Source organism: Nelumbo lutea, chromosome 2 (genome assembly GCF_056320005.1).
Source record: "Nelumbo lutea isolate HS-2025 chromosome 2, American lotus-T2T, whole genome shotgun sequence".
Taxonomy (NCBI): Eukaryota; Viridiplantae; Streptophyta; class Magnoliopsida; order Proteales; family Nelumbonaceae; genus Nelumbo; species Nelumbo lutea.
The window spans coordinates 38,708,442-38,980,000 of NC_142685.1; the positions used below are offsets into that span (position 1 = coordinate 38,708,442).

Sequence of the window (271,559 nt, forward strand, 5' to 3'; positions counted from 1 at the left end):
TTAGAGGCTTCTCCACTTCAACTACAAATGGTTTTTGAAGCTAGTCCTTGTCTAGATCTAGCAATTACTCAAATTCTACACCCTCTAGATAGGGTTGTTCACGGGTCGGGTCAATTCGGTTTTACTTATTTACACCAACCAAATTGATACCGAATAAAAGGAAAGGAAAACTGACATAAAAAAAATCATTTCCCTTTCGGTTAGTTTAATCGGTTAATTGAAGATAGGAATGGCAATGGGGTGGGTTTGGGGCAGGGCACCCCCTCCCTGTCCCCGCCTCGAAGTCACGATACCTTACCCCGTCCCTAGTGGCGGGGCAGGGCATCCATTTCCCATCGGGGATGGGGAATCCCCGAATTTTTCCCGCTCTAAGGCAATTACTTAAAAATTATCTATTTTGTGGACAATTTATACATAAGATATAGGAATTTGGGGGTATTTTGGAATTGAATTATAATACTTTAAGGGTAATTCAAAAATAAAATTATGGGATCCTAGGATTTTAAAAATTTAGAGAAAACTTAGAGATATTTTAAATATCAATATTAAACCTAGAGATATTTTACTAATTTACCTTCGGGTTCGGGGCGGGTTCGGGGAATTATATACAAAACCCGTCCCCGCCCTGTACCCGGTTCAGAGAAAAATTATTTTCCCCATCCCCACCCCTCTTTATTTAGGGTCGAGGAAAATCCACCCCATTTCGGATAGGGCGAGGCGGGGCCCCGATTTTACAGGAGAAATTGCCATCCCTAATCGTAGAAACTGCATTTAGTTCTACAACTTTTTAAACATTAACCTGGTTTACTTTTATACGTAAGTGGTTTACTTTTAAACACTAAACTTAAGGCTACTTTTTTGAGAGAGAGACTTGAGGCTATTTTTAAACGTTAAAAAAAATTGTTTAAACAAGTTAGTTTCCCATCAACTTTTGTCTTTTGTGAACAACTCTACTTTTATAGATGATCTATACACCTCCGGATCGTTAAATATTTTATTATAATAATCTACCATGCCTTTTCACCAAGGCCTCCCCCTCCACCACACATAACCCTTCTGAAGACAAGCTCGAGATTATGTTACATCTTCTTCGGACATTAGCTACCTAATGAAAGAATCTAGAATTCTTATCTCCATCATTGAGCCAAAGGATATAGGATTGTAGTCTCCAATAAGTTTTTTCCATATGAGATAATCTCGCATAGTCATTCTTTGCCACTATTCTTCTTCTAGTCTCCTCTTTTGATAGCCTGGAATGCTTTTTTTTTGTCTAATTCACTAATCGTAACATCATCTCCTTTCGAGCAAAGATGCTACCCACTTCCTATTGGCTCCAAACCTTAATCTTTTGTTTAAAAAAACCAACTTTACCTCCAAAGAATTTGCATGGGGAATCATTACTTGGCCCTTCAGCCCACCAAGATTTCCATTTGTCTAAGAATCAAGGCTCCTTAAACAACATCATTTCTAAATGAAATGGGCTTGGACCCTTGGACAATCCCCCTACCTATAGTAGTATAGGCATGTGATTTGAGGTTGGTCACAACAAAACTTGTTGCACTAAATCTAGGAAAGTTGCCTCTCATTCACCATTAATAATAAAAAAAAAATCTATCTAACTTTGATAGTGAGGGTTAAGTTCTAGTGTTGCTCCAAGTGAATTGGGAAGGCAAGTCAATTAACTGCATTTTGTTCATAAATCCACCATATTGTGTGACAATCAAGACTCCCGCTCCTTCCATAAGTGAACCTTACTACATTAAAATCCCTAGTGTTGAGTTGGGCCGGTTTTAAGTTATTGGGCCTAGTCATTTATTTTTTATTTTTAAGTTGTTAAGTTAGGAAGTTATTGGGCTTTAGGCCCATTAGTTTATGTTTTAAGTTGTGATTATTCAACTACTTAAAGTAGCCGCCCTACTAAGGGCATTCTTGTAATCTTTCATTATTTTATTTTAAGTATATAATTCAAAGAGGGGTTGGCGGACAGATCTATTCAATTCTAGTGACACCCCACTCTCTTTTCTTCTCCTCTCTTCTTCTCTATTGCTGAAACCTTTCAACTTCTTATATTTTCTTCACAAGGCATTCATCTAAAACTGTAATCAGCAACTTCTATTTCGTACCAAAGTAGAAAGAGATGGAAGCCTTAATTAAGAATTAGACATGGAAAATTGTGGATCTACCAGAGGGCAAGGAGACTGTTGGACGCATATGGGTTTATACAGTTAAATACAAGGCAGGTGGAAGCATAGAAAGGTATAAGGCCAGTCTGGTTACCAAAGGGTACACCCAAACCTATGGCATTAATTACTTAGAGTCATTTGCACCAGTTGCAAGTATGACTTCTATTTGGATCCTTCTCTCTCTTGTTGCCACATACTCTCAATCCCTATTTCAACTTGATGTAAAAAATGCTTTTCTGAATAGAGATTTGCAAGAAGAAGTATATATGTATCTTCTTGCTAGTTTCTATAGTGATGCTGAAAAGGGGAAGATATGCAGACTAAAGAAGTCACTTTATGGTTAAAAATAGTCTCTCAGAGCATGGTTTGATGGGTTCAGGAAGGCCTTGATTGCTTTTGGCTACACTCAGACTTAATCAGACCATACTTTGTTTGTGAAGTGGAGGGGGTCCTTGGTGTCAGTCCTGATTGCTTATGTGGATGATATTGTTGTCACAGGAAATGACCCAAGTGAGATTGGCAGTTTGAAGAAGAATCTACACAGAGAATTTGAAATTAAGGATCTTAGGGAGCTGAGGTACTTCTTGGGCATTGAGGTTGCAAGATCAAAACATGGAATTTTTATTTCTCAGAGGAAGTATGTTCTAGACCTTTTACAAGAAACATGGAAGCTTGGAACAAAGGTTGCCAGTACTCCTATTGGTGTTAAAGCAGAAGAACCTATGATGTTGTACTGAGATAATCAGGTAGCAATTAACATTGCCCACAACCCAGTTCAGCATGACAGGACAAAGAACATTGAAGTTGATAGACATTTCACAAAAGGTGTTGCAAGAACAAGCTGGAGCATGATCTACACAAGTTGGGAATGTGTAACATTTAGTCCCAACTTGAGGGGGGATATTGAGTGGGGCCAATTTCAAGTTATTGGGCCCAATCATTTATTTTTTATTTTTAAGTTGTTAAGTTAGGAAGTTATTGGGCTTTAGGCCCATTAGTTTATGTTTTAAGTTGTGAATGTTCAACTACTTAAAGTAGCCGCTCTACTAAGGGCATTCTTGTAATCTTTCTTTATTTTATTTTAAGTATATAATTCAAAGAGGGGTTGGCGGCCAGATCTATTCAATTTTGGCAATATCCCACTCTCTTTTCTTCTCCTCTCTTCTTCTCTACTACTGAAACCTTTCAACTTCTTCTCATTTCTTCACAAGGCATTCATCTAAAACTATAATCAACAACTTGTACTCCTAGCTAACACCGATGATAGTCTCCATAGACCACATATAATTCAAACAAAAAATCTCCCTTGTTGTTGTTTTCCACCAGGCCATATACCCCTGTTAGCATCCAATTGAAGTCATTAGACAAACATTTACATTTTACTCTAATAGAGTATGCTTCCACCTTGCTACCCACCATCTCCAAAGAGTTTAATCTTCATAAGATCACTATACCTCCATATGCCCAACAAATGGTCTCTCCATCCATTGTAGCCATTTGACTCCCTAAACCTCTCTTAATAAGGATTTAGATCATTTTTTCCTTATTAGCCTCTTGTAAGATTACTATGTTGGGATTTATTCTCAATGTCATTGATTTTACTTGCTCTGCTTTTCTAAGACCCCCAAACCCTTTACATTCCACAATAAAATTTTCATCATCTAGCTCGTGAAGGCAATCCTCCTTTAGGCCCATCTAGTCCCTCTACCTCCTCTAAAAGCCTAATTTGGTCTACGCCCCTACCTTCAGGGGGTTCCTCTACTCCCTTTGTTTAGAGTCCATTCCATTTGATGCTATTATTTGGACAACTTTGGGTTATTTCTAAGTAGAGCATTGAACTCTCTTCTCCACCTCCCAGGCTTCTGCATTCCTTTTATTAATGACCATAAAGTGTGTCATTACTTCTTTCTTCCTCCCTTGGAAAGACACCCAAAGGAAACAACTAATATCCATGATGATGTTTCGAGCCTACACTGAGATGCTCACCTGGCCTCTAATGTCACCTTCTTGCATTTGTTTGACTTCTTTCACCCAAGAGAGGTGAGATCATAAGCCTTCAATCTCTACATCATCTTCATCACCCGTTATATTGGAACGTTTTCCCCATCTTTTAGTTCCACAATTTCCATGATTCAATATTTTCAGGAGTGAAACAAGATCCCATTCATATCTCTTGACCGCTCATTGTCCCCTTCCTGGATCGAAACTAGGACTAAAACTTGAACCCTTTCTATTGTAGGTTGAAGTCTCTCAGTGCCTATACTTCAAACCAACTTTTTGTTGCCCCTGGAAGTTTGAAACCTTTGACATCTTATGCCCCCTTCCCCCTCCTTTCACTACTTCTCCAATTACCTTTCCCAGCCCCTCATCCTCCACCATGTTTGTACCCCTCGCCTTTCCTCTAGTTTTGCTCATAAACCAATGCCTACATTAAAAAAAGTTATGCAACCTATTTCATCTTGTTGGCCCGGGTCAAACAAGGGGCCCACCCCTTGTGTTCAATGGGTCGGGCCTTTGGGTGGGTTACTAGCTACTGCAAACTTTGGTGAACTCGCCACCATTACGTCCTTCCCTGGCCGCCTCATAAAAACAACACCTCCATCTTGTTCCACCACCTTTTCTAGCAATCCTCCTAGGTCTAACGCCTTGGAAGGACTGAGCTCTCCCTCCGCCTTTGTGTTCAATCTATAACTGATTTCTTGGCTCCACCCCCCCCCCCCCCCCAACTCTCTGCTTATCTCTCCTTTTTGGAACCTAATGCTTCTCATTTGGACCATCACCCCAACTAGTCTCGGTAGCTAGGGGAACCCGAGGGAGGGGGGCCTTGGCCTCCCTATGGTTTGACAAAAGCTCTAGTGTATGCTATGGTGATTAAGGAGAAAAGGGGGCCAATTGGGCTTTGGTCCCCCCATGGTTTGACCAAATATACGATTAACAATGGACCCACCTTTAACTTGCATTACTATTACTTATTATTTGCAAAACAAAAGAAAAATGGAAAGAAAAAAACATAATTAAACCAAGATTCAATCAAAGAACCCAGTACTTGGTGCCTAGAACCACTTGGAATTAGTTTGAACATTGCTTAGAAGAAAAACCTAGAGCTGTAGAACCAGGGACTTGCACAAGTGACAAGTTTGAAGAACCAAAATTTTTCTTTGTTCTTGTTCACTGTTCAAATTTTTTCTTGGAAGACTGAACACTGCCCAACAACCAACAATGTATAGAAGAACCAGATTCCAAAAGGTTTAGAATTGACAAATTGTTTAATACTTTAAATTGAATGAATTTGATTATTCTTTTATTTGAACTAGCAAATTGTTTAATATTTTTTATTTTTTTAAGGGGTTCAACTATAATGCCGGAAAGACATGATACCAAAAAGTGGTAACCAATCAGGTGGATTTTCATCTCATGGGGCTTTGATTGGTTTTTGGCATCATAGACTTTCCCTTTTTAAAGTATTGAATTGAATACAAAGATTGGTAGACTACACAAGTGCACAGTAAGTAAATTGTAAAAGATTTTGTTTTTGAATCTCTTCCATTTTTTAAATTATTTTTATCATGTAACTAATTTATTAGATGGGTCTAAGATTGATTTTGTTTTTTTTTCCTAAATTTTTTTGTTAGTTTGTAGACAAACTAGAATTCTTTCATTCAATACGTTGCAAGTTTGAATACCAAAAAGAAAAGATTTTACATTATAGATTTGATATACAACTTATAAACTCTTTGGATTTTTTTTTTTATGTTTTCTCTTTTTGTTTTATTTATTGGTGTATTTTTATTTTTATTATTTTCCTCTATAAATAATCTAAAAATCAATAATGATAATGAGGGATCAATTTTGAAATAGACAAGCATTAGCAATGAACGGGACCTGTGCATAGGTGCATGCCACGATTGTGCTTGCACCCCTTGCCCATACCAAGCTCACCTACTTGGACTTGTCTACTGCCCAATCCACCCACCTTGGCCTAGCTACCCCCTTGTAATTTACAAGGCAAAAAACAAGGAGGTCCAATTTAAATATATACACATATACACACAAACACACACCAAACATTAAATAACAATTGAAAAACAATAGAAAAGCACTCAGTAACCATCTTTTCTTAATCAAGTAGTCAATACCAATAGAAAACACTAGATCAAAACTATAAGATCACTTATTACTTAAATTTTGGTGAGTGAAACAATTTTATTATTTTCAAAAGATCATCTAAAATCAATAGAACAAAAAATATCTAAAGAAAATAAATGAATAAACATAAGAAAAAATTAGAATTAGTTATAAGATTCAAATAGAACTATTGATCTAATCCAATAAGCAACAAAATTATAGAAATTTGATTTAAGAGCTAATGTGTTAACTTGAAAGTACAAAAATATATGTATATATTTATATATAATATATAGATAATATGTGAGATACTATATATATATATATATATATTAGTCAGTTCAGTTAACTGTTGGTTTTTTCTAGGTTAACCAAAAATCAAATCAGTCCTTCGATTTTTCAGAAATATCGAACCGAACAGTTTGATTTGGTTTTCGATTTTTTGATTTTTATGAGCACCCCTACCCCAAAGAAAAAATCTTGCCTCCGCCCCTATTGGTAGCACTACCACTCCTTCCTTACCATCTTACTTATTTCCACATTTAGAATAAGAGAAAGTTCCCTCAAGTTCTTGGTAACAATTTCCACATATGGAAAATATTCTGGCTAAAAGGTCACCATGTAGAGAGTATCTTGTTAGACCATGTTTACTGATGTAGGAATATAACCTCCCCACTCCACTTCCATTCTTACCCACTCGCACCTCTCCTTATAGAACCTCCGCAAAAATCCCCAATCGTTTGAATTACTACTAACCTCTAGGGTTGCAATGGAAGTCTAAACACTCTCACCTAGTAGGTCTTTGTATTCTATTTTCCCTCCATTATACAGTTCATGCCCTAGTACCAACTCCCTATTCACAGCTTAAAACTTTCCACCATAACACCCTAGTACCACTCCCTCAACATCTTCCATTCTTCCTAGTCAAAAGGGAAGCAAAAGAGGATTGCTCTCATAGATTGCCTCCTGACTGTCAAAGGAGCTCCTATCTTCCATATTCTTTGTAGCTTCACTTGAACCTCTCTAGTAGAGAATGGTCTATTTCAAACTTTCCTACCAGGCATCTGCACAAATACAATTTTCTCCCTTCGCCTTCGTTAGATATAGCTTCCCAATTTACCTTCCACCACTTGGCATTCACCCTTCGAAAACCATTCATGTATCTCTATAACCTTATCAAATGATCTACCTTCTTTTACAAATAACGATGGCATTCTCTAAGTTGGTTGGTTCCTAGCTCTAAAACTCCTATGTGGTTTTAACTATGAAGCCTCCCAGCCTTTCACTATATTATCTCTTTCTTAGAAGGTTTTTAGTGATCGCCTATCAATTTACCATTGTTTCGTACCTATTGCCATTGTTTAAACTTGAGAGATGTCCCTAATTCTTAGCATTTAACAATTAACACATCGATCAGTTCAAAACCAATATGTATTCTACAATAGGATACACATTGCAATAATTTAAACCATGCACCCTCAGCCCATTTGCACTCCCATGCATTTATGCTAATGCAAATGGAATTGCACTACAACCAATTTGTGCCCAAGGAATTGAGGATAAGACACTTGAACTCTTTCACATCCAGCCTCTTTGAATTTGTTCGACTAGGATTTTAATCGATATACATGAAAATTGGTGTATAGTATGACATGATATAAAATATAATTTTCATGCTCTTTATACAATATAATTGCATTATGCTTGTATTTTGTCATCATAAAGAATATTGTAACCGAATAACATGACAATGAGTAACATAGCACCTACAATGAAATGCAAATATGAGAAAACCCCAATAACATAACATATTCAGCTCAGACCATGGTTAAAACTGTTGTTAACCTAGTAATTGGTCAATTGTTTGGTTTCATTTTGTGCTTGGCCCAAAAAATCACTGACTCAAATAGTTAAACCACTAAACCGGTCAACCCAATAGATGATTTTCTAGTCACTTTTTATTTTAATTTTTTAATTTTTATTTTTTAAAATGTCACAAGTTGATATGTTTGGACTGGATGGTTGAACAGTAAGCTTGGAAATTGGTGGCCAAAATGGTTCCATTTCTAGGTTGATTTTTGTAGTGAGAATGGGCCTTACTATTCTTTATTTCTTTTAACTAGTGTTTAAAAGTTATGTTTGTTAGTTATGGGCCTTAGATATGAGCCTTCTTTTGTTTTCTTTAATTATTTCTTTAGTGTTGGCGCCCCATTAAGGGCATCCAAGCAATGTACTTAGTCTTAGAATTAAGTTAATAAAAGTGATGAAAGGGGGCTAGAGGGATGTTCAAATTCTTCTTTTCTCTCTTCCCTTCTTTTCTTCTTCCACAACCTATTGTTGAAACTTCTTCCTTCTTCATCTCTTCCTTCTTTTCTTGCATTATTTGAATTACTGCATGTGTAATTTTCAACTTGGTATTAGAGCGGGTTCTCATTTTTGGCTTTTTTTCTCCTTTCTTTGCCCATACATAGTGTGTATACAGAACTGATTGGTTGATCAATCAACTACTTATGCAGTCCAATTAGAAATGTTTTTGGAGAGTTTTGTGGAGGTTTTTTGTCCTTAGTTGATGCCTAAGGTAGGTTCTTAGAGATTTTCCCGAAAACCCTAAATAATTGGAAAAATCTTGTTATAAGTTGTAGAGATGTTTTAAACCAGGTGCTTGGGGATCATAGGTAAGCTTTTTGATTTCTATTAGGGGTGGTTTTGGTTGGATTAAGTTCTGGAACCTTTGGAAGGGATGATTGAAGTTTCTTTCTTTCTCTTCATCCCGTCAGGTCTTGTGAAACCCTAATTTTAGGGGGTTGAAAGGTTGTTCTTTGCTTTGAGCAGTAAATCTAGCCTAGTAAAGCCCTAATTTGATTTTCGTTTGCATTTATTTACTCAATGGAACAAACTAGAGGAGAGACCAAATATTCCACATATTCTGGGTTTGGCCATGGGGGGTCAGGAGAAACTTTTTGGGGTTGTAACTATTGTGAAGTTAGATGTGACCAATTATTTAGCATAGTCTCATTCTATTAAGATACATGTGTGTAGTAGAGGAAAATTGGGTTACATTATCGGGAGCAAGAAGAAACTAGGGGAGGATGATCCTGTCTATGAAAGGTGGGTGTAGGAAAACAACACAATAGTGGGTTGGTTAGTGAATTCTATGCAACCATACATTAGTCAACATTACCTATGGATGGAAACTACAAATAAAAGTGTGGGATAGTGTCCTGGAGACCTATTCTCAAAAGCTTAATGTTGCTTAGGCCTGGAAATTGAAGCATGATGTGAATAATCTTAGACAGGGGGAGAAGCCCTTAGTAGTCTACTTCTTTATGATGACATCTCCTTGGCAAGAGATTGATTTGATGGAGACTATTGTTTGGGGTTGCACAAAGGATGTAGAAATATATAGGAGGTTGGGGAAAGAAATCGGGTCTTTGAGTTCCTCATTGGACTCAACTCGGAGTATGATATTGTTAGGTAGAATGTTTTAGCAAAGGATGAAATGACTTTGTCTCAGGCCTATGCTATGGTGAGTAGTGAGGAGAGCAGAAGACAGGTTTTGTTTGTTGAGCCGCAGGTTGATCACTATGCTAATGCTGGAATGAAGCTGAAGGTTAACATTAGGAAGAAAGATGCATTTATGAATACTATAAGAAGCCTAAGCACACTAAAGACACATGTTGGAAGCTGCATCCAAAGCTAATTCCTGAATAAAGAAAATGGTGGAAAAAAGATTAAAACTGGAAAATGTGAAAATGCAAATGTAGCCACCTCTTCACAAGGTGAACAAGGACAAGGTGGAGAGAAGTCAACAGTTTGCATCCGCCAAGGCTGAATATGAGAAGTATGGCCGAATCATCAGTCACTTGGAGTCCACTACTATAGTTCCTTTAGAGACTATTCCTTCCTTTGCATATGCTCACTTAGGTATTCATGCCACTACACATCATGCTTTTAGCTTAGGTACTCATAAAACCACTTAGATAATTGATTTTGGTGCTTCTTACCATATAACTAGTGTTTCACAGTTATTCACCTCTTACCAACTTCTTTCTAGCCGGGATAAGATATCCCTTACTGACGACACTCTTGCCCCTATCACGGGAAAGGGAGACATCAAGACCTCTAATGTACCTAAACTTAATATCAATTTGCTTTCAATTAGTAATTTGACTAAATCTTTGATTTGTAGTGTGACTTTTTTTCCTTCATATTATGTTTTTTAGGACATAGAATCTTAAAAGGTGATTAGGAGTGGCCATGAGGCTAATGGGATCTATCTGTTAGACATGCCTGAGCAAACCCAAGTACAACCTAAGAGAACTGCATTTGTTTTAGAGTCCACTAGTCATATTATGTTGTGTCATAATCTTTTGGGTCATTTGTCTTTTTCTTCATTGAGTCGATTGTTTCCAGAGTTATTTAAAGGAATTAAGCTATCGAGTCTTCATTATGAGTCTTGTGAATTCTCAAAGCATTGTAAGAACAATTATCTTTCAAGATAAAAGATAGTAGTGGCATCCATTGTAGGGTTAGAAGTTTTAGTGGGTCATAAAACAATTGTCGAGACTTTATAGTTTTATATATACTAGATTTGCTATAAGCGTTTCTTTTTCCATACACGCTTATGCATGAAACAATCTTCTTCACCGTCACACTATTGGTTAGAGGTTGTAATGGCAACCATTGTAGGCAAGGTTTTCGAATTGCCGTTGACCCAGATGGTCAGACCATTTGGCCCGGGAACTGTCTAGGCAATTGATTCCGTTTTACTTAAAACTCGATTTTGGTAAAAAATCATTGAAAAGTCAACAAACCGTTGATCCAGGCGGTCAAACCATCAACCCGTTCAACGGTTTTTGACCTTTTTATTTTTTAATTTGTTTGTCAGAACATCCATCCATTCGAACCGGATGGTCGGATCGTCGACCTAAAAACCGGTGGCTAGAACGATTCCATTTCTAAGTCGTTTTTTAAAACGTTGATTGTAGGTAATGGAGTTTCTCCTTTCCTTTTGAAATAGGATTTGATGGATGGGTAAAATTGACATTTCGTTATTTTTATCAGCCTTAATGATAATGATAATTGTCAAAAAATTTGGGGGTACTTTAAGGGTAGATTTAGTTAATTTACTAAACCTTAGGAGTAATTTAAAAAATTTGCCCAAAAATAAATTAACACCACTAACAATTAGTTGACCCGGACGGTCAAACCGTCCAAACCATCACCTGGTCACCTTTCTGGGTCCGGTTTCATCAAAACCCCGTTGTTTTGCAAAAAAACCATTGATTGAGTCAACAAACCGTCGACCCAGATGGTTGAACCGTCGAACCGGACGACCTGGTTAGCGGGTGACGGTTTTTTTACATTACAAATGTTTAATAATTCGAAAATGACCATCGTGTCCAAACTCCCTGCTTAAGCCCGATCCCTCTTTCTTTTTTACGTTTTGTTTCGCTTAGGGTTTCGAGTTTTCAAACTTTCAGAGAAACAACGAAAGAGAAACAGGGTTCAATGCTTCTTGCGCTTGAGATTTGAGAAGAAGAATTCAAGTTTAAAACAGAGATTTAATGCCGGTGACTCCAGTCCAGTGATTAACGCTGGCGACTGTATTCCCTTTCTGAGTTTTTCACATTAACGTCGGCGGCTGTAAGCAACTAAGCATTGGGTGATTCAAACAGTCCGTAAGTTTCTCATTTAGTTTTGAGTTTTCCTTTTAATTTCTCACTTTCTGGAAATCAAAATATCAAACGATTCATACATCTGAAACTCTGTAAATAGAAAACTTTAATTTCCGTTTTGGATTTTTGGGTAGACTTTTCTAGAACGATATTCTGGCATTCATTCTAAATTTCTAATATATTTTCTTTTCATTCATTTTAATATATTTTCTAATTTTTTAAATGGCTACAACTTGTCAACCCTTTTGAAGAGGTAATATTTTATTTTTATTTTCATGTAATTTTCTTATTTCTGAAATTCGATTATGAATCTTAATATATATTTTTTTCTTTTCCACCAATTGACAAATGACAATTGCTTTCATATTTCTGTTATGAATTTTATGATTATTGATATTTTTTATTTTTATAATGACATTTTTTATTTCCATTAAATCTGAATCTCTTAAATGTTAAGGTATGAAAATATATTTATGTTTTGATTAGTGAATGTTAGATGCTTTGCAATTTTATGATTTTTTTTTGCATTTTTATGTATTTTTTGGCTACATATATTGTAAATTTCAGACATTTTTGGCTAATTATACAAGTATTATATATTACATTTTATTTTTAATTATTTTAATTATGATGTCATGGGTTGTCCCGTTTAACCCGGATGATAAACCATTCACCTGTGATCCAGAGGCAAAAACGGTTCAGCCTCCGGGTCGGTTTTTAAAACATTGGCAGTGACTATTTGGTTATTAAAAGAGTAAGGTTTGGGAGACTGACCAAATGATGCCCTAGTCATATGATTTGAGACACCTGAATCAATAATCCACATATGGCTAGTTGCTTGCTGAGAAACAGATGTGAGGAGACTAACTAGATAGGTTTATAGCAGAAAAAGTAGAAGAAAAGGCTGATGACATAAGCTGCCGGCCTGCCATATATTATCCTCAGTTATAGTGCTAGAAGATTCCTCTTTTGAAGCTGAAGTTAAGGATGAAGTACTATCCGATGATTCTGCAACAGTCTAGAAAGCCTTATGCTGATCTTTGTTGGAGGACAGGTAGGGCATTTTGTAATGATATGCCCTTCCTGTTGACAATATGTGCAAAAGTTTTTCTTTTTGGGGTGAGAGGCAACATGTCTAAGTTCTTTGCATTCATAACACTGAATATTTGAAAAGCCTTCATCCCCTTTGATTTGTTAGCAAGTAACACAAGGCAATAACACAAGCCTTCATCCCCTTCTCTCCCTTCTAAATACTATGTTTTTGGATCATTCCTGTTCAGATAACAGAATATGGTCGCCATTCCCTTCTAGGTTCTTTGTGTGTTCCTCCTTTTTCACTGTTCTCCTTCAATCTTTTATAAAATCATTATTTTTTTTATGTGAGAAATAAGAATTTCAGACCCTAACATAGACTTGTTCGGGCTTGCCTTGAGGGGTGTGGCACAAAGGCGACTCATAGAATCAAGAATGCAATATGTTTTACATCACATTAGCTACTTGAAGCAATGCAATTAAGGAGAAAAAGAGATTGTGGGTTTTTCATTTGAATACGCTTTACATGTTATGTTTATGTATTTTAATTTTAGATAATAGGTTTTTTAAAACATTTATTTTAAAATTTAAGTTTATATTTTTTATTAACATTATGTTTAGTATTTTTTGAACTTTTGGCATTTTTTTTGAATTTTCTGACTTTTTTTTTTGCTTTTTTTTTTAAATTTTGCACCTTTCTTAAAAGGCGCACGCCTCGCCTTGCGCCTCAGGCGCAAATTGGCCCTTGCGCTTTTAAAACACTGGCCTGGAATTGCTATGGGGATGGCTGACCCATGTTGGTAGTTAATAGTATTATTTTGTTTATTTATAAAAAAACAGGAGAAGAAGATTTTATCTCCCCTGTTGTTGCAGGTAGAGCACATCTTATCTGCAAAACAAAAGTAATAATAGCGAAAAGGAGAAGAAAATGGCATTCAGATCAAAGGAGATGTTCAAGAAGATAATTAGGAAGGTTGGGGAAGAGAACCTGGTCTCAGGTGTGAAGGAATCACTGAAGAAATGTCTCCCAGACAGTAAGGTGGTGATGAGTAGAGCGAAGAGAGGAATCTATGCTGGTCGTCACATCCAATTTGGTAACCAGGTCAGCGAAGATGGTGGCAACAAGTCAGTTATTCTTCTGATACACATTATTTTCATTTTTTTGCCTTGTCAATTGATTTAACAATTTTGGGGATTTGAGCTGGTTTTGGAGCTTTAATCGTTGAAAGTTTCAGTTTTGTTTATTTTTCTCTTTTTTCATGATATAATCTAAAAATAGTTTGACAGTGGTTTATTTCTGAGTTATATGGTGGGAATCCATGCCTCACTTTTAGGTGTTACTGTAGAATGCATTGCATACCTTCTTGGAATAGCATGTACCTTTTAGGTGCCTTAAATAATGAGATGGTGGCCTAGAGGATTACATAAGCAACTTGTCAGAGCTTTAGCTCAAATAGTTGCTCCTTATAACACATTAACATGTTGCTAGTTCTAAGTTGCTCCTCATAACATTTTTTTAGGAACCTATGAACCTTTTTTTTTTTGTTTTCATGGGAAAAATCCTTCGTCCTTATAAATGAGAAAACAAAGATAATATAAAAAGTAAGGGAGTTTACATGTGTAGCTCGGGGTTTAAGTAGAAGCCATTTCTTTGTGCAATGTGTCTTTGGCTGATGACATGAGAAGATGGGTTTGAGTTTGAGAACCATCACTTTTGTAAATCTTCCCAGGTTAGGTACAGATCCAACCCACCCCCTTCCAGACATTGAATGGTTGGGATCAACATTGGCCCTTAATTTGGGCTTGAAGTATTCTTGTTAATTAATTATATTATGTTATTAAAAACTTATGATGGTTTGGCATGCCAAATGTGTCATCATCATCATCATCCAAGCCTTATCCCAACTATATGGGGTTGGCAACATGGATCCTCTTTTGCCATTCCATTCTATTTAATGCCATATCCATTATTAAATTATGGGCACCTAAATTATTTTAGCTACTTTGGCTCATGTCCTTTTTGGTCTATCCCTAGCCCTTCTGCACCTTCACGCCAACAATCCATCTTAGTCTACTTTCTTTCATTTTATTACCTATTGGAGCTACTCCTAGGTCCTTTCTAGTTTTTTTCCACTCATCCATCTTGGCATATGCATTTCTACAGCATTCATTTTTTGGACATGTTTCTTGACTGCCCAACATTCTGCTCCATACAACATATATGGCCTTACAACTGTTTTATAAACTTTCCTTTCTATCTAAGTGGTGTTTGTTTATCATATAAGACTTTGGATGCACCTCTCCATTTTGCCCATCCTGCTCTAATTCTATGGGCAACATCCTCTTCAATCTCTCCCTTGTTATGAATTATCTAATCAAGGTATCAAGAAAGGTCATATTGCATTATCTCTTGATCTCCAGTCCTAAGTGTATCCTCATTCGCACTCCTATTAGCATTATTAAATTATAGATCTTATATTCTATTTTGGTCCTATTTATTTTCAAACCGTTTGTTTCTAGGGTAATTGTTCATACACTTTATTTTAATGTTAATCCTTCATTAGTTTCATCAATTAAAACAATACGCTTAGCAAACAACATGCACCATGGGAACTCTTGAATATATTTAGTCAATTCATCTATGATTAATGCAAATAAATAAGAGCTTTGGTAAAGACTCATTGTAACTGCAAAATCTAATGTTTCTCCCAAAGGTGTTCTAGTATTGGTTATTGCATCCTCATACATATCCTTAATTAGATCTATATACTTATTGGGGACTCCTTTCTTTTCTAAACCTGCCATATTACCTCTTTGGGGACTCTATCATGTGCTTTCTCTAGATCAATGAACACCATATGGAGCTCTCTCTTCTTCTCTCTAAACTTTTCTACCAATTGTCTCAAAAGAATGATAACTTCCATAGTTGATCTTCCTGCCATAAATCCAAATTCGTTCTCTGATATACTTATTTCATGTCATAACCTTTGCTCAATTATTCTCTCTCAAAGTTTCATAGTGTGGCTCATGTGTTTAATCCCCCATAGTTATTACAACCATGCATATGACTTCTCTCAAAGTTTCATATTGCTCTTTCTCCATTCATCAAGCATCTTCTTTTCTTTCATTATTTTATAAATAGCTTAGCTAGTCGTAATAAGCCTACCTCTCCCATACCTTTCCACACCTCTATTGGAATACCATTTGTTCGTAACACCTTTCCCATCTTCATCTTATTTTATATGTCAAATGTGTAAAACAAAATTTTCATTTGCATTTAATGGATAAATGAGCTTGTGAATTATTGTTATCTATATGTCAGATGGAACAACAATGACATCTATCTTTGTATATTGTTGAAATAATATGGGTAATGTCATTAGTGTCAGGGCTATTTAGTTATTCTAATATAAATTCTGTCGAGGTAATGAGATCAACACAATTCTTTGCCTTCTCTACATGGTGTCTATATGGCTACACCTTTTTTTTTTCACTGTCTATATGGCTACACCTTACATAATGAAGTATTAGAGAATACAATGGTTGTATTCATAGACATTATAAGCAAAGAAGGATTTACCTAGTTGATAGAGGGATTGATGGATGGGAAGTTGGAGACGTAAGAAAAGTGGAGGATTGGGTAGGAAGTGTGGGGTTGGCGGGGGGGGGGGGTGTGATTGGAGAGAAGTGAAGTCAAGGGAGAACTGGGAAGATGATTTGGTTCCCAGATGAGAATGCTCTTGTGGGATTGTCATGAGCTTTAGGATCACTTCAGAAGGGGGGAAATCATTAGTTGAAACTGAAAACTGGGAAGGGAAACAAAATTGATAGTTTATTAGTTTTGGAATCTAAGTTTAAAGAATGAATATGGTTGTCGGGGCTGAGATTCTGAATATTGGAAATGAAAGAATTTTTAGCTCTTGGAGTGTCCAGATAATCATGGGACATGGGTGGTCGTAAATATGAATCTTCTAAAGGAAAAAGAAGGAAGTAGAAAGATTGTGTATTGATCATAACTTTATGCCTTGATTAATCTTGGTTTGGTGACATGATTGGGGGAATAGAAGTTTTGTAAAACCATTTTCTTTTCAATAAATTGTCTTTTAGCTCTCATAAAAGGATTTACATGGTCGAACACAAAATGTAGACATATGGCTTGCACTTAGTGTGGCTCTACTGATGTTAATGTTTGTTTTCGTTTCTCACTCTCTGTGTTATATAGGATGGCTTTCATAAGGGCCTATTGCACAAGGGGTTCACATGTGAAAATTCTCATTAAAGTGGCATTCGGTAAATTTGAACTTTGAAGTCTGAAAAGCAAAAAAACCTCTGAAAGTATTCAGTGGAAAATTTGCTTTTATACTTTTGTAGACATTTGAATATAGTGGAGTTGTTCGGTAATTTGAATGTTTCGATGTCTAAAAAGTTTGCATTTTACAAATCCACTCCCCAAGTTTTAAATAAAAGTAAATGAAAATGCTAGGTGCCAACCAATTGGTTGGTAAGTTTTTTTGTTGGTCGTAGCGGAGACTTGGGATTGAATCTGCTTGCACTTGGGTTGGGGGATGGGCTTATCCCCCGTTGTGTTACCCTTAAGAAGATATAAAAAAAGGTAAATGAAAATGATTAAAATAATATGATATTATAAAAATATTACAAAAATAATAAAAATATAAAATATGATAAAAATCAATAAATAATACAAATAAAAATTATAAAAAAATACAAATAAAAATTATAAAAAAATACAAATAAAAATTAAAATATAATGTTAAAAATGATAAAATAGTAAAAAATTGTAAACATAATAATAAAAGTTGTCATAAATATAATAAATAGTAAAAATAATACAAAATAATTAATATAAAAAATACAAATTAGTAAAAAATTGTTGTAAATATAATAAAAATATTAAAAAGAAAAAAGTTATGGTAATAAAAAATTTAAAAATATAAAACAAATCATATAATATTATTAAAAATAATATAAAGTGAATACAAAGTGTAATAAATAGATTTATAAAATAATAGTAATAAAATTTTAAAAATATAGAAAATACCATATAATATTATTAAAAAATCATAAAATATGAATATAAATATAAATGATAATAATAATAAGGAAAATTATAGATATTTAAATTATTTTTAGTAATATGATTAGAATTTTAAATACTTGTATAAAATGAGAGCGTTGAGGATTTCAAGAGATCAAAGAAAAAGGGGCAGGTTGCAAATTGTATTTAGAAAAGGCCTATGATTTAGTAGGTTGGTCCGTCCTACTGGAGGTGATGATCAACTTTGGAATTGGAGACAAATGGTGCAGGTGGGTGATGGGATGCATTAGGACTTGTCGCTATTCTGTTTTGGTGAATGGGACAGTGGTGGATTTCTTTCCGACATTGAGAGGAATCAGTCAAGGATACCCCCTTTCTCCTTTTCTGTTTACCTTGGTTGTAAAACTGTTGGGGAGACTAATCTCTAGAGCAGACTCTAGGAACTAATCAGGGGGTGGAGAGTTGGGAGGGAGAACATACCACTTACTCACTTGTAGTTTGCAGATGATACAATATTTTTCTGTGAAGGAGGGGATCTCAATTGGATTAGGAACTTGAAACTCACTATACAACTTTTTGAGCAAATGTCAAATCTTAGAATAAATTTTGAGAAAAGTTGTGTAGGAGTAAATCTAGGGGAAGGGGAGTTAATGGAGTGTGCAGTGTCTATTAGGCCACTAAATTACCTTGGTTTGCCTTTGGGAGATAATACACAAAGAAGGGGGTTTTGGACTCTAGTTGTGGAGAGGATTGAGAAGAGACTTGCGTCATGGAAGAAAAATTATCTCTCTCGGAGGGAGAATCACCCTAATTAGGTCTGCCTTAGCTAACTTGCCTGTTTACTTTTTGTCGGTGTTTAAAATCCTGGATGGGGTGACTAGTAAGCTGGAAAAATTAATGAGAGATTTCCTTTGTGAACCAAGGGAGGAGAAAATGACCATAGGGTTGTGTGGGAGGTGGTGTATAGGAGTAAGAAGGATGGAGGCCTTTGCATTGGGAACATAAAGTAGAGAAATTTAACATTGCTAGGAAAATGGTTGTGGAGATTTTCACTAGAAAAAGAAAAGTTGTGGGCTAAGATAGTGGGTAGTATTCATGGGCTTGCAAAGAATGGATGGGACTCTGGCATTTTGTCAAGGACTACAAGAGCATCTCCGTGGAAAGCAATCCAAGCTATTTTTCCACTGTTATCTCCCTAGATCAGGTATGATTTGCACTCAGGCCATATTAAAGTTTGGGAACAAGTTTGGGTTGGGGATTACCCTTTAAATGACCAATTTCCGGCTCTATTTTCTATCTCTACCTTTAAGAATAAACTAGTTTCTTCTTTCCTTGTACCATCTAACTCGTCCTCTAGGTTTGGATGAAACTTGGGTTTGAGAAGAGACATCAGAGACACATAATTGGACAGTACCGTAGCCTTATTATCCATCCTTGATGGGGTTTTCCTGGAACCAACAAAGGTAGATAGTAGGATTTGGACCCTCTCTCCCTCAAGTTCCTTTACTTGTGCTTCTTTCTTTAAAGCCCTAACCAATTTCTGGCTCTATTTTCTATCTCTACCTTTAAGAATAAACTAGTTTCTTGTTTCCTTGTACCATCTAACTCATCCTCTGGGTTTGGATGGAATTTGGGTTTGAGAAGAGACATCAGGGAAACATAATTGGACAGTACCGTAGCCTTATTATCCATCCTTGATGGGGTTTTCTTGGAGCCAACAAAGGTAGATAGTAGAATTTGGACCCTCTCTCCCTCATGTTCCTTTACTTGTGCTTCTTTCTTCAAAGCCCTAATACAACCGACTATTCTTGTTGGAATGTCTTTCCCTGATAAAGAGGTGTGGTGTCAATCTAACCTATTCCTCTGAAGGTGGGAAGCCTTTCTAGAAAGAGTTAACACAGGAGATTTGCTTCAAAGAAAAAGACCCAATAGATGTTTGTCTCCTCAATGGTGTGCCCTTTGCAAGGATTGGTGAGTCTGGGAATCGTTTACTAATTTCCTATCAATTTGCAAAATTTATTTGGGAATGGTTTACTTCTTTGTTTGGGTGCAGGTGGAAATCCCTAGTGCAAAGCTTGTTTACCTTTTCTCCTTCCAATTGTCCATCAAAAAGAGCAAAGATTATGTGGAGATGTGTTAGGGCAGCAGTGTGTTGAATTATTTGGGAAGAAAGAAATTCAGGGTCCGTTTGGTTCGCAGTTGTAATCGGAACTGGAATGGTTCATTCCCATAGTCTGTTTGGTTCAGACAGGAATGGGAATGGGAATGGGAATTGGAATCAATGGGAATGGGATTTCATTCCCAAGGAAGGGGCAGGGAATTCCCGTTTCCTCAAACGGATTTCATTCCCAAGGGAGGGGCAGGGAATTCCCGTTTCCTCAAACGGGGGAATGCCATTCCAGCAGGAATGGGAATAGGATTCCGATTCCGCCAACCATACAGTTGAAATCGGAATAGCCCATTCCGATTCCGATTCCGATTCCGATTCCGATTCCGATTCCATACTCCTATTCCTGTGAACCAAACAGGGCCTCAAGGATTTTCTCAGAAAATGAGAGGCGTGGAAGCAATGGTAGAAGTGACTCATATAAGGGTAATTCATTGGCTGGAAACCTTGGATCTATTTGCAGAATTCTCATAAGATGATCTGATTAGAAATTGAAGGAAATTACAAATTCAGCTTCAGCCAGGAAGGTCTCAAGCTCCTACTGGAACCCCCCACCTCTTGGTTTTACCAAACTGAAATTTGATGGCAGCAGCATGGGTAATCCAGGGTCTTCTGGAATAGGGGGAGTTATAAGGGATGAAAAAAGGGAATGTGATAGCCTCATAGCCATGTCCTATAGTCCATTTGGAGTGGGAGACTCACTGAGAGCAGAAATATTAGTTGCTCTGGAAGGGGTTCAAAGGGCCACAGACTTGCATATAAACAAGCTGATCATGGAAATTAGAAGGTGACTTTGAGACTATAGTGAGCTGGCTAACCGAAGACAACACTTGGCTTTGGAACTACAGCAATGAAAAGAGGAAATTTAAATGGCTGACCAAAGACATTGAAGTTCGGTGCACATGGGAAAAGAAAGCGCAAATTCATTTGTAGATGGCTTAGCTAGGCAAGGAGTGAATAGGGGTTCTGTTTTTTTGGGCTCAGTTGTAACTTGTAACTAATTGCTTTTGTATTTTGGGTATGTGGGGAGTTAGGATATTTTCTTTTATTGATAAAAAATATTATTAAAATATTATTAAAGCCGACAGGTTTTAGGTTTGGGGTTGGGATGATTTAAGATGTGGGGGTAGTTTTGGGTTTTTCGATTTCTCAAAGGAGCACTGCTGGAATGAGTATTTTATGTGCTACCTCCGAGCACACTTGGAGGTAGCTCAAAGTCGTAAAAATTTGGAGGAACTTAAGTGTTTGGCGGCTCCATTCAGAGGTGCAGCCGAACAACCACCGAGCGCTGAAAAAGCAGCGCTTGGTGGTCGATTCAGCGCTACAGAATGCCACCTAAGTTTCCCATCTGACAATAGTGATAAACCTTACCTTAACATGATATAGCAAATTTAGCATTGATATTTTCTCTAACTCCTTGCTATCTTTCATATAAATAGGGGTTCTAGGCACATATTGTACATATCTCATTCTTTCATTAATTGAATTATATACTCATCAGTTACTCATAAAAAAATCAATTTTAAGTGGCAATATTAAGTCTTTGAATGAAAATTTTGGTTTATAATAGTTTTCTTACTGGGATGATCGGATAGGTTAAAGATTTAGATTTTGGAAGCATAGCTAACAGAGCCTACTGGCCAAGGCTCTGTTAACTACACCCGAGCCAACCAACTGAATGGACATGAAGGCTGTATGTGCTAACTATAAACCAGGAATTCGGGTTGGAGTCTGAGAATGGCCACTTTGTGCAAAAATGCCAAAAGGTTAGGTCCATAACCAGTCCACCCATCCCAAGACACCCCAGATAGCTAGGACCAATTTATGGCCATTTTAGAAGAAGGATGTAAGTTTATAGTTAGCACATACAGCCTTCATGTCCATTCGGTTGGTTGGCTCGGGTGTAGATCAGAATTACAGATGGTGCTGGTGTAGCTGTGAAATTTGGTTCCTGTCAAGCTTTGTCAGCTCAACAAGCTAAAGCCTTGGCAATTCTTGAAGAATTTTGATTGGCCTGCAAAGTGCAAATTGAGAGTAGTATGGATCCCCCCTTAGAGAGCGACTGTCTGCCCCTAATTTATTGTCTATCAAGGTTTCTGCTGGAGATATTGACTCTTTTTTCATTCTAAAAGATATTTTGCATCTCTGTTTTTTTTAAACATCCATTTTTGCCATATTATTAGGCTAGTTAATGCACTGGCTCATGCATCTTTTAAACTCCTTGCGTTGTTAAAGCTGGTTTTCATTGGATTTTTTTAAAGTAGCATTGGGTGGCATCTTCACTTGGATGTTGTTATCCTGATTTATTTAATGATATTATCTCCCTTTTCTACCAAAAAACAGGCCTCGGATTTTACCATCACACCAAGAATGGTCTTTTAGCCATTTCTCTCTCTCTCTCTCTCTCTCTCTTGTGTTTTGAATGTGGTTTGTATTGGGTTCCCTTGGATTATTACAAGTGAAATCATTCTTTGCTTATTTTCTTTTCGAGGTTATGCATGTTTACTGATTAGAAAAAGGAGCTTAAGGTTTTGCTTGCCCTATTGATGACAGGACAAGGCGCACTTGGAAGCCCAATGTACAGGAGAAACGGCTTTTCAGCTACATCCTTGATCGACATATTCGCGTTAAGGTTACAACTCATGCTCTTAGGTGCATAGACAAGGCAGGTGGAATTGACGAGTACCTGCTTAAGACCCCCTACCATAAGATGGACACAGAAATGGGTTTGTTCTGGAAAGCGAAGATTGAGAAGATGTATGAAGAGCTTGGAGAGATGGATGTAGTTTTCTTCTCACCAGAAGATGAGGCCAAGTTTGAGCAGGGTTTCAAGGACTTAAAATTGGCTGAGAGGGCAGCACGAAGGGAAGCTAGAAGAAAGAATTACACAACTTCTGGAAAACAGAAGCAGATAGAGTTAAGAGAAGCAGATGCCAAAGTGGCTGAGAAAGAGTCTGCAAAGATTCAGGAAGGAAACAAAGATGTTAGACTGCCTGAGCTAGAGGCTTCCGGGATTAATGGAAGTCGAGATGCCAATACGCCTGAGCCAATGGTTGCGGATGCCTAAATCACCGCTTTAGGCATTGTATCTATGCTCTCACCTAGTTTTCCATTTCTAGTGTTTGAGTTTTTGAGCGAACATGGGGGCCTTTACGGTCAGCTGCTAGATTGTGCATGGCTATGGAATTTTGTTTCTCTATATGTTTATTCATAGGAGGTAATTGAAGCTTTGTATTGTGCATGGCTATCATGCTATGGAATTTTGTTTTTGAGGAGATAGGATGGCGGTTCAACTGTCCGTTAAAAATTCATGGCAACACAAGTTAAATTAAAATTATAAAAATTTAAGAAAAATGGAACATTGTTAATGTGGACTTTAAGGATGAGGTAGACCAGAATCATGTGTTTTAGCACCTGGGAGGCCACTTTTTTTTCGGGAAAATTCTTCATCAGTCCCGAACTTAGGCATAGATTTTTGTAATTGGGTTTGGGACAATCCAGGTGGTCGAACTGTCATTTTTTATTTTAATTACTTTTTGGTCATTTTTTATTTTAGTTATTTTTTAAATCAGAATGGACCATTCTCGTGAACTGGATGGTTGAATCACTGACCAAGAAACCAGTGGCCAAAGAGGTTTTGGCTCCGGGTCAGTTTTTTAAAACATTGGAATTCATCAAAGCCTTTGCCAAAAAACCAGCACACTGGTTGCATTATTTAATTATGAGAAAAACTTACAATGACGGGGAGCCATACCTTACGATATATTAATTAGAACCTCATTATTACTTTCCACCTCAATAATATATATGCCATGCCATTGTTAAAACAAATTTGAATTCCATTGAGGGCCAAGAATTCTCCTTCCATGGAAGTAGCTACACGCCTACACCACAGGGATTTGGTAGAAGGCCAAGAGGGGGAGATAATTTGCATATCTAACAATTCCACCACCACCACTAGCACTCGGGTTTCTTCTACTTGCACCATCTACCTTCAATCTAAACTGATGATTAGAAGGAAAATTCCAAGCTACCCATCTTACTCTTATCCTTTTAATGGCCTTAATTGGAATGTAAAGATCTTGAAGAACGTAATGATTACGATCTATAAACTTAAGGCCTCCCATAGTGGAGCTAATTTCCCCCAGCCATCTCCTTACTTCAGATATTAGAACTTGTGAAGAGGAGTCTGAACTCTCAAAAAACTCTTTTACATCTCTTCTTCCATAAAAACCGTAGTACTTGGGAGTCCTTTTTATTAAAACTCCAACTGCTGCCTTTAACACCCTCAATCACATGTTGAGATGAAATAAGAGAAATGTTAAAAAGGTTTGAAAAGTACCTCCAAAATTTGCATGCCATAACCCCAGGTGCTAGTGGTGGTGGTGAAACACCCTTATGCAAAACAAGATCATCAGTTAGGAGTGCTCCGTGCATGAACCTCCACATAAACATAGAGATCTTTTTAGGAAGCCCTTTTTTCCACATAAATTTAGTCCAATCTTCAATAGGATCCCTATTTACCAAATCCCAAACAGACCAGAATCTAATATGGAGTTTCATTATACATGTTTGGAGCAATTTCTGATGTGATGGGTGAACAAAGAAAGATCTATATGGGGTTTCGTTGGAGAAGAAGATTAAGATTTTTTTTTTCTTTTTTGTTTTTTTGCACACAAAAAAACTTCACTAGCAAGTCAAGCTTTGAAAACAGTACAAATTTGCTCGGACTGGGTGAGTGCACAAAAGATCTCTCAACCAGCTTGATGCCATCAATATCCTGGAATTCTATATGTCCCTTTGTCATCCTAGCTTTAATTGCTATATCATGTACAACTGCATATATTGTCTAGGTATATGTACAAACCGATAGTAATAAAAAAAATTGTAAAAGATACAAGGCCTTTTTATAGAAAGTGTGATCTTCGTCTTCCCATCTTGGTTGCTTAGTAAACACGTGGGGAGGAGGAGAGAAACATGAGAACGAGGAGATCTAGTAGAAACTTGTTCAAAGACAGGAGGGAGTACTTGTTTTGCTTTTGCATTTTTTTTCCTACATTCTATTCTTGAAATTCATATTCATACCCATCACAATAAAAATTATCAATGCAAGAATGAAACGCGTTTGAAGTTTGCATTCGTACTTAACTACTTTTTGACCAAATTTACATTTACATCTATGCATATATTTTGAGAGAATAGGTAATTTATATTCATAATATGAAAAATAGGAAAAGATGTATGAGAAATGGTCCATGAGCCCAAACATAGAGGATAAATCATGGATTTCAAGTAGATGGATGGGAGAGCTTTAAAGGACCAGTTTCCTGATCTTTGATTCAATTTTGGAGTCTCATATTATTAAAAATTTAGGCCTAGTTTGGTATGTCTTTTCGTCTGGGCTATTGGTTTTTTAGAAGCTAGGCAGCCCACATTTTGGTATTTTCTTGTTTGGTTGGGAAAATATCTAATTGTTCAAATCCACAGTCCCGAAAAGACGTGGAAAGCCCATTTTGGGCTATTTTTGGAAAGCTCAAAATGGAATTTTTCACTTTTTTTTTTCAACTCATTGACATGTCTTAACCAAACAGTCTTTAAGCTATTAAGATCTTGATGCAAAAACTCACATCATCTTTTGACTGTCAAAACTTCTAAAAGACCTTTCAAAAAGGACTTGCCAAATTACCCCCTAATCTACTGATGCTTAGCTATCCAAAGACCCACTAAGAGAGCTTGGGTTTCAAGTTTCAACACAAGCTGCATCGGTAACAGTAGTAGGACCACTATAGACCTAAACTAGGTCCTCAATGGATTAATAGATACCCCAATCTCAACTATAGTGAGGTCTCTTCGGTCTCTTTTGAAACTTCTATCAAAATAGAGAATGGAATCTATTTTTGGCTTGGGTAGAGGGGCTGGGGCAGGTCAGAGGAATTGCTGGAGAAATATACATAACTTCCAACCAGCTTCCTTGTAGGTCTCCCAAGCTTATTCCGGCAAAGGTCTTGGTGGTTAACATCCAAGAGTTGATCAAATTGAATACTTTGTTTTAGAGGCTTTCTATCGATGAACTTCTTTCCTCTTGTGTTCATCCCAAATCCCCACATCATGCATAATACATGTTACAGCTTTCTAATAATACTTCCCCTACTCCCCAACTTATTATTCTACCAATGGCCAATGAAATCGCCAACAATGTCCAGAGGAGTCTAGTTGTATTTGCTTCTAATGGTCAAATAATATACTTAATATTGAACTTGAAACGTTTAACTTGATTATAAGATAATCGGGTGGGACAAGTTGGGACAGGTTTAACAGGTTTGCGACAAGACTGGTTTGAGAAACTGAGAAGAAAAATTAGACGAATTTGGGATCAAGGGTACATAGGTGGGTTTGGGAATGGGTAGGACAATTTTCACAAGTACCCTACCCATTGCCATTCTTAACTATAACCCAAGCTACCAATCCATGCCTCTTGCAACCACAATGGCCAGGTACCCTATTCTGCCCTTTGTTTCTTTTCTCTGCTTCTCTCCTTTCAAATCCTCTTTACGTCCCCCCTTTTGTTATAGGTATAAGTGATGTCCACTACTACCCACTTTAAATGAAAATCAAAGGGAATTTGGATTAGCTGAATGCTTTATCTATGTAGCAGGCTGTGGAACCAATGAAAACGTTCCACACCAATGATAAGGCCATGGGCCTACACTGAGAGGTTGAATGGTTGTGGCACCATGTATTTTATTACTGGTCTGGAGTGTTATTATTGTTTTCATGGCCTACTGAACAGTTAAAGTATTCAACTAATCCTATTTCTGAAGCTCAGTATTTTAGCAGTGGATAATAAAGAAAAAAATGGAAAAAGGTGGAATTCTTATCGAAAGTAGTTTGCTCCCTCCATCAAAGGAAAACAAATGGTGCCTAAAGAATATCCTCACGTGGGATGCTAGAGCGTTGTGGGTGAACAAAAATAGAATCTGGGGTGAAAGACCCTAAAGAGAAAAAACCCAAATTTCATTGTTCTTCAAGAAACCAAAAAGGAGGTTATTAATAGAAAGCTAATAAGGGCTATATAAGAGTTCGGGAACAAAAAAATATGGCATGGACAGATTGAATGGGGCATCCGATGGCCCTATCATAATATAGCATGAGAGTTTTGTTTTAGGGATGGAAGTGGATAGAGGTGAGTTCTCCAATTTAGGATGAGAATTTTGTTTTAGGGATGGAAGTGGATAGAGGTGAATTCTCCAATCTAGGATTAGAGTTTTGTTGTAGGGATTCCTTATTTCCTATGATAGGGAGGAACACTTTCCAAGGTCCTTTAAAGAAACAAGCTCTCAAAGCATCTAAGATCATTGGCATCCTAAATGGGAGAATTAAGAAGTTTAAGCCACCTTTCAGATTTGAAAGTTTTGGATCCTTCATCATAACTTCAAATTAGAAGTAAGATGGTGGGAAGATTATGAACTTGAGGGTGGGATGGCTTTGAATTAAAATAATAATGAAAAAAGAGATAAAGATGGAGTAGGGAAATCTTTAATTCATTTTCAACTGACAATAAGAAAAAATTAGAAGGAGAAACGGTCAACTTGATAATGTTAAGCTTAGAAAGAAGAAATAGAGTGTAACTTGATTGGTAGAATGTGATTCATATATAATTGTATTGGAAATAGAAATTCATAATGCAATTAATTAAAAAGGGGAATAGAAATACCTACTTCTTCCAAAAGTATGCAAATGGAAGGAATAGGAAAAATTTTATTCCAAAGATTCAAGTGAGGGGTTAAGAAATCATAGACCTTGTTCAAATCAAGAATGAGAAGTAAACTTCTTCAAAGACTTGTATACCTCGTATAGAGTGCTAAGGCCTAAAATGATTAATTAGGATGGCACATTTTTTTCTCAAGATGGTAAATGTTGGATGGAGAGAGAGAGAGAGAGAGAGTTCAATGAATAAATTAAAGACGTAGTTTTCTCAATTGATGAAGATAAAACTCTTGGTTTTGATGACTTTTCCTCGACATTTTATCATGAATATTGTAAAATAATTAAGAATACCACCTTGAAGTGTTTAAGGACTTTACATGCCATCTAAGATTAATAATGACACTAGTTCTATCTTTGTTACACCCATCCCCCCAAAAAACAGGCCTCTAAGGTCAAAGACTTTCGCCCAATATGCCTCCTTAATAACTTCTATAAGATAACTACAAAAAGTTTTTTAGGAATAGGCTTAAAAAGAGTTTTGAGTGAAGTAGTAAGCTCAACTCAAAATGCATTCATCCATGGGAGGGAGATGGTGGTGTTAGACAATGTAGCCCTTAGCTCTAATCACATTGATGTATACAAACATTTATAAGTAATATAAGTACATCTTTTTGTTTCATAATCACATTTGATATGTTTTTGTGAATTACTTCTTAAACTAGACATTAATGAGACTTGTGTTAGTTTAATATGTTCTTAGCCATTGGATAGACTTGAGGAATTTATCCTGACAAGGCTGACACTGGTGTGAAGCTAAATTAGTGGAGCAACTTGTCTCAACAACTAGGTTTGGACCCTAAGCACTAGTGGGTGTTTGGAAGAAGCACTTGATCCGGACCAATTTCTAGTTGTGCCTTGAACCTTGGCGATAGATGAACAAAAATGTAAAGTTGTATTTAACCACAAACTTAATTATGATACTACACTAGGTTTTGGATTAAACTGTTTTTTTATGTGCCAACTAATGAGATCCATTAAGAGTCAAATATCTGGGCATGTTAGGGCAACTTAGGAAATTACCTAAGTAGGTGATCATAATGATAGGATCAACCCTTTTGTCAGATAAAGTGAATATAAGGTTTTACACTCTCTTTGGTGGAAACCTAAAACTATTGGTAGTAGATTTCAATTATACTTAAAATCTGATTTGCAAAATGTTTTGATGATTATGGGCCGAGAGATTAGGTGTAAGAGACCATTATAAGACTGATTACCTAATGGGGTTCATCTTACATAACCATTTTCCTTCGGTCTTCATAGGATGATTAAATCCAATGATCATTTATATTAATATTATGATCAATTGAGCCCAAACTGATTGGGTCAAGGGTGGTTCATTGCCCTTAGGCAATGAATTCGGCATAACCTCTTCCAAAGGTGGGGCAAAACCTTTATGAACTTGTGTAAAACTATTGTGGGTCCCTTGCTATATAATCTTCAAGCCTACATGGCTTTATAATACATAAGAAAGTGAGCCATTAAAGAAAATGGACCTTAGCCCATTACTAATATGATTAGTTAAGTAGGCATACAACAATTTGACATGAGGCTAATATGGGCTATGGATATGGGCATGGAATTCCCATTTTTCTAATAAGATAGCGCTTATCCATAAAGATAAATCCTTATCCAAATCTGATTTAAATCCAACTCCTAGTAGGACTAAGAGAGTGCTCTATATAAGGGAAGAGAGGGATGGGCAAACCATTCAATCCTAAGCTCTCTCTCTCTCTCTCTCACCTCCCTTGCTCCAATGAAACCTTAGTTCATTCCAGACCTAGTAAGGATTATTTTCTTTCAAATCCTAATTGTGTTTTTGGAGAAAAACGTCAGTCCCAAGAAGGCTCACATTGCTGCATCAATCCTAAGAAAATTGGAGGTCTAAAGTGCAAAAACTGTGTTATTGAATTGGCTTCACTTCATTGTTGTGCCATCTTCAATAAGAGGCCATTTCGGGTCTGACATTGGGCGCGAATTACCACTTTGAGAATTGTATTTGTGAACTCCGTATCAGGTATAATCAGAAATTAATGAGTTTTAAATTTGGTTTGATTCAATACAAGATCGACCCCAAAATTTCAGATTTCAAAGTCCCCAGGAAATTGGTTCTTGATTTGGGTTAGAAAAAAATTTTAGATTTGCCCAACCACTAGATCTATTTCAACATTGTCTAATCTGATTTCTAACCCATCCAACAAGTGGATAGTATCTTGATTGTAAATGATGTGGTATAAGATCGAAGGAGGAGAGGTCTTGGTAATGTTTTTTTTTTTCTTTTCTGTAAAATTGATTTGAAAAATACTTATGATAGAGTTGATTAGAATTTCGAGTCGAAGATATTGGGAAAAGGAGGATAGAGTAAAACTCTCTTTAGTCCTCTTTATGGAAGCAACAAATTGAGAAGGGGTAGCAACCGACCTTTACCTAACTTCTCATATGCGAATCCCCTTAAAGGAATTCTCCAAACTCTTGACTCTTTGTCTTCCCTATTTGTCAATCCTTATGAAACAGGGCTTATGCTCATGACTCCTGTCTCTATTCCATCAAAAAATTGGTACGATGCTTAATTTCTTCACTATAGTATATCTTATTAAGAGGCTTTTATCAACTGTATTTAACAATTGCTCACCATTTTAACAAGTCTATGGGAGACCACCAAACTACACTTCTCTTAAAGCATTCAGTTGTGAATGCTTTCCTCATCTATGATTCTATAATATTAACAAGATACAACCATGATCTCTCAATTATGTACTCTTGTTCTATATGAATTGTCATAAGGTCTATGCTCGTCTTCACCATGATTTTAGAAGGATCTTCATTTCAAGGAATGTTTTTTTTCCAGTGAGCACTATTTTCCTTTTGCTCATGACAAACGAGTTAATCCTATTTTGTGCCCCATGCACTTATCTCACTTGTTCCATCATGCATGTATCACACTAACAGTGGCACAAGACTCCCCCTCATTGCCTATTCATTCACCTGTTGGGTCCTTCACCTTTGGACTAAAAAAGACTCTATCTCACCACTAGTTCACTCCCTGTTGCTAGTGCACTATTAGCTTCATTACTTTTAAGCTTATGTGCCCTCTACAACCCAAAACATACTCCCCAATCAAACTCTCTCTCGGAGATTGAACCTAGTTGCTACACTCAATTATAGAAGAATCCTCGGTGGGTCTTGCAATGGCTGAGTACTAGGCCTTGTTGCAAAATGATACATGGACCTTAGTTCCACCTCTTTCTAGTAAAAATATCATTGTTTTTCTTAGGTTTTCAAGATTAAGAGAGAACCAGATGGCCTAATTGAGAAGCTCATTTAGTGTCCAAAAGTAAAATACAAGAAACTAGGCTAGATTATGATGAGACCTTCAGCCCAATTGTGAAACCCACCACCATGCATATAATCTTGTCTCCTGTGGTTTCTAAAAATTGGGAGATACATCAATTGGACGTCAATAATGCGTTCTTACATGACTTACTTTAGGAGGTATATATGCACTAATTTGTAGGATCCATTAGCCCACATTTTTTTTCATCATGTTTGTTGCCTAAATCGCTCCCTCTATGCCCTCAAACAAGCTCCTCAAGCTTGGTTTGATGGGCTATGTGATCCTTTCTTAATATTGGAGTTTCATGAATCTTGTGTTGATGCATCTCTTTTTATTTCTTGCTATGGAGGTGAGATCCTTCTAGTATATTTGGAGCTACCATCTCTCATCTTCTACAACAGCTTGCATCGCAATTTTCTTTAAGAGGTTTGTGCCTAGTCCATTATTTCCTTGGAATAGAGATGAAACAGATTGCCATGGTATACATCTCTTTCAACACAAATATATACATGACATATTTCATTAGCTCATGCATGAGGCCAAGCCCATTTCCACACCTAAGGCATCGTCTTCTCGACTGACTCTTCTAGGGTGAGGTACTAGTTGATCCTACCTTCTATCATAGTATTGTGGGGGGATTATAGCATATCACTTTAACAAAACTAGAGATCTCTTTCTCTGTGAATAAGATCTATCCATTTCTCAAGGCCCCCACAATAGTTCATTAGACTGCAACTAGAAGAGTGTTGAGGTATCCTAAAGATACTAATGATTTTGGACTTCTCCTTGAGCCCTCTCGTGATTTCACTGTTTTTTCATACTCAAATTCTAAGCTAGTTGTCCTGTCAACCGCTACTCTCAAAGTGGTTATTTTTAGGCTCTAACTTAATTTCTTGGAGTTCACAGTCTATAATTTCTCAATCGAGCACCGAATTTGAATATCGCATCTTAGCTTTTAGGCTTTATGGCTGAAAATTCTGCTTGGAGAGCTTGGTGTTTCAACCAGTTCTACTCAAATGCTATTTAGGCTCGCTGTCCTGTCGACCGCTACTCTCAAAGTGGCTATTGTTATTGTTAGGCTCTAACTTAATTTTTTGGAGTTCTCATAAACAATATATAATTTCTCAATAGAGCACCGAATTTGAATGTAGCAGCTTAGCTTTTAGGTTTTATGGCTGGCAATGTGCTTGGAGAGCTTGGTGTTTCAACCAGTTCTACTCCAGTCATTTGATGTGACAACGTAGGGCCTTAATTTCTATCAATTAATCCAACTATTCACTCTTGTATCAATGTAGATATTCATTTTGTAAGAGAGAAGATTTCTTCTAAAGCCTTTGACGTGCAATACATCTTTTCTGATGCTTAGCTTGTAGACATCTAATACTAAATCTTTCTCCTATCCTTAATTCAAACTTCTCCAATCCAAGCTCACTGTACTCCCCCGTTAAGCTTGAGGGACAGAGGGTGTAAACCATAAGAACCATTGAGAAACTTGCATGGTTAATGCACCAAGTTTCAAAATATCAATATGCTTGATACGCCGGTAGGGGCACATTGGGCGAATCAATACTGCATTTTGTGCCTTTTTTTTTTTTTTTCTGCAACTGGTTCAAGGGGGCCAGTTTAGGGATCCTTCACCCCCTGAACTGGTCAGACCCCTGATACACCCACTGTAGGGGCATATCGGAGGGGTCCCGGAACAATACGTATTGGTCGATAGGGGCCAATACATGTCAATACTTTGAACCTTGTAATGCATTCCCATGAAATTGTTATTCAATACTGTTAAAATTGTTGTAAAAGATGAATGCTCATCTAGATCCTATTATTCAACATTTTGTGAATCTTTTACCTTGTTTAGATTAGTCTGTGCAAATTGAAAGCCCATGTTTATTCTTCATTCCTTTTGGGAAAACCATACTAATTCCTATGACTTGATTATAAACTACCGTTATATTTTAACTAAATGACTTAACCAAATTAAAACTGAACCAAACCGATTTAAATTCGGTTCGGTTCATTAAAATGACCTAACTGAAATGACGGTTAACTTCTATTTCCAAACCAAACAAAACCGGACCAACCCAACCGAAGTATATTCTTATTAGAAATTTCCGTTGCATCCACCATCAATTTGACATTTACTAAGAGGTCAACCCTGTATTTATACAATACTAAAAAAATAAAACAAAAGAATCTTGTATTTGTATAATTTGATTAACTTCTTCAGTATGAATTAATTGTGGATTATTAACACTTTCGAAGACAACCCAATCGTAAAGAAATATTAAGGAATAATTTACCTCTTAACGGTTTATAAACTTTTTTGACAGCTTGTACCATAGATTCGATTAACTTGTCATTATACAATTTCATTAAAAGTCAAGCAAAATTGATCCAGATAGGGACAATTGATGGCTACCAAAAGTAATTAAAGTCGAAAGACCATTTGAACAAACGAGATAAATAGTCCTTAATTGTAGACCCCTCTCTAAGCTACATACTAACGAACTCTGCATCCGCTTTGGACGAACAAGAATACTTCTAGGATCAAGGGATGTCAGTAGCACATTTTTCTTAGATAAAACGAATATCACATCCTGAAGTCTTGTTTGGCCATAAACATACTTCCCAATCAAATCAAACCAAAGAACTTAAAACGACTTTATGATTACTTCCTCTAAGAAAATTACAGTCAGCCCACCTAATTTCAATGTTGACGACTTTTCTTCAATGTCCATAGTAATAATCTAAGAAAGGAATAAAGGTCTAGGAGGATCTCTAGGAGATCTAGATGAGCATTCATCTTTTACAACAATTTTAACAGTATTGAATAATAGGATATTAAATTGTTATTCCTTAAGAATATATGGAAATGGAATCCCCACTCTACCACACACTAAGAATATGTACAAACTAGACTGGAATCGGTTTCAAGGTATAATTCTTGCACATGAAACAGTGTCATTGCAGGAATGTTACAAAATTTACCAGGTGCCTACAATATTTGGTGTCATTCCACATCTGAAACTTCATCTTCATTTTCTTCAAGAATATAGACAAGGGCACGCTTCCTTGCAGCAAAAACACAAGCAACTCCTCGAGAAGCTGTAAAAATATATACTCCAAATTATAAAAGGAGAAAGAAAAATTAAAGTGCATTTAAACAAAACAATGTTATCAAAGTGTCAACCAGTCAAATCGACTAGTTAATTAGGGTCATACTGACTGCTTCACCATCGAGTTAGTCGAGACTCATGATGCAGTCACTCGACAATAATGCATTCACAAGGTTGACTAGTTAACTAGTGAGCAATCAATGGTGTCAAGCATATAGTTATTTTAAAATTTCATGTTTTCAAGTTTATATGTAATTATTTAAAACAGTACCATATATGCTTTATTTTGTACATTTATTCAATTATTATAGTTGCTTTAAGCATTTGTTATTAGATATGATTGGTTGTATGCTATATAAATAGAAGTAAAACGTATGAAAAAAAGAAAATGATAGAGGAATTATTTCTTCTTCCAATCAGTGTACACTTGTATGGAGTTATCATAGATAAAGGGGGAACCAAATGTTCTCATATCATTCTTTATTTCTAAGCAAAGATTATAAACTAAAATGTTCTAATATCATTCTTTTATTGCATATTTGTAGCATATATTAAGTTGTATATGACCTTGAATCAATGTCTTGCATTTATGATGTCTTTTTTTTGTTATTTCATTGCATCATGTAGAAAGACCAATGATTAGTCATTGCGTGACCACATTAAAACTTGTTTTCTAGAAAACCAAAAAATTAATAAAGGAATGATAATCTGAAGTAAGAATGGTAGAAAATTAGAAACATGAAGAAAGGAAGAAGACAAATTGGAGTGGGTGACTCCCTTAGAGCTGAGATCTTTGCAGTTATGGAAGGAGTACAGAAAGCTAAGGAGTTGAACATCAAGAAACTCTTAATTGAAGGGGATTCAGAGGTGGTGATAGGGTGGCTGATTAAAGATCACAATGGCTTATGGAAGTACAATAATGAGAGGAGGAAATTCAAGTGGCTGGTGCAGGAGATGGAAGTTAAGATAATTTGGGTTAAAAGATTGGCTAATTCCCTAGCAGACAGTTTAGCTAAACAAGGGGCAGAAAGGGATTCACTTTTTTGGACTAAGCTGTAACTATAGTGTATTTTCTTTACTTTTTTCTTTTCTTGAGGTTCTTTGTTGCTCTTGGAAGATAAGCGTGTCTGTCTTCCTATTGTAAATCTTCTTTTGATGAGTTAATGAAAGTGTTACTGATCAGAAAAAAAAAAGAATAGAAGAAAAAAAAAGTCTAGTTGCCACCCCTATTAACAAATAAACAGGTACAATGACTCAAATGTAAAAGGTTGACTACAACAGCCCCCTTCCCAACCTCAAATCAAAATCATCACCCAATGTAAAAGGAAAAATAATGATACTCATGAAAAAAAAGTTTAGAAACTTACCACTAACAGCTAATGGAACAGTTACAAGGTGAGGGATATATCGGATTTTTCCATTCTCCATAAGCAAGTTCACAACATAATCCTAGAAGTAACAAAATCGTATTAGCAATGATCTGTGCGCATATATAAATGGTTTGAAATCTATGATGAAAACTGAATAGCAAAAGGTTAGTACATTTATAAATGGTTTGAGGTTGCCGATATAAGATCAAATCAGCCTACATTGCTCGTATAAGGTAAAGAATGCATATTAGTTATAGCTTTGAAGGTTGAAGCTCAAGTGAGTCAGAGCCCAGGGCCGAAACTAAGTTCTATCCAGGGTACATCTTCATTGATAGGTTGAAGTGTTGGGGCCAGTAAGCGCTGTGTAATTAACCAAACAAAGAGCAACCAAGGACAGCCTAATATTAGATGTTTGTGGTATTGAGTTGGGACATCGTTCCAGTGAATGTCCTAAGTGAATGACTGAAAGGCTAACACAGTTGGTTGACGAAGTTATTGATGAGCAGCAAGATGACATTGGCCATGTTGAGAAGGACAACCAACTGAAACCATTGAAGCTAATGCCTTAGAGGAAGAAAACATGGAAGGAGAAAGTACGTAGAAACAAGAGAGCATAGAGAACAGTTAGAGAAAGAGAGAAAGAAATCTGAAAGAAGAAAGGATAATGAGGTCTGCAGCTTGTTTCTGTTATTTAATTATTCCAAACTTTCGAGGAAAAGGACATAATATCCCTTACACCTCAATATATACATATATTTATCAACACTCCTCAAGATGAGCATAGTTATTTAACATAACCAACTTGCTTAATTTACAATCCAGAATAAACTTTGGAACACCATTGGTCAAATCAGGTCAAATGGCAGGAAAACTTTCCCAAACTGTTTAGACCAAGTGAGATCAGTTATCTATCTTATATCTTAGTCTTCATCTCTCCCCTATTTTCTCCTCGGTTCTTCTCTTTCTCTTTGTCATAACCCTGACTGTTTAGATATCTTAAGTGCTGTTTGGCAAGTCTTTTTAGAAAGATCTTCTAGCAACCCAGATGGCCAAAATACATCTTGAGCTTTTGGGGTCTTGTCTTTAAAGACAAAGACAGTTTGGTAAGCAGTTCGGTCTACCAGGCTTTTAAAAATGCATTTAGAGGCTATATATCACAAGAAAGCTTCATTTGAAGCTTCCCACAATTCGGCAATTTTGGTCTTTTTGGGTCTTTCCACGCACAGATCTTCTCATCTTTCCAGCTTTTGGTTACCAATTTTTAGTCTTTCGAGCTTGCCAAAGCCCAGAAGACCACATAGAAAGATTTGCCAAACATAGGGGTGGATTCGAGCTGAGCCAAGCCGAATAGTGCCAGGCTCGAGCTTGAGCTCGAGCTCGGCTCCGCTCCGCTCGTTTTATATTTTATAAAAATAAAAATCATATATAATTTTTTATTTTATATTTAAAATATTAAGAATTATAATAATTAATAATTATAATATTTTTATTATATATATATATATATATATATATATATATATATATATATATATATATATATATATATATTCGAGTCGGCTCACGAGCCTCACGAGTCGAGCTCTAATAGGCTCGAGCTCGGCTCGTTTAATAATCGAGCCACTGTATTGGGCTCGAGCTCGAGCTCGATTCTCGACTCCTTGCCACCCCTAGCCAAACGCCACCTTAATGAATAAGTGAAAATCCTAAGAATAGTTGTAGGTGGCAATTTTTTGTTTTCTGTTCATTCTTCCCTCCTGTTATCTCATATGTTTATTTAGGCAAGTTCAGACAAGGCAAAGGGCTGGTCATATCTTAGATTTTAAACAGTACAGAACTACAATAGCAGTTTATGAACATCTTATCTATAAAAACATATGAGGAATTAGAAGTACAAAAAGCCTAACAAAAGTATTGTTCAAAGTAAAAATAATTCAAAAAACCTAATGCACTGAAGGAGAACAAAACAGTGGAGGAAGTACCTTCAATTCGTGCAGTGCCCACTTGTGTGAATTACTTGGTCTTGAAACAGACAGAAATGGAAGGTCACATGCTTGTACAATCATCATTCGAGCATTTTCAGGGCTATCAGATGTGCTTATTCTTTCATTTAATAACAGAACAATTTGACTTTCCTGTTCCAATGCATAGAAACTATAAGGGTTGACATATAGAGAAAGTATACAAAACATATATGAGGTATGGAGATCATTACTTTATAAAGCGATAGATCAACACATTCATATTCATCAGGAACACATAACAGTACTGCCTCCAAAGAAGTACAACTCTTCCCAGAATCAGTTGAGCCATGCATAAAACCCCTTGCTATGCCTATACAATTATGCATGTTTGAGAAAGATTCATCAGGTATTCTAAAACAAATATAGTCCATCAATCTTTGTTGCAATGTCTGACAAGATGAACCAGCAGTGCAGATGTCCTGGCAAAAAAACAAAACTATCAGAATTTGTAGTCCACAACAATGGCTCAGTCATAATCTAGAATGACAGAATAAATTAAAGCTAAAAAACAAGTTTATGAGTAGCGAGTGCAATTGTAAACGCTGTGTTATGATTACAAGTGAACCCGGCTTGCAATTTCAAGATTGATGGATATTGCTATGCAGAGTTGGGGGAAGTTCAGGGATATTTTGCTAATTTCACTAAGATATTTGAGAAATCTGAAGAAATCAGGGAAATTTACAAAAGAAATACAAAAATTTCTCATAAAACTTCATAAATTGTTAAAAAAAGTATAATTTTACATTTAAGACTTCAAAAACCATAGCAAATAACTGTGTATATCGAATAAGACAAGCTTAAGAGACCTAAATGAGTATCTCACCACCTTTAGTTTCACTTCTATATGTATGTCATTCAATTATCATTTGGCTTGCCTTTTTTGTTGCTATATGTTTCAATCATATTGAGAACTTTCTCTTTTGTAGTTTTTTATTATTTTGTCGAACTATGGTGAGTTAGTATCTGAATCATATTCAAAACAGTAAGCTGATCGTCCAACCATAAAATCCCTATAGAATTGAGTCAGGACATCTCTAGGAGGGGAATTAACCTCTAAAACTGGCCAGATGCCCTGATTGCCTGTATTTACTGTATGGGGGACCAAAAGATACGATACAACCGATAAGGGATGTATCATATCAATAGTTCAATACTTTGATCTATGTTTTAGAGAAAGCTATTGATGATTTAACAAAATATCAGAAAGTTTTGATGATATTCTAAAACTTTAAATCTAAGATGTGTAATTTATTTGTGAAATTCAAAATTTAACTAATATATTGGAGAAATGAGGGAAAAGAAAGATTCTTGGAATATTTTTATCACCCTTTGGTAAAATGGGGAGATTTCACCAAATCTTACCAATATAGCAAGTTGTGATTGTAAAACAAGGACTTATCAAAGTGAAACAAGGAAGAAGTTTGAGTTGTATGAGACTACTTCCAAGTAGACTGACTATTTGATTTAGAGTCCATGAAGCTGCCCAATGAGCAGCAGGCAAGAGCACTTCCAAGAACAATCTAATGGAGGATAGGAGGTTTTAGTATTTAGGGAAGACGAAAGAGACCTTTCATCATGTCTTATCTGTTTAGGAAGGTGATTCTGGTCAAAACGTGATGAGTCTCTTTAACCCAAATTTCCTAAGTGGTAAGTCTCTTTAGCCCTTAGGGTGCTTGCCAGGTGGCTTTTTTGGATTGTCACTATTTTCTCTATGTTCTGGTTATTCCTTAAGGTCATTATAATCCATGTTCCACTTATCTTTAATAAACTGTTTTCCCATAGGCTATCAAAAGGGAACAAAAAGAGTTATGAATCATCTACAGAAGAAATGCCACTCATGAACCAACAATTCAAAACCTGTTGGATGTAGGAAAGGCAGCAACTTCATATTTCATTCTACCCTGCCCAACAAGGGGCCATGATACAAGATATACACACAACAGGTTAATGCTACACGGTACCCAAATTGCAAAGGTAAATATTTTGAACCACTTGTAGGGAAAATTTAATGTGAGTTCAGGAGTATAGGGAGGGAGGCGTGTTCATTGGGTCCAATCAAATTTATAGGTATCTAAGACTATAATGCATAAAAGAAAATGTATTTCAGAAAAAGGAAAATTAAAGTAATCTGTGTTGTAAGACTCAAATCTGAAAAGACAGTTGGCTTGCAACCCAGTCCATAAAAGCAGCATTTTACATAACTAGTTTCCCAAGCTGTTGACTTGGTAGTCTTCATTAATAACCTCCTCCTTGCTAGCATTATCTCTCTTCTACATGTGTCTTCTGAACTCCAACTTGCCAACTTTTTGATGAAGGCTATGACTCGAGCCTGACACATTTCTTATGGACAACTTGATGCCAATTCCCAGGCTTTAGTTTGAGGGGAAGTGTAGAGATGAAGAGAGATAGAGGGTTATTTTTTGTCTTTTTATACTTTGTACATTAGATTCTTTCTTATTCTTTTGCACACTATTTGTATATTGAGGACAGGATGATCCTTTCACTATTATAATATAAATTCTATTTCCTGGGTGTCAACTGTCACTTTAGACACACCTCAACATTTGCTGTCTTCTTTTCTTAGTCTCACGATCTGACTGTGACAGAAACGTAACATTTTATAAACATCACACCTAGAGAGAAGATGGCATCACACCTAGGGAGAAATATAACATTACTCCATGGGTGGCAATCCAACTTTACAGAAACATTATGAACCCTCTATAGACACTCAAACTCATGCACAACACAAAAATTAATTTTTCACAGAAGACAAATGATAAGAATGTTCAAAGAAGACTAAAACTAGAAATCAAATCTTCACACAGAAAGCACAAGTTAAGAATTAAGAAATGCATGTAAAATAACAATACCTTATAATATGATATTGATGTAGGCATCTGTAACAAAGAAGACGCTGCTGAAGATGAAACTGGAAACAGGGGCAGGATGTTTTTGCAATGTATTTTTTTAGAAATTGTAGTAAAAGGCATAAGGAAAGCCTCCTTGAAGCTGAAGTTGAAAAGTAAAGAAATGACAGTCAGAACACCTCCAAGGATATATAATACAAGGAAATGTTTCTCTAGTAGAAGGTTATTTATCATAACAATTTCCACTAGGGAAACAGGATAACAGGAATTTATTATATAAGGTTTAGTGGCAGTTCAAAATTTACAACATGTGCTTTATTGGTAGCTGAAATGATATATTTATTGACATATTTCCTGGCTGAAGATAACCATGTGGACAGAAGTGTGGCCTCTCTCATCTTTTTACATAGATTACGGATGCTACACATGATCCTTTGGTCAGGATTGCATTGCTGATTTGGTTTTTTAGATTAAAGGATATTATAAATTATACTTTCTTTTATAGAACGAAAGTAATACAAACTTCTTTCATTGGACTAAATAAAATAAGATGGTATTCTATAAAAGCTTTTGAACCAAGTTTTCGATCTCCTTAAGATCTAGTACATGCACTCAAAAATCAATATCCTTCATATGACATTGAAACTATCCCGGGGAAGTGTTTAAGAAGATCTACATCTTTTATTTCAAATTCATTACTAGAAATTGGTCTTCCTTTCTAATAATGCTATAAAGTATTTGAAGAGTAGTCTCTCTCTTCTTTTAGAGAGGAAAAGGACAATCTATTAGAGCGCATACCCCTCAATCAAATGGGGGTACTTAAGAGGAATAATTGCAATGTAATAGAAGTTATAAGGGCATTAATCTTCAGAGATCTAATCTGCCTCTTAGATTTTAGTGTGATGCGATGAAGAAAACAGCCTCCATCATCTCTTGCTTCCTGATCCATCTCCGCTTTTTTCTTCCATTGTGAATGTTTGGTTGTGTATGTTTTATGCATGATCAAAGACTTGATTGGTTTAAATCGAATACCAATGTTGTAAAAGGGATTATCTAAGATCTTCCTCCATCCAAAAGGGTGACAATTGTTCTGATCATGTTAAAAAACATTTGATTACTAAAATGTCATTTTCTTTGAGTCCACCCCATTTATTCTCATTTGCCTACTTTTAGGAGTAGTTATGGAGTCTACTTTGTCTCCTCCAATCATTGTTATTCTCGTATATGTTACTGCTACCACTAGAGTGCCAAATAAGAAGTTATAGGTATACTCGTAAACATCAAGGGTTGACACATTTGACCTGAAAGGTTGAATTGTTGACCTGCCACCAGACAAGAAAACAATTCCATTTTCATCATCAATAAAAATAATACTTCCCTAACAGACTTATTTTTCTTTCATATAATTAATATAAAATATTAGACATTTGACAATGTTTTTTATAAAATTTATGTATTCTTTGTCATTCTTTTGTAAAATATTAGATATTTGACAAAAACCAAAAATCAATATTTCTAAAATCATAAAACCGAACTGAACTGAAAACCAAAATAACCAAACCAAATTGGCTTATTCGGTTTGGTTTGTTCGGTTTTTGGTTTGATAACTGAATTTGAAGGCCCTACTCAAAGGATCAAATAGTTGACCTGCTGCCAAATAAGAAAATAATTTCATTTTTGGATAAGCATAAAATTTTATATTTCATTTCCAACATAAAAAAAACAATTATTATTTATGACACTTATTTTTCCTTAATATGATTAATATAAAAATGTTAGATATGTGCCCAATTTCTTCTTCATTTTTTTGTAATTTTTGTATTTATTTCTATTTTAAAAGTTTTATTGTTTAAAACCATGACATCATGGGTTGACCATTTTGACCCAGATGGTTGAATTGCTTATTTGTCATTAGGATGGAAGAAATGCTCCCTTTTTAGGTCAGTTTTTGAAAAGCATGGGTTAAATATAGGATTCAATGAGAGAGAATGGAAGTTTTTTATTTCCGATAATTGAAGAGGAATTTTATTAAGAAAATATGAGAACTGTTACAAGTGTCCCAATGAGAGAGAATGGAAGTTAGTACCTTTAATATAAAACTTAATGGAGGAATTGAATGAGGTGAATAAATTTTTCCATCACAATTAAAGAGTGACCAAATTCAAAAAATAAGGGGTAATTTAGTCAAGAATAGTGTTCAATAAAAAATAATTCAAATTAATACCTTAAATATAAGGTTTAATGAGAGGAAATCAAATCAGGTGAAAAGTAGTGTTGTAAATTACATTTTCTGCCCTCACAATTAGAGAGGGACCAAATTTCAAAATAAGGATATCCCAATCAAACAAAAGTTTCACACTGTCATTAGTACATCTAATGGTAGTATGGATATAGATTTGAAGTGTATAGCTCATGCATCTAAAGCGCATGCCTCAAAGTCTTCCGTGCCTCCAGCTTACACCTTAGGGCATTTTGAGTGTGCCTCTAGATGTACACCTCAAATGCCATTTAAATTATTGCCACTAAATACCCCCCTACCCCACCTAGGAACAACAAAAGAAAATGAACTTATTCAAGAATACTTGTTAAATCACATGACATTATTGTCAATTATCAAAAAAAAAAAATACTGTCATAATACATAAGAGAAGGATCCAAAGAAAAGAGTTACCTTTGCTCCATCTGCTCAAATTCCTTAGCTAAAGTTCTCTGCAAGTATCTAGTATCTGAAAACCCACCAAACTTGACTAACTCATTGACTCTTTGCATTGTTTCCCTGTAACATAGCATAAGTATCGTTTCAATTAACAGGAGTAGATATACTCATACAAAGCACATCCACAACCAGAAAGATGATAATAAAGGACAATTCAAGAGAGTAGCATATATTAATACGATTATTACCTATTAATTATGAATGGAAAAAAGCAAAACGAAATTAAACAAAAAATGAAATAAAGAAGAGACATGAAAATATGGAGATTCAAAGAATCGCAATCTTTGCAGTATATTTAGTCAGAGAAGCTACTCTACACAGTTCATATTGAATTCATTATTGATATGCCCTTTGCTGGCTTGCATCCTCAGACTGCAAACAAGAATTACAGTGGACCTATGCATAACCTTTCCCAGAATTGGAAGGTGAAGGAAAGGATAACTTTATCTCCTCCTATATTGCTTCTCACCAAAAAGTCAAAATATTAGACCTCCATTTCAAGAAGTTGAGTATCTATGTCTAATTATAGATCCAAACATTTTTTCTAGTTGAATGGAACTACCACATACATCCCTGACAGCAGTGGAGCATGCACCTTCCAGGATTATAATATCATAATTCTTTCAAAAACCAAACGAGCCCTAGGTAAAACCTATAAAGGGCCCCTGTAAGGTAGTTGTTGGCAAATTAAGAAAGATAGGATTTGCGGCAAATTAAGAAATATATGATTTGATTGATTAAGAGATTTGAATAAATTTAGGAAAGATTAGATTTGAATAAATTTAGGAAAGTCATATCCTAGGATTAAGGGAAAGATTTAGTCAATCCCTGACTGAGAGAGATTCAAGGGGTTTGTCTTTCCTATCTTTTTTTATTTAAGTTGTATGCTCAATATGTTTTATGATCAACAAAGAAAATTTTCCTCTTCTCTCCCTCTATATTTCGCAACATGGTATCAGAGCTCTAGGGTTCGATCATGAATTTTAAGGCCGCCATGGTTGGCTCTGATTCAACATCTTCGGATGCTACCAATGGTGTGACGTCTTCGGAGGGAGGTATTCAGTCAGCGGCTATTTCTCTTTCTAAGAATTCTCTTCAAATTACCATGCACAAATTGAATGGAAAAAATTATTTTGAGTGGTCTCAGTCCGTGCGGTTGGTGATCGACGACAAAGGGAAACTCGGCTATTTGAATGGCGAAGCGAAACCGCCAGCCACCAATGATCCAAAGTACAAGCAATGGCGTTTTGAAAATTCGATGGTTATCGTCTGGTTGATAAACTCTATGGATCCGGTGGTTGGAAAACCATTCATGTTCTTGCCGATGGCTCGCGATGTGTGGGAAGCTGTTAGGGAAACCTATTCAAATTTGGACAATCATTCACAACTGTTCGAACTGAATAACCAAACGTGGAAGATGCAGCAAGGTGAACGTGAAGTAACAACTTATTATAATGAGATGATGGCTGTTTGGCAGGAGTTGGATTTATTTGAAGAAGAAGAATGGGAAAGTCCGAATGACAGTGCTCGGTATAAAAAGAAGATAGAAAGAGGCCGGGTTTTTTTCTTCTTGGATGGTTTGAACAAAGAACTCGATGAGGCTCGGGGACATATCTTAGGGCGAAAGCCCTTGCCTACTATAAGAGGTTTTTTCAAAAGTGCGTAGAGAAGAAGCACAACAACAAGTGATGTTGAAGAGTGTTAGTGAAACAAAAATAGAGAATTAAGGGTCTGCTCTTGTGGCACGAGGTGCAGACTTAGACGGAGATAAACGAGGAGGAAAGCAGAGGCCTTGGTTTGATCATTGTAGAAAGTCATGGCATACTAGGGAAACCTGCTGGAAGCTGCACGGGAAACTGGCGGGTTGGAAGAAAAAATCAGGCAGTGACAACAAGTCAGGGGGAGATGTCCGCGCACTTCAAGTAAGCAACTCGGATTCCGGGGCAGCAATCATCCTCAGAGTCTCTTCCTTTCACAAAGGAACAAATAGAGCACTTATATAAAATGTTTCAATCTCAATCGTTAAGAAATTCTAACCCATCCTGTTTTCTAGCTCAGTCAGGTAATTTTTTCATTGCGCATTGCTTGTACCAAATCTAATGGCTCATGGGTATTAGATTCAAGTGCCACCGATCATATGACCAGCACTTCGCAATTCTTTTCTTCATACCTATGCAGGGAATCAAAAGGTTAAGATTGCAGATGGTTCCTTTGCTACTATTGTTGGGAAAGGAACTATATCTATTTCTCCTTCTCTAAACCTCAAAGATGTTCTGCATGTTCCTAACCTATCATACAATCTCTTATCTGTCAGCAAACTAACCCTTGATCATAATTGTCGAGCTAATTTTTGGTCTTCTGGTTGTGAATTTCAGGATTTAACCTTGGGGAAAATGATTGGGGGTGCTAAACAGGATGGTGGTCTCTACCTCTTTAATAAAGGATTGACCTTTGGAAGGCAAGACCGACAGACTTGTTTCATTTCTATCTCTGTTTCTAGTGACAATGAAGTTTTGTTATGGCATTATCGATTAGGACATCCTAGCTTTCAATATTTAAAGCATATATTTCCCAAGTTATTCATGAATAAAATCATTCAGTTTTCAAGTGTGAATCTTGTGAATTAGCAAAACATCATCGTGTTGTTTTTCAGTCTCAACCATTTAAAAAATCAAAACCATTTACCATGATTCACAGTGATGTTTGGGGTCCTTCTAGAGTAACAACTCTTTCTGGAAAACGTTGGTTCATTACTTTTATTGATGATTATACTATGGTCACTTGGGTTTTCCTTTTGAAAGAGAAATTTGAATGTTGAAACTGTGTTAAAAAATTTTTATAACATGGTTCAAACACAATTTCAGACTCAGATTAAAATTTTTCGAAGTGATGGAAAGGAATTTTTTAACAATGTGTTAGGGAATTTTTTTGCTAAGAAAGGAATTGTACACCAAAGTTTGTGTAATAATACACTTCAACAAAATGGGGTGGCTGAAAGAAAAACAAACATCTCCTTGAAGTTGCTAGAGCTCTAAGTTTTAAAACTAAGGTTCCTAAGTATCTTTGGGGAGATGCTGTTTTAACAGCCACTTATTTGATTAACAAACTGCCTACACGAATTTTGGATTTTAAAACACCCATACAAGTTTTCATTGATTGTTTTCCAAACTCTCAGCTAGTGACAAACATTCCCTTAAAAATTTTTGGAAGTGTGGCCTTTGTTCATAACCATGATCCTAAACATTCAAAACTTGATCCAAAAGCAAATAAATGTATTTTTGTAGGCTATCCCACTAATCAGAGAGGTTACAAGTGCTTTGATCCAGTTTTGAAAATGATGTTTGTGACTATGGATGTCACATTCTTTGAAGGAACCTCATACTACAGCAACTCCCATCTTCAGGGGGAGAGCAACACTAGTGAAGATGGTTTTTTAGATGGTTCTGATTTAATGATTGAATTTGTCCATAATGATGTTCCTCACAACTAGTCACCGAAAGAAAGTGAGGCAAAAAATATAAAATTAGTGGAAACAAATGAATTAAATATTGAAAATGAACAACCTTTGGTGTTGCCATCCCAAAATGAAAAAGCTGAAACAACAGAGATGCGTACAAAACATATTAAGGCCTAGTATATTCAAGGGAATATCTAGCACAAAAAAGGAGAGGCACTATTCCGCAACATCAACAAGAATCTGATCTGAGATTGGATCATGAAATATTCATGATAATTCTCCAAAAATTCCTGAAAATATTCCTCAAGGTAATTCTAATTCTTCTAGTCAGCTTGATCTTCCCATTGCTCTTAGGAAAGGTGTTAGGTCTTGTACAAAACATCCTCAGTCAAATTTTGTATCTTACAAAAATATTTCACCTTCATATTGTGCCTTTATTTCACAAGTGTCTAGTGTATCCATACCTAACAGTATCCAGGAGGCTCTAAATGTTCCTGAGTGGAAAGAAGCTGTTTTTGAGGAGATGAGAGCTTTAGAAAAGAATGCTACTTGGGAGAAAGTGGATCTGCCAGATGGAAAGACAATTGTTGGTTGTAAATGGGTGTTCACTCTGAAGTACAATTCAGATGGATCCTTGGAGAGATACAAGGTTCGCCTAGTAGCTAAAGGCTTTACTCAGACATATGGAGTGGACTACTCTGAGACCTTTTCTCCAGTGGCGAAACTAAACACAGTTCGAATACTCTTATCTGTTGCAGCTAATCTTGATTGGCCACTGAACCAACTGGATGTGAAGAATGCTTTCTTGAATGGAGACTTGAAAGAATAAGTATATATGGAGCCTCCACCTAGTTTCACTGAGAAGTTTGGAACTAAGGTATGCAAGCTAAAAAAGTCTCTATATGAAGTTAAACAGTCTCCCGGAGCCTGGTTTGAAAGATGTAGAGAACACTGATGTGGGCCCCACGGCTGTGGTCCCCACTGTGTTCGTATGACAGCACATGTAATCTTTGATTAGTTTGTCAGTGTTAGTTGGTAGTTATCTTAGACAGCTTGTTATCTCAATTATTTATTTGTTTTATTTGCCATGTAGCATTAAGGGAAATTTTGTCCTTTCCTACATTTAGTGAACATAAACTATAAATATTGAGAGAGTGGCGGCGGCAGATTCATTCGATCTGTCCCTCCTTTCAAAACCCTTGTGTACTTCTACTTCTTCTCCCTCTTCTACTTTCCTCTACTTCTCTCAATCTGAAATCTGTTGGAATTCAAGACTGACTGTAGTCTTGATCGAATACTTGGTATCAGAGCCTATCTAGGGTTTCTCATTTGAGTCTAGTCCAACCGACCACATGAGAACTGTCTAGGGCTGGAAGCCTACAAAGGACTGTTCGTCGGCTGGTTCTTGGAGGTTACCAGAAAAGTTTAGCAGCTGTTCAAAGACCTTTTGAGACTTGCGGAGTGTTTTGGTAATCAGGAAGAATCAGAGAAGGTTAGGGTTCAAGCCACGATTGAAGGTAGCGATCAGAGCTCTCTGAGTAAGTCTTTATTTTTCCCTTGAGATTACTGTCAATCAAGATAGGTTGGACCTATCTAGGAGGAGCAGCCAAACTCTCCTATTTTCTCTCAGAGGTGATCAATTTTCTTTTAGGGTTTGTTATTAACCCTACGATTAGACTTGACTGTGAATTCTTTTGGAAAGTGCAGCTGAGCACTGTTTATGTTCTCACAAAGGTCTTCCTAACCCTACGATTAAAACCCTAATTCTGCTTCAGCATTACAGATTGCTTTCTAAGAGGGTTTCAGACCTGTTTTTGGCTTCCAAGCCTGTTTTGGGGGTGAGAACTGTTATCGGACTGCATATATTCTCATTGCCGATTGGTTTCATATCAGATCTGAACTGATTTCATACAGATTTCTGATTGTGATTGATTGTTTAAGTGTTGTTTTCTATTGTAGTAACCCTGATAGCTCTTAACTACTAATTCTTGACCAAGAATGGAATTCAAAAATCAGGGAGAAGGTGTTTTTGGGAACAACAGTTCTAGTAGTATGTCTGAGATTGCGTTTCAGATTACAACTGTGAGATTTGACGGATCCAATTACTTGGAATGGGCCCAATCAGCTATGATGGCTATTGGGGGAAGGGGAAAACTTAGCTACCTATTGGGAGACAGCCAAGGAGATATGGCCCAACCAAGAGAACTACTTGGTTATGACATGGCTGTGCAACTCTATGCAGCCACATATCAGCCAAAACTACTTGTGGGCAAAAACAGCCAAGGAGATATGGGATGTCATGAAAGAGACCTACTCCCAACCCCTTAATGTTGCTAGAGCCTATGAACTGAAGTGTGAGGTGAATAATCTTAAACAAGGAGAGAAACCATTCTCTGTTTATTTCTCTACCTTGAAATCCCTGTGGCATGAAATTGACCATCTAGAGACTCTTGTGTGGGAAAGTCCAAAAGATGCATAGACCCATAGAAAGCAAGTCGAGACCAATAGGGTGTTTGAATTTCTGGCCGGCCTGAATTCAAATTATGACATTGTGAGACAGCAAATACTGACAAGAGACAGTGTGACCCTCTCTCAAGCATACTCCCTGGTGCATAGTGAAGAGACTGGGAGGATGGTTATAATGCAACATCAACCCTTTCCCCCAGCCCTGGCAGTAGTTAAACCTAAGTCTGAGGGTGATACAAAAAGGGACATGAAGAAGGAAGATAAATGGGATCTGGTATGTGAACATTGCAAGAAACCCAAGCATACGAAAGATACATGTTGGAAGCTCCACCCTCATTTAGTCCCAGCAAAACTAAGGAATAAAAGGGGTAATGCTCATATGGCTGTGAATACTGATTTTGCATCCTCGTCAGGCACAAAAGGCATGCCTCTAGATACCTTAGCTGCTGTTCAGGCTGCCATACAGTTGGAAAAGGAGGTTGGGAATTCAGCTCAATCATCTCAATCACCATCAACCCCTGCCACATCTGCATTTGCTCATTCAGGTACTCGGGCCTCAGCCTACCATGCTTCAGCTCCAGGTAACACTGAACACTATTGGGTAATAGACTCAGGTGCATCCGACCATATGACTAGCTTGCCATCATTGTTCACTACTTATCACTTATCTTCTGGTAGAGATAAAGTATCCACTGCTGATGGCTCTCTTGTTCCCATTTCTGGCAAGGGTGACATCAAGTTATTTGATACTATCTCTTTATCCTCAGTCTTGCATGTTCCTAAACTTGATACTAATTTTCTTTCAGTCAGTAGTATTACCAAACATCAGAACTGTTCAGTAAACTTTTTCCTTGACCGATGTGTTTTTCAGGACTTGGAGACGAGGAAAGTGATTGGGACTGGCCGTGAGACGAATGGGATCTATCTGCTAGGAGAGAGTTCTCATTTGAAAGAGCCAGTGGATAAGAAGTCTTTTGTTTATCAGTTTGTGAGTCTGATTATGCTTTGGCATAATCGATTAGGTCATTTATCTTTTCGGTCTTTGAAGAGTTTGTTTCCTACTTTATTTGAGTCTGTTGAGATGTCAAATTTGAGATGTGAGAATTGTGAGCTTGCCAAACATTGTAGAAGATCTTATTCCTTGAGTAATAAAAGAAGTAATAATTCTTTTGATATTATGCATACCAATGTTTGGGAGCCATATCACATCCCTTCTATGGGTGGGTACAGATATTTTTTGTTGTTTGTTGATGACCATACCCATTTTTCTTGGGTCTAACTTATGCGTTCTCAAGATGAGGTTCCCACTCTGACCCAAAACTTTCATCAGATGATTTTAACCCAGTTTGGGGTCAAAATCAAAGTCCTCAGATCTGATAATGCAAAAGAATACTTTGCTAAGCCACTGACCTCTTATCTACTTGATCATGGGGTTATTCACCAAAGCACTTGTCCTCATACCTCACAGCAGAATGGGGTTGTTGAGAGGAAGAATAGGCACATTTTGGAGGTAGCTAGAAGCATCATGTTTACCTCCAATGTGCCTATCCGTTTCTGGGGTGATGTTATCCTCACGACAGTGTATCTCATTAATCGGGTTCCTTGCCGGGTCCTTGATATGAAGCCTCCATTTACCCTTCTATACCCAGACGAGGAGTTATTTACTGTTCCTCTTGAAACCTTTGGTTGTACCTGTTTTGTTCAGCTTCTTGGACCTCATCATTCCAAATTTGACCCTAAGGCCTCCAAATGCATTTTTCTCGGTTATGCTCAAACTCAAAAGGGTTATTGCTGCTATGATCCTGTTTCAGGGAGGAGATTTGTCTCGACGGATGTCACCTTCTTTGAGGAGGCACCCTATTATCCTAGGGTTTCTCCTCAAGGGGAGAGTAGTGAGAATTTGGGTCTTTTTTCTCAGGGGGAGCGCAGTGAGAGTGGGGTTAACTCACCTGAGATTGTTCCTTTACCCATTCCATTAAGTGATGAGGATTGTAATGGTGAGGGTTGTCAGAGGGATCAGGAGTTGAAGGTCTATCACAAGTGATGCAGGCAAGTTGATCTCAGTCATCAACAGTCTACGCCAGCTCCAGTTCCTTCTTCGGATCCAGATCCAAGTACTACAGTCCCAGGGCCCACTAAGATACCTTCCATTGTTGCTACTTCCCCCCCTTCTTCAGATGACCTTGACCTCCCTATTACGGTCCGTAAAGAGAAACGGCGTTGCACCACATCCACAACTCACTGCATTTCCCAGTTTCTATCCTATGATCGCCTATCTCCCTCTTACAGGTCCTATCTCACTTCCATTGCCGATATCCCTATCCCCAAAATAGTGCAAGAAGCCTTATCAGTTCCAAAGTGGAAAGATGCAATGAAAGTTGAGATGGATGCCCTTTTGAAAAATAATACTTGGGAGCTAGTTGACCTACCCAGAAGAAAGAAACCGGTTGGATGTAGATGGGTATTTACTGTGAAACATAATGCTGATGGCTCCATTGAAAGGTACAAGCCCAGTTGGTTGCAAAAGGGTTTACTCAGACTTATGGTATAGACTACTTGGAGACTTTTGCTCCAGTAGCAAAGATGACCACTATTCGAGTTCTATTAGCCCTTGCAGCAAGTTACTCGTGGCCCTTGTTCCAGATGGACGTTAAAAACACCTTTCTGAATGGAGACTTACAGGAAGAGGTCTACATGCAGTTGCCCCTTGGATTCTATGATACAGAGACATGTAAGAAGGTTTGCCGACTGAATAAAGCATTGCATGGATTAAAACAATCCCCTAGAGCTTGGTTTGATAGATTCAAACTAGTCCTTGGAAAATTCAGCTATGTACAGGCCCAGTCAGATCATACATTGTTTGTTAAAAGAGTGAACTCTTCTTTGACCTTGCTTGCTATATATGTGAATGATATTGTAGTGACAAGGAATAATAACAGTGAGATTGAGTCCCTCAAACAACTCCTTCATCAAGAGTTTGAGGTGAAAAATCTTGGTGCACTGCGATATTTTTTGGGTATTGAGGTTGCTAGATCTAAACAGGGGACCTTTATTTCTCAAAGTATGTTCTAGATCTGTTGGAGGAAACTGGAAAGTTAGGTGTCAAGCCTGCCGATACACCCATTGAACAAAATCACAAGATTAGTGTAGAAGGTGGAGAGCCTCTCGAAGACAAAGTTATGTTCCACGGTTGGTTGGAAAGCTCCTATATATCTGCCTCACACAGCCAGACATCAGTTATGCAGTCAGTGTTGTTAGCCAGTACATGCATTCTCCTAGAACTACACATCTTCTTGCAGCTAAGAGAATATTAGCATACTTGAAGAGATGCCCAGGTAGAGGAATACTATTCAAGAACAATAATCACATGAAGGTGGAGGTCTATACAGATGTTGATTGGGCTGGGAGTGTTGATGGCAGGAGGTCTACCTCTGAATATTATGCCCTTGTAGGAGGTAACCTTGTCTCTTGGAGGAGTAAGAAACAAAGTGTTGTTTCCCGCTCTAGTGCCGAAGCTGAATACAGGTCAATGGCTAACAGAGGGGCTGAAATCCTATGGTTGAAGTCACTACTTGAAGAGTTGGGTATTGATTATGAGAAGCCCTTGATGTTGTATTGTGTTAATCAGGCGACTATTAATATAGCTCACAATCCGGTGCAGCATGACAGAACTAAACATATCGAAGTTGATCGACACTTTGTTAGAGAAAGGGTTTCATCACAAGAAGTGTGTCTCCTGTATATTACCTCCAACATGCAACTCGCAGATCTTCTCACCAAGGCCATTCCAAGGAAGAAGTTAGAGGCAAACCTATTCAAGTTGGGAATGACAAATATCTATTCCCAACTTGAGGGGGAGTGTAGAGAACACTAATGTGGGCCCCACGGCTGTGGGCCCCACTGTGTTTGTATGACATCACATGTAATCCTTGATTAGTTTGTCAGTGTTAGTTGGTAGTTATCTTAGACAGCTTGTTATCTCAATTATTTATTTGTTTTATTTGCCATGTAAGCATTAAGGGCAATTCTGTCCTTTCTTACATTTAGTGAACATGAACTATAAATATTGAGAGAGTGGCGGCGGCAGATTCATTCGATCTGTCCCTCCTTTCAAAACCCTTGTGTACTTCTACTTCTCCTTTCTTCTCCCTCTTTCTTTTACTTTTCTCTACTTTTCTCAATTCGAAATCTATTGGAATTCAAGACTGACTATAGTCTTGATCGACTAGTAAAGATTCACAAGGTTCGTCAAAAGTCAAGGATATAGTCAAGGACAATCTGATCATTACTCTTTTCACAAAAAGATCCACCAAAGACAAGGTTTCAGTTTTGATTGTCTATGTTGAGGACATAATCTTGATTGGAGATGATATTGAAGAGATCAGCAGACTAAAGTAGAGCTTAGCCAAGGAATTCGAGATTAAAGACTTAGGCCAGCTAAGGTACTTTCTTGGAATGGAAGTGGCAAGCTCAAAGAAGGGCATTGTGGTTTCGCAACAAAAATATATTCTAGATCTCTTGAAAGAAACTGGAATGAGTGGATGCAAACCTTCAGACACTCTGATAGAAGTTAATGCTAAACTTGGAGAAGTTAAAGATGGGGTTCCAGTAGATACAGGTAGATACCAAAGGCTGGTAGGAAGATTGATTTATTATCACATACACGTCCTGATATTGCCTTCGCTATGAGCATGGTGAGTCAATTTATGCACTCCCCGTACGAAGAACATCTTGAAGTTGTGTATCGAATTCTTAAGTATCTAAAAGGCACACCAGGAAAAGGACTCTTCTTCAAGAAAAATGAGAAGAGAGGGGTTGAGGTGTATACAGATGTGGACTGGGTAGGCTCGACCACTGATAGAAGGTCAACTTCAGGGTACTGCACATTTCTTTGGGGCAATTTATTTACTTGGAGAAGCAAGAAGCAAAGTGTAGTTGCTAGAAGTAGTGTTGAGGCTGAACTCAGATCAATGGATCAAGGAGTGTGTGAGGTTCTTTGGCTAAAGAGGGTGCTAGCAGATCTTAAGAGACCAGTGAGTTTTCCTATGAAACTGTATTGTGATAACAAGGCAACTATCAACATTGCTCATAATCCGGTTCTACATGACAGGACTAAACATGTTGAGATTGACAGACACTTTATAAAGGAGAAGCTTGAAGAAGGAATAATCTGCACTCCGTTTGTACTAACCACACAACAAGTTGCAGATATTTTGACTAAGGGCTTGTTGAGACAGCCATTTGAACTTCAAGTTAGCAAGTTGGGCATGATAGATATCTTTGCACCAATTTGAGGGGGAGTGTCGACAAATTAAGAAAGATATGATTTGATTGATTAAGAAATTTGAATAAATTTAGGAAAGATTAGATTTGAATAAATTTAGGAAAGTCATATCCTAGGATTAAGGGAAAGATTTAGTCAATCCCTGAGTGAGAGAGATTCTAGGGGTTTGTCTTTCCTATCTTTTCTTATTTAAGTTGTATGCTCAATATGTTTTATGATCAACAAAGAAAATTTTCCTCCTCTCCCTCTATATTTCGCAACAGTAGTTTCCATGAGCTCCTTGTTACATACATCTTGCCATCATTCACTGAATTATTTGCTACCCATAGGGTACCATGTTGTTCTCTCCCCCCTTGCATCTTCAGCTTAAAGCCAATTGACACCACATTTGGTGGACCAAGAGGAGGCAAGGTCCAGCACCCAAGCCCATACACAGCCTACATAAAAGGCAATTATCCACCAGGCCCACCCTAGTTGACACATCAGCCAAAGCCAGACTTTACACCCTCATAGATACACATTTTGAATTCTCTTTGAGAAAGCAAGTTCCCATTGATTCACCAACTCATCTAAGGACCACTACTGCAGCACCAACAGATGGACCATCAACAGTGGATACTTGTGCACCATTGATGGTTGCCACTACGTGAGCCACCGCCTTAGCACCTTGAGACAAACTTGATCTCTCTTTCACCTTCTCAAGGGCCCCTTCCCTCCTCCACAGATTGACAATCCATCTATTGCGTTCACCTATTGTAAACTCTCAAAAGGTCCACAACATTCCTTCCACAAATCAACCATACCAAGGAGTGATTAAAAGCCTTCAGCCACAGGATCTTCCCTTCTCTACCCCACCCAGTCAGTTGTACAACCCCTTCCCAGACTAGGATTCAATACTAACCTAAACGTCCGTGTACTCCTTCCACCACCACTTGTAGCACTATAGCAAAACCATTTATCACTAAATCCAACAACTTAGGAATTCCAGATAAAGATCTCCCCCACATTAGAAGACAGAGAAAAACTAATACCCCCCACTCTATGTTATCTTTTTTGACATCAATGTAACCTCTTAGTGCATTACCAATTTTTTTGAATGTTCCCTTAGATTGGACATGTAAAAGAAGCCCACCCTTAACACCATTAACCATTGCCTCTAGCAGGTAGAATCGACTGACCCATGGGATCACACCTTTCATGATGAGGCAGCTAGAGATAAATAACTTTCAGCCATGTTAGGAACATCCAATGCCTTTACCTCTAATGAGAGAATGAACAGAAGAACGACTCTGCAAAGTCTTCTAACACTGAGCTTGCTTTTGGTTTCTAACAATTCTTATTGCCAAAATCCCTCTTCATAAATGCAATCATATAGTACAGCTAGCTGTATTTCACTTTTTACTTTAATTTATCTCAAATTTCTTTCTATTTATTGTTACGTCCTCAAAATCTGCTGCATATAAGCTAGCCCACAATCAATAATGATTGAATGTATCTTGGCACGGTATTATGAAAAATCTCGGAACAGGTATCTATGATTAAAACATCTGCTACAGAAGTTTGGTTATGCACATATTAAAAGGGATACTCACTCAATTGATGTGAAAGTCAAATCAGATAGCACCTATGTGATAGAAAGGTTCATTTTTAGTAGTGCTTCCTAGTGATTTAAAAGGTGCACCTAGGCACATTGACGATGCACATTTTAAGGCTTGTGCTTGTCCCAGGCACAACACTTAAGTAGTGCACCTGGTGTGCTTTGCGCTTCAGCACAGTTGTGTACCTTAGTTAAAATTTGTACATTTTTGTTCTTTTTAAGGATGGAAGCTGGGTCGGAAGCTCTAACCCCACACCCCTGACCAAGCCCCTTGAGGCAAGCTGAAAGAAGTCTATGTTAGAGTCTTAAATTCTTATTTTCTACATAAAAGATTAGTTTTGTAATTCTAATTATAGTTCTTTATTTTAGACCCTAACATGGACTTTTTTGGGCTTGCCTCAAGTGGTTCAGTACAAAGGCAACTTGTAGAAATGACAGATGTGAGGATTTACCTATTGAAAACTTGCTACAACCTCCCTGGGCATTTAATGATGATGATGACAACAACAATGGCAATGAGAAAATAATAATAATAATAATAATAATAATAATAGTAACAATTATGATGATGAAAGTAATAACAATAATAATAAAGGTAATGGGTTTACCAATCAACTTCGATACTCTGATCTACTTCAGAGACTTCCAGCAGTTGCTTGACAGGATCTTGATCATAAAGAAACTTCAAGAATATAACTACAAGTTCGCTGGTAGCCAAAATTAAAAATATAATTAATGTGTATCATAATAAAGGCACAAGCAAAATAAGCTTACAAGTATATGGAGTATAAAAGGAACATCTCACATCTAACCTATTAAATGGTGGAAGCTGATCACTCGGTTCAGACATTAGCAGCTTTATACACTTTGAGAGCCAGGTAAAAAAATTTTGAAACTGAAAGAACAAATAACCTTCGTTTTAAAAGAAAAAGAATGATCTCACACTAATTATAATAGAAACAGCACTTATGACAAAATAACAATCATAATTGCACAAAGTCCCTTTGAAGAAAAGATTAAACCCATAAGAGAATATGGAAAAATAACAAGCACCACCCTTAAATAACATTCAAATAGTTAATCTTCCATAAAGTCAGCCTTTCCCAAAGCTACTCTCAACGACTGACAAATTATCTGAAGAGGTGAAGTGGGTAGTTGGTACTAGATGGGTTAAGAAGTCCAAGATGTCAATGAAACATTATATAAATACATGAGTAATATTCAACCCCTTATCTGCATAGAACTCATCGATTTACTGATATAAAACCATGTTGTTTAAGCTTATCCACCATGAAGATCTTCCTAATGCCTGCCAACCATGCAAAGGCTTCCACTTTGTGTAATATATATACATCACAAATTACAAAAATTTTGTAGATATTAGAAGTATAATCAAATCTTAAGAGATAATTACTGTATCCGTATGTATCCAAGATTTCAAGAAAAAGATGGTTGTATCCATATGTTTAGCACGTCCATGCCCATATCCTCATTTGCATAAGCCAACCAAAACTCCACCACAGCCAAGAATCAAGTCAAAATAATAAACATTAACGTATTACTTGCCCAGCTCAAGCGCCTTATTCCATACATCAGAAGTCACCTCCCTCTTTCACTACATATCATCTCCCCAACAGGGGTAGGACTACTACTGAAATAGCCATAGCTTGAGAGGTAAATCACATATCCAACAGAAGAGCCATTTCCCTAACAATAACATACTTGGAAACCTCCATACAGAATATAAATCCAGGATCCTTCACATGGGAATATTACAAGAATTATACCTTTAACACAACAGCATCCTAAATAAGCTTGTCAACACACTTCAACTCTCAAGTTACTTGTACCTAAACGGAAAATAAAAAGTAGACAAGAACACCACAGAGCATCCATCTGGTTCCCTTTCTATGTTTGGTTTGAAGGAAAAGGTAGTTAAAGGAGGGGAAAATTAGGAGAACCTATACAAGTTTTGTAAAGGTTTCACTACCTTTCCCAACTTTTTCCTTCAAACCAAACAGTCTTAAGGGATCCTTGATTATAGAGAACCTAGGGGTCCTTAATCAGGTTAGACTCCCTACATGGATGGCAGATTCCACAATGCAAACATAACCTAGGTATCAATCCCTATCTTGTTCCAAAAACAATTGTTTTTGTCAGAAAGACCCCCCTTTGGTGTTTATCCCAACCTGAGTGAGCCAATTCTCACACTGGACAGATGCCACAACTTGACTGCATCAATAAGCCAGCAAAGAATAAAAAAAATAGACATTACAAAAAAAAGAGAAAAAAAATACATCAATTTTTGCCTAACATTAGCACAAACTATCACAAAGTCTGCATAGTACAATGTAAGTTCCTCCAAGTCCTGCATACAAACAAGTTAAAAGCATGAATGGATAAACCTTACCATAATAATCTCAAGCAAAATATGTAACTATATCTTATGCTAAGTTGCAATCTTTATTGGTACAAGTAATAAGAAATGAAAATTTTCATTAAACAAAGGCTAAACTACTGCTTTCTAGTTTTTATATTTAATTCCTATTTAAAGCAGACAGAATCTAAAAGATACCTGGTAAATCACAGTAGTCAATACCCTCATAAATCGTTCAACATGTACAAGAAAAATACCAGCTTTTTCAGTAGCAACATCTATAAGCATTTCATCTAACCCAATACCCTGGTATCGTGTGCGCCATCTTGAAAGGCCTCTCAATTCTCCAATTCTAAATGCAATAATTTCTGCAGCGGGCTAGAAAATGAATAATTGAAATATCAATTTTCACACACACCCTTGTTGCAAGGATCTAAACAAGACAATATCAATAAACTTTAACATATATAAAGTTAAACGATTCTAGAAGAAGAATAGATTACTGCAAATAGAATGCTCCAAAAGAGAAAGGAAGATAAAAGAAAATTTGGGCCAAGTACTTAAAGACAGAAATGTGCTAAATGGAACTTAAACGATTACATAATTTCTACATGAATAACTCTGAGTTCAGATGCATATGAGTGCATGGTTCAAAGTACCGATACACCTCTGTGTATTGGCACTTTGAATGATAGTCCCCCCCACCCTTTTTTTAGTTTTCTTTAAATTTTAGTTTTAAACAGGTGTATCGAAAACCAAAAGATACGATAAGATACGCCCAATACGGGGCATATCATATCGAAATTTTGGTCCTTGTATGTGTGCTAAGAGAAAATATTCTAACATTTGTGTATACATATTTATATTGTTATGGTTATTATCCAATAGTTGCAAATCACACCAGCAATAAATCTGAAATTAAGCCAAAAGAAAAGAAAAAAGAGGAAAAAGAGATTCAAAAGGAGGAAGAAGAGAATGGAAAAAAAGGGAAGAGAAAGAGAGCTAATCGTGTCTCTCTTTGTCACTCAATTGAATTATATATGCTGAATATCGAAAAGATATAAATTAAATCAGTGCCCCTAACAAGACAGCTGACCAAAAAACAAAAGAAATAACAAGTATTAAGGCCCACAAAGAAGGCCCACTACAGCTGAAATAAAACTGATGAATAAAGAAAGAAAACTAAAGCCCACTTGACCCAATCTCTCCACACTTCCCCTCATGCTGAGTTTAGATGTCAATCATGCCCATCTTGTTTACGTAGTGTTGTAACTTCACCTTAGGAACTCCCTTGGTCAAAATATCCGCTAGCTGCTCTTCTAAACAAATGAAAAGAAGATACACTTCCCCTAAAGTTACTCTCTCGTATGAAGTGTTTGTCTACCTCAATGTGCTTAGCTTTGTCATGCTGAACCAAATTATAAGCAATATTAATAGCAATCTATTATCACAATACGACATCAAGGGCCTATCAAAAGTAATACCCATCTCCTCTAGGAGAGATCTAAGCCATAACAACTATGAAACCCCATGGGCAATAACCCTATACACTGCATCAGTTGAAGATTGAGCTACCACAAACTACTTCTTACTCCTCTAGGAAACAATATTTCCAGCTACCATAGCACAACAATCTGATGTGGATCAACTGTCATCTATACTATCTGAACAATCAATATCTGTATAGGTGCCACGAAGTCAAATAGGCCTCTAACTTTATATGTCCATGCTTGGCAAAGAATATACCCTTTCCAAGAGTTCCCTTAAGATAATATAGCACCCTTTAAGCAGCAGCCATATGTGTCTCTAGGGGCATGCATAAATTGGCTAATCACAATCACAACATATGAAATGTCTAGTCATGTCATACAAAGGTATAGGAGATTCCCCAATAATCTCTGAAATGCTCCCCTATCAGTTAAGAGCTCACCAACATTAGTTGAGAGCTTATGATTCAAATCAATAGGAGTAGAAGCAAGTTTTTTTACCAAGCTTCCTAGCCTTAGTGGGATGATCCAACACATACTTCCACTAGGAGATGAAGATGCCTTCTTTGGATCTAGCAACTATAATTCCCAAGAAATATTGCAACTCCCCCAAGTCTTTGATCTCAAAATCAAAATTAAGGAACCTCTTGAGATCATCAACTTCCTTTGGATCACACTGCCAGTAACAACAATATCATCAACATAAACAATGAGGAAGGTGACCCAAGTATCTCTCCTCTTAACAAAAAGGGCAAGATTTGATTGAGTCTAAGTGTAACTAAACTAAACAAGGGCAGCATTGAACCTATCAAACCAACCACGTGGAGATTGTTTCAATCCATAAATTGACTTCTTTAGCTTGCATACCTTACCTTGCATCTCCTTACCATACATACCAAGGGGAAGGGACATAGACACTTCTTCAATTAGATCATTATTCAAGAACGCATTCTTCATGTCAAACTGATAAAGGGGTCAATCACAACTCACTGCCAAAAACAATAGAACCCTCACAAAAGTCATTCATCCACTAAAGAGAAGGTCTCCGTATAATCTATTACATACACCAAAGTTTAACTCTTGGCAACAAGTCATGCCCTACACCTCTCAATCTCATCAGCATGGTACTTGATGGTGTCAACCCACTTATAACCAATAGGCTCCTCCCAGTAGGCAAGTTGACAATGTCCTATGTATTGTTCTTATGAATGCTTATATTTGAATTCTCATAGCATCTTTCCACTCTGGTTTGGCCAAGGTTTGAGTTACAAACTTGGGAATGGGTTGAGAGAAAATAGAGGCTAGGAAAGAATAGTAGGAAAGGGACAACAATATGTACGAAAAGTGTTAAATGCAATGAGCTATACATTTCCTCTTACCTAACCTCACAAAAATGGGTAGGTCAAGGTCTGGGAGGAAAGTAGTAGAAATGGTGGTGTTGGAAATGTCCTCTCTTCAGTGACTGGAAGCACCTGGGGCTCAACTAGAGGTGAAGGAACAACCTGTGCATGCCTTTGTCTTTGCCATTGGCACCATCTCTGAACAATAGGATGAATGATAAACAAAAGTGCTAGTAGGAGGAGGAATAGAAATGAGAGAGTTGGGAGGAGAATAAGACTCCATCACAAGAATAGAAAGAATTGTAGAGGGCTCAACAAAAGGTTCAACAGGTGCTAGCAAGCAAAGGGGTGAAGTAAACATCTCAAGAAAGCACTCCCCCTCAGAAGAATGACTATAAAAAACAATGGACTCCACAAAGGTGACATCCATAGAAACAAACCTAGTGCAACTAATGAATCAAAACAACACAAACCTTCTATGTGGATGAATAACCAAGGAAGATACACTTTTGGGCCTTGGGTTCAAACTTGTGTATCTAGGAACTAGGAATATGTACATAACAGCTCAAACCAAAGAAACATAGAGGAATAGAGAAGATATCAACATTTGGAAAGAGGACACTAAAAGGAGACTTAAACCGCAAGGCCCGAGAAGGCATATGGTTAATATAATAGGTGGTTGTTATGATGGCATCACCCCATAAGATTATAGGGATATGGGTAGCAAAACCTATAAATATTAATTAAAGTGGTGGCGGCAGGTCATCAAGCTTCTGCTCCTCCTTTTCAACTCTTGTGTCTACTGCTTCTCCTCCCTCTTCCTCCTCTTTTCTCTTACCTTTCTTCTTACTGTCGAACCTGAAATCCCATAGTAATCAAGAATGATAACAGTCCTGAACTTCTACTTGGTATCAAAGCTAGAGTTTCTCATGTGAGTCTAGTCCACCTGACCACATGAGAACCATCTAAGGCTAGAAGCTGAGAAAGAGAGTTCGTTGACTGGTTCTTGGAGATCTCCAGAGGATTAGCAGTTGTTTGAAGAATTGCCACAGTTGTAGCGAGTTGGTGATCAGGAAGAATCAGAGAATGCTAGGGTTCGGGTAACCTTGGAAGGCAGCAAACAACATCCTATTGTAAGTTTTTTATTTTCTGAGAGAAGTACTAGCAGAGAAGATAGGTTGGTCCTATCTAGCAAGGGCGGCCGAACCACTCTAGGGTTTTATCTTTCTATTCTCTAGGGTTTTCTCTTAATCCTGCGACAAACCCTAGTACTGGACTGAACCTTGTGGTCTAATACTGCGGCAAACCCTAACAAATCTCTCCTCAACACTTATCAGTTTTAAGGTTTCATATTAACCCTACTATAAGCCTTATCCGTATGGTACTATCTGGGGTGTACGGCTGAGAATCTGCTTTTAGGACTGATTAAGACCCCCAATTCGGCTTCAGCATATCAGATTGCTCTTCAAACTGTTTTTTCAGTTTTCTTTTGGGGTTTCGTACTCCTCTAAGGGGGTGAAAACAGTTCGGACTGTTGCTGTTGTGTGTGCTTATTCATTTCAGATCAGTTCTATACATGTTTCATGTACATCTACTGTGAGTATAGCTTGGTTCTATACTGATTTCGTGATTGTGGTTGATAGTCCAAGTGCTGTTTGTGATTGTAGTAACCCTAATTTTGAGACTTCTGGTTCTTGACCGAAATGGAGTTTAAGAATCAGGCAGAAGGCAGTTTTGGGAACAGAAATTATGGTGGTGGTTCTGAGACAGGTTTTCAGATTACAACCATAAGGTTTGATGGATCAAACTATTTGGAATGGGCCCAATCAGCCATGATGGCTATTGCGGGAAGGGGCAAAGTAGGGTATCTCTTGGGAGATGTGGCAGAACCTTCCGAGGGAAACCCTATGTATACCAAGTGGGTCCAAAAAAACTACTTGGTTATGACATGGCTCTGTAATTCTATGCAGCCTCATATCAGTAGAAATTACTTATGGACAAAGACAACCAAGGAAATATGGGATGTGATGAAAGAAACTTACTCCCAACCCCTTAATGTTGCCAGAGCATAAGAATTGAAATGTGAGGTGAATACCCTTAAACAAGGAGAGAAACTGGTGTCCGTCTACTTCTCTACCTTGAAGTCCTTGTGGCATGAAATTGATCATTTAGAAATTCTTGAGTGGGAGAGTCCCAAAGATGCTCAGACTCATAGAAAACACATCGAGACAAACAGAGTGTTTGAGTTTCTAGCAGGACTGAATTCAAAATATGATATTGTGAGGCGGCAGATTTTGACCAGAGATAGTGTGACCCTCTCTCAGGCATACTCCTTAGTGCATAGTGAAGAGACCAGGAGGAAAGTCATGATGCAACCTCAGCCACTTACACCGGCCTTGGTAGCTGTCAAACACAAAACAGGGGGTGAGTCAGAGAGAGACAAAAAGAAGGAAGATAAAAGGGATGTGGTGTGTGAGCATTGCAAGAAACCTAAACACACAAAAGAAACATGTTGGAAGTTGCATCCACATTTGGTCCCGGCAAAGTTGACAAATAAAAAGGGTAATGCTCATGTGGCTATGACTACGGATTCGGCATCCTCATCTGGCACAAGAGGCACACCATTAGAGACCTTAGCTGCAGTTCGGGCTGCTCTAATACAGTTGGAAAAGGAAGTTGGCAGTTCGGCTCAGTCACTTCAATCATCATCAGCCCCTGCCACATCGGCCTTTGCACACTCAGGTACTCGAGCCTCAACCTACCATGCCTCCGCTCCAGGTACTACTGAACCCTATTGGGTAATAGATTCAGGTGCATCCGACCATATGACTAGTTTGCCCTCTTTGTTTACTACTTATCACTTATCTTTTGGTAGGGATAAAGTATCTATAGCTGATGGCTCTCTTGTCCCTATTTCTAGCAAGGGTGACATCAAACTATCGGATACTATCTCCTTGTCTTTTGTCTTGCATGTTCCTAAACTTGATACTAACCTCCTTTCTGTTAGTAGTATTACTAAACATATGAACTGCTCAGTAACTTTCTTCCCGAACCGATGTGTTTTTCAGGACCTGGAACGAAAAAGGTGATTGGGACTGGCCGTAAGACGAATGGGATCTATCTGCTCGGGGTGAGTTCTCGTCGGGAGAGTCAGGGGATAAGAAGTTACTTGTTTCTCAAGTTGTGAGTCCGGTTATGCTTTGGCATAACCGATTGGGTCATTTGTCTTTTCGGTCCTTAAAGAGTCAGTTTCCTACTTTGTTTGAGTATGTTGAGTCATCTCAGTTGAAATGTGAAAATTGTGAGTTTGCTAAACATTGTAGAAACTCTTATTCATTGAGTGAAGTAATAGTTCTTTTGATATTGTGCATACTGATGTTTGGGGGCCATATCACATTCCTTCTATGGGTGGGTACAGATATTTTTTGTTATTTGTTGATGACCACACCTAGTTTTCTTGGGTTAATCTTATGCGTTCACGAGATGAGGTGCCTACCCTGACCCAAAACTTCCACCAAATGATCCTAACCCAATTTGATGCCAGGATCAAAGTTCTTAGATCTAATAATGCAAAGGAATACTTTGCTAAGCCATTGGCATTGTACCTCCTTAATCATGGGGTTATCCACCAGAGCACTTGCCCTCATACACCTCGGCAGAATGGGGTTGCAGAAAGGAAGAATAGGCACATCTTGGAGGTGGTTAGAAGTATTATATTTACCTCCAATGTCCATATTCGCTTCTGGGGTGATGCTATACTTACGGCAGTATATCTTATTAATCGGGTTCCTTCCCGAGTTCTTGATATGAAACCTTCTTTTTCCCTTCTATACCCCAATGAGGAGTTGTTTACTATTCCCCTCAAAACATTTGATTGTACCTGTTTTGTTCAACTTCTCAGTCCCCATCACTCCAAGTTTGAACCCAAGGCTTCCAAATGCATCTTTCTTGGCTATGCACAAACTCAAAAGGGTTATTGCTGCTATGATCCTGTTTCAGGGAAGAAGTTTGTATCAACGGATGTCACTTTCTTTGAGGAGACACCCTACTATTCTAGGGTCTCTCCTTAGGGGGAGAGTAGTGAGCGTGGAGATTTGGGTCCTTTTCTTCAGAGGGAGTGCAGTGAGGGCAGGGTTAATACTCTTGGGGTTGTTCCCATACCTATTCTAGTGGATGATGAGGGCTGCAGTAGCGAGGGTGGTCAGGGGGATCGGGAGTTGAGAGTCTATCACAGGCGATGCAGGCAGGTTGATCCCAGTCATCAGCAGTCTCGACCAACTCCAACCTCTTCTGCGGCTCCAAGTCCAGATATTACAGTCCAGGGCCCAAAAAGACTCCTTCCATTGTTGCTACCTCACCCCCTGCAGACGACCTTGACCTTCCCATTGCCATCCGTAAAGGAAAACGGCATTGTACCACATCTACAACCCACTGCATCTCCCAGTTCTTGTCCTATGATCACCTATCTCCCTCCTACAGGTCCTATCTCACTTCCGTTGCCAATGTCCCTATTCCAAGAACAGTGCAAGAAGCTCTATTAGCCCCGGAGTGGAGAGGTGCAATGCAAGTTGAAATGGATGCCCTGTTGAAAAATAATACCTGGGAGCTAGTTGACTTGCCCAAAGGAAAGAAACCAGTTGGATGCAGATGGATATTTACTGTGAAGCAAAATGCGGATGGTTCCATTGAGAGGTACAGAGCTCGGCTAGTTGCAAAAGGGTTCACTCAGACTTATGGTATAGATTACTTGGAGACATTTGCCCCGGTAGCCAAGATGAGCACCATTCGGGTTCTATTATCTCTTGCAGCAAGCTACACTTGGCCTTTGTACCAAATGGATGTTAAAAATGCCTTCCTAAATGGGGACTTGCAGGAAGAGGTTTAGATGTAGTTGCATCCTGGATTCTATGATACAGAGGCAGGTAAGAAGGTCTGCCGGCTCAATAAGGCATTGTATGGTTTGAAGCAGTCACCTAGAGCTTGGTTCGACAGATTCAGACTAGCCCTTGGGAAGTTCGGTTATGTACAGGTCCAGTCAGTTCATACACTGTTCATCAAGAGGGTGGAGTCCTCACTAACACTACTTGCAATGTATGTTGATGATATTGTGGTGACGGGAAATGACAACCATGAGATTGAGTCCCTCAAACTGCTCCTTCATCAAGAGTTTGAGGTGAAAGATCTGGGTACACTACGGTATTTTTTGGGTATTGAGGTTTCTAGATCTAAATTGGGGATCTTTGTCTCTCAGAGGAAATATGTTCTAGATCTGTTGGTTGAAACTGGAAAGTTAGGTGTCAAACCTGCAGATACACCCATTGAACAGAACCACAGGATTAGTGCAGAGAGTGGGGAGCTGCTTGAAGACAAAGTTATGTTTCAGCGGTTAGTGGGAAAGCTCCTATATCTATGCCTCGCTCGGCCAGATACCAGTTATGCAATTAGTGTTGTCAGTCAGTACATGCATTCTCCTAGAACCACGCACCTTCTAGCAACAGAAAGAATACTAGCATACTTGAAGAGATGCTTGGGTAGAGGTATATTGGTCAAGAACAATGACCACATGAAGGTGGAAGTCTATACGGATGTCGATTGGGATGGGAGTGTTGATGACAGAAAGTCTACCTCTGGATATTGTGCTCTTGTGGGAGGTAACCTGGTCTCTTGGAGAAGTAAGAAACAAAGTGTTGTCTCCCGATCTAGTGCTAAAGCTGAGTACAGGTCAATGGCTAACGGAGTGGCTGAAATTCTTTGGCTGAGATCACTACTTGAGGAGTTGGGTATTGAGTATGAGAAGCCCCTGATGTCGTATTGTGATAATCAAGCGGCTATTTATATAGCACACAACCGGGTGCAGCATGACAGAATTAAACATATTGAAGATGATCGACACTTTGTACGAGAGAAAGTCTCATTACAACAAGTGTGTCTCCCATACATCACTTCCAACATGCAGCTAGCAGATATCCTCACCAAAGTTGTACCACGGAAGAAGCTAGAGGCGGACCTATCCAAGTTGGGAATGATAAACATTTATTCCCAACTTGAGGGGGAGTGTAGAGAACACTGATTGGGCCCCACAGCTACAGTCCCACTGTGTTTGTAGGGTAGAAGGTGTTCTAGTCTTCCTAGGGTTAGCTATTGGTCATTTAGTTGTTTCAGTTGTTATTTATTTCAGTCTTATTTTTGCTCTGTTTGTTATGTAAAGACTAAGGGCAGATCTGTCCTTTCCATGTAATGAGCATAACCTATAAATATTAATTAAAGTGGCGGCGGCAGATCATCAAGCTTCTGCTCCTCCTTTTCAACTATTGTGTCTACTACTTCTCCTTTTCTTCTTACTGTCGAACCCGAAATCCCTTAGGGTTCAAGACTGATAACAGTCCTGAACTTCTACTTAACATAATACGACTAACTGACATTGTTAGTTAGGCATATCTAATGGACTCTATTCTCTTAAATCTTGACTCTATGTGACTGATATTCGGCCATACTTTTCATATTGATACCTAGCAGCTACAATCTGTTCCCCCACAAATTTCTCATCACTCGGTTCCTTTTCACTCTTTGAGGAGGTGGCTACAATTGCATAGCCACCTTTCCCACTCCCATTCTTTTTGTCATTATTCCCATTCTTGAACCTAGCAAGCATGAACTCTAGAAGTAGCTTCCAATAGGTATCCTTGGTGTGTTTGGGCTTCTTACAATATTGACACACAACATACACCAATTAATATGGTAATAGAGCATTCCTTTTAATGTTGTTGGAGGACAAAGAAAGGGTTCGTGGAGATGGATCCAACTAGAAAAGCACTTTCAGAACATACGGTAGTCAATCTTATATCAACATAAAGGAGAGAAGGGCATTAGAATTGAAGTAGAAAATAGGCTAGAGCTTCAGAAACTTAAGATGATACCAACTAGAAAGATGTTGAAACATGGTAAGGGAAGAAAAAACACTGGTTGTAGGCAATTTATATTGGCCTTTCTTCTGCTCCTCATTTTTTCCGTAGTTAAAAATTCGACAATGATTAGTTTAGAACAACTTAACTCTGTTTATTTTGTCCCAATAGAAATGCTGGATTTATCATCTATCATCACTTTGGATGCCATCTGTTAGAGGACAGGTTGAGTGTTACATAGACTCTTGAATTCTTCCATCATGGACATATTGTACACCTATAAAGTGATAATTGGTAAACTAAAATCTTGATACATCGTGAAGACATTCGGACCAGAAGAGTTCTGAAGATGGAGCTCAGACCAACAAGGAGATGGAGAAGAGTTCTAAAAATTGAGTCAAAAACGTTTGTCTTAGAAGAAGCTTGGACAAGAAGGGGAACTGCCCTAAAGATAGTGGAATTGTGAAAAGCCTCGTAGGTTCTCATTGGGAGAGGAATTTCCTGGTTTCAGAGATTCCTAGAGGGAGCTAAGAGAACAATACAAACAAGAGAATGGACATGAAATCTTGTGGAAGAGGGAAGAAGACACTCTGCTGAAAGAAAAGAAAATAGGAAAGGAAGATTCGTTGGTGTCTATGTATTATGGAGAGGGTCTAAAGCAGTTCACTTGTTTCCCTGAAGGAAGAGAAGGTTCGGGTTGGGATAAAATAACACAAGCAATGTAGGAGTTCCTGGTGTTAGTGAATGAAAGAGAGAGAGTTCTTTAATCAAAAAGGAGGAGAGTCAAAAAGAGTCTGAAGAGGAGGAAGAAACTAAGGAAACGAATACTAGTACAGGTAAAGAGATTCATATTGGTGCACAGTTAGGGTCAATGAGGCTGTGGATCAATAGAACCAAGAAAGGTTGGGAGAACAAATTAGTGATTTTGAGGAATAAGTTGCAGATAGGAAAATCTGGGAGAAGAAATTCAACAAGCTTTAAAGCTCTCAGAACTGATGTAGATCATCCCTATTGATGAACAGAAGGCTATGGTATCTCTTCGAAACCCCTGGCTCGATTTTGAAGCTGTGTTGGCAATAAAAAAATGTCTGGTGGTGGCAGGAAGATGGTCCCCAAGTTGCAATTAGGAAGTTGTAGAATCAACGAGTTGTGTTGAGATGAGGATTCAAGGGTTGCCTTTTCATCTATGGTCGGGTGAGACTTTCAACAGAGTAGCAAAGTTGTGTGGAAGGGAACTTTTGACAGTGGATGCTTCAGACCTTCGAACAACACCTATCAAGGTGAATAGAGCAAAGCCAGAACTAATCCCAAGATCTATAGAAGTGTTCTTATGGTCTGATGTTCAAAACTTAGATTGCAACCTCTGTGGAAGCATGGTGGTGGAAGGAAGGGCTGAGGAAGATGAAGCTGACATGACCAAGAGCTGGTATCGAGGCAACCTTAAAGAAAGAAGAGAACAGAGGAAGTTGGAAATTTTAACAAATAAGGAAATTGAAAAGGCTGAGAATTGGAAAGGAAGTCCAAGTTACTTTTGAGTTTGGCAAGTTGGAGCAACAAGGAAAAGGATCAACGGCTATCTTTAAGACTTTTGCAAGGCAGTAAAGTGTTCAAAAGAGAAAGGTGTGACAAATTCAAAATTGAACAAAAGGCTTGGGGTGGGGACAAATGTGAGGAAAGGAGAGGAAAAACTTGGTGGGCCTTCAAATGGCTTGGCCTACTCACTAAGCGCTTTAAGTGAACACAAGACTCAGGAAATTGTCGGGGTATTATTGGACCCGAAAGGCTTGGCCCATTAGCTTCACACCCGAAGACAAACAAATTAAAGGTGAAGCCAAAGTGATCGCATGACTAGTGAAAGAAGAGGACCTTAGGGAACCATTGTACAGGTGTATCATTGTCCCAATACAAGGGTACAGTGGCAAACTTGAAGACGGATTCTCAGTTGAGGCTTGCTTGGATGTTGAGACTGGTTTTCTACTCTACTAGTCCAGAGAAGCCCAATCCAGTGTACAATCGAGAGAAAGATAGGGACGACATGTTGGATTCAGGTTGGGTAAGTTTGGAGGAGAATACAGGAGAGGAGAGCACTGAAGTTTCTAGTTACGACAGTATTCAAAGAAAGTGTCAATCATGACTTGGAGAAGTAGAAGAGCAATTGAGAGCTGTTCAATGAAGAACTCTCTACCACACAACCAAGGCTATCAGTCCAGTCTAAGAAAGATGAAGGAAGATCAGGATCCACTTTGAAGGAAGTGATATCCAAAACAGAGAACAGAGGGGAACTGTGTTCAAAGCAAGTCCAAGTACAAGGTGCTACAAGGGATTGTGAAGTCAACCCAGAACGATCTGGTAGAACAACAAACTGCCCTTTTCCCAAGCGTAATCTTTCATGGAGAGTGGGAGACAAGAGAGAGAGAGAGGAAGAGAAGAAGAGGGAGATACGATTGAGAAGGAAGGAAGATACTACTGGCTGCCGCCAGTTCTCTATTTATATTAACTTAATAGAAAGAATAGAAATTACAAGTATGCCCCTGGCAGCACACCCTAGAACGAAACTAATAAAAAGAAGACAAGTACCTAACTGACAGTATCTTAAGAAGTCAGCCTACTAACAACAACTATACAGTAACAATTAAATAAGCCTTACAACACTCCCCTTCAAGTTGGGCTGAATATGTCTATCATGCCCAGCTTGTCACATAACTCATTGTGCCGCGAGTATAGAAGCCCCTTTGTGAGGACATCAGCAAGTTGTTCCTTGGAATTGACCTAAGGGATGCAAATTTCCCTTTTTCCCAATTTTTCCCTTATGAAGTGTTTGTCCACCTCGTGCTTGGTCCTCTCATGTAGGACAGGGTTGCTGGCGATGCTTATTGCAGCCTTGTTGTCACAGTAAAGGGACATAGGAGATTCTTTAGCCAAAGGACTTCAGCCACCCCATGTGCCATAGCTCTATATTCAACTTCAGCGCTTGACCTCGCTACCACACTTTGTTTCTTGCTCTTCCAGGTCACTAGATTTCCCCAAACAAATGTGCAGTACCCACTTGTGGACTTTCTGTCATCCACAGCTCCTGCCCAATCAGCATCTATAAAGACTTCCACCTTTAGGCGATTGTGTTTACTGAATAGTAGACCTGTTCCAGGATATTTCTTCAAATATCTAAGAACTCTCTCCGCTGCCTCCATGTGTGGTTTCTTAGGAGAGTGCATGAACTGGCTTAGGACCCCAACGGAATAGGAAATGTCTGGACGGGTCATGGACAAATAAATCAGCTTTAACACTAACATTTGGAACTGTTTCACATCTTTTAGAGGTTCACCAACACAGTCACCTAACTTGTGGTCAACATCCATGGGAGTATCTGCCAGCCTTGCACCTAATTTGCCTGTATCCTGTAATAGATCAAGGGTGTATTTCCTTTGAGAGATAAAGATACCCTTTTCTGAGTGGGCAACTTCGATCCCAAGGAAATACTTCTGGGGACCTAGATCTTTCACTTCAAATTTAGATGCAAGGAATTGTTTCAATTTTTGTATCTCTGAGCTCCAACTTCCTGTAATGATGATATCATCCACATACACTATCAATACAACAACTTGTTCCTGACATCTCTTCACAAAAAGTGTATGATCAGACTGACACTGTTTGAAGCCCATCTGTTGAACAGCCATGTGAAACTTACTGAACCTGGCTCTGGGAGACTGTTTTAAGCCATAAAGAGACTTTCGCAGCTTGCACACCTTATTTTCACTTCCCTTGGCACAGAATCTCGGGGGTTGAACCATGTATACTTCCTCCTCTAAGTCACCATTCAGAAAAGCATTCTTTATGTCCAGTTGATGCAATTCCCAGTTAAAATTAGTAGCTAAGGACAGGATAACCCTAATTGAGTTCATCTTAGCTACTAGAGCAAAAGTCTCATCATAGTCAACCACGTATACTTGTGTGTACCCTTTAGCTACTAATCTTGCTTTGTACCTTTCAACTGTTATGCTTGCCTTGTGCTTAACCGTGAACACCCATTTACACCCCACGGGGTCTTTCCCCTTTGAAAGATCCACTAATTCCCAAGTTTGATTTTTGTGAAGAGCATTAATCTCCTCCTTCATGGCATCTGTCCATTCAGGGTATTTTAAGGCTTCTGCAACATTTCTGGGAACAGGGATGCAATCAACTGCAGATAGGAAGGCTCGTTATGAGGGGGAAATGTGATCATAGGAGACAAAATGGGTAATGGGGTGTTTGGTAGTGCATGACCTGACTCCCTTTCGTTGAGCAATAGGAATGTCAAGGTCATCCACAGTAGAAGTAGGGTTAGGGAGTGGACTTACCTCCTGGGAGTCTAACGGTGTCGGTTGCTCAGTGTTTGGCTGCTCCACATCTCTATCACATCGCTGATCTCTACGGCGTGTACATTGGAAGACACGAAAGGGAGCAAGGTCCGGAATAGAAGGAAGAGATACTTGAACCTGCTTCTCATCTTCCGAAAGCAAATTTATAGGAAGTTGAGGGACATGCAATACACAATTCCGGAGGAAAAAGAACCATCTGCAAGTCTCACTCTATCCCTTCCTGACAAAAGGCTATAAGTCTGAAACAAGTTCGGCTTACCGGTCATGTGGTTGGAGGACCCTGAGTCAATGATCCAAGGGGAATCCGTGGGAGTGACATGGAATGCAGAAGCCATATTACCTGAAGTAGATGCAAATGAAGTAGAGGGAGTACCAGTGACTAAGCTGTCCATTTGTTGCAAAGCCCTACCATAAGATTCCAGGTGCTCTCTGAAGGAATTCGTTATCTCTTCCTTGGGGTTAGACTTATTAGGGTCCCGGGTACTACCGGCAACCTGAGTTTCTTGGGTTGCCACATGTGTTGCATTCTGTGATGTGTTCACCTTCTTCTGGCCTTGACTTTTACCCTGTTCTTTATTATCAGTCTTCTTAGTGTCACTTTTTTTCCCTGTGGAGTTATTATTCATTGCAGCCAAAAAAACTTGTTGCTCCCCCTCAGTTGTAACCATCACACTTCGCCTGCTTTCTTCCGATTGAACAAGGGAGTATACCTCGTGAACCGTAGGCAACTCTTTGCTTCCTAGGATCTAAACCTTCAACGGTTCATATGCAGGGTTCAGTTCCAACAAGAAGGCAAACACATGTTACTGAGAGACCAGCTTCTTGTAGGCCTTAGCATCATCATCATGTTTCCACTCTATGGCCTGATAATGATCCAATTCTTTCCATATGGAGGTAAGGGCTGGATAATATGAAGACAAACTATGGTTTCCCTGTTTACAGGTTGAAGATTCAGCTTGTAACTGGTAAACCTTGGCATAGTGCCTTTGCTCAGAATAGGTAGCTTTGGCCTGTTCCCAGATCTCACTAGCAGTGTCTGCCCACATAAAGTTCTTAACATCAGGTTCCACGGCTGCGAGGAGCCAAGACATCACCATACTGTTTTCTTGGTCCCACCTATCATGTTCAGCTATCTCACCCTTGGGTTCTTTCACCCTTCCATTATTGCAACCAGCTTTACCCCTTGTCGTTACATAGAGTTTTACGCTTTTAGCCCACTCCAGGTAGTTCAGACCATTTAAAGGGGTAATTAGCATGGGAAAAATCATGTTTTCACCTCCCATACCAGCTGTGTTGTAGGTTGATGTAACCCCCGATGAGGTTGTTTCATAACTCGCCATAGGATACTGCTGAAAACCAGTCCAAACACCACACAACTACACAACAGCCACAAACAAAAAACCAACCCTCAAGGAATTTACTTCTAGGATGTGAGTAAGAGAACAAGACACCGCTGAAATCAACTCTGAGATGGTTCAGTCATTAAACCAGCCCGGTAATCAGTTCAACAAAACCAAGGCAGACATTGCTATAAATCCGACTGCAGTTCATACAGTCTAACAATCCAACATCCAAACAAGTATATATATAACCAAGGAATAAGCCCTTCATACCATTGGCCAAAGAAGACACAAACAAGAATACACCTGTCCAGCACCTGTACGAAGGTGCCAACCTAAAATCAACTTCACAGCATCGAACAGAGAAGGAAGAGAGTCTCTATCAGCATCGCCCTTCTCCAACTAGGGTTTCCTTGGTATTGTGACCAAGGAAAAAAAAAACACAGGAAGTGCCACCAGAAATCTGCTAGAGCTTCCGCCTATTAGCGTAAGGGGTATTTCTGTCTTTATACTTATATTAAGATTGTTGATCTGTAATATTATGTTAGAATCAGTGCTCCTTACTTAAATAAGGGCACACATGTCTTTTCCATTTATTTTAATAATAAAAGCACATGTCTGGCCAAATGGGAGTAAGGTTTTTGACTTCCAGTTCGAACCAGACTTTCTCCTTCTCTCTCTCTCTCTCTCTCTCTCTCTCTCTCTCTCTCTCTCTCTCTCTCTCTCTCTCTCTCTTCCACCTTTCTACCTCTCTCTACGTGACTGATCTCAGACAAATAGAACTCCAAGGCAGGCCGAATCATAACACCGCCCAAAAACCTACTAGGGTTTCTCTGTCTTCCACATCCAAGAATTTAAAGAAGGAAACGTTGCTCAAAACAGGAGGGATCGTAGGTCTTTTACAAGCCAGAAAATCTGCTCTGATACCATGTAATCTTTCATGGAGAGTGGGAGACAAGAGAGAGAGAGAGAGGAAGAAAAGAAGAGGGAGATACGATTAAGAAGGAAGGAAGATACTGCTGGTTGCCGCCAGTTCTCTATTTATATTAACTTAATAGAAAGAATAGAAATTACAAGTATGCCCCTAGCGGCACACCCTAGAACCAAACTAATAAAAAAAAAGACAAGTACCTAATTGACAGTATCTTAAGAAGTCAGCCTACTAACAGCAACTATACAGTAACAATTAAATAAGCCTTACAACACCAAGGATAACTGTCTAGAGGTTGGTTGTAAAGGTAACACTTCCGATTTAAACTCAACGGTTGGAGTTCAAGCTTTGTCAAATCCTCTGGTAGACCCTTCTTGTTTCAACTTTCTTCCTTGTCCCCAACGTTTGTTACCCTCCATCTAGTCTTGTGAATTGTGCCCATAGGGGAGACTAATCCATCCTTGATGTCTGCCAATCAGGGTGATCAGGTGCAAGAAAAAGAGGTGATTGATGATCTACTACTGGATAATAAAGACAGGGAGATAGGAGATACAATATGGGAGCTTATTATGGAACCATTCAGAATTTGGGTAGAGGAAGAGATGAGGAGCAGAAAAAAGGGATGAGGAGGGTGACACTCCAAGTCCTAGGTTGGATTGTGAAGTCAAAGGTGACGAGGGGACAGGAGCTGGGTCAAAAACAAGAAAGGGGAAAAAAGGAAAAAAAAAAGTTCAAATAAGAAGAAAAAGGGGAAGGAGAAATTAGAGAAGCCTAGGAAGAGGGGAGATGGTGTGTTAGAGAAGAGAAAGAAAAAGTTAAGTGAGGTGGATTATGATAAAGGAAGTGTTGCAAGGAAGGATAGGAAGAAATGGTGAGTGGCATTCTATCAAGTATTGGGAGATAATTGAGGATGATCTGATGGAGGTTTTTGATGAATTCTTTCATTGCTTTGATACTAAAGAAAGTGGATACAATTCAACCAAAGGATTTTAGGCCAATAAAGCAGGTATAAAATCTTATCTAAGGTGTTGGCCCTAAGAATAATGAATGTCCTCCCTTGGTAGCTGATGTCCTAAGTGAAATGATTGTAAGGGTAGATGCTAATAACATGATTAAAGGCTGGAGAGTTGGAAGGGAGGAAATCCAAAAATAGAGAGCTTCTAGTATCCAATGATTGAGTGGTTTACAAAGTAACTTGTGAATAGGAAGAGGAACTACATTTCCTTGGGAGGTAGGGTAACTCTAATTAAATCAACATTGGCTAACTTGTGTATTTCCTATCTACCTTTAGGATACCGATGAAAGTGGCAAAGCAATTAAGAGAAGATCATGAGGGACTTCCTTTGGGAACTAGGAGACTCTATGAAGGATCACCTAGTGAAGTGGGAGGTAGTTTCTAGAAGTAGAGATGGAGGCCTAGGGATAGGAAATGTTTTTTTTATCAGTAAAAATCTTTCATTAATAACAGAGAAATTAAGATACAATAGATAAAGATTGCAGAGGAATAAATTGCAATCTCCAGCAATCAGTTACATATCTACCCAATACAATGAAGATCTATTTGCCCCTTGTTTTGCTAGGGTATCCGCCATCCCATTTGCATCCCATTTGACCCAACCAAACTAAGAGTTGAACTTCCTTGCAAGTGTGTCAATTTCTCTGAAAATAAACTTGAGCTTCCGAGGTACTAATGTGATGTTTTTGGCCCAAGAGATGACCAATAGTGAGTCTCCTTCAATTTCGAAGCCTATTGTTCCTATCTGCTCAGCCATCTTTAGACCCTGAAGTAGGGCTAGAAATTCAGCCTGTATTGAGTCCCCATAACCTATCCTAGGGATGGGAAATGTTAGGATGAGAAACACAACATTATTGGGGAAATGGTTATGGAGGTGGCCATTGGAACAGGATAGACTATGGCATAGAGTGATTGGCAACATACATGGATTGGCAAACAATGGTTGGGATGTGGGAGTAAACCCTAGGGCTTCTCGATGTTCTCCCTGAAAAGCTATTCATGGTATTTTTCCTTCCATCCTTCCTTACTTCAAATTTGATGCCTGTATAGGAAACCAAGTGTTGTTTTGGGAAGATGTTTGGATTGGAGAGATTCCCCTTAGTGATAGGTTTCCTACTATTTATTCACTGTCAGAAAATAAAAGAAAAGTGATCTCTTCAATTTTTATTGATAATTCCAGGGACTTGGGATTGAGGAGAGGACTAAGGGAGTCGGAAATGGCAATGGGGGAAGAACTAGTTACCATTTTAGGGCCATCCTTTTTGGATCAGTCTTGTGTGGATAGTAGAATTTGGAACCTTCCTTGTCTGGTGTTTTCACTTGTTCCTCTTTCCTTAATGTCCTTTAATCAAATAACCTTGCAAGGAACTTTCCATCAAAGGAGGCTTGGTGTAGCCTTGTACCTCTAAAAATTCAGGCTTTTTGTTGGGAGGTAGTTCTTCAAAAAAATCAGCACTCTAGATGTTTTGCAAAGAAGAAGGCCAAATTTCTTTCACCTCATATTTGTAGCCTTTACTTGGGTTCTAGTGAGTCGATCACACCTATTAATATCTTGTCCTTCTTTGGACTTTATTTGGTCCTGGTTCTCTTCTCTCATTGGTTGCAGGTCGCCACCTCCCCCGAACATTTTAAGCCTTTTTTACCCAAACTTTTTCAAGCAACTAAAGAAGCATGGTAGATTTATGTGAAGATCTACAAGATCAGCTATACTCTAGTCAGTCTGGGAAGAAAGAAACAACGTGATCTTTAATGAAGTGGAGAAATCCAAGGAGGAAATTATAGAAAGAATAAACAAGAGCAGTTATAGAAAGAAACACCATAATGACTATCCCTTAGTTGAAAACTCTGGATTTGTTTAAAGATTTCTCAGTCGAGCACATTTTTAGGAATTGGTAAGTGGTGGCAGCTACAACATCTACAAAACCTATTGTGCGGATACTTTGCTCCCCATCAACACAACAAAGAACAATGTTTTAAAACACGGAGGCATGATGCGAGGTGTTCCACTACCTAGAGGCATGAGGCGTAGTTCAGAACGCAAGAGGCGTAAGCCTCCCGAACACAAGGAGGCATAAGCCTCTGTAAGAGGAGGGGGGTTAGGAGAAGGATGAAGAGTAAGGGAGGATCTCATTTTTTCTTTATTTTTAATAAAAACATTTTATATTAAAAAGAATAAAGATGCATAACATTAGTTGAAAGGGGGGGTCTTGTCGAAGGGGCAGGGAGCAAACCACTTTTCCTTCCTCTTATCTTTTCTTCCCTTCCCTTTCCTTTTCCTTTCCTTTTTTTCATTTTTCATTTTTTTTTGTCTTTTTATATAAGACGTGCATGATGCGCATGAGGCGTACACCTCTAGCACGCCTCATGAAAAAAAGCACAAGAGGCGTACGTCTCAAAGGTGTGTCAACACCTCTGGCATACGCCTCAGGGCATTTTGGGAGTGCCTTGCCTGGAGGTGTGCCTCCAAGTGTATGCCTCCCACACCTTTTAAAACACTGGCAAAGAATAAAGTTAAACTTTGATGGGAGCTCTAGAGGTAACTTGGGTAACTTGGGGCCTTCAAGTATAGGGAGAGAGTAGAGATGGAGATGGGAGAATTGTTGTTATGTTTTCTAGTCAATAGGGGTGGGGAGCTCATTGAAGGTAAAGGTGAAGGCTCTACTTCAAGGTGTAAAGTATTCCAAACACACCAAGTTATTGGCAGCCCATGCAGGAAATTCTTAATATAACAAGGGAGATTGATGCAGGCTTCAAGTGGTAAAGAAGATCAACTAATGGTTTGGCTGATACCTTAGCCAAACAAGGGATAGTAGGGGAAAATTTGTTTTGAGCAGTTTTGTAGTTCAGATTACATGGGCTCAATACCTATTTTAGGGGTTGACAATTGTATCTTAATTTTGTAGTAATGAAGTTCCATTTACAATCAACAAAAAAAAACAAATATTCACACAAAACATCCTTATTTTTAGTATTAACCTTTGTCTTCATCCCAACATTAGCTAAGTGGTCAATTGGAGCTTCCACAAACTGAACTTGGTCTCCTACTCTACTCACTACTAACCATAGCATAGGCTAAAGATAGGGTCACCTCATCTTTTTCCAGAGCACAATATCATATTCGAGGTTGAGTCCAATAAGAAACTTAAAGACCGATTCCTTTCTACCAAATTCCTATGCGTCTCAACATCTATAGTGCATCTCCACACAACATTCTCCATTAGATCCATCTCTTGCCAAAGGGATTTCAGCTTTGACAAGTATACAACTAAGGAATCCTCCCCTTGTCATAGATTATTCACATCATTCTTTGGTTTGAAGGCCCTAGCAACAATCAACTTCTGAGAATAGGTCTTCGTAGCACTATCCCACACCTCCTTTATTGAATCCACCCACAGGCAGTGCTGACTAATATGAGGTTGCATGTAATATGCACCAACGTACAACTGTATAGTTTTCTTGCATCCACCTTTCATAGGTAGGGGTATCCTCCTTGGGTTGCTTCTTACTCTAGTGATGCATTCCAATTTCCCTCTACTGTATACATGGATCATAATTGACTGAAACCATGCCAAATAATTAGTTCCATTTAACTCCACTATGGTTATTGCCCCTAACAATCTCCACAGGCCCTCCCTGGTCAAACCCAGAGTTTGTAAGCTATTTTGCCTCACCTCTAGTTTGATCCATTGACTAAATAGAAACAAATAAAAATAGTGAACTACTAATCAAGAATCACTACCCTAAAGTCAAAACTACTGTTCAATCGCCCAAAACTAGAGCTTCACAGAACCTGACAACTTGGGAGGAAGAGCGAAAGTCTACCGCTCCTACCTGGAACTTAAAATCCTCCCCAACCTAGACCGGTCTCAATATTGATCAAGAAACTTCTCTTCTAGCCCCAAGCGCCAACTTCAAACTGTCTCTAGACCCCTTAAAATTCTCCAATTAGCTAAGGTTTTTGGGAAACTTTCCAAGAACCTATCTTGAGCCTCAAACAATTACAATATTCTTCTCCAAAACCCTCCCCCAATTGGGTTGTATAAGTTGTTAACCAACCGACCAATCAGTTGACTGAGACCATGTCAAATAATTGATTTCATCTAACTTTATTGTGGTTATTGCCCCTAACAAAGTTCTACAAACCCTCCTTGGCCAAACCTAGAGTCTCTAGGTTGTCTTGTCTAACCTTAAGTTTGCTCCATTGACTAAATGGAAACAAACAAAATTAAAAATAGGGTACTACTAATCAAGAGCCACTAGCCTAAAGTCGAAACTACTCCTTAATCACCCAAAACTAGGGTTTCATAGAATCCGACAACCTAGGAGAGAGAAAGTGTTATCGCCATAGTTGTCAAGGCGACGCCTAGGCGACAAGGCACCCTTTGAGGCTCGCCTCGCCTAATCGCCTAGCGATTTTCTACTTCCTACTATTAAATACTTTTTATTCATTCTTTTTTGAGATTATAATTATAAAATAGACATTATTAAACTAAAATAATCATTTTGTGTGTTTATATACAAATTTGTTTTTATTATTTTCTTATTTATTAGGGTCTAATCAACACAAAATTGCTAAATGTTGTATTGAACCCTCAGACTTAAAAACCTGAACCAATAAGGAAGAACTAAAAATTTATCTAATCAGCACATTTTCCTCTTCCATATATTCTTCTTCTACTTCTTCTTCTTCTTTTACTACTACTACTACCAATACTTTTTATTTTCTTCTTTTCCTATAATAAAAATAAGGGTTCAGCCCCTATATTTTTTTAATTTTATTTTCCTTCTTCCTTTTCTTCTCATGAATATGTTGATTTTCTATACTTTAATATGAAATTTATACTTTTCTTATGAAAATCATGAATAATTATTAAAGAAATATGGTTATGGTACCTAGGGAACTACCCTAGGATCTATGTTATTAACATAAAAAAAAACCATCGCCTAGCCTCGCCTTGGCACGTTGAAAACTATGGTAATCGCTCCAACCAGGGTCTCCAAAACTCTTTCCAACCTGGATCAATCTCAATGTAGGTCAAAAATAGTTCCCTTAAAGCCCCAAGCACCAGCTTCAAACTGTCTCTATAACCCTTAATTCAATTTCTCCAAATAGCTAGGGTTTTGGGGAAAATCTCTAAGAACATGTCTCGAGCCTCAAACTAAGAGTAAATTTCTCTCCACAAACCTCCCCCAACTAAACTGTATAAGTTTCCAATTTGTCATTAAATTTCTTTTAACCCCAAATATCCCCGATGAAGGGGTGGCAACCATTAAATTTTATTTGTGCAAAAAAAATCCTAGGAGGAGGGCGCATAAAAAGCTTACCCCTCTAGAAAGCTATTCAAGCTATCCAAGTGGGTCATAATTCCGTCCAAAGATTACAGTAAAGAAAAAAATCCATGGTTTCAAATGTCATGACATTTCGCTAATGTCACCCAACATATGTCAATGTCGAGGCTCACCAACGTGAAAATGGATGGTAATATAAAAACTACATTATATTGTTATTTGATGAATTATAAAAGTTACATTATTTCGGTCGACATAATGTCGATCAAATTGGTCCAAATAACAAAAAAAAAGACAGTTTTTCCTATTATGTTGACAGGATATCGACTAATGTACATTAATAATATAATATATTAGTATATTATATTAATATAAATTATTCCATTAGTAATTTTTATTTAATATTTCAAATAAAATATTTATAAAATAATAACAGAAAATAAAAACAAAAGAATAAATTAATTACTTTATAATATAAAACAAAAAAAATTCAAGTAATAAAATATTAACTAGTTAGTATTTTTAAAATATTTATTAAAATCAAAAAATGTTTATTAAATTTTATAATAAATCATATTCTAAATTTAATATAAAAAATCAGAATAAATTTATTAAATTTTATACTAAATCATAATTTATTATAAATTTAGTATTAGAAATCATAATAAATTCATTAAGTTTTATAAGAAATCAGAATTTATCATAATCTTAACACTACAAAAAGGAGAATCAGTTTATTAAATTTATAATAAAACGTAATGTATTATAACTTTAATATTTATAAAATCAGAATAAATGTATTTCTATTTACTAGTGTGAAATAAATATATTAGAATTTATAATAAATCAGAATTAAAAATAAGAAAAGAAAATATCGGATAACCGTGTAAAAACATCAATATGTATGGAAATAAGTCAATAAATCGTCATTTACTAATTTGTTATTGATGTTAGTTTCTTAGCTTTATATAATGGTTGTGAATAAGAAAAATAGTCTAGAAATATGTATTAATGCTTCTTTTATCATTTTACAAAATATCATTGCATATTTCCACATATTTCATAATATTTCCACAATGTCTCTAATTTTTACAATATTTCCCCTCAACATTTCCGACATATGTCCTATATTTTGGTAAGCGACATTTCCATCGACATCGACATTTTAAACCTTGAAAAAAATCTATACAATGCATAAGGAAGACCAAGACTATCATCTCAAAGGGCAATGAAGGACCTCACTAGTAAGCTATTCCATGTGAGATACAGGTTATCATGGGGAGAGTCGCACCCATCATTGACTAGAGCATCGGCCACAACATTAGCTTCATGATAGAAATGATGAATGTTGAAGATGAAGCAAGATAGAAGATCCATAATGGTTTGGAATAGACACCACTAGTTCCAGGGTGGAGTAATGATTCCTTGAACCATCTAAACCATGGCTAAATTATCCAAGTTGATAACCAACCTGCTAATACCGACCAACTTTGTTGTCTTTAAATCATTTTTAAGAGCTCGAAGCTAGGCTTCCATGTAAGTCACTAGCCCATACCCTTTGGAAAAAGCAACTAGAAAATGATTCAACAATTCTTTGATGATTCCACCACCACCACCAAGTCCTAAATTCCCTTTAGCAGCGCCATCTATATTCAGAGCAGAAGTGTGAGGGGGTGGTGATTTCCCCCAAACCAGTTTATATCGAGGGTCATTTAGGGACCTAGACAAATGCCTAAGGCCACCAACTAAACTCTATCTGCGCTAGAGTTAGGTGCCTTCCAATGTGATAGCGAGCATGATGATGAACGGAAGGCAGCAAACAACTGCTGCCCAAGCATCTTTTCTACATCCAGCATAAGAAGTCCAACGAGAAACCCTTTGCCAAATATTCTCATTTTCATAGCAAGGAAAGTTAAAAATGCTACTGAATTTCTTTAAATTTTGGAAGCCAGAAATCGGCGAATAAATACATGATCCCGAGTCTCCGTCTTGTGATGAGAACAGCAAACACAAATAGAAGCTAAGAGGATGCCCAACCATTGTATGTTAGTATCAAGCAGCAGCCTATTAGTTACCACTCTCCAACACAAGGAAATTTTGATAGGTAGAACCTTATTCCACATGTTTCCAAAAACTAAAGAGGTGGGTCTTTTACTTCTCAACAATTCAAGGGTGGATTTAACAGTGAAGTTACCTGTCGGGGTGAGTTTCCCGATCATCTTAACATCCCCCCTAGAAGGTCGTTTGTCACCGTTAAGAATGTCATGGATCTTTTCCAGATGTAAATATGGTTGCATCACCTCCGCCTACCAATGCCCCTTCTCATTGACCACATCCTTGACCAACAGGTCATGGTTGACCTCCTCTGGATCAATAGCATGCCAAATCAACAGCCCATTACCAGTCCAGCCATCGTACCAAAAGCTAGCATCACCTCCACCCAATAAGATAATCAAGTTATCTAAGAGGATGTGCTTCATTTGAAGGTTTTTTTCTCCAAGTACTGGATCCCAGTCTTGGTGTTTCAGCCCTCCAAATGTGTTGGCCTTTTAAGAAGAAAGCTTTGAAGATGAAGCTCCAAAGCCCAACACCCGTGTAAGCCCTCCAAAGTGCCTTCAACCGAAGAGCACTTTCCACTACATCCAATATGATAAAACCCAACCCACCTTCCTCAATTGGGTAACAAAAATCCTGCCAAGAGCACCAATTATGTTTGGTTTGGCCATCAAAATTGCTCCACAAGAAATGGTTGAAAATAATTTCCAAAACTTCTGAGGGCTCCTACTCCACTCAATAGATAAATAGGAATACTTTGTAAAACATGCTTAATTAGACTCAACTTTCCTCCAAAATTTAGCAGTTTCCCTTTCTAGCCCTCCAATTTGTTAGTGATTTTCTCCATCACCTTCTCATAATGGTTACATCGAACTTTACCTTCATCCACTTGAACCTCGAGATAGGTGAAAGGCATGGTTTTCCTAGAAAAACCTATCTGACACTTTTTCCCACAATATAGCAACTCCTATCCTTGTTAATCAGCTGCCCCGAGGCCTATTGTTACATGTCCATAAATTCCATCACACCATTCAGCGTTTTTTGGTTGCCTCTTGTGAAAATGATTGTGTCGGTGGCATAAAGACGGTGTGATATAATTGGACATTCCCAACATACATGATAACCATCAACTTCACTACTTGTCACTAATTTTTTCAACCAATGACTCAAGACCTCTTCGGCTAGAATGAAGAGAAACGGCGATAGAGGGTCACCCTGCCTTACCCCCCGAGAAGAATTAAAAAAGGCCATGCACCAAGCCATTCACCACCACCAAGAACCAATAATTCACCAACTTTTGTTTTCACTAACTTGATCCACGTCTAGAAAATCCATATCTGTTCAACACCCCAAACAAGAAATTTCAATCGAGCCTATCATAGGCTTTGGCCATGTCGAGTTTTAAAATAACATTGCCTCCCAAAGCTTTCCTACCAATGTCTTGGGCAAGCTCCTAAACCACCATCACACAATACAAGATATTTCGACCACCAATGAAGCCACCCTGTCACAAGATATTACCCAAGGCATAATCTTGCTCAACCTGTTTGTAACGAATTTTATATACCGAGTTACTAAAGCAGATTGGCCTAAAACGGAGAAGCTAGAGGCATGATTAATTTTCAAAATTAATGTAATAAATGATGAAGTGAATGATCGAGGAAGCTCACCTCCCTGAAGAAATTAATTAAAGTAATAAATGATGAAGTGAATGATCGGAGAAGCTAGAGGCATGATTAATCGTAGCCTCTATTACATCATTTCCTACAACCCTCCCAACAGTGGGTAAAAAATTTTCCAATGAATCCATATGAGCCCGGAGCCCCATCCACACATTTAATTGACTCACTGCCTCTCTGACCTCAGCCATGTCTAGGATACCAACTAAAATTCTATTGTCTTTTGGAGTCACCAATTCAGGTAGGCAATCAAAGATCAAATCATCACCTTGAACCCCTTCCTCTATTAATATATCTTCAAAAAATTCCAGAGTTTTTTCATGGATTCAGTCAACGTCTTCAATCCAAGAATTATCCATGTCTCTAATTCTTGACATCATGAATTTTTTCCTCCTAACTTTGACAGTAGCGTGAAAGAACGCAATATTCTTATCACCTTCTTTTAGCCATTGAATGCTGGACTTTTGCCTCCAAAATGTCTCCTCCATTTTGTATTTCAAGTGCAACTGATGTTTAGAAATTTTTAAATCCTCTAGATTACCTTCCGAAGGATCATCAGCATAGGCCATCTCTTTTAAAAGAACGGTATCCTCTGCATCTTTGACTTGTTGGTGGATATTCCCAAAAACTGATCAGTTCCATCTCTTGAGAGCTCCCCAAAGTATCTGTAATTTTAGCAAAAGAAGCTGCACCAGATTTCCATCGACATTTTGCTGCCAGTTTTCTTTTACCATTTGCAAAAAACCAGCATGTTGGCGCCACATTTGTTGGAACTTGAAAGGTTTCACTCCATTCCATTCCCGGTTGTCTATATGTATCACCAAAGGGGTGTGGTTTGAGTACAACCTATTTAAGTGATTAACAGGCCTGAAAATTTTTTATTGCACCCAAGCATTATTATTTTCGGTTGCACCCAAGCATTATTCACCACCACCCTGTCCAATTGGGACCAAGTATAGTTCAGACCTTCCCTATTGTTACACCAGGTGAACTTACTTCCTTCAAAACCTGTATCCACCAAACCTGTGTTAGAGAGAAAATCCTTGAAGTCATGCATAACAGCAACATCTGGCGGCCTTCCCCTACCTTTTCCTCCATACTAGCAATACAATTAAAGTCCCCAACCATCAAGATAGGACCATCCACTGACTGAGCCAGGTTACAAAGATCCTAACAAAAAGGTTGAATTTCTAGTCTAGGGCACTTCGCATGGGCCACTACCACATGCACAACTGAATTGTCTGCAAAAGAAATTCCTATGCAGAAAAATTGTTCGGCATCTGTGACTACATGAACATCAATATTATTATTCCAGAGGAGACAAATTTCATTAGAAGAGTGTTGTGCATACCAGTGCTGCATATTCAGTCTATGTGCTACCATTCTCAAGTTATCAAAATTCATCATAGGCTCAACAATCATAAACAAATCTACCTGATGCAATCTACTGATGTTTTTCATTCTTCTCAAGGATTGGGGATTATTCAATCCCCAAATGTTCCAGAAAACCTACGACATAATTAAAAAGAGGTTGATTTGTTACCTTGTTGGGTCTGTGACCTAGTTAAATCCTTGGCTCCTCCATGGGGTACTGCTTATGTTGTTTCTTTTTCTTCGCTGGCACCATGACAAAGCCATCATCCACTAGATCGCTAGATGGGAGAGAATAGAAAGCCTGAGAATCTGCTTCCGTGGCGAAGTCCCTATCCAGATAATGTTGCACCCATAAATCCAAGATGCTCCTGCATAATTTCCAATCTACTGAACCTAGATTTTCCAATTGTGTGTTAGCACCTCCTATGCTGCGACAGACTGGCACTAACCTTTTTTGGATACAAGCCTGATCATCACAAAGCTTCCCTACTAAATGGGTGTCTTAGTGGTTTCCAAAATACTGTCATCCTTTCTACAGTGCACTTCATTAGGTTCCACCTCAGTCTTCTTATCCCCAGAATCGACCATTAAGGGAAATAATCTCCCCGTGGATCTATAAATAACAACAATCCTTTTCTTCTGCGATTTCGGTGGTGGTGATTTCTCTGGCTATCTGGCAGGCCTTGTAACTCATTCACCAACTCCTCATTTACTTTGGCTTGAACCACAACCGTGGATTCAGGTTTTTCTGATTTCTTATTGTCTGTAGTTGTCTTCTTGGTGTCCTTGTTCGCAACTGAAGCCACAATATTTAGGCAGATCTTCAAAAACTATAGGTTGCCAAAATCCATCTCTCCTTGATCCAATCTACACCCTTTTCGATATCTCCTGTTAACAGGTCAGTTCCAACACACCCTAGCCACATTGGTTCAGGTTAGAGAGAATGTTGCTTGATCAACTTTTAGCACCGTTTCTGCAACCTGTGCTATGGATCAAATATATTTTTCATTGTAGAAATTCAGAGGCAGTCGTGGAAAGGAAACACATATCGGAACAATCAAAGGTTCATTACCCATCTCAAAGTCCAGCGACTATTTGAAAACCCTGACCAAATAGCCTCCCACGTAGAAAGCTTCCCTCAACCAAACTCATAAAAACTCATCTTCAAACCGAAACAGCATTTGTCGTGAGTCTATTAATGTGATTACCAGATTTCATTTCAATTTGAAGGTCCCTATCAGAAAGTTCTTTAACTCCATCAATGGAGGTCAGCCATATGAGCATTTGGCTACTAGGGAAAGCTACAAGGGGATTGTTGAATGTTGGATCTCTTCCTCAGAGAACAGGATCACTGGTTCACCACATTTCAAAGTAGGGAATTGATTTCCAGATCTAAAACCTCAGGGATGAGAAGAGTGAAAGTAGAAGAGGATCGAATCACTGAGGCAAAGGAAAGGGGCGGATCTGCTGTAGGTGCCACCATCATTCGTGCAAAAGAAGAAATGAATTTGTCATTCAGTCAACCAATCAATTCTCCATACACACTGTGTATGGGCCTAAAGGAAGAAACTGAAGATGGGGACCTGCTCTGATACCAAGTTCAAATCACACCAACAACAAATCTAAAATTAAACCAAAAGAAAAGAAAGAGGAACAAGAGAGTGGAAGAAAAGGGGAAGAGGAAGAGAGCTGATCATCTCTCTCTCTCTCTCCCCCTATCCCTCAATTGAATTATATATGCTGAAGATTAAAAAGATAAAATTACATGAGTGCCCCTTTTAAGGCAGCTGACTCAAAAACATAAGAAATCACAAGTACTAAGGCCCGTAAAGAAGGCCCACTACAGCTGAAACAAAACTAATGAATAAAGAAATAAAATTAGGCCCACTTGGCCCAATCTCTCTACACCAATTAATAGAGGTTATATATGTGTTTATAGAGAATAGAGTCCCCATAATTGATCATCACCACCATCATCCAAGCCTTGTCCAACTATATGGGGTCAAGCTACAACATTCATGAGAGTAAGAGTTTGGCGAAAAATTTTAGTGCCTGTAGCCAACATGATGTAAACCCTCCTTTATCCGGGCTTGGAACTGGCAGTGTAAGACAAGCTTTCACTGGCCCAAGTTAGTAGACCCCTCTATAATTAATATTTCATAAGTAAAAAACTATTTATAATAATATAATATATACGCACATATGTATGTTACCTTAATCTATGAAAAATAAATTACTAAAGTATGTATGAATAAGTTCTTTTTAAATTAAATACCATATTAGCCAATATTTTCATGGGAATTGACAAAGTTGTTGAAATGACAACCCATTTATTAATATGCATTCACCGCCATTCAAAAGAAATAAGGAAGAGAAACAAAATCGTTTTTCCATTTCCATGGCCACAAATTCAACCACCAACTTTCACTTCCCTTTCTCTTATTTTCCAATTAAATTCATTTATGCTGCAATTAATGTTTATTATTTTGGGTCATTCCCTCTAAAGATATATTAATTTATATTGTGTTTAAATAAGCCAGAACTAAGTTCCCATCCTTATAGGCTTTTTTTACTGTATATTCCACATTGAAACTGATTTTAGCATTTTGGAAAACATAAAGGACTGATTTCTTTCAATTAGCCCTTCTAAGACCAATTACCTACATATATACGTACAAATGTATATAAAAATAACTACTCACCTGCAAGTGCTCTTGGATGATAAGATGCAGTTCTTTTCCAGCATTATGAATAGCCTTTGATGCACGCTTGAGACCCTAATTTATTTAGAATTTCAGTTAATCAAACATGTTTAATGTAGAATAATACATTAACGTAATTATATGTACAACAAGAAAGTTGGTTATACCACTTCACAGAGAGAATTGACCAAAAATTGATGAACTGGTGGACTTGTTCGAGCACCACCCAGAAGACTTAAGAATTCCTCTTGAGGGCAAGAGTCCAATCCTATATGGAAGAAAACAGTGACTTAGACTAACCAAATATAATGTCAATATTATATAAAGCAGATATTTGCCTTGGGTTCCATGCAAGACATAATAATTAAATCCAAATGCCATATATCATATATGGTTACTTGCACACGTGTATATCACATGCTCTTACACTAGTATGAAAAAACCGGTTTCCTATGACATCAGAGCTTCCAAACACGGTTGCAATATTTCCAACAGGTATGAAGAACCATGAAGGCAATTCAGACCATCTATCAGATTCAGGACCCACTAGATCGGCAATATCACCAATCCCACAGTCCAATTAGATCGATATGTAATCTTTTAGTAAGCTTTCTTTTTATAAGTGCAAGTATATACTTGTTAGTAGGGAGAGACAAATTCCATAAAATTGTACAAAAAACAGTGTTACTGTGCCATCTATTTTTGTATGTCCTATTAAGGGGCTATTTACATCATTTCCCTTCCCAAATCTCCCTTCCTTTATTAGGGGCTTTCAGATGCTTTACATTCTAGTGGGCAACTTGAATGGGAGGAAGACTCCCCCACTGAGCTTTCATCAAATGGTTAAGAAGTGTCCCATCACATCAAAAGAAGATCTCTGGTCACTTGATTCCACCACAACCCCTTTCTCAAGTTGTCAAACAAAGCCATCTCTGTCATCAGTGGCAGCTCCTACTCCACTGTTGCTTGACCGGTTACCCCCCTCATCCTCCTTTTTGTTCCCCCTAAACCTTTCTCTTACATCCTATATACCACTCCCCCTCCCCCCCCCCAAATTTCTCCTAAGAGAGAAACCTATTATCTCCCAACACCCCCATCTGTTGCTCTAGGTTTTCTATGGAAGATACCCTATCCTCCCTATTTCCACAGTCTACAATTACCAACAATATCTGCTCCTTCACTAGTTATAGCCCCTCCAAAGCCTCTAGCACCAAGGACACACCTAGTAGAAACTCTGACCAGGTCACATGACGTACAAAATGCATCCAGAAACTATGTTGATTGCTGCCAAATTTGTCTCATTTCATCTAACATCTAGTGCAAGCTATTCATAGCCCTCCTTGCTTCAGTCACCTAACTTTATAAAATCCCCCACATACATTGCCTAAAGCCCTTATCGTCATTCAGCTATAGAAATGTAGTAACCTAAACACTCTGATTCAACAAGTAGCTGTCCTCATTCCTAGGTATCATCTTCCAATACAAGTGTAAAACCATCCAATGGAACCCACCAGTTCCATAACACTTGGCTTGCATCTAGTTCCAATGATCAACAAAACAGCAACAAACAATTATCAAAAAAAAACATAAGGTATCTGTTTGACTTCCATCAAAACCAAGAAGATCCACCTTCTTCAAAGCGTACATTTTATCTCCTCCCTTGACAATAGGGAATCCCCTTAAAACTTAACAATCAAGAACTTTTAGAGGTATATTCATCTCTCCTTATTTCATGCCTCCCTCGATAATATGTAGGTCACAGTACTCCTTTTCAAGACTCTAAAACTTCCATTTTTAGGCTATCCTGAAAAGCAAACCTGGGCCATTTGAGGATTGGAATATGAGCAACTCCTCTTAAGCCCCAAAAAAAGTTGGCATTAATAAGGTTCCTGAATCATTTGGGGAGCTCATTAAATGACCTGACAAAACCTGCCCCATTAGTTAAGTATCTAACTTACCGTGGTCAATAATCAAAGTTGATAGAGGATCAAACTTCTCATGAAACGTATGTATGGCATCGACCCATTGCTTATGAATAACTGAAAGTGAAGCACGTATAACTTCAATTAGGTCATCAATGTTTGAGGCTTGTTGAGCTACTTGATGGAGTTCATTTTTCCTGCAGAAACAGAAAAATGAAGAGCAGAAAATCAGTAGTCCAAACAAAAAACTAAATGATCACTACATTAACAAAAGAAGATGATAACTCAAATGTCCAGGCAAGCTAAAAATTGAGAACAGGAGCTAAAGCTGAAGAAAACAAGTGGTTGAGTGCAAATTTATTACTTATCAACGCCTCACTAAGACAGTAACTGAGGACAAACTCAATTGACTAACATCAGAGAATGCTCAATAGCATGACAGAACATAGGAATTTTTTTGTTTTTTTTTTTTTTGGTAGAATAGAACATAGGAATCACCCATGTATGAATCACCAAAATGAAAAAGCAGAGGAAATACCAGAAGAAGAGAAACATTCACCAAAGTTAAAAGGGATAGTCAATCGAAAATAGATAACAAAATCAACCAAAGACTAGAAGCAATGAAAGGAAACAGAATATTAGAAATTTAGAATATCAACCAAACAGAAAAGGCAATAAGAAACGACAAAATTTGAGAGTTCCACCGGTAATAAGTAACATGATTCAATGAAAAATTCAACCATCTAAATCAAATTAGCATCAATATAATAGCAAGAAAACCACTATATGCTAGCTTTTGTTTCGGATTTTAGGCACATTAGTTGCTTAAACAGTTTTCTTATATCCTTAAGTAGATGCAGAATATACACTCTCAGCAAAAAAAGATACCTTTCATTGATATGGATACCTAAATGCAAAGAAAATATTTAAGATTTCCAACGTCTTTTTCTTTTACTCCAAAGCTAGGAAAGTTCTAAAGTTCTGAATATCTATAGGACAATTTTCAGCCACCAGCCCACCACAATATCGTCAACATATTCAACAAGTAATATAAATTCCTCATAGTAATAAACAGAATTTTTAAACCCTTAGTACATTCTATTTTTTCATACAATTAAACCCTATTTACATTCAAGCAACCATGTTTCCACAAATCATGTGTAAGTTCAATTGGTCCAACTTTATTTTCAATGTATTATATTTTTTTGGCAGAGACAAGGTCAAAATTTCTCATAGCTTATTTCAACTATATCATTTTATGAAGGATAAAGATAAAATGTCATTAAAACAGAAAAAAAAAAATACAGCAGGAAGGTTATAGGTATATCACCCAAGAAAAAAACACAACCAAACAACCCAACAACAAACCTCAAGAGCTCCATACAGAACCAGAAACTCCACAACTTACAGACAAAAAGGCACATCAAAACAAGACTAAAGCGATGACCAAAAGCATGAAAAAGCCAATCAAAAACGCAATCACAACTTTCATCAAACTGAAGCCTCAGTCTTCATCCACAATCGCATCCTCCTGGTCTGAAACATCCTTGTTCCAAGCTTCACCTCCTAGCTCATGACCTTTTTTGTTCAATTTCTATTCCTGTCTTCTTTCAAACTCTTCAAAGGTCCTCCTAAAAAACTCCTCACATCCCCAAAAAATTAAATCCAGACTTTTACCAACGGTGATTTCTCTTTCCACTAAATTCTGGATAGCCACACATCCCGAAACACCAACTTATTATCGTTACTTTCCTTCGACATGCTCGGACTAGAATCAAGACCATCAGCACTCACCTTGTTGTCTTATTGCTCCTTTCCCGAATGAGAGTCTAAAAGATTAGCCTGCAACATTTCCCCCTTAAAAAACAATCCAGGTCTTTTGTAGGTCCTGATCCAGCCAGACCAAACTTCAATCTAGAAAAAATCTCCGTCACATGCACAACATTAGGGTTTATTGAGCAACGTGGTTTCTTACTTATCACTCCAATATCTGACTCCTCTTTAACCTTGCTCCTTCTACCAAGGTCAACTCCTAATCTTCCAACCTTCACCTCTTCAAAGAAAAAATAATCACCTTCATGTCTCATGTCCTGAACACCAGCACTGTCGTCAACAATATTATGCAGTGTTGTAAAAGAGCAAGGCGCTTCTGTGCCCAAGGAGCAGGGCACAAGGCAAGGCAAGAAAGGTGCAAATTTAAAAAGAATTAAAAATAATGTTAATTCAAAAATGCAAACTTTAATTTAAAAAGAAACTAAATCATTTAAAAAGTCCATTGGCTCAAACTAAAATACATAAACATAACATATAAAACATCTTCAAAATGAAAATATAGAAATATAATCAAATATACTATATAAAACATATTCAAGAACTCCACAATTCAACCATTTTAAACTTTAAATCTGCTTATTTCTCTCCCGATTGCATTATTTCATAGCCAAAATGATGTTAAACATCTTGCATTCCTATTATTACATGATTGGCCCTCTCCCTCTCTACCAAGCCCCTTGAGGAAAACCCAATGCCATTATGCTTAAAAAAGTGCATGATTGGGATGAGGAACATGCCTTGGCCTAGACGAGGAACATACCTGGAAATGTGTCTCACCTATGTGTCTAAGAAAACCTAAGGCACACCTTTGAAATCAAAGAGATAAGGAAACATTATATTTTCTGTTCATCTAAATCCACCTTTTATTTTTCATACCCCCCAGTTATCCACAAATTTGTTTTCCATCACTAGCCTCACAAAAACCTGAAATTGTAAACTGAACTTTCTTCAGGATCATTCATCTTTTAGGATTTTATTATGAGGAGGATGATTGGTGGTAGTTATAAGGTTAATGGACTTTATATTCTGGACTAATTGTTTTAGACACATACCGTGCAATCTACTATTAATCTCAGTAGTCAAACCTTAAGTGTTAGTAAAGCTAGAATCTGTTTATGGCATTCTAGGCTTCCTCATTACATTTTCATTTCTTTAGCTTTTTATCCTAAACTATTTGTATGCATTTCTCCTTTGAGTTTTCAATCTGAAGTGTGTCAATTTAGCAAGCATGTAGAGAAACTTTTGTACCCAAAGATGTATTTTTCTTTTCACTCTCAAGCCTTTAGTGCATATCAATGTTCATATCCCTATTCCTGATGTTATTTTAGGTGGTAGTTGACATTTAACTTAATTGATTATGGCCATTAAATATTTGGGACTGATTGCCATATCTACAAGTGAAATTTATTCATCCACAAAAGTATAGGTTATATCTCTTTTCCCTCTCAAAATTTTGGGAGATATTTAGAAAGAGATGAAATCATAATTTTCAGTAAAAGACTGCAGTATTGAAGTGCATTCTACGTTTTTTTTATTTGTTTCTTCACATTAAATCAAATAGTATTCTCTTTAATTAAGGGAGCCATCTGTATTATAAACCAGATGGGCCTTACAAATAATAAAAGCTAAATTAATTAATAAAGTTAATTGTGTTGTATGAAAATGTAATCAAATTTTTTAACCAACAATCATAATCACTCTGGCTAGCGATAGTCTCCCATGTAGACTTGCCACATATTTAGAGAGCTATAAACTTATACTTGAACACTAGGTGGGTCATTATGCAATCAAGCCATCAAGAATAATTTCTTCAACAGGTATTTCTGTGATTTCTCACATGATGCCAGAACAATTTGACAGGACCAGAGTTGAAGTCCACTCACTTATGTAATTTCAAGATTATGAAACTGAGGGAGTAAAGATATTAAAAGACATAAAATAGTAATCCAATCTTAAGTGAGATATTTGATAGCATGCCTCTTCCGGAAAATAGAAGTATCAAGAAGTAAACAATGCAAGCCAACTAAGTCATGTCTAGCTATTTGCCGCTCCTTTAGTTCTGTCTTATCTTCCACTAGTTCCCCATGGATCGTGACAATCAAATGACAAAGATCTTTGGACAAAGCAACCTGACAAGAAAATCCATTTATTGATAACGTTAGCTTACACAAAAAACAGTCATTCAAAAGGGATACTCAAGTAGTGAAGGAATGCTGTTAATATACATTAAGAAAAGACTAATTATTTTACGAGAAAAACAGATGAACCCAAAAGTTCAACCTCCAAACTGGGCAGAGACAAGAAAAATGTAAAGGAAAATATTGAGAGAAAATATTACCACAAATTTGTAGTGGAAGGATACATATAAGTAGAAATAGAATGTAGTGAATAGAAAATGGTTAAAAAAGCAAGAACAAGGTTATATATACCGCTGTCAATGGACCGGGTATTGGTCCAATTCGATCAGGTCCAGTATGAGTCCATTACAAATGGACCAGGCCAATCCAATCTGTTGAATACTTTGGACTGTTCTCGACTGGTCCAATTCAATGTTTGGACTGTTCAAATTGATTTTATTTTAGATTGGGTCCAAGTCAAACCTGGTTCATTGACACCTGTACTCTTATCATGTCAGTGGACTGGATATTGGTTCAATCCGACCCAGTCCAATATAATCCATTACAAATGGAAATGGACCATAAAGTCTGGACGGGTCCAATTTAATATGTCTTATTAGTCCATCCAATCCATTCAAATTGATTTTTATTCGGACTGTCCAATTCAAACCCAGTCCATTGACACACCCCTAGTTATATTCTTATATTTCTCTATGTTGTCAGATCAGGTAAAAAAGTTCTACTCTATTTCTGTCTTAAATAGCAATTATGAGTCATACTAGTGATATACATTGTACTGGAGAAACTTTTGTCCTTGGGTGTACTGTCTTACTACTAATAATAGTCAGAAAACAGTGCCAGCCATGAATCTAATATTCTAATTATTCCTCATTTATCCCATATTGCTCTTTTTTATTCTTCTACTTCTATTACAGGTTTTACAACTCTACATTGTTAAATCAGGATTCAAAGGACAGTTTATAGATATAGAGGTCACATTCCACCTAATCTGATTGACCAGCAAGCTAACCAAAATCATCAGATACATGGGTGTATCAAAATATTAATAGTCAATTGTTACAAAGAAACTGTATTCCCTGATAAATTGTGGTTTTAGGTGTTTTATCATGTACTATACAATTATTTTTAGATTCAAGTGATCATTTTTCGGTGTTTTTGTCATAAAAATCAAATTTTGTTTGGTTAGACTACTTCTTTCAACTCTGTGCTTGTGGCTGTGCAATCTGATCTACCTTATCTTGTTTCTTAATAGTTTTCTTATAATATTTGCACTACGTCTCATATAGTATACATTTAAAGGAAAGAGGGTTTCATTTGGACTTTTCAGCCTTACTTTGTTCTAAAGGAAACATATAAGTGGACAGACTTTACTTCCAAAGTTTCTTTGGGAAAGTTTTACAGAAGAGACATCTATTGCTACAGGTAAAACAAATTATACAACTGGTTTAAGCAGTTCCAGTCAATCATCAATTATGGATAGGCGATGGATTCTTTTATGTAGAAAACATAGATCCTAAGGTAGTTCCCTAGGTACCATAACCATATTTCCTTAAGAATTATTCATAATTTTCATAAGTATAGAGTTCATGTTAAAGTAAAGAAAATCAACATATTCATGAGAAGAAAAAGAAGGAAAAGAAAATTCAAAAAATATAGGGGCTGAACCCTTATTTTTGTTATAGGAAAAGAAGAAAAGAAAATGTGTAGTAGTAGAAAATGTGTTGATTAGACAAAATTTTAAGTTCTCCCTTACTTATTGGTTCAGGTTTTAAAGTCTTTGGGGGTTCAATACAGCATTTAGCAATGTTTATATTGATTAAACCCTAACAAATAAGAAAATAATAAAAAGAGATTAGTATATAAACATACAAAATGAATATTTTAGTTTAATGGTGCCTATTTTATAATTATAATGTCAAAAAATAAAGAATAAAAAAGTGTTTTATAATACATAATACAAAACTATTTGGCGATTAGGCAAGGCGAGCCTCAAAGGGGGGCGCCTTGTCACCTAGGTGTCGCCTTGACAACTATGATACTGATGAAGCAGAATGTGCTTCCTTAGATCAGTTTGAGAATCCCATAAATAAGCTAACACACAGTGCTGTAAGACTCGCACTGGAATGGGCATTCGGACCATAAAACCCAAGAACCGGAAGTTATTCCGGTCTTTTAATACCCCAGTTTTCAGATTTAGGAAAAACCAATCAAATTGATCAAAACCCAGTGGAACCATTGAAAACCAGCCGGGTTGCAATCTAACTGTTTGACCCAGCAGTCAAACCATTTGACTTGTAACCCAGAAAGCAATCTGGTTTTGTGCCCACTCCAAGTTAGGGGTGCAATCAAGCCGAGACAAGTCGAACTTTTGTATGTATTGGCTAAGTTTGACTAAAATACTGTTAAGCTAGAATTCGAGTTTGAATTCGATTCAAACTCTATTTCCTGGTTTGAGCATGGTTTGATTAAATATTCAATCGAGTTCAGCTTGAATGCTCGAAAATGAATATATTTTTGTGTTCTATAAATATATATATTATAATATATACTATATTTTTATATTATATAGAATATAAAAATATATTTTCATAAAATTAATTATAAAATATATTTTTATATTCTATAAATGTATGTATACATGCATGTGTATGTTAATCGAGCCAGGTTGCGAACTTTCAAGCCAAACTTTTTATTAGTCGAGCTCGAGTTCAAATAACTAATCAAGCTTGCCTTGAGATTTGAACTTGATTCGAACTCAAGATCAAACTATTCGATTAGAGCTTGACTCAATTGCAGCATTAGTCAAGTCTTAAACACTGCTAACAGATCTGAAAATAAAGAAAACAGAACCTGAAAAATTCTTCTGGCCACATCCCCATCTTACAGGAGGTTTCCAAAAGAAATTTTGACAAAAACCATGACTCCCATGATATCTGATGGGGCTATCAACCTCAGTTGCCCCCTAGAACATGCCTGGACATGTTAGGTGATGCAATCAATAGATAAAAAGTATCACTCGTGTAACATATATTTGAAATCTCCTTTCTTTTAGTTTCTGTGATAACTTCATAATTTGTGCTTGTTTTACTAATCAATAAAACTAACATGAAATATGCAGAGCATCAGGGTGTCTAAAAATAGTAGAGAGAGAGGAAAGAAGAAATGAGATAGGAGAATGAGAGAAAAGAGAAACCAGATTGTGGGGGGTGGTTCTCCCTACTAGATTTTATATTAACTTCTTAATCACGAGTCAAATTGCATTTGTACACTTCAAGGGCAACAGCAATAGAGATTAAAAAAGAGTGTTGGCCTAAACACACATTACAGACCATTAACAATAAAACAACAATAAGAAATAAAGCACAATAATGACTAGGTGGACTTTCAACAAAAAAAGAATATCTGTTTCAGTAGCCTCTATTCTCAACACCAAGACTAAGAATAACTTATAAAAAAAAAAACACCGAGACTAACAATCCTATTGGACCATTATATGTGAATATTAAGGTGGCTGCCACGCTAGCCAAGTCATTTATTAATGGGATCAGTTTCTCTAGATTTAGGTATTTCTTTTAGATTCTTGGAGTGTCAATAGATTAGAGAATTTTTTATAAGAGTTTTTTACACTGTCTTAGTATGTAGATCCAGTGTAAGATTAAATTCTTATGCTGAAGCAGTAAGTTTATCACTTCCCTTCCATCCCATTTTGCAGTGGCCAAAACTTGTTCAATTTGCATGCCTTTCATGTCATCAGATAGGTAATCAATTAATCTAATCTAATAAGACCAAGATATTGAAAGCTTGGCATGTTTTCAGAGAGTTATAATCATTTTGTTGGTAAGGTGATAGTTGCTGATGCAATTTTGGTGTTTTTATTTTACTGGAGTTGTAATAGAAGTAGGAAATTGCCCATTATGGTAACTAACCCTCACTAAAAAAACGTCTTTGTAAGGCCATCAGCAAATAGTGATTGATTTATGCAATAAAGATCAAATCTTCAAATTAAATAACTGATATTCTTGGAGAGTTTGCAAATTTTTTATCTCGTATCCTCTCCTTGGATTTGATATAAACATTCTTGGTTATCTTTGGCATTCTTTCTTGAATCTTGTACTTCTTAAACAAGCTTGATTACTTCTTGGTTCTGTTCTATATTCATTGCATATCTCTATCTTGTCAATTATTATTGAATCTTTCTTGACTTGATGGAAATTCTTGCTAGAAATTTCTTCTTGAAATCCTTGTTTGTTGAAAGTAATTTTATTGCTCCATCCCTTGCTTCTTGCTTCCATTTAATTCTCGAAAATGATACTGGAGGGGTGGGAGAGAGAGAGAGAGAGATTTCATTCCCAAGGACAATTAACCTACCTTCAGAACATCCCATGCAGTTTCCAAATCCCAGAACTTAATGCTAAGAGTTTCACTTATGTGCATTGTGCCATTAGATTATTAGTTATACATTAGGGACCAAATTAAAAACCTAAAATGGTTTTTCAGTTAATGCACCCACAGATGATTATAGCCCAATGTTTTCTAAACACATACTGTGGGAGGAACATTATGTGAAATGGTTGTAGATGACGGTGGCTGTTCTCAATACTAACTATGCACTGAGGTGATGACTAGTCCTTTTAGCCTCTCAAATTGATGTGGTGGCTGGTTGGTGCATTGGTTTTGACTAGTCACCTACGAAAAAGGTACATTCTAAAAGTAAGAAATTGATATTACTAAATACAGACTGCAAATATGCAATAAAAGAACTATATGGAACATTTGCTTCAGAGTCTTGGATTTGAAAACCTTCAAACAAAGGCCACAGGCAGTGATAGGGAGTGGCAATCCTTATTTTCTAAGAAAAGCTACAACTTCAACTATTGGATGTAGTTCCATGTTTGTGGCAATTCCAAATCAGCACACCACTGATTAGAAGAAAACTTAAAAGAACTCCAATTGTTTTCTTTTATCTTATGCCTTGTTTCTATTTTATGTACCATCACCCAACCATGTAGCATGACAAATACATAGAGCACCTGGTGTGCATATAACAAAATAAAGGCATATGTGATATTAATTTAAATGCCTATAGATAAAGACAAGCAAATAAGATATTAAAATAACTTTGTGGTATGTTAGGATAATTGGCTCACTATAGCCCTCAACTGACTAGTCATCAACTAATCAATAATTAGTTAATACTTAGATAGCACTGTTTCTTCTAATTTAATATCAGCTTATGCAGTTTAAGTACTGAATTGAAGAAAGACTGATTTGCATTCAGAGTTGTGTCAATTGTTAAGAAGCAGCGGAGGATTAACAATTCAATATAGAGGCCGCATCACATTTTCAACTGGGAAGAACCACATAATCACAGGATGAGATTATGTCTGTCTGTCTGACCCAAAGAAGACTATTGACCAAGACTTTTGTTCCTACTAGACCCCTCAGTGATTTTTTTCTTTCTTTATTCAACAATACTGTTAAAATGGGTTTTGTTTGAACATAACCAAACAATTTAAACCTTTACTTTATCATTGTTAGGAACTACACATAGATTACCAATGGTGCCCATTTTCTAATAAATGAAGATTCATGATACAAAAATGAAAGAGATGCTTCTGTACAGAAATTTACCCAGATAAATAAACTAGAATAAAAGAAAAAATACTGACTGAAAAGAGTAAAGGTAGATTAGCAACACTTATAAATTGTAATTTATATATGAAAAAGAGAATATGTAAGCTCTAAAAGGTTGAATATGGAGTACCAAGACAAACCTTGTATATAGAAGCATTGAGAAATTGACAAGAAGCTTTTTTGTCCAAAAGCGGAGAAAGTATGGAGAACTCATGTATATTCTGGTGCATGACCCTCGTATACACAACAGAATCAGCATAAAATGAAGCAATTACAATAACTTGTCAAACTTAACAAACTGTTCACAAAAAAATCATTGTTAACAATATCGAAATAAATTGACAGGATAACCATATGGACATATATTGTTTACAGTAATACTGACAAACAAGTTAAAAATGCATATAGAATGTAACATAAGTAGGAGATTCAAAAGTGGAATAAAATCCACAAGCATATTTTGTAGAAATTCAAAATGAAACTGGTACCAAAGCAAGTCCATACCTTCTTTGATTTCTCTTTTAGGCCATACACAGTGTGCATGGAGAATTGATTGGCTGATTGATTAACAGCTTATACAGCCTAGTTGGGGGAGGTTTTTGGAGAAGAATACAGTCTTTGTTGGAGGCCCAAGACAGGTTCTTGGAGAGTTTCACAAAAAACCTAGCTAACTAGAGAATTGAATTAAGGGATTTAGAGACAAGTTGAAGCTGGCACTTGGGGCTAGATGAGAAGTTTCAAGATAAATATTGAGATCTGTTGGAATAATGTTAGAATAACTTAGTTGAAGTTGTTAGGGCCTGTTTGTCTAATTAAAGTGTTTTTTTTATTTCGTTTTTTATTTCTGTTATGTCTGTTATTGTACCCAGGGGCACAAGGGTCTTTTCCCTTGTTATTTCTGTCGCCCTATATATATTAAATAAACACTGGCGCCGCCAGTACTGTTGCATTGCAAACTCTCTCTTTTCTCTTCTCTTCTCTTCTCTCCTCTTCCACCTATCTCTGGCCGGCTACACTGCCAAGATGGTAACAGAGCAGGAATACTGATTAAAAGAGAGCAGACGATCAACCCTACTGTCGAGAGAAGATCGATCAACCCTACTAATTAGTGGAACAGGCTAGCAGAAAGGAAATCTGATTCTGGACTATAGAATAGCTACGACTGGTACAGTTCTTCCTCTATTTTTCTCCTCTTTACTCTCCTTGATCATGGGCTGAGTGAAAACCCTATGAATCTGGGGCGGCTGAATGCTATCGAACCTGTGTAACCCTAGTTGTCTTGGATGGTGTGATCCTGTTGATGTGTTAAGACAACTGTAGGTCAATGCTGACCTGTCTTCTCAATGGTTTGAGTTGACTATAAGCAAGAAGGATCTCTCCTGCTGAATAGTGGCTGTTAGCCATTCTAGAATTCTGATAGGCAGGTCTGAAATTGCCGATTATTACCTCAGTTTTGTCCAGAATTTGGTACGGTTTGTGCACAATCTGGTTGGTAAACCCTAGTGTGTGGGTGTGAACTGAGTGGAGCATTGCTTTGTGGAGTAAGGAGGGGTCCAAAATCCGGTGTGTGGGAATGAGTAACTGCTTGACCATGTCGACTGAGAATTCTGCTACTTCAGAAATCTCAGGGAGCCACAATGGAGTGAGTGGGGGAATGGATATGAGCTTTCCCATGGCTGTCATTCCCTTTGATGGTCTGAATTACCTTGAGTGGTCTAGGGGGATAAAACTCTACATCACTACTAGGGGGCGAATAGGATACATCAATGGGAGAGTAAAGGAACCGAAGTATGGAAATGCTGAGCATGATAGGTGGGACCAAGAGAACAGTATGGTGATGTCTTGGCTCTTGGTTTCAATGCTGCCACAAGTAAGGAAGATATTTATGTGAGCTGAAACTGCTTGTGAGATATGGGAACAAGCGAAATCCACTTATTCAGAACAAAGACACTATGCCAAGATATATCAACTACAAGCAGAATCTTCTACTTGCAAGAAGGGGGAGAGGAGTCTCTCGATGTACTATTTTGATTTGACATCAATACGGAAAGAACGTGATCACTATCAAAATGTGAATTGGAATTGTGATGAAGATGCAAAAGCCTATAAGTCACTTGTATCACAGCAACGTGTGTTTGCCTTTCTCCTAGGGCTGAATCAGTCATATGAGTCCATCAGGGTACAGATCTTGGGTAGTAAAGACTTGCCATCAGTTCAGGAGGTGTATGCCTTGGTGCAATCAGAAGAAAGCAGAAGAAGTGTGATGAATGGTGTAGAAGGGGAGTCAGTTGCCCTAGCGGTCCGGGGAAATTCAGATACAAATGTCGGAGATGGTTTTAAAAGGGGTGACACTCAGAAAAAAAAAAAAAAAACAGAAGATAAAAGCAAGTTTTGGTGCACTCACTGCCAGAAGACACAACACACTAAAGATACATGCTGGGATCTCCATGGAAAACCTAAATGGGCACAGGATTTGGGTAAGAAGTCAGCACCGGATCAGGGCAAGAAACCAGGCCAGCAGAATCAAAGAAGGTATAACTCAACTAATCTGGCATCGACAGAGACTAGTCCTTCCATAACTCAGGAGAGACATCCTAGTTCTGACCCTAAGGAAGATATTATCAATTCCTTCCGTGAACATTTGGAATTGTATGGTAGGACTCTCCGCCAGGTGGATTCTGGGCCTACTCCTACCTCATTTGCATCTACATCAGGTAATGCCACAGCCTTCCATGTGTCATCTCATACTACTGATTCACCTTGGATTATTGACTCCGGAGCCTCAAATCACATGACCGGTAAGTCAAATTTGTTCCAGACATATAACCTTCTCTCTCGGAGATATAAGGTAAGACTGGCTGATGGTTCCTTTTCTACCATAGCTGGCCGAGGCACCATATCTCTCCCACTTGGCCTTACTCTACCAAATGTCCTACATGTTCCGAAATTACCTATTAATTTGTTGTCCATTAGTAGTATTACTCACTCTTTGAACTGCTCAATCACCTTTTTTCCGTCTTCATGTGTGTTTCAGGATTTGACCTCGGGGAAGACAATTGGTAGAGGAAGCATGGCGAATGGTCTCTACGTGTTGGAGAATAATGCTGGTCTAGTGGCGACTGAGTCCACAAGTTCGGCGAGTGAGAGTCAGGCCTACTTATGGCATAGTCGTTTAGGTCATCTTTCTTTTGAGTCGTTAAAAGTTATGTTCCCAAAGATTCTTGAGTCCTTGTCAGTGAGTCAATTACAGTGTCAAACTTGTCAGTTGAGTAAGCATTGTAGAAGCTCTTTACCTTTAAGAAATAAAAGATCTGAATTTCCATTTCATATTGTTTATTCTGATGTTTGGGGCCCTGTTACTCAACCTACTACGGCTGGCTATAAGTATTTTGTTACGTTGATTGATGATTATTCTCGATACACTTGGGTTTATCCTATGCGATCTCGAGATGAAGTGCCACAAATTGTGAAAGATTTCCAACGCATGGTGTTCACTCATTTCCAAACGGAAATTCATATTTTCCAGCCGGACAATGCAAAGGAATATTTCCATAGTGATCTCACGAAGTTCTTTGCTTCGAGTGGGTCACTTCAGCGAAGCTCTTGTGCCAAGACACCCCAACAAAATGGTGGCTGAACGAAAAAATCATCATCTACTCGAAGTTGCCCGTGGCTTGCTGATTCATATGAATGTGTCGAAACAGTTCTGGATGGATGCAATATTGTGTGCAACATATATCATCAATCTCATGCCCTCTCGGCTACTAGAGTATAAGGCCCCACATCAACTCATGTTCCCTACAGCCCCACTGTCCACCATTCCGATGCGTGTCTTTGGGTGTCGTTGTTTTGTCCACAACCTATCACCTACTCGTGGTAAACTTGACCCTCGGGCTATTCCTTGTGTTTTTCTTGGTTACCCCTCATCTCAAAAGGGGTATCGTTGCTATGATCCCATTGCCCGTAAGTACTATGTTTCCATTGATGTCTCATTCTTTGAGAGTCAACCGTTCTTCTCGGTTTCTCCTCAGGGGGAGAGTAAGGTTGAGGAGAAACAGGTGACGACTCAGATTCAACTACCTCCTTTACCCGATCCTCCTCCGTTCCGGGTTTTCCATTGTCGTCATAAGAGCCAACAAAGTTCAAGAGCCGTGGAGCCGGACACTATGCAACCAACATCATCGGATTCACCCGAGGCAAATCCGTCTCATCAGCCAGGTACACTTGCTCCCATTGCTCCTTTAAATGTTGATTCACATGTCCCCAATGATCTTAATTATCCTATTGCTAAGAGAAAGGGTGTTAGATCTTGTACCACTAATCATCCTATCTCTAACTTTGTGTCCTATGAGCATGTTTCGCCCTCGTACCGTGCCTTTCTCTCCTCTGTGGACAGTGTTCCCATCCCTAAGACCGTGGCAGAAGCTTTGTCAAAACCTGAATTGACAGATGCAATGCAGGAAGAAATTGATGCCTTACATAAAAATGGTACGTGGGAGTAGGTAGATCTTCCTAAGGGGAAGGAACCAGTGGGGTGCAAGTGGGTGTTCACAGTGAAACAGAAAGCTGATGGAACTATTGAAAGGTACAAGGCTAGACTAGTAGCAAGAGGCTTCACACAGGTATATGGAGTGGACTATGCAGAGACCTTTGCCCCTGTAGCGAAGATGAACTCCATCCGGATTCTCTTTTCCTTGGCAACAAATCTTGACTGGGATCTTCACCAATTGGACATCAAGAATGCCTTCTTGAATGGTGACTTGGAAGAGGAGGTGTACATGACCCAACCCCCAGGGTTCTGTGCCAGAGGCAGTGAACAAAAGGTGTGCAGGTTGAAAAAGTCCCTATATGGATTGAAACAATCACCTCGGGCTTGGTTTAGTAAGTTCCATGTAGCAGTCCAACAAATGGGATTCAAACAATGTCAATCAGATCATACCTTGTTTGTAAAAAGAGGTGAAGGTAAAATTGCAGCTCTTATTGTGTATGTGGATGACATAGTGATCACAGGAGATTGGGAGGCTGAAATCCAGAGACTAAAAAAATTCTTAGCCACTAAATTTGAGGTGAAGGATCTAAGCTCCTTACGATACTTCCTTGGAATTGAAGTTGCCCGCTCTCACAAGGGCATCTTTATTTCCCAACGAAAGTATGTACTAGATCTACTAGAAGATACAGGCAAGTTGAGGGTAAAACCATCTGATTCACCTATTGAACCTAATCACCATCTGGGAGACAATCAGGGAGAGTTTTTGAAAGATGTAAAGATGTTCCAGAGACTTGTGAGGAGACTTCTGTATTTGTCTATGACCAGGCCAGATATTGCCTATGCAATGGGTGTCCTTAGTCAATTCATGCACAGCCCGGTGACAACTCACTTTGAAGCTGCAGAGAGGATCTTGAGATATCTCAAGAAGTTTCCTGGGGCTGGTTTGTTGTTCCAAAAACACAGTCACTTAAAAGTGGAAGTATATACTGATGCAGATTGGGCAAGAGCAGTCAATGACCGAAAGTCCACCAGTGGTTATTGTGCCTTTGTAGGAGGAAACCTTGTCACATGGAGAAGCAAAAAACAAAGTGTGGTGGCTAGATCCAGTGCTCAAGCAGAATATAGAGCGATGACTCATGGGGTTGCAGAAATCATGTGGATAAGAAATCTGTTAGGTGAACTGGGTTTTGCAGTAAACAATCCTACTTCACTCTACTGTGACAATAAAGCAGCCATCAATATTGCTGCTAATCCAGTTCTGCATGATAGGACGAAACACATTGAAGTGGACAAACATTTTATCAGAGAGAAACTTGAAAGTGGAGAAGTGTGCACACCATATGTCAACTCGGAAGAGCAACTTGCAGATATCTTCACCAAAGGTCTTCATCATGTGCGGCACAAAGATTTGTGTGACAAGTTGGGCATGATTGACATCTATGCTCCAACTTGAGGGGGAGTGTTGGAAGAATGTTAGAATAACTTAGTTGCAGTTGTTAGGGCCTGTTTGTCTAATTAAAGTGTTTTTTTATTTCGTTTTTTATTTTTGTTATGTCTGTTATTGTACTCAGGGGCACAAGGGTCTTTTCCCTTATTATTTCTGTCGCCCTATATATATTAAATAAACATTGGCGCCGCCAGTACTGTTGCATTGCAAACTCTCTCTTTTCTCTTCTCTTCTCTTCTCTTCTCTCCTCTTCCACCTATCTCTGGCCGGCTACACTGCCAAGAAGATCAATCTAGGTTGGGAAGGATTCTGGAGTTCCAGGTAAGAGCGGCTAGACTTCACTCTTCCTCCTAAGTTGTCAGGTTCTGTGAAACCTGAGTTTTGGATGATGGAAGAGTAGTTTTTGCTTTAGGGCAGTGATTCTTGATTAGTAGTACCCTATTGTTATTTTTGTTTGTTTACGTTTAATCTATAGAGAAAACTAGAGGTGAGACAAACCAACCTACAAACTCTGGGTTTAGCCAAGGAGGGTCAATGGAGACTCCGTTAGGAGCAGTAACCACAATGAAGTTAAATGGAACCAATTATCTAGCATGGTCCCAGTCGATTAAGATCCATGCGTACAGTAGAGGGAAATGGGGACACATCACTAGAGTAAGAAGCAACCCAAGGAGGATAACCCTGCCTATGAAAGTTGGATGCAGGAAACTACATAGTTGTATAGGCTGGTTAGTATGCTCTAGTATATGCTGAAAGCAAGAATTAAGGTGCCGAATAAAGAGATTTTTGGAAAAATTAAAGAAAGAAAACAGGAAATTCTCAATAGAATAGAGGAGCTGGATGGTGAGGAAGCTAAGAGAAGTTTGAGTTCAAAAGAGAGGAAAGAGACATGGGGGTTGAAAAAGGATTTGGAAGACATTCTAAGAAGAGAGGAGGTTACTTGGAGACAAAAATCTAGATGTCAATGGCTCAGGTAAGGAGATGGCAATACCAGCTTTTTCCATATGTTGGCAAATGGGAGAAAGAGGAAAAACTCAATGTTGAAATTGGAATGGAATGGGCAAGTATTGACAAGAGATGAGGACATAGTCCAAGCCTTTATGAATCATTTCAAAACACTCTATGAGGTCCCAAGGAGTTCAAGAGAAGATTTAGAGGGCCTAGATTGGAGGGTTGGAAACAAAGAGTCATTGGATTCCTTGGAAAAGAAATTTGAGGTTTAGGAAGTGAAAAATGCAGTCTTCTCGATGGAGAGATTTAAAGCCCAAGGACCTGATGGTTTTACGATGGCTTTCTATCAAGATTGTTAGGAGATAACTGGGGTGACTTGATGGAGATTTTTTATGAGTTCTATGAGAGGGGCAAATTTAACTCGGACGCAAATGCAACTTTCATCGCTTCGATACCAAAGAAGGTGGATGCAATCCAGTTGAAGGACTTTAGGCACATAAGTCTGATAGGAAGCATGTGCAGAATCAATTCCAAGGTTTTAGCCCAAAGAATAAAATATGTACTTCCCCTAATGATTTCTCCAAATCAAGGGGCTTTTGTGCTTGGGAGACAAATAATGTACCAAAAATTCGAGCTTTTTGTTGGGAGGTGGTTCTCCAAAAAATCAATACTTTAGATATGTTGCAAAGAAAAGGCCAAATTTAGGCTCTGGTGAGACGACCACGCACCTATTAATTTCTTGTCCATTTGTGTGCTTTATTTGGGCCTAGTTCTCATCTATATATGGTTGCAGATGGACACCTCCCGTGGACGTGGCAAACCTTTTTGACCCAAGCTTTTTCAAGCAACCAAAGAGGCGTAGAAGATTAATGTGGAAAGCCACAAGAGCAACTATCTTATGGTCAATTTGGGAAGAAAGGAACAGTAGGATCTTTAAAGGAGTGGAAGACAATTATGGGAATTGGGAAGTGGTGGCATCTACTACTTCCATAAAACCTACTTTGTAGTTTTTAAGACCAACACAACAAAGAGTGATACTGATCTTTGACGGGAATTCTAGAGGTAACCCAGGCCCTTTAGGTATAGGAGGAGTATTCAAAGATGAAAATGGCAGAATTGTGGCTATGTTCTTAAGACCAATAGGAGTGGTGGACTCACTGAGAGCGGAGGTGATGGCTGTAGAGAACACTGATGTGGGCCCCACAGCTACGGTCCCACTGTGTTCGTAGGGTAGAAGATGTTCTAGTCTGCCTAAGGTTAACTATTAGTCATTTAGTTGTTTTAGTTATTATTTATTTCGATCTTATTTTCTGCTCTATTTGTTATGTAAAGACTAAGGGCAGATCTGTCCTTTCCATGTAATGAGCATAACTTATAAATATTAATTAAAGTGGCGGCGGCTGAACATTAAGCTTCTGCTCCTCCTTTCAACCCTTGTGTTCTACTACTTCTCCTCCCTCTCCCTCTTCTTTCTTCTTACCTTTCTTCTTATCTTCGATCCTGAAATCCATTAGGGTTCAAGACTGATAACAGTCCTGAACTTCTACTTGGTATCAGAGCTAGGGCTTCTCATGTGAGTCTAGTCCAGCCGACCACATGAGAACCATCTAAGGCTAGAAGCTGAAAAAGCAAAGTTCGTTGACTGGTTCTTGGAGATCTCCAGAGGATTAACAGTTGTTTGAAGAAGTGCCACAGTTGCAGCGAGTTGGTGATTAGGAAGAATCAGAGAAGGCTAGGGTTCGGGTAACCTTGGTAGGCAGCGAACTGCATCCTATTGTAAGTCTTTTATTTTCTGAGAGAAGTAACATCACAGAAGATAGGTTGGACCTATCCAGCAAGGGTGGCCGAACCACTCTAGGGTTTTATCTCTCTATTCTCTAGGGTTTTGTCTTATCCTTGCGGCAAACACTAGTATTGGATTGAACCTTGTGATCTTATCCCAGCGGCAAATCCTAATAGTTCAGTTTTAGGGTTTCAGCATATCAGATTGATCAATTTAAGGATTCATATTAACCCTAATACAAACCTTATCTGTACGGTACTGTCTGGAGTGTACAGCTTTTAGGACTGATTAAAACCTCAAATTGGCTTCAGCATATCAGATTGTTCTTCAAACTGTTTTTCAGTTTTCTTTTGGGGTTTCAAACACTTCTTAAGGAGTGAAAACAGTTCAGACCGTTGTTGTGTGTGGTTGTTGATTTCAGAACAGTTTTATACATATTTCATGCACATCTACTGTGAGTACAGATTGGTTCTATATTGATTTTGTGATTGTGGTTGGTAGTCCTAGTGCTGGTTTTGACTATAGTAACCCTAATTTTGAGACTTCTGGTTCTTGACCGAAATGGAGTTTAAGAATCAGGCAGAAGGCAGTTTTGGGAACAACAGTTATGGTGGTGGTTCTGAGACAGGTTTTCAGATTACAACCATAAAGTTTGATGGATCAAACTATTTGGAATGGGCCCAATCAGCCATGATGGCAATTGGGGGAAGGGGCAAAGTAGGGTATCTCTTGGGAGATGTGGCAGAACCTTCCAAGGGAGACCCTATGTATACCAAGTGGGTCCAATAAAACTACTTGGTTATGACATGGCTCTGTAATTCTATGCAGCCCCATATTAGCCAAAATTACTTATGGGAAAAGACAGCCAAGAGATATGGAATGCGATGAAAGAGACTTACTCTCAACCCCTTAATGTTGCCTGAGCATATGAGTTGAAATGTGAGGTGAATTCCCTTAAACAATGAGAGAAACCGGTGTCCATCTACTTCTCTACCTTGAAGTCCTTGTGGCATGAGATTGATCACTTAGAGACCCTTGAGTGGGAGAGTCCCAAAGATGCTCAGATACATACAAAGCACATCGAGACAAACAGAGTGTTTGAGTTCCTGGCAGGACTGAATTCAAAATATGATTGTGAGGCAGCAGATTTTGACCAAAGATAGTGTGACCCTCTCTCAGGCATACTCCTTTGTGCACAGTGAAGAGACCAAGAGGAAAGTCATGATGCAACCTCAACCGCTTACACCTGTCTTGGTAGCTGTCAAACCCAAAACAGAGGGTGATTTAGAGAGGGACAGAAAGAAGGAAAATAAAAGGGATGTGGTGTGTGAGCATTGCAAGAAACCTAAACACACAAAAGAAACATGTTGGAAGTTGCATCCACATTTGGTCCCGACAAAGTTGAGAAATAAAAGGGGTAAAGTTCATGTGGCTATGACTATTGATTCAGCATCCTCATCTGGCACGAGAGGCACACCATTAGAGACCTTAGCTGCAGTTCGGGCTGCTCTAATACAATTGGAGAAGGAAGTTGGCAGTTCAGCTCAGTTACCGCAGTCATCATTAGCTCCGGCCACATCGGCCTTTGCACACTCGGGTACTCAAGCCTCAGCCTACCATGCCTCCGCTCCAGGTACTACTGAACCGTGTTGGGTAATAGATTCAAGTGCATCCGACCATATGACTAGTTTGCCCTCTTTGTTTACTACTTATCACTTATCTTCTGGTAGGGATAAAGTATCTATAGCTGATGGCTCTCTTGTCCCTATTTCTGGCAAGGGTGACATCAAACTGTTGAATACTATATCCTTGTCCTCTGTCTTGCATGTTCATAAACTGGATACTAACCTCCTTTCCGTTAGTAGTATTACCAAACATTTGAACTGCTCAGTAACTTTCTTTCCTGACCGATGGGTTTTTCAGGACCTGGAGACGAAGAAGGTGATTGGTACTGGCTGTGAGACAAATGGGATCTACCTGCTCGAGGAGAGTTCTCGTCAGGAAGAGTCAGTGGATAAGAAGTTACTTGTTTCTCAGGTTGTGAGTCCGGTTATGCTTTGGCATAACCGATTGGGTCATTTATCTTTTCGGTCCTTAAAGAGTCAGTTTCCTACTTTGTTTGAGTATGTTGAGTCATCTCAGTTGAAATGTGAAAGTTGTGAGTTTGCTAAACATTGTAGAAACTCTTATTCATTGAGTGAAGTAATAGTTCTTTTGATATTGTGCATACTGATGTTTGGGGGCCATATCACATTCCTTTTATGGGTGGGTACAGATATTTTTTGTTATTTGTTGATGACCACACCCGGTTTTCTTGGGTTTATTTTATGCGATCACAAGATGAGGTGCCTGCGCTAACCCAAAACTTCCACCAAATGATCCTAACCCAGTTCGATGCCAGGATCAAAGTGCTTAGATCTGATAATGCAAAGGAATACTTTGCTAAGCCATTGGCATCGTACCTCCTTAATCATGGGGTTATCCACCAGAGCACTTGCCCTCATACACCTCAGCAGAATGGGGTTGCAGAAAGGAAGAATAGGCACATCTTGGAGGTGGCTAGAATTTTATGTTTACCTCCAATGTCCTTATTCGCTTCTGGGGTGATGCTATCCTTACGGCAGTATATCTTATTAATCGGATTCCTTCTCGGGTTCTTGATATGAAACCTCCTTTTTCCCTTCTATACCCCAATGAGGAGTTGTTCACTATTCCCCTCAAGACATTTGGTTGTACTTGTTTTGTTCAGCTTCTCGGTCCCCATCACTCCAAGTTTGAACCCAAGGCTTCCAAATGCATCTTTCTTGGTTATGCACAAACTCAAAAGGGTTATTGTTGTTATGATCCTATCTCAGGGAAGAAGTTTGTATCCATGGATGTCACTTTCTTTGAGGAGACACCCTACTATTCTCGGGTCTCTCCTCAGGGGGAGAGTAGTGAGCGTGGAGATTTGGGTCCTTTTCTTCGGGGGGAGTGCAGTGAGGATAGGGTTTATACCTTTGGGGCTGTTCCCTTACCTATTCCAGTTGGTGATGAGGGTTGTAGTAGCGAGGGTGGTCAGAGGGATCGGGAGTTGAGAGTCTATCACAGGCGATGCAGGCAGGTTGATCCCAGTCATCAGCAATCCCAGCCAGCTGCAATCTCTTCTACGGCTCCAAGTCCAAATATTACAATCCCAAGGCCCACTGAGACTCCTTCCATTGTTGCTACCTCGCCCTCTGCAAATGACCTTGACCTTCCCATTGCCCTCCGTAAAGGAAAACGGCATTGCACCACATCTACACCCCACTGCATCTCCCAGTTTTTGTGAAACGATCGCCTATCTCCCTCCTACAGGTCCTATCTCACCTCCATTGCTGATGTCCCTATTCCGAGAACAGTGCAAGAAGCCCTATCAGTCCCGGAGTGGAGAGGTGCAATGCAAGTTGAAATGGATGCCCTATTGAAAAATAATACCAGGGAGTTAGTTGACTTGCCCAAAAGAAAGAAACCAGTTGGATGCAGGTGGGTATTTACTGTGAAGCACAATGCGGATGGTTCCATTGAGAGGTACAAAGCTCGGCTAGTTGCAAAAGGGTTCACTCAAACTTATGGTATAGATTACTTGGAGACATTTGCCCCAGTAGCCAAGATGACCACCATTCGGGTTCTATTATCTCTTGTAGCAAGGTACACTTGGCCTTTGTACCAAATGGATATTAAGAATGCCTTCCTGAATGGGGACTTGCAGGAAGAGGTTTACATGCAGTTGCCTCCTGGATTCTATGATACAGAGGCAGGTAAGAAGGTCTGCCGGCTCAATAAGGCATTGTATGGTTTGAAGCAGTCACCTAGAGCTTGGTTCGACAGATTCAGACTAGCCCTTGGGAAGTTCGGTTATGTACAGGCCCAGTCAGATCACACACTGTTCATCAAGAGGGTGGAGTCCTCACTGACACTACTTGCAGTATATGTTGATGATATTGTGGTGATAGGAAATGACAACCATGAGATTGAGTCCCTCAAATAGCTCCTTCATTAAGAGTTTGAGGTGAAAGATCTGGGTACACTACGGTATTTAACAGGGGATCTTTGTCTCTCAGAGGAAATATGTTTTAGATCTCTTGGCTGAAACTGGAAAGTTAGGTGTCAAACCTACAGATGCACCCATTGAACAGAACCACAGTTATGTTCCAACGGTTAGTGGGAAAGCTCCTATATCTATGCCTCACCCGACCAGATATCAGTTATGCTGTCAGTGTTGTCAGTCAGTACATGCATTCTCCTAGAACCACGCACCTTGTAGCAGCAGAAAGAATACTAGCATACTTGAAGAGATGCCCGGGTAGAGGTATATTGTTCAAGAACAATGACAACATGAAGGTGGAAGTCTATACGGATGCCGATTGGGTTGGGAGTGTTGATGACAAAAGGTCTACCTCTGGATATTGTGCTCTTGTGGGAGGTAACCTGGTTTCTTTGAGGAGTAAGAAACAGAGTGTTGTCTCCCGATCCAGTGCTGAAGCTGAGTACGGGTCAATGGCTAATGGAGTGGCTGAAATTCTTTGGCTGAGATCACTACTTGAGGAGTTGGGTATTGAGTATGAGAAGCCCCTGATGCTGTATTGTGATAATCAAGCGGCTATTAATATAGCACACAACCCAGTGCAGCATGACAGAACTAAACATATTGAAGTTGATCGACACTTTGTACGAGAGAGGGTCTCATCACAAGAAGTGTGTCTCCCATACATCACTTCCAACATGCAATTAGCAGATATCCTCACCAAAGTTGTACCACGGAAGAAGCTGGAGGCAAATCTATCCAAGTTGGGAATGATGAACATTTATTCCCAACTTGAGGGAGAGTGTAGAGAACACTGATGTGGGCCCTACAACTACGTTCCCACTGTATTCGTAGGGTAGAAGATGTTCTAGTCTGCCTAGGGTTAACTATTTGTCATTTAGTTGTTTCAGTTGTTATTTATTTCAATCTTATTTTTTGCTCTATTTGTTATGTAAAGACTAAGGGCAGATCTGTCATTTCCATGTAATGAGCATAACCTATAAATATTAATTAAAGTGGCGGCGACAGAACATTAAGCTTCTGCTCCTCCTTTCAACCCTTGTGTTCTACTGCTTCTCCTCCCTCTCCCTCTTCTATCCTCTTACCTTTCTTCTCATCTTCGATCCTGAAATCCATTAGGGTTCAAGATTGGGAAGTGGTGGCATCTACTACTTCCATAAAACCTACTTTGCAAGAATTGTGGTTCCCACCAACACAACAAAGAGTGATACTAATCTTTGACGGGAATTCTAGAGGTAACCCAGGCCCTTTAGGTATAGGAGGAGTATTCAAAGATGAAAATGGCAGAATTGTGGCTATGTTCTTAAGACCAATAGGAGTGGGGGACTCATTGAGAGCGGAGGTGATGACCTTACTTCAAAGTGTAAGATATGCCAAACAGTTGGAGTTACACCAAAATGAGATAAAGGGAGACTCTAAATTGTTGATTGAGGTAATTGGGAGTCTGGATTTATAGACAGCCCATAAGGGAAATCCTTAACACAACAAAGGAGATCGGTGCATGCTTCAAATAGACAAGGAGATCAGATAATGGTTTAGCTGACACATTGGCTAAACAAGGGTATCTGAGGGAGAGAATGTTCTGGACAGTTTTGTAAGAAAGATTACTAGGGGCTCAACACTTGCTTAGGGTTGACAATTGTAAACTCTGGAAAGTTATACTTTAGTTGCATTAATGAAGTTACCACTTCCAATAAAAAAAGTATATTCTAGTATATTCCATCCAACCTCACATCAATCAACACTACTTGTGGATGGATACTAAAAAAGAGAAGTGGAATGGTGTTACAAAGACCTATTCCCAAAAATTTGAATGTTGTTAGAGCCAACAAATTAAAGAATGATGTAAATAATCTAAAGATAGGGGGAGAAGCCCTTAACCACATACTTCTTAATGCTGAAATCCCTTTGGAAGGAAATTGATCTGATGGAGATTGTTGTGAGGGTTGCCCAAAAGATGCTAAGACTCAAAGGAAGTTATTGAAGAGGAATCATGTCTTTAAGTTCCTTACTGGACACAACCCCGAATATGATATTGTTAGACAAAACATTCTAGAAAAGGATGAAGTGACCCTATCTTTTTTTATCAATAACAAAAAGCTTTCATTAAACAGATATAAATATTAATTACAAAGAGGGTGGGAGGTAAACTATCTTAACTCCCCGAGCAGAGACAAGAGCCCCCAAAAAACTAAAACAGATACAAGCAAATCCATAACATAGATTCCCGAATCACCCCTTGCTTGGCTAACCAATCAGCAAAAGAGTTAGTATATCTCTTCACCCAATTGTACTTTACTTCCATATCCTCAGCCAACCACTTCAAATTTTTCTTTTCATTGTTGTAGCTCCACTACCCAATCTTATCTTCTTTCAGCCACCCTACTACCACCTCCAAGTCACCCTCAACTAAAAGCATCCTTATATTCAATTCTTTTGCCCTTCAGACTCCTTCCAATACCGAAAGAATCTCAGACCTAAGGGAATCACCTATACCAATTGGGCCTGAGAACATGGCTAAAACAATCCCATTCTCATCTCTGAATACTCCCCCAATGCCAGATTGCCCAGGGTTCCCTCTACTACTGCCATCAAAGTTCAGCTTTATATAACCAAAAGGGGGACCGGTCCAAAAAGGACTTAGTCCAGTTCTCTTTGTTTTTTATCAATAGCAAATTCATTAATTCAGCATAAGAATAATTACAAAGAGGAAGACAAACTCTCTTATCTTCCAATTTCAATATAAGCCCCCAAGAAAAGAAAAGAAAAAGAAAAAGAGAGAAACAATAAAATTACATCTGAGCGCAAAACATTGATTCCCTCTCCACCCCTTCTTTAGCTAACCCATCAGCAAAAGAAGTAGTTGATCTTTTAACCCAACTAATCTTTTTTTTTATAGGTTTTTAACCCAACTAATCTTAACTTCCATTTCTCACACCAGCCACTTAAATTTTCTCCTCACATTGTTGCAATTCCATAGGCCACTGTTGTGTTTATTCAGCCACCCTACCACCTCCTCTGAGTCCCCTTCAACTATGAGTTTTCTGATATTCATCTCCCTAGCTTTCTGGACTCCTTCTATAACTGCATAGATCTCATCTCTGAGGGAGTCACCCGCTCCAATTGGGCCTGAGAACAAAGCAGAAACAACCCCATTCTCATCCCTAAAAACACCCCCAAACCTGGGCAGAGCTAGCAATCTCTTCCCCCTTTCTCAACAAGTCATCAAAAGTGAAATCAGTGAATAAAGCTGAAGACTTTAACCATTGTGTCGCCCTTAAGTGGGTTAGTTCTATTACATTTTCAACACTCCTCTCCCTTTCTGAGAAGATTCTTGAGTTTCTTTCTTCCCACAAAGACCAACACACAGTAGCCCTTAAGCATCTCCGCATGATCCTACCACTTTTCAAATGCTACCTGAAAAAAGAGGAAGAAAATAAATTTCACACTTTCAATGGGGGATTCCAGCTACACCCAAAAGGGAGAAGACCCATTCCCAAATTGTTTTAGCAAAATGGCAAGTAACTAAAAGGCAATATCCAGTCTCCACATCAACTTTGCAGAGAATGCACCTATGGCAAGTAACTAAAAGTGACCCTATCTCAAGCTTATGCTATGGTCAGTAGTGAGGAGAGTAGGAGATAGGTCTACATTGCAAAAGCTCAAGCTGATCACTAAGCTACCGGAATGAAGCCAATGTGTACCACTAAAAAGAAAGATGTGAGTGAATACTATAAGAAGCCCAAGCACACGAAGAACACCTGTTGGAAGCCACATCTAGAGCTTTTACCTCCTAGATTCAATAACGATAATATTGGTAAGAACAGGGGTAGGAAAGGTAGCAATACTAATGTAGCCACTTCTAAGTTTGAGAAAGGATCCAGTGATAAGAAGTCTATGGGGGAATAGCTACAGCCCAAAGCAGAGTATGAGAAGTATGACCCATCATCAACCACTTAGAATCTACTACTACTACAGTTCCTACTCCTCCAAGCAACAACTCTTCTTCAGCATATGCCCACTCAAGTATTCCGTATTCGTGCCACACGCTTTTGTCCTAAGTAATCGTAGGATCCCGTGGACAACTGCCACGCCTTAAGTGCCACATTTTCCTTATTCTTGTGCTTTGCAGGATTTGAGTTTGAAGAGAGTGATTGGGAGTGGTTGTAAATCTGGTGGCCTTTATATTCTTTATTCTAGATCCACATCACCATCATTTCATTAGTCCATAGGGTTTGGTACCATTACTAGTGAGAATGAAAACTATTTGGCCTTTTGGTCATGTGTCTTTTCCATATATAAACAGTTATTTCTTAAATTATTTGATGTTGGTGCTATAAAATATCAATGTGAAGTTTGCAAATTTTCTATACACTATTGAACATCATATCCGTTCGGTAATAGAAATTCTATTCCCCTTGATATAGTTCCTTTTAATCTTTAGGAACATATACCTACTACCTCCATATTTAGTAATCACAATTTTGTGACTTTTGTTGATGATTGTACTCATTGCACTTTTGTGAAAATGGAGAAGAGCATGATGCAAGGAATCTAATATTGTTGGTGAACCTTTTTGAGAGAGTGACAAATTTAAAGGTAAACCTTAGCAAGAGTTTAGTTGCTGGAGTCGATATGAGTCAATCTGAGACTGAAATTTGGGCTAGGGTGTTAGGGTGTAATTCAAGTGGGTGGCCATTGAAATTTGAAAGGAAATTAGTGGGATGGAAGAGAAACTACATCTCCTTGAGAGGTAGAACAACTCTTATTAAATCCACATTGGCTGGTCTTCCAATTTACTATCTTTCAGTCTTTTGCATGCCTCAGACCATAGTGAAAAAAAAAATTGAGAAAATAATGAGGGACTTTCTCTGGAAACTTGGGAATGATAAGAAAGGTCGCTTAATCAGATGGGAGGTGGTGTATAGAAGGAAAGAGTGTGGTGGTCTTGGGCTGGGAAGACTAAAAGAAAAGAACTGGGCTCTTTTAGAGAAATTGCTTTGGAGGTTTCCAAGGAAATAGACAAACTTTGGGTTTCCATAGGAATGTGAGGGATTCAGAGGTGGATCTTGTGTCACAATTGCTTCTTTTGTTGAATGGTGTTTTCCTAGATAATATCAGAGTGGATAGCCATGTATGGATGGGTAAATCCTCCAGAATTTTCACTTGTGCTTCCTTTTTCAAATTGTTGGTTCCCCCCTTGTACTTTCTATGCCCTTCCCTATTAAGGAAGTGTGGTGTCATCCAATCCCCCCTAAGGTGAGTGCTTTTTGTTGGGAGTTTACCATGGTGCAATAAATACTCGTGATTTATTACAAAGGAGGAGACTTGGTTGGTGCCTTTCTCCAAGCTGGTATGTTCTGTGTGAATCAAATGGTGAATCTGCTCATCACCTTCTCATTTACTGTCCCCCTGCTTGTTGTATTTGGGAATGGTTTTTTCCTTGTTTGGTTGCAGGTGGAACACTCCATTCAGCCTGGATAGATTGTTTGATCCCTTGACTTTCAGCTGGCCAAGGAAGAGGGGAAGATTACTTTGGAAGTGCACAAGAGCTGCAGTGGTTTGGACATTGTGGGAAGAAAGAAACAAGAGAACCTTTGAGGAGAAAAAGACAAGCAAAGAGGGTCTGATTGAAATCATTATGGTAAAGGTGACACATTTGGTGAAGACAACAAACCTGTTTCTTGACTTCACTTTTGATGACATTATCAGATAATGGGTACAATTGCTGCATCATCTTCAGCAAAGAAGAAACAAATAGTAAAATGGGATCCACCAATGGATGATTTTTTCAAATTGCATTTTGATGGGAACTGTCTTGGCAATCCGGGTGCTGCTGGAATGGGAGGAGTAATAAGAAACAGTGAAGGAAAATTGGTGTATTCTGGGTCTATAGGGCAAGGGGACTCCACCAGTGCAGAACTAAAGGCAGCTGTATTTGGGGTTCAAAAGGCATGGGATATAGGAATTAGGAAGTTGGTGATGGAAGGAGATTCAAAGGTGATCATAAGCTGGCTGAAAGATAACAACAAAATTCCATGGTATTTCTGGAATGAAGTTAAGAAATTTAAAAGATTTTCAAAAGACATGCAGGTGATGTTGCAATGGGTCCCTAAATCAGCTAACAGCTTAGCCGCTCATTTTGCTAAGCAAGGGGTCAATAGAAGGAATTGTTTTGGGGCTCATTTGTAACTGTAAGAAATAGTGTCTTATTATCTTGAGATCATGGGGTAGGCAAGGCTACTCATATTATAGTAAATCTTACTTACTAGTTAATAAAAGATTTTTCTGCTGCTGATCAAAAAAATTGTACTCGTTGCACTTGGGTTTATTTGATTAAGTCCAAATATAAGGTGTAAACAAATTCTAGGCTCTTAGTAACAAATTCAAGGCTTTTAGCATTCAACGAAAAAATAACTAATAACCAACAACCATACCTTTCATATTTCAAGTTTCAAAATCCAAATTTCTCAAATTGTTCAAATGACCAATCATATGTTTTAAATAATCAGAAATCCTCCATCATCAAAGGTTTTTTTCACTAATGAGATCTTCTAATGAATCAATTGATCCTATGTTTCTTGTTACCCAACACTTTAGAAGAAAGGAAACAACTTGGTTGGAATCTATGCAAAAGAATAAAATAAAATGAAAACAATAAAAAGAAAAGAATTCACTAGGAAGAGTATTGAGAGGCAAACTTCAGGTAGATAGTGTGGAGAAATTATAAAAATGAAAAATTTAGGAATGCTAGATTTCTAGTCACCCAAAAGTGTAGAACAATAAGAAAAAATCTCACATGATTTGACCAATAATGAAGAGAGGATTATTAAGGTTCTTTTTTGCCCTTGATGCATTGAACTCTTCTAAAACCCTAAGAGAAACTAGGAATTCCATTTTCCCTACTAGCTTTTCATTTTAATCTTTTTATTTGGCCACCAAAGTTCCCTTCTCATATGTTTTACACTTACAAAAATACATGAAACAATTTTTGTTTTTTTTTTTTTTGTATTAACACTGTTGAGAGATATTGTATTTGGTTGTATTTGTAATATTGATAAGTTATGGGGGCCTATATGTATTTATGTTAGAAAAAGGGGCTTATGTTTAATTCTCATATGTTTTACACACACAAACACTCTTACCAAAGTTCCCTTCTCATATGTTTTACACTTACAAAAATACATGAAACAATTTTTGTTTTTTTTTTTTGTATTAACACTGTTGAGAGATATTGTATTTGGTTGTATTTGTAATATTGATAAGTTATGGGGGCCTATATGTATTTATGTTAGAAAAAGGGGCTTATGTTTAATTCTGATGTATTTCGGTCTTTTGCTAATTTATGCAACTGGTTGTGTGAGATTAGGGAGTGAGTAAGAGAGTAAGAGTGTTTGTGTGTATGTGTGTGTGTGTGTGTGAGAGAGAGAGAGAGAGTTGTGTCGCTTGTTCTCATAGTGGATATGTTTCCTCTCCTCCCGTGGATGTAGGCTACCAAGCCAAACCACGTTAAACCTTGGTGTTTCTCTATTTCTTCTTGTTTCCTCCTTGAGTTGCTATTCTATTTTATGCTGGTTGACATGGTATAAGAACTATTTTATGTTGTTTAACAAACACAATTGTCGAAAGTTTTTGAGGCTTATGCCTCTTTCTGACAAAGGCTTAAGCCTCAGACCATAGCTATGAGGTTTAAGCCTTGAGGCAAAATCTAAGCACCTCGCCTCAAGGCTTAAGCCTTTTAAAACTATGGATCTTCATTCCCTTAGGTTCATGTTCTGGGGATACTTTTGCAAATCAAAAGGGGTATAAATGTTGTCGGCCATCTTCAAAGAACAAAACTAGCTCTATGGATGTGACCTTTGAATCAACTCCTTTCTTTGTTTCTCAGAATGGTTCTCTTTAGGGGGAGAATAACAGGTGTGTGTGAAGAAGAAGAAGAAGAAGAAGAAGAAAGACCACTCAGAACAGCAACAACAATGTAATATCCTTCAGATTTAGGTAATGCTTCAGCTCCTTCCGAATCTTCTAATCCTCCCGAATTTACCACTCCTTGTGTTCAACTCTTGACGTTAACTTTCCTATCACTCTCAAGAAAGGGAAGAAAACTTGCACTCAGTACCACATTTATGACTGTGTTTCCTACTAGACAATGTCTCGTCATAGTTTCATTACTTCTAGTTCTTCCGTTGCCTTACATTTCAGTGTCTCAAATGCAACGTCTTGAGTCTAAATAGAGATGTCATGTATGAGGAAGCAAGAGCCTTGAAGAAATACCTTTTCTCATAAACATATGGGATTTATTACCATGATTACCAAGATTAACTCAATCTTTGTACATATCTCTGTTGTTGCAAATAAATCTTGGCCACTCTACCAGCTTGATGTAAAGAATGCATTTCTTCATGGGGATTTGCAAGTATACAGGAGAAATCCTCCTAGTTTGCATATCATAATACTAAAGGGAAGGTTTCTAAATTGAAAAAGGCCTTTTATTGGTTAAAGCAGCCTCCTAGAACTTGGTTTAAAAAGTCCAATGGTACTATGAAGAGAATAGTGTACAAATAGAGTCAAACAAGTCATACCCTTTTCATTATGTAGGAAAAGAATTTGAAATTAAAAACTTCATAATTTTTTTATAATAAACAAAAAAAGAAAATTCATTGATTGATAAAAGTACATCCAGGAGCTGATGAGAGGTCACCAACAACAAAAACATAAGATAAAAACAGAATATCAAAGACATGAATATACGAAATCATTCCAAAGATTCCATCTCTAATAATGACCAAAGACCATTCTCAAGAGATTCCTTTGACACCCCCTCAAATTCAGGTAAAATTAAAATCAATTCCAGAATTCTCTTTCCACCGGACAAAACAATTTGATCCCAATGCTTCGAATAGTCTTCAAAGATTCTTCTGTTTCTCTCCTTCAATATTTCTGAACAAATAGCAAAAGGAACATAGTTCCATGCAATTTTTGCTTTCCTATTCCTTTTCAAGAATAGGCCAACAAGAAAATATTTCTTTTGGAGATCTTAGATCCCAAATATCAAGATTAAAAATGATGAAGAAGTACCTAAATGCACTTTGTTGAAATAATTTAGTTGTCGGTGTTAGGGTCTGTTTGGCTAGTTAAATCGTTATTTATTTCTATTTTTTTACTTCTGTTATGTTTGCTATTGTACTCACTTGTAGCGGGGGCACAAGGGTCTTTTCCCTTGTTATTTCTGCCGCTCTATATATATTATAATAAAAGCCGGCACCGCCAGTACTGTTACATTGCAAATCCCTTCTCTTATCTTCTCCCTTCTCTCTTCTTCTTCTCTTCTCTTCTCTTCCTCTTATTTCTGGCCGGCCACACTGTCAAGATGGTATCAGAGCAGGAATACTGACTGAGAGAACAGATCGAACAAACTTCACTGATCGAACAGACTTCACTCTTCCAACTTGCTGAATCTGGGCAGAACAGAAATCTGAATCTGGACTGAGGAAAGCAGATCTACAACTGGTACAGTCCTTCCTTTTTTCTCTTCCTTACCCTCCTTGGTCGCGTACCAAGTGAAAAAAACAAATGAATCTGGGATCGTGTGATCCTGTTCCTATGTTAAGGCGACTGTAGGTCAAGGATGACCTGTTATCTCAAATATTTGGCTTGATTATAAGTGTTAAGGATCTCTCCTGCTGATTAATGTTCTTAGACATTCTGGAAGGCTGGTAGGTTGGGACTGTTAAACCGTACAGGTCTGAAATCTGCCGAATATTGCCTTTTTTGTCCTGAAATTGGTACTGTTTGTGTTCATACTGATTTTAAACCCAAGTGTGTGGATGTGGACTGAGTGAAGCATTTTTTTGTAGAGTAAGGAGGGGTCCTAAGTTCAGTGTTTGGGACTGATTGTCTGTTTTGACCATGTCGTATGAGAATTCTGCTACTTCAGAGATTTCAGGGAGCCACAATGGAGTGAGTGGGGGAATGGATATGCGTTTCCCCATGGCTGTTATTCCCTTTGATGGTCTGAACTACCTTGAGTGGTCTAGGGGAATAAAACTCTACATCACTGCTAGGGGGAAAATAGGATACATCAATGGGAGAGTGAAGGAACTGAAGTATGGAAGTGCTGAATATGATAAGTGGAACCAAGAGAATAGTATGGTGATGTCTTGGCTCTTGGTTTCCATGCTGCCACAAGTAAGGAAGACTTTTATGTGGGCTGAAACTGCTTGTGAGATATGGGAACAAATGAAGTCCACCTATTCAGAGCAGAGACACTATGCCAAGATATATCAACTGCAAGCTGAATCCTCTACTTGCAAGCAGGGGGAGAGAAGTATCTCGATGTACTATTCTGATTTGACATCGATATGGAAAGAACTTGATCACTACCAGAAGGTGAATTGGAAGTGTGATGAAGATGCAAAGGCATATAAGTCACTTGTATCTCAGCAACGAGTTTTTGCCTTCCTCATAGGGATGAATCCTTCGTATGAGTCCATCAGAGTGCAAATCTTGGGTAGTAAAGGCTTGCCATCAGTTCAGGAGGTGTATGCCTTGGTGTAGTCAGAAGAGAGTAGAAGAAGTGTGATGAATGGTGTAGAAGGGGAGTTAGTTGCCCTACCTGTCCGGGGAAATTCAGATACAAATGTCGGAGGTGGTTTTAAAAGGAGTGACTCTCAGGAAAAAAAAAAAAAAAAACAGATGATAAGAGCAAACTTTGGTGCACTCACTACCAAAAGACACGACACACGAGAGATACATGTTGGGATATCCATGGAAAACCTAAATGAGCACAGGATTTGAATAAGAAGTCAACACCTTATCAAGGCAAGAAACCAGGCCAACAAAATCAAAAAAGGTACAACTCAACTAATATGGCATCGACAGAGACTAGTCCTTTGGTAACTCATGAGAGGCATCCCAGTTCTGACCCTAAGGAAGAAATTATCAACTCCTTTCATGAACATTTGGAATTGTATGGTAGGACTCTTCGTCAGATAGATTCAGGTCCTACTCCCTCTACCTCTTTTGCATCTACATCAGGTAATGTTGCCACTACCTTCCATGTGTCATCTCATACCACTGATTCTCCTTGGGTTATTAACTCCAGAGCCTCAAACCACATGACCGGTAAGTCAAATTTATTTCAGACATATAACCTTCTCTCTAGGAGAGATAAGGTGAGACTAGCTTATGGTTCTTTTTCTACCATAGCTAGCCGAGGTACCATACCTCTCCCACTTGGCCTTACCCTTCCTAATGTACTGCATGTTCCGAAATTACCTATTAATTTGTTGTCCATTAATAGTCTAACTCACTCCTTGAACTGTTCAATCACTTTTTTTCCGTCTTCATGTGTGTTTCAAGACTTGGCCTCGGGGAAGACGATTGGTAGAGGAAGCATGGTGGATGGTCTCTACGTGTTGGAGAATAATGCTGGTCTTGTGGCTACAGAGTCCATGAGTTTGTCAAGCGAGAGTCAAGCCTATTTATGGCATAGTCGTCTAGGTCATCTTTCTTTTGAGTCATTAAAAGTTATGTTTCCAAAGTTGTTTGAGTCCTTGTCAGTGAGTCAGTTACAGTGTCAGACATGTCAATTGAGTAAAGATTGTAGAAGTTCTTTACCTTTACGAAATAAAAGATCTGAATTTCCATTTCATATTGTTTATTCTGATGTCCGGGGCCCTATTACTCTACCCACTGAGGCTGGATATAAGTACTTCATTACCTGGATTGATGATTATTCTAGATACACCTGGGTTTACCCTATGCGATCTCGAGATGAAGTGCCAAAAATTGTGAAAGACTTTCAACGCATGGTGTTCACTTAGTTCCAAACAAAAATCCATATCTTCCAATCGGACAATGCGAAGGAATACTTCCATAGTGATCTCACGGAGTTTTTTCCTTCAAGTGGGTCACTGCAGCGAAGCTCTTGTGCCAGGACACCACAACAAAATGGTGTTGTCGAACGAAAGAACCGTCACCTTCTCGAAGTAGCTCGTGGCTTATTAATTCATATGAATGTGCCAAAACATTTTTGGATGGATGCAGTCTTGTGTGCTACATACATCATGAACTGCATGCCCTCTCAGTTACTAAAGTATAAGGCCCCACATCAGCTTTTGTTTCCTACAGCTCCGTTGTCCACCATTCTGATGTGTGTTTTTGGGTGTCGTTGCTTTGTCCATAACCTGTCCCCTACTCGAGGTAAGCTTGATCATCGAGCTAATCCCTATGTTTTTCTTGGTTACCCTTTATCTAGAAAAGGGTATCGTCGCTATGATCCTACCTCTCGCAAGTACTATGTCTCCATTGATGTATCTTTCTTTGAGACTCAACCTTTTTTCTCGGTTTCTCCTCAGGGGGAGAGTAGGGTTGAGGAGAAACAGGCGACTCAAACTCAACTACCTCCTTTACCCGATCCTCCTTCATTCCGGATTTTTCATCGTCGCCATAAAAGCCAGCAAAGTTCAAGAACCGTGGAACCTGACACTATGCAACCAACATCATCGGATTCACCAAAGACAGATCCGTCTCATCAGCCAGGTACACTTGCTCCTATTGATATGTCTATTCCTTTAAATGTTGATTCACCTGTCATCAATGATCTTGATATTCCTCTTGCTAAGAGAAAGGGTGTTGGGTCTTGTACCACTAATCATCCTATCTCTAATTTTGTGTCCTATGATCATGTTTCACATTCATTCCGTGCATTCCTCTCTTTTGTGGACAGTGTCCCCATTCCTAAGAATGTGGCAAAAGCTTTGTCTAAACCTGAATGGGCAGATGCAATGCAGGAAGAAATTGATGCTTTACACAAAAATGGCACTTGGAAGTTGGTGGACCTTCCTGAAGGGAAGAAACCAATGGGTTGCAAGTGGGTGTTCACAGTGAAACACAAGGCTGATGGAATTGTTGAAAGGTACAAGGCTAGATTGGTAGCAAGAGGCTTTACACAAGTATATGGAGTGGGCTATGTAGAGATTTTTGCTCCAGTAGCCAAGATGAACTCTATCAGGATCCTTCTTTCATTAGCAGCAAATCTTGACTGGGAACTTCACCAATTGGACATCAAAAATGCTTTCTTGAATGGTGACTTGGAAGAGGAAGTGCACATGACCCAACCTCCAGGATTTTGTGCCAAAGGCAGTGAACAAAAGGTGTGCAGGTTAAAAAAATCTTTGTATGGGCTGAAACAATCACCTCGGGCTTGGTTTAGTAAGTTCCATTTATCAATTCAACAAATGGGGTTCAAACTATGCCAGTCATATCACACTCTATTTGTGAAAAGAGGTGAAGGGAAAATTGTAGCTCTTATTGTGTATGTGGATGACATAGTGATCACAAGAGATTGGGAGGCTGAAATACGGAGACTAAAAAAATTCTTAGCCACTCAATTTGAGGTTAAAGATCTAGGCCCCTTACATTATTTCCTTGGAATTGAAGTTGCCCGCTCTCACAAAGTCATCTTTATTTCCCAACAGAAATATATACTAGATCTACTAGAAGATACAAGCAAGTTGAGGGTAAAACCAATTGACTCACCAATTGAATATAATCATCATCTGGGAGACAGTTAGGGAGAGTTTTTGAAAGATGTGAAGAAGTTCCAGAGACTCGTAAGGAGACTTTTGTATTTGTCTATGACCAGGCCTGATATTGCTTATGCAGTGGGTGTCCTTAGTCAGTTCATGCACAATCCTAGGACAACTCACTTTGAAGTTACAGAGAGGATCCTGAGATACCTCAAGAAGTTTCCCGGAGTTGGTTTGTTGTTCCAGAAACATGGTCACTTAAAGGTGGAAGTATATACTGATGCAGATTGGGCGGGAGCAGTCAATGACCGAAAGTCTACCAGTGGGTATTGTGCCTTTGTAGGAGGAAACCTGATCATATGGAAAAATATAAAACAAAGTGTGGTGGCTAAATCTAGTGCTGAAGTAGAGTATAGAGCGATGTCTCATGGGGTTGCTGAAATCATGTGGATAAGAAATCTGTTAGGTGAATTGGGTTTTGCAGTGAGCAATCCTATGTCACTCTACTATGACAATAAAGCTGCCATCAATATTGCTGCTAATCTGGTCCTGCATGATAGGACGAAACACATTGAAGTGGACAAGCATTTTATTAGAGAGAAACTTGTAAATGGAGAAGTGTGTACTCCATATGTCAGCTCAGAAGAACAACTTGCAGATATCTTCACCAAAGATCTTCATCATGTGCGGCACAAAGATTTGTGTGACAAGTTAGGCATGATTGACATCTATGCTCCAACTTGAGGGGGAGCGTTGAAATAATTTAGTTGTTGGTGTTAGGGTCTGTTTGGCTAGTTAAAGTGTTTTTTATTTCTATTTTTTTACTTCTGTTATGTCTGTTATTGTACTCACTTATAGCGGGGGCACAAGGGTCTTTTCCCTTGTTATTTCTGCCACCCTATATATATTATAATAAAAGCTGGCGCCGCCAGTACTGTTACATTGCCAATCCCTTCTCTTCTCTTCTCCCTTCTCTCTTCTTCTTCTCTTCTCTTCTCCCTTCTCTCTTCTTCTTCTCTTCTCTTCTCTTCCTCTTATTTCTGGCTGGCCACACTGTCAAGACACTTCAAGTAACAGCATTCAAAACATAAATGCATCAAATTCTCCTCTTCAGCAAAACATAAGTAGCATCTCCCCACCAGCAGAATTGCCCTGCTTTTGATGTGATCCTGGGTAATAATACTATCCAATGCAACTAACCAAGCAAAAGCCTCCACTCCAGGGGGAATGCAGTTTCACCTAAACTCCTTTCACCTCCGATTTCTCCACCTGATTCCTTGCCTAGGCTCTATAAAAAGAGCCTTACAGAAAATACGCCATTCATTACTCTCTTTCCATCACTTCTCTCTACTTGCAGTTCCACCACTGACTGTAATTTTGCTTATAGTTCCAGAAACTCCTTATCCTGCCAATGAAGGAGTGGTCTTCTGAATTTTGGACTCCACACCACTCTTTCCTCTTCCTGCTCAACCTATAAAGTCTTGGACACAAAGCACAAAAAACTGCCAATGCCCAACCAATCATCTTCCCAAAACATAAGTTTGCTCCATCCCCAACCTTTTACAAGATTACGAGACATGGTACAAGAATGTTGATTGAAAACATTATTCCCTCATATGACAATTTCAACTCCTTTTAGTCCCACCCAAAATCCAATACACCATACTTACAAACCACCACTTTTTTTTGATAAATCAAACCACCACTTTTCTCCATAGAGCATTTCTTTACACACCAAACCTCCTCCCCAGTAGCACCCTATTAAAAACCTTTCCTTCTTATCCCTAAACCACCACCTCTCTTATCCCTGCACACCCAATCCCACTTCACTAAATGGAACATTTTTTCAACCCCTTTAACACTCCATAAGAATTTCCTCTGCATCTTCTCAATTGAATCTGCCAGTGGTGATGGTACTTTGAGCAATGATACATAATATACTAGGAAATTAGATAAAACACTCTTGATTAATGTGATTCTCCCCCCAATGGAGACGAGAAGAGGGAAGTTTGTGGATGCAGAGAAGTGGAAAAAGGAGGTACAAATTGAAGCTAAGAGATTACTACTTAAAGAAAGCAGAAGTCAGGTACGATGCTCTCTGAAGATAGGGAGAATATGAAAGCTACCATTTTTTCTGGTCAGAGACGCTGTACTGTGGCTGAAGGGCTTTATTGATGGTGTTATTTTTTTCCGTTAGTGCACAAGGGTAGAAGAGCTCCATGAGCTCATCAGGGAAAAGGTACAAGACTGTGCTTCGATGGAATAGGAAGGGGTGGTTTATAACGGTGGCAGAGTTCTTCAATGGAAACGAAAAGCAAATGATATGTCTACCAGAGGGTAAGGAATATGAAGGATGGAAATTAGTTTCTGAGAAATGCAATAGTACCTTGCTCATGCTGAAAAGGAAGGTTTAGAGAAGGAAGTTGATGAAGTGGCTGTAGAATAGTTTTCAAGGCACCAAGGCAAGGCTAGGGGACAGGGGGTGCCTTGTCGCCTAGGCGATGGACTTTTTTAAGTAAAAATCACATATCCTAGGGTAGTTTCCTAGGTTCCATAACCAACTTTCTTTAATAACTATCCATAATTTTCATAAGAAAATTATAAACTGCATGTTTAAGTCTAGAAAATCAACATATTTATGAGAAGAAAAAGAAGAAAGGAAAGAAAATTCAAAAAATATAGGGGCTGAACCCCTATTTTTGTTCTAGGAAAAGAAGAAAAGAAAAGGTAGAAGAAGAAATGTGTTGATTAGACAAAATTTTAAGTTCTTCCCTTACTTATTGGTTCAGATTTTGAAGTCATTGAGGGTTCAATACAGCAGTTAGCAATGTTTGTGTTGATTAAATCCTAACAAATAAGAAAATAATAAAAAGAAATTATAAACACAAAAAACGAATATTTTTCTTTAATAATGTCTATTTTATAATTATAATCTCAAAAAAAATAACAATTTAAAAGTATTTTATTACACAGTATGCAAAACTGCTTGGCAACTGGGTGAGGCAAGCCTCCATGGGTGCCTTGTCGCCTTGACAACTATGGGCTGTAGACAATGGCTGCGTTAAAGGGGTGGAGAAGAACCCAGTATCTATTAAGGGCGATTCCTGCTCCATAGACGATCAATATAAGGAGCAGGGTAATGTAATTATTGCTAGCTCATATAGAACACTGAAGCTGTCAATGGAGGTGGAGATTGGAGAAAGGGGATTGGGAGAAGAGATATACAATTACTGCAAAGGTGAAAACAGATTGGAGATCAGTTCTGGATACGTGGTGGAAAAGTTTCAGATTAAGAACAAAGCTACAACACTACCTTTCTATGATAACAGAGCCATTGTTGCCAAAGGCAATGAGGTGATGGATGTCTCAACGGTGAAAACAGAGGAGGGGTTTGTACTGTTTGAAAGGTGGAAAATGTGCTGTAACAAGAAAGAGATAGAGGAGATGCATACTAATGTGAAAAATGGTGGGGTTGCCATTTAAGCTTTGGAAGGAAGAGATAATGGCCAAAGTAGTAACAGAATTAGGGGGAACCCTGGAAAATTACAGTTTCATTGATTTGTTTGCAGTGAACATCAAGATGGTTGGAGTGAAACTGGAGTACATCCCCAGATCCTGTGACCTGTCAATAGAAGGGTGATGGCAAAAAATCTGGTTAGCAACCAGAGCTGAAGTGTGGTTGCGGAAGGGATGCTCCAAGGGGGAAGACGAAAATGAGTTGGCTAGGTGGTTTCCACGTGGCAGATTTATGGAACTTGAACCATGACTATGATTTTCAAAGCCCAGCTTAAACAACAGGAGACAAACTAGCCAAGATTATGTTAATAAAATACACAGTAAAATGGCAATCCATTTTCTGACTATCAGGCATTGTCATATGCTCATTTCATACAGATACAAACAGTACAGGGAAAAAACATAAATCATAATTTAGTTCTTGTGATACACAGCTTATACTTTATACTTACAAAATTGTACAAGGCCAGCAATATCAGACATCAACTAACCAGATAGAATGTTAACAAAGGCAAGAAATTTGTCTGTTCATGTGTATTTAGATAGAGATATGTACCAACAAAAAAATATCCAAGGGAACAATTTTATTAACAAATGTAGCAACCATACATATTTCAAACCACATATGTTGATAGAACAAGTCTAAGAAGATACTTCCAAACCAAAGCACAAACTTACAATCTTTCCTATTGGGAAAATCCCAAATATACTAAAGCAGATAGAACCATCTTTGTCGCCACTGCATAAGATGTTAAAACGTTGATGTGAAGAATTTGATAGTTCTCTAAATGAGTCTTCATTGTCATCCATGAACCCAGTATCCCCAGACACCAATCCAGGCACCCGAGGAACTCTTGGAGGAGCAGGGAAGAAACGGGAGGTACGGTCTTCATAAGTTAAGAAGTTACCACTGTCATCCTGAATGAACATTTTAAATTTAAAAAAAAAAAAAAAATCTGAAACTCTATTAGAGAGAATACCCAATGAATAAATAAATAAATATACATAATTGCTTTCACAGTTCAGTGGATACAACAGAAAGTAACATTAGTATGGAGGGCAAAAAAAGAAAAATAATAAAATCAGTAGTTTAGCCTGCAGGTGCCAATGTATATGAAGGAGGGATGACAAATTTACTTTCAAAATTAAAAAGTACGCAACATATGAACATACTAAGTACACCGCTACACAAGCATATCAAAAGTAGATTTTGCCTTGCTTATCAGAAGGGGGATATAGAAAAATGTAGATACTAGATACTCCATAAATTCAGTTATAATCAAATAGTGGAGGGTTTTTTTTATCAAAAAAAATAGTGGAGGGTTTTTTTTCAAAGATAAAATAAAAGATTTTATTAAAACAAAAAGCTGTTACAAGGAAGGTGATAAGCAATCACCAGAGAGGAATCAAACAAACCCAGAAATACCAAGCAAAGAAACCCCAAGCCCCAAAAAGACCAACTCAACAACAGTATAATCCTTGCAAACGAGCAAAAACAAGAATAAACCAAACTGCAACATAGGAAAAACCTAGACCCTACAAACTAATATCAACACCCGTAGAAAACCCACACCTATCGCCCAATCCCACCAGGACTCCCACTCAAAAACTCTTCTTATCAGCTTTTTGAGAACGTTCTTCTAGTCCCCTTCTATCTGATCTTGTGTTTTTTGACGAACTTATTAGCCCCAATGCAAAATAAGCCTCCTTTTATCCGTGCAAAGACATTTGAAACTGGAACCTGCTGCTGACTTTTTCTGATCTTTTGAGCTCTGAATCTTCTAACTGTATTAAATGTTTCCATGGCTTCTTCCATACTCCCCACCAACTTCTTACCCCTATCTGAACCCACAATCCCCTCAAAAACTTCCTCCTGCTTCTTGAATACATCCCCACTAGAGTGGGGTTGTTTTTCTTAAAGAATTGCCAGAATTTCTATCAAACACTATAGTGGCGCTACTCTCTTTTTCCCCATTTTTTTCGTCCAACGATCCAAATGCTTCCTTCGCAAATTCCTCCCCTCCTAAGAAAAACAACCCCAGAATTTTGCTGACTCCAACTTCCTTATTTGCCACTTTCTCTAAATCACATGTCTTCTCTACTTCATGAACCTCATCCATCATCGGCTCTTCTTCATTAGCCTCCCCTGAATTTCTTCCTTTTGTATATTCAAACCCCATCTCCAATCTTATCTCCTTCCACCTCTCTTCCCCTTTCCCAAATCTCTAATTATTGCTCCCCTCCTTTCTTCTCTATTAGATCTTTTTTCCACTTCTCCTTCTCCCCACCCCACTAACTCTTCCCATCTCCCATTTCCTTTACTTCTATAGTCCCAATCACCTCACTTCCTTGACTGATTTTCCCACTTTTTCAGCTCTATTTGCATCCCTTCTCAATAAAACCTCAATCGTTCTTCTGCCATTCTTTTCTTCTACTGCCGTCCTTTTCTCTCCCCGATCATCCCCTTCAAATCTTTCCAGAACTCTTCCCTCATCATCAGTGACATCCAATATGTCTTCACTGTCCTCCCCTTTTTCTTGTTGCATATGATTGTCTTCACAATCCACCTACATCTCCCCCTTTTCTTCCGCACTCCTTTTTGCACCCCTGTCATCCTCCTATATCGTATGTGTTTGGTTCCGTGGGCGTTTATGGATAGGCCGTTTATTTGTACTTTTTCACTTTAAACTTTTCTTGTTTTTGTTGTTTGGTTGGGCTTCACTTTAAACATTTTTTACTCTCCACCTCAGATTAATTCCCATTAAAGTGTGCCACATCAACATTTGGTTTCAAGAAACATTGGAGTGTTGGGGGAAACAAGAATTTGACGTTTCCCCAAATGCCCCATGCACAAAAATCAAAGCATTTCAGTTTTCTACCATTTATTTGATAAACAGTGAAACCAAACAGTTGTTTCATTTTGCTCATCTGCAATAAACGCCAACGCCTATGTGGCGCTGATATGGTGGCATTTTTTCAATAAATGCCCACAGAACCAAATACAGCCATCACCATTGCAATCTTATTTTTAGGAAAAAATACTGCATTCTCCAAACAAATCCTTCGGCATCGGAATCAGCCTCTTCTATTACCACCTTCCCTATCGCCTCTTCATCCTTTGGGGCCCCTAATCCATCTACCAGTCTCTTGGCTTCCTCCGTTATTTCTTTCTTCAGACTCAAACTATTTGGCTCAAGATTGTTTTCTTTAAACTGCTCGCCCCCAAAAAACTCTTGGGCCGAACCTCCTTCATAACTTGGCCTACCCTTCAACTCCAATCTAAAGGGTTTACCCCTCCTGTGTCCACTATTATAATTCTGTTTAAGATCCAATTGTTTCCAACCCAGATCGTCACCTTTTTTTATGTCCACGTGCTCCCAAGAATCACGTGTTGATCCACTAAAACTGGCCCAACCCTTTGTCATTGCTCATCTTTCTCTCTAAACACCTGTTTATCTTCCTCTTCTCCTTTTTCATTCCCCCAAGCCCTGCCTGCCTCATCTTCAACCTCTCGTCTCCCATACCACAGGGACGCTTCCGCTTCCAATGTCACCCAAAGTTTCCACCATATCCCTTCAGTGAAGAAGTTGCTCGTGCAGGGAATCCTATCCTGTTTAACACCTGCAACTGTTATCTTCAATGCGTGAAGATTAGCAGTGTAAACATTTTCCAACACTCCAGGGACGCTTCCATCCACAAGTTGAACGGCAGACTAAAAATCTTCAACATCACACACCCTCTAGGTATTGAAATTTCATTGCAAGAAGGTGTCCAGTTCACCACCGTCACCAAACCTTCCAATGTTTCAACATTCATGAACTCTGCCTTCAATTTTCCAATGTCCGGAACTGTTTTACTGTCATCAAAAGGAATAATCACATCCAAATCCGCATTTGGAATTCTAATCATAACATTGTTAGGAATCCTCTTCCAATCACTAACCTTCTTTTCTGTCACCATCAACATTTTGCTCAAATCTTCCTTACCACCTCCCAAAGCAAACTTTGGAGCAACACCAGCTCCTTCAATCATCACCGCCTGAATCCCTTTATGTTCATCTGTATCCTGAAACTTCTTCTCTACCCCCAAACCCTTTAACTTTTCTTTTTTCAGCCAACACCTTTCTTCATACTCCTGCAGCACCTCAGCAACTGCAACCCATCCCTGTCTATTTCATCCTTCTAGCAAACAAATAGTGTGCCACATGCCATCTTCCAACTCTTCGTCTATCCTCAAAAAATATCCATTGTTATTGACTTTTTTCTCGACTGAGAAGAGTTTTCGTTCCCTTCTCAACTCACTCCTCCAGCCTGGTCTGGTCACTGTATGGATTGCTCCCTTGACAAATTCTTTAATCCAACCTGCAATGACTAGGGACAGGAAGATTGTGGCCCTCCCTTCCTCTTCAAGCATCAAAACTTCTCCCTCCTTACATTCCTCTACCAAAAAACTCCTTTTTCAACCACAAGTCTCTTCCTCCAAAAAGCCAATATATATTACAAAAGATCAATAAAAAAATTTAGGTGGTTAAGAACTCAATATACCATCCTTGAAGAACACAAGCAACCTTAGCAGAATCAGAATAACAAGGAAGAGCAAGGCCATTCTTCTCAAAGACCAACCCTTTCCATCAGAGGCTTTTCATAAAATAACTGTAGTCCTCTGATTTCAAAATGTACAAAGATGGACATCTATGAACCCATGCACAAGCTATGCAAGCTTTATAGCCATACAAGCACTAAATGAAAGGATAACGTCTGATACATTTTATTCTCTTTCTTCCTTTTCATTTTTTTCCCAACCATTTGCACTTGGCTATCAGATTAACAATAGCAATAACAATTATAATGCAGATGCTGAAGCAAGAAAAGAATATATGGAGAAAGAAATCAGCTTTTCCACCTCTACACTAGTTTCAGGATTTGAGGTGATGGGAAAGGTTCGAGATTTTTTTATTTATTTTCTAGTTCTAGGTGTCTAAAGAATGGGGTTTAAGTTTTCTAGGAATTTACTTTATTTCCAAATTATTGTTTATAATAATTTTTGGGCTTACTATTTATAGTAATTCACAAAAATGTTATTTATAGTAAACTCCAGGCTTATTGTTTTAGTAATTTCCGGTGTCTTTAGATTAATGTAGTTTTAGCAGGATTAGGAATGTGTTATTAGAGTAATTTACAAGTTAAAAATCCTTATTTGAGTGTCCCCTATGGATTGTCTTAATTTTAAAACAAATAGAAGTGACATAGTTCATTTTCCAAGTCCAATTGAAGTCTGTAAAGTGGCATCCGAGTTCATACTTGAATCTATAGTCATTGTAATTTAAATAAAAGAAGAGTTGATTTGATGAAATAAAGCTTGGTTTAATAAGTTATCTATATCCTTTCTGTTTACTATAAGTCTATAACAAGCAAGAGTTCTTTTGATTCCTAACTCTTTCTTTGATGGACAACAACCTGTTTACTTTCTTTTCCATCCATATTATTCATCTTTATTCACTAAAAGCCCCTCTTTCGCCCTATAAAGCCCATCACAAAATCTTAAATCAGTAGGACCCCTACCCCATCCTACATCAAATAGCATCCGTCTCCAAACCGATAGTGCAAGAAGAGTGCAGTAACCTGATTCTCTTTTTTTTTTTCTTTTTTTCCCTTGTTTTTTGGTAAGCAGTAATTCTATAAAGCGGGTGATGTAGGACTTGAATGAAACAAGGATGAGTCTAAGAGGGTTAAAACAGGTTTAGGGGTATATTAGACTAAAAGCAAAGATTGGTTTGGTTTGGAAAGGTCTTGCACCCAAACTGCATGTGTTGCATATTTGTCCAAAGATAGTGGAAAGCTTCAAAACAAGGAAATAGGTATAGGATAGGAACTTTTCAATGAAACTTTATAGGTAGAGTTAGAATGGATAGTTATAGAGAGAAACTAATTTTGGTTAGGTTCAATGTATGTCTTGCACAAAAGAACAAAAATTCTAGGCTTTAAAGAAAATTGGAAGCTTATGGAATGCAAGGTTCTGGGTGGAATTTCAAGATGATATTTGGAAGGACAAAAGATTATGGATTCATAGGAGTGTCCAAATATGGAAGCAAAAGGAGATGGAGATGCAATAAAAATGGCTAGAATGGAAAATTTTCAGGATAGATGAAAATAAAAAAGGAATAACTCATCCAGATCAATCCAGTTCTTTGAAAATGCTGAATGAAATGCCTTTTGATAAAGTACTTATGCTGTTGATGGCTATAACAGCTGCTTGCAAAATTAAAGAGTATATATATACACAAAGAGAGAGAGGAGAGAGGAGAGAGAATAGAGAGGAAACTCAATATCACTCAGAAGGCAAAGTGTTGTGGCCTATAGTGCAGAAGCAGAAATAGGGATTGTATCTCATACTACATGCGAATTAATTTGGTTGAAGACACTTCTATGTGATATGGGTTTCTCAACAAATCAACCTATGAATCTCTATTGTGATGATCAAACCACCATAAATATTGCTTCAAATCTAATTCCCAATGAAAGAAATAAAAATATTGAAGTTGATAATCAATATGTTACTGAAAAAATGTCCAGTCTAAACATAAATGCTCCCTACATCAAATCAAGTTTTTGGTTGATTGACTTAATTATCAAGGCTCTTGCTCAACCTCAAATTGATCTTATCATTTGACAAGATGGGACTATATGATATATACTCCATGTTATACATAGGTTAGCGTAGGGACTGATCTGCAATTATTTTGCACAAAGGCACCTGTCTATGATTTTTAGTTTTTGTAAGATAAAAACACAGCGGGTTGGTAAGCTCCTGCTGGTTGTAGCGGATACTTGGGATCCAATCCCACCTGACCTGGGTTCGGGGGGTTATGGGTTGGGGGATGGGCTACCCCCCGTTGTGTAGCCCTTCAAAAGAAATCAAAAGAATAGAAGATAACATCTTGTTCTCTCCACTATTCATACTAGACTTAATCTTCCTTTTCTTTCCTTTCTTCATTGGTTCTCTCTCATGTGATCAAACAGAAAGCATGCATCAAATCTTAAGCAATAAAGAGCCATTACTCATTCAGCACAGTAATTATAGTTACATGGCTTGTTAGAAGATAATGGAGGGAAACCTAGTCAACAGTATACCTCCAATGGTTGTGCATCCTCCTCCCAATTAAGACATAGAATAGCCACGCTATGGGACTTCATACTTCTCAACAGCTTTCCATTCTGTTATGCAAATAAAACATTATCGTTCTCCAATAACATACCAAGGTCATGTATAATAACAATGAAACAAATTGCAGTGCTGAACCATCAAAATGAAAAGCATGTATTGAGAGATGTATGTTATTTTAAAGACATGAATCAATTAGTACATAATATAAGCCTCTACTCAAATATGACCATGCCATCTATAAAATACACCTTATCAGAATTCTTCTTCAAGTATGCTAAGATACGCCCTACTGCCTCCAAATAACGGACTAAAGGCTTATGCATATATTGGACCATTGCAGCATATTGGTAGTAAAAAAGAACATAAAGGAAAAGAAAGGACAATGATGGGAAAGTAAGAAGAGAAATGAACTGACGAGATAATTCAAAAATGTAAAAGGAAAAAACAATAAGAAAGCAAACCTGAAATAATAAGATAACGATTCAATAAAATAGTATTAAACACAGGAATGAACTACCTGAAGTAAACTAGGGATATAAAACCTGCCAATTACAGGATTACAAAACTGTGGGTTTAGACGCCCATTCCTAAAGGAAGATCAAGGTATTTTAAGGGCCAATTCAATGTCCCAAACCCCATCATCCTTCCATATTCAAAGACAGTGTCCTCATCAATGTTAAACCCCACCAAACTGCTCTTGGCCAAACTGATATTTAGCACGAAGATAACTTGAAATATTTAACAAGAGTATGAAGGGTCCCCACATCACAAAAGACAATATCAACAAATCAAAGGTGAGAACTGTTAAAATAATTTAGTTGTTGGTGTTAGGGTCTGTTTGGCTAGCTAAAGTGTTTTTTTTTGGTTTTTTCACTTCTGTTATGTATGTTATTGTACTCAGGGGCACAAGGGTCTTTTCCCTTGTTATTTCTGCCGCCCTATATATTTATTAAAATAAAGGCTGGCGCCACCAGCACTGTTACATTGCAAATCCCTTCTCTTCTGCTCTCTCTTCTCTTCTCTTCCTCTTATTTCTGGCCGGCCATACTGTCAAGAAGAACCTTATGCTTCCTTCCCCAACATAAATCCTATTGAGAACATTACCCACTAGGAGAAAGAGAAAGACGGGAAGAGGATTAGCATTAAGACCCTTCCATCCAAGAAGAAATTTTGAGATTACCCTTTTTACAAGGACTGAGATATGAATTATCAAAAAAATAATTGTTAATCAACTTTATCCATCAACAAACCATGATTCTTCAAAAACTCAATGAAGAAAGGACCAATATAAATAATCATAGGGATTTTCCAACTGACGCTTGCATGTACAATAACTTACGCAAGGGACAATGCTTCATACCCTAACCCAGTGTATCACCCTCACCATTATGCAGTCTCTTACCACTTCTTTACTTTCTATCCTTTCCTAAAAAGATTCTGGGTCCATTTGGTACTTCACAGTTGGAATCGGAATCGGAGTGGTCTATTCCGACAGTCTGTTTGGTTCAGACAGGAATGGGATTTAATTCCCAAGGGAGGAGGAGGGAATGGTCATTCCCTCAAATGGGGGAATGCCATTCAACCAGGAATGGGAATGGGATTCTGATTTCGCCCAACCAAACAGTTGGAATCAGAATAGCCCATTCCGATTCCAATTCCAGACCCCTATTCCCATGAACCAAATGGGGCCTCTATTGTTTCTTTCTTCCCACTGAGTCCATATTATCACTGCTCTGGCACTTTCCAAATAATCCTTCCCCTCCTTTTAGGCTAGACAAAGGTAGAAGGATCAAAAAGCTCACATACCTCCATTGGCAAGGACCACCTGCATCCAAACAAAGAGAAAAACCATTCCCATATATCTAGAGCAAAAGGACAGGATATTAGTAAGTGGTAACAATTCTCTTCATTGGATTTACATAGAATGCACCAGTTTGAAGATAAGCACAAGAAGGGTCTTCTTTTTTGTAGCATGTCCAGAGTGTTGATCTTCTCATGGTACATTCCCAACAAAAAGCTCCTATTTTGGTAGGAATAAGCCAACACCAGACTTCCTTACCTTAGTAGGGAAAGGATAAAAAGGAGAAGACAAACAAAGAAACTTGAAGAAAGAAGAACAAGAAAGGTAACCCTCATTCAACTATACAATTTCGGCATCCCTCAACCATCTTCAGAACCCAAAATCCCAATCATGATTCAACGAAAGAATAGAAGCAATAAATTCCAGAGAGTTGAGCTTGCAAGAGAAAAGAATTTGAAGAAATTAGTCATTGACGGTGACTGAAAGGTGGTAGTAGGATGGTTAGAAAATCCAGAGAATGTTGTTTGGGCTTTTAGGGAGGAAATGAATAAGCTTAAATGGCAAACCGGCACTACGACATTGATGATACCATGGGTTAGAACAGCGAACAAGATGCCATACTCTCTTACTAAGCAAGGGGTTAATAGGGAATTCTTGTATTGGGCACAATTGCAATTTAACTACGCTCTTATTTGGGAGGTGCACCTTGCACCTCTCTTTGGGTTGCTCGTACTGCTTCATGAATGTTGAGTTTTAATAAAATTTCCCATTTACCTATCATCTCTCTCTCTCTCTCTCTCTCTCTCTCTCTCTCTCTCTTCTCTCTATATATATATATATAGAGGTGCACAAAGATCATTTAATTTTGGTAGACGAGCTTATACGCATAAAACAAAATACAAAATAAAATTTTCAAAACATAAGGTTCATATTAAAAAGAACACATATAATAAAAGCAAATAATATAAATTAACAACAATTATAATAAATATATATACATATATGTATATTGTATATTATATTTAGATACACAAAAATTAAAATTAAAAAATTATATGTACATATATACATATATGTACTAACACAGGTACAAAGGCACACTTTGAGGCTTCTACCTCAAAATACATTGAGGCTTGCACCTCGCCTCTGCCTTAGCCTTCTAAAACCTTGATTATAAATACCATTATAGAAACTACATTACATGCCATAAGTAAACAATTCCAAACAGCTAGAATTGACTTGAGTTATATTTTCAGTGATTTAGTTAGTGTTACTTACTTCAACATCATGCAACGAAATGGTCCCATCATCAAGACCTACAGCTATCGCTTTACCATCAGGACGCCAGCAAAGAGCTGTTACGCATCTTCCTACACAACAATTAGAACAAATTAGTACATCCAAAGTACATACATTATATATATATAGATAGAGAGAGAGAAAGAGCAACTATAAATCCACCTATCAGCATAACATCAATCAAGTAAATAGATGGAACACCCAAAACAATCAAAGGGTGAGAAGAAGCCGTACTTCTTCAGCTATAAATCACTTATTAAAATACAATCAAGGCATCAAGTAAGGTCAAGTTGTAATTCTTAAGTATCAAGTAAATATATAGGACACCCAAAAACATCAAATGGCAATAATAGGCTCGTTTCAACTTTGGTCTTGTAAGCCCAACTCAATTCATTCAACCCAAACATAATAGCAATCTTTGAAATGTAGCCTACACCATTCACTAATATTTTTATCGGTTACGCCATTAACTAATTACACTGCAAGGAAAGCAATGGCATCTCATTTGAATCTATCCTTTGCATTAAGAGCTAAAATACCAGAGAAAGTCCATCAATTCAGTAAAATAGTTCGAACATAAAGAAACAGTCCTAGAAATGGTGAAAGAATAAAGTAGGTCATCACCAGGAGAAATCGTCCATAATCTCTGCCAGTTAAAACGATGAAGAAGGATCTTGGAATCTTCTGTGACCATAGCCAATAAATCCTTCTCTGGATTCCACTCTGCGATTTTGATCTAAAAGAGGACGAGGTTAATGGACAAAATTAAGGTGCAAAAAATGAAAAAGAAAAATAATGGAATCTGAACTGAAGCATGTGAAGAACCTGAGAGGCGATTGGTTTGTCGAACTGAAGCTGAAAAGGTATTATCCCTTGCCCCTCGTCGGTTTCCATGATTCAATAGCTTCGAAGCTTTCTACAGGGAGGGATTGAGGAGAAAGGCGACTGAAGAGGTTTATAGACTGTGGAGTGTGGAGAAGAAAGAAACCCAAGGCGGGAATTTTTTTTGGGGGGGTGGAGGGCGGGGACCGGTAAGGTTGCGAGTATGCGTAGAGAATTGGGATTTGCTCGCAACAAATCACGACTCACATCAACCTCACAACGCATCTCAACCGTGGATTGAAACTATCTTATTATGAATGATAACATCAAGTACGAGATGTTCTCAATGCACGGCTTCGATATGCGATACGCGGTAAGGTTGGTATAAGGCGCGATTAGTAAGGAGCAAATCGATCTCAGAAGTAGAGCGATGAGGTCCGTTAGTCTGGTTTTGGACTGAAAGGAAAATCCCTCCGTGTGCACACGATTGTGCGTGGTATAACCGGTTGGTCAGTTGTGTAACTTGTGTTTGGCATTTTTTTGTTAGGTGTTCGGTGCTATGCACCGGTAATAACTTGAATTCGGATTAGCCAAACGCATGGGCCATGAATTTATTATTAGCGTAAAACCTCATCGTTCATTTTACCATGGTTTTTAAAACCGGACCAGATCCGACGGTCGGACCAGAAAAATCGGGAATAAGCTAGGTGACTGGTTCCGGGCTTCCCTAAAACCAGATTTTCCATAAAAATCATTGATCTTGGGTGGTTAATTATTCGAATCGTTTGAACTGTTTGAACGATTTTGACCGGTTTTCATTTTTTAATTATTTTTTTATTTTTTTGTCATAACGGTCCAACCATTCAAATGTAACCGGACCCCTGACCACTTTGGTCTCCAAGTCGGTTTTAAAAAACATGGATTTTACAGCTATTGCGTTTTGTCAAACTTTGCTCTAATAACTTTATCCCTTTATCTCTTTTACTAGAACAAATTGGTTAACACTGAGCCATCCCTCGGTTGGTTTAACTTGTATTAGGCATCGTAACCAGGGGTGATCATTTCAATCCGGCCCAAAAAATTTGGGCTTCGGCCTAGGTTATGTCTTAAGGCCTCAGTCAAATTTGGGCTCTCTTTTTTTTGAAATTGACCGGTTTTTAAAAAATTGTGAATCAAAATGAATCGATTAACTAGTCCACCGGTTTGATTTACCAATTTGGTTCTTTGGTTTTTATATTTACAATATATATTATAAATAAATATATAATATAAGTGCTAAATAGATATTATAATATATTATAAATATGTATATTATATTTTAAATACTACAAATATATATAATTTATTATAAATAGATAACTAAAAATATAATATATTTATGTATAATACATATAAATTTGTAATATATATATATATATATATATATACATATATATTAAATTACTAATTAATCTTAGAATTATTATAATGAATAGTATAAATATATAATCGCCTTCTTAATTATATTTAAAGATTAAAAGTTTAAAAGCTGATCTGATTCTTTGTTAATTTAAGCATGGTTAAAGAGCTCAAGCTAGAGGGTTGAGAATGAATGACTTTAGGTCAGATTTGGATTGGGCTAAACCCACACCGAACTTGATCCATTGGCATCCCTGACCATTGAGACAAAGGTATTTGCGTTTGAAATACCAATGTACTTTATGTGGACAATGAAGACCATCTATTGATATAATAGTTGTGATCTTCTTCCAGATTGCATGGTATATGATTTTTGCTTCATTTTCTTTCTTAACCATATGTTTAAAGCTGAACTCTTTGAATGGGTATTAGGTAGATTTCATTGGTTGATTTGCCATCTGATGACAAGTGGATCAGGCTGCTAGTAGTTCAAACCTGTAGAAGCCTTGAAAGCAAAGGCAGAGCTAGGCATGCGCATTTCATATCTATTTTTTAATGATATATATCATTTCTCAACACTTAACAGCTTCAATGAATGAACCCCAAGGACCTACTGATGTTTTTCAACCGTCCCATAACAATGGATGAGTCTCCTTCAACCTCCATTCTTTAGGCCCAAGGAGTAACCAATCTGTAGACCTTGCAACAAGGATGAAATTTCTCTTATATGATGCAGTGTTTTCAGATCTGAATGGTCGGGCGGTTTGGCTCAGGTACCATTCAGACAACCGATTCTATTTCACCCTTAATCCATTCTTTAGTTAAAAATTGTTGACCTGGTTAGTGACCTATTGTCTGGGCTATCAAACTATTAAACTCATTCGACCTAGACAATGGTTTTGACCATTTTTATTTTATTTTTTAATTTGGAACGGGTTATCCATTCAAGCCGAATGTTTGAACTACTATGGTTCCAATTCTAGGTTGATTTTTAAAACATTGATAAAATGGACTAGATTATGATGCAAACCTGCAACCACCTCTCCCATAAGGTCCCTAGATGCACCTTTTGAAGAATCTGAAGATTATCCTAAATTATAATGTTCAATAATTTAGGAATGTTTTTTTTTCTGAGGTGTCTGTTAAGTATTTCTTAAGAGTTAAAAAGAGTAAAAAGAAACTCAAAACTCATCATCCAATTTGAATTGTTCATTCAGATGGATTCCCAAGACTGCCATAGTTAAGCTGAGAGCTTAAATAGAATGAAGGCCAATAAGCATAATTCAGATTGGGAGTTTACCACGGTTGGATGCAGACCTAGCAATTGGGTTGGGTGTGTCGTGCTCGGGTCGGGTTAACTTTCGGTTGGGTTATTGAATGCTATAACCTAACCCTAATTGACCCATGGGTTAGGTTTAAATCGGGTTGACTTTCAGGTTGGATTATCGAATTCTATAACCTAACTCTAAATGTTCGGGTTAGGGTTGACCCATTGGTCAATACGGGTCATCCCCAAAAAAATAACTGAAATTAAAAAAAAAATAAAGAAAAACTATATGAAAAATGCCAAAATTAAAAGAATTAACTTTAAAAATCCAAATATGAATAAAAAAATTGAACATTTAACAATTTAAAGAGTAAAAACTAAATAGAAAAAGTTAAAGAGTGGAAACTTCTAACAATGCATAAATAGTCCCAATTAGGGCCTATTCGTTTCCTCTTAACTCTTATCTCTTAAGATGAATCTTTTAACTTTAAGAAAAAATTGATTGTTCGTTTCCTCTTATCTTGTGTCTCTTAAAGTGCGATCATACAACTTTTTGTTTTTTAATGATACCCCCAAAAAGGCAAACAGAAACTCTCATATATGGGTCAAAATGGATATTTGATACTTTTCAAAAATCATAATTCAGAACAACATTCTCTCATCCAGAGTTCATAGGAAAGAAAAATTCACCAATACCAATTAGGGTCAGGTCGGGTCGGATCATTCTCACATTTAGGTAGCTGAATATGAGACCTTCACTCTGTTTTCGGGGCGGGGCGGGCAGGGTGGGTTCGCGGGTGGGTTGAATCAACTTTTTTGCCAGGTCTAGTTGGATGCCAATATATAACAGTTAACTTATAGTATTTTTGAGTGGGTATACAAGCCTTGGGCTGTTTGTCATCTTTCTGCATATTGCTCTTAGGGCTGTTGGGAGATGGGATGCCTTTACAATTCGTTATTATGTTGTTGAGAAAAAAGATTATGAAATTTATCTTCATTTACCTGAATTTGAATACCATTCAGTTATGACCACCAAATTGCTTTGATTCTTCTTGTAGGTTTCCATATAATACTTTATCAAAACTTACTATTTATTGATGTTATTTTTATTACTCTTTCACTTTCACATTATTTCCTGATATACATTTCTAGAAAGGGGAATGTAAACAAAAGAGGAGGAGGATGAGAGAGAGATTGAAATTGTTGGTGTTATTGATCATAGGTGATAAGAATAAGATGTTTTTTCTCGGTTACCAATCTTCCTTATGTTTCAAATTAGATGTTATGGAATTAGCACTTCTCTATTTTGTTTGCATAATTGATATATCTTTCTTTATAGTTCTAATTTAGGTCTATTTATGATTATTTTCACCCTTTGTGCAGGAAATAATCTTCGTTGGATTTTGGGAGAAGAAGTGGAAGAAGATTTTATAAACCGATGTTTTGAATAAAACTACATGTTTCTAGGAATAGACGATGAAATTTGTATTAAGGAGTTTATTAATTTGAAACTAATATGTGTTTATGACAAATATTTTGAATGGAAAATGGATGATGAAATTTGTATTAATTAAGGAGTTTATAGTTTGAAACTAAGATGCGTTTATGATGTTTTGATTTTTTTTGTATTTAATTTCAATTTTGATGATTGAAGAGAAAAGAAGTTATTTAAAACAAATTACAACTTTATTTAATAATTGAAAACAATTACAGGTTATTTGGATTTTTGACAAAATTCCAAATCATTTTGAAATGTGAGAAAAAAATTAGAATGTTGTTCAGGTAGGCCTAGAGAAGAGATATACAATTGCTGCTATATGCTTTTTTCTTAGTTTCAATTGCGGTAGTCGTGACTGCCGCTAAAGGCAACATTTATTGTTGCTAAAAAGTTGTGTCAAAATAAAATGCACAGAAAAAAGGCGCCAAACCTATAGCTACATTTATTAAACCCCTTTAGCGACAATCACAACTGTTGCTAAAGATATAACTACCGCTTAAAAATCATTCTTTAGCTATAGTCAAGAATTGCTGCTAAAAGTCTTATTTTTAGCGTTGTATTTTAAGTTTTACCAACAATCATCGAAATGCTGCTAGAATTTTTAGCCACAAATTGGCGACTACCAATAAAATTTTTACCAACAGTTTTGAGAACTCTTAGCATTAGTTTTGATTGCTACTAAAAGTGAATTTTCCTATAGTACACTCAACATTCATACTAATGAGCCATCGTGTTAGTGATAAGGGTGTTTAATTTGCATTAGAATGGACCTATTACAAGCAAAATAGGGTTGCTGTACCGTAGGGATGTCAATTGGATTGGATTTAGTCTAATCAAGCTCAATCCTGCAATGCGAGTCCATTACAAATAGACAAGGTCCAATCCAATCCAATGAATATTTTTTACCATTTTGGATTAGTCCAATTCAATGTTTAGACTATGTTTTAATTTGGGTTGGTTCCAATCCAAACATGGTTCATTGACACCTATTTTCTTATCTTCTATCAATGGACCAGATATATTGGTTCAATTCAACTCAATCTAATATAAATTTATTATAGATGGACCAAGTCCAATCCATCAAATAAATATTTTGGTCCATTAAGTCTGGACTGGTCCAATTCAATTTGTCTTGTTGGTCTGTCCAATCTGTCCAAATTGATTTTGGTTTGAATGTAGTCCATCCAAAATTGGTCCATTAATATTCCTAATTGTACTTGAAGCTTTTTTTTTTTTAACCCCAACTTTTATACCAGGTGGAAGGGCAGCCATCTCAAAATTGTATTAACAATTTGTAGAAAGAAATTGTATTTATAGGACTTAGCCCACCTTGCCCTGGATTCCAACCTTACAAAGCTCTCCTTCACTCTGTGTTTTCAACCCGTTGTTGACTTGGCCAGTCGAACCGTTTGAACCATCACCCAGCCAAGATTCTGGGTCTGGTTTAGTCAAGACCCATTAGACAATAAAAAATCGCAGACTTGGTCAAGAACCATTTGACCCAACCAATTCAACCGTTGACCAGTTCAACCTGGTCACCAGGTCACGGGTTGCACAGTTAATGTATGCAAATTTTCGAAGGTCATAACTTTGCACTCCAATGTCCGACTAGGGTGATTTTTTTATTTTGGGTAGCTTTTCGAGATCTATGCGTCCCAAGGCACCATAGGCACCTTGCCCTGCTATTTTCGCAAAAAAAAAAAAACTTTTTCCTTAAATTGCAATTTTTAATATTTTATAATTAAAAAATTAAAAACTAAGCTAAAAAATATAAATTAAATATAAAAATACATATAACATATCCAAAACATATTATATATATATACACTTAATACATATATATGATGACATGGCATGGTCTGAATCGTTCGACTCGACTGGTCGAACCGATGACCCACAAATCGAAGGTAAAAATAGTTCAACCTCAAGGTCGGATTTTAAAACATTGCCATCACCGACTCAAAGCCAATCCAAAGAAGAAAAAGCTAAACAACCAAAATTTATTTCCATCTAATTCTTGTTGTAGGCAAGCCAAGCAGATCCTCTCTCTCTATATATACCTAATACATATATATGACATGGCATGATCTGAATCTTTCGACCCGACTGGTTGAACCGATGACCCACAACTCGAAGGCAAAAACAGTTCGACATCCATGTCGGATTTTAAAATATAGCCATCACCGACTCAAAGCCAATCCAAAGAAAAAAAAAGGCAAAACAACCAAAATTTATTTCCATCTAATTCTGGTTGTAGGCAAGCCAAGCGGATCCTCATAGAGTAACTTTATAGTGCTGTATGTGAGGCTTGATCATGCAGTATCTGCGTTTTCTCATATCCCTTTTTGCTTTAAAAAGCCGCTTTCTTTGGCCTTTGATCTCTGTGTACTGCGTACATGATGGGAGATGCCAATTAGCCATTTCACGAAAAAGAGTAGGCATGGAAGGACTGAAGGAGAAGAAAAAGTAGAGTACGTCTTAACTCTTAAGAACTGTGATTTGTTCTTCTTTGTATGTAAGTCCTAGAATTCTGCCATAAAGGACCCAAACTACCACTGAAAAAGTCCCACAACGAATTGCAATCACATGAGGAGGTGAGTTTCTATCTACCTAACACTCATACCTCATCTTTAACTTTATTGATACATACTTTTTTGTTTCTTTGAAATTATTGATGGCATGTTCAGATATGAATGAGTTCCTTTCATCTAGAGATTTCTGATCTCCCCTTTCATCAACTCTATATCTTAAAGACCAATGATGTCAATGGGTGGGTTAAGTTAAAAATCCACATTGATCTGACCCTTTGTATCTTGCTTTGAAGTTAGAGAATAAATACGTTCTTAGGGATCTCATCTAACAACTTAAACTTTTTATTGTGTTTAGTTGCAGTGTAATTTATTTGTGCTACTATAATTGCACACGAGTACAAATAAAAATAATGTAAATTTCAGTTTAATTTTATTTTGGATTTTACTTTATTTGGCTTCAGGTTTTATTTTACTTCATTTGTACAACCATCAAACAAAATAAGGTAGAATTTGTAATAAAAATATATCAAAAATTGCACTACCATAATTTTGGCAGTGCAACCAGATGCAAGCCTTAGGTTGAACTTTTTTTTTGTTTTTGCGAGATGGTACCAAAGCCTATTTGACCAAGTGGTCAAATGTTCAATCCTCGCCAATTCCATAACTCACCAAGTAGCTTGTTTGACCAGAAGCTACAAGAACGTAACCAGCACTCAAGCCCTACTCCCTAGCACTCAAATCCTAAATACAACCTTAAACCATTTAGTTATCCTACTTATTGTGATAATAAGTGAAATAAAATAACTTTTATTAAATTTAATATCCACATGCAATACAAATAAATTACGTATTTATGTTTAACAATTCTAACTAAAAATTAAAAAAAATAATATTTTATAAATTAATAATAATTTATCATGGCCACATTAAAATAAAAAAAAAACGATTTCACTCAAAAAGTTTATACAAATAAATATTAATAATATAATAACTATTTTAATATATTTTAATACTTAAAATTTATAAATTTGCAAATGATATGTATCTTAAAATTTTTATATATTTTTAAATTATTAATTAACATTTTAATTTACATTAAATAACAACATGTTTTTTATTTACAGAAATAATTATTTACAAAGCATTCGAGAATATAATATTAAATTGAATATATCAAATCTATAATCTACATTTATATCCAAAAATAATTTTTTAATTTCAGAAAAAAACTATATAAATAAAAGTATTAATAATGAAGTATAATTTTAGCATTTAAAGTTGATTAATTTGCATATGATATGTATATTAGAAATTTTAATAAATTTGATATATTATAAGTTGATATTAATTGATATTTCACTTTACATTTGAGAATTTAATATTTGATTGACATTTTTATTAATGTAAAAAAGTAAAAATAGTAAAATAAAGAATAAATGATATAATAAGTAAAATATAATAGGCACATATGTTTTGTGTTTTGGACTCTTGATTGATGTATTATCAATAAAATTGTATGATATCTATGCATCCCGCTATACAAATTGTAATATATTGTTTAATATGCATCAATAAAATATACACTTTCTATGTATTTAAATATTATTTATGACTATTTGGCCTTAAATTTAGTGTTACTAATGTATTTATGATTTTTTGTTACATTTTCTTAATATATATATATATATATATATAAGAGTTTCCATATTTTTATTCATATCTATGCATTTCAAAATGTATTTATATTCATATGTGATTGTCTGAAACAATATTTGAGACTAATGTATTGCCCATAAGAAATTCTAAATAAGGCAAAATCATTGGCATGCGAAAATTTTGAATGAAAATACTTAAACATTGACAGACTAGTGAGTTTGTTAGATACCATACCTTAATTTCCTATACATTAGCAGGACTCGTAAATAAAATAAAAAGAAAATTTCTTTTTCTAAACCATTATTAATTACTGCAGTTACCAACTTCGGTTCAATGTGCAGACCATTATCCACGATCCAGTGTTTGATCAAAGCGGTAGTCAAATCATTGAACCAGCCAAACAAATAATAATTAGGGTAAATGGATAAAACTTCCTTTGAAGTTGTTGACCATTGTTCAAACTTCAAATCTTTCCTAAACTTTGGTAAACTTTTTGGAACAGTTGCAAGTAGACCCCCGAGCGTATGTTAAAATCCTCCGATAAGAGTTATAAAAGTGTCCAAAATACCCATGCATTTATTTTATTCATATAAATAGTTATCCCAAACTTTCCCAATCTCTTTTCAGAAATTGATTTATTTTTCCAAATTTACCCTTCATATTAATTGCTAAAATTTAAATTCTGTTTTTTTTTTGTTGTTCATAAAATTTTACCATAAAAACCAGCCTTAATAATAACTGCATGGGTATTTTGAATATCTTCTTCCCTCTTATTAGAAAGGATTTTAACTAACAAAAAGAGTATATTTACAAATGTGTCAGAAAATTTAGAGATGATTGTACAATTACCAAACTTGAGGGGAGGTTTCAGGAAGGGTGAAAAACTTCAGGGTATTTTCAGCAATTTACCCTAATAAATATTATAGAAAAAGAACACAATTAACCTTTCACTGTCTTTATTTTGACTTTGCAAAGCCGATATTCATTTCTTTAATGAAGGATTGTGGGTTGAGCGTGGTACTCTTAACAGGTTTTTCGCTCACTTTGGCTCTTCTACGTGTCTCGCATATTCGCGTTCCTATAAAAGGACTTGGCCAGTGCCATCTCCAATTCCACCTTCTTGTAATCACAGAGAGAGAGAGAGAGATGATGGAGACTGGGATGCTGAAGATAGAGGCTCTTCTAAGGCTCTTCACCGTGGGACTCTTAGTTCTAACAGCTTGCCTGGTCGGAACCGATAAGCAAACTAAGACTGTCTTCTTCTCCCTTGAGAGGAAGGCCACTGTCAAGGATTTGGACGCTCTCGTGTACTCTCTGTCTCTCTCGCTCTCTGTCTTTCTCTCTTTGTGTTATTGGGTATTCTAAGTATCATGGATATTTTCTTGTTAATGTAATCAAATATTGGTCTGAAATATGATGCTCCTGTTTTTCTTTTTGTTTCCTGTCTTTTTCTCTCCCCAGGATATTGATGATTGTGGAAACTGTTGTTGCTTTCTATCATCTTCTTCAACTTGGAAAATGCTTCTTCTTTCCTCGGTTCAAGGAAAACAAAGCTCTGCCTTATTCAACCCAGGCATGGGTTTTTTTCTTCTTAGACCAGGTAAATCCTATACTACGTTCATAATCTCATTTGACTTTGATGCATATATACCACATCCATCTCTCTCTGTGTTTTCTGTGTGTGTGCGCGCGCAAGGCAGCTGCCCTGTTTGCTGTTAGTCAGTCTCTACTGCACCATAGAAGATTTCTGAACATTGGGACTTATCGTATGTAGCTGTAGACAGATGGGTGCAGTTTCCTTGAAATTAAGTAACCAATTTGAAATCTGACAAAGCATGCATATAAGAAAACAAACATTGAAGCCAGGAAGCTAGTTGTAGGTTAATTTCCATGGAAAATTTGAAGAATGTCTACATCCAAGATTATTGTGATAGACTGGAAATTAATGATTGGGATATGATCAAGCAATATACAAGCTTTGGAATTAGATTTGCTTGGACCAAGTAGTGCTTAATGAAGTTGTGGTTTACCCAAAAAAAAAAAACAAAAAAAAAAAGTGCAAACTAACCTATAAATTAGAGCTAGGCAAACTCATAGCTGAAAGACTAGTATTAATTGGGTCTGGTTTGAAATATAAAATTGAGATCCCTTTGATAGAATACTCGTAAATGATTGAAACAATGACCAATGCTATAAATCTCAATCACCATCACTAAGATAAATTATATATATATATATATATATATATATATACTAGTAAAAGTGCACGCTTGTTGCACGTGACGTGACAGTGTATATATTGTAGTTCAACTCAAAGACTTAACTTCAAATGCTCTTATACTTTCTATCAAAGTTTTCAACATGCTGTTGAACCATAAGGTTGGATCTATTGATTTGTAGCTGAAGAACATGTTTTCATCTATTGAATTTTTGGTACCCTTTTTTTTTTTTCATTTTATAAACCATCAAAATATTGATGGTTCAAAAAAAATATGGGATTTTATTTTGAAGCAAAACCAACTTGTTTTTGCTTGTTAAAACAAGAAGACATGTCTTTTTTTTTCTGATTTGCATATTTTAAAAATAAAAGAATACAAAAACATTCATGTTGTAGAACACTCCCTAAATTGCTTATAATTGGATTTTGATTGCCCTTGTGAAAATCATTTTTTCTATGGAGTGCGATAACCTTTTTTTTTAAGGCACTAATATCACCCTTATTGAAAAATGATAGCATATATGCTTCTGCCCTTTTGACAATTATAATCTCCATATGAGTGAGAGAGAGAGAGGTCTCCCTTTGGACTTGGATAATAAATAATAATCCCCCTCCTTTCTTGGCCCAATAAGTGGGCCTTGTTAACACTCCTTACCAATCAATGGACTACCTTTTAAATGAGATGTAGCCCAAGAGTTGTAGAAAAGCTTATTATATCCTCGTTTCTATTGACAATCAGAAATGATGTGAGCCCATACTTCTTCCATCCTTGGTTGATCTTCATCTTTTAAAACTTGAGCCCACTTCGAGTAAAGACTCTTAAATGAATTTTATTCGAGGCACTAGTCAAGAATGCTTATTGAGCTTATCTTCTTGGAATGGATGGTCAACTAGTTAACTCTGAGATCTACTTTGATGGCAATTGTCTATATACAGACTAAAGGAAGAACCTTCAACTATTAAGTGATTAACTGATCATTGATGACGATCCCACTTGCTAAAAACATCAAATTGGTTCAAGTGCAACGACCTTCAGCTATTAATGTCTCCAACTACTATTGGAAGTAAGGTTTTAAATTTCGGAAATTTTGTCCATTCCAGACTCAGGATTTGAAATTAAAGTATAAAAAGCTTTGAAATATGGAATTATTATAATATTTTATAAATATTTTACAATAATATGAAATTTCAGATAATTATGTCCAAATTCCAATTCCCAAATTTTCAAAGAACCTTCTAAATTTTCTCACAATAAATGCACTTCAAACCATGCTTGAGGGGGGCCTAATCCGAAGATGTCAATAGATTGGGTTTCGTATCAAACCAAACCTGATCTGAAATAATTCCAATCGAAACCTGACCTCACTAAACAGAGATGAAATACCAAATCCTATCCGTCCCACATATAATACACCTATGCTCAACCAAGGTTATACATACATACATACACAGGCTTGGCTGGGCTATTACACGCATGTGCCACGTCGTGCTGTGCTGTGCAGGTGTGTCTTGGCCCTTGGGCAGCCCCTTCTCTATCTAATTATTTTTATTCAAAAGAAAATAAAAAAAAATAAAAACGTTCACCTATGCACTTAGGGCCCAACCCTAACCTAATAGGGTCAATGCGAGTTTACCACTTAACTCCTCTCACTTGCATTTCCCATGAAGACTTCATCTAAGAGCCCATCAATTTAAATTTTTTTTTTTAACTTGAAAATTGAATTTTGTGGTGGGAACAGGTTTTGGGATTTTACAACTTGGGAATGGGTAAGATATGGTATTAGGCTTACAGGAGTAAATGGATTGGAACATGATATGGTCCCATTCGAGATCCAATCCTATTTGGTTAAATTTGGATCACCCTTGTTTGAATTTTCAGATCGGATCGGATTTGGATCATCTCCTATCCAATTCGAGAAGATCTGATATGATATATATTATATATTTATAAACATATATATAAATATATATATATTTAGAATTTGGCCCCTTAACTACCCTCCTCGATCCCTGCAGAACCAATCAGGATGTGACACCTTTTCCCAATAAAGATGCATCGAAGAACATTGATATTCGTGTATATACATGTAGCGTCTACAGCATGAAGTAACTAGGGAACTAACTAACATCTTGTCCTCATTGCATTACAGACGGTGACCTACATTAGCTTTGGAGCAACCATAGCTGCAGCTCAGGCCTCAGCATTATCAGTAACTGGAGCAAGTGATTTCCAATGGATGAAGGTGTGCAACATATACACTAGGTTCTGCATTCAGATCGGAGGGTCTCTTTTCTGTGGCCTCGTCGCAGCGCTCCTGATGAGCATTGTTTCGTCGATTTCAGCCTTCAATTTGTTTAGACTCTACTCCCCGAAACAATTCTTCGCCCTCAAAGGCTGACGAAATTCAGACGAGAATTGTCACAGTTGTTAATTTCCAGCCTGCTTTCTTGTTTCTAACTGTATATTTGAAGCTGTTGCATCGATCCTTCAAACAGCTTTATTTATGAGAGTTCGTTGTCTGCAACTATAAATATAGGTGGGTTACTGGCCATTACAGTGTTTGCGAAAATTTGGTGATCTCTGTAGCTAGGGTCAAACCAACGAGTCAGGCAAGTTAATTGGTTCACAAGATGCCATTACCTGTAATGGTAAAATCTCGGGTTGGCTGCTTTAATCCACTGAAAGGCCCGGTTCGCTTTTTTGATAAGTTATTTAGGCTCCGTTTGGCAACGTCATGCAAGAGCATTCTTCCTGTTTTTTGGGAGAGAGAGAGAAATGAGCCATTCGCGAGTGACCGAGTGAGAACAACAGCAACATGAGAAGAGCACGCGGTTTACACGTCTTACATTTAGTTGCTTACATGTGTGTGCGGTTCTCAAGTGCGAATAGGGTTAAATCAGAGATTTTGCTCAAATAAACTCAAGCCCTATTCGGTCTCTTCTCCATTGGGGTTCCAATGTGGCAATGCCTTTCTTCAATTCCTTCCACTGCCACATATTACCAAGGTTCCTATGTATTGGTAGAGGCGTATGAGTACTTAAATCACACATTTCTCTATTTTTTTTTTTTTGCAAAATTTGGTTTTTGGGCTTTTTTTTATTAAAAAAAGGGGGTTCCTAAAAATATCAAAACCCCAACAATACAATAGATACACCTGATATGGGGCGTATCATATTGAAACTTTAAACCTTGCATATTATATGCTATAGGGTGAGCATGGTTCAACACTAAGTCAAAAGATTGGTGAGCAATAGTCCACCTCCCTCCCACAACTTCTCTGGCATTAGGTATTCCCTTTTTTGATACTATTAGATTTCTTAGTTCATTTTATTGATTTTGGTGAACCCAAGAACTGTTAGTTCTCATTTTACTGATTTTATTTTTTGATGTGAGTAGGGATTATCTATTTATAGCTAGATGTTTGTGTTTTAGTTGGATGAAACTTCTGGGATTGTCGGGATGGGATCCTCCGCTGAGGTTTTTGAAATAATTACTATTCCCCAGTGGAGTTAAGTTCCTGATCCATGTAAGACACTCCTTGGTTGTGTTATATGTCATGCGTGGCACTTACCTGGCTGGATAGAGACGATGGCTGCCACTGCCACATGGAATTCTTATCCAATTCGACCATGACATAATTATGTCCATACTATGGAGTCAGGGACAAAAACTGCCTTGTACTTTAATTTGCAACAAATACTCCATGAACTTTTATGTTGTGAACTTGTGATAAATACCCCTCGACCGTTAAGCCAGATGATAAAAGACATTAAATTACTAAACTGTCCCATTAAACCTTCTCTATCTTCTTTTTTGGCAATTTTTCTTAAAACCTATATGACCTAAAAATACCTTTCGTCAGGCATTAAATTTCCACCTTTGGATGTACAAGGCGCAAGTATTTGTCTTCTAGAATTTGCCAAATGTCGAATTGGGATTCCGTGACAAAAACTCCTTTACTCTACTCTTATAGACTTCATTTCTATGAACTTGTCAAAGAAATGGCATTGCCTTGTATCTTTTCGGGCAATGGTTGAGCAGGAAGAAGGAAATTTGGTTGATAGAAACCATCAAACATCTCTCGAGTCTCGACAGACTATTCAAAAGCACAACTCCCGTCTTTGGGCTTGTTGTAGGCGACACCCAGTTCAATTGATCTGACTGCCTCGTCAATATGCCACACTGCTGTAACCATCTGGTCGATCATAAGATTGACAAAGCTCCTAATCGACTTAATGGCATGTCGCAGTACCGTAATAAAATGGTTTGGATTCAAGCCCGACAAGTGCAGATAATCTAGAACAGATAAAGGTCCACTTGGATTTAGCTTCCACTCAAGCAATCTGTTGTCTATCAGACTCTTCTAATTTATCTCTCAGAAGTCTCAAGAGATTTTTTCGCTCTTGAATTTCAGCCAACAATGGTGTAATCTCAGAAGAAGGATCAATAATCTGCTTCTTTAAGTAAAATTGTTTTAGTTCGGAGAGATGCTTCAGCATTGCTAGCAAAGAGCATCGCAAGGAAAGTCTCCACGGCTGCTCTATTCTGAAGTTGAGACCCCATCTTCATAAATTAAAGATAAAGGTAATTTGGGCATTTAAAAAAATTTAAACAGTTAGATAAAAATCTTTTTCCAAGTTAATTAACGGAATACTGACGAACGAGGGTCTTTGTCTAACGGATAAAGTTTATAGGGCCTTATCGCAACTTAAAGTAGAGGGATCTTTGTCACTGACCCCATATAACAGGGGGATTTTGTAATATACCGTTGTTGTGTATGGGTACTGGGCAATTTCAATAGTCGAAGGGAGTGCTGCGACTGCGAGCTTATGAAACTCGGTTCTTTTGCCCTTGGGGCTTGGATGCTCCTTTTTCATTCCAAACAAACTCTAATGGGAGCGAACCCTATTAGTTTACAGGAAAAGGACTTCTAAGTTTAATGGGTATCAGTTAATTCCGTAAGATTTCATTGCTAAATCGGTCGGTCGATTACCAAACTGCAAAGCAACAACGAATGCATTCAAAGGAGAATGATTCCCAGACACTCTTCCTTTCAATGCCCACCAAGGTACGTTCGTTCAATCTTAAGTTCTTATCTCAGTTCCAGTTCATCAAACTTGTCTTCATTCATCTCTCGGTCCTTCTGCTCTGAAACCTCGGTTGACGGTGAAGACGTGGACAGAGTGTTTGGTATTGTCAATAACGCTTCTTCAAGTCAGAACTTGAAGGAGTCTCTGAAAGCGACTGGGATCTTTCTGTCCAGTGGTTTGATTGATAAGGTCCTGAAAAGGATCAGATTCAGCCATGGAAATCCCTTGCAAGCTTTGGAATTCTTCAATTATACTGCAAAAAGAAGTGGGTTTTACCACACTGCATTTTCATACGATACTATGCTTTATATCTTGGGGAGAAGCCGGGAATTCGATAAAATATGGGAGGTTTTGGTCGAAATGCGTCGGAAAGATCGTTCTTTGATAACAACTCGTACTGTTCAGATAGTTCTGGCCCGAATTGCTAAGGTTTGTTCGGTTCGCCAGACCGTTGAGAGCTTTAAGAAGTTCAAAAAACTTGTTCCTGAATTTGATACCAATTGTTTTAATGCGTTGTTGAGGACATTGTGTCAAGAGAAGAGCATGACGGATGCACGAAACGTGTATCACAGTCTCAAACACGATTTCCGGCCAAACTTGCAGACATTTAATATACTCCTTTCAGGGTGGAAATCATCAGAAGAAGCTGAAAGTTTCTTTGAGGAGATGAAGCAAATGGGTGTTAGGCCTGATCTTGTCTCGTATAACTGTTTGGTTGATGTTTACTGTAAGGATAGACAAATGGAGAAAGCATATAGAGTGGTTGATAAGATGAGGGACGAAAACATTTCCCCAGATGTCATCACATATACGAGTTTAATTGGGGGGTTGGGATTAGTTGGTCATCCTGATAAAGCTACGTATATTTTGAAGGAGATGAAGGAGTATGGTTGTTACCCTGATGTTGCAGCATATAATGCTGCTATAAGGAACTTCTGCATTGCAAAGAGGCTTGGGGATGCCTACAAGCTGATGGATGAAATGGTTGGTAAAGGATTGAATCCGAATGCAACAACTTACAACTTGTTCTTTCGGTGTTATTATTGGTCAAATGACTTAAGAAGCTCATGGAATTTGTATCAGAGAATGATGGAGAGTGGATGCTTTCCAAACACACAGTCATGTATGTTTCTAATCAAATTGTTTCGAAGGCAGGAGAAGGTGGATATGGCTCTTGAGCTGTGGAATGACATGGTGGAGAAGGGCTTTGGATCATATACTTTGGTGTCAGATGTATTGTTTGATTTGCTTTGTGATATGGGGAAGTTGGAAGAAGCTGAGAAATGCTTATTGCAGATGGTTGCAAAGGGACAGAAGCCAAGCAATGTTTCCTTTAGGAGGATCAAAGTGCTCATGGAATTGGCTAACAGGCACCAAGCCCTTTCAAATTTGTCAGAGAAGATGGCAGCGTTTGGACCCACTGAAACAACATCCAGACCCACTGTTGTAATTGAATCAGATTATTATAATATATAATTGTTCAGAATGACCCTGTATGAGCATGCATCAAGCATTTGCTGATTTAACTTCTCCGTGCTTTTCATTTTTGGGTAAAAGAGAGACTCAAAAAGTGAAACATTTCCTAAACCATCTGAACCATATAACAATATCTTTTAAAATGTAGAATGGTAGCACTAGATTGACATTCTTGCTTATTGACTAGTTGAATTTTTTTTCTTGCTGATATCTTCTTGAGAGTCTTTTTTTTTATTAATATTTGGTGGCCCATGGGGAATTGTAAGTTACTTCTTGTTACAATTTTATGTTTGACAAAGGCGCAATTGGCATATTTAAGAAACATGTCTTATTAGGTGGCATTTTTTTTTCTATATTCATAAGGAACTTCATCCAACCAGCATAATGTGCTTTACAAATACTGGATATTTATTTTTATCCACTGATATGACTGACTAGTAATATATTGGAAAGCAATGCATGCGAGCCCCACTAAAGTAATTGATTGGCTATAAACAAACCAGACTCCTAGATTTTTCTGTAGAGGAGACCTTTACCTGAGGATGCTCATCTGAGTGGATGGAATCAAGCTTGGAGCCATTCAAGGATCTGAAAACGATGATCAAGAATCTCAGCCTTTGAAGGACCACAGTGGAATGTCACCTACTCCATTGCCATCAGGGAGGCCTGTATTGTTGTTCACTTGTGATTTTCCTCTGCGTGCAACAAATTTTTGATTCTATTACTCAATTGTTATTGTTCTTCTGGGTGTAGTTTGCCCCTCTCCAAGTTCCTTATGCTCATTTGCTGTTTCAAACACAAAGCTTCTCTCTGTAACTCTGCAATCTCATTTTCGACACAGGTCCTCTCTATTTAAATGGATTTTCCAAGCTTGCCTCCAATTGGTAAGTTATGGGGATGCTCTCTTGAATCCAACAATCTATAATTCTTCACTTGTTATTCTTTCTCTATTTTGTTTGATTTTTTTCTAAGTCTGTTGATTGCATGTGGTGATAAGTTGTATATGGATTTGAGTGTGAAGATCATTTAAGCATTGCTTTGACCATTCAGTATACTTAAAACCACTTGTAAAATTTAGAACATAACATTTCTTATCAGTTTCTTCAGTGGCTGTTGTTCCTCTTAGCCAATTTTCATGCTCATTTAATTTTTCTTCATTTTTTTATCTAGGTTGTGTCTGGTTTGCTTTAAACCAAGAGAGAAACAGAACTTAGGAATTTTCCCTTGGCTTTCTGTTTCTCTCTTATTTTCCATCAAAGCAAACATAGCCTTATGGTAAGAAGTTATAGATTTCTGCAATATGGGATTGGATAAGTTTGGTGCTGTAGTAAGATTCATGTAGACTATGGTTTTGCAACTGATACATTCATGTTGACCACGGTTTGCACCAAAATTTCAGAACTTATTGTTGTGTTCTAAATCTAATTCATTGGATCGGTTTTTTTCTCTTCTTTTTTTTTTTTATTCTGCTCCAATATAAAAGTACTACACCTGCTCCTAATTAGTTATATAGCTGGGACCAACATTCGGTAATGGCCTTTACTGGATTGATCTGTTCTTGTGTAACCTCCAAACCCTATTTTGTTCTTTCTTCTTCAAGTGAGTTCTCTTCTATTAAAGCTAGATCTGAAGTACTGATAGTCATTCTCATAAACAAATTGATTGATTATGTTGATCAGCTTCACTTCCTCATAGTAATTAGTCATATGAAGCTATTTACAGTTTTCTGTGAGATGGTGACTTCACAAAGCACAACAGACTCTTCCAACAGCAATTCTGCGATGCAATTATTCATAGAGCCCTCTGGAATCATATTTTTGGGCACAGGACTATTGAAGGTATCCCATGCAGAAGTTGCCTCACCATCCACTGAAGGCATGTCTGGTTTGATTTTTGAAGATTTCATTTTAGCCAGGTTTTCTTGTTAAAAGGTGAAAGTAGTCCAGATTGGCAACTTTCTGCAACATTAATTTCTTTGATGCTACTATACTTCAATTGTTGTCTCTCATTGGCTTTTACAGGTTTGCTCAAAAGCAGTTGAAACTGGTAAAAAGAACAGAAGGTTTAATACAAGTATTCTTATTTGCTATCTGAAGTCCTCTGGAAAATGTTACATTCTAATAGATACTGGGAAGTATGTATTCAGTTGGGCTAGTATATCTTCTTGCATTTCTATTGGAAGTTGTTAGCTTTCATGCCATTTTTCTGTTGAGGTTTTGAACACCGTAACTGGCCTAAAACACAACTTTCACTTTGCGATGAGAAAAGAGATCTTGACAGGGCTAGATGACCTTGGGAGATTTTACCTGCTGCTCATGAGATAGGGGTGCGTATGCCACTATTTAAGGAATTGAAAGATGAACAGGTGGAGTTCTTTAGGGAGAGGTTTGCTGGAAGTCAAACTGATTGGATTTTGAAGGCAGAGGCTGAAGTGAACAAGGTCGCTTCTTTTCAGTCGAATAAGAGTTTAATTGAAGTCTGTGAATGGGTTCCACACAAGGCGATTGCTAATCCTGACTCCCCTGATAAATCTAACCCCAGATTTAATCAGCAAAAAAGAAGTAAAGAAGGGTGAAGAAGTTTCATATCAGGATTAGGAGAACTTTTCTGATGATAGTGACTCTGATTCTTGAAAGCTCAAGTATAGGCAACATGGAGGATAGTGAAAAGTATAGGGCCCTATAACTGGAGAGCTTTAACACAGAATTGATTTTCCCAAATGAAGAGGATTTTATTGGTGAGAAAAGTGAACAGATGGGCAGCAAGACTGAGATATTCTCTTGCACGAAGCCTTCAAACTTGCTACAAGAATGTCAAGTGAAGAACCAATCTTATTTCCCTTTAGATGAAGGGGCGTCACCAAGTGTGGAACAATTGATTGCTTTATGGTCCACAGTACAAGAGTCAAGCCAGAAGCTAAAAGAGAATGGGCCAGATAGAAAGGGTAGAACAGAGTAATCTGAATATTATTCAAGTAAAAATGTTCAAGTTGATAAACCTTCTGAGCAAAATCCTGTCAGATTTGATTGTGGTGCTGGTTCTGTTCCAGACAATTTGTGTGTCACTGTCGAGTACCTGCCCAAGGTATGTTAGTTTAGTATTTGTAACAGATGCACCAGAGTCCTAGCTGTTACTTTAGTATCTTGGATCGTAATGAGAAAGGAGGGGAAGTAGGGGTTGGCATGAAAGTCCAAGTAGATGCAGGAGAATAGATGGATAGGGATTGTGGAGAAAAAAATCTGGCAGATGATCTGTGAGTTCTTTGAAGAATTAAAACAGAAAGAGATAGATGAAGAAGAAGCAAGAAACAAAAAGGAGGAAGGTGATTCTGAAAAGGGGGTAAGATGAAATGAGGGTAAGGAGAATTAGAAAGTGAAAAAGAAGAAGAGCCACTAGTGGGTTTGGCATGGAAGATGGGTCTTGAAGCAAAGGGCACAAAGAAGTCAAGGTTTATTAAAGGAAAAGTTTGGAGAAAGGAACAAGAAGGAAAAACAAGATGTCTGTGGTTGAAAGATTAAAATTAAATGTTCAGAGCTATTTAGAATTTAGTATTGGGGGGGAGGGGGGAAGAAGAAAAGGGGCTAAGTAGGTATTAGGTAGGAGTGGGAAGAGATTTCAGTTAAGATAGATGAAGATTGTCAACCAGAATGTGAGCGGATTGGGGAGTGTGAGGAAGCAAAGGGTAATTAGAGATCTTTTAAGGAAGGAGAAACTGGATATTGTGATTTTAGAAGAACCGAAGTTGGCAAACATAGAAGACTAACTAGAAGTTTTTAGAGATTGGGGGGTGTTAGTAGGTCTTTGACACCAGCGTGGGTGGGGGGGGGGCTTTGAGCAATATAATTACCTTGTGGAAAAATGTAGTGGAATGTGTAGAAGAATTCATTGGGAGGTTTTCATTGTCATTTGAGCTTAGAGATGTGGAAGATCCCTACACTTGGGTCCTAAGAAATGTTTCATACGAGGAGAGATGAATTGCGAGAGGAGTATATGCAATTAGAGGTCTTTGGCATGACCCTTGGTGTTTGGGTAGTGATTTCTATGTGACCAGATTATCTTATAAAAGTAAACCTCACCAGTGGATCACTACTAGTTTGAGGAACATTAATTTCCTCATAGACTTTTGTGAGTTGAGGGAGCTATCTTTGCTTTAGGCTAGCTTTATGTGGTCCAATTACCAAACCTACCCAACCTGGTTAACATTGGATAGATTTCTCTTCTTCCTTGATTGGGAATCCCCTTTCAGGTTTGATAAGATGTGGTTAACCCATCTTGTGTTCCTATAGAATGTTGAAGAGATGTTGAAGGAAGAAATAATGGGTTTAAAATGGAAAGGAATTCAATTTCATAAGAGACTACAAAGATTGAAAGCTGGAACAAAAGAGTGGAATGGGGACCCTTTTGGAAGGTTAGGACTATGGTTTAAAATGTCCCTAATTTCCCTAATATTTCCACGACATATTTCCAATTCCTTGGGTAGCGACAAAATTTTACCGGAATCAACATTTCGCCAACGAACACTACCAAACCTATGTGGAGTACAAGAGATAGTACCCATGACATATTTCCATTTTCACTTCCATGGGTAGCAACATGTAATTTTACTAGAATTGACATATTCCTTTTGAACACTGCCAGTACTATGTGGAGTACAAGAGATAGTATTATAACATAAGTTGGTGACAATATTGTAGATATGTGAAGTAACAAGTTATTGTCCACCTAACTTACATGATTACAGCTTTGAGCTAGCTCAATATTCATTTCAAACATGAACTCGAATAACAGTTTTTGTTCCTGTAGTAGATTATTTGGTTGATCTGTTACAACAATTTACACTTTCTATGAGTTTAAATTTTGCTTTAACTAATTCTATCATGAAGTTCTAAAGCTTAAGGTTTACAAGGCAACTTCAGAACATATTCTTTTGTCTATAATCCTAGTTAGTTTTGTTTAATAATTTGGAACAAGAAAATAATTTAAAAAGGCATGCCTATGCTTCTTTTGTCATTTCATAAAATATCATTCTACATTTTGCATATTTTACAATGTTTCCACCATGTGTATAATTGTTACAATATTTCCATACGACATTTTCGACATGTTTCTTATATTTGGATAACCAACATTTCCACCGACATCGACATTTTAAACCTTGGTTAGGAGAAGAGAGAAAATATAGCCACCCAAATTGAACAGTTAGATAGTAAGGAAGCCTAAGGTTCTTTAAGTGAGGGGGAGGAGCAAATATGGAAATTGAAAAGGGAGTTGGAGGACATACTATTTAGAGAGCTTTGTTGGAGACAAAAGTTGCAACATAATTGGATAAAGGTGATGGAAATACAAATTTCTTTCATGTTATAGCTGATGGGAGAATGAAAAAGAATTTCATCTCCACCTTAATAAAGGATGGTGAATAGGAGGTTGCAAGCATTTTTGTGGAGCACTTCAAATCAATTTGTGAGGGACCTGAGGTGGATAGGTTGGAGCTAAATGGTCTAGATTGGCCTACCTTGGATGGGGTTTTTATGGAGTTGTTGGAAAGAAGAAAAAGGTGAAATTGTGGATCAAATCTTAATTGTGAATGGATGCATGGATGATAAGAAAAGGATTGGAGGTGCAGGAATAATTTGTAATTTGTAAACTTGGTGTAGAGAAAGTCTATGATTTATTGCATTTGTCCTTTTTGATTTAAGTAATGGGGAATTGTGGTTTTAGGGAAAAATGGTGTAAATGGATTTATGGGTACCTTCAAACTCGTCATTATTTAGTCTTGGTCAATAGAGTGGTTAGGGATTTCTTTCCTGCCTATAAAGGGCTTAGACAAGGAGATCCATTGTCTCCTTTCCTTTTTACCCTAGTAGCAGATGTACTTTGTAGGTTGATCTCTAGACCTGATAGGGAGGAATTGGTTAGGGGGTGGAGAGTAGGGAGGGATAATTTGTAGATACTCGCAACACCTTCTCCACAGAAACATCAAAGAGCTTTTTGAATCCATCTTGTTAATCATTGTTTTGCAACTATTGCTGGTGATAGGATAGAGATGGACAACACACACAGGGGAGATGGAAAGTTTCAGTTGGCAATGAGATGTAAAATGGGGCTATATATTGAAACAAAAAGGTTTTTGTTCGAGGAAGGAAGGATTAGTGGAGTAGTAGCCATATTTATGATCAGAGAAGATAAAAGATCTACAGTTTTCTTAGGTAGAGAAGCTATTGGCTGGCTCGAAGATTTTGTTGATGGGGCTGTTTTGTAGCTATAGGCTATAGCAGAATGTTTTGGTAATAAAAGACGGTTGGTTTGTGTTCCCGAGGGTAGGGGGAGAAGGGGTTGGAAGGCTTTTGCAGATAAAATAAAGGAGTTTTTGATTGAAATGGAAGAAGGTCTATGGAATGAAACAAGGGAATGCTTTGGAAATAAGAGAGAGAGAGAGAGATGACTGACTCTCGGTCATAGTTGTCAAGGTGACGCCTAGGCGACAAGGCACCCTTGGAGTCTCGCCTTGCCTAATCGCCAAGCAGTTTTCTATAGAATTTATAACAAACATTTATATTCTTAATATTTTGAGGTTATAATTATAAAATACATTTTTAAATTTAAATATTCATTTTGTGTATTTATATATTAATTTCTTTTTGTTATTTTCTTATTTGTTAGTTTTAATCAACACAAACATTGCTAAATGCTGTATTGAACCCTCAAAGACTTCAAAACCTAAACCAATAAGCAAGAAAGAACATAAAATGTTGTCCAATCAACATGTTTTCTTCTTTTTCTTTACTAATTTTGTGTTTTTATATACCAATTTCTTCTTCTTCTTCTTCTTCCACCTTTTCTTTTCTTCTTTTTCTATAACAGAAATATGGTTTAGCCCTTATATTTTTTGAAATTTCTTTTCTTCTTTTTCTTCTCATGAATATGTTGGAATATGTTGATTTTCTATAGTTTAACATGAAGTTTATGCTTTTCTTATGTAAATTATGGATATTTATTAAGGAAATATGATTATGAAACCTAGGGAACTACCCTAGGATACATGTTTTTACTTAAAAAAATCCATCGCCTAGGTGACACCTAGGCGACTAGGCGCCCCCTGTCGCCTAGCCTTGCCTTGGCGCCTTGAAAACTATGCTCTCGGTCAAATAGGGAGGAGTTGAAGGAAGAAAGGTCGGAGAGCCTGAATCTGAAGTTTCATTTGCTTAAATTGAACAAAAGACAAAAGCTGTGATGATTGAGGTGAAAGGAGCTTGGAGCTAGAGGTAGGTTTTGTTAACCATTAGAGACGTTACAAATTGGGGAAAGATGCTGGAGTGCATAATGAAAATATTGAACTTTAAGTCACCTGCTTCTATCATGCCTTTTGATGATAGGAAAGCAATCCTGGATGTTCGAGAAGAAGGGCTATTTCGACTCTTGAGATGGTGGGGACTATGGAGGGCATGGCTGTGATTGAATGTTGGCACATGTCCTATAAGTCTATAAGTAGTTGAATGCTCCTCATGGAAGCTTTATGCTGAAATTAGTAGGGCTTCCTTCTACTTTGGAGTGAAGTTACGATGGATATAATTGTCAAGACCTTGGATGGAGTTCTTATCAAGTGGAACTTTAGTGATTTGCATGCAATAAATCTGCAAGTAATGGGGATGAAGCTAGGCAATGTTCCTCGAACCATGAACTTGCTCTTAGATGGTTTATGGTTGAAGATTTGGCTATTGACAAAAACTGAAGCGTCATTGTGGAAGAAGTGTTCGAAGGTCGAAGGTGACGACTTATTGGCAGGGGGGACGCATGAGGAAGGGGGATTGAGAAATGAAAAAGTGTGAAGGGGCAAGCATTGAAGGAAATTGAAAAGCCTCTTCCAAATTGCCCAACGGGGGTTTTACCAGTTAAGGAAATTTTCAATTTTATTGTACTATTTCATTCCAATTGTAATTTTTTAATTTCATATATCAACAATTGTATACATCAAAGTTCATATACAATAATTTTTTTTTTTCATTTTTTGTCTATTTTGTTAATTTATTTTAAAAATTTCATTATTTTTTTTCAAAAATTAAAAAATACCTCTTATGGATCAGCCCGACTTGGCTTGTAGATCAGCCCAGCCCACGGCACGGCACAACGTGGCGCGAGCCAGACTTTGAAGTATCCCAAAGGTAGTAAGAACGGCCCGACCCCGCTTGGCCTGCTAAAAGCACAAGCTACCTGTGGGTTGTGCCGTGCTGGTCCAACACAACCCGATTTACACCTCTAATTGCAAATACATAATTGCACCATCTTCAGCTGGTTGTAGTGATTCAAGAAGATTCAAGCTTAGGTGTAAACACCACTTCAATCTTTCAATCTTTACACCTGTGGACATCATAATTAGGTATTACACTCAGTCTTGATTCAAGAACCTGAGCGATCCAAGGAGGAAGAGCCGGTTTTCTCTCGTGTGGTTTCAACATTAGTTTCTATAAGATTTTTGATTTCACCTCTTTAATTGCTAGAATTTTTGCACAATATATCTTTTAGATGATTGTCTGTCACTTTTATCCTTCTTATTGTGTCTTTTAGGATCTCAAGATGGGAAAGAAGATTGGTGGCAAATGTAAAGTTGGATGTTTGTACTATTTGGATGGTGATAGTGGTTCGTAGAAAGGTCTTCATTCATTTCTAATGCCTCACCAGTGGCAATGTTGTTTGGTCATCCTTTTCTCCAAGTTCTTAAAGAAGTTAGTTCCTATTTTAAAGTCAACTTCAAATTTAGAGTGAGCCATGTTAATTTTGGACTTTTTTGATAAAAAAACACTTTTTTTAGCCTCTAACCTTTGAAAAACTTGTTTTGAGGTTAGGACCATTTGCCTTCATGTCTAACCACAACGTCTATAAGGCTCAGTTTGGAAGGAGTACAAATGCAAATATGTATAGTGTAAACCTTATATATATTTTGTATTATTTTGTATGTATTTGCATTGTACATATTTTCATTTGTACTCCTTCCAAACTGAGCCTTAAGAGAAAATTTGTTTGAGAAAAAACAACCTTGGGCCAATTTCTTGACACGATTAGATGCATTTAAGAGGCTGGCTAATGTAAAAAATATTCCCAATACTTTTTTAAAATGACATACATTTCCCCTTCAAAAGATCGAATGAAATCCTATTTGGTTTTCATCTTCTTGATCGCTATTCACAAGACTGAGGAACTTGACACCGCTGCTTCAAATCGATGACCATCTAAGGTGAAAAAACACTTGATTTTTGGTTCTTTCCATTATTTCTTGTTATTTGAGAGTTCTCACCATTTTCCCTGTGCTTTTCATCTTCATGTGCTACTGTTTACAAAACCAAGGAACTTGACACCGTTGCTTCATATTGATGACAATCTAAGGTGAAAAACATTAAGATTTCTGTCGCGTTTCCATTGTAGATTGTTATTTGAGAGGTCTCATCATTTTCCCCCTTTTTCATTCAGTGTTCTGGTTTCTTTGGGTTTGGGGGGCATTATAGTAGGTGTGTCCTCCATGTTCGAATGATTAGTGTAGTTTGAATCAGGAAAGCTGAACAAACTTGTGGTGTGTCTAACTCCCTGACCACACCAAGAGAATTGTATTAATATTGATGAGAGGTAAAAGGACAAACAAGTCCATAAGGTACAAGAAGTACAATACAAAATAAAAGAATGAAGGAATGTGTACCACAAGAAGTAAAATCACTACTTTAACCCTCATTTCTCCTATTTCTACACTTCCTTTCAAACTGATGTAGAGACACTATCATTAATTTGCCCACGAAAAGGGTATGTTTGGCTCTAGTCATAGCTTTTTTGAATACCTTCGCTAGTTGAAGGTTGGAAGGTTGGAAGGTATATGAGAAAATAGATAAATAGGAAAAAATGCAAAAAATGGAGAAAATAAATAAATAACTTCTCTTAAAAGAGAGACATGTTAACATGGACCATCCAATTTTATTATATATATAGATATATAGATTTTTGGTAATTTATCATATTTATTGGAAATCATGTTAATCCTTTTTGGTTATTTTCTTTGATAATTTTTGTTCATTAAATGTAATTTTCTATTATTTATAGTTTAAATATTATATTTAAATAAATAATTTAAATATAATTACTTTCAATTATTATTTAAAAATTTAATTATATTACTTACAATTTGAAATATAATTAGCAATTATAAAAATATGTTAATTAGTAGATTAATAAAAAATGGTTAATTATTAATATTCTAATTATTAAAAATATTGTTAATACAAAATTACATTATTTTTAATAAATAATGTTGTAATTGTTAAAAATGTAATTATTAAAATTACTTTATTAATTAAAAATATTATAATTAATAAATTCAATACTTTTGATTATTTAATAATACTTTAATTATTAAAAATATTATACTAATTAAAAGTATAGTTAATACTATTAAATGATAAAATACTTCAATTATTTAATACTATTTTTGAATAAATATTGATAATTATTTAAAAATACTGGTAATTAATGAGTACATTATTTTTAATAAATTTAGTTAATATTGTTAATTATTAAAAATCTTGTAGTTATTATTGATACTATAAATTGTAAAATACAATAATTATTATTACTACTCCCTCCCTCCCTCCCTCACACACATACTCTCTCTCTCTCTCTCTCTTCTATATATATATATATATATATCTTAAATGTTTTTTTTTAAATGTTATAATAACATGCATTAAAATAAGAGGCATTGGAAAACCCAAAGGTCTCTCTTTCTCTAAAAGTGTGCAGGTTTATTAATGTAATTAAGATAAAATGTTACTTTTTTATATCTTTATAATAAAAGAAAATAGAAAAAAATACAAAAATTGGAGAAAATAGATAAATAGGTTCTCTCAAAGGAGAGACATGTTGATATGAACTATCTAATTTTATATATATATATATATATATATATATATCTATATAATTTCAAATAATTGGCTCATTCTGAGAACTGAATTCTCAGAGATTTTTGCTAACTACTCAAATCGGCTAGATTAGTTCTTGTCGATTTGAATTTTGGCTTAAATTTGATTTGGTTCAGTCCAAGGATTGAAGCTAGTGCTTTGATACTACTATTGGAAGGGTTAGGATCCATCATATGGATGGATGGGCAAAATTTCAAATATTTCCTTATTATTCTAGGAATCAAATTCTCCATGTTTTGAAAAAATGCATTTTTTTCGGATCGGTCTTGCATTGAATCGGACCAGATTTGAAACCTGTATCTGATACGGATACCATAAATGCAGATCCCAAAGTGGAAGTTCACGCCCAAATCAGTCCTAAAACCAACATTCACTAAAGATAGCACAGTGTATAGGTGAAGCTGATTCAACAACACAATTTTCAGCAAAGTTGTAGCCCAACTACTTAGATTCAACTGGGGAAGGTGAGCCTAAAATTCCTCTAAAATTTTCTTGAAAAAAAAAGGATCTTTATCAATCATTGAAAGCCTATGTCGTGATAGGGTTTTTTGGAAGACAAAAGAGAAGAAGAGAGAACAAGAGAGTGATTTTCTAGTTTGGTTCACTCTCTTCTTTTATCTCCTTATGAAGCACTCTCTTAATCAAATTAGGAGATTGTCTAAATCTAATTTAAATTTGGACTCTATTAAGACATAAAGAGGATGAATGCTTCATAGCCATTTCCAAATCTAGATTTGACCCAAAGCACATGACAACTTAACTTGTCATTTGACAATTTAATTAATCTTATTAATTGTGAGCCTTATGCCCATTTCCTTTTAAGGTTCATGACCCAAGATGTTGCATGGTCAACTTAAGCCTGATTTGCATGACATGTGACTCCACAATGACCTCACATAAGTCCACATGGATTTAGCCCATCCTCTACAAAAAGACTTAGCCAAATTTATTACTAAACATAGTGAGCCCTTGAGCACATCATTATGGGCTCAATATTGGCCTAACATTTGCACTAAATGATCATTGAATTCATTTATCCTATGAAGACCCAAGGATAATGAACTTAAGTAAAATAAAGCCCATTAGGTAATCAATCCTGTAATGGTCTCTTACACTTAACCTCTCGGCCCATAATGATCACAACATTGCCCAATAGGAAAGGACCTCTCCCATGGTTGTAAGGTATAGTATCACACTCTTTGCTCGAATGGATTCCGAGAATTATTACTATGATCACCCACTCAAGTGAATTCTCAGACTGCCCCAACATGCTTATGTTTTGACCCTTGATAGATCTCACTGATTGGCATATCAAAGACAATCTAATCTAACACCTAGTGTAGTACCATAATCAAGTATAGGGGTTATTTATAACTTTTCAGTTTTTCCCATCGATCTCTAAGGTCTAGGGCTTAATTGAAAAATGATCCGTGTTCAATGTTTCATCCAAACACACATTACATGTGCTTTGGGTGTAACCCTAGTAGTTGAGACAAACTGTCCAAAATTCTTTGGCAACACATCTGTGTTAGCCTTGATAGGATAAACTCCCAAAGTCTACCAAACAATTGTGAACATTCTAAAGTAATACAGGCGTCATAAGTGTCTATCTTAAGAGGTAATTTCACAGAAACATACCAATATCAACATGAAACAATAATGTGTTTTTATTCATTTACAATAAATGCATCTATATATCAATTTAATTGAAGTAAGGGAATATCTAACAAACAAAACTATGACATCTCCAAGAGAGTAGATATTTGCAACTACAAATGATGTTTTGTGCTTGAAGCCCAATAGAGATTGCATGGTAGATGTAGATATCTGAATTGGGACTCAATGAGTCCCACCAACCAAACTCATCCCAATTCATTAACTCATCATCTATTGGGAGTTAACACCATCTATCTACAAATAAAAAAGCCAATTCCTATTGAGGAGGAAGGGGAAGAGTGGGCAGGTTGGTTGAGAATAATAGTTCCATAACATCTTTTTAGGTCAGCCTCCTCATCTTCTCAAGTGCAAACATAGAAATAAAGAATAGGTCTCCTCATAAATGAGTTTCGGTGGAGACCAGAAACAAAGATGTAGGAAATGAACTGTTTCAATTACTTGCATTGTTTTACTTTTGTAGTGTTGGCATAAGCATTCAATTGTATTGCTACTTGAATGATTCGATTATTGTTTTGAAGCATATTAGATACATTATGTTGACCAACGACGGCAAAAAAATAAGCATTCTTCCCCTGTGACGGCGAAAAGAGGTCTACTTCTTTGGCGATGGCGGAAGGTGATCTTCTCCGACGACAGTGATACAGTTTTCTTCCCCAACAACAATGTGATATTTCGCTTTCTTTCTTCTACATTTAGTCGGATATTTGTGCGCTCTGACGGAGATTAGACTGGGAGGAGTTGGAATGAATTACATGAGGGTTCTTGGCTTGGTTTCAAGCAACGTTTTGGCCAAAAGTGAATCTATTAGAAAACAGTGAATAAGCAGTGGGGTGTCTATTTTCATCATTTTGAAAATGTTAATTTGATTGTGTAGAGGGTATTTTCATCAAATGACCCCTTTCGTTAGCTGAGTTAATGAGGAAGGGGGTCTTTGTCTCATGACCATAGTACAAGGGGGTCTTTGTCACAAAACAAAGTATAGGGGGTCTTTGTAATTTACCCTAAAAAACTTCAACACCTACTGCAATCTAATCAAGTCCAATTAAAATGCAAATGGATTAGATCGAGTCAAATACAATCCAATTAAAATGCAAACGGATCAGATTGGGTCCAAATCCAATCCAAAATTAACGAATAAAAGTACTTTGATAAAAGTGCTTTTGTACAAGGGCTTTTGTAAAAATACTTTTGTAAAAATGCTTTTGTAAAAGTACTTTTGTAAAATTTCGTAAAAATACTTTCGTAAAAGTGTTTTTATAAAAGTACTTTCATAGAAGTGCTTTTATAAATGTGGTTTTATAAAACTACTTTTTATAAGCGCTTTTGTAAAAGTACTTTCACAAAAGTGCTTTCGTAAAGTGCTTTTATAAAAGAACTTTTGTAAAAGTGTTTTCATGTAAAAGTACTTTCATAAGTGTTTTCGTAAAAGTACTTTCATAAAAGTGTGTTTGTAAAAGCACTTTCATAGAAGTGATTTCGTAAAAGTACTTTCATAAAAGTGATTTTGTAAAAATATTTTTATAAGTGTTTTTGTAAAACAGCTTTCATAAAAGTGCTTTGGTGTAAAAGTACTTTTATAAAAGTGATTTCATAAATATACTTTCATAAAAGTTCTTTCATAAAGGTACTTTTCATGAAATTGCTTTTAAAAAATGCTTTTGTAGAAATGCTTTCATAAAAATGTCTTTATAAAAGTAATTTCATAAGGGTACTTTTGTGGAAGTACTTTTATAAAAATACTTTCATAAAAGCACTTCCATAAAAATGGTTTTATCAAAATAATTTTGTAAAAGTGCTTTCACAAAATTGCTTCTGCGAAAATGATTTTATAAAAATACTTTGAAATACTTTGGAGTGTTTTTATAAAAGTAGTTTAAAAAATGTAGTTTTATTATATTAAACTTGACCAAGCCACTTTCACTGTGATTCACAAATTTAATGACTTTAAACTATTAGACCAATCGGTTTTATCCAAATTCGGTCCACTATGTGCACAAACCATTTATATTTCAATTTTCAACCGGTCTGAGTCCATATAATCTTTTGGACCGTCCAGCCCGTTCAAAAGACATTTGGACTGGATGGGGTCCAACCCGAACTTAGTCCATTGACGCCATAATTATTGGTAGCATGCTTACCTGTTAATTATGTCTTCTTGCAATTGGTGTTCCTTGTTCTGAGTTCTGCTCTACATTGGTCCATCTTTCCAATTACTTTAAAAATGAAAGGGCTAAATTAAAATTAGATGTATCCAATAGCGTGTCTAAAAAATATTGATAACTGTGTTCTCAAACAATGATGTCGCAGCGATGGACCATGTAAACTTTTCCTAGGATGCAGCATGTACAACTCCAACGTACGAACATTTACAATCCAATGAAAGCACCATGACACAAACCCTCCTAATTGGGGGGGGGGGGTCACACAAGTTTGTTTTTAGGTAATGGGTACTTATTTCCACTCTAATAATTAAGTATGTGTTTGGTTCCATGATTCCATGAATATTTATAGATAGATTGTTTATTTGTAGTTTTTTTTTATTTGAAACTTTCTGCTTTTTTTTTTGTTTGGTTGGACTTTACTTTAAACGTTTTTTATTCTCTATCTCAGATTAATAATTATTAAAGTGTGCCACATCAGTATTTGGTTTCAAGAAATGTTAGGGCGTTGGAGGAAATAAGAATTTGACGTTTCTCCAAATGCCCCATGTACAAAAATCAAAGCGTTTCAGTTTTCTATCATTTATTTGATCAACAGTGAAATTAAACACTTGTTTCATTTTGCTTCATATGCAATAATGCCCACGAAACCAAACACAGCCTAAGAATTCTGGCCTAACAATTAATTCTATTTCTTTAATAGTTTTGGCTTACAAACTGTAATACCAATAAAGAAGGATAGCTAGAGCTTAGAGAGTGTAGGCTGTTTCTTGCTCACCTGCCAAACACGAACTGGCAATTAGATGCTTTGCATTCCAGGGGAATTAACATAAGCAAAATAGGGCTCTCAGATCATGCAAGCATTGTTGAAACCTAATTCATTCATATAAAACTACTGGCTTCCTGCATTAGGGCCCTAATGCAGAAATCGCTGAACCGATCTTGTGTATTCTCTATTATGTTTCTTTTGTATATTTTCTTGATTCTGGTCACATTACCTAAATAGGTTGTTTCTCAAACTCTGAGAAATCCTCTGGCTAGGGTTGGCTTTTCCACCTGATCATTGGACAGGATTTGAACCCGGCTTAAGACTCCACATGACCCGGCCCCTTTTCATCTAGTAAGCTACCTTTCTACATACTTCGCATGCACATTACAGTCCCTTTGCAAAAAGAATTATATATGGGTAGATGAAAGGCGGATGATGTTGAAAGTATCCTTATGAATTGATTTAGTAAGGGCCAGTTGTTTATTTTATTTTGGATTTTGAGGGGCAAAGTTGGTTAAGTGATACCTATCTCCTAAGTGGGTAAATAACTTTTGTACCTAGGGGAAATGTTGCAAATACTTGGATGGGACAAAATTGCCCCTTTTAATAATGACTTTTTATGACTAAAACGATCATTATCTTATTTACTTGAGAAATAAAAGAACATGGATAAAAGTACTTACCAATAAGGCCCCATTCGCTTTTCGGAAAGTTACTTACCCGAGTAAATGCAATTACTTGGGTAAGTTTTTCCTAGGAAATATTTAACTGGGTAAGTGCATTTACCCATGTTCTTTTATTTCTCAGGTAAATAAGGTAATGACCATTCTAGTCATAAAAATCCATTATTAAAAGGGGCATTTTTGTCCCATTCAAGTGTTAACAACTTTCCTCCTGGGTGGGAAAGTTATTTACCCACCTAGGAGATGTGTATCAGTTACTTGGGTATTAAGTGATACTTAGGAAAATAAACTTTCCCTACTCCCCACATTAATCTGAAAAATGAACATTGGATTCTTAGTCAATGGGAACCAAAGTCCCAATGACCAACTTTCCCCCTCTCAAAATCCAAAAAAAGAACACCCCCTAATTTATCAAAAAGTGAATAAGGCCTAAAGGTGATTCAAATTCCTTTTGTCTATAATTGGATTAATTATGGATTCACCCCTGTCCGATTAATATCATCAACCCCTATATGATATTATAATCCAATTGTATCCGCTAACCCATTGGTTAAGTCTAACATGGCTCAGATGCAAACTACATCTGATTGTTTGAGTTCCAATTGGAATATAATTTAATATAATTGAATTCACCTTATCTAAATCTGATTGGGTATGACATATATACTTAAAAAAGTTATATTGTATCAATTAGTAGAGTTGGGTTAATATCATGTTTTCACTGCCAAATTGTCATTGGTTCTAGTTTCATACATGAAATTTTCAAATCATTTTGTTCATGAAATACAACATCAGAATACTTTTAGTTAATTTTGTTAATAATATATACAATATTTCGATCATCGTTTTTAATTTATTTTGTTTATGCGATTTGATATCCATTACAATCAGAAATTGACTATGGTGTAGCATGATCTGGTCACTCTTAACTGGCAGGGGCCTCGCTTCTATCTGGCAACGGACAACACCTGAGAAGGAGAATAAGATGAGGGATTCCCGGGGAGTTCGCCTAGTGGGAATACTCCGATGCTTAAGTTAGAACTCGATGGGAAGCTTAGAGAGTAATAAAGGAAAATGAGCTAAGAGTGGAGATGCGCACTTCGTAGAAGTTACCTTGCCCCTTGGAAATTGGGGTCTTTATATACTGATGCTCTGTCAAATCAGGTGTAACTGCCTTTGATCCTCTGCTACAACTGTTATTCGCCAGGCTGATTTGATTAGTGTAGATAACTGCCGCAGAGTACGGTCCTGTCAGCTGAGAGACGTTATGCAGAGCTGGCGTGCACGACGCCGCCTAGCGAGAGTCGTGGGCCTCTGGACTGGCAGGTGTTGCGCCGCCCGACAAGAGACGTGGGAGAAGTCTGACAGGCACGGTCTTGTCGGATAAGAAGCTTCCCGAAGACTCCAGGTTGCTCAATAGCGAGCTCCTTTGTAGCGAGCTGCCTTGCAGCAAATTGTTCTGTAGCGAGCTATCTTGTGGTGAGCTATTTTGCTGGGGTTTCAACGAGCTCATTATGCCGAGTTGTGGCCAAGCTGTCCTGCTAAACTGTCACTTACGTCGAGTCATGTCCACGTATCACTTGGTTAGGAGGTCAGGTCAAATCACCCTCCATCAGACTAGAATCCTATACATAAGATCTGAGTCGAATTTGGAACTAGTTATATCCTATTCGATTTGATCCATTTATAGCCCTAAACATAGCCATCATTTCTTAGCTTGATCTGAGATACAATTAATGTTAATTAATAAAGTCTAACAATTGGCACACTGCGCATACGTTGGAACTCCCTTTTCAAAATTTAACCAGAATCAAAGTTAAACACAACCTTCAACTATGGATTGGCTTAAATACAGTAAGAAGATATGTTTAATGCTATAATCCAAAAAACAATTGGCTGATCAGACACAAAATTGCCAACCAATTGGGTCCATCAGCCTAGTTTTCGTGTGGGATTGGTTATTTATTTAATCTTTTTGGTAAAAAGGTGCGAAAGTGGGATTGCTTAATTAAAGTGTCTTTTTCTTGTAGGTTATGATCTGTCACATTGTTTTTAAGCACCACAAAGAAAGAAGTCAAGTCTGGTGTGGGAGAAGAGAGACATTATCTGAAGCAACTTGAGTCAATGATTTTCCAAAAATGGATACTTCAATTATTTCTTCCATGACTCTCTCTCTCTGCTCAAGCTTATGATGCAATGGGAATTTTTTATTTTTTATTTTTTTTGATAGAGATAGATAGATATATAATCACTTAAATGGGGAGATGCTACACGAACACGATAAGTGCAACAAAGGAGTTTGGAACTCACAGAAGGAACAAGACAGCACAATGGGTTCCATGTGTCGGCCACATAGTCCTTCTGTGAGGTGGCAAGTTTCAGTCCAGTAGAACATCACACGGCCAAAAATAAACACTTTTCCAGTACATGAAACTATTGGGAAATAGTCCACGCATACAAGCTATAGCAGCGTGTATAGGCCGATTGACATGGAACAGGACTTTTCACCAGTCAAGAGTTTCACAAACGAAGGTACTAAGATGGGAGTTCACATCATGGTTTTTGAACCGCTGTTGATCCGGACGGTTGGATTGTTTGGCCCGGAAATTGTCTAGGCAATCGATTCTATTTTACCTCAAATCCGGTCTCTAGTAAAAAACCATTGAAAAAGTCAATGACTCATTGATCTGAGAGGTCGACTCGTCGACCCGTTCAATGGTTTTTGACTGTTTTTTTTTAAATTTTAATTTTTTTTTGTCAAAATAGGTCACTCCATTCGAATTGGACAGTTAGACCATCGACCCGGAAACCGATGGCCAGAATGGTTCCGTTTCTGGGTCGTTTTTTAAAACCATGATTTACATTGACACCCCACAGAGCATGGAGTCCGAATATTCTCCTCACACCAATGTCATAGGCATAATATATTTGAGCCGCACATTCTAAACATCACTCCATCCTATGCTTATATATTATTATTCATGGGAGATGTTTCCAATACAAGGTGCGATGTGATTGTGGGCTTGGTGTGAATATAGCTATGTGAAGAGCAGTCCCTGTTCCAGTTACATGCACATTTCAGCATGTATTGAGAATATCTCCCGTATTTATATTTTATTATTGGGAGATGTTCTCAATAGATGATTGGGATGGGCTGTGCAGCGCCCATGGGTTGCACTCTGTGGAGCTTCGGTGCAAATTCTTAAGATGGACTGCTCTAGGCCATGAATCAGATCAAGGGTTTTACAATATGGACCGCTGGCTTAACCGTATTTCCATTCATATCAATATCAATGGGTCAACCTGTGATGTCATTGATACAGATATTTCCAAACTAAAACAATATAATAATGAAACCTTGGTAACCCATTGAAAGGATCACCTCGGTCAATGGTTCATACGGGTCATTGAATGAGTCAATGGGTCTTTTGTGATGGTCCAATTAAATCAGGATTAATGTAACCGGCTCACCAAATAACCAGTTTGATAACCCGGGTCGACTATGGTTTAAATTTTAAAAACAATGCTTATGCTATGCCTAATTAAATTTAGATTCAGCTCTTGGAAATGCGAAAACTAGTTCAGCCATCAAATTCACCTGTTCTGAACAGTGGACAGCACCTTGGAACCACGCTGTTGGACTGTGAGAAATTGGTTGGTTTCATTAATTTCAAAAAGTTTTATTTTTTATTTTAAGCTGTATTTTTTAGGTGCCACATCACCGTCTATAAGAGCATATTCTTCAGATTTTGCTGCATCTTAAGTCCATATCCTTAGATGGGTAGTGTTCCACAATGACAAGAAAAATTCCTTAATTCTTTTGCTTTTGCTGGAGCCAAGGTTCAGGCCACAAAAGAAAAGTGACCATTTTTGTACTTGTTTGGCTAGTCATACACTGTGATCTATCTCAGTCATCTGATTTGATTTTATTAGATTAGCTTCTTTATCCTATCTAAGAGATACCTCCGTTTGAATCCAGCAAGCAATACCACTTTGGGAGAAATTCAATGGCGTGATTGTAGGACCATTTTCATCATTAAGACTAGGGACTTCACCTATATATGAATCTAAAGTAAAATGAGTGGCTTATTCACCCACCAATGAAAAGCAAAAAAGTAAAATGGGTGGCTCTTCTTCATTTATGAGTTAATAATTCATCATGATCAAGTCCTGTTGAGGGGTTGGGATGAATCAAATCTGGGTCAAATCCTTTGAAGTAGGGTACCTGATTGTTTGGATTAGGCAATGGAAACAGAAGTGAATTAATTATTATATTCATATAATTCATCCAGGTCCCAAATGAAATAGAGATTTCAAAATGAATAACCTGATGTGGTATATGTTTCAGATCACCATTATCGGGGGATTTGAAAATGATTAACTAGCCCTATTAATTTTGGATTCTAGAATCTAGAGAATTTATTGTTCAAAATCTGACTCTAGTAAGAATCAAAGGCATTTGTTCTGGATTCAGCATACAGATCCTATAATCAACTTTACAACCAGGCCCCATTGTAGAATCTACCTGCAAACCGACTTTGGGTTTTGGGAAATGGATTTTGACAGAATACCAAAATCCAAATTATTTAGAAAAAAAATTCATGGGATGAGTTTCGGAATATGTATTCTTTGCCATTTTTCTGATTATAAGCTCTGCACGTAGAATTTGAGCCAAAATAATCCTGAATATTCGAAAAATAATTAACAAGGTGCAAGTGAAACTGACTGGTTCTCTCAACTTCGCCTGTAGACTTAGCTGAAAGTAGTGCAATATAATTCCTCTCAGCTTGGATTAGATTTGTTTTCATGTTTCTTCTTGATAATTCTTAGTTAATTATCACAAGTTTTCTTTTTCAAATTTTCTAATTTTATTCATCTCCCCAATACTGTCGCTTCAATATGAAGTTGCTCTACTGTCAAAATACTGATTCAGATTCTTCATGTGAGATATTTCAACCACACCAATCAGGAGGAGATAAACACACTCTGACAAGTGTTTTCTGATAAATACACATGGCTATATAAGCATTATTATTACCAAAAACATACAATTGCCAGTGTTCTCACACCTGCTAAGCTGAAAAAGGATCTGAACTCCCACGCTACTTGTTTCCAGAAAAGCCAAGATTTCGAGTTTGAAGGTCTAAACACCCACAGTGGCATTTGCAGAGGACAAGAGGCGGTGTCACCGGCTCTCCATGTCTAATGGAAGCAAGAGAAGAGATTTAATATTACAAAAGAGAGAAATGTAATGAAAATATCAATTATTGGTCTTTATTAAATGACCAGAATATATCCTCGCCACTTGTTTCTCAGATTATTCATCAACAACAGTCCCATAATTAACTTCCATGATCAGTTGATCACACTGTCAATATCAACAGAAGGCATTGATCACAACCCCAAGCACTCATAAAATCATTTCTCTGATCTGCTTCTCTTCCCTCATCTATTTCACATGAAATCATCAACCAAGAAAGTTGAAGACAAAAAATATAATCTAGCAAAAGGAAGAAAAACTTAGAAGAAGTAATTCAAACTTCAAAGCCTAAGAGACAGGTCTAGGTGGTTGAATTCTTCTATCTGGACGTTCTCAGGCCTCTGGATGCTGGACCAAGGGCCTTCCATTCCGGCAGAGATGTAACCCATTTCTCTCCTCTCATGACCAACTTCACCACTGAACCTTTCTACATGGCGTTGGTTCTCCAAGTCGGCAAAGGGCGGCTGACTGCGTCGACTATCAGCCCCTGATCGATGGCTCAAAGCGGCATGTGGTCGTACAGCTGAACTCAACTCCCGGCTTCTCTTGGCTAGGCTGCGCTCCAATTTGTGAGCATTTTGGTGACCACCCAAAGCTTGTGAGCTGTAGAATTTTCTCTGGCAATAGTTGCAGGAGAAAACTCGAGGCTCGTTGGGACCAAGGGATGATGATGAAGATGAAGAGGATGGTTCGAGGACGAGCTCCAGGTTGAGATCTTGGTTTGACATGGTGAGATCTATTGAAGAGTTGGGCTCTATTTCCATGGTTATAGCTCAAGTGGAGGGAAGGGATGGTTTGGGGAGAGAGAGAGAGAGAGAGAGAGAGAGAGAGAGAGAGAGAAGTGTAGAAGTATAAATGGAGGAGAAATCTAGATATGGGCAATAGGTCTACTAATCAATGAAAAAGAAATAAAAGATGGGAAAAGAGAGAGATGATTGAGTGGGTGGGTGGATGGCGGTTTGGGTGCAATAGTAGAAAGAAATAAATCAAAGAAGAGGATACAATTGACGAGAAAAGATGAGATGGGGTCAGTTTGATGGAGGAGATAAGAGAGGTGTTGTCTTGCGTTATATGAGATGCAACGGTCTACTGTTCCTGCAACCACAAACGGAAAGAAGAGTGATACAAAGTGATGGCCTTGTGGGTGAGTGAGAGAGGATAGAGATAAAATAGAGAAAGAAAGATAGAAAAAAAAGGGGGAAGAGGAGGACAGAAACCTGCAAAAACCATTGGGGAATGAAGTGTTGTCGCCTCCATTTATGGCACAATTTGAACCCATTGTCGGTCCATAGAAAAAAATTCCATGGAGATTCCGTAATTTGGCCAAATCCAAACAAGGTTTTTATCTTTTATCTTTTATCTTTTTTTTTTTTTTTACGTTTTTCAACCCCTTCTTAATTACCTTCTATCCATTCTAGTCTATTCTAGTCCATTTTCCATCCACCCATCTTTCCCTATTTCTTCATCTATCTATCTATCTACTTTACCCAACCCATGTACTTAATCCGTCCAATCAAACCTGATTTGGGTTTCGTCTTCTTCTTTCCACTAGAAATCTACAAAGATTTTTCATGGAGGAATGGATTTCTTTGTTTGGGTACCGATAAAAAAGCCACTCTTTGACGATACTGAACGCGCAAACCGCAAACATGATAACAGATCGAACTTATATCCTTTGACGAACACTGGCCCAGCATAACTGGTCGATCTAAGCTGATAGAAATGAGGATAAATCGACTAAATTCTTATGGAACTTTACAAAATTTCTCAACTCTCTAATTCTTTTTTATTTTATTTTCTATTAAACCAAACACAACCTTAGAGGTAAGGTGCCAATGATGTTCTGTTAGTGGAGGTTAGGTGGTCACGAGGTATCTCTATTCAAAAGGGGATTTGGGTTGCTTTCCACTAATATTGTACATGTTACCTCGATGGTGAGGTAGTAGATCCCTGTAAATTATCTCTATAAACTCTCTGTTTTTTTCTTCTTCTTTTTGCTTCCACTGTAATTCTTTCTAGTTTCCATCTCCTTTTCGGCTCAGTTTGGAAGGAGTACAAATACGAAAATGTACAGTGAAAATATGTTCAAAATAATATAAAATATAAGATTTTGTATTCTATATATTTGTATTTGTACTCTTTCCAACTAAGCCTTATCAAAAACGTATAGGCTATGTTTGTCAAGATAGTGGTAATGGCAGACTCAAGTGAACCCGGCAATAAATTGGGCTGATATCAGACAATTGTACCTGGGAAAAGTATTTTGTACTTTGTGGGTGGCTTTGTTCTCAGAAAAAAAGGAACAAATAAATGGTGCTTCATTCCCTCCCCATGTCCAAACTCTCTAAGGATAGCCGTATACCTCAAGAATCAGATGCTTTTAAAGGTTTGTTTGGGACACCATCAGTTCGTTATTATTATTATTATTATTATTATTATTATTATTATTATTATTATTATTATTATTGTTTTGTTGCTATTGTGTCTGAAAGAATGAGGTTATGGAATATTAATAAAATTTTAAAAGAAAAAGCCTAGATATTTTAGAAAACTAGGCATTAAAATAATGAAAAGAACACCTCAAGGTACCTTCTTTGGGGGCCTTTTTTCTTTCTACTACAAGACATTAACAACACCAAACAAGAACCAAGAGAAGATATATAGTCCAGGTATTTCACTCACTAAACAATCTACATTAAGAGGTTTATGTCACATATACATTATGGATTTGAGGGGACCAACACCCTCAATTCCCTGCACATAACCTTCACACCTTCAAGTAACAGATCTAAACAATAACATTCAATAACAGAAACCATGATGAACGTACAAGCAGAAAATCCATCCCATGCATAGAATTAATGATCATAATTTCATGACCACCCCATCTATCAGTCAATCAAATAAACAAATAAAAATAAAAAAGAGGAATCCATAGATCAGAAGGCTTCACTAGTGAATAAACCAAAGGTGGGTCCACATCCTTGTATGTATGATCATATCAAACCCATCTCTCTCCTCAATGCAGTGAGAGTTGTTACCCCCCAAAAAAAATGCAGTGAAAGTTTACCACAGCCTTGAAAGAAAAGCATATACTGATTGGTAATTTATTAAATTCAAGAAAGACGGGAAAAAAAAGAAGAATCAATCTGTACAAGGAGCGGTGTTCTCTTATTCGACAACAGTAGGATAAATGTGATATCTTAACCTTGTAGGTCGGCCATTATTGCTGAGAGGCTTGTCTCTCCAACCAGAAACACGGGACAGAAAAAGTTAAGACTGTTGCATTTGCATTATAGTTGGTCATGAGATTCTAAGGCAAACACGAAACGAAGCTAATTAATCTTTAATAAACCATTTAACAAACAACTCAAATGGGATGCTTTTCTTTGACCATTCAAATTCAAAATTGTTATTTCATTTCTTTAGTTGAGAAGGGAATTGCTAGAGGAAAACAAAAGAGAGAGAGAGAGAGGAAACAAGAAAACGGGAACACAGATAAGCACAGCAGAGAAGAGAGAACTTACATGGGAATACCAGATGTAGCTAATCAGGAAGAGAGCAATGACGAGGGAGCCTCTGGTTTTCCCAGTTTGGGAGGGATAGATGTTTACAGTTTGATCAGATTTTTTTATTGGGATTTGCAAAGGTGAAGAAGGAGAAGAAATAGAAAATGCTCTGATGTGGAGAATGGAGCATGAACATGTTTGGAGTTTGTCGGATTTTATAAACATTTACTGAGTGTATTTGGAGGTACTAGTTTCAGAGAGACGAGTATTGGTTCTCTTTTTGGTCTACACGTGGATAATGACATCTGTTGTGCTTTTATATATCCTCGATACACCTTTCCTGCTTATTTCTTTTGCATCCACCTCCATTCCCTCCCCCTCATCTCCAAATAGTATTCTTTCTTTATTTTATTTTATTTTGAGTTAAATATTTATCCCTCCCCTGTGGTTTCCTGACATATACTTAAAATATCCCTCTGATTTTTTAAATGACTTAAGCATCGTTATAGAGTGACCTAATAAGACAAATACTACTCCTTTAATGGTCCACATTTTTCGTTCCCATGTGACATTGTGTGCCTGTTTTAAAATTTTGAAAACCCAATTTTACTTTTTTGTAATCATCCTATCATGATCAGCTTTTCATCACTTAGCTTTCTTTTGTTACTTAGCCTTTTCCTTTTTACTAAATTTTGAATTCAAATGCCTCATAATTATTTAGATAAATTTACTTTAGAAAATTGCTTAATTCTATTCCTATTGTTTATATATTGTCTTAAATTATCCTTAAGTATTTTTTGACAATTATCATTGTTGTTAAATTGTAATAATAATGTTGAAATGTCACTTTTGCCTTTCTATTAAATATTGTCAGTAGTAATCGCATGTTAGAAGAAATTATGTTATAGACCTTCGGTGGTTTGAAGGTACTCCATTACCTAGTGCAAATGGTCACCACTGCAATTTCCGACCGGCGGTGAAAAAGAATGTTTCATGTAGAGGTGCGGTGAAAGAATACGAGGCTTAGCCTTTTTAATGTCGTGTTAAGCCCTAACCCGATTGTCTTTTTATGTTTGTCTTACCTACAAATTTTTATGTGTTTTGTAGTGAGTCTGCCGAAATAATAGTTGTTTATTGCTTTGATATGTACAGAGTATGCTTAATGGTTTACCCTTTTATGAATTGTTTGTGCTCCTATTGCTTGTGGGGGGCTAGTCATAGAGATTCGTGGCTGTGATTGCCGCTTAATGGTTCACAACCCCTCTTGGTTGGGTTAAAATGGTTAGGGTCATGGAGACCATTTCAATGGTGTCTTAAAGGGTTATGTGGTGTGCTTGGGACCCATGTGTTTGCTACAATGCACACATAGGATCCACACACGAGTAACTCAGTTGAACATGGAAAATGTTGTTTAGAGTAGTGACCTATTGGTTTACCTAGCACCAGAGGTTCGACTTAATGCCCAAACCGTCTAGTGTGTGCAATTGGCCTTTGTGATCAATGAACTCATATAGGTTTACCACTTAACGTGACCCAACAATATCCCTATTCATTCGTGTAAGAAATTATACGGAAGACAATTACCTAAGATGATCATCTAAAATAACTTCAAATTGAGTTTCCATTATTTTGTGCTATATGCTTGGTTACAGTTATCTTTAGAAAGTGGGTCAAACAAGAGCTGGATGTCTGGATGACATCTAGGTCAATCCTAAGATCCATCAAGCTCTAGTTAGAAGCGGCAACCTACACCCCAAGAAATCCATTAGTTTCCAAGTTATTCATGTTGTTCTAGTTTTTATGACTATGAACCAGTTGCATTTTCATCGTATTAAATATTATTGTTTTCTCAAACCCTAAACATCTATTCTACCTTATTTATGTATCCCAAAAACGCCAAATAGCTCTAGATGAAATATCTTAACACCCTCAAATTTTTAATATTTTGGTAATCTAATTCCAATATTTTTTTGGTAACAAGTATGAAATTTTATGTCAATATATAAGAATAAATACAAGCCCAGAGTAAGATCATGAAGCCAAAAATTGTCCAAACCCAAGAAAATAGATTACCTAGTGCTCATACATCTAAATTGGTAGATCTCAGAATTCATCTAAACAAGTAATTTGATTGACTCATTAGTATACATTGGTACCATACCTAATGAACTCATATGCTTGTTGAGTTATTTCCAAGTAAAATTTCCTAGTGGTTCTTAATGGGTGTAACATTGAGTTACCTCCAAGTAAAATTTCCCAGTCTTCCATTCATACGACACAGACCGACTTTTGGGTGTAAAATTTCCTAGTGGTTGTACTTTCTAACATCATCAATGCATGTAGGCATTTATTTTTTATTTTATTTTATTTTTGCATGGTAGGCTCTTATGATGGCCAAAACCCATAGAAGATTAGGTAATTGCATGCTAACATGGAAGGGACAAGGGAACTGTTTAAGTTGTGTATTTGAGTTATCTAATTCCTATAAACCTGGGCTCATTTGTAGGCCTTGATGGGAATAATGGGATATTTCCTATTGCATATTCTATTATGGATGATGAAAACAAGGATAGCTAGTTGTGGTTTTTGAATGACTTCATAGATGCTTTGGATATTAATGACCCACATAGATGGATCTTTATGTTAGACATACAGAAGGTATGCATATAGTTTACATTTGATTGTATTTAGGGCTTGACCTTATTGTTTTCTTTGGTTGTATGTACATTTAACACTAAAAAACTCCAATTGTTATGTGTAGGGCATGGTTGAGGGAGTATTAGTTTTAATGCCTATTGCAAACCATTGTTTTTTCTAAAAGACATTCAAGGGGAAGGCATTAAAGGATGTTGTATGGGTTGTCAGAAAATCATACACATAGTCTGATTTTATTTATTATATAAAAGTTATCAAGAGCTGCTCCAAAGATGCATATAACTAGCTTTCCTAGACACATGGTCTAGGCATGGGTTTGACCTTATAGTTAAGTTGGATGGTATAACAAATAAATAGACTAAGTTATTTAGTTTATGGATTAGGGAGGCTAGAACAATGCCAATTATTGAAATGTTAGAAGATATATGAAAACAATGGATGTGGAAGATCTATGAAGGACATAGGACTACCAATGCACCTGGTTCTAAGCTATTGCCAAAGATGTAGTCAATCATTGATAGGAGAAGGAGAGAATCCATGTATTGTCTAATTAGCATACATATTAATTTCTTTTATTATTTATTTATTTTTCTCTTGAATGGTTCACTACATATGATTTGTTAGGGTCTTCTACTTTCGGTAGTATGAGCACTAGACATTAGGGATTGGCTTGGTTGATGATAATGTCAAAAAGATGGATGCAAAGACATGCACTTGTAGAGTATGGGAAATCAGTGGCACCCCTTCTTCTCATGTACTCGTAGCGCTGACTTACACAAGGGGTAGAGTGGAGTTATGTGATAGAGCCTTTTATATGGCTACCTATGCAAGGGTATACAACCACTTTGCTTATACTCTACCAGGACAAAAACATTGACCACATGTAGATCACCATCCAATTAAACCCCCTAACAGTCAGGAGAAAGCTAGGTCAACCTCTAGTCAATAGAAGAAGGGAAGAAGATGAGGTAGGTCCATCATCCCGTGACCCACTGAAATGTAAGATAGTTCGGTGTTCCATTTGTGGTGTATTTGGGCACAATAGAAGGAATTGTTGTTCCCGTCCCCATTACCGATACTACAACTACAGAGGTAATCATATCTAAGCAAAAATCCATATGAACGTTTTCTTACATTGACGTTATCCCCTAACTACTAATGTTTAAATGCACAATGCAGATGCGAGGGCATGGCCTTGACTAATCTGAACCTGATCACATAGTTAGAAGGAAAGTTTTATCTATAAAAAGGGGGTGCAACTACCCATGCTATGGGTTCTTCATCCTTGGCCACTCCTATTCCATCAACATATGAAGTTGGTTCTTCATCAAGAGTAGTCGTTAGACATAGTAGGTCTATTACTATAAGAGGAAGGGCTGTCAATTTAGGTAGGGGTGGCAGAGGGAGTGTGAAGCAGCCAAACATACATGCTTCACCATCAGTTAGACAGGTTTGCCAATTTACTTTTAGATTATGTTAAATGGCAGCTCTAGTTGTAACTTTTAGGCTGAACAACCCAATAGTAGAGGACTGTTGCAACATCCACACATTGCTTCACCAGGTAGACAGGTGGGGATACTCACATTCATCTCACAACCAACTTGATGTAATATATGTTATGTTAATGCCATTTCTTTTTTTAATTGATGTGTATAGGCTGAAGAAGAGAGAAACCAAGAAATCAGATACTCCCAGCCTTGATACCTGACTGAATGACATTAGTCTTTTTGAGTGGCAAATATTTTCAAAATTTTGTATAGTTGATCCCTATTTTAGATACTCCCATGGACACAGGATCATAGGCCTTTTAATTCCCTATTTTGTATGTTTGAATGCAGCATTGCAACATAACCCAAATCTAGTGTTTGTGAAGTGAGTAGTGCCATGGGTTGACAATGCAATCCTGTTTAATATGGGTGCATGACTAATGATCCACACCACATACCCTTTTTTTGTATAGAATGATAATCTAATGGGTTGGACATTTTGTGGAGGGAACTTTTGGACCACAGGAATGTCATCTTTTAGTGTAAACTAGTTTTACAGCTTTTGTGTACTTGTGTGATCAATGCTAGTGGTTTTTCATTAGTACTTTAATTTGTCATCAATACTTGTTGATTTTTTATTAGTACTTGTGTTGGTTTTTGAACCTTCTGCAAATTACCATCATTTGGCCAATTGAGTTGCTGTTCAATCACTCAGATAGAACATGCATTTTCAACAAATACAACTTTTTGGACATTTTATCTAAATTCTCCTTCTTTATCTAGACTATTGCTTCATCTTCATCTATTGCATCCTTAGATGACCTTTTCTTGCTTCCAAAAGGCCCTGACCCATCTCCTTTCATGGTTCCCCATGCTTTTCTAGACATTCTCCACTAAAGGTATCCATGAGAAGAATTTACACCCACCTGCATCCTATAAAAAAAAAGTGGGGTTCAGATTTGGTGATTGACCCAAGTCGATTAATACGTTATTCTTACTTGAGTCTTTGCAGAAACCCAAAATCATTTCCCCTGTGTGCTAGGCCATTACAAGCCCCAATACAACATAGACACATCCTTGCCTCATCCTTCCACAAGAAGAAATTGCATCTTCTATCAGGGACAAACTACAATAAACATGTGTCGGTTAGTAATTTTTCTCCTGATGTTAATGAAGAGCAAACTTGTACATAACATATAACTTACATAATAGTGACACCCATAAAACTCATGGCCAACTTTCTTAGCCTTTTCATGCTTACCTACAACAGTGACACGCCCTCCACGATTGCATGGGCACAAACCTTCATGGTGACTAGACCTGTTCATGGGCTGGGCCGGGCCGGGCTTGGGCCGGGCTTTTACTCTCCATTAACAGAAATATGTTAGGCCTGAGCCTGAGCCTGAGCCCGACCCAACCAACGGGCCTACAACTTGGGCCCGAGCCCGGCCCTAATAAAAAGCCCGAAGCCCGAGCCTGAGCCCGAGCCCGAAGCTCGACCTAATAAAAAAATTAGAAAATTTCCCTATTCAATAATCAATATAAATCAGAATTTATTTACATTAAAAAAATATATAAATTCAAAATTTATTTATATTAAAAAAAGAATATAAAGAAGGGAAAGAGGATGTGGAGAAGAAGAATTCGGTTGGAAAAAGAAGGGAAGGAGGTGAAAAAAAGAGGGGTATTCAACTAGGGTTTTTAGGTTTAGTTATAGGTCGGGTCGGGCCGGGCTCGGACCGGGCTGTTTTGGCAAATCCCAAGTCTGGCTCGAATTTATTGCGGGTTGGGCTTTTTGGCCCGAGGTTAAGCCTGTGGGCCTATATACCTGTTCAAGCCCGTCCGGGGGTCGGGCCGGGCCGGCCCGTTGGGCCACCCGGCCCATGAACAGGTCTAATAGTGGCAAATCAAGTAAAGTCAACTGATCCCTAAAATCAAAGAGAAATGTTCATTAGAACATTTCGTCTAATATAATCATATATAGGATGTGTTCATAATGGGCATGAGGGCAGCGTCATATGGAGAAGGTACGAAGGAGGTGGGTATGTTGGGACTATGCAGTGGGCTAGGTATGTGAGGGGGGAGGGGGAGGGGTTATGTTGGTGGTGGGCTGGGGGTAGGTCACGCGAGGGGGTTGGATGGGTTGTGCATGTAGTAGGGGGTTGGGTAGGTTGTGGGGGTGGGGCTGTGCATGCGAGTGCGTGGGTAGGTTAAGGTCTGTGCATGCAAGGAACTGGGTGGATTGGGGCTTGGGGATTATGAGATATTTCGTCAAACAGATGCCAGTCAATATCTAAATCTGTTCGAAATTGGGGAAGATGCACTATTGTTCTAGTGATACCTCTTTAGCTAGGCCAAATGCCTAGTCGATTGACAGAGTTCTCCGACCTCCTCCTTTCTCCTTAATGTTTATGTGAGATAACTGTATTAACGGCCGATTAACTAAGTTCTTTGACCTTCTCCTTCCTCATTCACCTATGTCATCTTAGGTGACTGATCTTTGCGATTGGTCACCAACGTTGGTGTTGGTGATTACCAACAATAGCTGAGGTTCACTTACCTATTGTGTTGATGCCGATGGCGATCAAAAGCAGAACCAACCCACGTCCTTGCAAGAAATAGTCCAATCCTCAGTGAGCCCAAACAAGAAAATGCCTTTTTTTTTATCACCAAAGGGAATTTTAGAAAAAATCAGTCACGTGATGTCATATATGAATGATGTGTGATGGAGAGCTAATGGTGAGGGAGTTTTAGAGAAATGTCAGAAAACTTAGGGATAATTTAAGATAATATGTAAATAGTAGGGGTGGAGTTAGTCAATTTCCTAAACCATAGGGGTACTTTAAGAAAATATCCCTAATTACTTTTATAGAGGTGTATTAGAGTTGGTGAACTTTTCTTGGCCCTAAAGTTTGATTGTAGAGAATGTTATTCCAAAATCTGAATGTTGAGTTCTAAAAAAATGATAATTGATCATTTTAACCTTGGATATGAGAAATTTTATTTAATTATTTAACAAACTAATTAACAATTAAATAAAATGAATATAAAAAATTATCAATAGTGGAATTAATAGAAATCATAAATAATTAAATATTTTAAATTGACCATTTATTAATTAATTAATAAATATTTAAAATGAATAATTACGTAATTTAATTAATAATTAATTCAGTAATAATTTAACAAATATGTATTTCAAAATTAATTAATTAATTTTTACTTAATTAAAATAATAAATTATCAAACAATTTAATGAACAATAAAATAAATATTACTAGTTAATAAATAATTAAATAGGTAATTAGATAATACATGGATAATTAATAAAATAATAATAATTTCAAAATATTACTTTATTATTGTTACTCTCATTACCATTATTATTACTATTGTTATTGTTGTTATTATTATTATTATTATTATTATTATTATTATTATTATTATTATTATTATTATTATTTATTTTCATTATATAGGGTTTTCAAATTATAGCATACTAAATGCTTTTGGGGGATAATTTTTGAAAAACAAAAAGTAAAGTCAATGGAAAACAAAGGATGATGAAACATTTAAGGTTATGAAAAAAATGATACCGAACACATTGATTGCCTCTAAAAATTCAGGAATGGTTTTCATCATTCAGTGATAAGAGGCAACAAATAGGTATTTAAGTGTTATTAGATAAATCTTAAGTCTAATGTCTGAAAATTTAAAATCTAAAACGATGTAGAAATGATTTTCTGCATTTTAAAGGCTCTAAAAAGATATGATCATTTGAGTTGGAGAAGTTCTCCAACATCTAAAACTAAAAGTTTCCTATTTTACTGTTAGCAATAGACTATTTGATGATATAATAAATTTTAAAAAGAATACTAAATAAAATAGGAGATTCTATTAATAAATATTATGATTATTCAAATAAGTAACTTTTTATTACTTAATTAATAATAAACATATTGGTTATTATTAATAAATAGATTATTACTATATAAATATTAATACTTTTTTTTAGCCCCAAAATTTACTCCCTGTGGAGGGGTGGCAACCGTAGCTTTATTCATATGCAAAAAACCTTAGAGGGGGGGACATGAGGCCTTACCCCTCGAGCTATATAGAGGAGACCCGACTCATATAAACTACAAGTGTCCCGGAAACATAAAATCAACGAATTTGCAAAAAAGGAAGACCTAGACCATTTGCGGTAACCAAGTTTTGTGCGTGTGAAGGAAGAGTTTTTGTGCAATCATAAATAGTTTTCTGAGAGGTTAAGCAACCAAGCTTTGCAAGAGCATCTGCTGGTTGGTTAGCTTCTCGGTAAATATGAACATAAAAGAAATCCAATCTATTCTAAGCTCCTGTATTTGACACAACCAAAACCAAAGCTTTCACGGGACTTTACAATCACCGTTAAGGATATCAATCAAAAATTTGAAGTCTGACTCCACCATAATCTTATTTAGATCAAGAGTAACAGCAAGGTGTAAGCCATCCAGCAAGGCCATAGCCTTTGTAACTAAATTAGTTTTAGAGGCTACGGCTTTGCTAGATGGCTTAAACCTTGCTGTAAAAAAAATAAATATTAATACTAAATATGATTACTTAGTTATTTAAATAAAGAAACAGTAATATATATTAATGAATAATAAATATTTATAACAATATTAATTTTATTATTATTATTATTAAATCATATAATATAATTATCATTACTATCATTGTTAATAAACATATAATAATAATAATAATAATAACAGTAATAATAATAATTTTATTAATAATTCAATATTGTTGCTAACTATTATTTTTTATTCAAATAAAAATAATATTATTAATTAATTAATGATTAATGTTTTATACTAATGTTTACATTATTAAATAATATGATTGTTTTTTACTAAATAAAATTATTTCATATTGATAATAACAATAATAATAATATTATTAAAGAAATATTATTAATAAATGTTAATATTTATGCAAATAAAAAACAATATTATTTATCATTTAAATAATGATAAATATTTATTATTATGATATATTATATTTTTTATTATGAAATAATATTTAAGAATTATATTATTTATTATTCAATTAAATAATAATAAGTATTTCATACCAGTACATATGATTATTGCTGAATAATATTGTTGATATTATGAAACAATATTTTATATTATTATTTAAATAAGAATAAATATTGAACATGCGATATTTATTATTATTGTTATTGTTATTGTTGTTGTTATTATTATTATTATTATTCTTATTGTTCTTCTTCTTCTTCTTCTTCTTCTTCTTCTTATTATTATTATTATTATTATTATTATTATTATTAAATAGGTGATAGTAATGGTGCATTAATATAATTTTATCATGTTTGAAATGCATTTGATTTTGGAAAGACATGAAACCGGGTCTTACCATTTCAGATCTGAATTTCTGTTTCAAATCCTCTAATCAGACCCAAACCCAAATGGCCATGCAGTTTGGAGAGCAACATTTTAAGATCTCATACGTTTGAAAAGTGTTATAAAATGCCCCTTGCATTCATAGCAATTAGTGCCATACCTTCATCATTTTCACTACATTCCTTTGTTTCTTCCTTCTCTTCTATTGCAGAATTGGGGACAAATTCTTGCCCTTGTAGCTTGTTTTTTCTTCTTTCTCCTTTAGTCTTATCAAATGGGTGAGAAGAGACCTTATCAGCTCATCCATTTTCATTGACTTTAAACTGCTAGACTCTTGGATGGTTGTTACCTTAATTTTCCATTCCATTGGAAGGGATCTTAAAAATATTTCTCATTTTTTCTTCCTTAGGATAGGATTTCCTGATGTATTTGAGTCCATTCACAATGTTTGTGAATTTTATGAACATGTTAGTTATGCTCTCATGAGACTTCATCTTGAAGTCTGCATTATTTGATATTGGGTTTACTGGAAATAAGTTAGGAGGCAGGGGTCTGAATCTTGATGCTATGCATGGTTTTGTGGATCTAATAAATGAGGCTGGATTATTTGATATTGGATTTACTGGAAATAACTACACTTGGTGTAATAACTGCAATGGTCTAGATCATATTCTTGTCAATAGTAAATGGATCCAGGAATTTCTATCCAAACATGTTGCACATTTGAACAAAACTTGCTTTGATCATAGCTCACTGGTTTTTACTATAGAAGAGGCTAGCAGTATAGGTCCTAGGCCTTCTAGATTTCAGCAGATGTGGATATGTCATAACATTGAAAGGGGCTATTTGCGGCTGACCCTTTGATGATTCTTTTATTGGAATTGTATAGAGTACAGGCTACTCTCAAATGGTGGAATCTTGAGGTGTTTGAAATATTCATAAAGTGAGGGAGGCAGAGGATGCAATCAAAGATGTGGAGTTCAAGCATTTACAATTGAACATAAAGAACTTTCACTTCACTAAAGGTGAATTGGCAGATAAGAGAAAAGAGCTTCATTAAATCCTCAAAATGGAAGAAATTTTCTGGTGGAAAAGCCTCACATCAGATGGCTAGCTGAAGGGTATAGAAACACAATTTTTTAACACTACACTTAAAATGCAAAGATGCCAGAATAAAATTTGTCGGGCTAAATCAAAGAATGATGCTGAATCGAAGAGGAAAATTTGTTGAAACAACAGATGGAAGAGTACTTTAAAAATGTTTTCACTGAGGAGCCAGTTACTACAGATGAGGATCTTAGGCCAGGGATGTGAAGTGGTCTTTACTCCAAGGTCTGAGGAATTGGATGGATCAAAAATGGAAAGAAATGGGAAATTAACAAATGGCTAGACCCCGAATAAGGGGCTGCCTACATACCCTCCGGTGAGGGATCAAGCCACTGTAGTTAGGGGTGGATTCGAGCCAAGCCGAGCCGAATAATACTAGGCTTGAGCTCAGCTCAAGACTATTCTACAGGGCTCGAGCTCGGTTTGTGCCAGAACCTTGAGCTTGAGCTTAGCTCGAGTCAAAAGTTCATAAGCTCGAGCTCGGCTTGGCTCAACTGGTTTTATATTTTATAAATACTTTATTATAAAAATTTTAGAAAAAATATTATATAAAAATAAAAATTATATATAATTTTTTTTATTTTATATTTAAAAAATTAAGAATTATAATAATTAATAATTATATTATTTTTATTATATATATTATTTTCTATAATTTTATTGTATATATATTAAATATCAAATATATATATATATATATATATTCAAGCCGGCTCGTGAGCCTCACGAGCCGAGTTCTAGTAGGCTCAAGCTTGACTCGTTTAATAATCGAACCACTGAGTTGGGCTCGAGCTCGACTGAAACTGAGCCGAACCGAGCTTTTCACGAACTGAACTCGAACAACCTATGAAAAACTCGACTTGTTGCCACCTCTAACTGTAGTTTGTTGGTATTTGGAATTCTGGCAAGAAAAGGAGGAAACGGTGGATAGAGAAAGGGTGGATTGATATCTGATATCAAAGTGATGATGGGGCAAGAATGATTCGAAGGCCCCTATTTATTGTTTTTGGGTGGACAGTACAGAAGTTTCTTAGATTTATGTTTTTCCTATTTTACCCTTACATTCTAAAATGCTCTATTTACACATTTAAAACATGGGATTAATTGTCTTTGTAGGATTACCTTTTTAATTGTTATTTTCAATTTACCCTTTTTGTTATATGTTTATTTACTTTGATTTATTTATACAATGTTCGCGTGTTTACTTGTTATACAAGAATGATCTATAACTTTCTAGAATATTCATTAATTGTGCCGAAATACTCAAACTTGTATTTAATATAATGAACCCAATTGACCCGGTCTTAGTCTTGTTATGATCATCGATCTGCGTTGCTACTTAGGTCAACGCTCTTACAGCCTCATTAATTAGATCCACAAAAGCTGTTAGGATATTATTTCTAGTAAATCCAGAAAACCATACATAGCATCAGGATATTATTGGTCTAGACATCATCCATGCAGTCCAGATTTTCTTCGATGGGGGGAACCTGCCGATAAGCTATACTTTCTCTTTTGTTTCGTTCTTTAATTCCCAAATGATCATCTCCTGAAAAGTTTTTAGATTTTCGTCCCGTTAGTATTAGGAACTTCCGTTACAAGATAATTGCCAGAATTTTTACTAACCCACATTTAGGTATTTTGGATAAGTTGGCGTCTTTAAAACAATGGGCGTTCATTAAGGCTATATTTGGTTTGAAGGAAAAGATAGGGAAAGGCCGAAAACCTGGCTTATACAAGGTTTGATAATCACATGAGGAAAACAAAATAAGTAGGAATTCTCAAACAAGTAGAGAAGATATTTTCAGACTTTCTTTGGTAGGATGGGAAACAAAATAAGTGGCATGCTTGGATAGCGTGGAAAAAATGTCTTTTCTATTCAGAGAAGGGGGATTAAATTAAGCTGCAGATATTCTCTTGTGATAAAAGCACTTTGGAGAACCTTATGTTAGAAATCACTTTGAGCCTCCTACTTTAAAGCCAAATATTTGAAGCACCAACATTTTTTGCATCTCTTCTTGGCTGTTGGACTGTGTTTGGTTGCGATGCAAATAAATTTGCACTGCTGCAAAACTATGGCAGTGTAAATTCTGACCTATTTTTGTTTCAAATCTTAGTTTATTTTGTTTGATTGCAGTACAAATGAAGTAAATTAAGACATGGAGCAGAATAAAGTAAAACCCAAAACAAAATTAAATGAGAATTTGTATTTTTTTTTTCATTTGCACTCCTATGCATTTGTACTAGTGCAAATCTATTTACACTACAACCAAACACGAAGACAACACGAACCTAGAGGATAAATTTTAGCCTCATAGAAGACTTGGTGAAGGGCTCAAAATGGCTTAGAGGAATAGGCATGGTAAATTTCTGGTTGGACTCAGGCCTGTTACTAGACATGATCAATAATATGGAAGGGATTGATATTCAACTTAGAGTTCAAGATGTTGTAGATGAAAGAGGAGAATGGCATTTGCATCTCAAGTTGAATGATGATATAGTTAACAAAATTCTCAGCTCGAAGATTAGTCTACCTGACCAACATGATGTTGTGATATGGATGGCTAGCACTGATGGTATGTTTACTACCAAATTGGCTTGGAATTAGGTGAGAAGTCACTATATAGGAGGAAGTAACATGATGGCAATAAGTTGTTTGAACCAAGTGATCCCTGTTAGACAATGTATGCCCTTAGCTCCAATCAAAATGATGTACCTTATGACATTTAATGTAAATGAATAAAGTACATATTTGATTTATGTTATTATGGTTTGTTTTTTTGTAATACTCTTAAATTAAATACATATGAGACTCGTGTTAGTTTAGAATCTTCACAGCCGTTGGATAGATCTGGGAAGATTTATCCTATCAAGGCTGACACTGATGTGCCGCCAAGTTGGTTAGGGTGGCTTGTCACAACTGCCATGGTGAGACCTGAGGTACATGCAGTGTGGGTTTTCTTGAAACCTTGAACCGGACTAGAATTCCAATATTGCCTTGGACCTTGGAGATAAATGGGCAAAACTAGAATGTTACACCTGACCCCTACACTCAATTATGATACTGCACTAGGTGTCGGATTGGACTGTCTTTGATATGCCAATCAGTGAAATCCTTAGAGGGGTCAAAACTTGGGTATGTTGGGACAGTCCGAGAATTCATCTGAGTGGGTGATCACAATGACATGATCAACCCCTTTGTTGGATAAAGTGAATGATCGGGGATGCACTCTCTCTGATGGAAACCAAAGTTGCCGACAATCGATTTTAACCGTTGAAATTTGTTTTGCAAAATATATTTATATAGAGACATACATATATATATATATATTATGGTTTCAAAATGTTTGCAAAAGGTTTTAATTCCCGGGATCCATGTGAGTAGAGAGTGCAACACTGTTCCTTCTTGCAGCCGAGGGAGAGGTCCTCTCTTGTCGGGCAGTGTTTGATCATTATGGGCTGAGAGGTTAAGTGTAAGACCATTAAGGGTAATGCCTGATGGGATAATCTTGCATCTGTCCACAATCCTTGGGTTTTTATAAGGTGGCTTGAGCCAATGACCACTTAGTGTAAGTGTTGGGCCCATTAAGAGCCCATGGTGATGGGCTCAGGGGTTCACTTAAAGATAGTTCAGATCCAAATAAGATTTGGATTAGGAAACTCCTAATGGGATTTGAAGAAGCTTTCTTTAAGGCTATAAATAGAGGAGGAGGGCAAACCCTACTTCATCCATCAAGATTACAGATTCAAGAGAGAAGATAACTCTAGTTAGATTGACGCCATCTTCTACTCTTGCCTCCCTCTATTGCTGCCGCCATAGCCACTTCGTTCTCCACTTGTAGGAGCGATCAAGAAGTGTTCTTGATATTAGTTTTTGGTGAAAAATTGATTTGAAGTCATGCTCACTCACCCTCCATCGAATTCTTGTTGAAGAGTTCGGTTCTTGCTGAAGAACCACCTGCTGATTCTGCTCCACCCTACACTGTGTCATCTTCAGTAGGAGCAATCTTTGACGTTTTCCTTGGGCGTGAACACTTTCGTTGAGAGTTACTGCTACTTCGTATTAGGTACATCCCTCTCATATTTTTTGGTTTTAGATCTGGTTTGGTTTAGGGTTCAAGATTGATCATTGAAAATGCAGTTTTCTAAAACAGGGAATGTGATTCCCATATGAGAGAGAGAGAGAGAAATTTTTGAAATTTCGCCCAACCTACCTACAGGGTTCGGTTATCCATATGATAAATCTCTCATCCCTTCAATCCCTACGAAAGTCAGCTTTTTCACCCAGTGGTTCTTAAGAAGTAGAGTTGGGGTGGACTCGGATTATCAATCGATATGAATCCCTCTAGTGTCAAAATGTTGTTGTTGTTAGGATTCTAAATTCGGAGACACAAATCACTTGTTTTGGTACAATAGCTTGGCAAGGAAAATTTGGTCTCACTTCAATTTATTTTTGGGGATAGAATTTTACTATCATGAACCCATGATGGTGGTTATTCAAACGAATGGTTATTGGTGGATGGGAATTCTCAAAATCAATGGCTAGAACTGCAAAGGCCTCTGTTTTATCCCTTTGGAGATTTGGAAAGAACAATGTTGGATACGGATATTTCCATTGCTCCCAACATGAGATTTTTAGAATAGAGAAGTGGATCTAGGAAATAGTCGGCTTGTGTAAGTAAACTACCAATATTATCCCCCACTCAAAATATATTTCTTTCTAATTAGTGTGAATTAAAATACAACCAATTAGCTAGGGGTACTAGGCTCAAAGTGATACACCTCTCGTCTATCTCAGATGGTTTCTACAAATTGAATGTTGATGGCTCTTCTAGAGGAGATCCGAGTCTGAATGGGGAAGGGGGAATAATTCATGATGGTGGTAACAACTCTTTTTGATTACATTCCATATATAGTTGATAGAATGATAAACAATTAGCATGCAGAAGCATTAGCTTTGAATGAAGCAAATGAATTTGCTCAAGCAATGGGAATTATGAAGTTATTGGTTGAGACAAACTCTAAAACCCTTTAGGACATAGTGGTGGGAAAATGTAATACCCCTAGATGCTTTGGTATTTGATGGCCCTTATTGATAACTTTAAGGTGGTTATGGACTTGCACATTGTTCAGATCTATAGAGAAGGGAATACTGTTTTTGATTGGCTATTGAAGAGGGCCATGTAGTGGTTCTCTTAACAGCTTAATCTATAACTCATTGGTTGATCTTCCATGTAAAGCTCAAAATCTGCTAAAGAATGATGGTCTTGGTATTCCTTTTTTGCGATTTGGTTAGATTTTTGTTTGCTTATTTTAGAGATCATTTGGATTCATTTGTAATTAATGTTTATTGTTTTGATGATCTCTTTGTATATAGTTTTTCTCGAGGGGTAAAGGTTTTTACTTCCCCCTCTTAGGCTATTATTTGTTTGGAAAACATTAATAAAATTTTATGGTGGCCACTCCTCCAGAGTAAAGTTTGGGTTTAAAAAGAAGGATACTAAGATATAATTAACTCCAAAATCCCATCTCAAATCTACAATGATCAACCATAAAAATGCCAAGATTCCATTTCAACAGCCTTAGATGAATAAAGCTAGGCAATCAAACTCTTCCTCAGATTTGAACATTTCACTTGACTCCTCATCTTAATCCATGTTGATATGCCAAATTTTAGCTTAAAATTCCCTTGTTTTACTGTCTGATCAACAAAAATTCTAATTTGATGTTTATGATTAAATCACATAAGAAATTTTTACCCAAGTAACTAAATTTCATCTCATTAAGTCTTAAATTCCTTTATTACATATCAAAATAATTAAGATTCCATTTTAAGCCTTTTAGTTGGTTAATAAGCCATAAGCTAAAAACTTGACCTAAACCAAATCTGTCAATCCACATCACCAATCAGAGATCCCCACCTTCATCAAATTTAGAACCTTTAAAAATTCCTACCCACTAAATTTTATCCCAAGATTCCCTCATTTGACCTACTATTAAGATAAGATTCTATTTCAATAAATTACATTGATTAGAGCTTATCAGTCATAGATCTCCAATATACAAACCTCATCCGACCAATCAAACCTCACCACCATATTAAAATACCCAAAATACCCTAGTATGTCAAATTTAACTTGATTCCTTTAGGGAAAATTTCTTAGAGTACCCCTATGGTTTAGGAAATTAACTAACTCTACCCTTACTGTTTATATATTGCCTTAAAGTAGCCCCAAGTTTTCTAACAATTATCATCATCATCATTAAATATTGATGGAAAAAACCAAAATGTCAAATTTATTCTTCATTATTTCTCAAATTTTCAAAATAAAACCTAACTAATAAGTAACTCATTTTTCGGGCAGAGGAGACGTGGAAGATCCTAGCAGAATAGGGAAAGCGTTTTTATCGATCTTCCTCTAGTTCATTCTTGGGGTTTTATACGGGATACTTCAAGGGTGGAGTTGACAGAATAGTGATTGTGGTTGCAAATCTGGTCGAAGTTGGAACTGAGAAGAATTTGGAAGGTTTCCTATTAAAGATCTTCCACATACAAGACCCACAAATCCAAAATCTATGAGATGATTAAATGGTCAACTTTGTCGTTCATGAAATGTTGGAACCAGAATAGTAGGCAGTAGGGCAAATGGGGAATACTTGTTTCTTGACATCATTCGTGAGAGATAACATCTCTTGCACGAAATTTGCGAAGCCCGAGAAGCAAGCAAGCAAGCACAGGGAGAGCAATTCATTACATACTTCAAACCATTTCCATGATCTCACCATATGAAATGTGAAATACCCACCTCATCATCTGGGTCATATAGATTGGAATCATACAATGTTCTCTTTCCCTAATATGATAACACTACACTCTCATAAATAGATAGGGACATGGAAGAATTTATTAAAGATAATTTAGATTAAAGAAAATGAGTAACCCACCCAAATAAGCCTCCTAAATTTTCTAGAATTTACTCTTGGCTTTTTCTAAGAGTGACTCTAAGATGATAAAAAACAAGAAAAAACTTTACATTGAGATAGTCGGGAGGCAGATCCACCACTAGTAGCAACAACACAGTCAGCAGTGGAGGTTGTATTTTATTTTTCCTTGGCTCTGGTTTCAACTTTTCTTTTCCTTCAGAAGAGAAGATGATAAGAGGGAAGAGTGTAGAGTCTGGTAATCAATTTCCCACTTGCAAAGAAAAGGTCTTCCTTGAAAGTCATTCATATACTTTCCGTTCTAGAACTCTCTTTCTCTCTCTCTCTCTCAGCTTAGCTCTCTGTGCCTTATCTTTCATAAAAGACCGATGAGATTTGGTGGCTGGACACCCTTAATACCATTTACACAATGGGGGTTTGAGTGGCCCATGTAATGCTTCCTCTGCATCCTATGGAATCAGATGAAACCCTTGTCTTGAATTAGAATTTTCAGGATCATCAACAACAACTGAAGATGCCCTACGCAAGTTCAGAGCTATTTGATAAGGATGTTGAGCCATTCGTGGGGTGGATCTGAGGGGATGTTATGGTTGGTACAACAATTTTCTTGGTGTAGGTGCAATGAAGAAGGTGTATTGCGAGTTCAATTAGGAGAAGGGGATAGTGGTTCGTGGAACCAAGTCCAGTTGAGGAACATCATCAAGGATGAATCGGTCATCAATCATCTCTTCTTCGAGGTTAGGTTGCTTTGGACATTGAAGAACAAAAGCATCAAGGCCTTGAAGAAATGGTTGAAACAAATCCTTAAGGGCTTGGAATATCTCCACACTCATGACCCCTGCATCATTCATAGAGATCTTAATTGCAGCAATATCTTCATCAATGAGAACATTGGGCAGGTGAAGATAGGGGATCTATGGTTGTTGACAATAGTGATAAGGAGCCACGTAGCACACTCGGAGTTGGGGACATTGGAGTTCATAGCGTTGGACCTGTACAAAGAGTGCCAACGGTTATGAATATAGCGCTTGAGCTATACGCTGGAGTTCATTGCACCTGATAGCAGTGTCTTCATCAATGAGAACATTGGGCAGGTGAAGATAGGGGATCTGGGGTTGTTGACAATAGTGTGAAGGAGCCACGTGGCACACTCGGTGTTAGAGATATTAGAGTTCATAGCGCTGGAGCTGTACGAAGAGTACTGACGGTTAAGAACATAGTGCGTGAGCTATACGCTGGAGTTCATTGCACTTGATTTCTTCCTGTTCATTTGCAAATACAAAGACAAGCTCCTTGCATCCTGTGGAATCAAACGAAATCCTTGTCCACACTGAGTCAAACAAAAACCAGAGTATTTTAGAAATATTTAAAAATATTGCGATCACATGTGAATGGAATGTGATGGAAAGTTAATAGTACGGGGAGTTTTAGACAATTGTCAGAAAACTTAAGGGTACTTTAAGACAACATGTAAATAGTAAGGGTAGAGTTAGTCAATTTCCTAAACCATAGGGATACTTTGAGAAAATTTTCCATTCCTTTATTTGATCATTAAATAAATAAAATTGCACTTCAAACATTCACATTGATGATTCATAAGTTAAATCTTGATTTAAATCAAATCTTTGAATACACACTCTGATCAAAGATCTTTCTCTTCCATTTGATTAAGGACATTTAAAAATGCCTATCCACCAAATTTCTTTCTAAGATTCCCTCATTTAATTCACTATCAAGCCAACATTATATTTTAACAAATGTCATTGGTTATAGATTATCATCCATAGATGTCTATTATCCATACCTCATTTTATCAATTAGACATCACCGCCATGCTTAAAGACCCAAAAAAATCACAGTACATTAAATTTTGTGACCTAGTTCACTCGTTTGATCATTAACATAGAAAGATTTCATTTTAATGCAACAAATTAAATTGCCCCTTCATTTATCCTTACATGAGACACCAAAAAATCATATATTTCGGTTAGGCCTAAAGAATGAGGTAGAATGGTGAGTGATTTGGGGAAACTAGTACCCAACTCCTAAGAACATCAACTTAATACAAGTCTAAAGGAAGTTGGGAATCTTCTCCTAAGGTTTTGATACTTTACTCTTTATTGCTTAAAGATGTTTCTTAAAGCTTAAGCCTAAAGAACTCTCATATTGAGATACCATAACATCTTAGACAAAGGGCTGCCTAACACTTTCCATACCTTAGTCTATTCGAATCCATTATGCTCATCGCTTCGGCCTATTTTGACACTAATAATGAAAGACCTTTAAAGATGTCATTTGATGTTAATCCTTTTCAACATGCACTTATGTTGTTCACGAGGGAACAAAAACAATAGTCCTTAATTCGGTTTTAGCTCTCACCAAAGTGGTTCCCATTGACTTTCATAAAGTCAAATTCATATGCACCCCACGGGCTAGGGTTATTATGGGGTTCCCCTCTTTGGAGAGGAAACAAGTGATGAACCCAAAATTAAGGGGATCATTTAATGATCTATAAATAATCATGATAATGATATGCATTCAATCATGATGGGCATAGAAATCCACTAAAATCTTAACATAGGCCAAGCCTTATGGCCCATGCACGGAATTACATGCACATGATAGAAAACATCTCATGTATTCAAATAATTTCAATTAAAACTTGTTAAACCTAAGCCCATTTAGATTAACACATTATCAACCATATGTTAAATGTGTTTATTAAGAAAATATGACTTGGTATATGGGATCAATTGCAGAAAAAAAAAACAAATCATCCCATATACTAGTCCAAAACCATATGGGCTTGTCTTGATTTGATCTAATCAAATCTGGGTTTTTTAAGCATGGGCCAAATTGGTCCATGTAATGGACCATCAAATCCTTGACCTAGATCAGAAATTGATCACTTAACATAGATCTTTGAGGGTTGTTAATAGTCCCCAAACAAACATAGGATCGACCTAATGATTTAGACCAATCCTAGGTCAATTTGGCCTAGGATTTGGTGTTCCAAAATGTGCACCAACATTAGGGTTTATGATTTGAATATTATCAGTTTAGAATCAAAACAATAGAATCCGATATAAGAAAATTGCAAATGGCCATCAAATTGCTATTTGCACATTATTCTTGAACTCCTTCAAATTTTGTAATCTCTAGATTTTTTTTCTCCATTGTAGGTGAAAAGAAAAGCCCTAATTTTTCTAGTGCATACATTGAAAAAACTTAATACGTATTGTCTAAGAAAATAAAAATTAAATACAAATTGCATATAATAGTTGAAAGCATATGATATGAATAAATATTGCAAATAATAAAGATTTCATTCTCCACCACAATCTAGCCAAAAAATCCAATATTCCACCATGAAAATATACTAAATAATGGTAGAAAATAGAAAGATAAAATATTTGGTTGATTGGCACAAATCTGAGAACCAAATTCTCAGTACAAGTAATTCCAGGTCAAATTGACTAGACTAGTTTTGGCTGATTTGACTCAAGATTCAAATATATTCCACTCCAGTTCTAGAACTAGAACTAATGCTCTGATATCACTGTTTAATGGACTGAAAACCATAAGTATGATTGCTAAAGCAACCAGGGTTTATGGCAAAGCTTAAAAAATTTACAGTTTGAACTCGAGAATTAGATTCTCTGAATTTGGAGAATTATATTCTCCTATGATCGATCTAGGATGGGATTGAAATAGATTTAAATTCCAAAAGTAAACTGAAAGTACCTAATGCGGAGTCTACAAATTGAAGCTCCCATAATGGTGGTTGACACAGAAAACTCAAACACAAATCATCCTCGCAATTAAAAATGGCATTGTTGATGTTGGAGGTCCATTCTACAACAACTCTTCAACCAAATTGGTCCAACAACCTTGGATATGTGCAACTATGAAACTACATCAAATCTAATGTGCTGCACTAAAAAACATAGAAGAAACAATGAGAGAACAACTCTCTAGACTAGTTCAAAATTAGGGCTTATGGGAAGCAAGAGAGAAGAGAAAGAGTGCAAGAGAGTTGCTAGGCTAGTAGTGGTCGGGCTTTCCCTCTTGTCTTTTTAAATAGACTTCAATCCAATTGTAGTTAGGACTTATCCAAACTGGATTGGGTAGGTGTCTAATTACATTATTTAATATGGAGATCTATACCCATATTTAGGGGTGAGCATGGGTCGGTCTAGTTCGGTTTCATGGTAGAACCTGAAATAACCTACCTTGTAGGGGGTCAATTCTAGGTTTTTGGAACTGAAACCTACCCCATGAAGGTTGGTTCTAGGGTCAGTTCTGGCCTTGGCGATTCCAGGGTTGGTTCTAGGATCTATCTGTGGAACATGTTCTTTCTTTACTCTCCCTTCAAAAAAATAAAACATGTACTTTAAAAACTTGAATTTCAATAATGATAATATATAGGTTAAAACTTACATTATTTGTATTTATTAATTATGTTGAGTAATTTAATATGTAGATTATCACAATTTACCAATCTATACTTTAAAATTTGTCATTATAATTTAAATTTTGTAAATATTCCCTTTTACATTATTTATTATACACATTCAAATATTAAAATGAAAGCAAATGTTCAGATCACTTAAGTAACTCAATGGTCAAGTGAGACTATGGCTTTTGCAATCATGACTGTTTCGGTTCAAATCATCACATCCTTAAAAATATATTGGGGTTTATTTCAAGGCAAGTTTGGTAACAAGACCGGTTCAACCAGGGCCAGTTCATCGGGTTGGTTTAGCTAGGGTAAACTCCTAGACCCTAGAATTGACTTGGGTGGGAGTCGGTTCCAAGAACCTACCCATACCCATATGGTTTGGGTGGGGCTAATTCAAGGCCAGTTCGAGGTCAGTTCCATCCAATTTCAGGTAGAACCTACCTACATCCATACCCATATTCGATCTAAAGTGCATGACAAAGTTGTCATGTGACTAGTCTAACTAATCTTACTAGTTAATGGGCTAAGGTCTATTTCTTTAAGTTGTTCATTAATATAGCTGTTGCAAGTCATATTGGGCTTGAATAATGTATGGAATGTGACCCACAAAGGTCTAATATCAATCGATATGGGTTTATCCCATGTCAAGAAACACATGGACTGAATTCAATGAACAAAGTTAGTGAACCCTTGAGTCAATTGAACTAGGCTCAGTCTAGGCCCAACACTCAAGTCTAAGTGATCATTGGTTTCAATCACCTTATAAAGCCCAAGGATTATGGATTGGTATAAGGTGAAGCTCATCAAGTTTGAGCCCTATAATGGTCTTTTGATCTTAACCTCTTAGCCCTAAATGATCAAACATTGCTTAAAGGGAATGATCTCTTCCTTGACTGCTAATTGCAATGTCACTTTCTCTGCTTAGATGGATCCTGAGATTAAAAACATTTTGCAATTTTTTTCATAAAATAATATATTATAAATATAAATATATTTTGCAAAGATATTTCAGAAACAATTGAAATCTATTGCCAACAGTTTTAAGTTTCTATTAGAGAGTGTAAATTCCGATATTCTCATTGTCTAACAAAAGGGTTGATCTTATCGCAATGATCACTCACTTAGCAATATTTTGAACTGTTCCAACATAACTAGATATTGACCCTATGTGGATCTCAGTTGTTGGCATATTAAAAGTAACTTAGTCCAAGACCTAGTATCGTATCATTATCAAGTCCTGGGTTAAATTTAATTTTTCAGTTTTGTCCATCTGTCTCTAGATCTAGAGCATAACTGAAAATTGATATATATTTAGTGTTTCTTCAAAATACCCATCGACTTTACTTAGGGTCTAGTCACAACAACTGAGATAAGCTGCTCCATCATTTTGATAGTACATCAATGGCTGAGAACCATTTAAACTAACATAAATTTCATAGTTTAAGGACATTCTTTGCCAAATAATGAACTGATTTTATTAATACATCAATTTGATCCGAGATAAGGACATTCTTTGTCAAATAGTAGAATCACATATTCAAAATATAGTACTAGTCTTTTTTTTTTTTTTTCCTTCGAAAGGCAATTTATAATTTTTATATTGGAGAAAAAGTAATTCTAGAGAGAAGAATTCTTGATCTACAATTATCCTCTCACACCATTGAAATCTGGATCCTCTATAAGGGGAAAAAATATAGGACGCTTTAGATTTGTACAATGTGAAATTGACATATTTCCACTTTTCATTACTATTACGTACTGGCTTAGGTGGTTGTTTGAAAAAAAAAACTATGAGTGTTGACTAAATGACCAGGAGATCAGAAATCTTTTAAATACCTGCCCAAAACTTTGAAATGGAAAGAATGGGTCGCAGTTGTTTGCGTGTTGTAGTTAGCCTTCATCCTCCACTAATTCTAATTAATTAACCAATAGAAAAAGGAAAAGTCTGAGGATAAAATGTTACGTTGTTACAATAATGTACTACAACAAAGTAAAATTTTAAATTAACGTTTTTCATTAACTAAATATTTGTCTCTCTAATCGATTTGGATCATTGTCTTTTGACGCTCGCTGAAGGTAAATTGTAAATTGAAGCCTTCCAAATTTCGTGCGGAAGGCATGCCCAATCTGCAGCAATCGGGATTTAATCAAGCTAAATAGTTCTATCTCCTTCATTGCAGAAAGACAGAAATTGAAATTATTATTATTTGTCTATGACGCTGACTAGTTCTACCGAAAGATATAATGATGCTGACTGGTATAAATTAAGTAATCCGACATTACATTTCTAATTTCTTAAAAAGTCACTTCACTACTTTCCGTTTACAAAGTTGAACTTTAACCTTTGAGTGATCTCTTGATGATCAATGTTTTGACCAATGAAGTTATATATTATTGGTGATCTCTTGGTGATTTTGGGCTTCAAAATTAGCTTATATTCTTCTACACATTTCAAGAGCCTTAGAACTCCATTCTTTCTATTAAACTTAAGTGTCTTCAAAGAATCCATATATACATAGACCTTTTCATGTCCCATTTTTCTCATACTTAATTAATGCAAAAAGATCAATTTCATATGTACTAATCAACCACTCACCAAGACACCTTATCACAGTCGATGCTAGAAATCTGTAACTTGTAGGAGGTGTTTTCTTTTCCATGACCTGTCAATGTGATGGGGCTGGAAATAGAAACAAAAAAAAAAAAAAAATGAAAAGGAAAGGTTAAAGTATTTAATTATCAAGGCTTCACTGTCCAAAATCTCATTTTCACTTATCCAGATTTAGGAAAACAGAAAACTGTGTTATGAAAGTGATGAAAGAGAAATAATATAAGTGTTTAGTAGGAATTAATTTAAATAAGATTTACTCAATTTGTTCTATGTTTTTCCCTTTGTATATTATATGCTTCCCTTCACTAAAGCCTTGAAATTTATCCTTGGATGCATGCCTTATAATTGCATATTTGAACATTGTGCAGGGTTGATAGAACAAAACAACAATTACATAAGGCGAGCCAAGTTTAACCATGATGTTCCAATGCTTTCTTCATCTGTCCAGTTAGATTTTCTACAACCTCCCCTCCCCAAAAAAGAGTCATTTACTAGAACACTAGAACACCTCTTGTTTCACAGATTTACTTAAACCTATCCTATAGTTCATATTTTACTAAAACATCTCTTATAATTTGCAACCCATTTACTTAATCGAACTTTCATTGGAAATTGTTTGTTTTGTCATATAAAAATAGTAACATGATCACCTAAACTAAGTGGAAAATATTTAAGGGCATGGACCCATGATTGTTTACTCCAAAAGTACCCCTAAATTGAGTGAAAATTGTTCAAGGGTATAGATCCATGGTTTTTTATTTCAAAAGTATCCCCTAACACCGTTTTGAATAGAAAATAAAATTGACCAAATAGAGAAAAATAGTGGTTGTCCATGTTTTACTAGGGACAAAAATGACATTCTCATTTTTAGTTTCTTTTGATTAAATTTAGTTGAATGGATATTAGTATTAAAACTGTCATTTTTCCACTTTTATCTAATAGAAGGTTGATTAAGTAAATTGATTGCAAAGTGTAGGGGATGTTTTAGTAAAACATAAATTATAGGGTAGGTTTTACTAAATTCATGAAATTATAGGGCATATTTTAGTAAATGACCCAAAAAAAGCAAAAAGAAAGAACCTATTTTCTTGTCATTTCATGTATTTTTTTCATGGTGCTAAATATATATATATATATATATATATATATCAAGGCAACTTCATAAGCTATTTACTTTTCACCTCAAAATTAAGCAACCCATGAAGTTGATTTCTCCATGAAAAAATTGTGTATACCATTCAATGGTTCATAGTTTGTAAGCAGGAAGCTAATTTTCCACCCCAGTTACTGGTTCTTATGAAACACGTCTAACTTTTGGGAAACATGCAATTTCCTATAATTGGAAATATGAAATGAGACATGTCAAAAACATTGATAAATAAGACTTAAGACTATGGTTAGATTTAGGGCTAGATATAGAATTGGCTTCCTCCAATTCCACAAGGCTTCATTTAGGGGTAAGATTTAGAACTTTAGGTTGGAATTCCAATTTTGGGCATTTGGATGTGCCCAAACTCGTGAGCTGGATTTTCAATTAAAATATCCATATATTCGAATTCCAATCACAAGTTTTATGGGAATTTGAATCTTCACACTAGGAGTGCTTTTTGCAATTTCCATGATCATCGGAAATTTTCCAATAGTAGAACCTAATATTATTTAATAATAATAATAATAATAATAATAATAATAATAATAATAATAATAATAATAATAATAATAAACAGCATATATAAATGAAACAATATTAACATAACGGAAAGTAAAGGAAAAGTTAAAACAACAAAGAACATTTGAAAACTTTATTAACTAACAAGATTATTTTTTGCACTATATAATCAATTTAAAATATGCAAGAAAAACGACAGCTCTACAATTCAATATTATCCATTAATAATATTAAGAATAATTCTATTTAATTAATAATTTTCTACAAAAATTATTTTATTAAAAAGCATGCAGAATCAATATTGATCAGCTGAAATAGTTTAATAAATAGTTTGGACTATTCTTGACCACGCGAACCATTTTCCATATGCCATCCAACTAAAAAAATTTTAATGTGTACAGAAGTTGCTTTAATTTATAATTCATACGCATCTGAATTTCCACGTGAATTTTAAAATCCAACGCACCCATCTTGATTAATTTCTTTAACGCAACGGTTAGTCGTTTTATCCACAATTAGGAAATTCATTTTCTACTAAAATTACTATTTGTTTGGGCAAACATTTCATTTTTCAGTAACAGATATTTCCAAAAAAGGAAACATGAAATGAGTAATGCACCATAACTATTGTTGCGAGAACCAGTGGGAAATATCAAGCTACTCTTGGGTCAATAGAATTTGGGTTGAACATGGAATTAATTCACTGTCCTCAATTCTCCAGGTTTCTGATTCCACTATATATCTGAGTATTGAAGCACAAGATTTGGAACTAGTCATCTTTTCATACAAAAGATGACTTAAAAATTTAGAAGAACTTTGGGTCATACGTTCTTTGTTAACTATTTCTTATATTCCCTTTGATTTAGTAGGTAATAAATTTGTAAAGATTAAGATATTTTTGAAAGATTTTTCAACAAATTTGATAGTTAAAAGATGATGTGAGCTTTTGCATTAAGGTCATGTAATCTGAAGACTATTTGGTTAAGGTGTGTCTTCCTATATGTCCTTCCGCACAAAGACAAAAACGTGATAAAAAAAATTAAAAACACCATTTGAAACTTCCCGAAAATAGTCTAAAACAAATTTTTCATATCTTTTTGGAACAACATTTTTTAACGGCTATCCCAACTAAATGAGAAAAGACGAAAATACGGGCTGCCGAGCTTTCTGACAGCCCTTACAGAAAAACACACCAAACAGGGCCTAATTCGATCCTTAATTAATCTTATGTAGCGGTGCAGGACACAGGGAGACCATGCCATGGATTGTCTGATTTTGCAGCATCTTAACACTTCCCATGCTTTGCAATTTGCATGTATCCACCAAAGGAGTGCTCTTATTGAGGATCCAGTAACACTTAAACAGCAGATAAGTGTGGAGATGCGAGTCTCTTGTTCATCATACATTGTATGGAAAGGGTGAAAACTCTTGAAAACATCTGTATTTGGAAGGTGCCAGATGGGAGCCTCCTAGTAAATTATTCCCCGGCCCAATCTCTCTTTTAGGCTGCGTTTGGAAACAATGCAAATGGAGTATAAATCCCGGTTCAGGGTAAATTTATACTTTAATTTATTTTTGTCTGTATTTAGCAACATTACATTTATATATTGACAAATAAAAATATATCAATAAAAAAGAAATAGATCTGCATAGAAGTGGGTTTTTGATAAAAAAAAAGACATGCTTTGTTGGAATGCGTTTTTGCATCCATTACAACTAAAAATCTAGGTAGGAAGATAAATTTGTCAATGAATAACTAACCCAACTTTACAATGTATATAAACAGTTTTACATTATACATATTTACATTCACACTTATTTATATTATTTCCAAACACGGCCTCAGAAATTTTTCGTTTTTCAAACCTAACCTCTCCCATCTATGAAATTGGGTTGGTTGAATTGGATTCAACCATTCATATTACATATAAAAATGAAACAAATATATCATCATATTAACTGTCCTTCACCGTGATCTTCTCTAATCCCCTCTCCACACTAAGTAATGTACAAAATCAAATATATAATTACAAGTGTAAAGCATTAGGTTCGGATTGGGTTAGGTGAAGTTGTCTAGGGAATCAAGACTAACCCAATCTGAGTTTATATCGGTTTTGATCTTTTCCAAAATTAATCCTAACAACCCAATTTTCAACCCAAACCCAAGTTGCAATTAATCCATTGGCATAGAAGAAAACAAAAGCATATCTGCTTTTTGTGTTATCTAGCTAGCTTAATTAGTTCATTAAGCCAAGAACTCATTAACGCGTGGCCTCAAGCAGTAGTGGCACTCTCAATGCGATCATATCACTCAACATCAATAACACTAGTCAATTATTCATAAGTCGATTGACTCTTTTAAGTTTCCAACTAGAACCTCCCAACATAGTAGAAAGGAAGTGATGATGAAATGGATCCTGTGCAAAACCCAAATAAATTGATTCTCATATCATGCGGATTGATCCTTTTAAAAGCCATTCAAGCCATTGTTTATTATATCACAACTAGATTTCATTTTTGCTTTTGAGATAAACATTCCAATCAAATCGTTTTACAAAACTCTCTGCACTATCCCTGGGTCATTGAAAATAATGGGAGTTCAATTAATTATCTTCAGGAACGGGTCCCATTAATTAAGCATCATGGACATGGATCGATCAAGTACTGAGGTCAACCTCCACAAGTTTTATGATTGCTAACGTCAACAAACTTGACTACAGTGTTAGATGAATCAAATCACTAGTAAAGTGGTTCAAAAGATTTAATGTTGAATTCCTCCATATATACAAAACCGAACCATGTTGTTGACTTGTCATACAAGTATTCTTAAAATGGGGAACATTCAGTGGTTGGCCTCTTCATACAAAGTGTTTCTGATTCGTCACCCTCTTAATTTTCAAGGGTTTCCAATCTGGGTTTCTGTCATGTCACCAGAGAAAAATGGGTAATATAGCACATCTCACTATGCCATATATACATATATCTAGCTATTATTTTGAGCCAAAGCCCATAACCAAGCATTCATGATGATTGGACGATCAACTTTGAGGATAGGGGTTGAGTCTGTTTTTGGGTCGTTTGGAATTAAATGTCTAAACCAGCAGAGAGAAATCTTCCATGTGGAAACATGTTTTAGGGCAGAAAATGGTTTCTATTTATTCTTCTCTCCACCTGTTACTGATCATAAGGTAAACTTTAAGCTGAAGAGACCCTGCAACTTGTCCAAACAATGCTCCTTTATAGCTTTCTTTTAAAGATAGAAAAGGTGGGAAGTTTAACAAAAAATGTCTCTATATATGAAGAAAATCATTGAAGTGCACCGTGGGATATAGGGCTGACGTGGATCATCATGGAGCTTTCAGAGTGGATCAAATTTGCCCGTTATAGGGGGAGGTTTCTATGCTGAAATTTTCCCAATGAATAGACTGTACGTTTTTAGGTGGAATTAAAAATGAGAAAAGAAAGAAAAAGAAAAGACCATTTTTAGGTGATGTAAAAGATTTTCATATTTGTTTTAACTTTTAAGTGCTCTCTGACAAATTTAGAGCCTGTTTGGCACATCTTTTCGCACGATCTTTTGACTATTTACGAGTTAGGAAGACCAATTTTTGGTCTATTTCTATTTAGCGTACCGAAGATCTAGCCATCAAAAGATGGAACATCGAAAAGACGTGAAAAATCCATTTTGGGCTACTTTTGGGAAGTTCTAAATAAAGTTTTTTCGCATCTTTCACATTTTAATCTCGCGCGAAAAGACGCACATTTGTTAAACGTGCTTCAAACTGCTCAGATCTTCATGCAAAAATTCAATGCATCTTTTAACTGTCAGAGCTATTAAAAGATCTTCCTAAAAAAACACACTAAATGGGCACTTAATTAGTAAATGTATTCTAATAAGAGTAGCGTTAACATTTATATCATATATCTAATCCCAGAAATTACCTCAGGTAGATGTTAATATATTCACCTGAATTAAAATTTCGTTTAGGATATATAATTGAGTATAAATAAACTTTTATACCTTATTCCTTACAAAAATTGGTAAACTTACACACACTACATCTACATACTTATTTACACTTTTGAATTCGAATCTCATCCAAAGAAAGAAAAACAAGACCTGTGGTAGATGTGCGGGTTAGTCAGTGTTCATGTTAAGTGGTTTAGTTGTGATTAATTGGAAAACAAAGTGTTATATGCCCCATTGGGACCAGTGTTTTCCTCATTTCAAAATTAAAATTAAAGTGTTCTTTTTTTTTTTTTTAATGATGTGGTAGATTGCTATTGATTTGAGAGACTTTTTAATTTCCATCTAAGCTAGGTAATGACCCCTTAAGAATTACGGGGCAACTACACCTATATATCATCTTGAGTTCGAGTTTTACTTTTTTATATTATATTTAATTTAAGTTCTTTATTTTAAAAAATAAATCAGATTTAATTTTCGTAATTGACAACCTATTCCATCTAGAAGAATGGTGCTTACATACATTTAAGGATTTTTTTAATAAGTAGATACATGCTTTAAGAAGTTAACACTTTTTTGTTTTACTTTTGAAAATAAAATTAACTACTCTCATGGATTAGACACATATCTAGAGAAAAAAAGAAACTTTAATTTGAAAGTGGGTAGACTTTGTTTGAGAGTGGGAATAATCTAATTTTAGAAACTTTTTCTTGAAATATAGAATGCCACTTGTTTGAAAATTAAGAAGCTCTCTAGTCTAAGGGTTTTGAAAAGGAAAAGCTCTATGCAAAAAACTAGCAGTTAATAAAAATGTATTATTATTATTATTATTATTATTATTATGCAATCGGATGGTTTATATATATAGGACTTTTAAGAAGTAAAAAGATGCTGGTTAAGCCCGTCGAAGTAGCACTTCCAAATGAGATCACATCTCCGCCCCACAATGCCCTACAGTACATCCCTGCCATGTATTAGGAATATCTTCTGATAATGACATTATCAAAACTGATATTATCATCGGGAGATGTTTCAAAACTAATACTATCACCGGGGAGATATTCCTAATACACAACAGGAATGAACTGTGGGGCAGAGATGTGAACTCCATCCAAACACGGTCTATTATGCTTGCAGCAGCATTCCTGCTCTAACCCTTCTTATATCTCAAATTAAAAGCTGGTGGGACTCTTAATTTTCCTCTTATCAACTGTGGCTGGGATCAGTTGCTTTAATTCAGTAATTTCAGTTCCGTTCATTTTAACAAACCATGTCCAAGTGAATTTATACCATAATGTGGTATATTTGGACATAAATGGATTAGCCAATTAATTTGTAAATATGGTCTACAAAAGTGGGTGGCTATGTCTTGATATTACAATAAATGTCAGTTGGACTGTCAATCACATGCATCTACACAAATCTAATCAAATGGGACCCCAAATCAAAACTAAATGTTAAGCTTAAACCGCGTCAAGTCTATTCTGAACTTGCTATCACCGACTTTATTCCTTTGTAAGTTGAAACATAATTAGTTCCAACTTTAAATCTAACTATTACTCTTAAATAAAACCCAATCAAGATATCTCTTGCTTTCAGGTGTGGTGGACCTGTAAGTTCCTTTTCAAACATGCTGTACATTTTGGCTGTTACTGAGAAAATTAAACGTAGGACCAGATAAGTCTGGACCATCTGTTTATTAGTTAGTGTTCTGCTCATGCTCATGTGTGTGTGTGTGACTTCTGACTTCTGAGAGCCGAGATTTTCTGCTCTTTGAACTGAGAAGGATGGGGTTATTGTGGAAACAAATAACTGGTGGGAGGTCTCTTACATGGGAAAATGATAGATGGATATAATGATCAGTGGCAGACAAGAGAGGCAACACAAGTTGACCTTTAGAAGTAGACACGTTGGCCATATTGGAAGCTGAGGTGTTCCCACTACCCACTCACTTTTCAAGTTGTGGGCTCTCCCTCCCTCTGTTCCCCACTCACCTTCGAATTCATGGTCTCTCTCTCTCTCAAGGTGTTCCCACCACTCTTGAAGTTGTGGGCTCTCTCTCTCTCTCAAGGTGTTTTCACTCTTGAAGTTGTGGGCTCTTTCTCTCTCTATTTATCTATCTATCAAGGTGTTCCCACTCTTGAAGTTGTGGGGTCTCTCTCTCTGGTGATTGATCACAAACATGTTATCAAATGACTGGATTATGAAAGGTCCAAGTTGTGGCAATGAAGTTCCAGCATTTGAAACATTTTGGGATTGGAGACTTTTATCCTGTCTTTGTGGGAATGTGCGGATGAAACAACTGTGTTTTTTGTGGTGTCTTTTTAAGGGCAGCTGCTGATGAGAACCACATGACCAGTGGGTATTTAGTGCAGGTTTGTGTCCAGCAGCCACACCAGTCTGGTCCCATCTTTGGATGTGGGATTTGGCTTATTTCTTCTGCCAATTTGCTTCCTGACTCTAGACATGAGAGAGTAAATTTGTACTTCAGTTCACTTTTGCTTGTGTTTGGTAACATTACATTTATGCATTAACGAATAACAAAAAATACATTTTCCAATGTATATTTATATTGATAATAAGATGTAAAAGTATATCAATAAAAAAGAAGTAATTTTGTATTTAATTGGATTTTTAATAAAAAATGATATATGCTTTATTGGAATTCGTATTTGCATCTATTATAACTAAAAGTCTGTTTGGTAAAAAGGTAAATTTCTCAATGCAAAATTAACCCAACTTTACTATTGATATGAACCATTTTACACTCTACATATTTGTATTCACACTCATTTGCATCGTTTCTAAATACAGTTTAAAGAATCTTGATATTAAAATCTATATTATAAATTTATGTGTGATTATAAGACTGTAATGTAAACCTACAATGAATGTAGATGCAATGTCGAATAAGTATTTTGATTTATAAAATTGTATATAAATTGTAACAGGACTCCCGAATCATTTTCATTCCCTCTGAGTTGACCCACCCCTTACTTTGCTGAGCAGAGTCAAACCATTTTTAATATCTATGGAAAGAAAGTATATATCAATGTATTAGAATTTGCTGACGTGATAATTAAAACCTTTACTTATAATAATGCATCAAAATCTACATGGCAGGACATAATTGGTTAGAAATTACTTATACTCAGAAACTTCTAGTTACAATATGTTCTTTAACAACATTAATTAGTTATGTCGCGCAAGTGCAGGCAATGAATGATGGGTTCAAAGTTCTTTTTTTGTTTGCGCAGGCGTGGCAAAAGCAGTTTGTATGTAGAGTTCATGGTTCATGCCATTCTTAGCTGTAATTCTAATTTTTTAATTCATAATAAAATTTAAATTTAGAAATTTAAAATGTTATTAATTTATGTCAGGTTTGTTGGTATCTGAATTCTTAAAATATTGGTGAACAAAAAGAAGAAGAAGAAGTTGAAGTTGGTATCTGAATCCTTAAAATCCTTCAAATTTGAGATATATAGACTTGAGTCACTTGACCAAGTGCATAACTCTACTCAAATCTAGCCCGTCAGAACTTCACAACCCAAGCTCAATCCGGCTCAACGGAAACATTTAAACAAGCTGGGCTTGAGTTTTCGAACTTCAAGTTAAGCTTGGGCAAAAAAAAAACTCAAGCCTAAATTAAAATCAGGTTTAGATTGGGTTGAGCCCTCTGGTAGCCCAAGCCCAACCTGATCAAATATAATCCCACCCAACCTTTTATGGTATAAATATCTATATATTATCAATTTATTTTACTTAGAAATTGGGCTATGATGTGTGACACGCTTAAGCCCATGCCCAACCCAATGTTAGGTTAAGCTCATGTTGGGCCTGGGTTGGTAAATTCAAGCTTAATCTAGAGTTGGGCCAAGCCTAAGTTTCAGACTTGGGACGTAGGGTTGGGCTTGAATTGACCCTCAATCTAACCCAATCCACCGGAGTTGCACCACAAGAAGGAGCATTGTGACATTCCTAATTGTATATTGGTTATTATCATTTTATTAAATTATTTTAACCTTTACTATATTTTTATTTAGTATTATTTTTTGTTATTTTTAATTGGATTAGAGGGTTTTAAACTAATAATAATAATTAAGTTCAAAGCTAATAATTTTGTTAATCTTTTAATTTTATCAACACATTTATAGTATTATTATATTTTCAAATGAAATTTAAATGGATATCAAATTATAAGATTTACTTTTGAAACTAAAACTTTCTTACTTTTTTGTTGTGTTATTAATAAACATATATTAATTTGTATTAACTATTTTTAAATGAAAACATGTATTAATAAAAAATATTAAAATAACTTTTATTAATTCATATTATTTTTATCTGTATTTTTTATAGTGTTGTTCACTTAATTAGTTAATTAATTAAATAATATTTAGTAGATAAGTTATAATTATTTAATTAATCTTAGTTAATTAATTTAATTTAATTAAGGTAATGGAGTTAATTCATTAAGGTAATAATTTGAAGAAATTCAGTGAAGTATATTAGGTTAAAACTTATTTATTTTTGAAGTTAACTAATTGAAGAATTATGAAATTAGTGACTTAATTATGTTATCATTAATTAACAAACTAGTTTAATACTTTGAAAATAGTCAAAAAGGTCATTTGTACGGGTGATTGGTTTGACCCTTATTTGTCTTTAAACAAGTAAATGTTAATCTAAAGTAGAAATGATGTATAGAATTATAGATAATTGTATTAATTAGTTGGGTTAACCCTCGTGTTAGCTGCTAAACCAAATCTTATTAAAGAATAGAGGGAAATTGGAGTATCAGTTGGTTGTTTGTAAAAATGACATGAAAAAAAAATCAAAACTGAGCTTTGGGTAAATCTTAACTGAGCTACGCCCTTTTGCGAGGGTTGAAGTTTTGATTGAGCAACTTTCACCGAGATGCTTTGAAAAAGGTCCTGAAAGAAACTTCAATGGAAAGACATTTTTTGGATGATGGGCAAGGCCCTCCCAATTCCCAAATGGGCACAGGTTTGTAATTCTGGGCCCATTCATTGTGCAACATGTCAGCTCAAGACATATGAGTGCCACATATTTGCCTGACAGAATTCACCATAGTTGGCCCATTATCCTCCATAGTTGTGTTGAGCATTTGAGCTGCTAAAATCAGGCCCAGGCTGGTCCTTATCTAATTAAATCTTCAGCTGTTAGGTTCGAAACACCTGGGCTTTGGGTTGACCAAGCCCAGTGAGTAGCAGCTGAAATTTTGCTTCAGTGCCCAAATGACAGGAGGCATGTAATTCAGGCTCAATTTGAAAAGAGTGCAAATACAAATATGTACGGTGCAACGTTTTGTAAGACCTGTATTTGCACTGTACATATTTGTATTAAGTTGTATTCCTTCCAAATTGATCCGAAAGGTCCAGAGCTTTCACAAAGCAGATCTAACACCAACTCAAATGTGATGAATTGGCCCTTGACCCACCCAGTAGAGTGGTGACTCGTTTGAGCATGTATGCTTATACGCGAATAGGCACAACTCAAGCATATTTAAATTGGAAGAGTAGTTCATAACTCTGACCAGTTCCTTCAACAAGGTTTTTAAAATCGACCCGAACCGGTTAGGGTCCGGTTCCTGGGTTGAATGGTCCGATCATTCAAATCGAATGGACAGTTCATTCTGATAAAAAATAAAAAACAGTCAAAACTGTTAAATGATTCGAACAGTTCGAACAAATCAATCACCTGGGTCTGACCAAATCAATGTTTTTTGTCAAAAATCCGGTCTTGGAGAAAACCGGAACCAATCCCCTGACTGATTCCCAATTTTTCTGGTCCGACCGTTCAGTCTGATCCGGTTTTGAAAACCATGTGCTTCAATGACAATCTTGACTCTCTAATTCGTGGCAACTAAAGAAGACTGACCCATTTTGTATTACTCCCAATCGCTAGATTTGTTTCGCATCATCAGTTTGAGTGACACAACACAATCATGGTTTTTAAAACTGGATCGGACCGGATGGCCAGATTGGAAAAACCAGGAACTGGTCAGGTGACCGGTTTTGATTTTCCCCAAAACCAAATTTTCTTAAAAAAATGTTGATTTTGGTCAGTAAACTGTTGACTCAGACGATTAACCGTTCGAACGGTTTTGACCATTTTTTATTTTTTTTATCAGAACAGGCCAAACGTTTAGTTCGAACAATCGGACTATTCGACCCAACAACCGAACCCTTGACTGGTTCGGTTTCGGGGTCGATTTTAAAAACTATGAAGACAACACAACAATCAACAACAACTGCTACCAATGGTAAGTATGAACATTTGCAGCGTCCCCATCTAATATGAAGCTGTTTGATGATCAATCTCAAGCCACTCCATCCATCCCCTTTTAGCATCAAATAGAGTTGACGGGGTGTTCCATACTTACACCCAAGGGTTTTTTCATAATCTACACCAAGAAGGCAAGAACAAGCTAGCTTCAATCGATCTTGGACACACAGCAACAAACCTCAGTCTCCAAGGAGACAACGTGGGTTCTCAACCCACAACAAGGGCCATTAACAATTAAACCAATTACCAGTGGGGGATAGATTGATTTGAATCCAGAAAACTTTAGGTCTTTTTTTTTTTTGTCTAAAACATTTTCTAAAGCAAGAGTTTTGGTCAAATGTTAAATTGGCTTCCGAGAAGTAAAGCTGAAAACAAACCTATAACCTATGTAACAAGGAATTATTTTAATGAAGTGAAAAACATCTAAACCAACCAAAGAATCGGTTATGCAGCCTCAAGAGAATGCTGAAGACTACATTGAACATAAATAACAAGGAACTTGAAAGAAGAGGTAAACGGATACTTTAATTTTTTACTAGTTTGCTTGCGGAAGAGGAATCCTGCTTTATTATGGTAAGAGAGGCAAATTAATTATTTATTGTTTTTCAGCTTATTTAATTATTTATTGCTTTTCAGCTTATTTAATTATTTATTGCTTTTCAGCTTATTTAATTATTTATTTTATAATGGTAAAGAGAATCTTTTGTGTCAGACTAGCAATCTCAACTTTAACAATTATCCTAATTATCCGTGTTCAACGAAGTAAGCTGAACACATAACACATTAACTGGACTCCGGATCTCTTACCCACAAAATATTCAATTCTTTTTCTACTTGTCTGAAACTTTATTTGGCCATGATGATATTTGATATTTGATTTTTTTTTGTTTAATTTTACAGAAAAGTACGAACAGGCCCATTGCATATTTCTGATTTTCATTGCACATTTATAAATATTCAATTCCCAACTGGTAAATGTATTTTGGGCCTAAAAATTCTGACTCTGGGTTGAACCATCATTCTTCCAATCGACTTTGCTTTTGGTTGGATCCAGTCAGTCATTTTCATTTTTTATCAGTCAATACAGAAGGTTTTAAAATAATTAAACAAGCTTATTGAAAAAAAAAGCAGTTAAGCATAAGGTGCCTAGAGAGTTCAGCTACCCAGATTTTGACTTTGTTTAAACTTATTTGTCTACCATAAAGTTTGCATTATTATTATTATTATTATTATTATTATTATTATTATTATTATTATTATTACTAGTAGGGACCCGCGTGATGCACGGAATTTATTAAGCGAAAGCTAAATAATAGGAATGGTCATTTACTAAAATACCCCTTATAGTTTCATGGATTTACTAAAATCTACCCTATAGTTAAAATTTTACTAAAACACCACTTTTAATTTGTAATGGATTTGATCAATCTTCCATTAGATGACAGTGAAAAATGACAGTGTTGACCCTAATTTTCATTTAAATAATTTTAATCAAAAGAAAATAAAAATAAAAATAAAAAAAAACCTTTTTTTCCCTTTATAAAGCACGAGCAATAACTCTATTTGTACAAAAAAACGTGTTAAGGGTATTTTTGGAATAAAAAAATATGGGCCTAATGGCAAAACAAATACTCCTTAATAAAATGTTGATTAAGTAAATAAATTGTAAAATATATGAGATGTTTTAATATAATGAAAACTATAAGGTATGTTTAAGTAAATATGTAAAACTATAAGATGTGTTCTAGTAAATGACCCTAATAGAATCACATAAGTGTATACAATTGTTTTATATTTTTAACTTTTTAAATAAAAATTAATAATTATTCATATTTTATATACTACTTTTAATAATTTTCTATAATACAAAAATAACAATAATTAATTTCAATTAGGTTTAATCATCAAATTGATGAAACTGGACAACCTGATCAAATCAACCCAAGTTGGTCGGTTTTCTAGTATTTTAGGTTAGCTATGGTTCAAAAATTTCTCAGTTCGACAAAGTTGGATCAATTTCACTTTGACCATTTGTAAATCAACCAAAATTGAGCGACTTAACCATGGATATATATTAACATTTTATAATTTAAATATAAATTTTGATATGTAAAAGTGGAAAATTTCCCATATTTCTTAGTCTAAAGTATTTTATATCATAAATCTAATTTTTAAATTTATTTTTTAATAATTGCACTATAATTTTTAAAATCAATATTAATTTTTAACTTTAAATCTTTTGAATTGATCGATCAAACCAAAAAATTGAACGAAACAAATACAACCTGAGTGGGTCGGTTTTCACAAAAATGTTAGTCGATTTCAGCTAACCAATTCCCCAACCTGACTAGGCCAATTTGGTTGGCAAAATAGCCTACGACCGAGCCGAACCAACTCATGAACACTCATAATTGCAACTAAATTAATAGTCTCATCTCTGATAAATAATAATAGTTTAATCTCCAATAATTATTGAAAATTTATAGCAAAAATACACAATTATTAAAAATATATTGATAAAGAAAAAATACAATAATTATAAAAATACAATAAGTACTAAAAATATATTAACTTAGTCAATAAATAGTATAATTTCAAATAATAGTTTAATCTCTAATAAATATTAACCAATAAGTTATAACAAAAATACAATAAATATAATAATTACAAAAATACAATAATTACTAAAAATATATTAACTTAGTCAATAAATAGTATAGTTTCAAATAATAGTTTAATCTTTAATAAAAATTAATTAATAAGTTATAAGAAAATACAATAAGTACAACACATTAAATTTAATTTAATCTCCAATAATTATTGAAAGTTTTCTATTAAATAACAAAACAAAATAAATTTATACATAATCATTGAAAATACATTTATCGCAAAACCAATAAATAATTACTAAAATACAAGAAATATTAATTTTAGTATATACAATTATATAATAAATACAAATTAAGAGTTTAAAATTATTATTAATAAATATTAATTTTTTTGAAAGTTATTTTATTGAATTATTACTTGATAAAAGTGAAATTAGTTATTTACAATATTATTTAAAAATATTAAATTATTATTAATTTCAATATTGTGTTGTAATTATTTTTCTACTTTATAGAATTTTTTTAAATTTATTACATATTTTCTTTACTTTAACTATTTAAAATCTAGTTATGTTAAATATTTTGTTATTTAAAATACCCAGTTATTTAAATACTTAAATAATATGTAAAATATTTACAATTTAAAATATTATTTATTTATGGAATTTAATTATCCATAAAATCAGAATTTGTACTATTATTACATAATTTCATTATTAATTTTGTAATATATTAAATTATTGTTGATTTCAATATTATGTTATAATTATTTTTCTGCTTTAAAGAAAATTTTAAATTTATTATATTATTTTTTATTTTAACGATTTAGAATCTAGTTATTTAAAAATGAAAATAATCTATAAAATATTTAAAAATTTTTGTTATTTTAATTGTATTTATTTAAAGCTATTACATATTATTAAATGTTCAAAAAATATTTAAATTTATTATCTAGAAAAACATAATTTAATTTGTTAGTACATAATTTTGTGATATATTTTATAAGATTATAAAATAATTTATTAGTTAATTTCATTTTTTTAACTATTTAAAATATAGTTATAATAAATATTTAGTTATTTAGTTATTTAAATATTTAAATAATCTATAAAATATCTAAACTTTTTGTTATTTGAATTTTATTTATCTAAAGCTATTACATATTATTAAATATTTAAAAAACATTTAAATTGATAATCCAGATAAGCATAATTTAAATTGTTAGTACATAATTTCGTGATATATTTTGTAAATATATAAAATTATTTTTTGTGTTTTTATAAATATTTTAGAGTTATTATATAATTATGTTAGAATATTTAAATAGTTCTTAAATTTTTTAATGTGAACTTTCTTTATATAGATGTAGATAAAAATTAGGGGAGGATAAATAGGAATTAGAGATAATATATGAGAGAAACTCTCTACTAAATTAGATATAATTTTGAAGATAAATAAGAATTAGAGATAATTTAGAAGATAAATAGGAATTAGAGATGATTTTGAAGAAAGTTGGGGAGGTAGTTTAGGAGAAATTTAGGAGATGAGATTATTTAGGTGATGGGAAAGTGCATTTCATTGGTTGTTTAAAAAATAACATTGGTTATTACAGTAATCAAATCTCTTTAGTGTAAGTTTGCAAGTTTGCTGTGGAAGGGTTGAGATTATTCTTGGTTGTGAAAAAGGTGTAATGGGGTGAGTTGTAAAAGGGTTCTAGAAGAATATTATTTTAATAATTTTGAGGCTATTTTAGGGGAATGTTCATGTATTTTGGAGGGAGTGTTTAAGAATTTAAAAGGTTTAAACTCCCTCTCTTGTATTGGGTTCTTGTCATTGTGTACTTACTTGGCTTTTTCTTTTATATTTTGTCTTCATTTTGGCCGTGGAGACAACTTGTCCCACATTATTTGGGAAAAGAGCGTAATGGAGATTGCAAAAGCCAAGCCAAGTAAAGCATGGACTGTGTTGGAGATCACAGTGACCGAGTTGGGAATCTTGGCAACTGAGTTACTGATTACAATGATTGAGTTAGAGATCGCTGCAATTGAGTTGAAAACCACAATTACTTCTAATATACACTGCGGAATTTGTTCTTGCATCTTCTGAGCCACTTCCTTAGAAATCGGAGCAGAACCAAAGATTCTATTGTAAGGTTGTGGATGTGAAATGGTCTTTACTCCGAGGTCTAAGGAATTGATTCCAAAGGAGTTGCCTACATACTCTCCGGTGAGGGATCAGGTCATTGTAACTCGCCAACACTGGAATTCCGGTGAGAAAAAGAAGGAAATGGTGGATGGTTGAAATGGAGGGATGAATGAGAAAATGGGAATGGGTTGTTATCCAAGTGATGGGGATGGACGGAAATGGTACAAAGGCCTTATTAATTGTTATTTCTAGTTTTACCCTTTTGTCATATGCTTATTTCCTTGATCTATTTTTAGAATGCTCCCATGTTTATTTCTTATTCAAAAATACTCATTTAGGGTCTAGAATATTGATTAATTTTACTGAAATACTCAACACATATTTAATGACCCGAATTGACTCGGGCTTAGATGGTCTTGTTGTGGTCATTGATCCGTGTTGCTATTTAGGTCGAGCCTTTTACACCTGTATATAACATTGAGGTATAAAACTTGTATGAAATAATATATATACTTCATCTAGAAAGAAACACCATAACCAAAGTTGTGAATATTGTTCCATAAAAATTCCAATTGACTTCCATCATCATTTTAAGAATCAAAAGAAAAGAAAAACAAAAATCACTACAATTAACCCTCATTATCTTCCTTCTTCCTTTTTGGTAGATTACTTCATTTTTGACAGCCTACAAATTAAATATAGAGTTCAAAGTAAATTCCTTTTAACATATAATGGAAAAAGTTCTCTTTGTAGTCTTCATATAGTCCTCTCTCTTCCTCTACAAACTGTAAGGAAAAGTAACATAACAAAAAGAAAAAACAAACTAAACAGGTATAACTTTTGTAAATTAATAGCTTTTGGCTATCTAGTTAGCTACAAGTATGAAATGAAATATAATTATACGTAAGTCTGTAATACTACCAAAAGTGAAAGCCATGGTATCTTATCCCAATAGATGTACCAATTGTCTAATAACATCCATGGGGTCTTATTAAAGGTTTACAACAACCTCTTTGGCCACAATTTCTTGCTTCCTTAAACTCTTCAAAAAAGCTTTAATCATATCCTACAATCAATTTTTTTAATCAAATCTAAGCCATCAAAGTAACATAAGAAAATAAATATATTTCTCTCCAACTTAATTACTAGATAAGAAAGCCTAATTAATTGTGAGAATGCATAATAAAAGATACAAGGATAAATATAATTAAGAAAACTACAATAAGAGTTAGGGTGGTCATAATCATAAAAAAGATTAATGTGTGGACCTTTTTGCATAAATAATGGGTTTGAATTTTTTTTTTCCTATTCCATTACACTTGGGATCCGATTTACTTGCTTTTGGGAGCCTTCTCTAGTTTTATTTGATGATCTAGCTTTGGCCAAATGCAAAAAAGTGAAGCAAATCTATAAAATATAAGTTTGCTAAATTCCTGTACAAGATTTCCTGTTTGAGATGTATTAGAAATCACTACCATCTACTAGGGTAACAACAAGATGTGTTAGGAAAGTCCAAATCTGATTTGTTATAAGAAGTCTGGGGGTTCTTAACAAATTTAGGGTCAAGTTTTTGCCTCATCCCCTCTCTTTTCTTCTTGTCCTTTCCATTTTTTCTAAAAAAAAAATAACAAGCTTGACCAAGTGATCAACTTTATCCAAATTACTCTACCTCAATGAACTACGTCACTTAGTTAATTATGCACATCCCTTTAAATTTTTAAATCCATGAGTTGACAAATTAATAATCACATAATCAATCATATAGAGCTTATACATACTCCAATAATATATGATTACTTCTGCATAACATATACAAATTATACAAAGTTTTTGAAATTTCCAACATCTTTTTCTCCATAACATAAAGTATGTTAACTTTTCTTTTTCTTTTGGAAGTAAGGGGCCAAGCACAAGCACACTCTCATCCTTGTCGAATGCAAATAAGGTCACATGCAATACACTCCAATATCAAGTTCAATTCTATAATAAGGAATCTATAGCTAGAGTTAATTAAACAAAGCTACTTGTGAGGAGACATTGATCTTGAGCATGAGTGAGCAAGCCAATGAACAGGGAACTATACCTATGATTGATAGGTGGCCTTTAAAGGGGAACCGTGTGCTTGTCTAGGGGAATATTTGGAAAACCAAAAGAACCATTTATAAAGTAGGATAACTCTAGAATACCAACAATAAACTGACAAACAAAATTTTATAGCTCACTCCAATGGGAAAACTTTTACAATTTTTACATTACACACACACAAAAAAAAAATGAAAAATCATAACCACATATGAAAAAAATACAAAGTGGGTGTAAATATTTGGGCTTATCTCATATCTAACAAACTTATTGTTATGGTTTAGACCTATTATGATGTAGGTCCTACACACAAGGTGGTTTATATGACTAAAGTAAACTATTATTTTAGGACTTAAAGAGATGTTACATAATATGCTTTGTTGAAAATCATGGGAAGCCTAGTTTAACTGTATTTCAGCCAAAAAAAATGGTTTTTCCATAAAGATTCTTTCAGAAAGCAGCTAAACTAAAGCAACTCTAGGAAAACTTAAGCCCTCCCAAATAGACTCTCAGACTTTGACAGTCTATTGGGTTCAAATTGTTATGATAAGAGGCATGCTACCGAAACACTTCTTGGCTCATTTTTTGTTTTTCACATCCGAAAGTCCAAAAACAAAAGCTTATCTATTTCTAAAATCGTTCTATGCATACCTTCTAGCCACATCAAATTTCAATCTCAAAATAAGTTTGAAATGCCCTAATATCTCTTGAAGGAATTTAGCCATAATTCTGAAGGCTACAAATTAGAACATGGAAATAGAACATAGTATTTGATTTTGTTTGGACATTTCAAACTCAAACAATAAATCACTATTTAAGAAATCCCCCAAGAAATAATTGTTGTCCTTCTATGATCTACCTTAATACTATCTCTAGAGAGCTTTTCCATTCTAGCATTTTAAGTTTTAGTTGGTTTATCCCGGCTACAAACATAACCAACAATTATGGAACCTAGGTGTGAGTTAATTATTTAACCAGATGCTTAATATATTGTTTAGAAGACAAAACTAAACAAGACCATGCAAACCATGTAATTGATGGCATGGATCTTCAGCTTGTGACTGTTCAAGATAGTTCTATAGAGCAAAAAAAAAAAAAAAAAAAAAAAAACAAACAAAATTGGTTGAAAATTTTGGTCGGTGGAAACGTGTAGTACAATACAAAGTTGAGTAGGGCATTATGGAAAAAAATTAATAACAGAATGAACTGAGATGCATAAAAGATATAAGAAATGGATCAAAATTAATTTCAAGATCTCACCTTGATCCCGCACTACCAAATGATCCAAGCACTGGGTCGGATAAACTTAATCTTAGACTTCTTTCCTTTTGTATAGATTGACTCCAACCTCAATCTCAGGCGCTGAACTTCGGAATCCTAATGTTCCAGGTACTTACAGCTTTCTTGAGGGCAAAAGAAAAGGGGAGAGGAAAGGGAAGGAAAAGAGGTAAGAGAGAAAAAAGAAAGGAGAAGAAGATATAACAGGGAACCGGGCTTGCTCGGAAAGAAAGTGAGTCGTCGTCCTTTCTCCGAAAGGGAATCTGGCTGTTGTGCGAGCAATGGTTGTTGGGCACCAAACCTAAAACAACAACCATTTTTTGGTTTGCCAAATACATGAAAGGGAAAAATTATATTTACGGTGGCATTAAAAAGTGCCTCTATATTAACTAAACAAGTTTGCCTTCTTTAATATGGTATAAATGTAGTTTTTTTTTGTTTTTTATTGCCAAGAATTCTAGTAGTGTACCGCAAAATTCAAAATTCATAGTTGACTATTTATGACAGTTGAGGCTAATAGTGTTATGACATAGTTGACTACTTGTGGTAGTCGAGGCACAGAAATGCCCAAACTAAGTGAAGTAGTCGAATATCCAAAAATTCATATTCAACTAACTCTGACATGATGAATTAGAATAAATATCAATCAACTGAATAAGAACACTCAATCGACCGAGAGAGGAAAAACATTCCCCCATTCATCTAATAAACAACTACCAAAACATCGTAGTTGACTACTTTGATAAAATTTGATTGTTTGAAGGCTTAAATGACTATTACCATCTTTGGGTAAGCCTTCTGTCATGTTGGAGATGTTTTTAATTATTACCATGTATAGTAAGAGACCATTGATGTCTAAAAAACTGTCACTTGCTCCCTAGTCCTCATAAATAGAATCCATAGCTTGATTCAAAGCAACTAAACAAAGATAAAGAAACAAGCTGAGATATTAACATACATAATCTTTAGTTGTTTTTGTCTTTGTCTTCTTTAAAGAGATTTCTAAACTTTAATAGCTTTTAGAGGTGAGTAATGATGAGAAACCATTGAGCTCATAAAATCTCAGCCACCTATCGAGAGTCTCTTCTTTGATTTGAGCATATCAAGTTTTAATCTTGCAACTGAGTAGTTTTGTGTTGTATTATGTTTTATTTACTTATTGAGAGACCTTGAGTCCAATTATAACTATATTTCATTTGTGATATTTTTTGAGTGCAAGAGGTCTTCTAGGTTGAACACCATTAAGGGCTTGGTTGGGACCTTAAAGGCCATTTAGGGTTTAGTAGAGACCTTAAAGATCTACTAGGTTAGGTTTGACTGGTATCTATGAAGTTCTGATGAGTTTGGGTAGCACTCAAAAGTCTATCCAAGGTTATAAGAGCCTTAAGAAACTTATGGTTTTAAGGGTTTGTTGGCACCCAAAAGGTCCAGCTAGTTTGGTTAGTGGAAATCCTCAAGAGGTGTTTGAGGTATAGGATGTGAATAGGGGTTTTTCTTAAACCTCTATAAAAATCTTGTGTGCCTCTCTTTGTGTTTTTCTTGTTTTATCTCTACTTTCGTGTTTTTACAAATGTTTTGCTTTTGACATTCATTAATTTTTCAACTAACAACTTAAACTTGAATTTCTAAAGATCTTGTTGTTATTTCACTTTATTTGTTCATTTTCTTTCAAATTGCAACATAAAGATATTTGAGTGAAGTTATTGTGTTACTAACTTTACTAACCCTACTAACTGCAATAGCATTACATTTAACTTCATTTCTTACTAACTTCTTTTTACTATCTTCTAACACTTAATTGCTTTGTAGTCACTTACATTTATTGCTTTATTTATTATTCAATTGTACTACTTATTTTTAATAGTTAAATTGTTGATGAGATTATAGTAGCAATTCTTCAAGTGCTTGAATATCAAGTTGATTATGCTCTAGTAGTTGATTCTATTCACAACTACATCTTATGGTTAGTCCTAAATCTCTAGTCGCAAAATCAGCACGCGCATCTTGTGCAACTGCCATTTACTTTTTAAGCTCATTTATTTTCAACCACCCTTACATTTCTACAATTATTTGAATTTATTGTTTATTTTTTACCTTAACTACAACTCCACTAATACTTACAATAGTTTTTATATTTGATTGTTCCAATTACTTTTAGCTACTATTTACTTTCTAGTAGTTACTTGTGCTCATTGTTCCATCTCACGTTTAACTACTAATCCCTGTAGCCATTGTGAATAAATTGTTTACTTGTTTGAAGTTATAACTTATTATTTGGCAATAAAGTTGATTATATGAATCAATTATCTGATTAACTACATAACATTTTGACTAAGCCTTTTTTTCTACATCATTTATCTTGAATCTTGAAGAAGGCTTAGAATCAAGTTTGAGGGAAGGCGCTAAACTTGACTCTAAAACTCTAAAACTCCAAATTTATTTCCTAGAGTGTTATATTTGCAAAAGTTTGCAAGAAACAAGTGTGTATCGTTAATTTTTTTAAGATTTTTCAAATTTTGAAAAATATGGCAAAAATAGGTAATTTTTTTCAAATTTTTATAATATTTTTTGATTTATTTTTTTCTTGAATGTTTAAATTTATGTTGATCTACATTTCTTACATTCAGAATACATTTTTTTTGTGTTATCAGTAGATTTATGGAATTTCATGAAGATATTTGGGGAAAATATAAATTAACAAAAAATTTGAAAATGTAATTTTTTTCTCTACCTATAAAGACTAAATATGTTTTAGATCTATGGATTTATCTATCATATTCATAGAGCAATTAAAGTTTCTTCTTTAATAATTATTTTTTATTTTTATATTTAGAATAAATAAATAATTATATTTTATCATTTGAACACAATGATTGAATATATTATAATTTTATGGATGATCTATCATATCCATAAAGCAATTGAAATTTCTTCTTTAATAACTATTTTTTGAATATATTATATAATGTTTATTTATTTTTTATAATTTTTGGAAATAAATAATAAATAATTATTAATTATATTTTCACATAGAAGTTGTGCCAATGCATATTTTGTGATTGGATAGGAGAGTTGGGTTTTCCCATCCCATAAAACATTAAAACTTAAGAATTATAATTTTTAAATTATAGTTAAGCATAGGATTTTTAATAAAATTATAATTAACTACAATATATTTCTTCATAAAACCATTAAAATATATTAATTGAATACATTTACACCTCATTGAGGTCTTATACTTAGTGTTGTTTATGTATTTTTACGATTTATTAAAGTATTTATAGTGTTTCCAAACATATATATGTGTATCTTAGTTTTTCTCCAATACGCTTGCATGCATCCAAGGTGTATCCCGATACATCTCTTAAAATTGTCTTTCTAATTCACTTAGCATTTCCAATACTTTGAACCTTGATAGAGCTCCATTCTCAATTTTGTGCCTCAGAAGACTATTGGAAGGCAGCTTGGAAGAGAGGATGTTAAGGTTGACAAACCAAATCTGCAAAACAATAAACAATCAAAGTACCTAGGGTGGTTGACCTAGGTTGGGCACTCCGATGCTTAAGTTAGCTGAGCTAAGGGATGTTGCTAAAAGAGCAGAAAGTAGAGAAAGAGAATGAGAGCGAGTTTTTACATGAGATCATGCCTATCTTGTAAGGGTTTGGAGATCCCTTTATATAGACATCAAGGCTCGAGTGGCGTGTCCAAGATATCTGGGAATGGCAAGCCTTATCTACCTGTTATCTTCGGGGCACGTTGTACCAGCATTGTGATGATCCTTGTATGGTTCCTCCCAAAGTAAACAAAACCAGAGTCATCATTGCCAGGTAGGTGATGTGTTGTCATGTGCTTTGAAACCGATAGGCGAATTGAGCGGATGAGGTTGGATGTGCCACGTAGGTCGGTACCCTGGAGGTTGGATAACTATGCAGGTCGTTAATTGCCCAAGTCGGTTGCTTGAGTCATCAACTTAAGCCTTCAAGGTGGCATGCTTTGGGCTGCTGTTGAGCATTCTGTAAGTCTGCCCTTGGTCGAGGTCCGATTCATAAAGGCTGGTTTATGCCGGCCTAATCGAACAAAGTCCAGCTATGTATGATATTGAGGTGTTAGAAAATGGTTTGGACTTGCCACATGGCATGGTATTACTAGAGTCTAGAGGGCGAAATTGCTTCAGTACTTACAAATGAAACCCGTGCATCACACGGGTCATGACTAGTGATACCAAAATTGAAACTTTCTAAGCCTCAAATCTCTCTAATCCAATTTATGCAACTAAATGTAGGTGCGGGCCATAAACCGGAACCTTTTGCATCAAAAACCCAAATATGAGCCCTACATGATAAAACCCTTCAAGCCCCTATCTTTATCTATGCTGGCACATTGCTATGACTTCTTTGTTTGAGAACGCATTTATCTGTGTTCTGGAATTTTTGATAATTTTTTTCTTATTTTTTTCCAAATATGTAATTAAACATCACACTTAATGACGTTTTGGTTCCCAAAACACCATTGGCTAACCAAATGTTTCTCCTCTCAAGCCTTTGCATTCTCTAACCGAATTTCATATTCATTCTTTCATTCAAACGTCCAAAATCCACCTGTTACACCCTCTCAACTTTCACACCTTCAGGAGACCGAAGACACCACTGCACACCTTGTGCAGGTTGAATTGTCTCAGCCATTGTAGGTTTGAAATCATTAAACCATCTCAAATTTTACACAGCTTCCTTGCATTCTCTTATCATCTCACTTTTTACTTTTTTAAACAGGCTTTCTCCCAAACTTTTTTTGGGTTGAGCAGACGTTTCAACTCCTCTAGGTTGCAAATGTTTCAGCGGTTCAGATTTTCATCCAACTTTCGAAGCAGGAGGTCAAACCTCTTCTTTTATTGTGAAGAGATGCATAAATTATTAAAAAAAAGGGAATTAAAGAAATAAGTAAAACATAAAAAATGACCTAGTAAGTAATCAAGTCCGTGTAGGACCCCTATGAGGGCGAAGAGGATGATCAAAACAGGTCAATGACTACCCATTTTGGCACACCTGAATGTGAAATGAGGAGTCCAATTGATCTAACCCGTATATAATACGAGTCTAACAACAACAACAACAACAACAACAACAACAACAACAACAATAAAAAAGCAACTTATTGTTATTTCTATTAAGAACATGAAGTTGTTTCCAATCCTTTCATTACACAAGAATATGATCTTCCATCATGGTCACTAGATTTTAATTATATCCATGTACATAATATTTTAATTTATATTTATAAATTAATTAATTAATTATTTTAATTTATATTTTTAAAACAGTGATTACAATATTGTGATAAGACAATTAGAATGATTAACACTATCTTAATAATTTTGAGCTTAATTGACTTTATCTTTTATGTGAACATCAATGAACTACATTATTTCTATAAACTATGCAATTGGCTTTGTTTTGACCATTCTTATTATATTTATTTTATAAATTAATTGGGCCATTCTTTTGATTTTTTTAATTTGTTTATAATTCTTAATTATTTCATTCTTGATTTAACAAAATCCCTACATCCCACGGTTCCCACTAATAACATTCCTAAAATCCAAATTTAGGCACCCAAGGACTTTGTAACGCGGTTGGCACGCGTCCCAATCAAGTGATCAACTAAGCAATCAAGCATACTTAGAAAAAAAAAAAAACAATGAATTTAGGTAGGTTTTATTTGGCAAATCCTCTTGTATTGTTGCCTGGTTGGATTCCCAACACATCCCACACGAAATCTCCCTCGAAAACACCTATCGTGCCCAACCATTGATTTAAGACACTCAGCCACGGAGAGGTCCCATTCCCATACACAAGGGTCCCATCCGGCCATTCCCAGTTTCCCATGCACAAAACGTTCAGAGAGAGAGGTCCGAGAGTCCCTTGACGATCGTGCACAAGGCTTTGAAGTCGAGAAATGTGCAAAACCTAAGTATTTACGCTGTACAAATTTGCATTTATACTCCTTCAAAACAGAGCCCAAAGGAAAAATTGTTTTCATTGATCTTTTCAATGCACTCATTATAGTGTTTATATACAAAGAAGTGTAGTCCAATACAAATTACAACACTAGAGAAGATGAAGATAACGATTACCCTAGAGAAGCACAAAGTCAAGTGATGCTTATCAAATAGAATCACTTGCTATAGTTGCGCATGGGATCTGACGACGTGGTCACCAACACCCTCCCTCAAGCTTGACAATGGCAACGCAAACTGAGAACCTTGGTCATGATATCAACAACTTGATCAATTGTAGAAATGTATGTCACAACAAGAGACTTCTCCGATGTTATCACACCAAAGAATAGGAGGGTCAGCAATTTAAAAGTCCGGTTCTGTCGAGGGAGAGCAAAGCCACATGAACTCAGATGAAGCACAAGCAAGACTTCTATACTCCAATTTTGAACTAGATTTAGAGACAGTGTCTTCTTATGAGAGGACCATGAGATGAGATTGTTCCTCATTAATAGGGGTGGATTCGAGCTGAGCCAAGCCGAATAGTACAAGGCTCGAGCTCGAGCTTGAGCTTGGTTCAAACTAGAATCTTGAGCTTGAGTTTGGCTGAGTCAAAAACTCATAAGCTCGTGCTTGATTTGAGAAAAAATGTTTTGTAAAAGTAAAAAATTATATATAAAAATATTTTTTATTTGATATTTAAAAAATATATAAGCTTGGATCGTGGCCACCCCTACCCATGAAAATGCAAAATCCCCCTTATAATCAATGATCGTCTAGACAACCAGCCCAGTCAGCATCCAAAAATGCATGGAGACACAAAGGAAGGTATGAAGCAAAGACCAACATCAATTGTGTACTTAAGATACCAAACAATTTGTTTTGCAGCAGTGTAATGGGAGGTGGTAGGCCGATGCATGAATTGGAAGACCTTGTTGGTGGAAAATAAAATGTCAGCTCTCCTGATAGTTAAATAGTAGGTGGGATCAGCTAGCAGTTCACCATCATCACTTCGTAATTGAACACTAGTAGCTAGGGGAGTCGTGACTGGTTTAATACCATCAAGTGCTTCTTTGTTGATAAGAATAGACTAGAAGTGGTATGCATAGCCTGTACCCCCAAGAAATAGTGTAGTGGCCCTAAGTCCTTAACTGCAAAGATAGAACCCATCTAATCAACAAGAGAGGAGAAGGATGTTGCGCATGAGCCAGTGATTATGATGTCATCAATGTAAATAAGAACAAAAAGATAATGTCCACCATCGTGGCGAATGAAAAGAGAGGTATTAGATGTAGAGGCACTAAACCGAATAGACTAGAGGAAAGAGTTGAGCTTTTGATACCTAGTTCGTGGTGCCTGATTTAGGCCATAAAGAGAGTGTTGTAGATGGCACATGAGTTGGATGGCATTGATCAACGAAACCCAGAGGTTGTATCACATACGCATCTTCTTCAAGTGACCCATGAAGAAATGCATTATGCACATTCAATTGGCACAAATCTCAACCATGAGATATAGCAAGAGGGAGAACAACCCAAATTGTAATGGGTTTGATAACAGGAATAATGGTTTCTTGGAAGTAAAGGCCAACACATTGATTACATCCCTTATCTACAAGATGTGCTTTGTAGCATTCAATAGATCCATCAAGTTTCCATTATAAATGAATAAAAACCCACTTACATCTAACAACATTAACACTAGGGGGTGCTGTAAGAGTCCAGGTACCATTCTTCATCAAAGCATGTATCAAATTCTTCTTCCATTGCTTGCCACCAGTGAGGGTATTTCATTGCTTGTGTATAACAAGTTAGGTCATTGATAGATGTAGGGAGAGGATGCTTTCTATCGGCCAGTGAGAACATCTAATGTGGCTTAAAAATACCATGTCTCCATGGGATGATTATTAGTTACAGATGTTGGCCATTGAGAGGTAGGATAAGTGTGAGAGTTGACTTTAAGCAATTGTTCATTATAGTGAGAGCCATTTCGATAAGATGGCGATGCTTATGCTCATCCCAACCATTCTGGGCCTGAGTGTGAGGGCAAAATGTATGGCGAGTGAAGGCAACTTGCTGAAAATATGAAACTCATAGCCACCATCACATTGGAAAGTTTTGATAGAAAGCTCAAACTAATTTTCAACTTGTTTCTTAAATATAACAAAGGTAGCAAAAGCATCGAACTTGTTCTTTTAAAGGAAACACCCAACAATAGCAACGTATAATCATCAACAAAACAAATATAAAAGCAAAAACCGCCACTAGAGGTAACCTGGGATGACCCCCATAAATTACAATGATTGATCTCCAAAGAGCTTGAACTCTTTGAATCATGGTGTGTGAAGGGAAGGCAATGAGATTTGCCTAGTGGATAAGGCTGGCGGAAGGAGAGAGATGTGGAGGACGCAACAAGATCAAAGTCATGAACTACTTTATGTGTAATGTGAGCAGACAGATGCCCTAACCTATAATGCCATATGTCAAGAGAAGCACCAAAATCAATACAAGCTAATTTGGAGCTAGCAGGTGAAAGGAGTGATGGAAGTTGAAGCTCATATACACTGTTCTTATTCCGCCATTGAAACAAAATCACTTTGGTTTTGCAATCCTTAATGAAAAATTCAAAGGAGTGAAATTCAAAAACTACCTCATTATCGGTTGAGAATTTAGCAACAAATAATAAAATTAACAAAAAAAACTCATACACACAAAATATCTTTCAAATAAAATTGACGACTAGAAGATGGTATAATAGAGGAACCAAAATGTGTGATGATCAAACCTGAACCATCACCAATTATGATTTGTGGCAAAAGCAGAGGGTATATTTTTCTTCTATCCTTTGAGAGCAACAATGTGGTGAGAAGCTTTCGACAATACCAAGAGGAATGGCTCTTTCTTCCGCAGATATAACATGGTTCTTTGCTGTATTTGGATGGATTAGATTTTGAGTTCTTAGTGCTTTTATCAAAGACCAACAAATTAGATGAAAGATTCTTCATATTGAAGGCATGGGTAGTAGCATTGGCAGTAAGGAGAGTAGATGATTGATTATTAAGTATGTGTTTTTCTTGAGATAAAATCTTACCATGAAGACTTGCGAAGGAAATAGTATCAGTGCATGTTGTGATTGTTGTTACTAGAGAATCGTACTCAACTCTAAAGCTATTTAGAGTATGATGAATAAGTTGAGAATTAGTTAATGGTTCAACGATAGCAACTTAACTTGTTTGACAGGAGTCAGAGTTTCTAGTGGTATGTTGTCATAGTGAGGTCATTCTTTCAAAGAGACCCTAATTCATTCTTAGATTTACAACATTAGCAATACCCTTGAGAGAGTAGAGATGTTCAAGTGTATCCCAGAGTTCCTTGTAGCTTTTGCAATCGACCACCTATGCCAATGATGTTCCTGAGAAAGTTTCTAAGAGCTACTTAAAGAGAGAACAATCTTGCTTCTTCCATGTTGAGATGTTAGATGAAGTGGAAGAGCTTAAGACTAAAGAGGTTTGTTGTGGGCAAGGACAAGAGCCATCAAAATTGTTAGATAGTGTATGCCCTTAGCTCTAATCAAATTGATGCATAGATACAGTTATTGTAAATGAATAAAAATATATTATTGTTTCATATTGATATTGGTATGTTTCTGTGTATTCACCCCTTAAACTGGTCACTTATGAGACTCGTGTTAGCTTAGAATGTTGTCAGTTTAGAATGTTGTCAGCCATCGGATAGACTTGGTGAGTTTATCTTGCCAAGGCTGACACTGATGTTGTCAAGGAAGTTGGAGTAGTTTGTCTCAGCCACTAGGGTTTGACCTGAATCACATGTAGTGTGTGTTTGGTTGAAACACTAGACCTGAACCATTTTCTAGTTATGCCCTGCACCTTGATGCAAACTGAAAAGTTACACATAACCCCTCGGCTTCGTTATAGTACTCCACTAGGTATTGGGTTCAGATGCCTTTGATATGCTAGTCAATGAGATCCATTAAGGGTCAAAACTTGAGTATGTTGGGTTGGAACAGTTTGAGAATTCATCTGACTGAGCCCTAAGGCAAATTCCCTTCAACACAGTTGGGCTAAAATAAAGTTATAAAGTAGGGCATAATCCCTTAGAAAAGCAATCCCATTGGCTGATTTATAATATATCTTGTAATACTTATTATTTATTTAATTTCTATGTTTCCATTTATTGACTTTTTTATCGGATATTTTTTGTGGTAGATTGCTGAAAGTCTGAAATGTCCTCTAATTACAATCATCTCTCTTTAACTTTTTGACATGATTATGATTGTAAGCAGATTCCTTTCATTAGAATTTCTCTTTTTAGGGATATGCAGATCATCCAGTACCTACAACTACAGAGTGCGTGCCAGCAGCATCAATTATTAATTGCTTAAGACATTAAGGCATTTAGCCTTTATTGGTGAAAAATGCCAAGTGTTAATCGCATTCGGGGGTAGGTGGAGAGCTTCCATCTGCCAAACAACATGATATATATTGACACTAGGTGCCTCAAAATAAAAATCAATATTCATTCTTTCATTCTCACTCTCACTCTCAGATATGGGAACAGTGCAACAAGATTTCATTTACAGATCAAAGCTTCCTGACATTCACATCCACAACCATCTCCCTCTACTCACCTATTGCTTCCAGAACATATCGGAATTCAGCTCGCAGCCATGTCTGATAAACGGCACCACCGGCGTAACTTACAGTTACGCACAAGTCGAGCTCATTTCAAGAAAAGTTGCAGCTGGTCTTCACAGACTCGGTATTCAACAAGGTCAAGTAATCATGGTCCTCCTGCGCAATTCGCCGGAGTTCGTTTTTGCCTTCCTCGGCGCCGTACATCGCGGCGCCACCACCATCACCGCCAACCCTTTTTATACACCGGTGGAGATCTTAAAGCAAGCTAGAGACTCCAAAACAAGGCTTATAATTACACAAGCTTGTTACGTTGACAAAGTGAGGACCTTGGCCCAGGAGAACGACATTAAGATCATGACAATCGACTCGCCCCATGAGGGTTGTCTGCATTTCACCCAGTTGACTGAGTCCGACGAGTCTGCTTTACCTGTTACAGAAGTCTGCCCGGATGATGTGGTGGCACTGCTCTACTCGTCGGGAACAACCGGGTTGCCCAAAGGAGTGATGCTGACTCACAGAAGCATCATCACATGCATTGCTCAACAGGTTGACGGAGAGAATCCTCACTTGTATTACCACAGAGGGGACGACGTTACGTTATGTGTGTTGCCAATGTTTCACATCTTCTCGCTCGTCTCGGTGTTGCTCGCCGGACTACGAATCGGCGCTGCAGTTCTGATCATGCAAAAATTTGAGGTTGTGGCATTCATGGAACTGGTTCAGAAATATAAAGTGTCGGTTGCATCGTTAGTGCCTCCGATCATCTTGCAGCTCATCAACAGCCCAGATTTCGATAATTTCAACCTGTCGTCGATCCGGTTGGTGATTACAGGCGGAGCACCCATGGGGAAGGAACTTGAAGCATCTATCAGAGCTAAGCTTCCAAATACAAAGTTTGGACAGGTAATTAAGAAAATTAATCAAACTTCTTAAGTTTAATTTCTTAACTGAATTCAATTTTAGAATCTGGTCATTGGGTCTTAATTAAAATGAATTTTTTTCCTAAATTTCCAGGCATATTAGTTTCCATAGTTTTAAAAAACTTCGTTTATTATAGGTAAGGTAAATTACCAGAACAATTGCCAATCAATTTGCAATAGAACCTTCTACTCCCAACAAACGCTCCCAACACTTTCCAACAGTGAACCAATGCACGACTGCATTGGATTGTTGGGATGGTTTTGGGAGCATTTTGTTGGTAGCAAACCCCTTCCCCAAATAACTACCACATATGCTTAGGAAATGCGGTGAACGGATAGATTACTATCAAGTGTGAAGACTATGAAATCTTTGATGAGTGTACACATCACTGCATGATTGATTTCCCAATGCCGTGTGCATGATTTTGTCTCCACCAGGCCAAATGAGACAGCTCTAGCAACATGATCTTACACCGCACATCTCCTATCTCATGGTGAGATATGTGGCGTTAGATGAAGTCGGTAGAGTGCCGGAACGCTGTTTTGTTGGCAAAAGATTTCAACTCCCAAGAAACACGAAGAATACATAGTAAATATTCTTTTATTTTTTCTTTCGAAGAATATTGAACTTTTTTTAAGGGTGTTTAAGTGAAATTCCTCACTTTTCATATAATTATACCTTCTCATTTGATAGATCTGTGAAGCCTTCATATAAATTGGTAGATATGAGATTTAGCTTGTGACAAGTATTTATCTAAGCACCCTACACCCTACTCACACTTCTCAAATAATTGTACTATTTTTGTTTTTTCATGGAAGTTTGAAAGATAACTAAGGCAAAGTGTTGGAATTATATTAAACTACATCGTATTCGGAAGCGTGGGCACTTTTTGGGACTGATTTTGAAGAAATTTTTTTATGCTTTTAAGACCCGTTTCTCGTAAAAAACGCTTCTGCAACGTAAGTAGAGAGCAATACTATTGATGGAGCACGACATGAATGCTTCTAGTTGGAGGATGATCTGGAACTTGGCTGTGTGGTGAGCTGGTTTGGTATGCAAAATAATGAAGCTCAGAGAGGGTACTAGTGAGTATTGTGAGCTGAAAGTTGAATGATAAGTGTACTAGTGAGTAAATAATCGCGTGTACCTTGATCTTGGGGTTTGAAGTCCTTATAGAGCTGAACTTCCGTGGGACTCATGAAACAACTCCGGGATCCTCGGCTCGTGTGGTTAGGATTCGTCTGCCTTGGAAGGGAGGTAATGTATTAGTCAATGAAGTCTATCACTATCTTTCGATCCAGGTGGGATGAGGATAAGGCCTTCGGTTTTGTGGCATGATCCCGAGGGGTTCAGAGTCCATTGGGAAGCGTCTAGAATCGAACGTGTCACCTCGGTACATGGACGACGAAGTGGCTCTCCGGTTGGTTCTACAGGACCGCTCGGCTCAACCAGGAAATGACTCAGATTGCGTATTGGTTACGTAGACGTTACGCTGTTTATAAACTCCGCAGACGTCAAAAAACACGCTCAATCGATCTCATCCTCGGGTAGCATGCAACCAATTTCCATGGGAGCCGTCAGATTGCATGTATCACAACGGTTGATCATCGAATGTAGTGGCTTATAAATAGGGGCCGAAGGATCCATTTTCCCCGCCATAAACCGCGTGATTGAGCCCTTTGAGATCGCGTTCAAGTCTTTCAGCTCTGTGTCTTCTTCCTTTGTGTCCGAGGTCGTCCCGCCTTCTTCAGTGAGTTTGTCTTCCCTTGCTTGGTTGTCCTTTTTTCTTTTCCCAGCATGTCTAGCCTTAATTTAGATGGGCTCCTTAGTGGGTCTAGCGAGTCCGTCGGTGCCGAGGTATGAACCTTATCACCCGTTGGCGAGGCCAGCTCCTTGTCAGAAAGTTCATTTGTAAAACCTTTCTAAGGGAATGCCCTTACGTGAAGAGGTGCCAGCTTGGTTCGAGGAGCTCGAACCTCAGGAGGAGCAGCAAACCTCCAGGGAGGGGGTCTCTACCTCTTACAGAGGTTGGGACCCGGACAACTTCGGTCCTTCCACAATGACTTCGGATAGACTTCTTTCTTTAATAGCTTGCTACCGGCTTCCCGATGACCTTGTCTTTAGTATTCCCCTGGGTCGGTATCCTTGGGATCACGATCATCATGAGGTCGTGATTTTCAAGGAGCAGCTTGTGGCTGGGCTGCGCTTCCCTCTCCACCCTTTTATCATAGAAATTATTAAGTTTTTTAACATCACCATCGATTAGCTTCACTCGAACTCTATCCATACCATTGTCTGTACCATCTCGATCGTCCACGCATATGACCGACCTCTTTCTCTCGATGTCTTTAGTTCTATTTGTTCTATTAAGAAAAATTCCTCCTACCTCCTCGATGACACCCAACACAGTTACTACATCTCACCTCGCCCCGGGTACAAGATTCTGTTTGGTAGCCCGAACAAGGTGTCGGCTTGGAAGAGGCGATACTTTGTTGTTCAGAATCCTGAGGGGTGGTTGTTCCCAACTCACTGGCGGGTGGCCATTCGAGACCTTGGGGTTAAATTGGATGCAGAGACTAGAGCGGTCATTCAGTCTTGGAGGGACCTCAGCCTGAAGATGGAAGATTTCCTAGCAGAGGAAAAACATGTGTGAGTTGGGTTGAGCCCTCCTGGTAGGCCTCTACCTTGGAACAAACACTCATGTTCTTTTCTTTTGTTTTGGCTTCAGTTCATGACTGGCTGGTCTTGCTTTCTTTGTAGGAGCCATGACAGGTGTTGATGCTGTTAACCTCCTCCAAAGTGTGCAGAAGGGGAAGAAGAGAAGGGCCTCGAAGAGGCCCCATTGTGAGGATGCCACCCCTTCGATGCCCGCCGAGCCTGTAGCTACCACGCCAGTGCTCGTGCCCACCACTATCGAGCTTCCTAGGGAGGTCGTATGTCCCCATCCTCTAGTTGTTGACTTGGTGGAGGACCAAGGCGAGGGTACTCCACCTTGCCAGCTAGAAGGTGCCTCAGTGTCTGAGCCCCAACTCACCTCGACGAAGGAAGATTCCTCTAGGAAGGAGAGCATAATGAGACCGAGACTCGGGCTCCTCAAAAGCAGGGATGCGGTATACCCTGTGGAGGTCGCGAAGTGGGCCGAGATGCCGACAAGTCAGATCGGGGGGAGGGCAGCCAACTACTGCATGGTGGTAAGTGGCTTGCCCCTTAACCTGTTCTCTTAGTTGCTCTTCGGTACTACTCATACTTCATTCCTTTTCTTTTTCAGGTTAATTCTACCATTCATTCGCTAGTTTATCAGTCCGAGGTGCGCTTGAAGTGAGCTCGAGAGGCTGAATAGAAATCTCAGAAGCTTCATCGTGAGCTGGACCTAGCCTGGGGCGAGATCCTTAGGGCAAAGAAAGGTGCTCGGAGCCAGGAAGAGTTGATTCTACTGTTGACGGAGGAGAAGAAGATGCTCAAAGGGGAGAAGGACTTACTCCTAAGGGAGAAGGAAACCCTCCTGAGAGAGAAGGGACCCTCTAAAGGGAGAATGAGAACCTCGAGGTAATGATGAAGGAGCACATCGAGATCTTCGAGATTGCGATCCATGAGGCGAGGACTTAGGAGCAAGATCGGGCCATCAAGGATTTTAAGGAGTCCCTAGAGTTCCTCGATCTCCAGGTCGAGTATGGCTCCAGTTCATATCGTTCAGGCTTCAAACTATGCAGGTGGCTGGTGTGGCAAAAGTTTCCCGAGCTCAACCTCGGTGTCATCTCTACGTCTTCCGTTACCCCCGAAATAGCGAAGGAGGCCGACGAGGAACCTGATTTCGAAGAGGGGGAGAGTAATGAGGACCTCCCCGAAGTGGGATTGACAGAGGAGGGGGGCCGAGGTGATGCTGAGAAGGACCAAATGGAGACCAATCTGCTTGCGGGAGGAGATTCTGAAGGCGAGAAGCCCGGCGTTTGACTTTACTTGCCTCTTTTCTTGGACCCCCCTGTACATATATGTATGTCTTGTGCCTCCGAGCTCAGTTGGAGTAGCAGTTACTTTCCCTACTCTCCTCTCTTTCTCTTCTTTTTTTTTTGCCATGTACTTCGAAATATCGTTAGTGAAATACAGTAGTTCAAGAAATCTTATGTGTGCAAAATTTTTCTAAGTATTGATTATCCCGAAGTGTCGAGCTAACGAGCTAGGCTCAAAGTAGGAATAACCCGGTATTGTTGTACACCGAAGTGCGCTTATGCCGAAGAGGCGACTAGGGGTTGTTGTGCCTATGCTAAAGAGGCGAGTAGGACTTATTGTGCCTAGGTCTTTTATCAGCTCGGCCTCATAGCCCTTAGGCTCTTGGAGTGACTTACTGTCCTCTCTCCAGCTCGGTACTCTTGTGGACTTGGCAAATTATCAGTTGCTCTAGAGTTGTGAGCTCATAGGTAGTGCCTTCTTAGGTTGTCGACATTCCAGGCTCGAGGTACCTACTTCCCTTTCATGGTCTTGAGCTCATACGTGCCTTCCTCGAACACCCATCTTTACGCCGTATGGACCTTCCCAATTCGGTTCGAGCTTACCCACGTAGGGCTCTGGTACCATAACTTTTCGGAGGACTAGGTCGCCGATAATAATCTGTCTTTTCCTCACTCGGGCATTATAATACCGAGCTACTCTCTGTTGGTAAGCTGTTGTCCGAATGCAGGCCAAGTCCAATACCTCTTCTATCAGGTCCAGGCTGGTATGGAGCTCATCATCGTTTGCTTCCCCGTCGTAAACCTTGAGTCGCAATGTTGGCACTTCGATCTCTGCTGGGATAACCGCCTCTATACCATATGTGAGGTTGAAGGGTGTTTCACCTGTCGCGGTCTTGATGGTAGTTTGGTAGGCCCAAAGGACACTGGGCAACTCATCCACCCACAATCCCTTAGCTCGGGCCAGGCGAGCTTTCATTCCATGGAGAATCGCCCTGTTTGTTACTTTAGCTTGTCCGTTCACTTGTCAGTGTGCCACCGAGGTGAAATTTTGTTGGATTTCCATCTCGGCACACCAGTTCTGTAACTTGATGTCTTCGAACTGCTTTCCGTTATCGGATATCAACACCTGAGGTAGTCTGAAGCGGCACACTATGTTTTTCCAGAAGAAGTTCTGTATGTTGCGAGCTGTAATGGTTACCAAGGGCTTGGCCTCCACCCAATTTGTGAAGTAATCTGCTGCCATGACCAGGAACCTCCTCTACCTGATTGTCAGGCGGAAATGTCCGAGAATGTCTACCCCCCATTGATCAAAAGGCCACGGGCTGGTGAGGTATTTCAAATCAGCAACAAGTAATATCCTTTCCTTCTAGCCAAGTGCATTGACTCTCAAGTGTCCTGCCTCCCAAATGTCCTCCGCAGAGTCCCTCGTGGATGATGCACAGTACTTAATCCGCTTCTGAAGGTCGCAAGCAACGTAGGTAGGGGAGTGTGAAGGATCTCCAATACAGTCGCCCATCGATCAGAACATATCGGGTTGATTGTCGCTCTACCCTCCAAGCTACATTACGTTCTGCTGGCAAGGTCCCCTGGAGTAGATAATCGACGAGCGGGTCTATACAACTCGGTTCCGCTACTGACACGAGAGTGACCTCTTTAGCCCCCCCGAGAATGCTAGGGTGAGGCAGGTCTTCGATATATACTATCCGCTTCTTATTTTCGCCGGTACTGGCCAATCAAGACAGTGCATCGGCTTCAGTGTTCTCGGTCCTCGGTATCTACTTGATGAAGCAAGAGTAGAAGTTCGGTAAAATCTGGTTGACCACCGTTATCCTGGTTGCGAGCCATAGTCTGGTCGCGAGGTATGCTGCCATAGTCTGGTCGCGAGCCTCGTAATCACCGTTAACCTAGTTGACCACCAACTATGAATCATTGCATACGATGAGGTGTTTGGCTCCCATCTCCTTCGCTAGGTTAAGCCTGGCGATTAGTGCCTCGTACTTCGTCTTGTTGTTTGTTGCTTCGAATCTGAACTGGAGAGCGTAATCCAGCTTCACCTCGCTTGGCCCATACAACATCAGTCCAGCACCACTTCCTCGCAGATTTGACGAGCCATCTACGCGGAGGATCCAAGGCTCCTCATTCCATGTCGGTCCACCCCTGATGGGGACCAGTGTCGCACTGGTCAATGGCTATGACGTACTGGCAGGCTCAATCATTTTTGAGGTCGGTGTGCTAAACATGCATTCTGCGATGAAATCCGCCAAGACTTGGGCTTTGATCGCTGGGTGGAGATCAAACTGGATATCGTATTCGCTCAGTTTGATGAACCATTTTGTTAATCTTCTAGACACCTCGGGCTTGAGCAAAATCTGTTTTAGGGGTCTATTGGTGAGGACGACGATAGTGTGAGCCTAGTAGTACGGACAAAGTTTCTGGGCTGCTATGACCAGCGCGTATGCTAGTTTTCGGGTGAGGACGACGATACATGGTTACGACATCCTACAAAACTTTACTAACATAGTAGACGGGTCGTTGGACCCGGTCTACTTCTCTGATCAGTACCGAGCTGGCTACCTCGTCACTCGTAGAGAGGTATAACTTTAACTCATCTCCTTTTTCAGGTTGGGTTAGAACCAGTGCAATACTTAGGTACCTTTTTTAGCTCTTCAAACGCGAGCTGACACTCCTCGGTCCATTCGAAGTACTTGTTCTTTTTTATTGCCTTGAAAAAAGGCAAGCATCGACTTGCCGAGTTAGACATGAACTAGCCTAGGGCGGTAAACCGGCCAGTCAGCCTTTGGACTTCCTTTATTTTCCGGGGTGGTCTCATATCTAAAATAGCTTTAATTTTTTTTGGGTTGGCTTCGATGCCACGTCGGTTCACTATGTAATCTAGGAATTTACCTGACGTGACCCCAAAGACACACTTGTTCGGGTTTAATTTCCTATTATACTTCCTTAAAATTTGAAAAATATCATTTAAATCGTTTAATAAAGAGTTTGAAAATTGGGTCTTCATGACCATCTCATTAACATAACATTTCACTTTATTGCCGATCAAGGGCTTTAAAACTTTATTTACAAGTCGCTGGAACGTTGCCCTAGCGTTTTTCAAACCAAAGGGCATAACTTTATAACAATATAGCTCGAGTTCGGTTATAAATGTTGTCTTGTTCTGGTTAGCAGGGTCTATCCTAATTTGTTTGTAGCCAGAGTAGGCATATAGAAAACTCAGCAAGTTGTGCCCCAAGGTCGCATCAACTAGGTGGTCAATTTTGGGTAGCCGAAAGCAATTTTTCGGGCAGGCTCTGTTTAGGTCGGTGTAGTCGACGCATATGCGCCACTTGCTGTTGGCCTTCTTCACCAGCACCGGGTTGGCGACCCTGCTCGGGTAATGGATTTCTTTGATGAAATCTGCGGCGAGGAGCTTCTTGATCTCCTTATCGACTATTCTCCACCGCTCCGGAGCGAGGATGCGTTTTCTTTGTCTTTCTGGCCTGACTAGAGTGTCCACATTGAGTTCATAAGTTATTATTTTAGGGTTGATTATGGGCATCTCCGTCGTAGACCAAGCAAAGATATCTAGATTTTTGAGTAAGAAACTTACAAGTTGATTTCGGAGTGGTTCGCTGATCAAGGCACTGATCTGAAGTGTTTTGGTTGGCTCGGTCTCAGAAACCGGTATGTGGACGGTTTCTTTTGTCAGGGCAGCTCACTCCTTTGTATGCTCTGTTGGTTGTTTGAGCTCGACATCCTCCGCCAGCTTTGCCATTCCTTTCAGGGTGGCCACGTAGCACTTACGGGATTCGAGCTGGTCACCTCGCACGACCCCCACACCGTAATCAGTTGGGAACTTCATTGCTAAGTAATAGGTGGACACTATCACACGTAGAACGTGTGTGATAGGCTGGCCTATGATCGCATTGTAAGGGGACGAAGTCGCGACCACTAGAAAAGTGTGCTCAAATCGTACGACGTTCGGCCACGTGCCTGCCTCCACTGGTACTGTGACCCAACCAAAGGGGTTTGACCACCTCTCCGCTAAACCCTAACAAGGGTGCATCTGTTGGTTTCAGGTCGCTCCGTTGTAACTGCAGCTTATTGAAGGTCTCCTTGAAGAGGATATCCGTCGAGCTGCTCGAGTTCACCAAAATCAGCTTCACTTTGAAGTCATTGATTTTGAGTTTCACGACTAAGGCATCATCATGTGGATATTGAATCCCGTGTGCATCATCCTCGGTGAAGTAGATAGGTTCTTCGAGCCGAGGTCACTTTGGTGGGTTTTTGCCTTTGTGCCCCAACTCACGGACCAATGTCCTCCCTACTGCTGATGTGCACCCCGCAATGATGGACCCGCCGATGATCATATTGATCACACCGCGGACTGGTCTCTCCTCTGGTAATTGCCAAGGTGGTTGCTCGTTTTGCTTGCTACTCTCGGGGTCATTCCTTCTCTGGTCTCCCTGATGATCTCCTTGTCGATCTCCCTACCCTCTCTCCTCCCACAGGATGTAATTCTTCAAGTAGCCATGGTGGTTGAGCTCCTCGATCTCGTCATGGAGATTCTTGCAGTTCTCCATGCTGTAACTGTTATCCCGATGGAAGTGGCAGTAGACGTTCGTGTTTCTTGTTGTTGGATCTCTCCTTAGCCTGGGTGGCCATTTGATGATGGAGGAGTCCTTGATGGCCATTAGGATCTCCCTTCTCTTTGCGTTAAGGAGGTGTAGTTAGTTCACTCTACTGGAGGGGTCCTGGAACAACGACCTGACTTGTAGCCGCACGAGGGGGACTTACTTCTCGAACGTGGGGATTTGCTTCCTTTTCTGCTCGGGGACTTACTTTTCTTTCTTTTTTGCTTGTCGTTGCTTGTCCCTTCGTCCTCTCTCTTCCTCTTTTCACCCAGCGAATTGTCAATCTTCTGGTTGATTTCCTCTTTGGTGCCGATAAACTGATCGACTAGCTTGAAGAACTCGGTGAGGTTCTTTGGCTTGTTTGCTATCACGTGCCACTTGAACTCTCTGTGGGTGATTCCCTTCTTCCCTGCAGTAAGGTGCACCACTGGAGTCTGGTATCTACATGCACGTCTCATTGAAGCGCTTGATGTAGCTTCTGATAAACTCTCATTCCTTCTGCACCACGTTCAGAAGGCTCACCTGTGACTTCGGGAACTTCCTACTGATGATGAAGTGTGCCATGAGCAGGTCGGAAAACTGAACCCAACTCTTGTTAGAGCTCGGTGTGAGGTTTCTATACCAGGTCCAAACTACTTATCTAAATGTGGTGAAGGCCACACACATGTAGGCTTCGTCAATCCCGATGGGGTGCATCTGAGACTAGGGCATTCACGTGGTCACTGGGGTTGAACGACCTATAATACTTGTCTAGCGGGGGGACCTTCCTTTGGCATCGGGGCCGCTAGGAGCTTGGGTGACAAGGGAGATGGTTGGCTCAGCAGAGCAGGCGCAGTCTTCGTCGCCACCGAGCTCACCTCTTCTCTTTCTTTGGTCCGCTCCACTGACTGGCTGGGCATTGCTAGCGGACAGTTTCTGGCTGCAGAGCGATGGGTCTTTCGTCGCCACTACTGTTGCTTCTTCTCTGACTCGACATTGATGTTGTTGACCTCAGTCTAGTTCGATACCTTGACCCTAGTTCTCTCGCGCTCCCAAACATTGTCGCGAGGTGGATTGGGGTTCCTTCTCGCTGACTCCTCCTGGTTATGAAGCCTACACTGGTCATGTTGAGGCGCGGAGGGGGCTTGCCTCGAGTCTACGCTCTGGGGTCCGAGCTGAGGATCTTCTCTCCATGACCTATTGTTCTCAAGCCGCGAGTGCTGCGGTTGGTTGTCTCTGTCGGGCTGGTTGACTTCAGACCTGTCCCCGGGTTCCCCCTCTGAGAGATTGGGGAAGTGCACTGCCCGTTCGTCCTGCCTCGTGGTGGAGTCTGGTTCTTGGGAAGTACTAGTACCTACGATGTCCCCTCACCCCGATGGGGAGATTGACGGACATTCTGCACAGATCTATGCAGGCTTCGATTCCACCCCTAATGTTGACTGAACCAGGTCATCGAACTGCTGCACTTGTTGCATCTGCTAGACTTGCTAGAACTGTTGGACTTGTTGCATCTGAATCTACATCGTTCGGACACATTGAACCATGTCATCGAACTAAGAGTGCCCGACCCTAGGGGGAATCACAGATGGCTCTGAGAAAGCGGTGCCCAACCGGGGGAGTGGAACGCTCACTTGCGGGGTGGTCTGCGGTATAGACAGTGATGGGACCCCCAAAGCTGTGAGGGGAATGGTAAACTGACCGATACAAACTGTGGGACCTTGAGGGAGAGTTGATTGCTGATCTTGCCCCCTGGTGATGTTCGTGTCGACACCTTTCCTGGTGTTGCTGGAAGAGTCCATTGAGAGTAAGATAGTGGTTGAAATCACCTTTCGATCGTTCCCACAGACGATGCCAAAAGCACGATTTGGATGCTCCTAGCTGAAGGATGATCTAGAACTTGGTTGCGTGGAGAGCTAGTTTGGTATGCAAAACAGTGAAGCTCAGAGAACCCGTGGTGGCTAACCCGGCGAGGTCGCTTTGATGCTTAAGTTAGTATTATGAGCTGAAAGTTGAGTGATGTGTACTAGCGAGAAAATAATCGTGCGTACCTTGATCTTGGGGTTTGAAGTCCTTATATAGATGAGCTGCGCTTCCGTGGGACTCATGAAACAACTCTGGGTTCCTCAGCCCGTGTGGTAGGATCCGTCCGCCCTGGAAGGGAGGTAGCGTACTAGGCAATGAAGTATATCACTACCTTCCGATCCGGGGCGGGATGAGGATAAGGCCTTCGGTTTCGCGGCGTGGTCTCGGGGGGTTCGGAGTCTATTGGGAAACGTCTAGAATCGAACACGTGTCACCTCGGTACATGGGCGACGAAGTGGCTCTCGGTTCTGAGCTGAATGATCACCTGAGCTCCCGATCTGCTAACTAGGCTCTCCTTGCTGAGTTGTCATCTTGTTGGCGGGTCGCATCCACGTGTCCCTTCCTTACTAGGTCGGGCCAAATCACCCTTGATCAACTATGCTGTTTGGTAAGGTGATTTTCATCACTGTTTTTCATGTATGTGTTGATAGGTAAGCACCCCATAGGATACACATTAGTCAACCGTTAGGGGAAACGGTTCACTGATGCATCGGTGAGGTCCCGATTTTCGAGGCATGCCTAATTTTTTAATAATCCATTGAACCAAACAATGAGATACATGGGCGTTTGTTGAAACGTCTATGTAGATCCGACGTGACAACATTTTTTTAAAAAGCGGCCACGGTTTCAAACATCACCCTAGTATAAGGAGACGGGATGGCCGGATGAGAGATCTAATCAGCCCCCGACAAGATAGTTTCCCACAACATCCTACAGCACATCCCCACCGTGTATTGAGAACATCTCCCGATGATAGTACTAGAAATGATGAGGCATCACCGGGAGATGTTCCCAATACACAACGGGGATGCGCTGTGGGACATTGTGGAAAACTATCTTGTGGGGGCCTGATTTGAATTCGTCGAATGGGGTCCCCACAGACCGGCCCCATGCATGCCCCATAGTCTATCTCCTATACGAATTGGGAACATTTCTCAAGAAAAGTACGAAAAATGTTTCCAATGCAAGGTGGGGAGGGATGAGCTTTGAGGCACCCTCCATGGGCGGTCCATCCGAACTGTAGTAACACATATTAGGCATGTGTGCATGCAAGTAAATGGTAAAGATATAATTTGATATTATATGATCAAATTTAATTTTTATCACCTGCATCAAAGTCATGATAATTATCTATATATTTTATAATAATATAGATTAATAGAGCCAATTTAATATGATTCAATATGTTGATATTTGTAGCAACAAAAAAATATGGGAGAATATCAAGTAATAAACTACTAATAGTTTTTTCTTCTCTTTCTATTTTTTTCAAAAGAATGTTGTGCTTTTTTTAAAGGTTTTTATATGAAATCCCAAACTTTTTTCCCTCTTAAACTTATCATCTGACATTTCAATACTTGAGACCCCCTTTTCAAACATTTGTCATTGGAAAATGAATTGCAATGACACCCCTCTATTCATCTCTTTCCTTCGAAGGAAACTTCTGAAAATAAACTAATCCATTCATTCAAATTGAACTATCGATGGGTTACAAGATAATCAGTGAACATGAAATATAGATGCATAGATGAGATCGAGAAAACCAGGGGTAGTTTTTGTCATATGAAACGTGGTTATTATGGTAGATCGGTCAGTCAAGATATTAACTGATCCATTCATTCAAAGATGGCACATATGAACCATCTTTATCATCATAACTAATTAATACTAACTTGACGGAAGATATTTATTTATGCTACAAATAAGTGTTGGTGTAAGCTCTGAGCCTCTGAGAGAAAAGAGAAGTAAAGGGCAGCAGTGTTAGATAATAACCATTTCTTTTATTTAATCCCAAAGAATTAACTAAATCAAATTCTTCAGTTCACCATATTACAGCAAAAATTATATACTTTTGTTTGTTTTGAATCAAATATATGACCATTATTAACGAATCTCATCAGAATTAACTACTACCACTCTAATATAATTGTTTAATTAATGTCTTTGATAGGGATATGGGATGACTGAGGCAGGTCTCCTGTCCCTGAGCTTAGGGTTTGCCAAGGAGCCATTCAACATAAAATCTGGATCATGTGGAACAGTCCTTAGAAATGCTGAGATAAAGATCATTGATCTAGAATCTGGTAAATCTTTGCATAGAAATGAAGCTGGAGAAATCTGTATCAGAGGACCACAGATCATGAAGGGTAAGGCTTCTAATCTTTTACCTTATTTTTGTAATTAACCAGAATTATAAAAACTAATTTAAAAACTAAATTAATATAATTCTTTTGCTATAAATATTAATGCAGGTCAACAAATAGATAACAGAACCTCAGTTGACTGATGAGACCAACCTGAACTAACAAAACATACTAGTAGACAGCAAACAATAAATGCATGGTTTTAAATTAAATCTTTGGTCTTACCAACATTTAATAGTCCTTTGGCAAATTCATTGCATCAAATCAACATTCCCGTCCCCATATTAATGAGCATATGGATACAAGGTGCCAAATTAGCAAAATTAACTATCACTGAGGGGTGCTAACACTTAGTCCATTTACAACAAATGCCCATAAACTTTTGGAGTTCAACATTATGCCCCCTACACCATACGAGGAAAGTAAAATTACTAAATTCCCCATTTTAGATTTGGGTTTCTGTGCTTCCATGCCCTTGCCAAAGAAGAAACAAAGTTCTTCATCATCAAATGTTTCGAAATACGACATCTTAATCCGAAACAAAATGGTGCTTTAGCATAGCTATTTTCATAATTTTGATGGCTTTTTCTTAATCCGACACTTAGTCTGTGCTTTATCTGGTAGGAGGCATAGTGCCAAAACCCAAAGTATAGAACAGGGGGGATATTGTCACCAATCCAAGTTCGGGGGTCTAATTGTCACCACCCCTAAGTACAGGGTGGCATCACTAATTTACCCTAAAAGATTAAATAAGGTAATGGCGTAAAGTGGGTACTGGGTAGAAACCATTTTTGTAATGTAGAAATTATTTGATTTTTTGTGACCAAGAGACAGGGATACAAAGGGTGGTGCCAAAAGGGACCGATGTTACATTTGGTTGGTGTTAAAAAATGCCATAAGGGAGTGTTTACATTTAATTTTCTAATAAATAGTAAATTTGATTGGTTATAGGTGACTTTACAAAGTCCCATTTTTGATATATTTTATTTTTTAATTCAAACAAACTATAATATTTACAGGGCCTGAGACGAGAATAGAGGATGGAGCAAACTTGGGTTGGGTTAGACTGAACCCAATCAGAACCCAGCATGAAAAAACTGGGGTTGCTTTGAAGTTTGAGATTAGGGTTAGGGTTGACATAATTTTGGGTAGGGTTAAGATTGAGGCCTATTATAGAATGATTTATTTATATATATAATGCAATGTATATATATATGTTGGGTTTGACTATGATACCAAAAAAACTTATGTCCAATTAACAAGTATCATAAAAGAGGTGACCAATTAGGTGGCATTCATAAAAAATCACCGGGATGCTTTGATTAGTGAAAGATCTTCTCATAACATGTCTTTCTAGTATCATAGATTTTGCCAATAATTTAATATTTAGGGCCCGTTCCTTTTCTGGAAAGTTACTTGTAGGTAAATGCACCTACCTAGGTAAGTGTTTTTAGGAAAATACTTATTCGAATAAATACACTTACATAACCATGTTTTTTATTTCCCATGTAAATAAAACAATGACCATTTTAGTCATAAAAATTGATTATTAAAAAGGGAAATTTTGTCACATCCAAGTGATACCAAGGGAAAATAAAATTTCTATGAACCTCACATAAATCTGGAAAAAGAACATAAATATATAAATTAATGAGAACCAAAATCCCATTAACCAACTTTTTTCCTTCTTAAAATCCAAAAAATAAACGGACAAGCATATATGATAATTATGTCTTTTTACATAATGATAAAACTGAGTTGACTTCAACTCTTGAATCTAGTAAAATAACAACATTTGACAAAAGTAGAGATGTCAGGCCAATCCTAGTCCAACAGAATCTAGCATCACTCTGAAGACAGCTAGGATCCAACTCCACGTTCAATGCAAAGTTAAGGCCTTTAGGGGTTGCAAGAGGCAAATACCTTTTTTGGAAATGCAAATGCATTAATAGAAATTTCAATTTCATTCATACAAGTTGGAGAAAATGACAAATGCATTAATAGAAATGCAATTGAACTGAGCTCTTCCTAATAGATAGGTCGCCCATTATGCCGTGTCAATGGTTAACCAAATTTGAGGTAACTCATTTATGACAACCTGTCTTATATTTCACACAAAATTTAGTTGCTTTTAACATAAAAAAAGAAGGCACTTCATTTCATGGTTTTCAAAACCGGATTGGATCGGACGGTCAGATTGGAAAAATCAGGAACAGTCACCTGATTAGTTCCATTTTACTCCAAAACTGTTATTTCCCCCAAAATTGTTCATTTGATCAGTAAACCGCTGATTTGGGCGGTTGAACCGTATGAACTGTTCATTGGTTTGACCAGTTTTTATTTTTTTATTTTTTTTAAACTTTTTATTCTTTTATCAAAAAGGGTCGTTCCTTCGGTTTGAACGGTCAAACTATTCAACCCGGAAACCAGACCCCTGAACAATTTGTTGTCCATGTCAGTTTTAAAAACCTTGCTTCATTTAATCATTTAGGATGATGAAGTGTCATTCAGTGAAGCACGAATAGGCAACGTATTCTAGTGCAATGTTATGGTAATACTAGTACATAAGGTGGACTAAGTACTTAACCCTATTCTATTTTTCAGGCTATCTGAACAATCAAGAAGCAACTCAAAGAACCATTGACAAAGAGGGCTGGTTACATACAGGAGACATTGGATATATTGATGATGATGATGAACTCTTCATTGTGGATAGATTGAAGGAACTCATCAAGTACAAAGGGTTTCAGGTTGCCCCTGCTGAGCTCGAAGCCATTCTAATCAATCATCCAAACATCTCTGATGCTGCTGTAGTCCCGTGAGTCCTATCCTTTCTATATATTTCCTGGTTCTGATTCTAGTAATACTATAACATTCTGATTGGATCAGTTTTGGTATATTTTAGCATGAAGGATGAGGCAGCAGGGGAGGTGCCAGTTGCATTCGTTGTGAGATCAAATGGGCCTCAATTAACTGAGGATGAAATTAAGGAATACATCTCCAAACAGGTATATTTAGGGTATAATTAATTAATTAGTTTCTGACTCAAAAATACTTGTTGATTTCTTTTTATTATGAGGCCCTCAGCCCTTATATAGGATCTGTTTGTGCAGGTTGTATTTTATAAAAGGATTAAGAGGGTTTTCTATATTGATGCCATTCCAAAGGCACCATCTGGCAAGGTCATAAGGAAGGATTTGGCAAAAAAATTGGCATCAGGTGTTCCAGTTTAATCAGAGATATGAAAACTAGCTAGCTCATTTTCTTTTCATTAAATCTTAGAAGAGCAAATCCATCAATAACCAGTCTTGAGCATTGGCTCCATATATATGAGTCAAGGTTTGTGGAGGTCTCAAAAAGACATCATCTTGCAAGGATGCTCCATGTATTAATTGTATAGATAAACTATACGTAGTAGTGGTACACTCAAATAATAACTCTAATAGCCAAACAACGTTATCTCTAAGCATTATCATCAAAGTTAATTAGAAGATGAAAACTCCTTAATACACACCTTTAGGCTCAGTTTGGAAGGAGTACAAATACAAATATGTAGAGTGCAAAATCTTGTATTTTGTATTATTTTGTATATATGTGTACTGTACATATTTGTATTTGTACTCCTTCCAAACTGAGCCTTAAGCGCAATGATCTAGCACACATATTGAGCTTGGAATGAAACACAATAAACCAAGAGGATAATCCTCTGCGAATACATTGGCATTCTAGTTAACATGGCATACCATGAACAACTTCTTGATCACACGATCCCTAATGAAGTGGAAATCTGCTTCAATGTGCTTGGTTCTTGCTCAGTAGATTGACTACATGAGACTAAGAAGGCAAGAACCCCAAGTTCATTAAAGAGAGTTTGAACCCAAATAGTTTCCGCTATTGCATGTGAGAAAAGAATAAGGCTGAGTTTGAAAGGAGTACAAATGCATATATGTAGAGTGCAAAACCTTAGTATTTACGCTGTACAAATTTGCATTTGTACTCCTTCCAAACAGAGCCCAAGGGAAAAATTGTTTTCATTGATCTTTTCAATGCACTCATTATAGTGTTTATATACAAAGAAGTGTAGTCCAATACAAATTACAACACTAGAGAAGATGAAGATAACGATTACCCTAGAGAAGCACAAAGTCAAGTGATGCTTATCAAATAGAATCACTTGCTATAGTTGCGCATGGGATCTGACGACGTGGTCACCAACACCCTCCCTCAAGCTTGACAATGGCAACGCAAACTGAGAACCTTGGTCATGATATCAACAACTTGATCAATTGTAGAAATGTATGTCACAACAAGAGACTTCTCCGATGTTATCACACCAAAGAATAGGAGGGTCAGCAATTTAAAAGTCCGGTTCTGTCGAGGGAGAGCAAAGCCACATGAACTCAGATGAAGCACAAGCAAGACTTCTATACTCCAATTTTGAACTAGATTTAGAGACAGTGTCTTCTTATGAGAGGACCATGAGATGAGATTGTTCCTCATTAATAGGGGTGGATTCGAGCTGAGCCAAGCCGAATAGTACAAGGCTCGAGCTCGAGCTTGAGCTTGGTTCAAACTAGAATCTTGAGCTTGAGTTTGGCTGAGTCAAAAACTCATAAGCTCGTGCTTGATTTGAGAAAAAATGTTTTGTAAAAGTAAAAAATTATATATAAAAATATTTTTTATTTGATATTTAAAAAATATATAAGCTTGGATCGTGGCCACCCCTACCCATGAAAATGCAAAATCCCCCTTATAATCAATGATCGTCTAGACAACCAGCCCAGTCAGCATCCAAAAATGCATGGAGACACAAAAGAAGGTATGAAACAAAGACCAACATCAATTGTGTACTTAAGATACCAAACAATTTGTTTTGCAGCAGTGTAATGGGAGGTGGTAGGCGGATGCATGAATTGGAAGACCTTGTTGGTGGAAAATAAAATGTCAGCTCTCGTGATAGTTAAATAGTAGGTGGGATCAGCTAGCAGTTCACCATCATCACTTCGTAATTGAACACTAGTAGCTAGGGGAGTCGTGACTGGTTTAATACCATCAAGTGCTTCTTTGTTGATAAGAATAGACTAGAAGTGGTATGCATAGCCTGTACCCCCAAGAAATAGTGTAGTGGCCCTAAGTCCTTAACTGCAAAGATAGAACCCATCTAATCAACAAGAGAGGAGAAGGATGTTGCGCATGAGCCAGTGATTATGATGTCATCAATGTAAATAAGAACAAAAAGATAATGTCCACCATCGTGGCGAATGAAAAGAGAGGTATTAGATGTAGAGGCACTAAACCGAATAGACTAGAGGAAAGAGTTGAGCTTTTGATACCTAGTTCGTGGTGCCTGATTTAGGCCATAAAGAGAGTGTTGTAGATGGCACATGAGTTGGATGGCATTGATCAACGAAACCCAGAGGTTGTATCACATACGCATCTTCTTCAAGTGACCCATGAAGAAATGCATTATGCACATTCAATTGGCACAAATCTCAACCATGAGATATAGCAAGAGGGAGAACAACCCAAATTGTAATGGGTTTGATAACAGGAATAAAGGTTTCTTGGAAGTAAAGGCCAACACATTGATTACATCCCTTATCTACAAGATGTGCTTTGTAGCATTCAATAGATCCATCAAGTTTTCATTATAAATGAATAAAAACCCACTTACATCTAACAACATTAACACTAGGGGGTGCTGTAAGAGTCCAGGTACCATTCTTCATCAAAGCATGTATCAAATTCTTCTTCCATTGCTTGCCACCAGTGAGGGTATTTCATTGCTTGTGTATAACAAGTTAGGTCATTGATAGATGTAGGGAGAGGATGCTTTCTATCGGCCAGTGAGAACATCTAATGTGGCTTAAAAATACCATGTCTCCATGGGATGATTATTAGTTACAGATGTTGGCCATTGAGAGGTAGGATAAGTGTGAGAGTTGACTTTAAGCAATTGTTCATTATAGTGAGAGCCATTTCGATAAGATGGCGATGCTTATGCTCATCCCAACCATTCTGGGCCTGAGTGTGAGGGCAAAATGTATGGCGAGTGAAGGCAACTTGCTGAAAATATGAAACTCATAGCCACCATCACATTGGAAAGTTTTGATAGAAAGCTCAAACTAATTTTCAACTTGTTTCTTAAACATAACAAAGGTAGCAAAAGCATCGAACTTGTTCTTTTAAAGGAAACACCCAACAATAGCAACGTATAATCATCAACAAAACAAATATAAAAGCAAAAACCGCCACTAGAGGTAACCTGGGATGGCCCCCATAAATTACAATGATTGATCTCCAAAGAGCTTGAACTCTTTGAATCATGGTGTGTGAAGGGAAGGCAATGAGATTTGCCTAGTGGATAAGGCTGGCGGAAGGAGAGAGATGTGGAGGACGCAACAAGATCAAAGTCATGAACTACTTTATGTGTAATGTGAGCAGACAGATGCCCTAACCTATAATGCCATATGTCAAGAGAAGCACCAAAATCAATACAAGCTAATTTGGAGCTAGAAGGTGAAAGGAGTGATGGAAGTTGAAGCTCATATACACTGTTCTTATTCCGCCATTGAAACAAAATCACTTTGGTTTTGCAATCCTTAATGAAAAATTCAAAGGAGTGAAATTCAAAAACTACCTCATTATCGGTTGAGAATTTAGCAACAAATAATAAAATTAACAAAAAAAACTCATACACACAAAATATCTTTCAAATAAAATTGACGACTAGAAGATGGTATAATAGAGGAACCAAAATGTGTGATGATCAAACCTGAACCATCACCAATTATGATTTGTGGCAAAAGCAGAGGGTATATTTTTCTTCTATCCTTTGAGAGCAACAATGTGGTGAGAAGCTTTCGACAATACCAAGAGGAATGGCTCTTTCTTCCGCAGATATAACATGGTTCTTTGCTGTATTTGGATGGATTAGATTTTGAGTTCTTAGTGCTTTTATCAAAGACCAACAAATTAGATGAAAGATTCTTCATATTGAAGGCATGGGTAGTAGCATTGGCAGTAAGGAGAGTAGATGATTGATTATTAAGTATGTGATTTTCTTGAGATAAAATCTTACCATGAAGACTTGCGAAGGAAATAGTATCAGTGCATGTTGTGATTGTTGTTACTAGAGAATCGTACTCAACTCTAAAGCTATTTAGAGTATGATGAATAAGTTGAGAATTAGTTAATGGTTCAACGATAGCAACTTAACTTGTTTGACAGGAGTTAGAGTTTCTAGTGGTATGTTGTCATAGTGAGGTCATTCTTTCAAAGAGACCCTAATTCATTCTTAGATTTACAACATTAGCAATACCCTTGAGAGAGTAGAGATGTTCAAGTGTATCGCAGAGTTCCTTGTAGCTTTTGCAATCGACCACCTATGCCAATGATGTTTCTGAGAAAGTTTCTAAGAGCTACTTAAAGAGAGAACAATCTTGCTTCTTCCATGTTGAGATGTTAGATGAAGTGGAAGAGCTTAAGACTAAAGAGGTTTGTTGTGGGCAAGGACAAGAGCCATCAAAATTGTTAGATAGTGTATGCCCTTAGATCTAATCAAATTGATGCATAGATACAGTTATTGTAAATGAATAAAAATATATTATTGTTTCATATTGATATTGGTATATTTCTGTGTATTCACCCCTTAAACTGGTCACTTATGAGACTCGTGTTAGCTTAGAATGTTGTCAGCCATCGGATAGACTTGATGAGTTTATCTTGCCAAGGCTGACACTGATGTTGTCAAGGAAGTTGGAGTAGTTTGTCTCAGCCACTAGGGTTTGACCTGAATCACATGTAGTGTGTGTTTGGTTGAAACACTAGACCTGAACCATTTTCTAGTTATGCCCTGGACCTTGACGCAAACTGAAAAGTTACACATAACCCCTCGGCTTCGTTATAGTACTCCACTAGGTATTGGGTTCAGATGCCTTTGATATGCTAGTCAATGAGATCCATTAAAGGTCAAAACTTGAGTATGTTGGGTTGGAACAGTTTGAGAATTCATCTGACTAGATGATCATAGTGATAGGATTGGCCACTTTGTCGGGTAAAGTAAATGATGGGGCTTACACTCTCTCTTTTGAAAACTTAAACTACTGGTAGTGGATTTCAATTGTATTTGAGATTTGGTTTGCAATATATATATATTGCAATTAATTTGCCATTTCTCTTTTTCTTAAAGCCCTAAGGCAAATTCCCTTCAACACAGTTGGGCTAAAATAAAGTTATAAAGTAGGGCATAATCCCTTAGAAAAGCAACCCCATTGGCTGATTTATAATATATCTTGTAATACTTATTATTTATTTAATTTCTATGTTTCCATTTATTGACTTTTTTATCGGACATTTTTTGTGGTAGATTGCTGAAAGTCTGAAATCTCCTCTAATTACAATCATCTCTCTTTAACTTTTTGACATGATTATGATTGTAAGCAGATTCCTTTCATTAGAATTTTCATGTCTCTTTTTAGGGATATGCAGATCATCCAGTACCTACAACTACAGAGTGCGTGCCAGCAGCATCAATTATTAATTGCTTAAGACATTAAGGCATTTAGCCTTTATTGGTGAAAAATGCCAAGTGTTGTCAATCGCATTCGGGGGTAGGTGGAGAGCTTCCATCTGCCAAACAACATGATATATATTGACACTAGGTGCCTCAAAATAAAAATCAATATTCATTCTTTCATTCTCACTCTCACTCTCAGATATGGGAACAGTGCAACAAGATTTCATTTACAGATCAAAGCTTCCTGACATTCACATCCACAACCATCTCCCTCTACTCACCTATTGCTTCCAGAACATATCGGAATTCAGCTCGCAGCCATGTCTGATAAACGGCACCACCGGCGAAACTTACAGTTACGCACAAGTCGAGCTCATTTCAAGAAAAGTTGCAGCTGGTCTTCACAGACTCGGTATTCAACAAGGTCAAGTAATCATGGTCCTCCTACGCAATTCGCCGGAGTTCGTTTTTGCCTTCCTCTGTGTCGTACATCGCGGCGCCACCACCACCACCGCCAACCCTTTTTATTCACATCTGAGCTGTCCTCTAGTAGAGAGCTACTAGATCGTGCAACATCAATAACCATTTTTTATCCAAATCATATGACAACTTAAAATGTTATATGACCACTCACAAATCACATTAGTAATGGGCCTTAGGCCCATTTTCTTTAATAGTTCATGTCTCGAGGTGTTACATGGCCATTTTAAGCTTGAATATTGTATGTCATGAGACCCACAAAAGGTCTCATGCAAGTTCATAAGGGTTCAGTTCCACCTCTGAAAGAGGTTAGGCCGAAGTCATTGCTTAAGGGTAGTAAACCCCAAACCTAATCAGCTTAGACTCAGTTTGGGCCCAAAATTTACACATAAATGATAATTGAATTCAGCTACCCTATAAAGACCCAAGGACAATAGATTTATGTAAGATAAAGCTATTCAATTAATCAGTCCTGTAATGATCTCTTAGACCTAACCTCTTGTCTCATAATCATCAAAATATTGCTCATAAGGAAGGATTTCTTCCTCAATTGCAAAATGCAATGTCACACTCTCTACTCTACTTGGATGAATCCCGGGATTAAAACCCTTTGCAAACCATTTTATAAAATCATAATATAGCACATAAATACATTTTTCAAATTAGATTTCTAGTAGAATCGAAATTCATTGTCGACAGTTTAGGTTTTCCATCAAAGAGAGTGTAAATCTTGATATTCATTCTATCTGACAAAGGGGCTAATCCTATCACTATGATCACCCACTTAGGTAATTTATTAAACTACCCCAACATATACTTAGATATTTGACCCCTAATGGATCTCATTGGTTGGAATATCAAAGATAGTTTAGTCTGAAACCTAGTGTAGTACCATAATCAAGTCTGGGATTAAGTGCGACTTTCTAGATTTTTTCATCTATCTCCAAGGTCAACTAAAAATTGGTCCGGGTTTAGTGTTTTTTTTTCAAACACTCATTATCTATGCTTGGGGTCTAATCCTAGCTGTTGAGAGAAGTTGCTCTTCCAATGCGGTAGCACACTGGTGTTATCCTTGTCAAGATAAACTCTTCAAGTCTATCCAATGGATGAGAACATTCTAAACTAACACGAGTCTCATAAATGTGTAGTTTAAAGAGTAATTCATAGAAATACACCGACTTAAACATAAAACAATAATGCACTTTATTCATTTACCAATAAATGTTTATGTACATCAATCTGATTGAAGCTAAGGCCATATAATGTCTAATAGCTCCCTCTTACACTTAGGTCCAATCACTTATTAGCCTCAATCCCATATTATCAATGTGTCCTTTAAAATATTTGGAATTCTTTTACAAGACGTTATTTTATCAAATTGTATTTGGATAGAGTTGTCTAGTGAGGCAATGATGTAACAATAGGCATGAGAGTTCTTCTCTTCTCATTTTTTCTTTCAAATCATAAAGGCTTTTTCACTAGGACATTTTGGTGATTCCTGATTAGCAATCTTGTTCAATTTCTCAGACGTGAGCACTACATTAAGGTTGCAAATCCAGTTTGCATAGTTGGGTCCTTTAAGTTTGTTATCACCCAATAACTTAGCGAATGGCTTATGTGTCATTTCTGACAAGTTGCATGAGTAATTAGTCTATGACCTAATTATTGTTTCATATTATATACCATATAATGGACTTTTATCTATACTCCATTTCCATTTGTTCATCTCTAAGATTTCCCTCTATTTTAGGGATGGAAATGTTATTCATCTCTCTAGAAACGTTGGAAATCACATAGGTGTATGGGACCAACTGTTTTATCTGCATAACTCCATCACTTTCTATGAAGGATCATGAATCAATCCATGTCTCATGAGTGTCCCCTTTGGCATCCATTAGACAAGATTCATAGCCATTTTAGGATAAATCTTTCAAATCAGTAAGTACTGACCCATCATATTGAGAGCCCCAAGGTACTATGAGAGAGTCTTTCATTTTATTATAGAGCCCTCCTACTAGTCTATGATGCCCTTATCATTTAATGATGCAATTCAACTCAGTTAAATAGATATTCTAATTTTATGGTGCATCTCTACCTACCAATTCAGTCCATTTTCATGCTAATGATGGAAGGCCTTTAGAGATATTATTCTATGAAATTCTATATCATCTAACACCTATATCATAAATGAAGGAAAAATTATATTACTCCCTAAGTTGGTTTAGGTCTTTCCATAGTGGCTCCCATTGACTCTCATAGAGTTACATTTAAATGGGCCCAAATGGATTAGGGTTCTCACGGGGTTCCCTTCTTTGGAGCAGAAACAAAAGAATGGCTCATTAAGTGGGAGATCACTCAATGGTCTACGAACATCATGGCAATGATGTACATTCAGCCATGATGGGTGTAGAGATCTACATAAAATGTTCACATGGGCCAAGCACTTATGACCCATGTACAAATCACATTCGCACATACATAAATGATCAAAATCAATTTAAGTATTATAAAACCTAGATCCAGTTAGATTAACACATTATCAACCCATTATTGGACCCACTTATCCAATAAAATTCAACTTAGTATATGAGTTCAATTGCAAAAAAAAGTAAATAAATAAATAAATAAAGTTCGGCCCATATAGCAGTCCATGCTAAAATGTCCTTATCTTGCTTTAATCTAAAACCAACTAGGTTTCATAAGTGTGGGCCGAATTGGTTCATGTAAAGGCCCATCAAACCCTTGGCCTAGGTTTGAGAATGATCACTTATTTAGTGATATAAGGGGCTATTAACAATCCCCAAAGAACCATACATTCGACCCATGTATGGTGGACCAAAACTAGGTCAATTTGGCTTAGGGTTTGGTGTGTAAAACATGCATCAATTCAAAAAATATGATATAAAAATTCTTAAGCATGATTCATAGTAGCAACATTTAGCAATGAAAAACTAAAACAAAATAACTAGGCCTAAGAGTGTAATGGTCCAAATTTAATCCAGACAATCTCAACTTCCTTTCCAATGTAAACTAGCATAGGAAAAACCATTTGTATTGCTTACATAAAAAAACCCTAATACATTTTGTTTAGGAAAAATAAAAAGAATTAATTATAAACCATATATGAATAGTGAAATTGCATGGTGTGCATTAATCTTGCCTCCAATAAAGAATTCAATCTCCATTACACTTTCAACCCAAGAATTCAAGAATTTACCACAAAATTTTTTCAAATAATAGCAAAATATATGAAGACTAAATTTTAGATCATTGACCTAAATTGAGAACCAAATTCTTAGTTCATACGTTAACTAGGTCAAATCGACTAGACTAAATTAGCCAAATACTACTATTGGAAGTTGAGCCTAGCGCTCTAATACTACTATTGGAAGTTGAACCTAGCACTCTTATACTACTATTGGAAGGGTTAAAAGTCAAATTAGATATAGTGAAACTAGATCTAGTAGTTGGCCGAATTTTAACATTTTTCTAACCCAAACAAAGATTCGGTTTCCTAGTGATTTTGAAATCTAAAATTTCGGAAATGGTCTTGCATGCACTGAATTGGAAACCCAAATTAATAGTAATTATACCTGATACGGAGAACTCAGTGTGCATTTCCTAGTGGTAGTTCACGTCCAATATCAAACCCAAAATTGACCTCCAACTAAAAATGACATAGTTGTGTGTGTGTGAAGCCGATTCAGTAACATCGTGTTAGCAAAACCGATTCCCAACTTTTTTGGATCGATGTAGTTGTGAGAACCTAACACCCTCTTATGTTTTTCTTCCAAAAACACAACAGAGAACTGATGAGAACCATCCCTTAACATAGTTGGTTTGCACTGGGGTTTGTGGAAAGCAAGGGAGAAGAGAAGAGCGCAAGAGCATGGGGAGAATGGAGTGAATTGTTCCTCCCCTCTTAGTCCCTTATGTGCAGCACAATCCTAATCTTATTAGAAGCTAACTCAAATCAAATTTGGATAAGGACTTTATCTCTAATTAGATAAGCATTATCTTCTTAAGAGAATGGGTGCTTCATACCTAGATCCATACCCATTTTCGATCCAAACTACATGACAACTTAAAAATTTATTTATTTTCAGTAGTTATTTGTTGTATTTTTGTGAAAAATATATTTTCAATAATTATGTATAAATCTATTTTGATTTTTATATTTAACATAAAATTTTCAATAATTATTGAAGATTAAGCTACTTTTATTTAACTTTTTAAATTTAATTCATTGTACTTATTGTATTTATTATATTTTTCGTTATAAATTTACCTTTAGTAATTATGTATTTTTGTTATGATTTATTTATTAAAATTTGTTAGAGATTAAACAATTTTTGGGATTACACTATTTATTGACCAATTTAATATATTTTCAGTATTTATTTATTTTCATTATAAATCTATTTTCAATAGTTGTGTACTTTTTCTATAAATTTTAAATAATTATTGGAGATTAAACTATTGTAATTTATTAGAAATTTGATTATTAGTTTAGTTGAATTTAGGAGTGTTCATAGGTTGGTTAGATTCGGTTGCAGGCTTTTTGGCCAACCAAATCAACCTAGTCAAGTTGTGGAGTTGATCACTCGAAACTGACTAATTGTTGGTAAAATTCGGCCAAATCAGGTTGTATCAATTTCAATTGATTTTTGGTTTAGTGAAAACTGGCCAAATCCCTTGATGGGCTTGCTGCCATTGAGGGATGAGAATAGTTAGATATTAAGATTTTGTAGTAAACGAATTGGTGTCCATTCCATTTGTGAGTTGGCAAAAAAATTTCCTAGATACAATATCACTATTAAGGGGAATCGAAGCTCGTGGTTTATTGCTTAAATGGTTGAAGTGTTCCTCCCTGGAGTATTAGTAACATCTTTGAAGAATGCTATCAGAGCTAGAGGTGGAAGCTTAATATTCAGTATTTTTGGGGAAACAAATTTTGTTGTTGATGCTGTGTTTGGTTGCAGTGCAATTTTATTTGCACTAGTACAAACACATGAGAGTGCAAATGAAAAAAAATGCAAATTCTTATTTAATTTTGTTTTGGGTTTTACTTTCTTTTGCTTCATATCTTAATTTCCTTCATTTACACTACAATCAAACAAAATAAGCTAAAATTTAGAACAAAAATAAATCAAAATTTACATTCAAATCATTTGCACTGCTACAGTTTTGCATTAGTGCAAATTTATGTGCATTGCAACCAAACACTGGCTGATTAATGAAGAGTTTGGAGGAAACTCTTTGACTCTTTGGAGAGTATGTAGGTGCTAGTAGTGTTTTCTTCCTTTGTTTTTTGTGATGTTTGGAGGAGGGTTACCCTTGTGCTGTGTAATCCGCTTTTCATTTTTATTAAAAAAAATGTTCAAAAGCAATAGAATTCATCTGTGAAGAGTTTGCTCAAGAGTCCAGACAAAATCTAACAACTAATGATTAGCAATTTTTATTGATATTTCTGAACTTTGTTCAGTTATTCTAACATTACATAATTTACATATAGATAAATTCAAACCTAGAAATTAAACAATTATCTGATTTTCTTTTTATTTCTATTTTGTATCCAAAAGAGAAAAAAAAAATGAATGGGAATCAAGTCGTTGAAGAATTCCCATTGTCAAATTAGGGATACTTTGCCAAAATTATGGCATTTGTGCCTTTCTCCTATACACAAAGATATGGAAGAATAGAGTAAAACTAGAGCTAGAGTGTTAAAACTATGTCTTAGTTGGGAGCACCAACTTCCAGCTTTGTCTTCAATTCCTTCCTCAAGATCTTGCCAGATGGCGCCTTTGGAATGGCTTTGGTGAAGAAAACCCGCTTAATTCTTTTATAATATACAACCTGCACCATCACAACCAGTAAGAAGACCTGATATTCCACAAATTTGTGTCTTATAAGGCAATCAATATTTAACTAGGACCCAAAAAAATAAGGGTGTCAATGGGTTAGGTTAAATAGTAAACCCAGCTTCACACGAGGTTATATAAAGGGTTGGGTTAGGATTAAGACCATTTGGGTGTAGTGGCAAGTTAAGGTCTTGATTCTTCAATCTGAGTCAAGCTCGAGTTTCATTGCTCTGATCCATTGGATTATGAAACCCCCACATTTATGAAGGGTATTCTTGTAATTTTGTATGACATCTAACCCTATTTGCTTGATATTTAGAATTATTTTGATTTTTCAATTTTTACGGGAGAAGTGATACCTTCGACCTTAAGGTTTCAAAAAATATAACAAAAAAAAAATACAATTGAAAGACTACTACTAATCAAGTGGAATCAGTATTGGGTTAAACCCTATAGGGTTGGGTGGGTTCAAAGATTGTGTCCTAAATTCGGGAGACAGGATCAATGGGTCACGATCATAGGATCCAGTCTGAATCTTAGCTTTAATTTGAAAGGATTACAAATACAAGTACATAGAGTGCAAATATTTTGTATTTATTGTATTATTCATATTTTGTACTTGCACTCTTTCCAAACAGAGCCTGACAAGATTTGCTTTTAACTTTTTCTTTCATACAAACAAAATTGCTTTAGCTCTCATATTATGAACAAAATTCAAAATTCACCTGTTTTGAGATGTATTCCTTGATTTCATCCTCAGTGATCTGAGAACCGTTTGATCTTACGATAAATGCGACAGGGATCTGTCCGTTACGCTCGTCTTTCATGCTGAAATATACAGTTGATGAGCTTGGTTAGAATTTGATCTCTCGGTCGATAAAAATGAACAGAAATGTTAGGGAACTTACGGGACCACGGCAGCATCCGAGATGTTGGAATGAGTGAGGAGCAATGCTTCGAGCTCAGCTGGGGCTACTTGGAAACCGTTGTACTTGATCAATTCTTTCAATCGATCAACAATGAAGACCTCACCATTATCGTCAATGTAGCCAATATCTCCAGTATGTAACCAGCCATCTGTGTCTATGGTTCTCTTTGTGGCTTCTGGGTCGTTTAGATATCCTGAATAAAAGGGTAAATATGTCATTCCAATGCTTTTCGACAAAGTTGTTGAATTTCTTTCAAAATAAATAAATAAATAAATAAACAAATAAACAAATAAATTCGACCATAAGGCCATAACAAACTGAACCGAAATAGCAGTTTTTGAAGGAACCGAACCGGCATATAATTTCCAGGTGAGCTGCTATTGTTAAATATTCAGTTTATAGTCGGGTAATAATAAAACCCGACCTAGTTAATTATCCACATCCACATCAACGGTACTGAACCGAATGTGATTATTGACCAGCCAATGTTTAGGTCCACTGTTTTTCTTATTTCCACTACTTGGTCCACGCTTTATCTTATAAATCTTTCATTTTCACCAACTTTATTAACGACCTATCTGATCAATAAAACGACTCAAAGATTAACGGAAAATCTATTAAGTCTGATTCAAACCTAATCCAAGGTCAATTCAAGTTTACCGCTTAACCTAACCCATTGGTTATCCTTCTAATTTGGGCTAGAGTTACATTAGGAATTTGTTGAATTTGCAATAGGTCTGAACCCCAAACGCAACTCACCCTGATGCAGTCTTCAAATTGGAGAATATCATGCATTCATTTTTTTTTTCTCATTTTAACGCAGGCTCTATTAATTTTTCAACTTAAAATGAGTAAAAGCTTTTAGAGATTGAAATATTTCAGTCTGAAAACAAATTTGGAAGGGATGGAAAGAAATGCTTCTCCTTTTTTAAAATGGTATAGGAGTAAGAGCTGAAATATTTCAGTCTGAAAATCAGAAATTGGAGAAATCAAGCCTATACCTTTCATGATTTGGGCTCCTCTGATGCAAATCTCTCCCCGTTTATTTCTGGGCAAGGATTCACCAGTTTCCGGATCAACAATCTTCATCTGGGCGTTCCTAACTGGAGTTCCAGATGATCCTGATTTTACCTCAAATGGCTCCTTCGCAAATGCCAAACTCATTGACAAAACCGGGCCGGCCTCCGTCATCCCGTATCCCTATTTTCAAATTGAACCATAAAAACTTTAGATTTTTCCGGCAAGAATAGAATGTTTTTGGTAGAAATAAAAAATAATAATAATAATAATACAGAAATGAGATTACTATAATTCAAATAAATAAAAAAGAAAACTCAAGACCCACGCACAATCAGATTAATTAATTCTCACCTGGCCAAGCGTAGCATTAGGAAGCTTTGCTCTGAGAGCATCTTCGAGCTCCTTTCCCATCGGAGCGGCACCGGACATCACCGTACGGACGGACGACAGGTCGTAGATATCGACGGCCGGGTTCTTAACCAGTGCCAAGACGATCGGAGGGACAAACGGAGTGACGGTTACCTTATATTTTTGTATGAGCTCCATCATTGCCACCACCTCGAATTTTTGCATGATCAGAATCGCCGCGCCGGCTCGTAACCCGCAAAACAACACCGAGTTAAGCGAGTAGATGTGGAAGAGAGGCAGAACACATAACAACACGTCCTCACTGTGAAGATACATGTTAGGGTTGTCTCCGTCAACCTGTTGCGCAATGCTGGTTACGAGACTCCTGTGAGTCAGCATCACACCTTTGGGCAACCCAGTTGTTCCCGATGAGTAAGGTAGGGCGACGACGTCGTCGGGGTGAATCTTTACGGCGGGCATTTCTGACTCTTCAGACCGAGTCAGCTCGGAGAAATGTAGACAACCATCGGTGGGTGCGTCGGTAGTCATGATCTTAACGTCGTTCTCCTTGGCAAACTCCCTCAGTTTCTCAACATGGCAGGCTTGTGTTATGATAAGTCTGGCGTTCGACGCTTTGGCTTGTTTGGCGATCTCCGCCGAGGTGTAGAAGGGATTCGCTGTTGTGTTGGTGGCACCGCGGTAAGACGCGCCGAGGAAGGCGAAGACGAACTCGGGCGAGTTAGGCAGTAGAAGCATGATCACTTGACCTTGTTGGATGCCAAGTTTGTCAAGCCCAGCTGCTACTTTTCTGGAGATGAGTTCTACTTCAGTGTAAGTGTATGTTTCGCCGGTGGCGCCGTTTATCAGACATGGCCGGGATCCGAACTGTGATATGTTTTCAAAGAAATATGAGTGCAGAGGGAGATGGTTCGGGATGTAGATATCCGGAAGCTTCGACCTGTAAATGAATTCCTTTTGCTTCATTGCAGTCTCCACCGGAGCAGCTGGAGCCATTATAGTTACAGAGAGAGATGGTTCGGGTTTGAGGTTGGCTGGGATCTTGAGGAATTAAGACAAGAGGAGAAGGTTATATAGTAGTGAGTGAAGGTAGGCGCGCTGGTGGAGAGTTGATTGGAGTTTTGGATTTTTTAGGAGGGTAAAACTTGACGGGGGCTAGCTGTCTTTTGTTGAGTAGAATTGGTTGGTGAGTTGCCTATTGGTGGCGGTGGCGCGGTATGGTTGGTTGTTTGACGTCACTTTGACTGAAGAAACAAAAAGACATTCTTTATCTAACATGGTTTCTCTCAAGGGAAACCATGAGAGAAACCTTGGTTTGAGGCAGTCAGCGATGATTTCTTCGGGAATATCTTTCATGGGAAAAAAAGAAAAGCATATGGAGATATTCCTAATGCACGACTGTAAAAGGCCGGTGTGTGATTATTGAATCCATGCCTTTGGATTTGTGCTTTCGCTTGGCTAAATGCAAAATGAGCTCAGTTTTGACATGTGGATCATTGCCACGTTGGCCTTATCCATTAATGTGGCTCCCCCACGATATCAATACATCTAATTCAACTGAGCTCCCTCCACTCCATGTTAGTAAAAGTTGTTAAAAGAGTTAAAAGCATAAAGGAAAACTATCAACTAAACCTGTTCATGGGCCGGGCTTTTACTCATTATCAAGTAG

General features: G+C 37.1%; 7 protein-coding genes and 1 pseudogene across 10 annotated transcripts; 5 read left to right on the forward strand and 3 right to left on the reverse strand.

Moving 5' to 3' along the window:
* Positions 1-11,699: 11,699 nt before the first annotated feature.
* Positions 11,700-23,595, forward strand: LOC148869987 (Ribosomal L28 family). Of its 2 annotated transcripts, none has more exons than XM_088969349.1 (3): positions 11,700-11,989; positions 13,892-14,143; positions 22,795-23,595. In XM_088969349.1, exons 2-3 carry the CDS (start codon positions 13,947-13,949, stop codon positions 23,306-23,308), a joined length of 711 nt encoding a protein of 236 aa, XP_088825475.1. In that variant the 5' UTR covers positions 11,700-11,989; positions 13,892-13,946; the 3' UTR covers positions 23,309-23,595. The 2 variants fall into 2 exon arrangements, with proteins under 2 accessions (XP_088825475.1, XP_088825476.1); XM_088969350.1 differs by having other exon boundaries at positions 11,707-11,989; positions 13,892-14,120.
* A 10,384-nt stretch (positions 23,596-33,979) lies between these two features.
* On the reverse strand, positions 33,980-141,768 carry APC4 (Transducin/WD40 repeat-like superfamily protein). Of its 2 annotated transcripts, XM_088969351.1 has the most exons (19): positions 141,489-141,768; positions 141,288-141,399; positions 140,643-140,734; positions 137,530-137,613; positions 131,078-131,317; positions 100,756-100,836; positions 94,821-94,972; positions 91,047-91,207; positions 89,256-89,356; positions 89,089-89,163; positions 58,818-58,997; positions 57,055-57,137; positions 56,851-56,949; positions 43,394-43,498; positions 40,726-40,864; positions 38,044-38,271; positions 37,811-37,963; positions 35,826-35,907; positions 33,980-34,447 (listed from the first exon to the last, which is right to left on the reverse strand). In XM_088969351.1, exons 1-19 carry the CDS (start codon positions 141,555-141,557, stop codon positions 34,353-34,355), a joined length of 2,331 nt encoding a protein of 776 aa, XP_088825477.1. In that variant the 5' UTR covers positions 141,558-141,768; the 3' UTR covers positions 33,980-34,352. The 2 variants fall into 2 exon arrangements, with proteins under 2 accessions (XP_088825477.1, XP_088825478.1); XM_088969352.1 differs by lacking the exon at positions 35,826-35,907 and having other exon boundaries at positions 141,489-141,678.
* A 9,173-nt stretch (positions 141,769-150,941) lies between these two features.
* Positions 150,942-154,623, forward strand: LOC148869989 (CASP-like protein 2C1). Of its 2 annotated transcripts, none has more exons than XM_088972227.1 (3): positions 150,942-151,151; positions 151,297-151,435; positions 154,204-154,623. In XM_088972227.1, exons 1-3 carry the CDS (start codon positions 150,982-150,984, stop codon positions 154,450-154,452), a joined length of 558 nt encoding a protein of 185 aa, XP_088828353.1. In that variant the 5' UTR covers positions 150,942-150,981; the 3' UTR covers positions 154,453-154,623. The 2 variants fall into 2 exon arrangements, with proteins under 2 accessions (XP_088828353.1, XP_088828354.1); XM_088972228.1 differs by having other exon boundaries at positions 150,946-151,142.
* A 2,221-nt stretch (positions 154,624-156,844) lies between these two features.
* On the forward strand, positions 156,845-158,830 carry LOC148869990 (Pentatricopeptide repeat (PPR) superfamily protein). The gene has a single exon (XM_088967296.1). It carries the CDS (start codon positions 157,085-157,087, stop codon positions 158,618-158,620), a length of 1,536 nt encoding a protein of 511 aa, XP_088823422.1. The 5' UTR covers positions 156,845-157,084; the 3' UTR covers positions 158,621-158,830.
* A 21,348-nt stretch (positions 158,831-180,178) lies between these two features.
* Positions 180,179-181,014, reverse strand: ZFP2 (zinc finger protein 2). Its single transcript, XM_088971756.1, has one exon. The coding sequence runs from the start codon at positions 180,885-180,887 to the stop codon at positions 180,405-180,407; it is 483 nt and encodes a 160-aa protein (XP_088827882.1). The 5' UTR covers positions 180,888-181,014; the 3' UTR covers positions 180,179-180,404.
* Positions 181,015-201,748: 20,734 nt separating this feature from the next.
* LOC148869992 (putative serine/threonine-protein kinase WNK11 pseudogene) lies at positions 201,749-202,253 on the forward strand (annotated as a pseudogene).
* Positions 202,254-238,891: 36,638 nt separating this feature from the next.
* Positions 238,892-256,182, forward strand: LOC148869993 (4-coumarate--CoA ligase 2-like). Its single transcript, XM_088971691.1, has 5 exons — positions 238,892-239,915; positions 252,524-252,719; positions 255,321-255,534; positions 255,622-255,724; positions 255,830-256,182. Exons 1-5 carry the CDS (start codon positions 238,926-238,928, stop codon positions 255,947-255,949), a joined length of 1,623 nt encoding a protein of 540 aa, XP_088827817.1. The 5' UTR covers positions 238,892-238,925; the 3' UTR covers positions 255,950-256,182.
* Positions 256,183-267,450: 11,268 nt separating this feature from the next.
* On the reverse strand, positions 267,451-270,907 carry LOC148869994 (4-coumarate--CoA ligase 2-like). The gene is made up of 5 exons (XM_088972194.1): positions 269,876-270,907; positions 269,506-269,704; positions 268,484-268,697; positions 268,301-268,403; positions 267,451-267,570 (listed from the first exon to the last, which is right to left on the reverse strand). Exons 1-5 carry the CDS (start codon positions 270,884-270,886, stop codon positions 267,451-267,453), a joined length of 1,647 nt encoding a protein of 548 aa, XP_088828320.1. The 5' UTR covers positions 270,887-270,907.
* Between the last annotated feature and the right edge of the window lie 652 nt (positions 270,908-271,559).

What these genes read in the sequence shown, in the direction of transcription:
- LOC148869994 (XM_088972194.1), bottom strand. Translation starts at nt 270,886, where the DNA reads ATGGCTCCAGCTGCTCCGGTGGAGACTGCAATGAAGCAAAAGGAATTC. An exon ending in CTAATGCTACGCTTGGCCAG is followed by an intron (nt 269,705 to 269,875) that starts GTGAGAATTAAT and finishes ATTTGAAAATAG; the next exon opens with GGATACGGGATGACGGAGGC. An exon ending in TCGGATGCTGCCGTGGTCCC is followed by an intron (nt 268,404 to 268,483) that starts GTAAGTTCCCTA and finishes TGTATATTTCAG; the next exon opens with CATGAAAGACGAGCGTAACG.
- ZFP2 (XM_088971756.1), bottom strand. Translation starts at nt 180,887, where the DNA reads ATGGAAATAGAGCCCAACTCTTCAATAGATCTCACCATGTCAAACCAA.
- LOC148869993 (XM_088971691.1), top strand. Translation starts at nt 238,926, where the DNA reads ATGGGAACAGTGCAACAAGATTTCATTTACAGATCAAAGCTTCCTGAC. An exon ending in AGGACCACAGATCATGAAGG is followed by an intron (nt 252,720 to 255,320) that starts GTAAGGCTTCTA and finishes TCTATTTTTCAG; the next exon opens with GCTATCTGAACAATCAAGAA. An exon ending in AGGAATACATCTCCAAACAG is followed by an intron (nt 255,725 to 255,829) that starts GTATATTTAGGG and finishes CTGTTTGTGCAG; the next exon opens with GTTGTATTTTATAAAAGGAT.
- LOC148869987 (XM_088969349.1), top strand. Translation starts at nt 13,947, where the DNA reads ATGGCATTCAGATCAAAGGAGATGTTCAAGAAGATAATTAGGAAGGTT. An exon ending in AGCGAAGATGGTGGCAACAA is followed by an intron (nt 14,144 to 22,794) that starts GTCAGTTATTCT and finishes TATTGATGACAG; the next exon opens with GACAAGGCGCACTTGGAAGC.
- LOC148869989 (XM_088972227.1), top strand. Translation starts at nt 150,982, where the DNA reads ATGATGGAGACTGGGATGCTGAAGATAGAGGCTCTTCTAAGGCTCTTC. An exon ending in GACGCTCTCGTGTACTCTCT is followed by an intron (nt 151,152 to 151,296) that starts GTCTCTCTCGCT and finishes TTCTCTCCCCAG; the next exon opens with GATATTGATGATTGTGGAAA. An exon ending in TTTTTTTCTTCTTAGACCAG is followed by an intron (nt 151,436 to 154,203) that starts GTAAATCCTATA and finishes ATTGCATTACAG; the next exon opens with ACGGTGACCTACATTAGCTT.
- LOC148869990 (XM_088967296.1), top strand. Translation starts at nt 157,085, where the DNA reads ATGATTCCCAGACACTCTTCCTTTCAATGCCCACCAAGGTACGTTCGT.
- APC4 (XM_088969351.1), bottom strand. Translation starts at nt 141,557, where the DNA reads ATGGAAACCGACGAGGGGCAAGGGATAATACCTTTTCAGCTTCAGTTC. An exon ending in CAGAGTATCGAAGTTGATTG is followed by an intron (nt 43,499 to 56,850) that starts GTAAACCCATTA and finishes GCTATGTTACAG; the next exon opens with GGAAACAATGCAAAGAGTCA. An exon ending in GGGCACTGCACGAATTGAAG is followed by an intron (nt 35,908 to 37,810) that starts GTACTTCCTCCA and finishes TGTTACTTCTAG; the next exon opens with GATTATGTTGTGAACTTGCT.